A 235,417-nucleotide genomic window follows, 5' to 3' on the forward strand; every position below is an offset into this window, starting at 1 on the left:
AATTTGAGTCTTCCCACACTGGCATGCTTCTCTACAAGATGTGTGCACCCCTAAGGGTCACTCCAACAGCAAGAGGAAATAGCGTGAAACCCAGAACGAGCTTCAGCACCTCCATTCATCCATATCTTGTCACCGGAAGTCCCCACAGCATACATTTTAATCAGAGACAAATTAAGGAAAATATTTGGCAAATTGCTTGAAATCTGGTTCTCCTCCCATTAAGTATTGCTTGCCAATCGTTATCTCTAAAATAAGATCATATAGAGCTAAAAGTGTAGACAAGTGCTTTGCACATTTGCCACTAGTCAAAGTAGTCAGACGTTAACAAGTTAGGGACATGGAAGTTGTCCTTCATCTATGATCTGGCATTTGGGTTATTTTTCAAAAAAAGTTTAGCACTATTCTGAAAAGACAATGTATCCACATTCAAAATTAAACTAGCTAATAGGTCATAGGCATGAAGGATGCTTCTGCATGTAAATGATAAAGAGAAAGACAAATCCTCAGAATTGATCCCAGGGAAGAAAGTATTCCTCTTGTATGGTTTTTATTTGTATTTCAATATACAAGCCAATGTCTATCACAGCTTATTATGAAGCATCAGATACCCAGAAGTCCATCTGGCCCTCAAACCACACACAAAGTCCCTATTTTCTTCTGTCTCACCTTTTCCCTTTCATGATCCACCATAAATCATATCTTGGTTGATGACATGATACAGACAATGCTATATCCAAATATATTGAGATTCATTTTTTTCATAAGAGTAAGGAAGACAGCCTTGGCAGAGATATACAGGAAACATTGCCTATGCAAAAGAGGTTAGAAGGTTAAGATAACACTTGGAAGTGGCTCAGGCAGATACTTCCCTAATTACTTGAAATTTAAGGAGGAGAAATGCAGTCAGATTCTCACGATTCTGTAATTGTATAGCCAATCTAAGTAAAAGTTGTTTCATTCTTCCTGCAATGTTCATTTTTTGTTTTTGTCCTTCTAGTGAGGCTGACAGATTTTTTTAAAAAAAGACATTATTATTAGTAAATATAATAAAATTAATAAATTTAATAAACATGCATGGGATTGCATAGGGCATTGGTGAAAATATTAGCTTATTTATCTATTTAGCCTTAATATATCCTTCCAGAATTTTCATCGTACTTTAGCAATTTAAAAAAGGAGTTAGGCTGTCATTAGAAATATTTCTGGGCACTAATTTTCCATAGGAAGTCTGTGATTCACTAAACCATATTATGTTCCTGACATTTCCCTTGCTAACCTAACAGCCTATTCTTATCTATGGGATCATAATATATGGGAATTAGTACAAGGAACAACAATTTTAGAGAGAAAGTTTGGTTAGTGGTTAAGGTATTAGGTTAGACTCCAGGAGATTGAATTCTAGTCCTGCTTTAGACACGAAGCCAGCCAGGTGACTTTGGGCCAGTCACTCTCTTTCATCCCTAGGAAGGAGGCAATGACAAATCACTTCTGAAATCTTGCCAAGAAAACTGCAGGGATTAGTCCAGGCAATCCCCAGGAGCCAGCTCTGGTTTGAAGGCAAACACACACAATAACCTCTGTAGAAACCAGACAGATGAACTCAGCATAATAGAGTAAGCCATATGACAATTTTAACTGAGTGGGGGGGCATCAAGATCCAAAAACAGCCTTATATTAAACTCCCATGAAGAAAAACTACTTGATATGATTCAAATGCAAGATATTCTGACAAATATTCATAAACAATGTTTGCCTACATCTACACTTATCTTGCTTTAAAATATAAGCCTGGTGACAACCAATCATTTTAACAGTCCAATGTTCAGAAGTTTTGTTCTTATAAATATTGTGCTGTTCCTTGATTAGTCAGAACAATATGTGCAGTAAAGAGACTTGGGAGGGATATATTGATTCTAGCTTAAAATGTAACTTTGAACATTTTGGAATAATTATTTCTTAGTAGGTAGTATTCCAGCTCATACCAATGTATGGGATGTATTACTGTCATTTGTTTTAATTTAGAAAGAATATTCACTTTGACGGATCAATCAAAAACTTTGAAAATTCTGAAAAATAACAGTTCTAACTGATCTAACTTGGAAAACTCAAAGCAATTTTAAAAGTTTCCCAAGTCATAAACAATCTTGCTAACCATTACCCATTTCAAAACTCAGAAAAACCATCCCCATTATTACACCCAATCATTCCATTAAATTAAACCTACATGACCATAAGATTAAATAAAAGTTGAGGTAAATTTGAAAGTCTTAATCTGGAGGTTCAAATTCTGCCAGCCCATCACTGAAAACATTATCTCCTGTTCCCTTTTGGTTCCTTCAAAAAAAACATATGGGGTAGTTTAAAATTTCTGTAGATAGAAAATGAGTAACAGTAAAAATTTAAAATTGGATCACATTCATCCCTCTTTAGGGAATTGCAGAATTCCTAGTATAGAGTGGCTTGTACACTTTTCAGTTTACCATGACTTACTCTATATCATTTCTGCAGATCTATAACATTTATATCTATTTAAACAACATACATACTGCTTTCCATATCAAGAATATTTAAAAACAAACATGCTATACGCTATGGCTATATATTATATACTACATATTCTCTTTTGTATTATGCAGGGTATTTTTTTCCACAGAAACATCGAGAATAAAAGAGAGCAAATGTTTCTATGATTCTGTAAAAAATGTAGGGGAAGGATTGTTCTACAAAGTATGGCTCAGTTGAGTCTAGACTAGGACCCATGCTGATTTTGCATTGAATCATTTCATATGAGAATTGGAAATAAATCACTAAACTGGGAACTACCTACCGTAACATTTTGATGGTATAGTTGCCTGTTACACACAAAAAAGGAGGAGATAGTATGGGTGTTTAAAATAATGTATGAGGGCAGCATTTAAGAATGAATAGAAAATACTTAAAAAGTAAATCACTCTAATATATTGTTTGAAGTGCGAGGAGTAATGTCTTTCCTACCATTCTTTCCCAAATGTATTTTGATTTTTCTTTAAATGGTGGCTCCAAGAAGTAGCACTTGTCTGATTCTCATCCCTTTAGCAAACAACTTTCAAAGGGAATTATGTGTTGATTTGGAAGGCTGTGATACTGCAAGAGATTTTGCAACTCCACAATCAGTCAAGTCAGAGAACCTTAGAATATCAATATAATCCTGTTATGCAGTCTGATCAGAAACAAGGACCTACCTTCAGTGATAAGGCAGCCTTCTAAAGGGTGAGGATTTATAATTTTAAAAGAGTGACTCTGAACTCTGGTAGAGTAGTCGGATAAAAGTGTAGGATGGAAGGCAGAGTCTTTAATCAAATAAATATTGGCTGTTGTCAGGTTGTCTATTTCTGTGATGTTTTTTTAAAATGTTGATTACCACCAACTAAAAGTACAAAGAATTAAGATGAAATGCTCCCACGAAGAGGTTCATGGATGTTAGGGCGCTGTCAGTAATTAACCTACTTGTCATTTAAGCAGCATTTCCATTAGGTTTTTTACTCTTACACATTTAGCATCATTGGATTTTAATTGATAGGTTATATTTGGTTTACTAGAATTTAATCTCAAATAAATCTGATTCTTGGCCTTGATTATGTTTAAAATCAGATGATGATGATGATAATGATGATGATGATTATTATTCCTATAATGAAATACTTTTCTCCTACACTATCTAGTATCTCAGCACCTGTATTATCTATTTTAATAATTTTGATTCTGATTTGTTTCTGATTTTACACACAAGAATAGAATCATACAATTATAAGGGTCTGTAATAGACCATTCGGTGCAAGCTCTTGTTAAATGAGGTAATCCAAACTCAGGACCAAGGACTGCCTAGCCTCCACTTGAACATGTAAAGAAATGAGGAAATATCATCTCTTGGCTAAGCAGTTCCACAAACCAAATGCTGTTACTATTTGAAAATCTTTTTCTAATATTCATTTGTCGTCTCCCTTCCTATAGTGAATTACAGGAAGACAGATCCATTATTATGTTTCTTGTACTCTGGATTATACAGAACTGGTCTTCAGCTTCTGTGTAATATATTCCTATGTACTTTCAAGGTTCTATTAAACAGTGTTGAATATTCCCACTTCATTCAATCTCAGTTGATCCAATATACAGTGCCTGGTGATCCTCATTCACCTTTTCTGGGTTTTTTTAGATAGCTACTGGTATATGTATTTTAGCTCTTTTATCTTAGAGCTGTTGCCAAGCTAACTATTTTTTAAAAGATATATAAGCTAAATTTCCTTTCCTTTCCTTTCCCCTTCCTTCTTTCCTTCCTTCCTTCCTCCCTCCCTCTCTTCCTCCCCCCCTTTCTTCTTTCCTCCAGGAAGTAAAAAAATAAAATCCTGAAAAATAGGCAATCTGGCAATCATTTCTGTCTTTGCCAAGAAAAGGAGCTGAGCTCATTGAGGTTTTCTTTACTTTTCTTTCTTTAAGTAACATTGCTTTATAAAAATAGTACATTTGAAAATACCAAAAAGCAATCAAAGGCACTTTGCACACACATTTTGGCATGGGTTTGAAAGGATGGGGAAATAACATTCTTCAAAAACAATCCATCAAACAAACAAAATGGGACAAAAACTGAAAAGATAGAAATTCATCAAAAATATTTTCCTCCTCAGACAAACAATTTATCTGAGAACAAAGCACAAGCCATTTATTTGAAATGTAAGTAGCTAATTAGACAAGTAATTTAGCTTATACAATCTGTGTAGAGAAGCAAAAAGAGCTCTTGACAAGATCAGAAGAAGGCATTAGACTGGCACTATTCCACTTGGTGGGGGTTTTCAAAGGATCTTTTCCCTGCATTATAATTTTAAGTATAATGCTGTCCATCTAAGTTTGAGCTTGATTAACCCAATAGCACAGCATTTTCCAGTTGTTATCCTATGTGTATTGCATTCCTTCGGACTCATGAACAATTAGTGTTGCCTTGATTTGTTAGTGTGCCAGTCATGATAGGCAAAGTGACTGTTTTCCTTCTCCGGGTTTGGTGCTCTCTTCTTTAGGCACATCTCTAGTGGTTGCTTAAGGAAGACATCCAGCAGCAGCTCGTTGCAGCAGGAATGGGACAAGTCTAAGCTCAGGACTTTGTCTCGTTTTAGGACGCTTTGCCTGCCCCTTTTCCTTAAGTCCATTTGGGCACCCCCTATGTTAAAGTAATACAAAGAAATAAACATTTGGGAAGATAGCAGGGCAAGAGAACTCCAGAGAAAAGAGAAACAAACCCTGTCACAATTGTGTAACAAGGTCGAACATGAAACTGCTGTGCAGTTTAGGATGTTACTTCAAGGCAAGAAAGTGGATGGACTGAGAAGCAAACTGGCAAGTTAGCAAAAAGAATAAAAATAAATAAATATCTCAGGTCAGCCTCTCTCACTATTTTCTGGATTTTGTAGGAAGACAATGCAGGGCTGTTGTATCTAAAAGTAAAACAACCAGACTAAAAACCCCATTTCATAATAAATTTACAGCAAAAATGGCTGTAATATGTTCCTCTTCTTCCCAAAAGAAATGAAACCACATGCCCCTTCTTCTTCCCCTTATACTATGATAGAAGTCTTCTCTCATTTCTGCCTGGTCTTGTTGGAAGGAAGCTTGGACAAAAGTTGATCTCTAAAGATGGAGGGGAGATGGGCGAAGACAATGTAGGAAACAAAAAGATAAAGGAGAGAACAAGTGCAGAAAGATATTTAGCTTGATTGAAAGCTAAATATTTTGACTTATTTCTGTGTGAACAAACTGCACAACTCTCTCTTTCCAAGGAAATCAAGGGAAATGGGCCACAAAGTACTATGGTTGGGTTGAACTAGATCCAATATGTTATCAGTAAAGGAAGGAAAGGGAATAAATGGATTAGCAATTGGTCCTAAACCCATTTGATTTGCAAATCTCCACTGATGATATTTAAATAAAGCTTCAAAGGAGGGCTTGCAAAGAGCCACAGGCCCAAATGACCTGAAATCCTCTTTTTCAAGTGTAGATGTTTGAGAAAGGCACTCTGGAAACCTAAGCAAAGCCATGTAATAAGGAAAGAACAAAACTGGAAGAAACAACGTTGAAAACCTCAGGTAGCCTAGAACAACTCTTTTAAGAAGCGCGAAGCTCTTGCAATCACAACTGAAATATCAACATCAACAATAGAGGTGAAGCTGCAGTTGTAAAACAGTCTTCGGCTTAGTGGAAGAGAAAGGCTCTTTTTACTTTTATATTTAAAAAACACAGAGTGGATCACTCTGACTGAATAGAGTTCAAGAGATTCTGAGAATGTTCGAGTCTGAAAATAAAGGAGAAATGTTTAGGGAAGGCGAGATTCGCAATACCCTTTCGCTGCTTCAGGTTACTAGATCCCTAGGGTCCATTCACGCTTCTGAAAGCACCTTTCATAGGGTTGTTTTGCAAAGGAATGACAACACCCACTCTCCCCCACCCCAAATCCTCTGATCAAGGCACAGTTGTTGTCTCTGCTGTTTCCGCTTTCCAGGTGGGTGTCAAAGAAACGATCGAAGGACAGGTGCGGGATTGGCAAGCCTTGCCTGTCAGTGGAAGGGCGCTTTGACGGAAAATATAATAAAATTAATAAATATAATAAAATTAAATAATAAATATAAATTAGGGACCCTCCTCAGATCTCCCGAGATCTGTTGCATCTAATAGGATATTTTTGGAACAAGTTGCAGGCAAATCATTGTTGCTCAGCAGCCTGCGCACAAAGCCAGTTCTATAGGGCAGCGCCCAGTAGGGTGATTAGTCGACGGCATTTTCCAATAGGAAACTTTCAGACCATTCCATTCCTTCTCCCCTCCAGTTCTCAGTTTGCCTTAAGGTTCGCCCTTCTTATCGGGCGTGCGTACGTGTGCGGGGTGGTGGTGCAGATGTAAAACGCTGGCGTAAGGTGTGCGTGTGTAATTTTAACTCTCCCACTTAAAATCCCGGGGGGGAGGGGAAGCGGGGGCGAAGCTAAGTCTCTGCAAAGGCGCCCACGAACAATAGGAGCGTGTCTGCATCTCTACGCCCTGCGCCGCTGAATTTGGCCTCCTTGTGTGTGTGCGCGTCGATCTCCTGAGAACTGGGCGCCTCCACCCACTTGCCCCCCTCGAGCCCTCCCCTCTTTTCTCTCTCGCTTGTCTTGAGAACTAGCGGCGGCTCTCAGGAAGCGCGCCGGATGTTTGCTGCGTTTCATGTGGCATTTGTGGTCGCCTCTGATAACGCTGCCGAGAGAACCGCATCCCCCCCGCCTTCCCCCCAAACCCACGCCAGGCTTGGAAAAGCGGTTGGGAAAGAAAAAAAAAAAAAACCGCACAAACAAACAGAAGACTCAGAAAGGCATCGCCTGCTGGGGGGTCTCTCGCCTCTCCCCAGTTGCAACCCTTCCACTTGAGAAGCGGGACTTCGGTGTGAAAAGGCCAAGGCCAGCGGCCACTTCGAACGGGAGGCTCTCGGAGGGGGCGGCGGAGGGGATCCTGCTAACACTACCTTGATGCTCCAACCGATAACTTTCGAGGGATTGGGGTGGGGGTTTGATGCACGAACTGAACACGATGTGGGCACGATTCCGACTCGAGGTTATTCCAATCCCGCCGATCTCAATTAAACACCCCAGTCTGGCAGAGGAATTCTTTCTTACAGGCAAGGCGCCCGGCCAGGAGGCTTTCGGGGAGAGGAAAGAAGGAGGGCGGGAGGGGGGGGGTTACACTTCTTTACTTAGAATAGACCAAGTAGAGTAAAAAATACATGAAAGAACATATGAAGAACGGTTGCAGGAATTGGGCATGGCTAGTCTAGAGAAAAAGAAGGACTAGCGATGACATGAGAGAGAGTATTTGAAGGGCTGCCACAAAGAAGAGGGGGGTCCATTTATTTTCCAAAGCATCAGAAAACAAGACAAGAAACAATGGATGGAAACCGATCAAGGAGAGAAGCAACCTGGAATCAAGAAGAAACTTCCTAAGAGTGAAGGCAATTAACCAATACAACAACTGGCCTTCAGAAGTTGTAGGGGCTTCATCACTGCGGGGTGGGATGGGGGAATGACTGGAGATTGGACAGCCTCCTGTCTGAAAGGGCAGTCTCCTGCTTGAGCAGCGAGTTGGACGCGGTTCCTTCTAGGTCTATTCTGATTGATTGATTGACTGACTGAAGTATCTTCTCGCAAAATTTCGTTAGGGAGTTCTTTACAGACGGGGTCCGGGATGCAATGGACTTAATCTGTGAGCGGAGGAAAAGCAAGGCAGGGCAAGGCAGAGCGAAAGTGGTGTGGACATTAATGCCCACATCATTATCTATTTCAATTGATTATCATTGCTTACGTGTTTAATAAAAATAAACCCGGGGTTAATGGCTTCGATGCTTCTGACTTCAAATTTACACGAGAGAAACAGCCTACGGCCAATGGGTTCATCCCTGGAGCCAGGAGGGCAAAGCGGGGTTCTTAAAAATGCCAAAATGGTGGTAACCGGCGCACAACCGAAACCCCAAGGTTTTTTTTTTCCCTTTTACTTGTATCCCAAGCTTTATTCAGGTAAAAGAAAATAATGGGTTTCTATTGTACTGTTCCCATGCCATCTCGACTCCTTTTTTAAAAAAAAACTCTTGCTTCCTGCTTCCCATGGAAGTTATTGAGGTTCTCTCCCATGCTAATTGTCTATGACCTGAAAAAGCTTCTTGAATGAGAAGCGAAACGTTTTCAAAGAAAAACCCAAGCAAGTCCGGTTCCCTTTTGGAAAAAGCACCTTTGCGACGCTCTCATGCTAGTTTATTCGAGATTCAGAGTACTGAAACGTTAGAAGCAAACGGCCTCCGTGACTTTATAGGGCCGAGTTGACTGAGGGTCCTGCCAAAGACCCCAATTCTTTGCCGGTTTAGAGTTCCTGCCCGAATTCCAAAGCCCAACCTTTTTCTCTCTAGGAGCAACGAAATGCAAACGCCGCGTTTACCGGATGTCCTATGCTGTTCCTTAGAATAAAATACAGGTGCAAAGCTGCACAGAGGGGGTGGCTTGGCCGGCGAAAGGCACCGGTTTCGCCGTCAGGGCTTGAAAGGGAGGGTCAGAAGATCCTCTCTGAAGCCAGACCTGCCCGGAATAAAGTCCCTTTCCAGAGATCGCTGCAAACCGGCAAATACAAAAATCTCGACTTTCGGATCTTGGCCGAGGACCCACTATTGGGATTCCCAGGCGCGAGGCTCACCTGCCGTCTTCCGTCCGTGCGGTAGAAGGGGAAGGGGGGCAAATAGATCAGCTTTCCACTTTTTGATGTAACTTTGGGGAGGGGTGTCACCCCATAATCTAACGAGAAGCAGGTTTCGCTTGGCTTTGTGAAGCCTCTAACAACCCTGAAGTTAAACTTAGCGCGCTGTGGGAAAGTGGCCTTTATCAGAAACAAGAAGGGAGCGTGAGAACGCAGCCCTTGGCGGAACCCGGATACAGGCTAGTCTGAATCGGCTTTCTGGCTTTTCTGTGGAAAGTTGTGGTTTGGGGCTGATCTTTACCAATTGGGGCGCAATCGCTTAAGTCAGATTGGCGCGGCCAGGCCATTTCCTCCGTAGCTGCCGCGGGAGTCGCAGCTACTTTCAAACGGCTCCGCTCTTCTTCCCTGAGGACGCCGCAGTAGGCTTTCTCGTGATCGGAGGGGTTGTAAGTGTTTCGACGACGGAAGGCTCCAAGGACGCTTCGCACTATTGAAGAGGCAGCCAAGGAAGGGAGACGTTGGGAGGGAGGGGGGGAAGGGGTAAGTCTTAGTTTTAAAACCGTCATTTCACTTTTATGGCTTGAGGGGAAACTTGAAGCCAAGGGAGGGGGAAATCCACCGTTCAGAAAAGGAAGATCTCAACGTCAATTTATTTTGCACAGAAGTTAAGTTCGAACAGCACACACATTACATTAATGTTTTTGCAAAATTAAAAAAAATGTACAGTGTAAGGAATTTTCAGATACAGGGTTTTAGTTCATTTAGTTTATCCATAGGTTTAGAGTCATTTGAGGATTATAACCGATGTTCCAACTAAGCTAATCCACTTTCCCACAATAGCAAACATGAATTTGGAGTTAAGATTAGGATTACAATTTCCTGTGGGCCACAAGGATTAATACTATTCTATATAGGAACCCAGTTTACTTCAAGGAAACAATCAAACGCCAGCAATAGATAAATAAAAATAAAATAAAACTTCTGAACCTACCTGGAAAGCTACCTGTTCCTATGATAAAGTTTCAACCTCAAGTACCAGAGTGCATTCTGATGTGTCTTTATCTGTGAATAAATCGCACTGGGGCTGCCCTATTAAATATATTTAGAATGGCAACCTTCAGTTGCTAGCTAAAATAAGGAGTAGACTAATATACTTACCTGTAAATGTTATGATGTAAATCAAAGTGAATTGTTTAGTAATATCACAACACAATTCAAACATTGTGTGCAGGTAAGTAATACATGAGGTTCACAGTATAGCTATTTTAACAGAACTTTCTACCACTGTATAAGGCACAGCCAAAGCTGAAATCGCTTGGAAGAACATAAAATCTGTATCAGCTACTTCCAGATTATTTAAAGTATTTTCACTTTTTTAGACATCAGATTTACTATATCCGGACAAGGTTAAGTCAATTCCAACAGCTTGTTCAGGTCATGTTAAAGGTATATACATGTCCTAAAACCCTTTTCATTTCATGTGTTAATTATGACAACGCACTGCGCCATCTTAGCTTGTTTAGACTTGCTTCAACCTAGAACGAATTGCTGTGCTGTAATAATCAGAATTAACAACAATTAAAGGAGCAAACAGGTTAAATCGAGACATTTACAAATGGAATAATTACCAAGACAAATTAGTTTACAGTAATTGCCATATTTATGTATGAGAATATTCCAAAATGTGAATATGCATACTAACAATATACACATTATTATTAAACACGACCGCAGTATTTGTAAAGAAAGCAATATTTAAAAAGTAATTAGTCCACTCCATAAGCCCGTTCTTAAAATAGTATTGCTTATATGGTATTTGTTAGAACATATCCTGTCTGGGAAACGTGGTCCAACAGACAGGAAACGGTCGAAAGAGGTCGCAAGTGCTTAATCTTCCCTCCGTGCACGTAGAAGCAAACTATCTAACACAAACAAACAAACATATTTTCACGGATAAACCTTTCATTTTCCCCTTTCTTTTGACAGCTCTAACAAGTCATTTTTCGAGTCTCTTACTTACTTGAAAGTAGATCCCATTGATCTCAATGGAATTTACTTCCACGTAGACTCAGGTCATGGAAAAATCCACTCCTCGCTGAAAAAGGTTATTTCTGGCTCAATCCCATACAGGTGAATTGCAGATAAAACTGGTCCTCTCCTCACCCGCTCAGGCTCTCTGGCCACACCCACGCCGCCCGATTGGCTATTGCTCAGTTTAAACAGAGCAGCGCGGTGACAGCCGCCAGCTACTCAAGGACTGTCGGAGCTCTGAGCTCGCATCAGAGGCGCTTCCAAGCTTCATTTGCAGCGAACGGCGAGGCGCAAGAACTGCTTAACTCGCTCGGCTGCTCGCCTTTTGGAGGCACCCGGAGGGGCCCGACACTGACCGGGCCGGTGGAGCTCTGTGGAAATGAGCAGCCCCGATGCTGGATACGCCAGTAGCGACGACCAGGCGCAAGGACGGTCCTCCCTCCCTCCCCTCATGATGCAGTGTCAGTGGGCAGAATCGCTGAGCCCCTTAACCGACGGCAAAGGCAAAGGCGAAGCGGCGGCCGATCAAGTACATCAGGGAGCCTCGGGCCGGGCCAAAGGGGAGACCCGCATTCGCCGCCCCATGAACGCTTTCATGGTCTGGGCTAAGGACGAACGCAAGCGGCTAGCGCAGCAGAACCCGGATCTGCACAACGCGGAGCTTAGCAAGATGCTGGGTAAGTCCAATGGGCGTCGGTGGAGCGGGAAATCGCTGCGAAAGGAAGCTGAGAAATACTGCGCGGTATTACTTTTCTGTGTGCCACCCAAATATTGCGCACTATTATTTTTCTATGTACCGGCCCGTCGCGGAATAACCCCTGTTGTCTTCGGAAGTGAGACTGCGGGAACTTTTGTACAGGAACTAAAGCAGCAGCCTCGTGACCCAGTAGACTGGCTTGTGAGTTTTACAGAGCGTTGCGCAACCCGACGCTAATCCAGGGGTCCTGAATCCCCTGAATCGACGATGACTTTCTCCGGCAAGCTTTTAGGGAAGCTCTTAAAAGTCTGCCGGGAATAGTCTCTCTCCCCCCCAACAGGCGGTTAAAATCCTTGCCAGCCTTCTCATGCTCCGCTAAAGATTGTTCGCGGCAGCTCCTTAATAGATAGGCCATTCGAAGAACCAGAACGTGGCGAATGAAATAATCTAGCTTGCAGCCGGCCATTACTCGTCGTTGCTTTCCTAGTGGTGATGCCGAAAAACGGCTTAGTTACTGCCACGAACTGAAATGTACTTCAGGAAAGTTTCTAGAAAGAAAAACGCCTTGTGGTGATTGGCTTTTCTTTGGTAGCCCACTTCCTTGGGTTTTCGCATCCTTTTTTTTTTTTTCGCATACTACGGCCTCAGCTGGGCGGGATCGAGAGGGGACCTAATTGTAGCCGAAAACACGAGCCGCGGTCACTTCCTCGGTTACAGGAAGAGGCCATAAGTTTTAACCACTAGTTATCAAGTCGTGCCACAATAAACCACCTACTCCCCTGAAGGCAGGCGGGTCTGAGGGGAAAAGCGACTCCCCGCCAAAACCAGTGAACTGGATTATTTCCTCCCACCACCCACGAGCCCAGCCACAGCTTGGCCCTCGGTTTCCGCTCGCTCGGCTAAAACTCCGATTTCTCCTTTGCCTTGACAGGACAGTCGTGGCGGGCGCTGACCCAGGAGGAGAAGCGCCCCTTCGTAGAGGAGGCGGAGCGGTTGCGGCTGCAGCACATGCGGGACCACCCCCACTACAAGTATCGGCCGCGGCGCAGGAAGCAAGTCAAGCGCCTTAAACGCAACGACGGCGCCGCGGACGGTGGGAGCGGCTTCCTCCCAGTTCAGCATCACCAGATGGGCCTGCCCGGAGAAGTGGGAAATGCAGGCAGCTGCGAGGGGCTCGGCCTTTCGTACGCAGAGCAGCCGAATTACGCCGGCGGGAGCTTTCATTACCGGGACTGCGCGCCGCTCCCGCTGTCGGCTTTGAGCACCCATTTCGGGAACTACAGCCTGCCTACGCCGGAGCCCGAATCCCAGGGCGGCGCCTGCGCAGAACCTGTCTTTTTCCCGCCTCCCCACCCGGAGGAAGGTGGCTGCCTGCTGGGCCCCTACGGCTACCCGACGCCGCCCGGGTCCGAGTATCCGTGCAACGGCGTTCCTGCCGGCGGCCATGGCAACAACGGTGGTAGTCCCAATGTCGGCGTCAGCCTTTTCCGTAGTCGCTTCCAGGTGCCCTTGGCCTCCTACCCTTCCTCGCCCGCCCCGGACCACGCGCAGCAGCAGCAGCAGCAGCAACCCCGTCGCCGAGCGGAAGCCCCCGCGGGGCTCGAGCAGCTGCCCCCGCACGACGTGGACTTGCTGGCAGATGTGGACCGCGCCGAATTTGAGCAATATCTGCCCTTCGCCTGCCGCCCGGGCGACCTGGGGCTCCCTTACGCCAGCCACGAAGGCCCGGAGGCTAACGCCGCTGCCTATTATTGCGCGGGTGGGGCCGGAACGTATCCCGAGTTGTGAGTCCAGCGTCTCCAGGCGAGTGAGGGCGGGGCAGGTGTACCCTGCTAATCCTATTTATTGTAATTTATTGACGGCGCTTTTCTAATAGCCATTTATAGAACCTGAAACGAGGGAAGGATCTCCCGAGTTTCTGAAAAAGGCCGCGAGGCTTTTTCTTGCAAGAGGCTCCCTTCGTGGGAATACAGGCATATCTTGCCTTGTTCAGGTTTTGTACAGAATGGGTTGGGCTCGGATTAAAGCGCCAGGATTAAAGTTTGACTTGGAACAGCTTGGCAATAAAAACCCAAAAGAAAAAAAAATCCTTCAGGTGGTTTTTACACCAGGGTGTTGTGGAGTTGTGTCATTCTTCAGAGACTTTGTTACCTCAGAAAATAACATGCCATGAATGGTTGAATATCCCCGCTAACTTTGCACACACAACTTTACAATCTCACTTTGCACATTACAGTACAATATTCTCATAAACTCCAAATCAATCACAGTGTGTCTTAATGTGGCTGGGTAATCTTGAAACTAGAGGTCCCAGCTAAGCTCCTGGAATGGCTTTCCCATAAAGGAGACCCCACTACATCTGTCCTAGTTTCCCTGGACCAGTGTGCTTATGAGAGGCCGATTACCTGGGTGGGGCCAGGAAGTAGATTCTATAATGTGTGAAATGAGACCTGACAACTCCGTAGCAAATCTCCATAGTTTTCAACCCTTTGGCCTCATTCTTTTACCTGGAAAGTATTCCAAGCAGTAAATATTGAAAAAGATCCCAAAGATAATCAGATGAGAAAACATGAATGCTTTTGCCTGGCTTAGATCTAGTGTTTGAACATGCTTTATTCCAGTAAGTGTCACCTACTGATAAGTAAGTATTGGGAAAGTTAGTTTAAATAGTCAGCTTCTCTCACAATCTGATCCCTAGGACATTCTCTGAAGGCTCATAGCCTGCCAAAGTATTCTTAGCATTAGAAGGTGTGTTTTAAATCTGATGTGCATTTAATGCCTATTATTAGTATTAATTTGAGCAAATTAAATGAGTGTAATTAAATGTGCTGTTTCTCGGTTCTATTCCAAGAAACAGAATTTTGTATACCTTGCTTCCTTCAAGAATGTCTTTAACTTCAGTATTTTAGGAGATTACAATCCTTAGTTATTTAGGATTGTAGTACATGGGTGCAAGCTGGACTGTACCACTGCTTGGCTCTCTCACCTTAATAAGCTGAACTGTTCACACTTAATATCATCAATTTAGGACTACCAGATCCAAGGACTAGCAAAAATTGGGATAGCAACAAAGAGAACCTGGTGTCTGATATTTTACAGCCCTAATCAGGTAATGAATGGATGCAAAAAAAATACGTGCCAAAAATTAACTAAAATTATCACACAAAAAAATCGGAGGAGCTAAGATGTAGAAAATCTTGTTGCCCTCTTTGGTAGTGCATTACCCAGGCTATGGTCAACTGAACCACAGATGAAATTGCTGTTGAGACTTTGCTAAGGCAGGATCCTTCAGAAGAAACCAAAAGCAAATGAGCCATCCTGAATTGATAGCAGGCAAAAACCTGGATCATGTGTCAGGAAGGGATGGGCAGGAGCCTTTTACATTGACATCCACTTATTTTATACCTGTTGGGAGCAGCACGACAGTACAGTCTTGCTATTAAAAGTATATAGAATTATTTTTTTTTTCAGATTTTGGCCCATATCTGTATCCTTTTGTAAAGAATACGAACATGATGCATTTTCCTTTTTCCCCCTCCTTTCAATGTAGAAAGCAAAAGCAGATAGCATGTATTCTGACGGATATGGGTTGGAGTCTATCTTGCAGCAAACAAATAAATCCTGGAAACAATCCCTCAAAAGAGCAAGACTGAGATTATACAATATTTGTGTATTAAACTTGTGGATATGCAGATAAGTGATTTCCCATCTTGTTGCCTGTAACCTGGGTTTGAAGACTTGCTCAGAAGTATGTTCCATTGATCAGGATTTAAATTTTGTAATAAACATGATTAACTTTTTCAATTCCAAGTGTCTTGTTTTTTATTTTAGTATTGGAAAAAGCTCTAGTCAAACTGTAATCAATCCCATTTTATGTATATTTCCCCCAAGGAGATCTGGAGGATTTGATATTCCATCTCAAATCCCCCTCCTCTCCCTCTCCCCCTCCCTCTCCCCCTCACTCCCTCTCTGAATTTGAATCCTGATCTTATGGATCTAAACTGAGGAATCACTCCCTAAAATACGAATAGCCATTTCTCTGAAAGTCTTCCTTTGTAGCTTTTATGATACTTGATTTCAAGACTGTAGTACTACAGCATGAAAAGTCATGTTGCAATTAGTTGGGTTCAAATATTACATGCAGCAAAAATTAAAATATCCCCAAATCACTCTAGGGCTTAATATCCCAGAAAATACTGTTTCATTAGGCTGTACTGTATATAGCAAGGTCAGTCTTATAAAGAAAACATAGCTTATTCAAACCTTTTTGGTAATCACATCTTCAGCAGAGTTCAGACATGCTTCCAATTAAGGGAAAGTACCTTTATTAACTAGACATTTTTTAAAAGATTTCCTCTGCTATATCAACAACTTGGTATGCCACTGACACAATGACAATAAAATAAAGTATTTTTCACACTGGACTGTAAGTGGGCAGCAGGAGAACGTTTTGAGAACATGCATTAGCTGTCCAATATACAATACTCTCTCCTGAAATACACATATGTTCCCAAGGAATCTGTCAATAGTTAATCTAAATTGAGTTGGTCACTTTCACACAAATTTCTGGAAAAGGTGAAAGTGCCATAAATTTTACACACCATGGCTTGTGTTGGATTAAGCAGGAAAAGCCAGTTATTTTCCAGAACAAGCAAAATCATAAGTCTGCTTTACACATGGAACAAAGCAAATGCCAGTCAAGGGAATAAATGGGGATGATGTAAACTATAAATGTAGACATTTGAATGGAATCATACTAGCTGTGTTTTATCTGTCACCCAGTTCTGTGTTCGTTTGATGGGAAGAAAATTCCTGTTAATGTCAGTAGGCTGGGTAGGCCTGTTGTGTAATGGTGTTGGGGTGCATGCTTCCCCAGCAGTAGGTCCACTGTATCTGAGGCCTGTCTGAGAGAAGGCTGGATAAGATGCAGCCATATTATCTCATCCTGTTACCTTCTATTACAGCAGTGGGTTTTGTTTTGTTTTTTTCAAAGAAAGGGAGGAATCCACAGTATGAATTTCAAGGCATGAATTCTCCATATCTCAATCCCTAATTCAAATCATTTAAAATTCCAATTTTCTTAAACATCCATGGGCCTTCTCTAGATTTGGACTCCAAAATCCAGGTGCCCACTAGAGAGTTGGAAAGTAGTACGAAAATTCTGGTCTCACTATGTCACAGGTATCTGTTTCCGTTTCTGTGAATGTATATGGTCTCAGAGAACAGCATAAACATGTTTATTGATAATCTTAGCTGGTTGGTAGATCTATCACTTGGATATCTTAACTATGGTACCATACATGTTGAAATAATTCTGACCACTAGAATTAACATTCAGCTATCTTCTGGCTTTTGCTTCTTGAACAGATTAAAGCAGAAACAGGCAACTTACACATTTCAAATATTTCAGACTACATCTCCTAACTATTAGACAAGCTCTTGAGCTTTATGGAAGTTGTAGTCTAAACCAGAGGTTGCCAACCGGTGGGCCATGAGAAAATTTTGGTGGTCCGCAGAGAAAAGGCACCCCCCCCCCAGAGCACCCCCCCAAAGCAATTAATCCAGGCTGTGCCACCCACATGGCCTGCAGGAACCCTCCCCGCCCACTCACTCCTCATCTGGCAAACTTTCCTGCCAGTCACATGACTACCAAGCCACACCCACAAATTAGACCATGGCCACAAACAGGTTGTTAAGAAATTTGAATCCCATCCCTGCCTCTGTGTGTTTGGGGGGGCGGAAAGGAGAGGGAGAGAGAGAGGTTACTCACCAACGTCAGCAAGCCACTGTCAGTCAAAATTCATATTAGTGGTCCCCGGGATTTAAAATTATGAGTTTGGTGGTCTCTGAGGTCCAAAAGGTTGGCGACCCCTGGTTGAAACCATCTAAAGCAGGGGTCTCCAACCTTGGCAATTTTAAGACTTGCAGACTTCAACTCCCAGAATTCCTCAGCCTGCAAAGCTGGGAGTTGAAGTCCACAAATCTTAAAGTTGCCAAGGTTGGAGATCCCTGATCTACAGGATATCCAGTTGCCTGCCATTCTTCAAGGTAGGGACATAAAAATTGAAATGCAAGAGCCAAAATACTCTGAAATTGTCACAAAACATTGCAGGGTAATGGAGTTCTTATTATTCTAGCTGGCCTGTTGCCAAGCTGGTGCCACTGAGTATGCTTAATTCTTATTCATGTCTTACATAAGTACCAAACTCTTATGTGAGTTTGCTATATAAACAAATGATTTTAAGGAATTAAGATGGAGACTCTACTAGAGAGTGATGTATTCCTGACCTTAAGTGGTCAAAACTCTCCCTTCTCAAAATGAAGACTGCCCCAAATAAGTAAACAGGAAGATACTAGCTTTCAAAGTCTTTTCTCCCTTCTTCTGTACCTTCATTTCCATTTCATTGAATAGAAAGAATTAGGGAGAAGCCGTTCCACAAATAACTTGGCTCCATGCTACAGGTGAGAAGGAATACTTTGAATTTCACATGGAAATACCAGTCAGTTTGAGTATACCAAGGTGATGTTCATGTCCACCTGGATGCTGCATTATGAACCCAGTTGCAGCTTCCAGATATTGAGGGCAGTCTCATGTGGCATGTCATACAGTAATCCTTTCAGGAGATGACAAAGGTGTCAGTGACATGAGTAGTGCCTCATGGTCCAGAAAAGGATGAGGGAAATGAAGGAAAGTAAACCCAAAGTTGCTTTTTTAAGAGGCAACTGGACTTTCTGGTTTTTCTTTTGCTTCTTTGAAGAAGCTTCTTGGATGAGAAGTGAAATGTCTTCAAAGGAAAACCAGAAAGTCTAGTTGCCTCTTGAAAAAGCAACTTTGGGACAACCATGACCTGGATGACTAATCTCCATAGAAGAAAAGTAAAGTTGTACAAAACCCACTCAGCCACTGTTCCTTCTCTTCAAATAGGAACAATGGGTCCAGAAAGACCACCAGATTATGTATAAATTCTGTTTGGAGTAGCTCAACACCATCCAAAACCAAAGATTGAAAATATTAACAGTTCCACAAATTCCTAAACCCAGAGCCATTCAGTCTTGGTAGAGTAGAGCTGAAGCCTGTTCTGCCCCAGCACTTGCTAAGAAGCAAAGTGGATATCTTAAGATTTATATAAACAAAAGGTAACTAAATGTACCACTTAAAAATCCCTCTTAAATTCAGTCTAAAAAACAAACCTGTTGTTAAAAGGCAGCCATTATCATTAATGTTACATACAATAAATACACACTGATAAGATGAAAAAAGTATATACATATGAAGCATATTTCTAAAATATAATTTTGACTCCACAATATCTTCTACATCACTACTCATATATAAAAACAATGTAAATAATTTCCATTGCTCAATCATTTGGAGAATTGCCTGTGTTTTGTTTATTTACTTTAGATATAAGACACATAATAGTTGGCCCTTTTAATTTCCTGCCCATCAAGCAAGATAAAACACTACAAAATGAAGATAATCCTCTGGATACACACTTATACTTTTTTGTTCTTTAGGGCAAGTAAGTGGATCTTACCTAAATGGTGAGAAAGTAGATAAAAACACTTTAAGTCTTTCTCAATAATTATGTCCTGTGTTTTTATAACACAGAGCTCTATAATTAATGACTTAACTTTCCAGTTAGTTAGCTTAGCATGTTATGTTTTTACTACTAATTGCCTTGTAAATTTTTTCCTTGCGATAGTAACGTTGAACAATTTGCTTAGAATCAATCAGACATTTTGGTGATATTTTTAGCATTTGCAAGGAGGAGGAAGAGAAGGAGGAGGAGGTGGAGGAAAAGTGGTGGTTGATACTTCTTGTGGAGAAATAGAATGGAGTTTGTACCTTTGAACAGAGAAATGAATGGTCAGAAACTCAACAAAAAGACTCACCCAAGCAAAATAAAATCAGATTTTTTTTGATTCTATGAATACTCGTGTATTCTTTACCATAATGACAGGACCTTTGTAAGACTGTAGTCAGAAAAGAAAGTTATGGCAACTAAATTAACTATGTAGCTCATGAGTAATCAAGGATTTGCTACTGTTGACTATGTAATCTTGTAATCTAAGGTTGATATTGTTGGAAAAAAACAGTAACTGTTCTTCTTTTCTCACAGATAATAGGATATTATTAAATGCAGGAATGTTTGCATCTGTGGCATATACATTCTAGTATCTTCTCCTAAAAAAGGATAATATACTTAACCAGGCCATATAAACAAAAATAATCATTTCCTATGAGAAACCTACAGGTATTGAAAATCCTGAATACAGAGTGATTTTATTTTCTTCCTTGAAGTTATTCTCTAAATATTGGATGTGCTTAATGGGATTTCTATCAGCCCGTTTTGGATCTGAAAGCTACTTGGTAAATGGAGAAGTTAAGTTCAAATAACTGTTTGAAAGAATGAGTGAAAATAATAAGGGAGTTCCTTCTAAAATGGAATAGTGCAATAGGTCATTATTGTCATATCTGAAAGTTGTTCACAGAAGAATCAAACAGGAAAGGATTTCTCTATTTATTTATTTTTTGGCTGTGGTTTTCCACTAGCATCTGTAGTAGTGGTGGGATTCAATTTTTTTTACTACCGGTTCTGTGGGCGTGGCTTGGTGGCGTGGCAGGGGAAGGATACTGTAAAATCTCCAGTCAGAGGTGGTGTTTGCTGGTTCTCTGACCTTTTCTGTAGAACCCTCTGGTGTTGAATGAAATGAATCTTTGGTGAGGCCAATGTTGTTCTTCCTATATATTTTTAAAATTCAGTAATGTTCTTATGAACATCCCTTTTTATCAGATGTTTTGGCTCCTGAATGGAATTTAATCCTTTATCTTTTGTGATTTCTTACTTTTATTTATTATTTTGTATAGTCTCATAGGACACTCATGTTTGTCTCATATTTTGTTCTCCCTATTTCATCCCCTATTCCTCCTCTTAATACGATGAGCAATATAGCACTATTTATGTAATGACACTTAATATACTTCAATAGAATTACTACTTTTTAAAGCCTTGGATACAGGTGAAACATTGTAGGATTGCAGGTGCCTTTATTATAGGTAGGCAACTCTTCAGATAATCAGTCTGGTGTAATGGTTAAGGTCTCAGGCTAGAAACTGGGAGACTGTGATTCCTAATGCTGTCTTAGGCCAGCTGGGTGACCATGGGCCAGGCATCCTCACTCAGCCTTAAGGAGCAGGCATTTTCAAACTCTTGCCAAGAAAAAATTCAGGAACTACAGGTAGTTGCCAGGAGTAAAAAAAAAAAACTGATAACAAGGCATAAAACAAAAAAAAAGAAAAGAAACTTCCTTCCCTCAAGAAATTTTAAAAAAAACTCAGAGAAACAAACCTCAATTAAATCACTGTATCCAGTAATTTGTGTCACTGTCTTTTAAATTATCCTAAAGTTACTGCTTGTTACATCATTAGATTTGCAATGTAAGAGCCTAACATTTTGCAAGAAAATAATGTGTCTTTAAACATATATTATTAAACAAATTGTAAAATAGTGCTATTCATTAACACTCCCAATCCATTACAGAACTTTGGACTGTTTCAGTATTTCATTTCTTTAATCCAATATTGGCTAATCTTGACTTAACAGGTGTAAATTGAAGATCCAGAGAAGTTGTTGATAGTTCAGAGCTTGACTGGCTCAGGGGCTAAAGCACTTAAGGAAGCTTATGAGGATCGTGGAGTTATTTTTTGGAGGTGGGGGAATAGCATACTTATTAGCAGAGGTCAAGCTAATCCAACCACAGGTTATAATTATTGACCATTAAAGTTTTAAAATATAAAGCAGGATGAGCCATGGGGCAAATACCATATGCAATACAACACAACACAACACACACACACACACAGATTAATTAAAATTCAGCAAATCATGGTTACATGATAACATAAATAATTGGTCCTGCTGATATTTTGGGTTTTCCAGAAATTAAAAATAAGATTAATTTTAATTCCAAATGAATATCCTGTTTGATTATACAAATGAAAGAAGTGCTGTTAATTCCACAAGAGCTGTAATTTTGTCTTGGCTTCTGCAAATCTTTATTATAGTCCAACCTATCGAATTCCTTATTAGTGACCAGTTCACTAATAAGAAATATTCCTATATCTAGGAATAAGAAATAAATGTGGGCTTTTAGCTCACATTTTAAAAATTAGACAGGGCAGAGATAATGAAATAGATAGACTTGAGACAAAACTTAATTTGATTCACCATTAATTCAGATGAAATAGCTTACAATACTATGATTTCTTCCTCAACGGATGATAGTCCCTGGTTGATCTTGTCAGGGTTCAGAAGATAAGCAAAGGCCAACTCAACTAAACGTTATGATTCTGCTAGATAAACATAAGGATGTAGTCTAGATTAAGGAGTCAAAAGAACACCCTGAAAGAAGTCAATGGCGAACCAACTTGATAGAAAAGCTTAAAAAAGTGTGAGAAGTGTACTTTCAGGTTATATTGTAAATATTCAAATATATCTTTAGTGCTATTAGAATTGACCACAGCTGGAAGAATGATAATTGGATCCCCGAAACAGGTGTAAACCCTAGAAGCATTGGAAGAGAAAGACAAATGTATATATACAGTAAATATGACAGCCAGTTTGGTCTGGTGGTTAAGGAACCAGACTGAAAACCCGGAGACTGTGAGTTCTAATTCTGCCTTAGGAATGAAAATTGGCTAGGTTTTTGTGGCCAGTCGTTCTCTCGTGCAGCTCAGTTCTGATTATGGAGAAAATAGGAAGAGGAAGAAGTATATTAGATATGTTCTCTACCTTGAGTTATTTATAAAAATAATAAAGGCAGGAAAAAATTGCTATGAATTGGACTGTAGTATTTTATTGGAAATATGTCTTTCTTTGTTATTAAAGGATGTATATCAGTGATGATAGGAACACATATGCTGTTTTCATTTACATGCAATTTTTTAAAGGAAAGGAATTTAGTGCAATTTACCTTCAAACTTTTATCTGTCCTTCTACTTTCAGAGATGTCCATAGGATGCAGTCAGAAAAGTCAATATGGTGGCTATAGTGGTATAATCAAAGCTCAGCTTTAGGTTTTTTGTTTGTTTGTTTGTAAGTTGCATAAAAGTGATAGAACTTTGATTGCCACCATCTTTCTTTTTTTAAAGTTTATTCCATCTTTATTACTTTATAATTAAGTTGAGCGAGCAAACCTATGTAGTATTTCTTCATTCTCTTATTTTCCCCACAATCCTGTGAGGTGGCTTGGGTTGAGAAAGAGAGTGGTTTGAAATCACTCAGCTGACTTTTGTGCTTAAGGTGGGACTAGAACTCACAGTCTCTTGATTTCTAGGCCAGCAACACATCCTTGCTAGCTCTATGGATTGTTTTTGTCTGTTAAATAAAGCAAAATGGGAGAGTTATATTTAATTATTTCAATTAGGTTTTTTTATAGGAAAAAGGAAAAGAATTCTAATTTAGCAACATCAGAACTAGGCAAAATTAAGTTTCATGTTTTGGTTTAGCCCACCTGTCTTTGTTTCCTACTTTACTGACCTCTGTCTGCCCTTTAAATGATAGATTAGCTGTGAACATCCTTTAAAAAAGGAAATAGTGTTCTGTAAAATTCACACCATCATTTCAAATTTAGCATCAGAATCAGGACATCCTAAAATAAAATCTGTGTCAAAAATAGATTTGTGCATGTGTGTTGGGAAAACTGTCAGGTTGAAAGCAAACAATCTACTTAAAGTTAATCTCTGAGAAAACATGTATACAAGGAATTATAGTATCTTCTTTAGTTGCTTGGTATTGTGCTGATAAGAAGGGAAGCAAAACAATAGCAATAACTTTGATAAAGCAAACTAATAAGAGCCAAACAAAATAAAAATTGGAAGCTCTATAAGTCAGAGCCTATAAATATACTACAAATAACAAATTATAGAAGTTCTATAATTCAGAGCCTATAAATATACCATAAATAACACATATTTGATTCTTTTAAATCAAATAATGATTTAAATAATATATTTAAATATATATATGATTGAATGGTTAATGTTTACAATACTATGCCAATCCACAATTATTTGTGACATGTAAAGCAAAATATAACTCTTTTGCACACTTCAATTAGAGTTTACAATGCATTCTTTTTTTAGAAATATTTATTTAGCACTGTCAAATTTTAGTAGTTTTTATTATTTATGATTGTGATGCATCATTCAAAATGACAGAACATCTAACTGCGAAGAAACATAATGATTGTGATTATTAAATACAATAATGCATTGTCTTCAAAATTCATGCTTGCATGACAGGGTAAGCTGAATCATTCATATTTATAAATTGAATAGTTAATTCTATTAGGGAGAAAATCCCCATGTCCTATAATATGGACTATATATGAAATGAACTCAGAACAAGCATTCTGACATAGAGGTCAATACTGAAATGCAATAACAGCAACATCAATAATGCATCTGCAGTGAAAATGTCAATGATGCTATCCAGAAGAATACTGATGGAATGTAATGAGCAAATCTGGACATGGTTCCACTCAAATGTACATTGTGGCAATGAGCAGTGAATTATCTGTAATCCTCTCCTATTGCATCTGCTGTTGATGGGAGTCTTCAGGGTCGATATAATGGGGTTAAGATTTGTAAGGGATATGGGTTTGGACATAGTTTTATTTACTCAGTAACTATATGCATACAGTATAAATACCAGTTTTAAATAAATACCACTTTCATATTCTGAAAAGCACAATCAAATCAGACATCTGAATGTTTAGTCACATGAAGCATGCTATTACCTAGATGAAAAGATCAACCAACAACATAGGTAAAACCCAGTAGAATTTCCTGAACCACTTTCTCCAGTGTGTTGCAACTCAGAACCTTTCAGTTTGTAGTTGAGTTTGGTAAAAATCTGGATAAGCACTAGATGGCAGAGTGCAGCTGTGGAAACAGTAAAGTTTTGTTGCTACCTGTGGTTGCTTGCAATTTTGCACCTGATAGATCTGTGTATAACCCTAGATTTCTGTTAGTTATAACAGTTTGCACTAAAGATTTGACTGACAATCCTTGCTCGTTGGCATATCTGTTGCATTTCTTAATAGTGCACAGAAAGTGCCAGTGCTAAAAACCTAGAACTAGATTTGTTTATATTTATAATTGTTTGGCAGTTTTACTCAATTTATACACACATACATATCTTATTTCTAACCTATTCTAATTTCTAAGATCTTAAGTACAGTTGTGAAAAAAATAAGACCTTGTGAACTCTGTTTAATCAGATGATTAACTATCCTACTTTATTTATTTACATAGTATATCCAGACAGGAAATCTCCCCCCTCCCACTGCTGCCTTGTTTTTGTGATTGTGTAGATCATAGATATTAGCTACATCTGTTTCCTGTGGAGTAAGCTCATGTTACTTTTGCCCAGCAGGGAGCAGACTTGCTGCAGTTTTGGTTAATCCTGCAATAATAACAGAAAATGCCAAATATTTAATTTAATTATTTAGAATTAAACGTATATATATATGCAGATATATATCAAGATTTGTAGTTACATATTTAACTGAGCCTATGATTGAATCTAGAAAATAATTAAACATGGAAGACATTTATTAAAGTGGTAAATTTGGGGAAAAAATGTAGAAAACCTGTAGTTTTCATATAAATAGTTCAGATAATCTCATGATATATTTTCCCTCTTACTTTTATTTTCACAAGGGAGAAATTAATCTGAACTGAACTAGCAGCCATTTCTGAAATGTTACATTTTCAGGCCAAATGCTCAGCTCTACCTGACAGTCACCTGAACTTAATGGCTCAACATCTAGGTATGGTAGTGAAAATGAAAATTGGTTAACGGAGTCCCTATTTGTTACTTCTGTGACAGGATACTTCCTAGTTCCTTTCCTGTTCCCTTTTTCAGAATTAGAAATATACTAGATAACCTGTGCCCTGTTGGGTCATTGTTTCAGAGTAGCAGGGTGAGCACTGGTGGGCAAAAGCCAGTGAGAACGGGAGCAACTTCTAACTTCTTGTTGATTTCACCATTGAATTTCCTAGTGGAAAGCTGGCAGGGAAACCTTCCTTCCACCTTCTTTCTTTTCTCCCTTCCTGTTTCCCTCCCTCCCCCACCTCCCTTCCTTTCTTCCTGCCTGCCTGCCTGCCTGCTACCTACCCTGCCCTATCCTTGCCAAGTAGGCAGGCAAGTGGCTGCTGCTGGGTGGGGAAGGAAGAGAGGTATTATTAGACTGGCTGGGAAATGGTCACGGAACATTGAAAATGAAGACCATGTGACCCCGGGAGCAGCCCAGCACAACAGCAAAAGGCGGTAACACTGACCTACCCATAACTTCCCCAAATTTCATTCCCTTCAGTTAGGAGTCCTGGATTTTGGACACATCCTATACACTATCCCTGTAGTGTTTTGTGTGATCTTACCTGTCAGCTCTTCAAGCTAGACTGGACTAGGAAATCAAAGTAATGAATCTTATGTCATTGTTATTATAAGGTTGTAGTAACAGAAACTTGCAATTATGAATGTGCTTCCCTCCCTTCATGCCTTTATTCTGTTAAGAATAAAGAATCAGGGAATCAGAGAGTCATGTATGAGGTGCTTTCTCAAATTATATTATGTCCCAAACTCATATTTTGTTTGTCTGATTGTTGCCTCAGATGTGTTTTTTCTGTCTGTTTTTCAGGGTTACTCCTCCTTCTCATTTCATTATCTGAACTATTTCATGATTATAACTGCAGATGTCATGGCATAAGAAGAGACATTAATAAAAAATATAATGTATACATTGTTTTCCTGTGTACTTTCATTGGACCTGAAGCATACCAACATCAACCTTGACGTAAGTACAGATCCAAACTATTAAAGCATGAGACTACCATCAATAGAGTATGATGGTGAGAAAGCAATAACATTAATGGTTAGTACTGTACTCTTTAAGCACAGTGATCCCTATTTCTGTTGTGTCTTTTATTAATGTAGCCTCCGGAAAGCATGATGCTCAAATTAGAAATGTTTATTATGCATCATCTCCAAGCGCAGGTGGAATTATAAAAGGATAAAACAGATGTCTGCTGCTAAATGAAAATTTTGGCAATTATTTCTGTCTTAAAATTGGTCTTAATTGGATGCATCCTTCAGAAGTCATTGAACATTCCTTATGAGCAGCATTTCAGATATACTGTTTAAATAATGAATTATTTGCGAATACCATATATTTTATAGTTATATGATAAGTGTGAAAAGTTTAGAATGGAATACTTATAATTTAAGATATGAAAAGGGCTTCATATTGTGGATTTTATTATTTCTTAGTAAATCTGGTTTATGAAACACACATAAATGAGTGTGGGTTTTTGCAGAAGATCCTATGACTTGAATTCCTTTCTTTTTCACTGCTAATATAAATTGCACAGTGCTTTTAGCTTCTCAGGTCACCCTTCAACATACAAGTAATCTGGTTAAGAAATTCATGCTGCGTCTGTGGGGATGGTAAGAGATAGAGAACAAGTTGAGCTATGAATGCTGGGCACTTTGCTCTGTGCCCACAGTTAGCTGCCTATCCTCAGATACCCTAAAAGAGAATCTTCTTTTAGAAGGAATAAAATACTTTTAATTTGAAGACTGAGCAATATTTGTAGATGTGAGTAACCCAGACAAAGTACTGTATGTATTTACTTAAACATGTTATTTCAACCACTATTTCATCAACTGTATCAAGGTAATAACTCATTGGGGAATTATTATTTTCATCCTAGAATTAAACCAGTCTTCTGAGCCCATTTTGTGTTCAGGATTAAAAATGGTTTTCTGCTGAAAATGCCTCATCATAGCAACAAGGTGTTTTTCTAGGCCGCACTGCAGCCTTTGTTTAGTGCATGTAGGTTAGGTGACTTGTTTTCGGATAATTCCATAGGCATGGATTTATGCTTTACAATTTCTTTTCTTTTCTTAGTTAGAGTGTCCTGCTCTTCCTCTTTTTAAAAATCATAGTTTTAGAATATTTAGCTGTATCTAAGCCCTGCCATGTCTCTCAATGCTATTTTCTTTTGATTGCCTCTCCTCTCTCGCTACATGCAACCAGTGGTGGGATTCAAATAATTTAACAACCGGTTCTCTGCCCTAATGATTCCTTCCAACAACCAGTTCGCCAAACTGCTCAGAAACTTAACAATTGGTTCTCCCGAAGTGGTGCGAACTTGCTGAATCCCACCACCGCATGCAACCGTAGTATGGCTATGACAACATAGTGCAGAAAAGAGGTACATTTATAAAGCAATGGAGGGAAGTGAGGAACCTAGGGACAGAGCAAAATCCCCAAAGTTCTCAAGCTCTTTGTCAGTTTAAGTATTCCATTAAAAACTTGTTCAGTAATCAGATTTTTTTCGGCCCCACATAAAGTGACAGAAAGCTCTAAAAACAAAGGAAAGAATAGAATAGAAGACAGAAAATAGAAAGATTTGCACCATAATTCATGCATTCTTTCTCCTAGTTGAGCAGACAAGAGGAGATTGTATTGAGATATCCATCAATTTAGCACCCTATTGCTACAGAGCCAGAATAAGGATGATAATTTAGACTATCAATTTTGGGGAGTCACACACATATGTGAGGTGTAAATATATAAATAAATCACAGCATCGTGGTGGTGGTGGGACTCTTTCTTGTAGTTCCAAGCACACTTGCTTGAAGTTATTTTACTACAGTCAGTAACCTTTACTAAATACCAGCTATTTGATTAGGCCAGATCACAACACAGATTCTGCAAAGAGTCCTGGGATGCTCCATAATTATGATAGGGTATAATAAGAGAATCTCAAAAGCCTATCAGAATTTTATTCTTCCCCATCATACACCAAACAAAATAAAATTGGGATTGCTTTGAATTTCTCATGCTTTCCACTTTCTCAGGAATACATTTCCATTCATTATCATCGCTTTAGCTATCGTCTATCCACTGAGGATGACAGGCCTCTTTCCAACCAATATGGTCCAGAGCTTTCTTTTGCCAATTGGTCCTACAATACTTGCTGATCTAATCAATCCATCTTGTTTTAAGTCTCTTTCATGGACACTTTTATCAAGTGGGCTCAATTCTATGACTGCCTTGGCTCATTTGCCATCAGTTGTTCTTGCTATGTGACCAACCAATTTCCAGTTTTTATATCTGGAGAAGAACTAAATGTAGTAGACCACTATACTTTGGCCAATGGATCTCAATGGAAAGATGCAATAAAGGAAATTGAACAGCGTGTTAAATATGGTTGGCAGGCATTCACCAAACTAAGCATAATTTTCAAGAACAACCTCCACTATGCATTTCCAATATATCTCCTATAATAGCACCTCCCTTCCAAGGTCATCACTATATCTTTTTAGAGAGTCTAAGAGGATATTAGGGGTCAGTATTCAGACAGTATCAACCTTCTCATATTTAATTCATGTACCACATGAATGTCAAGACTGCACAATCATCAGAAAACAATGCATAGCTCTTCTGTTGTCAAACGTTTGTTTGTTGTTGCTATAGCACCCATACAATAGGTAGTGCTGTGATTGGTACTAAATCAATAGCTAGACTCCTTTTCAGGAGAAGAGTGTTTATATATAACAGCAGTCTAATTATGTTGAGAGCAGCAGACCAGATCTTCGAACTTGGATTTTAGAGAAAGAGTCCTACTACTCATTCTTTTCACCATCTGAAAGAACTCTAGGAACGTGGTCCATCCTTCCAGCCCATCCAGGAGATGTCAGGTACAATATTGTTTATTTAACTCAGTAGGTTTTTTTCCCAACTTATGAGAAGTAGATTATTCCATAGTTAATGATAAATAGTATAGTAGCAGAAGTTTCAGGGATTTTTCTCTTTGCACAGGATCAGATTAACACAGTTCTTCAGTCTTTAAAAATCTTGAAATTATTGAAAATCTGAAAGATTAAAATATAGCAAACAAGCTTTCCATGATCTTAAACACCATAATTCTGATTTAACAGGAAGAACAATTTTGTTGCATGATAGAGACTATGTAAAGCAAGAGTTTACAAATTTACCAAGGCATTATATAGGAAGGTCCTATACTGAATGTATTTGAAATATGTAGTCTTTGATTCAGAATTACTAAAGGACACTTTGATGGTATTGATGGTATTTAGCTTCAAGTCATATGCAAAACTGAGGACCATACAATCTTAACTGCTAATTAGCCATTTGGTATAACTTTTCTTATTTTTATCCATATGGTCAGATTTCTAGAGGTATGGAGCTTGGTTGGACTATGGACAATGAACTACCCTCAACATATGAGCAACTTGTTTTGGAAAGAGATAGAGATAATAAATTCCCTGATACATGTTTAAAGTTTATTAACTTGGATAGTTAGATTTGAAAATGAAAAACACCAAGGTAATGTATTAGAGAAAGAATAATATGACATTCATAGTCTGATTCCCTTTTTAGAATTCTTTTTTAACAACTAATAAATATATTTCTTTTTTAATGCACCAGATTCTTCATTAACATAAGCATAATTAAACAGTGAGACCTGCAATTAATCCATGTTCACTTTTTTAGGAATAAATACTAGTGGCACAGGATTTGGCAGTTATCATGTAAATTTTTTAAGGGCAAAGGAAGACATCTGTCTTAAAATTATATATTTAAAATGTTTTAGTTAGCTTAAGTTTTCTCATAAAGAAAATTCTTCATGGATTGGGTAATCATTAGATGAATTTGTTCAAACTAATCACACTATCAGGTTTTTTTTTGTTGCTCAAAATCAAAAGTATATCATCTTCCATAGCATTGGCATTGATGAGGGATGAAGAGATATATCTGGAAGGCCACATATTTCCACTCATGTCTCATGAAAGAGTTTAAACTTCAAAATCTTCCTGGTTAGCTCCTTACATCTCCATTCTAATATCCTGGCTTGACCTATACTTTTTGCTTCTGTTATATCACAGCTCAGTTTCCTGCCAGACAATTATACCTTTTCTGCCTTTCTAATCTATATCCATTAAACTGTTTTTTAAGACTTTTTTTAAATTGAAGACTGTGGAATTTTAAAAAAAATTATACTTATTTATGAAAAACATCTGTTTGATTATCTTTAAAAGAAAAAAACAAATATTGAAACAAAATATAGTTTTGTAATATTATGCATTTTTTCATTTATCTAGTCCACTCATTTTAAATCTTAAGAGGATGATGTATATAGTAACATATTCTATCTATATTTTACTGGTTTAAGAAAACTTGAGACAGCATAACATTTAGACTATTTCAGTATTTGATCTTGGCTGAAGTGAATGTTGAACATTTATATAAAAGATAAGACTTTTTCTGTCTTTTCATTGAAAAGCTCATATTCTCTGTTAATAATAAGCTACTTTTTTCCTCCAAATTGCTTTCATAGGATGTCTGATAAGAGATTTCCCAATATATAATTTTAACAACTTTCAGTCATTCATATATTGTATAAAGATGCACAATCATCCAATATAAAGAGTGGGTACAGAAATAGGCAAAAGAGGCAGTGGTAAACTTGGAGAGATTTATTGCTGGTGGACAAGAAATGGGAAAAGTAGATGATCACACCTCATTCACTGGTGTGATATCTTCAGAACCACAAACTATACTGTAAAGAAAAAAAATTTTCCTACTAGAAAGTTGCTTTCCTCTTGGAGGCTATTAGTGGGATGAAAAAATTAAGGAGTAGTTGGAGCCAGGCTCAAACAACAATGGAGACACTTTCTTTTTTTTCTTATTCTCTCTCTCTCCCTGTCCCCCCTCCCTCCCTCCCCTCCCTGTCTTCCTCCTTCCTTTCCCCATTCTTTCTCTCTCTCTTATAATAAACTAGGAGCAGGGGTGGGATTCAAATTTTTTAACAACTGGTTCTGTGGGCGTAGCTTAGTTGGTGGGCATGGCCAACTCCATATCACTCACATTGAGGCACGCATCTCCTTGCCTGGCCTCTCATGACTGTGGGAATGCTGCAACAGTCATACGTGTGAAAAATTGTCATCAGTCACTTTTTTCAGTGCCATTGTAACTTTGAATGGTCACTCCACACAAGCAAAGTACCAGCAAAGGAGGGAAAAATAACTCCAGAGAAGTTCCTAAGACGGGAAGTCTAGTCCTGCCAAGAATGTAATAAGAGTTAACAGAGAAGCAGTTTCTGTAAGCAACACCAGAATGTTTCCTGCCTTCCTTACAGGATTAGACCAGTAATTTCTTCTAACAACTGGTTCTCCGAACTGCTTAGAGTATTAACAACCAGTTTTAGCGAATTGGTGTGAACTGGTAGAATTCCACCCCTGACTTTGAGAAAGATAGCCTTTATTTTAGGGCTGGCTCTAGGCTAAGGCCAAGTAGACACTAGCTTAGGGTTGTCAGATCTTAAGGACTGCCAAAATTGAAAAGACTTCTTTCTGAAAAACATAATAAAAAAGTGAAAAGCAGTAGGACATCCTGCATCCATTTGAGGGTTAAACAAATTTTCCCCAGAATAAATAGGGTGAAAATGTAAGTTCAAACACTGGAAGAAATAAAGAAGAAACAAGTGGGTGTTTTTTTTGAAATTCCTAATAAAATCAGAAGATGAGCCAAACCACGAGGCGTGCCAGAATATAACTTTGCCTAGGGTGCTGACATGCCTAAAGCCAGCCCTGCCTTTACTAGAATTCTGAGCTGATCTGTTGCTGGGAATTTTTGAAAATTATGCTGAGGCTACATGGAAGTAGACTAAGGGCCACAATCTGCTAATTCCAGAAAAAGACATTAAAGCAGCCAACATATTTTAGATTTGATGCTAATATAATGACAATAGTGAAGCATTGCCTCACCATGATGGAGTTCATTGATTCAACTATTAATAGCAACTATTTTGCTTAGTTCAATTCATAGATGGACTTTGCAATAGCATACAGTGAAACAATTTATTTTCAAAGAGTATCCCTTATTTACTTATCCAATGGAACATTTATGGGCTTTTTTTTGTTTTCTTTGCACACGTGTCTAGGAGAGATTTCTGTTGACTTTGTGTATCATTTACACCATGGCAATACTCTCGGGTTTTGTTGATATGAATCATACTGCCTTGGTATCATACTGAGTAAATTAATAACACAGAAAAATAAACAGTGTCCTTAGAAACTGTAAACTGATCGTGAAATTGTTCAGGGTTCCTGGATTTTTTTAAAAATTGACTTTAGTATCCTGATACATGAGAAAAGTCTCTTGAGCATGATTGGGTTGATAACAGTTACATGAAAATTATTGTGCTCAGATTAAATATTATACATGCCCAGGGAAGGAATTAATTTTTTCTGTACTGAGGCATACCAAATTCACATTGATGCTTAAAGCTTTGCATTTACAAAGTCATTGTAATCCTTTATAATGAGATTTTGGTCTTAGGGCAAGGCAGGAAAGTTCAAAGCATATTGGTATTCCTACATGGGCCTTATCAAAATCCTGTTTTTGAGCATTGGCATCTACAGATTCTAGCTGCTCTCAATCCTCTGTTATACTCATAACTTCTGGCCAGCATAGCATAATCTATTAAAGCAGAAAAGTAATTCTGAAACATTATTCCATGATAACTTTAGCTTTAGTCTTATTTAGTAAATTTTAAACAGGTTTTGTGATTCAAGGCTTTTTAAAAAAGAATAAATCAGCCAAACCTAGGATGGATACTTTACAAAGAAAAGGATCAGGAGCAGTTTTCTTCAAATGGTTTATAAGTTAGTAAATATGTATTCTTTTGATAACAATATTGCAAAGTGGAGGCAGCTTCCTTTAAAAAAGAAAAGCAGGGAAAAGTGTACAGAAAAATGAACACTACTATTCTGTATTGAGCAGTGGTAGGATTGAAATTTTTTTACTACCGGTTCTGTGGGCATGGCTTGGTGGGTGTAGCAGGGGAAAGTTACCGTAAAATTTCCATTCCCTCCCCACTCCTGGGGAAAGGATATTGCAAAATCCCCATTCCCCCCAGACCCCACTAACCTGCTTTCCAGCTCTGTTCTCCTGTGCAGGGCAACCAAAGAAGACCCAGCCGATCAGCTGGGACTCAGGAGGCAGAGAATAGATGGGGGTGGGGGCAGTCAGAGGTAGTATTTGCCGGTTCTCTGAACTACTCAAAATTTCTGCTACCGGTTCTCCAAACCGGTCAGAACCTGCTGAATACCACCTCTGGTATTGAGGCAATATAGTATTTTGAGAGTTGCTCCTCCTTTAAAATAAAAGCAGTAATGCTGAGAGGCAAGTTAGCTTGCTTTTTCTCAAGCATACACAGAAGTCACAACTGGATATTTCAGTGTTCTGGATATTTCGGAGGGACTAGGTGCTGTCTGGAGAAAACACTGAAAGATTGCAATATTCTGTAATACAACATTGATCTGATGCATGGTTTATAGCTCCAAATGTCTAGAAATGGTACATGGTACCACACGGTATCCATTTTTCACATATAAGGAATTGCTTTGTAGCTGGACACATGGCAGAGGCATAGAAAGTTGAAAAGAGTCTCAGGAATACATTTTGCCCTGCTATAGCCAGAGGTGTTATTAGATAACAATTAATTCCCATAATAGTTGGATTTGGTGGGTATGGATTGCTCATGAAGAAATAAGTCTCTCCTTTTGAAGAGGAAATTAACCTAGGGGTGAAAGGGTGATGTTCATGGAGGGCAGTGTGCTGTGCGAACCCAACCAATTTTGCACTAACTTCCTTCTTTATCCCCATTCAAAGAGTCATATAATCTAACCAGTAATCAAGTCCAAATTGGATTCTCTTTTTTTCTTAATGTTTAAATGTTTCTTTTCTCTTGACTTTGTCTAGGGAACTGGCTGAAAATAGGGCTGCTGTGATGATTTGTCCTTCTTCTTTTGAGGGAAGTGGACCTGGAACACATGGCCTCAACAACTTAATATTGACTCATACAGCGTTGGTATGGCTGTTGAGTATCTGTTGGCCTTAATCCAGCATCAAATTGTGTAGAAAAATATACAATAGGTTTCCATTTTAAAAAGTAACAACCAGAGCAAACTGGCAAGACAATACCTGTCAGAAAAACTCACTCAACACTGTTCAGCCTCACTTAATACTTTTAACAGGAAGTGCTTCATAAATCATATATTTAAGTTTAGTTTTAATACATTTAAATGACACAGACCAACTGTTAATACCTCTAATGGTATAAATCAAGAAAAGTTACATATTATCTTTATGCATTTAATTTTTTTTGTTCTTTTAATTATGTCCATCAAGTCACTCCTGACTCTTAGCAACCATATGGACTTTCTCCAAAATGATCTCACCAAATCTAGCTTTTGAAGTCTCTCACTGGTGTACTCATCATCTCTGCAAGGGATTCCGTCAACCTTGCTGCTAGTTGTCCTTTCTTTCCTTCCACTTTTCCAGCATTGGAGGAATAGCCTCCTAATCAAGGTTTCCTGGAAGGCTAGCGGCTTAGGGGTACTGAAGACATTAATATATTTCATATTTAGAAATAAAAAGGCTGAACCAAAGTGGATGCATATTTTAAATATTCCAGTAATTATAATCAGCCATCAGGACATTAACTCCACAGGGACACATAAACAATTTAAAATATTGACAGTTGCAATTTAAATCCTGGTGTCTTTCTCTATTGTTATTTGTATCTGGACATCTAGATAGCTTCATCTTTAATTAAAAGGAAAAGAGTCTGCTCTTTCAGATTTAGCAGCATACCCCCAATTATCTAGTACAACAAGCAATTAATATACTATTTAGTTCCCATGGAAACTAAATTGCTGTTTAATTCAGACTCTTTATTTTAACAGATTGTCTGGGCTGCCTTTGTCCAACACTCTTCTTTTCCAGACTCTCATTAGAATTTGATTTACTTTATTTTTACAATGCTTCTCCTGTGCATAATTTAGAGTAACATGGTTATTTTCCATTTTAACCTCACAACAACTCTGTGGGAGTAGATTGAGAATTTATAACTGAAAGACCATAAAGCAAAACAAGAGTTTGCTTTCTCCTATGCACATTCATTGTTGTAGGTCTTATATAAGCCTTGAAATAGAATAGAATAGATTCATTTAATCTTATATTTATAAATGGACAGGTACTATATCTCATTAGTAAAACATTAGTCACAGATTAGACTTAAGGGACTACTGTTACAATTAAATTAATGGTAAGTACAAGAGTATGTGTTGTATTAGTCCACAATTTATCAGAATAGAGGCTTTCAGTATTATCAAATTGCAATAAAAGCCTAATCAATAGGGATTAGTCTTGATGCATCATGTCACAGATAGAAACAGCCTCAGTAAGAATCATTTCTTGAAAGAACAAATCAATTCAGGAAAACAATTCCATAACACTATTCATGATCTATTCCCTGCCATGGAATATATGACACAATTACTGGCTGCTTTACTGATTTATTTTTCTAAAGCTGCTAAAATATTGAATGGTATAATTTACACTGTAAATTGTTCTACTTTGAATTGTATTTTGTATTTTTTAAGAATCAAATTCTTTTGGCATGTGTATTTAAAGACCCCCGTTTATGTATAAGCAATCTCAACATAATGGGATATCATATTATTGAGTGCCCTAGCCTATGTCAGCCGATTGTTCCTTGGTGATTACTACTAGTGTTTGACAATCATTTTTGCACTTGGTTCATAAAACACAATTTAATGAAGTTCATGGAAAGTACTCCGGCATGGAAAAACTAATTTGAGGGCAAATCCATTTCAAATCTCGGCAGTTTTCAGAACACACCGAACTTATTTTTAGCCTATTTAATTTATAACTTTATAACATATTTCTAAGGCTGCCTGGCTCCAAAGTAGCTTACAAATTAAAGAAATATGACAGCTGCCCAGAGGAAACAATTAAAACTGTCTTCTCTACACAACACCCAACTTAATGGAATCCGTCAACCAACCTAGCTCAATGCCTAGAAGGAGAGAGCCATATTTAAAGGCTCATTTAAAGAGAAGCAGAGTAGAGGCAATTAGAAGCCCTTGAAGGAGAAGAAGGTGCTGCAACAGAGAAGACCTCACTTCACTAGATGACACTAGTTCCATTAGATCAATGGTTTCCAACCAGTGGGCTGGGGATCACTGGTGGTCCGCAAGAAAATTTTGGTGGTCTGCAGAGAAATGTCATCCCCAAAGCACTCCCCAAAGCAATTAATCCAGGTTGCGCAGGAACACAAGGCTGTGCCACCTACATGGTCCGCGGAAACCAAAGATAAACCAAAAGTACATATATAGACTGGATGAAACCAGGCTCAATAGGAGTAACTGTGAGAGGGATCTTGGAGTCCTAGTGGACAACCAGCTAAATATGAACCAGCAGTGTAGAACAGCAGCCAAAAAAGCTAATGCAATCCTAAGTTGCATTAACCGAGGGATACAAGCGAGATAAAGTGAGGTACTAATACCACACTATAAAGCCTTAGTAAGATCACAACTAGACTACTGCATCCAGTTTTGGTCACCACATTATAAAAAAAGATGTTGAGACTCTAGAGAAAGTACAGAGAAGAGCAACCAGGATGATTAGGGGACTGGAGACCAAAACATATGAAGAACGATTACAGGAACTGGGCATGGCTAGTCTAGTGAAGAGAAGGACCGGGAAGACATGATAGCAGTCTTCCAATATTTGAGGAGTTGCCACAGAGAGGAGGACAATCAACCAATGGAACAGCTTTCCCTCAGAAATTGTGGGAGCATCATCACTTGAGACTTTCAAAAAGAGATTGGACTCCCATTTGTCAGAAATGGTGTAGGGTCTCTCACTTGGGTGGGGGATTGGACTAGATGATCTACAAGGTCACTTCCAACTCTGATTATCTGTAATCTGAAACACAAGGCTTGCATCACTTGCATTGCAAACAACATGAGGTAGTGAGGGGAGGGGAGAAAGGGAGGAGGGGGAAATTTGCCTCACTCATCCCACATGCCTCACCTGGCTACCAAGCTGCTTCTTTCTGTTTCTTTCTTCTTCTGCTTCTGGCTGCACACAAGAAAAGCAGCAAAAGTCTTTCTTTCTCTCCCCCAAACTCCATCAGAAATGAGTCTTTGGGACCCTTCAAGGCATCCTGCTCCAAGAGGCTGCGGCGGCATACAAGTCTCAAAAAGACTAATTTCTGGTGGAGTTTGCGGGAGAGAAAGAAAGACTTCTGCTGCTTTCCTTGCATGAAGCCAAAAGTCTCTCTCTCTCTCTCTCTCTCTCTCTCTCTCTCTCTCTCTCTCTCTCTCTCTCTCTCTCTCTCTCTCTTTCTCCCCCTGAGAACGGAGCTGGAGATGGTATCTTGCAATCCCAAATAAAAAATGATCGATCAGTAGAAAAACGGGGTGGGGAATTTTCCTGCATACTTTTGGGGGGACTTTCCCAGGGTCCGTGGGATTTAAAATTAGGAGTTTGGTGGTCCCTAAGGTCCAAAAGGTCGGCAACCCTTGCATTAGATGACACTGTTTAATCAACTGAATTTAGAGCATGCTGACTCTGTCTGATAGCATACAATAGGAAGAACTTGGGGCTGTTTATCTTTCAAAGATTACACTTTAATAATTTAAAGGCATCTCTTTTTCTTTAAAGCTGCTTTTACCTTGCTGAAAGGACATATTCCATAGGAAGTTAATATTTTTTTCTCATAGGAGCTAGGAGCCATGGGAAAAGAAGTTCTATTCTGTTTAACTCAGTGCAATTATTTTAAAAGAATAAATATTATCACTTGTTTAAAATGTGTTAGTGGTAGGGAATGCTCATTTGCACAACAGATTTTCAGATAAAAATAATTTTATGTGCATGTAATCCTTACAAATGTTAGCAATAATTAACTTATAATCAAATCAAACAAAGACAGAGGGACAGAAAAAGGGACAGAGGGACAAATGATAATTCTATATGGTTGAGCAAAGCAGTACTTAAAAAAATGCTTCTGCCAACATTACTTTCCTTGCCATTTTGATTCCAATTGACTGGTTTTTGGGTAGAGAACCTATGTCTTCATCCCATTCAGAAAAACCTGTTCCTACAATCCTTGGTATTTTTAGGACTTGGAGACCATCAATTGGCCAAAGAAATTTCCAGATGTTTCCTATAGGATCCTTTTGCTTCAAACAAAAGCTACATGGTTCACTTTTACTCTTTCCTTATGCTTAATTTAATCTAGGTTGCATTTTTGTTAATCTTGCTAAATCTTGCAAGGACCACTAAGAGCATAAAGCTATGAACAATGGTTAAAATTGGAGATATCTCTAAAAATTAAGCATGCTTGAGAAATACATTTCTAATTTATTTTCTGAGGGGTAATGTTGAAGCAAAGCTGATAGATTATACAAGTTAGGGCCAGCAACCCGATTTTAATGTACTGTCATTTTTAATGTGCAATATTATGTTATTTGAGCATAAAACATTCTTCACCAGCTGATAATGTATATCTTCTTTTTATGTCTCACAGATGCAATCCTATTTCTAACTCTTAGGAGACAATTATTGTAAATTTAGAACTGTTTTAATCGGAAAAAACAATTAAAAGAATATATTTCCATTGTGCTGTACTTTTTGATGAAGATAAAAATCTCTTTTCGTTGGTTTCTCTATACCAGCTACCAATGATAAGAAAATAAGAGAATAAGCATTCCCCCCAAAAAAAGCTTGATAATTTCATCAAATTGAGATAATCCACTCACCACCTTCCTTTTCCAAGCAGTGAAAATATGATGTCATTTGCATATTTCATAAAGATCCTTTTTGGTCAGTTTTTCCTACAATGACAAATTTTCAAATATTCTAGACGTGCTGATCTTTCTAATAAAAATAGCTTTCAAATCAGAATATAATCTGTATTTCTGTTTTTTTAAAAAACTTCTTGTATTGCAGAAAAGAAGCATCAAGATAGGGTAGAAGCCTAGAGATAGAGAAAGAGCTACAGGGAGTCCTCAGCATGACCATAATTGAGCCAGAAATTTCTCTCGCTAAATGAAATATTTGTTAAGTTTTATCCTATTTTATGACCTTTCCTGCCACAGTTGTTAATGAATCACTGCAGTTGTTAAGTTAGTAACATGGTTGTTAAGTGACTCTGGCTTCCCCATTGACTTTGCTTGCCAGAAGGTCTCAAAAGCTTATCATATGACCCTGGGACATCGCAACTGTCATAAATATGAGTCAGTTCCCAAGCATCTGAATTTTGATCATGTGACTATGGGGATACTGTAATGGTTATAAGTGTGAAAACAGTCATAAGTCATATTTTTTTTACTGCTGTTATAACTTTGAAAGGTCACTAAATGAACTTTTGTAAGTCGAGGCCTACCTGTAATTGGATCGATATAATTGTATAATTATATATCCTCATCTAATTGTTACAGTTACAAAGAGTAAACTACACTTAAAAAATAAAAATGTAGTAAAAACAATACACAGAAGGGTATGAATGCCAAATTTGAAGTTTTTAATATGGTTCTAAAATCAGAACTCCCAAACATTTTGGGACTGAAGGAATTTAGATAAAATAGTCTGTAATCTTCCATTTGGAAGCTTGACATTGACAGTGTGGTTGTCTGAGGAGACATATATCACTTACTAATTTTGATGTACTGAAATATTAGTTCCCAACCCTCAGTCATCTCCCACAGGATAGCAATAGCACTTAGACTTATATACTGCTTTACAGTGCTTTATAACCCTCTCTAAGCAGTTTACAGAGTTAGCATATTGCCTCCAACAATCTGGATCCTCATTTTACCCACCTAAGAAGAATGGAAGGCTGAGCCAACCTTGAGCCTGCTGAGATTCGAACTGCCAAATTGCAGTCAGCCAGCAGTCAGCAGAAGTAGCCTGCAGTACTGCACTCTTAACACTGCACCACTGTGGCTCATTCCCTTCCACTTTTTCTTTCTCTGGGCACATAGGCATATTGCCAAATGAAATGGCAGGTTGCAACCACTTACAACTTTTATTTTCTGAAAAAGCTTTGAAACCTTAGATCAGCGGTCTTCAAATTTGACAGCTTTAAAACTTGTGGACTTCAACTCCCAGAATTCGTCCTCCAGTCATGTTAGCTGCAGATTTGTTTTTCCATCTTGTATGATTTTTGCTTTTGTTAGTCTCCTTCATTCTGCTTTTGTAAAACAGCTATTTCTCCCATACTTCCCCAGATAGTGAGATCTAGATGAAAAGAGCATATAATTCAAGGGATTGGGTGGAATAATGTTACCCTCTTTCAGAGTAGTCAGGGATAGATACTGTGCTAGTAAAAACAAAAATTATTATCTACATACTACATACAAAGAAACAATAGCATCAAAGATTAATACACCAACATAAGGATGGTTAAATACAAACAATACTTTAAAAAATGAAACAATATTACAACAAAAATTACACAAAATTTAAAAACATAAAAGTACATTTAATATGCATTATTATAGGTCATCATTGGACAGTTTTTAACCAGTCCTGCACAGAACAGGGCAACAAATGTGGTCTTGATGTTGCATTAATAGTTTTTCATAATTGAATTATATTTTTTATTCTTGTTCAATACCCTCGCATATATAAGCAACCACATACATTTGTTTTATTTCATTTATTCATTCAAAAATATTCATACCTGAAAGTTCAGAATATAATACAATATATAATGCACTCTTTTATATGTCTGCTTTAATAAAGTAAAATGGGAAAAAAAATGAAGTCTACAAAGGAAGTCTACAAAATGAAAAATGATGACCTCTGTGTGAAAATAATTAATTCCTTCCCACCATTGTTCATCTGATTTAATTTTATAGATAAAAGAATAGAAGCTTTAATACAAAAGAACAAAAGCCTTCTGAAGGATAGTTTTAGTCAGCCATTTTAGAACAAAAAATTGGAACATTATGTTTGTCCTCCTCAGTTTAAATGATAATATTAATCTTACTGCAGAAAAATAAATGTTTCAAAATCATGGGGACCAGCTATTCAAATTATAGAATTAAGTTTGTTTCTTTTAAATAAATTATTCTGGTCAAATACAAACGAATCTTAATACATAATTTTACAGATAATCCTACAGAAAGATCTGAGATCTTTGGTAATTAATTAAATTATATCATTGTTTTAATGGTTACAGTATCAAAAAAGAATTTCTGAAACTACCTGACTATGTTCTATGGATTACAATATATTCAAATATTGCAATAAGATTTTTTGGGAAGTGATTTTGCCCTTACTTAAGATCTGCAAGTCTGGTTTGTTATAGGATTTCTTTCTTTTTCTTTTACTGTGCTTTAATATATATATATTTAAAAGCCATAGGAACAAAAAGACAACAAGAAGAACAAACCCTAAAACGGAACAGTAACCTGAAAGGAAAATGAGAAAAATATTGTAAATGAGTTAAATAATAAAATAACTCAAATTTTAAATTAAATCTTGACCACATGGATCTTAACAATACATTGTTAATAAGCCAATTTATAGATGTGGGGGTGGGGTGAGCACATACTTGGCATAGTGGGTTATTTATATAGAATATTTTTAAAAACAAACAAACAAACAAACATTGATTTGTTTGGAAACTTCAAACTTTTTGTTCTGTATTTCTTGCATTAGTAATATCTATTTCAATGAGTAACTTGAGTTGCCTCTAAAAATGAACTGTAAATTTGGAGCCATCCAAAACTCTATATCATCATCATCATCATCATACAAGAATTTCTGTTGTTACTGAATGGCAATATAATTAATTTAAATTCCTGTGACTTTACAATTGCTATATAAAACATTAGCTGTATGATGGGATTATCTCAAGCAAATATTGTGCAAAGCTCTATACTAGACATCTATTGTATACATTGTTGCAAAAGTACAGAATAATAGAGAATTATATTCTGATTGAAAACAAGCTTTAGTTTAAGAGGTGATTTTTCAGTATTAGAACAATGTGTTTTATCCACTGGATCATTTCATTGTCCATTACGTGATACAATGAAGATCAAAACCATATTTGGTACATGCTGATTTTATTACAGTTTTGATTCAATTGACAGGAGTAAACTATGGACAAAATTAGCAGTTAATCATACAAACTGTGAACTTTCTTTTCGTAGTATCCCTAAAAGAGTTAAAACTGATTTTTTTTCTATAAATGACTTATCTAATTTTTTTCAGTGTTAAACAAGGCTATTTCCAGACTCCACTTATTTTTAATTTCTTTGACAGTGTAACTGAACCATGATGATTTTTTTCAAGCAAAATTATGTAAGAGATATATATCATTTCTTATTTATGTTAATTATTTGATTATTTTTTCTTGCTCTCAGATTGGCCTTCATAAACAACTCTTAGCCTCATCTATAAAGGGAAGGTTAGAAATTGAACAAAAAAAGATCTTTTTGATCGAGTGATAGTCTCTTAATGTCTGTCTGACTTGATATACCTTTGACTTCAACTTACTATCCAAGATCTCATGAAGTTCAGCTTGAGGACTAATGTCTAGTAGCTTGTAACTCCAGGAACACACAAGCATTATTTTGTTATGACTTCAAAAGTTAACATTTAAGCAAGTCTATTTTATTTATTTATATCCTACTTTTATTATTTTTACAAATAACTCAAGGGAGCAAACATGTGATGACCCGGAGTGTAACACAAATATAACAAAATCCAAAATGTAAATAAATATCCTTTAATGCCTCCAACTTGGCCCCACTGTTCAATAATACTCAGTTGGAGATACAATGTACTCAAAAATAGTCTTCAAAAGAAAGCAATACAGTCCAAACTTAATAAGCAGATAGAGGTGAAATAAAAAACCAAACAAACTACAATGATGAAATTTCCACAATGGACCAGGATAAGTAATCACCAAATTCAAGGAGATAACAAGGCACAGTCTGTTGGAAGGATGCCAACCAAGATAATTTCAGTCCAAAATAAACACGCTTTGCTTCTGGCAATGCTGTGTTGTAATTGTCTCTCTTACATACTAGTCTCCCTAGCTGCAACCAATGAGGAGGATCATTGCCACTTCCTCTCTTGTATGCCAAGTTGTTGCCTTCTCCGTTCCTCCCTGCATGTCCTAGGATGAAGAGGGGGTGGGCCTGGTTCTTCCTCTGACTGCCCAGCCAGACTTTGCCCTTCCCCAGCCTCCTCCACAACCTCCAGACTCACACCTCCACTCCCTGTTGGCTGTTCCTCCTCTCCCTCAGAGTCTGACTCTAACAAGGGCATGACAAAACATATCCAATTTACCTTCCTCCTGTTTATTCCACAACAACTCTGGGAGGTGATTTTGGCTGCAAGAGAGTGGCTGGCCCAAGGTGGCTTTCATGGCCAAGGAAGAACTTGAACACATGGGCTGTTGCTTTCCAGTCCAATGCTTTAACCAGTAGACCAAACTCTATTTAAAAAATTATTTCAGTCAAATACTGTATGCATAATCCTTTTACAGCTTATAAAACTTTATTTTTTTAATATTTATTTGATTTGTCAATCGTTTACAAGATACAGGTATAAGAATAAATATAGGTTTGAATACATGAGATAGATACTTATAAGAAAAATAAAAAACAATAGGACAGGGACGGTAGGCACGATTGGTGCACTTATGCATGCCCCCTACAGGCCTTTTAGGAAGGGGATGAGGTCAATAGTAGACAGTCTAAGGTTAAAGTTTTTGGGGTTTGGGGAAGAAACCACAGAGTCAGGTAGAATATTCTAAACATTGACCACTCTGTTGCTGAAGTCGTATTTTCTGCAATCAAGTTTAGTGTGATCAACCTTGAGTTTGTATCTATTGTGTGCTCTTGTATTGTTATAAATGAAGTATTCATTTGCAGGTAGGACATTGCAATGTATGATTTTATATACTATATTTAGATCAGACCAGAGGCGGCATAGTTCTAAGTTTTCTAGATCTAGAGTTTCAAGTCTGGTGGCATAAGATATTCTGCAATGAGTAGAGGAGTAGAGAACTCTTCTTGTGAAATATTTCTGAACTTTTTCAATTGTGTTAATATCAGATACATGATATGGGTTCCAGACTGATGAGCTGTATTCAAGTATAGGTCTAGCAAATATTTTGTATGCTCTAGTTAGTAGTGTGATATTACCAGAGAAGAAGCTATGTAGGATTAGGTTAACAACTTTTAATGCCTTTTTGGCTATGTAGTTACAGTGGGCTCTAGCACTTAGATCATTTGAGATGAGCACTCCAAGGTCTTTGACAAAGTTTGGATCTTCAACAAGGTCTTGACTATTTAGCTTGTATTTTATTTTCTGATTTTTTCTGCCAATATGTAAGACATTGCATTTATTTGTTGAGATTTGAAGTTGCCATTTGATTGACCATTCTGATGCATAGTCAAAGTCTTTTTGGAGGGTAATAGTAGTGTCTGTGGTGTTGAATAGCTTTACATCATCAGCGAAGAGAACACAGTTGCTCTTAATATGATCACAGAGGTCATTTATGTAGAGTATGAAGAGAGTTGGTCCTAGAACACTGCCTTGTGGGACACCACTGTTGACAGGTACAGAATTTGATAGGATGCTCCCAATTTTGACCATTTGTTGTCTGTTTGACTGGAATGCTTCTATCCAGTTATGTAGGTGTCCAGAGATACCATCAGATTTTAGTTTTAGTAGTAGTTTGTCGTGTACCACTGAATCAAAGGCTTTACAGAAGTCTATGTAGATTGCGTCTATTGCTTTGCCCTGATTGAGTTGTGTAGTCCATATGTTTTTGCAGTGTAAGAGTTGCAGATTACAGGATAGTTTTTTTCTGAAACCAAATTGTTTATTAGAGAGTAGGTTGTTTGTCTCTAAGTGGAGGATAATGGATTGGTTAATAATTGATTCCATGACTTTAAAGGTGATGCAGCATAAGGAGATTGGTCTATAATTTTCAACTACGTTGGGCTCTCCCTTTTTGAAGATGGGGATGACCGTAGCTTGTGACCATAGTTTTGGCAAAGAGCTGGTCCTGAAAGATTTTTCAAATATTATGCTTAGAGGTTCGGCTATGGCAGTGAATAGCTTTTTTAAAAAAGTAGGCACATATTCCATCCGGTCCAATAGATAGGGATGGTTTTAGATTGTGCAATGCTTTTTCAACAATGTCTTCTGTAAATTGGAATGTATTAGATCATTGTAGTTGTCTATGGTTCAACTAGGAAGTGCTGGGCTTGATCCATTGCTGTTTACAAATACTGAGCCAAAGAATGTGTTAAAGAGGTTTGCTTTGATGGTGTCATCGTTGCAGTCTTTGCCATTAGGTCCTTTCAGGGGTGGGATGGATCTTGAGTCTTTTAGTTTATTGTTTACAAAATTGTAGAAAGCACGGGTGGAATTTGTGCGTAGAAGGTTTTCCTCTTGTTTATCTGGTGGCATAGATTTTTGTATCGGCTGTTGAAGTTGGCAACGTGTGCCTGTTCTTTATATATCTTGCTATTTTTGTATTTCATAAACATTGAGGGAATATTGTGATGATTAAGTATCATATGACTGAAATACAATGTGCTAACTAAAATCTTAACTGGAAGGATGGTTAAAAATAACACATTTTCAGAAACCTCTGTGGAAGGACTTAAGTAGGCTTGGTATATTTAGAGAAACCTAGCCTAGATTTTCTATATTATGATACTTTCCTTTCCAACTGAATCAGTTTTTCTAGGGCCATAATTTACTGAATGATCCAATTTAAAAAACCTCAATGGGTTAAAGGTTGTCAGAATTCTGTGATATGAAGCAAAGATATTTCTTGTGTCCCAAAAGCAACCGTGTTAACAGCTGTTTTTTCAGCTTAGTATTTTAATTGAGTAACTCACATTAACGAAAAGCCTTACTAATTATTGTCCCCTTGGACAATCTTGAACAGGAGGTGTAAATTGGAGGACTGATAGGAAATATTTGAAAGCATGTTATTCTATGCTCTTCAGTTTTCCTGAGTAATAGAATGATTCATTCAAAATGAAAATTTAGGAAATCACTGTCAGTAACTTTAATTTGATGGAAACTGAGACATAACATAGGATAACAATAAAAATCCCACTGAACGCAGAAATTGAGGTCTTAACCCACATTTATTTAAACAAGATCAAAGGGTTAATTACCACACCAGAAATGGACATTGTACAGTAGACACTTCTCATAATGCCTGCCAGACTATTTTTTAAAAACTCAGGAAACTCAATTTCAAGTTGGAATGGGACATTTAGGCACCAACCCTTGGTCACACCCACTTTGCTTACAATTGGTGTTGGGCAGGGTGATTGTGGGGGCTTTGGGGGGCAGTGTACAATGGATAGTGGGTGGGGCGATCACAGGGGCTAACTCTTTGGGCATTGCCACCCCACAGCCTCCACAATCATCCCACCTACCACCAATTGTGCACTGCCCCCCCCACAGCCCTTGTGATCAGCCTGTCCTCTGCCAATTGTACATTGAACCCCCAGTGTCATCCCTGTTATCCAAAGCCAGATTGGCTGGCATCTACTTGTCCGGTGCAGCGAAATGCCTGGGCAAAACCATGCGCCAGGAAATGGGCTTTGACACATGACTGGGGGTGGAGGGCCAAGATGCCATTGGTGGTGAACAATCACTGGCAGAGGAAGAGGAAAGCCCACTGTGATTTTGGCAGCAAAGGTTGGCTGGGAAAGAAGTGAGCATCACCAAGAGTAGATGTCTGTACATTAACATTGTGGTATCTACTATCTGGTGACATCACTTCCATGTATAAAATGACCAGTTCAGTAGCCCATGGATGTTTTCAGATAACACATCAGACTCAGCATGCTACTTCCCTGAGATAAGAAAACAAAATATGAAACTGCTCTTCAGATGATACACTTGCTGGGCAAGCTAACTAGCCTGACTCCTCACCCTGGGCTTTGGATTTTACCCTCCAATTTCAGTGCTGACTGATTACAATGCTCACATGATATGCTAATCCCAATTTAACCCAATTAAGCGTGTTGCACGAGCACAACAAATGTTTGTAAGGTCACTCTGGAGATTTGTGGAACTTCATGTTCTGCAAAGGAATTACAAATGAAGGATACAGACTCCAATATTTATCAGAACATTCATTGCAAGAAACACTGGGTCATCTTATTGAAAAGGAAACTATTAAAATTTGTAATCATGCAAAGGTAGCATATCTGACTCATATTTAAAAATAATTTCCAGGGGCTAATACATGCTTTGAACATACAGAGCACAACACAAATCTATGTTGCATAGCAATGCCTGGGCTATTTTAGATACAAAATTATTGTTTTACATGGAGTATTTTAATGAAGTTGTTATGAATTTGTAATGAAATTCATATATAATTGCTATCATTATGGCTTGTTGCACAGTCAATCAGATGTTTACACAGAATGTGGCTTTTTATCTACCTATCAAGTCCTTCCCAAAAAACCAGAATAGGCAGATGATGTTGTTTGCTGGTGTTAAAGATACCATTGCACGATGTAAGCTGTTCCAAGTAAAGGTTCTTTTGCAGTTAATTGATGATTCTTCTCTTCTCTTCTCTTCTCTTCCTCTGCTCTTCTCTGCTCTGCTCTTTTCTGCTCTGCTCTGTTCTTCTGCAGCCGCCAATTTCAGCAAGTAACTCTGTTATTACTATCAATATTTTATCAATGCATCAGTCCTAAACTTTTATTTCATTGGAAAAATGTAACCCAAAAACAAAAAAAAAATCACATCTTGAAGCAAAGCAAGTGCTAAAGTCAGCTTAAAAATGCGTAAAAATATATCCTAACAAAATGGGGGCAACCAGTTAAGAACCGTGATGCATATCTGCTGTGCTTTTATTATGCCACCAGTTAGCATGGCAGGCTTGTTGTAATCCTATCTAAGAGGAGCAGCTTCAGATCTGATTATAAATTTTGTAGTAATTAGATGGAACAGTTGCCATCTGGAGACCAGCATCTTACATATATGAAGCACCATAATCCCCTGAGAAGCAATTGCTCAATCCTTCTTGATGCAGCCTTTTCATTGACTGGAAGGAATCTATGGCAAGCTGCGTAGGGCCACAAAGAAAGAAACCCATAGAATTGGATGATCTAGACTCATTGGCTCTACTAAAAGTAAGGACACCAGGAATTATTGCTCTTGGAATAATCTCTCATTATTTGGCTAGCTGAATATCATTATCAAAAGAATTTATTAGGGGGATGAAAACAGCCCTGAATTTATGATCTGAAAGCTGGGATAATGATATTAAAAACCAAGATATTGAATCTCAGTTTCAAAAGTTGATTCACACTAGAGGAAAGTGTGAATACTAATGGGAAAAATGTATAGGAAAGGATTTTTTCTTTCAGTGCTTCAGTAATTCAGGATTTTTCCCCACACAGACAAAAAAGAAAATTTAAAGAAGAAATATGCTAGAGTTAAACTAACTTGACATGGAATGTTTTAATTTAATTTATAGAGTACTACTTGTTTTCTGTGTAAGAAAGCCTAATCTGAGAATTAGTAGGGAGCTTTCAATTATTTTCTAGCTGTTCTTCAGAAAAAGAAGACCAAGGTTTTATTAGGTATAACCCTGAGCAAGTATTACGAAACCACTAGTCTAGTTATTGTATGTTAAGAATTTTTTTCCTATGTTAAAGTGTTCAGCATATTATTCAGTATTTTTATGGTACATTTTTAAATTTGAAAGGTTATTTCAAAGAGGAGCTATTTTTTAATATTTAGAAATGATAATTGTAGATCAAATAGTAGCATGTAGTGCATATGTAAATGTAGTGCAGTACATCATCATAGTACTTCTATGACCTGCAATTATATACTTGATATACAAGAATCAAAATGAAATTCTAAAACCATCTCCAAATATGTGTGCATAGGATTGCTCAATTGACTATGAAGCAAACATAATGCATCTACATTTAGAACATCTGCTGCTAAGGCTAGAAGCAAGACAAAAATATATATCTTCTTTTACTCTTTGATAAGATACTTAACTTCAGTTCGTATTGAGGTTTGAATCATGCTGTTGCTTCTTACTACCATAATACAAAGTATGTATGCCTTTTTCTCATAATATTAGAACTTTGGGCTGTCTAGTGAATCTAAAAGGTGGAAGATTCAGGAAAAATGTGAGGAAATATATATAGTACAGCTTCAGTTCTATCAACTGTATTAGATGAATTTATTTATTTAGCATATGGTGAAAGTGTATCATACATGGATTTGCAATATTTATTTACATTTCATCTAGATAAAAAACACAGTAAAATATGAATGTTAAAAAGATCTGTATTTAGACAGCAATGTCTAGGCAATCATTGAAGTGCAGCATCATTTATGTGAGAAAAAAAATCAGATACTGGACTGGTATATGCCCTCAGCTTACAGTCAGTTGTGATCTGATCTACCATTTGATGTGGGAGCCTGCAGTTACACTGAGGGAAGGATGTGCTTATGAAGTGCGAATCTGATTCAAGGTTGTTCATTGCTAGTGTGGTAGTTCAAAACCTGGCATCTTTGGTGCAGGGTCATTTATACATGCTGGACTTTCTACCTATGCTGGACTTTCAACAACCATTTGGCTTTCCATTGAGAATCAAAGTTCATGTTGTTAAGCAGCTTAACCCGTGAGGACTTCCTGGATTTGAACCTTTCAATGGATAAATGATGAAGGTTGGTGTGCACTGATAGGTGTGAGTTGTTCATAATTGTTCATATTTTGTCCGAATCCTCTCACTAATGCATCTTGCTTTTGTAAAGCTGGCAGTGCTATATAGCTCAGAATAGAAAGCCAGCAATTTTGGATAACTTTAATGCATCTGTTATAACCCTCATGATGTCATTGAGTCTGGTGTCTAGCTTACTAGTATGGCAACTGTTGAGCCATATTGTAGCACGGCATTCTGCTGTGGAGTAGTGGCCCTAGTGCTTATATTCTGCTGCTCATTTAGTTCTGCTTAGTTTCTGGACTATGTTTTGAGTTTTCTGCATTCTGTAGATGCGTCTTATAGGATAGAACCCAACACAGTGAAGTGGAAGCATGAAGCTACCATTTTGTTGGTGCTAGGAGTAAGCCTCCAGTTAGTCAGTGAAGAATTTTGCCTAGATTTTTGGATATCTATCTATCTATCTATCTATCTATCTATCTATCTATCTATCTATCTATCTATCTTCATAAGTACATTTTAAAACCCAATTATCTGGAACAATAGTATGCAAAAAGGATTGCCCACTTAGCTCACAGGTGGGCTTTCCAGAAATATTTTGTTAACTTCTAAGATAAATAGATTCCTGCAGTGAACATAACTTTTTCTATCCAGTAAATCTGGATTCTTATATATGTAGAATATACCTGTTAGTTCACTGCACACAACTATTGATCTAGAACCAATATTATTTAATTGTAAGCCTTTGGCTCTTTTATTTAATATTGGGTTTGATTATGTCAAAGCATCTTGTAAGAGCTCAAAAAAAATCTTTTTCCCCATTTTGAATACAGGGAGAATCTTGGCATTGAAAATACACTCCTAATATGCTCTACTCAAGATTAATAATTTAATAAACAGAGGGGTTGGGAGGCAGAAGGAGAAAATTTAAGAAGAGATTAAAGGTTAGATTGGTAAAGTTAAAGTAGATAGCAGCAGCTGAGTTTTGGGGATATACAATTATATTTGAAGAACAGAATCTTCTAAATTTGTCAATGGAGCCAGAGTTTTTGCCTCCTTCATTGTATTTCAAAAAGTGGTTTGGGAGCATAGGTCATTTCTCATGGACAAGATAGAATTTTCCTCTTGCAGGATACTGTTCAATGATGAATCCATCTGAATTCTGTGAAGAACTGAACAGCATATTAAGGAAGCCCAAAAGAAATTAAATGGACTATGAAATATTTAATCATATGAATAAAAAAACCAGTATTTGTACAAAGTTAACTTGGGTTTTGAGCTGGACACACCACACATGATTTTTAATAAGCATAATAATAAAAGCTTGAAAATACTTGGTTATAAATTAATTTATACAAGCACCATTCCTGAAGGAAGTTGATTCTTCCATTTTTCCGTGTTTTTCTCATCAAACAATATCCAAATTGTAATTAACAGCTGAGAGTTAAACTCTGAGTGTCCATGGGTCTATTGGATAAGACATATGTATAAGTACTCTGTCTCTGTCTCTGTCTCTGTCTCTGTCTCTGTCTCTCTCTCTCTCTCTCTCTCTCTCTCTCTGTGTGTGTGTGTGTGAGAGAGAGAGAGAGAGAGAGAGAGAGATCAGTACAAGGCTATAGTGATTTTTTTTTGCTGGTTTGTGCTCCATATTTCTTTGCAAAGCTTTGATTTGCTGGATTCATCAACCTTGAACAATATAAAATATATCCTTCTAATAAAAATGTTTGCAATGTAAAAATAGGAAATGTTGCAGTTATGTTTGCTGTTGAAACAAAATCCCTCTAATTGTTATTCTGGTGTGACTAAGTACCTATTGCTAAGTAAAAATATCCATTGTACCAAAATAAGATCTGTGAAAATATGTTGGAGAATTCTGCTTAAACCTGCAAGTAAAGATATCAGCTAGATCCTACCAGTCTTTGTGAAATTTGGAGATAACAGCATGGACCTATTTAAATCATTGATCTTGGCAAGCATTACTGCTGTTGCTTTTGTTAAAATCTCCTTTGTTGGCTGTACATACATTAGGAAAATGTTCTTCTTGGGATTGTGAGGAAAAACATTGACTTCTTCCCTCTTCATTTACAGATTGCTTTTAGAATGAGTAAAACATCTTCAACCAACAACTCAGTGATCCAACCTCGCAGTTCAAAGAGTGAACAGTCTTTATCTGTGCACCCATCCAATGTCATTGAACCTAGTATGGCCAAACGGATCTGCTTTTATAAGAGTGGAGATCCTCAGTTTAATGGAATTAAAATGGTTGTCAATAGCCGTTCTTTCAGATCATTTGATGCTCTGCTTGACAACTTGTCAAAAAAAGTTCCACTGCCTTTTGGAGTAAGGAACATTACTACACCCAGGGGGGTGCACAATATCAATAATCTGGAAGACCTTGAAGATGGAAAGTCATACATTTGCTCCCAACAAAAAAAAATCAAACCCATAAATTTGGAGGTGGCCAGAAGAAAGCCATTGCCATGGCAGATTAGTAGGCCCATCAGTGCTCGTCGTAAGGCTGTACAGTTAACCAGAGAAAGCAAAGGGAGTATGTTCCAACAGGGTAGCACAATACGACTGAGCACCCCTAAGAAGTTGCTGGTTTTCAAAAATGGCAATGCAAAAATCCGGTGTACAGTTGTCTTGGGTAAGAAGAACACACAAAGTTTTGAGGCCTTTCTGGACCACATCAGTGAATTAATGCAGTATTCAGTGTTGAAATTATATACTACTGATGGGAGAAAGGTAAGATAACTATAAGATAATAATCAAATGTGTTTCTTTTTGTGGAATTGGGAGAGGGACTTCTTGTGAATCACACAATATCTCTGATGAAATGTTCTTCAGTAGAGGTACTTTTACTGTCAAAGTAGACCTTCAAAAGAGAAACACTTTCACTAAACTTTTATAGCAAATATTGAAATTGAAGCACATGGAGAGAGCGATCATTTTTTCTAATTTTACTAAAAGCATATTTAGTAGGGTAGTGATCTGGGTGGCAAACAAATAAAATGAATAAAATAAATTTTACTCAGCTGTTGGTACTAGTTGGTCAATTTCTCACATTTCAGCATCCATATAATATTTATTTATAGCCCATTTTACAAACCAAGTGACTCTACGACAAATTTATTGTTAAATTTTTTTACCACAGAAATCAAGAAAAGTCTGCCGCCTTTCCAAATCTTTTACATTTAAAAAGCTGAGTTACATTGTCCCAAATTCCCTAGTTATTACTAGATGCTTCAGTATTAAGAACATGATGCAAGTCTTGGAAGCGTAAAGTAAGGAGATCTTGGTATATGCAAAGAACTAGCCTTGTTTTAATCTGCACCTTCCTGTTCTACTTCATCTGTGTACTCTTGTTAAGGAGCTTTTCCAGGGCATCTCTAGGAGCGTCCTCAATCTTACTACTAGCAATTAGGCACATCAAAATCTCTTAAAGGCTATATTATGCTTAGACTTCTCATGAGGCAATTATGAGGCATAATTGTTGTTCCCCCCACTCTCCATTTCCCTATTCACATCTTTATTTTGCCCCAGAAAGAAAGTACAAAAATGAAATCCCTTTATTGATTAGCATCATTTGGACTCATCTTGTAACATAAAAAAAAAAACCAATGATTTTTCAGGGCAAATTATTGTTATATGTGTTTCTGTGCATTAAAATTGCATATAATTCTGTGTATTACAGACTTCTGTGCAGTGTTTTTTTAAGACAGCACTAAGTTGTTCTTAAAATTAATTTGTAGGAGAAAAGTGAAGCTATCATGCCTTCTTCCATCACTATTGCATAGAAATAACAGCTTGCCAAAGCTCATTTTAAAATTAAAACAATTTGAGGATTTGTTTATCTCTAATATTTATTTAGGTTCACATTGCTAAACATTACATTTTATTTAAATTTTGAAAAATTACATTGATTGTAACACTAAACCCTCGTGAGAGTTCCAAAGCTGTAACCTTGAGTTCCAATTGCAAACAATTCTTGGAAATACACACACACACACACACACACAAAAGCACACAAACTGTAAACACATACATTCCTTATGATTTCATAGGAGTGAACATATGCAGGCAGAAGAGCTAGCCTTCTCTAAATGTTTCCCTGCCTGCTGTCTTCCAGCAGATTTTTGTTTTTCAAAAAACACAATTGAAATATTTTAAGTTTTCTTTTCCCAATGTGTCTGTAGTAAAGCTTTGATGAATATTTAATATTAATATTTCTTTATCATACAAGAAAAATGCGAGTACTATGATGATAGAAGAGATGGGTTTTAATTATAATTTATGGCTTTAACATCTCTTTTAAATGTTAATTATGTTAAGGCTGCAACATTTTATTTAAAAACTTTCATTGTTAACATGAACTTTTCTTTTACATTAGGAACAGATAACATGATAACTACCAGCATTGCTGCATTTATAGATAACTACTTGCTAGACCAATATTTGCTGAAATCTGGCACAGGTTTATAAAACTTTTTAAAGTTTTCAAATGAGAATATTTCAGTTACTCAACCTAGTTTTCTGTAGAATTTTTCTGGTTCCCAGGGAGATTTGAAGGAAGTAGAGATGGGTAGCAGGTAGAAAACATGATAGATCAGCCTGAGAAAGGGAAAATCTTGAAGTAAAGATTGTGATGTCTTGAAGACACCTCTCAAAAGTTGATGGAATTCTGAAATTTTAAGAGTTGGCTGAGAGCAGTATCCACTTGCTGTGCCAGTCAGCTGTTCTGTATTTATTGATGGTGTAATAGCAATGGAACCACAGTGTTCCAGTTTTTAAACATTTACCAGCACACCACTGAGTAGAGGTGATCAGGAAATGATCAGAAGGATATAATATAAAAATAAGTGTCCGACCAAATAAAGCGAAAAGACCAGGGTTGTGATAAGGCAATCTTAAAATGTCCAAAAATCCAAGAGAAGGAAGCATTCAGATTGTGGCTAACATTGGAAAGGATTTTCTTTCCCTTTATGTGTGTCTGTGCAATACAAGCTAAATGTGGCATACATCCAAAGTTTTTAAGCTAGGTTAGTATTTATATTATTTCCTCCATCACTACCAATACCACCATCACTAACCAATTGCTAGTTTCTTGCCAGCCCAAAGTAATTAATTTGGTAACTGAGTTAAATATGCTTTGTTTATTTGTTTATTTAATATGCCATTCATCACACTCTACAAAGTGACTATATAAATGAAACCAATTTGGAGGATGTTTTCTAATAGTTATATATATGAGAAAAAAAGGTTGGGGAAGTGATCTAAAAAAAGGGTTAGTTTATGAGTTGCTTTTTTTTTTAGGTCTCCAGCCTCCAGGGTCTGATATTGTGTTCTGGAGCTGTTGTGGCTGCAGGGAGAGAACCCTTTAAGGCAGGGAATTATGATCCTCGTAGGTATTCATTGCCTGCAAGACTTCCGGGGGTCTCCAGTCGTGTCCACCCCCAAGCAAACCTCAAGTCAGAGAGCAGAAAAAGTAAGTTCCTTAAATTATCCCCACTTTTCCTCATTCTTTTAAATGATTGATAAGGTCAGCCTTAGCATCAGGTAAAACAAGTTGGCCAGCTTGGGAAACTGATTTCGGGTATCACGAAAAAGATAACAAATGGTTAGTTAGTTAATATGCTGCTGATGATGATGATTTAGCCTTGGCATTGGGGAGACAGAGAGGGGCAGGCAACAGTGTTATTTTCTGCTTTAGGTGCCAAAATAATTTAACTTGCTTTCACTCTCCACTTTGAAATTGAAAAAATGTGAAATGTCTTTTGTTCTCTTCAGAAAACAGGATATCTTTGACCTGCCTTTATATTTAGAAGAAAAAAAAACCCACAGGCAAATCTCAAAGACCAGACTGAACATTACCAGTAGTCATGGATCAATCACTTTGTTTCATCGCAATCTACTTTGCTGGATTGCTATAAAGGGCAGCTATGAATACTACTTTAAGATACTTGAACATGGAGTAGGTGGAAAAAATAATAGTTAAACAAACAAACAAATTAATAAACATGAGAAATAAAATACATTTACTGGTACATTCAGTAGCTGAGCAATCTAACTATAACTTAAGTGAATTTAAGAATTCAAAGTGAAAATCCCAGAAGAACATGAAGTCTTGTCTTAACACTTGGAGATTTTACTTGGTGTCCAGAAGCTTTCATATTTACAAAATGTGACTCTGGGCTGTTAAATGTCACATTAAACCAACATTAAATGGACAACAATAGCATATTTAGGGGCACTCTAACTTGTTTTCTGTAGTCCCTCCCATAGCATCAGGCAGAATTGTCACCTTTATCTTTCAGTCACCTTCTGTCCTTAAAAACAGAATTATGATGATTATGAAAGCAAGGATAATGGGGTAACTGTACCTGGTAAATTGATTTTTATAAAATTTGTAACAAATTTTTACATTTTTAAAAATTTCTTCAAGGAATATTTTTATTCATGGAAACGGCATAGATAAGTCCCTGTAGGTTTCTTTGGTAGGTTTTTTTTTTTTCAAAAGGGCTTTGTCCTTGCCTGCTTTTAGGGCTGAGAAAGAGTGACTGGTTCAAGATCATCCAGTTGGGTGTGGGTCGAAGGCAGGACTAGAATTCATAGTTTCCTGATTTCTAGCTTGGTGCTTTAAGCACTGCACCAAATTGTTTGATTGTTTGATTATAGCTATACTTTAATATGCTTGATTGTAGCTATACTTTAATTGTTAATTGTTGCATACTACTGGCATTAAGTAATAAGACTGTGGGGTACTTTAGATTCCAAAGAGGTGCTTTGGGACACTTGGGGATTCAGACAAAGCATTTGCCAGCTCTTTAAAGCAACTAAGTGATCTGGAGAAGTGGTGCAGCTGTTTTAGAGACCAGTAGGCAAGTACCATGCCTATGTTCCCACTCATTCCGAATTAGATTTTTTTGGAATTGAATTTGAAAAATGCACAGCTGTATGAATTAGACCTTTAAATAAACATGTGCAGCTCAGGATAGATGTTAGAAAATCAAGGGAATCACTTTCTCTGATTCTTCTAGGAAAAAAAAGAATGAAAAGATTAAAAGAAAAAAGAAATATAGTATGTTCATGTGTTGGCAACTTCTTTCTCCACAGTTGCCTGCAATCCTAGGAAGAGTTTGCTTTAAAACTTGACAATAGATGCTGAGTGAATATTCCCATGCGCCTATAAGCACTTTTATCTGAAACACTGTGCAACCATACACATGTGTATGTAACCACATAGTTTAAACAACCCAGCTTTTGATGAATGTTATATAATTATTTATTTTATTATATCAATTTATGTAGCAGTCTCACAATTGCTAAATTAATAAAAAGAAATTTCAGTGTATATGTAGCTCCTTTATTAGGGATGCTTTTTTTGTTTGTTTTTGTCTAATTTAATGTTATCTGCATGTTTTGTACTAACAATGATTTTTTTTGTATGTTTTCTTTTGCCTCTTTGCTGCCTGTCTGCTGCTATTTTTATGGATGATTATGCTGGATGACTATCTTCCACACTTTAATCTAACCTTGTCATGTTGGGTGCTTTCAATAAATTGCTTGAAAGTGAGCGGGATTCAGATAGATTCAAGATCCAGAACTCAGATGTTCTCTGCTTCTTCTTATAAGGAATACAGCAATGATAACAACTCAGATTCCTCTTTTATACCTGACAATGAAATGGGTACACTAAACAATTGCTTGCATGCTGATGAAAATTACCCTGAAGAGCATTTCACTGATGACATTGAAAAGTCTGTTCATCTTAATCAAGATGGCAGTATGACAGTTGAGATGCGAGTTCGATTCAAGATTAAAAAAAAGGAAACTATAAAATGGACCACTACTGTTACACATGCTGGCACTTCAGCAGTCATTCCAGAAGATGAAGCATCTGATTTAAATATTTTGACATATAAAAATCCCACAGAGGAGTTCAGCATTCCTGAAAATAATGTCCCAATGCAGCAAATCTGTACAAAAATGATCAATCAAAATTCTGCAAATCAATTGAAAACTAGCACTGATGACATCTGGCAAGATCCACTGATGAACACAGAGTTGAGGCAGGAAAGAAATAATGATCTTAAACTTAATTTCTGTAGACCTCCTACTCCTGGACCTAGAAAAGTCAGACAAAAGAAAGCATTAGTTGAAAGTGTTACAGTGGTATCAGATACAACTGTCCAAAAAAAGATGATAGGTCAATTTTCTGTCAGTGAAGAAATGGACAATGGCAAAACCAAATCGAATCACTGTGTGATTACTCATGCTAGCAGCCAAATAATGAATGTTACTAATCCCCAAATTAGTGGCATATGCAATAATCATACATTGAATCAAACTCAGACTGACCAAGAGGAGAAACAAATGTTGAGCAAAGGCACAATTAAAAAGTCCTCTGATCTGCCTGAAGAGGATAGATTATTACATAATGATTTGGAGAAATCAGTTGTAGAGAAAGGGTTACCTAACAGTTTAGCACCTGAAGGTTATTCTAGTATTGGACAAGAACAATCTTTAGTAAAGAGGAATAATACATCTATACTGTGTTTATCTAATAAATGTGATGATGTAGAACAAGAACTAAATTCCTTCAACAACCATTCAGAATGGTCTCAGTTAAAAACTGAAGAAATTATATATGACCAATGTCAAATACACAATTGTTCCTCATCATTGCCTCCTAAAAGCAATAATACAATTTGTAAATATGCTCCAATGACTGCTACATTAACAGGATCTGATTGTATTACTGCTACCGTCCTCTCTGATGAAAGCCAAGCTATATCATCTAGTGACAAAAAGAAAAAGAAGAAAAAGAATAAATTAGATATTGTGAAACAAAATGTAAGTTCCCCAAATAATTCATATGACATTTCCACTGAAGGTACTATAAAGGAAAATATAAACACCTGCACAATTCACAACACAAGAGAGACGATGAATCATTCTCCTACCCAGTTAGTGGTTCATAAAAGAGAGCTTGCGTTTCCTATTGGAAACTCTGACGGTGCTATTAAAACTGTGAACACCAGAGGTGATTTATATAGCCAAGTTTCAATCACATCCCAGCAGAATGACTTAGAAGATAACATAAAGAAAAATCTAAATAGTCAGTTGTCCCACCAAAATAGCAAATCTATGAAAGCTGAAGATCTACTATTAATAAAGGATAACACAAAACATGAATTTGATCAGATTAAAGATGGGACAGGTAAAGCTCTTAATAAACTAGAACAACCTGCTTCCTTAAAGCCTTTAACTGATTTAGTGAATGGTCAGAAGACAGAAGATAAAAAGGGAAAGATTATTTCAAATAAGTTGATAAAATCATCATCAAAACACAAAGAACTGAAAAAGAAGAAAAAATCTGAAAGTGCTATCAGTAGTATAGACAAGGTAATGGATGAAACGAAAGTTTTGGATACTTTGGGGCATTCAGACTTTACAAATGAGATTATAAAACAGTCTCTTGAAAACTATATTCAAACCTGGTTGCAAAATGTATATCCAAAGGCTGCGAGGCCTCCCAAACACTGTGCTCCTATAAACTCGATTAACAAAAAATCACATCACCCAACAGTAAAGTCATTCTTAGATAAAGGAAGTAAAGAAACTGGGAGGGATAATATTCCTGAAGATCAACTGAAGACTACGTTAAATAATCTCAGTGAAGTGCAAGCTTTGGAAGAATCATTTAAAGAATTGTATGAAACACACACAGATTGTTTAAGAAATGTTGATGGGATCTTGAAAGATGAAGACAAATATTTAATGCCATCAGATACCCAGGAAAAAGCAAAACTTTCCATGTGTGATATACATAAATATAAAAAAAAGCTTCAGGAAGAAACTGATCATGCAAGATGTAATTCTGAAATAAATGCTCAAGATAATCCTAAATCTGTCCCAGGTACTGAGAAATATTGCAAAAATAGTCTTTTGCTACATAAGTTAAAATCAGCAATTTCCCATCTCGAAAGAAATGAAACTGGATGCCTCCAAAACTTAAATTGTCTTTCAGATGTTTTTTCTTCTTCTCTCCTTGGATCTCCTTCCAATCTCCTGCTAGTTTGGCTTCTACTAAACCTGAAAGAAAGTTTGCCCTTTATAAATAAAGATGAAATGGTGGGAACTAGTTGCAGTTGTTCAGAAATCTTTATACTATCACAATATTTGAAACAGGTTGCGGCTAAAGAAGATGATAAAAACTTAATGACAGCTGCTTCTGATGTGGAGAATTGCACAGCAAACTGCTTAATATCTCCTGGGGTGCAAATAGAAAAACAGGAATTAACATATTGCCAAGAAAATATTGTTCTGATTGAAACTGAAAATATGCCCAGCACTGAAGAACAAGAAAAACCAAACAAGAATTTAATCCTGAATGACAGTTTAAATTCTGAAGAAGTTTTAGAAGTGAAAGAGGTAGCAGAAGAGTTACAGAGCAACTGTGAAGAACAGCAACCATGCAGCAGGCCAGCAGAAAATGCAGATATGTCTGAAATGGTTGTGATGCAAAATCTGAACTACACCAAAGCACAGTCAGAAAATGTGGTTTCGAATGAAAACTTTATTGAAGAAAATAAAGCTATTCCATTGCAAGAATTGGAGGAAAATGTCCCAGATCCATCATTAAATAATGAAAAACCTGAGCTATTAGAAGAATCTGACATCACTATGTTCAACACTAGTGACCATACTACTGGGCAGATTTTTGATCTAGAATCATCACATTTAAATGATGAAGAATTAAATAGCTTAGAAGAGCAAAAATATATAACATCAATATGTGAAAGAGAACATTCGGATGAGAACCTTATTTTGGATATTAAAAATACTAGAAATGAGAACCATGTAGAAAATTCTACAACTGATAATCTAGAGGAAAATGATTCTTCAGTGGAAACCTCAGATAAATTATCAATAACTTCACCACAACCTTTCATTTATGAATCTAATCAAATTCCAATCAATACTGAGGATAAGAAATCCAGAGTGAAATTAATAATAAATCAACTTGAGTGTGGATCTCATTCAAATGCTTCTTTGGAGTTGAAAAAAACCATTAGAAGTCCTGGCACATCTGATTTGTCTGATTATCGACCAGAAACTGATGAAAGTGACAGCAGGTCTAGGCCTTCTAGTGACTTGTCTGATGGAAGTACAGATGAAGCAATATATGAAAACAGCTACAACACAGGCTATGTAAAAAGAACTATTGAACGACTTTATGGTAAAGCAGAAACTGCATTTAAACCCATTTCCAAGCCTGGTTCTCCATATTTGGGTCAGAAGCTATCCAAAGATATAGAATATAATTCTGTACATGTAATCAGTGATAAAATCACTTTGCTTTGTCAAGGTCATAATGGATGGCCTGAGGATAAAGTAGCTTCTTCATTAATATCATACAATAACTATGATTTAAATAAAACCAGCAATGAATATGCTATTTTGCCAACCCTTAATGGGGAAGAAACATATAATGCTGATCGTTCACTCCAAAATGCTAACCAGCACAATGAGTTTAAGGTCCAGATTGCTGAAGATGAAGGGATACTGATCAATAAAGGAAAATGGCTTCTTAAAGAAAACCATTTAATAAGAAAATCACCTCCTGACAACAGTGGAATGTATGGCAATATGGATACAGCATCAACTGATACTTTTTTTGACAATCATAGTAGTGATGCTCCGTATTCTCATTTGCAGAATATGGTGCTAAGGTCAGCATTGAAAGAAATATCATCTTCTGATTTGGAAGATATGGCTAAACCTTGTGGCAATGAAGGCAATTACTTCAACATGCCTCATAATAGTGACTCAGAGCCTTTTCCTGATGGTCCAGGTATAAAATGCAATAACAGCCCAAATAAGAAGAAGGAATGCAACACTTCTTCAGAATATTGCACAGAGCTGAACAGCTATTCCCCAGCATTCTCAATGGTCGATTTGAAATTACCTAACAATCGAATACACCCTCTAGATCAGATTACAGATGACACTCTAGTTCAGACCCAGCCGACTAGGAACACTACTACAAACAGGAATAGGCCTGAGACTCAAGATTCTTTAGATAAACTCCATGCTATTTGTGGACAACATTGTCCCATACTGACAGCTCTCATAAAACCAGTGAATGAGCAGATCAGAGGATGTGCTTATCAAAAAGCATCTGATATTGAAAATCTAATCTGGCTACCATACTTGATAAATGAATCCATAGGAAAAGATAAGTGTATAATTAAACTCAGCAAACCCAATGATCAGCTGAAGATCAGCTGCATGAATAAGATTTCAATTAACATTTTTGGAAGACATTACACGGAGAACATCTTAGATATTACAAATTGTAATAATTTTAAGTTACCTTTATCTCTACATTCTCTCTATAGTATCACAAAGATTACTAAAGGAATGCTATTAAAGCCAGAGGTATACAAGGATCATGAAAGTAGTACAAGAAAAGATGATGCTCTTGGTGGGATAACTGTAGAACACAGTAATAATTTATCTAGCTATCAAAGCACAAGAAATAATACCGATCAATTTGTTGGGAGAAAAAGGACTCCTTTATTAGAACATTTTATAGCAAGTAGTCAAAATGAAGCTTATTACTATCAAAGGAATTTCATAAAAATGAATTACTGGAAAATAACTCTGTATCTGAAAGATAGAAGTGTTCAAACTTTGCAACTTTTATTAATATTTAAACAAAAACCACCATTCAACAAAAAATATTTTTGGTTGCTTGTTTTTCTCTGCATTCTTACCTTTTCTGTAGAAAATGCAGACTTTTCATCCAAAAAGTTCAGGTAATATTAGAATAAAGATATGTTGTTTGTGTCTATCACAAGATTAAATGGCAAAACACCATAATTTTATGAGCATTAAAGAAAAAGAACTGTAGAGATAGATAGATAGATAGATAGATAGATAGATAGATAGATAGATAGATAGATAGATAGATATCCTAATGGTAATTGATAAAGAGTGAGTAGCAGTTGACTGACTGATGGATTCACTCAAACAGAAGACAAACATTCATCTTATCAACTTAACACTGCCATTTCCAGCTTAAAATAAGCTTGTTCTGTCATCCAGTAATATTTAATATCATACACAAGTATATATTGGTGCACATATATTTATAATATATTTATATTATAAATGTATATATAATATATTTAAGAACTGGGTTTTTATCAAACTGTTGACTAAAATTAACGTTCTATGAAATAAAATGAATTAATCCTCCCTCTGCTGATACCAACCATTCTTTTTTTACACACAGAAATAAACTCAAAACACACTGCTTTTTTTCCCTTCTGTGAGGGAGAAGGAGACAGAGAAAGAGAAAGAAAAAGAAGAAATGAATAGAGATAGATTGAAGGGAACGTGTACCAGCTGCCTTTAGAAAGCAAGAAAAAACTAGATAGAGAAGCACAACTAGGTAGTAGGCAAGAGGTAATTGAAGAGGGGAAGAAAGGCAAGAGAAAGAAACCCTGTTTAGCTTCCTGAACTGAAATTAATTTTTCTTCAAGCACAAATTATCTGTAGCAGATTAATTCAGATGAAAAAGCAGTGGTACAAGTATTCCAGCAAGTGAAATAATTTTCAAATTAGAACCATTATATATCAGTGATCATCAGGGAAAAGAATTTCTGCATCTTTTACTCAGAGGGAATGCACCAGAGGGAAAGTGGTTTATTTCCCTTATAACTGGGTGTCTGCAGTTGGTTCTTTACATAACTGATTGAATCTTAGTAGTAAAGAGTCAACTCTTACAGGCTGAAAAAATAGAAAATCACAGTTAAACAGCCCTCATGAGGCAGATCTTTAAAAGCAGCCATGCTAATAATTTGAAATTCTTCCTCATTTCAAAACTATTTTTAACAACAATTTTTAGAACCTCAATTCACAGGTAATTGTGGCAAAATATACCTGTATTTGTTGTTAGTAAGTATAGTAATTTTTTTAATGAAACACTACACATTTATTTTATGGACGTTCAAACTAAAGGGGGGGTACTTATTCAGTTCTCTCTCTCTCTCTTTACCCATGCAACTTTGTAACAAAAAAAGTGATTGTAGTTACTATAGCATAACTAGTGCAATCTAGGTAAAGGACAATGTTCCCATATATCAAAAATTTCAGAAACAACCAGCAGGCTAATACACAGTAGAACCTCAGGTGATGACTGTAATCTGTTCCAAGAATTCAGTTACCTGACTTGGTTGTCAATGGAAGCACATAAGCATAAAAAAAATGGTACGGCCTGGGAAATTGGTACGGATGCAGTTGCCACCTGAGCACCTGTTTGCGACCAGAAGTAAAAAAAAATGGTTGTCACCTGATTTGGACATGAACGGAAGCAATCGTGACCAGAGGTTCCAACTGTAACCACTTGGCATCGTTGTAGCACACAAACTAAGCAAAACCTTCCAAAACATCTTAAATAAACCAAAAGACCCAGAACCAACATAAGAAGAAAAATCAGGCATCATCTACAATATCCAATGCAAGACTGCCACAGCCACTGTAAAGGCATGTGGCAGAAGACTAGCAAGGGCATCCATAAATATCAATTAGCAGCCAGAAAACATGATGAAAATTCTTTAATCTTACAACACATGGATACATTCAACAACAGACAGACAGAAAGACAGACAGAGAGACAGACCGACAGAAATAGGCAGCAACCCCACATGATCTTACTTAGGTAATGAAATGTCTGCAACCAGAGTACCAAGAACTCCACAGCTCATTCCTGAGTGACATCTATTGTCATGTATTAAGCTTTTTATGTTATGATATTTAAGATCAGAAACACGTGAAATACTTTGATATTTTGATGTTTATGGAAGTAGCCATTTTTGTTCTTCAGACATTAACTACCTATCTTCTTTGGCATCTTCCTAAATTGAATGAGATGCAAATTCTTAAGCCTTTGTTCACATGAATCTTAAGAATAGCCCATCCCCAATATTATGTATTCTTCAATGTTTCCTTTTAAGCATTGAAGAAATATGGAAGGGGAATGGGATAGGGTCAATTAACATTTGTCAGAACAAATAATAATCTTTAAATGATCAGGAGAATTAGCAAAGCAGAATTTTTTGAATTTCTATCAAAGCTCAGGCAAATGAAGGAGACGTCCATTCATGACTCTCCTTCACCATGGGAAGATCTGACAAATAGAAGGACCATGGAGCTAATCTATATTTACCAACCATCCCCAGCTTCATAAGCAACCAAAAAATATGCACGTATAGTGTTTTTGTTATACCAGGAAAAATGCGATTCTTACTGATTTTTAAAAGTTAAATATATAATTCTTACTAATATTCTTAAATAAATAAATTTCTAAAGTTGAACAATTACCTGCCTGCACAGAACTAACATAAGCTGCAAATGGGTATTTATTTTACTTGCAACTTCCGAAAATGTAGAAATATTTTGAACATCTGTGTATGGAACATTATATTTCTACTCAATAAATTGTATATGATCTTGAAATACAGTTCTGGAAAAACAATAGACCTGTTGAAACTTTCTCAAAATAGCTCAACTTCTGGTCATCTCCAAGATCTGCTCCAAAAGTTTCTCAGTTGTCTGGGACAGATTTGAAGATGAGAAGAAGCTGGATCAAAAAGAAAAAACTGTTCCTAGTGACTGAAGCTACTTCACCAGGAGAATTGCATCATGTTAAATGCATCAGATAAAATGTATGCATGCACATAATAGATGACTGAATCATGTAACTGAAACTATTTATATGCATTTAACCAAGGCTACTCAGATAGGCTATTTGAGGGACCACCCCAGCTCCAATTGCTTCTGTCTGTCCAGCACAATTGAACAGAGTGCATTTGCTAGGGATTCCATCCATTTAACAGAGTCATCTTGTGGGATTTAGAAAGTGTGCAGCACCTGCCCTCTTGAATGAATCAGAAATTTGCACAGCTTCCAGCTCCATGATAGGTAGATAATTGTTGTAAACCTGATTGTTCTCCAAGATTTGGGTTGGGGGAGGCGAAGCATTGTTATATTTGTTTGCTGACTTCGTATATTGTTGTTACTTGTTTCTCCATATGTTGGTTTTTATTTTTAAACTGCCCAGAGTCCTTAAGAATTTGGCTACTGTCTAACTTTGTATGGAAGTATGTATAGATAAATACAGAGAGATAGCCAGATAATAGTTTTCATATCCCTCTGCCTTATTAATCCAACCTAAAGTCTAAGTTGAATAGCAATTATATCTGGTTCATATTTCCTGACAAGCCAATGGTAGCTATGTTTTTGTGTAAATAAAAATGTACATTCTGTTAAAACAATGTTTATTATTAAGCTTGCCATCTTGGACAGCAAATATAAAGGAATACCATTGATTGAAAGACTCTGCCTCTGTGATTCTGGAGACATGGAATCCTTTGGACACGTCCTTCCTTCTGTTCTTTTTATAGAAACATTTGAGCAAGATTTATTTTCCTATTAATTAATAGGCATACCGGCTGTTGCAGTACTGTTTATCTTCAGTGGTTGCTTAAAGATTTAACTTTGTAGTCCCAGCACAAATAGCTAGATTCTGCACAGCAGCACTAAAGATTCACTGGAACTTGTTGAATAATCCATTATAACCATTTTAAACAATTAATGCACCAGATCTTTTGATATCATCACCCTGTTGTATTTTAGTACCTAATAACGATAGGTTTTCACAATTTAAGGATTAATGTCACATTATAGCTTAGGCCATGCTCTTGTTTACATGCAACTGATAGATAGGCTGCCAAATTATGATTTTAATATAGATTTTATTTGTTATTTGTTATTATTTTATTCTAAACTTTCAATTATATGTTCTTTGAGTATTTTTAATTGTACTGGTCTTTGATTGTAATAAATATTTTGAATTTGAATTTAAATATCATTAAGCTTACTGCACAATAAAATTATTGTCCTGCACAATAAAACTATGAACAATAAACTGAATTACTATTATGAAGTTGTGATATTACTGAATGAAGAAAAATAAATAATTTCCGATTAATTTGACTCCTAATTTGCTTGTGAGGTGAACAATCTAAATTGAAGGCCAATGCCAGGCTTGGTGACATTCCCGGTAACTGATTTTAGAAATGATTTTTGTAAATCAAAATTGTCTTGATTTATTTTTTCAGCACCTGCTTTTGCAAGATGTAAATCATTACTATTCTCAGTAATGGAATAGTTTATGGAACAGAGATAATAAAATATATCCTTAGAGGCTACCCATGTGATTGACTTTATATGTGCAAATCTATATTTACTAGACCAAACTAGGATCCAGTTGAGATTATTAGGGTACCATAGTAAACATGAATGAGATATCTGATCTTGTCAGCATGGATTTGGTTTAATCATATGAAAATTGTAAATGACTTGAGGTCATTGTTGTGTACCATTGTTGTGTACCATTGTTGTGTACCATGTTGTGTACCATGACAGATGTCCCCATAGCAATTACTCCTGCAATATGCAGAACAATCTGACCACTCACATTCTTCTTGGGGTCATTAATAGAAATTTCTTTTCACCATTTTTACTCTATAATATTTAGATACATTAGTAAACTAGATACAGTATTACTTCACTTATACGTATAGTAAGAGGTTTACCTGTAACACTGTACAGGTACAAATAAAACTTACTTAGCAAGGCATTGAGTACACTTTTAATACGTATGGATTATGATGTCACTTTTCTTCCAGGAATTCAAGGCAATACTCATAGAATCCACTCCCCCACTGTTTATCATTACAGTATCAAACTGGTGTATGTTTGTGGGGATACATTTGACTGACCTAGTGCTGTTTCAAAGTTACTTGATGAACTTTATGGAATGAATTTGAATTTGGGTCACTATGGTCAGAACACAGAACCTTAACAACTATATCACTTGCTGACTATAATAACTGAATATGCAGAGGGATGTTTTATTTATTTATTTTATTTATTAATTTTAGTCAATTGCTTACAATATAATAGGTATAAGTAAAAACATAGTTATGAATACATGAATACATATAAGAAAAATAAAAAATAAAAGAAACAATAGGACTGGCAGTAGGCACGTTGGTGCGCTTATGCACACCCCCTACAGACCTCTTAGGAAAGGGGTGACGTCAATAGTAGACAGTCTACGGTTAAAGTTTTTGGGGTTTGGGGAAGAAACCACAGAGTCAGGTAGAGTATTCCAGACATTGACCACTCTGTTGCTGAAGTCATATTTCCTGCAATCAAGTTTTGGGTGATTAACCATGAGTTTGTATCTATTGTTTGCTCTTGTGTTGTTATGGTTGAAGCTGAACATTGACAGGTAGGACATTGTAATGTATGATTTTATATACTATACTTAGATCGGACTGAAGGCAGCATAGTTCTAGGTTTTCTAGGTCTACGCTGCCTTTGGTCCGATCTAAGTATAGTATAAAAAATCATACATTGCAATGTCAGAATGGGAATTATTGACTAAAAAAGAGAAAGAGAAATAACAAGACAATCCAAAATCTAGAACGTGAGAAATTTGGATGCGGTTTAACTTATTTTTTTCTGAATCTTATAGAGACAATTCTTATATTACAGAGAAACACTAGTGAGGGAGGATTAATGTATGGTAAGGGTTACAAAATCTGGGTTGCAATCATCAAGATGTTCTCTGGATATTTACCTTTCTGCATCCTTTTGCTATCAATTGGATGTCCATTTTTTGTGGCATTTCCCCTTTTTTTCAGCCCAGATGTGGAAGGCCATTTTCTGTATCATATTGAAAAGTACAGTTATGAGAACAAATAGGGAAAGCTACATATTCTGAGTGGTGTTTCTGAAAAAAAAAGTAGAAGCAAATTATTAGGATAGCAACTTTTTAGAACTGCTTAATAAAACCTGTATGTCAGCTGTACATTGTATTTATATTTTTCAGGATTATTTGTATTAAGGCAAGGAAATAACTGGTGCCAGTTAAATCTCCCAAGGATACAATTATTTTCAGAGAACCCAAAGAACAAACTACTTGGAAGGAACAAAATATTCCTTTATCTTTGATATCTAGATTGAAGTTTTGAAACAAGTTTTTTTTTCTTTTTCTTTCTTTAATACTGCTCTGTTGGATTAACAAATGAGCATAACACTGCATTTTAACAGTGAAAAAAAGTCTTTATAAAAAAAAATAATTCTATGAGGATTTGTTGCTACTATCAATAGTAATGCAAGTCATTATTGAGGCACAAGTATTGGGACAAAATGAACCAATATAAATGACAGAGTTCCTTCCTGAATAACTAAGAGAGAAGATAAGAAGATGAGCCACCAACAAATATGATTGTTGTAAATTCCAGTCAGGTTTATGGAAAAAGATATTTGTGTAAGGAAAACTGGTTTAATTTAACTTGTTTCAGATTCCTTCTCCAAAGGAGTAAAATGAGGAGAATAAAGAAAAGATCTTGCAAATTTTGTTTACTTTTAAACATATATTTAAATGAATACATGATTGATACTCTAGTCTCCGCAATACCTGAACGCTGAGTAAGAAGACAGTGTTCTTCGACTCCATCCTATTCTCCACCCTATTATATCTTGAACTGAAAATTACTTTCACTGTATCAACTTCTACGGATTATTTGGTGTTCATTTTCAGAAGTATTGATAAGTATTTGGGATTGTCTTTTTATATATGCTTTAGAGACACACTTAACATTATTTGATCTTATTTCCTAGTTATTGAAGGAAATGTTGAATTATTATATTTTTAAATGACACTGCCCTTAATTTTATTATTAAGTGCTGCCATTTTAAATTAATTTATGCACTGTGTTAAGGGGTTAATATATTATCATTCTTGTTGTTGTAAATATAATTTAGATATGGAATCCACAAACTCCAGGAAGTAAAACTTTTATGTACACTATTTTTACAAACTGTATATTAATTTCACTTTTGTTAAATATTGTTATAATTGTGTGTTTTAAACAGTTTTTATCTCCTAAAAGCAGTATACCAAATAAAATAAAAGCAATCTTCAATACACACCTTTGAATAAAACAGCCAATAATAAACCAGCTGCTATAAACCAAGATGTGCCTAGATGTGTAATAAAACCTTAAAGAAAAATAAGTAATTTGACATTCAGGTCTCTTAGACCTGACTTAGGGAAGAGCTGATCTCATAGGGATGGAAATATTCCCAATGGCAGCATAGTTTTAAACAACTTCTTTATGTTTCTGTAGCTATGAAATGGAAGGTAGTAATTTTTACCAGTGATCAGCCATCTTCAGGGACCAGCTCGCAAGTTTATATCACTTTATATGGGGTGCAAGGCAATTCAGGAGCTGTCTTTCTATATGGGGAAGAGAAAAAAGTGTTTGAAAGAGGAAGCACAGATACATTTATGGTAAGGTATTTATTATAACAAGAATTTGGAATAATGCCATTTAATTAAAAAATCTTATTTGTTTAATATTAGTAATATGTGATTATGTGTGGGAAACAGTATCATTTCATATCATTGTGCCATTTTCCCTTTTCAATTGCCACAAGACTTGAGCCAAGTAATTTTATTTAAATTATATTAGCTGCAAAAACAGCAATAGCACTTAGACTTACATACCACTTTATAGTGCTTTACAGCCCTAAGTAGTTTACAGCATATTTCCCCCAACAAACTGTGACCTCATTTTAATGAACTTGGAAGGATAAAAGACTGAGTCAACCTTGAGTTGGTCAGGATCAAACTCCTGGTAGTGGGCAAAGTCAGTCTGCAACACTTCATTCTAAACACTGCACCACCACAGTTCATAATGATGTACCTGCTTCAGTTTGTGATGCAACTCACTCAACAACAGCTAAAATGAATACAGTTTCTGTTACTGTTTTTCCACTTTGATCCTTAGCTTGAGATTTACTTCAGAAGAATGTATAAACAAATTGGTGGGAATTGTTTAAATGACTGATTTTTCTTGCTTTTGTGAGAGCTAATTCTCACATGGTAAAAAATACAGCTTGATATCAGTCTGTCTGTTACCAAAAGAAGAAAGAGCAGAAGAATGGGACATCTAGGCCATTACACAGGTTGGGTTGCCTAAAGAGCAGAAACCATTTCAAACCTTTATTTTACTGTAAAATAGTGATTACATTTCATACACAACAGTAATTGAAAATATGTCATAATGCCTAATAGTTTTTTTTTTCAAAAAAAATAAGACTACCCTATCTGAACTTAAGTCTGCTTGAACATCTATTTTAGATGTTTTTCTCTTTTTTTAAGCTAAAGGAAATTTTCACAACCAACACACTAGCACACAGTTCTGAATCTGCCATTGCCACTTCATTAATATAAATCTAGTGAAGATAGCAGTACACTATAGCCTATTTATTAGTAGATATTGCAGTTTGTTGTTAGGGACAAGTTGATCAAATGGGGAGGTTTTCAGAGCTTTTAGAAGAATCAGAAATGGAATATTGCTTGGTCAGATGGTTGCCGGCCTTTTGTCTATTCAAATGTATGGGACAAAAAAGATTCAAATTGAAATACAGCTGCTGGCAGCTCATAATGTTATGAGTTTATTTCATGCTTTGTGAAAACAGTGTCATTTATGACTACACAAATGTAATTGTGTAATTTTTAGTTTATTGAACTTTAGTTCCTGAAAAATGTACATTAAACTGAACAATAATTGCTATAATAAAATAAATTAATCAGTAATCTTCCTATGTTGAAATAATTCTGGCCTCTAAAACGATCATTTTAAGTCTTTGAATAACTGTCAAGTGTTATTCTAGTGAATACTCTGTTATTCACAATTAAGGTCTTAGAGTTTCTGTTTGATTCCATTATATTCTTCACAATGTCTGAAGTTTATCATCATTAAGAGCCAAATCATTTTGAGGGCAATATGTTGGGAAGAGATACATAATTATCTAGGTATACTTTAGTATGAAGTAAAATTCAAAGTAACTAGTTTCATTTGAAAATGTAGAAGCTATTTCTCTGGAATTTCCCTAAAAGTGTTTTGATTGGAAAAGTATTACAAACCGTATATAGTGAAAGAAGTTATGTTATGACATATTTGTTTTCAAAAAGATATATGATCTACTATCTGGTTTGCTATATTATACGAACAGATTCACACGGAAGATTTGGGAGATCTATACAAAATACGGATAGGCCATAATAATTCTGGAGAAACCCCTGCCTGGCACTGCAAAGAGGTGACATAAATTGATGCTATTTATTTATTTAGATCTATATGCTACTCTAATGATAAATGAACTGCATGTACCATAAACCCTTGTTACAGTTGAAAAGCTTAGAAAAATGAAAATATCACCCGAAATATCAGTCATGAACATATTATGTGCTATATGACCAGAATGCTAGGATATAGTATAATATATCCTATATAATATAATATAGTATAATACACAAATAATTTGTACATCATCCTAAACATGCTTTAAGTGTAAAATTAATATAGTCTCTTAGGGAAAAGTTTTCACTGTTATAGAATGTAATTAATAGACTTGAAATTTCTTTAGGGTCTCTTGAATATTTCAGGGCATGGAGTAAAATCATTTTGTTCACTTTGGATATGCAAAATCCTGTTCTTAGAATTTGAAGAAGCACAGTTACAGGAAAGCATATATGCAAAAACACATGTAAACATGCTCATATACTACGAAAACTGCATATGAAACCTTTGCATTACATTGCACATGGAAAAGTCATACACCATGCCTGTAAAATGAGTGTGAGAAATGAGTCTTTTTTAAAAGACTCGGTCCTATTACAATGGAATGTGATAGCAAAAAAACCCCTATTCCATTTCTGCAAAGATCTTAGAATAATCTAGATTCAATTGTCTGTCTTTCAGTTGCAATTGCAGAATCTTGTTACAGGGGAAAAATATGATTTCTCTGTTGAAAAGTGGCTAATGCAAGCTCAAAATGAAGGTGAAATCAGTCAGGAACTTCCTGTTTTGCATCAGGGACACCCCATTCTTCCAGGTAAGCTTCCAGATAAGACTCTCAATTCTGCTCATTGTAATTTCAAGATATTTATGTGTAAGAATTTATGTTAAATATAAATTATATATATATATATATATAACAAAATTTATATATATATTGCATGTATTTGATATAATATAATAAATTTTGCAGTTATTAAAGCTTCTGAATTAATTTTCAAAGGCAATACTGCAATGTGCCACAATTAATATACTGCTAAACATTGAAATTCCATGGTGATGCCAGGCATATCAACCAATGTCTAGACAATGAGACCTCTATATGCATAGACTATCTACAAGTTTTCAAGCAGCATGCAACACCATCTAGAACAGACTAGAATAGACTAGATTCCTACAACTAGGTTCCTACAGATAAAAATATTTGTTCCAGGTTTAGGAGTGCTAGGAAAGGAATAACAAATAAAATGGATACGTCACATTTGGCATTCTGTACATTTCATAATCAGTGCACCTTTTATAAGTCTTTGAAGACCTGGTTCTTTGAAGACCCTTTGAAGATCCTTTGAAAGTCTAGGGCTCCAGGTGTGGAATGGAACTGATCTCTTTGGTATGTTGAGGAATTGTTATGGTTCTCTAACCACTACATATTTTATTTTAATTTATGTATGTTTTAATTTTTTTTAATTGTGAGCAACCCAGAATCATGTACTTTACAGAATCATGTACTGTACAGAATCATGTACTTTAAATAGTCAGCTAGATATAGTGAATAAATAAGATATTGATACATGTTGAGACAGCAGTATAAAATAATTATACACAGAGCATAATGTTAGTAAATTGCTGTACTTTTTTATTTTCAGTGGCAATGTACAAGGTGCATGTAATAACTGGTGATCTCTGGAATGCTGGGACAGAAGCTGATGTTTACATAACAATCAATGGAGAAAAAGGTGACACCGGATGCCGACAGCTGCATAGATCAATGAAGTCTCAAAAACACATGAAAGGACAAGTGAGTGAATTATTCCTCTTCCCATAGAACAAACTGCCAAATAGGTATACTATATAGGAAAGTCCTTTTTTTTAAACCTGAAATGTAGGTAAAATGGTAAAGGTTTTCCTGTCAGTCACATCCAACTCTAGGGCACAGTGCTCATTTCTGTTTCTTGGCCAAGGGAACCAGTATTGTCCTAAGACATTTCCATGCTCATGTGGCCAGCATGGCTCTACATTGAGTCTCATGGAACGCTATTACCTTCCCAATGAAATGGTACCTATTTATCTACATGCATTTGCATGCTTTCGAACTGCTAGGTGGACAGGAGCTGGGCAATACTGGGAGCTCATCCCATTGCATGGAGCCCAGGTCTTCAATCTGGGTTGTCAGTTCTCTAACTGACAAGCTTAGCATCTTTTAACTGCTCAGCCACTGGTGGGATTCGATTTTTTTTTTACTACTGGTTCTGTGGGCATGGCTTGGTGGACATGGCAGGGGAAGGATACTGTAAAATCTTCAGTCAGAGGTAGTATTTGCTGGTTCTCTGAACTTCTCAAATTTTAACCGCTATCGGTTCTACAGAACTGGCAGAACCTGCTGAATACCACCTCTGGGTTCAGCCATTTTGCCCAAAAGGTATTTTTTGTCTTTTTTCTCTAGACACTTAGATCCAATTGAATTGAATCCTATTTTGCTTTCTAATTTTTCCATTTGGCTCCCCATTTTATATATTGGGTAATCTGAATAATATAGGTTACCTTTTTGTCAGTGTTCTCTTATACACTGCCCAAAGTCTCATGGTTTGAGTTGAGCACCATTATAAATGTGCAAAATAAATAAAATGAGTTTATGTAAATATAGCACTTTTCACAATTCAGCAACGGCTATTAATTTGTATAGATCTTTATCACAAACAAAATTTATAAAAAATAACTTCATAGAATTATAGAATTATACATGACCATACTCCTATATATTTTAGGAAGAAAGGTGGATTAAATATGGTTATGTCCTCTTCCTCGTCTTTTAGTCGAAGACATATGACTCCCTTTGGTATTTTCCAACATAAAAGTGCTAAACATCTATTTACTTATACAACTTAACAGCAAATGTACAGAACAGTTATTTGCGGGGGGAAAGAGGAAATTGCACCTTAAATTTTTAGCATGAAAAATAAGTACTTCCAGCACTGCTAAGTCAATTATGCTTTAATGTAGCAATTTTGTGACCATGCTATCTTCATTCCTTTAGTTAGCCTGAGGCAATATAACCTTGTAGAAACTAAATTTAAAGAAAATTAAATGTTTGTGGCTTTAAAAATGATTTACCATAGTTTAATTCAATTAATCGGAGTAACACGTGTTATTGATTGTGCATTTAACAGTAATTGGTTAAAAGTATTTTCCCCATTGCTCTTTTAATATAGTACTTGTTTAGGGTTTATGTTTCAATTTACATATGTGGGTTACTTGAAAGAAAATGACAGAAGACAAAATACAAATTCTTAAAATTAAATGTGTGTTACTTGCTTGATTGCAGACTGATACATTCTCGCTTGAAGCTGTGCACCTTGGACATTTATATAAAATTGTTATAGGACACAATGGACTTGGCTCAGGTCAGAAATTTTAAAATATTTATATACTTCAATGACATAGATTAGAATATGAAATGGTTTTTTCATAGACCTATTGGGTGTTTAGGAATAAAGATTTTTGAAGAAAAAGCAGCATCCATTTATGGGAAGCAAATTATTATGGGAGATCTGGGCATCCTTCCCCAGCACTGCTTCTGATACCTGTGAAAAATAAACATAGTTTAACTTTTACATATTATGTGCACATTTTGCACATTGTAGACTTCATATAGGAAGTCTTTTCAATAATTGTATTGTTATTTTATTGGTAAATAAATAAATACCAATAAATATTTTATTGGTAAATAAATTTTTGATTAAAGTTTGTTCAAACTATTCCATTCCTAAATTTCATTCTTAAGTAATTAAGTAATTAGAAATTATTTGTTTATTATTTATTTTATTTTACACATTATACTTGTATAAGAATAATAAACTGCTTTTCAAAAGTAAAATGTAGGTATTCAATTGTAGTCAGCAGAATACTGTGCATTCAATACTATAAGCATGAAGCAAAGGAAGGGTAAAATTGCATCGTAGATAATTAACATAACTACAGTATTTAGAAAGCTGTATGTTCCTTCAGAAAAATGGATGGTAAGAGGAACAGATAGTGGGACAGATAGTGTGGTTCACATAGCCAAATGCCTGAGCATGCTTTTCAATGCTTCACGAGATGTTAAAATGTGGGCTGATCCATTTCTGGAGATAATTAGAGATAGTATTAGGTCTCAGGCATTCTAGGATCATGTAAGTTAATATTTACAATTTTGCAGCAAAACCTATTTGTTTCTGACCCTCCTTCAAGAAAAATGGGCATGAAATTGCTCTGATCTTTTATAACGAGAAAATGACCTTTAATATTCTACACTTTTTTGAGCATCTGGACTATCTTCAAGGACAGGCTTTAGCGGGGGATATTACATAACCTGTGATTCTAAGGCCCAGATTTCTACTTGTCAGGCTATCTTGATTTTGCTAATAAACCAATCACAACTATAAGCTACAGTATATATCCTTGATATACAAGAGTTTAGAACTTTCCTTTAAAAAAATATACATTTGTACGGCTCAATTTCCATTTATCATACTAAACAGGTATGTGCTTTATATTTCAAATTGTTTTGGTGGCACCGGTGTCTTGAATTAGAGATAAAAATTACAATAAGCAAATAAACAAGCAGATATTGTACACTGTATGTATTAGAGGTGGTATTCAGCAGGTTCTGACCGGTTACGGAGAACTGGTAGCAGAAATTTTGAGTAGTTCGGAGAACCAGCAAATACCACCTCTGAATGGCCCTGCTCCCATCTATTCTCTGACTCCTGAGTCCCAACTGATTGGCCGGATCTTCTTTTGTTGCCCTCCACAGGAGAACAGGGCTGGAAAGCAGGTTAATGGGGTAGGGAAGGAATGGGATTTTGCAATAACGTTGCCCCAGGAGTGGAAAGAGAATGGGTATTTTGCAGTAACCTGGAGTGGGGTAGGAATGAAGATTTTGCAGTATTCTAACCTGCCATGCCAAGCCACACCCACAGAACCAGTAGTAAAAGATTTTGATTCCCACCACTGGTATTAATTATTTAAATGTAATACGAAAAGGACTGATGTTTGTGTGCTGCTCTTAACACATACTTGTCTTGATTTCACTATTAAGATTGGAATGTTTATATTCCCACCTAGGAAATGGTTGGTTTTTGGAGAAAATTGTCGTCCAGGATCCTATCACAAATTCAGATTATATCTTCCTATGTTACAGGTTTGTTCAGTTTATTATTTTTAAAAATTATCCATTTCATAATGTTGACATTATATCTGATTGGGACAACTAAGATAAAAGCAAAGCACTAAGGATCTGACAATTAAAAGTCCTCCTGGCTGAGGAAGCTTTTCAGGACTAGCTGCTCAGGAGCTGACTTTTCCAATTCTTTGATGTTTGGGAAAGATGAGGAGCAGACAAACCCAAAGAAACAAAGTTCCTTCAGCCTCAGATTCGTTAAAAACTATTTTTACCAGTCTATCAACCCTGCAGTAATTGTCAAATTGAACTTTCAAACAGCTCATTGATAATTTGGGGGTTGGGGGGGAATCTTCAGCTCAAATTAAATTCCATGTGGCATTCTCAATTTCAATTCTTCCTTAAAACACTGTTGAATGAACTTCAGATATTTTTCATGTTTACAATGTGTCCTAAGCTTCAGGCACAATAGAATATCTCTTACTTAGTTTCATGCATTCCAGGGTTTGAATACAAAATTGTAAATATATATCAATATGCATCTAAAATACAAGTGTGCATTCACAGAGATATGCAAACCAGTACTGCATTGCAGAATGGTAAAACTCTACATGATACACATATTACATAAATACTCAATTGTGGCAGCAGGTTTCTAAAATAAGACTTGAGACCTGATGTACCGCATTGCCCTCTCTTGGTGGGCCAATAATATTCCTTGTTATCATACAGTCTCTGAAAACAAAGCTTGGCTGGTTGATTGTCCTTTGCTAGAAAGATAATTCTATTAAATGAAATTTGACTTCATTGAGAGCTGAACATATGAGCACTTCTGTGTCAAGCCCTAAATGCTCTGCTTTAGCAGTTATATGTAAGACAACAGCTAGACTATAAACATCCTGATGATCATTAGATGACAGCCATACTTAGATTTTCTCTTTGCTGCATTCAATGGTCATGTGGAATTTTACAGCCCAGATACATCAGCCCTAAGGGAAGACCACAAACTGAAAACATGAATTCATGTTTTCAACAACTGGTATAGAAATGTAAACTGCCTCGGATACCTGAGATAAACATATACCTAGTCCTAGTGATATACTGTACAGTTTCAAGCTTTATATTATGTCTGAAATAGAAATGACTCCTGATTTGTTTTCAAGTAGCAAAATCAGGGGCAGTTTACTTCTAATTATTTTCATGTACACACACACACAAAATCTGTTGTGTATTGGAAATTCTATATTTTAATTATACTTGGCCTTAATTATACTTCATGTTTCATGTGTCTGTGGTTGCAAAACCTTGCTGTTGTCCTATTAAAACAATCTTTGTTACTTTTGGCTTTAAATGAATTATATGGTGGCTATTCAAAGAAGAATGTTTCCAAATTATATCACATTTAATGTACTTTGTCTAATCTTAGATCATGCAGCTCAGCCACATCAATTTGTGACTGTTTTATTTTTATGTATGCATACATTATATATGTATATATGATTTAAAGTGTATATAATCATAATAAGTATGGGGGGGGGAGAGGGGAGGAGCTGGCGCCGTGACGGTATGGCTTGCAATCGAGCTCTAAGATTGCAGCCGATATCTTCGCCCCTGGCCGGTCCAAACGGACCTAAACCGTCCCGTAGGGATGGTTATCGTGAGGGGTATACCCTGTGGATCCCAGGGACATCGCGAAGTCCCTGGATGACCCAGGAGAAGTCCCTTTTGCCGGCGGCGGAGAGGCAGCCCCCAAGCTGCTGAAGTCGGGGCAGCTCCGGAAAGGAAGAGGCTGAAAGAGAAAGTGTGTCGGCTGGGTGAGAAACTTTTTTTTTTTTTCAATACTTTGAGGCTTGAAAGGACACTTTGATTACAAGAAGAAATCTGTGTGATTTTTGACAAAACTGAATAAGCGGCGTTTTTTAAGGGAGACGTCAAAGCGAGGTTTTATTTTTATTTTTATTTTTTTTGCTACCGGACTTCATTGTTACTTAGTAGATAACTGGACTGATTTCTTATATATATATATTTTTTTTATTCTCCCTTTGGATTTTTTAATTTTTTCTCTAGGCTAGAGGCTCCCTTTGGTTATTTTTCTTTTTGTATATATAAGTATATATCTCCCGTTCTTTTTTTTACTTCAATTACGCTTTTCTGGGAGGAGGGGGGAAAGTGAGAATTAAGAAACTTTGTAACACTGCCAGAGGCTTGAAAATATTTCACTTGAAGTGGAGAGAACCGTGAAAGACTCCTTCTCAAGGACATTTTAATTTGATAAGATAGAGGGAAGAGCGCAGCAGAATATTATTACAGGTGCTCTTCTGGATTTCTATCAACAATTAAATATCTATGGTTTGGCTTTGAAGCTTGCGGGAAAGGGAAGAGAGTCATAACAAGAGCCTTGGATAACTAAACAGAGTGCAGTGTGTTGTTTCTTTCTTTTTAATCTTTTTTTAGTTCTGCTACCCCTCCTTACCAGTATTACTGTAAATTTTTATTTTAGCAATGTCTTTATTTTTATTTTTTATTTTAAAGGGGAAGCCTTAGAATTTCTCATTTTTATTTTTATTTTTATTTTTCCTTTTTCATTGGGATTCTTGCTTTTTCTATCTATGCTCTTGGATTATTTTGGTTCCCCCTTTTTTTTAATTGAGATTTTCTAGCCAGATTAAGGTGTGAAGAACCTGAAGAAATCTTTCTTTTGCTCTGTCCTTTTTTATTACTATTATTATTGGGTCTTCCTCTTCTTTTTCTTTTTATTTTTTATTGTGGTCTATTTCATAACTGGATTAGGGTCTGGAAGAACCTGAAGAATCTTTTCTTTTTTCTTTTTTCTCCTTTACTATTGGGCTTTTTACTATTGGACTTTACCATTCTGGATTATAATTGGCTACTTTTCTAATTGGATTAAAATTTGAAAGAACTTGAAGATTTTGAATCATTTAAAATGAGCAGGAAACTCATACCTCCGGGTGCTTCTATATCTACTTCTGCCTCCCCACCATCTGGAGGACAACGTTCAATTCAGGTAATGTTAAAGCAAGACAAAGAACAAGAAAAAGTAACCTTACAGATGATTATGCAAGGAATCCAAGATCTTAAGATAAAAACAGACACCATTGAACAAAGAACAGGGAAGACTGATGAAAAAGTGGAAAATATCCAACAGATGATGGTGAAGTACGATGAGAGACTCCAAAAAGTCAAAGAAGAGGGTAAACGAAGAGAGGAGAAGATCGGAAATATTGATAGCAGACTAACAGTGGTTGAACAAGATAAAAGTGGGATGTTGAAGTGGGAGATGGAGAGGTCAGAATTCTATCTCAGATTTCAAAATACAGAGGAAGAAAAAGGGCAAGATTTGGCTGCGATAATTATAGAAATCCTGGCTGACGCTTTGGAAATAACAGAGGAAAAGATGATGGATGGAGTAGATGAGATATACCGAGTTTTTACAAGATATGCGATGAGAAATAATTTACCCACAGAAGTTCACATCAGATTTACTAAAAAATCTATCATAATAAGTATGAAAAAAGTAAATATTTATTTATTCTTGCTAAGACTTATGTGCACTTTAATGGCATAAAATTGAGCAGTGTCATATTCAGTAACAAATGTTACAGGAATAAATTCTTGAAATGCAATGTAATTGTAAGAATATTTTTTCCATATCAATTATATATTTACTTTGTTTAACTCAAATATCTTTATTTTCTTTCTCAATCCATTCATGCTGGTGTTTTTCTAAAATAGACTCTCCTCCCCCTTTCCCACACTAAAAAACATCAATGACTGCAAGAAAGTTTCTATACAGTCTTAAATATATCTTTTTTTCGTATAGAAAATGATTTGTTTGTGCCTCTGTATGCATACTTGTATATCTTCAGTTCTTCATTCTGAGATATGCATCAGTTTAATGGATTTTCCGCTCAAAATTTTCAGCATCTCTGAACTGATCTTTACCCAATCAGGTAGCCATGTTTTTTTCTGTATAATCCAGAAGTGACCCTAAGTGCAACCCTGATTTCATACATCTAACGTTTTTAATTAATGCAATATTAATATTTTTGGTTTAAATAGTAGCATGCCAAGATATATTCTTATTATATAATATATTTCTCCCCAAAAGATGGCTAGATCAAGGAGAAGATGATGGCAAAATTGTCAGAGAACTTAATGTCATTGATAATTACACCATTGCAAGGAGTAAGTATAAGCCAAAGTCCTTGGGGAAGGATATTCCTGAAAAAGTTTATTAGATTAGATTAGATTATTACATTATATTAGATTAGATTATTACATTAGATTAGATTTCTCATAGCATCTAGATAACATACTCTGGGTTTCCTAAAATCTAGTATATTGTATGATAAGGATTATATTACTGGATATTCCTTTGAGACACAAGGATTAGCAAAGAGCTCAGAAGCTGAATAATTCTAAATTTAAATCTAATTCCATGTTTAAATAAGTCTCCCTAGGCTTGCAATCCTAGACTAAGTAAAGGCAGAACTCAAGTAGCAAACAACTAAGTTCACAAAGAGACAAGAAAGGGAGAATTGTAACAAGCAGCAACTTAGCCTTATTTTGTTGTTTTGAAACCTCCCTTAAGTTTCAATGAGAGAAAGGTAAGTTAAGAGCCCAGGATTTAAGTCTTTGGGGGAAATGAGACCTTTTAATATAGCAATGTTATGGCTGTTCTCTGTTGCAGAGTCTTGTATTGCTGGAAACCATTCAAAACATTTTCATAAATGATGAGAGCTCCTATGGTCATCATGCCCACCAGTTAATGGAGTTAGTGTCTCTTCATGGAAGACAACTTTTATATTATATGATTTATGAATTTCATTAGAATTTTATTGAACCTTAATGTATTGGCAGGCAATTTTGATTCTAATGGAGTGATTTACCTTTTCTTATATTTTACTTGTATCAATATTTGCTTTTCCACAGAACAAGAACTAGAAATCAGGAGAAAGGACATGGTAAAATTATTTTTTAAAAAAGTTGAAAGTAAATAAATTCATTTCAAATCTACAGTAATCTCTCTTCTTTCCTCTCTTCCACGCTTTATATGTTCATTTTAAACTGAATGGCTATCTCCTTCTTGAGAAGATAAGAACATCATGCCACTCAGTGGCCATTTCTCTGTGCTTTTGATCATTAAATTGCTTTGATAAAAATAATTGCAGTGAGGTCAAGAATGGGATGGAAGGTGAGTCATTGTCTGGAAAATACTCTTTAGACTCCTCTCTGAGCCACAGTGGCACAGTGGTTAGAACGCATTACTGCAGGCTACTTCTGCTGACTGCCAGCTTCCTGCAATTTGGCAGTTCAAAACATACCAGGCTCAAGGTTGACTCAGCCTTCCATTTTTCCAAGGTGGGTAAAATGAGGACCTAGATTGTTGGGGCAATAGGCTGACTCTGTAAAACAATTAAAGAGGCCTGTAAAAGCACCGGGAAGTGGTATATGAGTCTAAGTGCTATTGCTATTGCTGTGAAGTACTTATGAAGAATATGAATATTGTGAGGGTAGAAATAGTGAGAAATTTTCAGGCTATTATGAAAAGTCTTATTAGAATTTGGGTAATGAAGCCATTGGCATCTGGAAGTGCACAAACCTAACATAAGAGAAAGAGAGCCAGTTTGGTGTAGTGGTTAAGACATCACTCTGTAAAACAGAAAACTGAAAGTTCTCGTTCTGTCTTGGACACAAAGTCATTTGAGTGACCATGAGCTAGCGACTTTCTCTCAGCCCTAGGAAAGAGGCAAGGCAAGCTATTCTGAAAAATTGCAGGAAATTGTCCAGGCAACTCACAGATTCCGGTGAGCACGGTGGCCTAGACATGGAGCTCTCACCTCACAATCAGAAGACTGCGAGTTCGATCCCAGGTAGTGATAGATGTTTGCTTTCTGAGTGCAATGAGTCTTCTTTGAACTCTGTGTAGGTGTCAAGCAGGGTATCTGGCCAATAAATGCTCAACTCCCTTCAGTTGCCCTGACTCCACCCCAGTAATGCAAGGGATTACTCATAGATTCAGACATGATTGAAAAGAAGAAGAAAAAAGTCAGGAAGATTTATATAATGTCTTTTATGGGATGACAAGTTATTTTACTTTGTTTTACAATACCTCTAGTGGGCAGCTGAGAAATGGAAATTTCAGAAAGGCAATATACTTCAGTTTTACAACAAGATGACCCATGGTTTTATACGTCTTAGACAAGATGGAGTGGTGGATGCCGTTGGTGACAAAAAAGACAAAAATGGTAAATATTATCTATTTAGTGATAGAATGAGAATTCTTTAAGGATGCACAGGATGGAAATAATCTTAAGGCAGAATTATTATTATCATGCCCTACAGAGTAGCAAAGCAAAGAATCTTGATGCTTGTTTCTAGTAAATGGACATTTATTGGATTTGAATGAACAGCTCCATATCATTACTTTCATCTACTGTGTATCTGAAGTGAGACTTCCATGCTCCATAAACTGCTCCTAGCTTTTATGAAGCATTTTGCAAGCTCCAGTATACCCCAAGATTGCATCACTACAAATTAGTTATAAACATTGCAAGATGACACATTTTACAATATTTTTCTCTTAAGTGAAGGCTGCATTGATCCTCTGTGATGTGAACAGGGTAATTAAATTCACAATGACTTTTCTATTAAGCTCAAATCATCCCATCTGCCAATCCATGGCTACTGTGAATGTATGAAAATTAGACATTTTCTTATAGAGTTGAGGTTCAAGTTGATATCTCCATAAATGTCACCATGCTATGGAAAGGGAAGTTAATGTTCTTTCCATATATCATTCCATGGATAATTCCCCATAACTGCTGCAAGATCAAAATGAAAAAAACAATGGTTATTTCAGGACAACTTTAAAATAAACTCAAATTCACAGACTTATTGGCCTTATATTTTATACCTGATTTATTTATAAATACTAATACAGGTAACCCTCAACTTACGACCACAACTGAGCCCCAAATTTCTGTGGTTAAATGAAACATTTGTTAAGTGAGCTTTGCTGAATTTTATGACTTTTCTTGCCACAGTTGTTAAGTGAATCACTGTAGTTGTTAAGTTAGTAATCTGTTTGCTAAGTGAATCTGACTTCTGCATTGATTTTGCTTGTCAGAAGCTCACAAAAGGTGATCCCATGACCTTGGGGCATAACAACAGTCATAAAAATGAATCAGTTGCCAGTATCTGAATTTTGATCACAGGATCTTGGGGCTGTTGCAAAGGTTACAACTATGGAAAATGGTCCTAAGTCACATTTTTTGGTGCTGTTGTAACTTTGAAGGATCACTAAACCAACTGTTGAAAGTTGAGGACTACCTGTAAATAAATAAATATTAGTTGGTAAATCACCTTGGTTGCTGTATAGTTTTGTTTTGATGTTTTGATGTTTTAACTGTTTAAATTGTTTTGAATTGTCTTAGCTGTTTTTTAGTTTTAGATCTGTAATCTGCCCATGGTCAGTTGGCTGAGATGGACAAATACAGAAAACTGAATTAAATAAATAAATATCAACAGGAAGGAAAAAGAAATGTTTTCACAGAGGGAAATTTCATGCAATTTGGGGGGATTCAAGCAATATAACATTATTAGGAACATCTAATTAGGTTCTGTTTTGTTGTTGTCCTGAATAAATTAGGTCTTTTCGAAGTGACAGCAAAGAAAGGAAGACTCTGTGTTCTTAGAAGTCATCCAAACCCACAGCTGGCGCTCACGCTTGCTCATGGTTCAGTCACGGGGATGGTAAGCTTTTCAACATGACTCCTATCTTTTTTCCCCATTGGGTTTGTGCTTAAGAAAGTGGATAAGAACTGTGAAAGAAGTCATACCAAATATTGATAAAAAGTATGCAGTTAGCTCCATCAAGACTTTTCTTTCTATATTTACATGACATTCTTTGGTTTTGCTATCACACCATTTACTGATCAACTCTCTCTTGTGGGGGGTGGGTGGGTGGGTAGGGGAGGTGGAAAATCACCATCAAAACTTCCATTGTAGCTGTGCATTAATGCTTTCAGAGACTTGCCATAATTTTATGACACATTTGTTTGATACAGTAAAAATTCCCACAATCAGGAACTGATCAATACATGATGATGATAATGAAAGGGAAAAGCCATGTGCCATTGTTGAAGAAAAGTCTGGGAGGTTTTACTAGCAGCCCAGACCGATGCACTTTATGCTGAATTATTGTAATATTGATGCTAGTAGCTGAAGTTATAATTTAGTTAATGATATCCTTTTTATTCAGAAGCATCACCCATAGAATTGCAATAATGCCAGTAAATGCTGAAGAACTAATCCACTAATCCTATTTCCTGGTTTAGATCTTATAATATGTTTCATCTTCTTAAACACAACAGAAAGAAATCTATACCGTTACAGGAGAGGAGAGTTTTGTGCTGTACGGTTATGCAAAACTGTAATGCCATGATCTATCCCTTTTCAAAATGTCTATGAGTGTGGACTAATCCCATTTTGCTCTTTATTAGAACTATGCGGATAACCACTGTGAACTGCAAGTTCATGTTCAGCCCAATCATTGCGCTATTCTGGAATCGTCCCAGAATCCAGGCCAAGTGATTTCTTTCAATTTCCAAGGCATGGTAGCTGATGATAACACAGGCTATGCAGGGCTCACCAAGGAGTTTGTGGTCCATGTAAAGGTAAGCAAAAAGGGGAAAAATTTGAATGTGATACATAGGCCAATGCAGAAAGTGAATGAACAGCTTTCAAAAGACAAGCAATTTCTACCCACTAGATGGAGCCAAAGACTGCAATAACTTTGCAAAATCACTATTGCTAACAGTTTCTTTAGTTTGTTGTATTCTTGTATCAAATGAGATTAAATTATTGCACCTAAAGTTGACCAGACTTGATGTAATAGATTGCTTAGCCATAGTTGGTTTAAATCATGGCTTACTGAACAAATCACAAGCTAAAAACAAAATATGCTATCCATTCCTTAGAACCATACTAGTTGGGAAATGCCAGCTGGGGGAAAGGGGATTAGATTAGAGGTAAAAAGATGAAGAATGGGAAATCTGAAACCTGATATTATTTGCAAATAGTTCTGCTTGCTGATTTCTAGGGTATATTCCACAACAGTGCCATAATTTTGCTCGCTACAAGCTACTGCCAGTTTCTCTGCCTGAGATCTGATGGGAGTTGCAGCGGAGCTGGAAATCAGGCTGATGACTCTTACTGGAAAGTTCATAAAATCAGCTCTGGGATTTGTATGTTTGAAAATGCAAAGCACCCAAGAATGTATCTGAGGATCAAGGATGGTCAGTGTAATGGAACGGTAAGAAGTTTGCATTTTCTCAGCAAGTGCATAGATGGATTTATTGAATAAAGAGGTACATTTTAAATCTGGTTCTTATCAAATAGATCAAAGCAGGATGCAACTGATCTAGGTTCAGAAACTAAAAGAGTACCTGGATAGGAGATAATCAAAACTGAAGACTAAACTATGAAACTAGAAAAATAAAGCTCCATAGATGTTTCTATGAAATAATCAGGAATTACGCTTGACTTAAAGGAGACTTTATAAGAATAATATAAATCAGATACAGAGACTATAACCAATAAATCATTTTATAAGGTTTACTGTGTGGGAGTTTCTCCCAGAAAAAAAAAATAACACTGGGTTTCTGTATAAAAATTTCAAATCTGGTCTTAGGTTCACTAAAATTATCTTTTTAATTAGAAGACAGCCAAAACATTGTCACTAATAGGTGTGAGAAATTTTGTAGTAATGATGGTATCACTAGATTATAATGTTCAGGTATGTTATTAATAAAATGGCAGCGCTTTAGTCATCTAATAAAAGTTGTTTTAAGAACAAAAGTAGAATAATAGCTGCAAGTCATCTAATTATTTAATGAATTTTTATGGAAAGTAAATTTGAAACTTCCTACATTAAAAGTAGTATCAATGTATAGGAACTGTATCTAAAGACCATTCTGGTGTTTAAACATATTAAATTTGAGGAAACATCATTTAGATTTTACAATGTAATGTCTCTTCCTCAGTTAAAATTGATCAGTCATCCATGATAGAATCTGGTGAGATTAATTTTAAACCAGTCTTGTGTTCTCAGTTACACAGGGATTTACAAAAGCTATAGACCAGTGTTGGCAAACTTTTTAGCACTGAGTGCCAAAATGGGAGCACACATGCATGGGGGAGTACTGGAAACTGGAAGAGCCCGGAAGCTGAGCTTCTGGTTTCCGGTGTGTGCATGCGTGACACCATCTTTTTTTCCGATTTCTGGTGCACATGTGTGAGCGAGCTGTTCTTCCAGTTTCCAGTGCTCTTGCACGCGCGAAGAACCCAGAAGAGAAATAGATGGCTGGTGTGCCCGGAGAGGTGGGTCTGCATGCCACTTCTGGCACGCGTGCCATAGGTTTGCCCTCCCAGCTATAGACAGATATATTTGAAAAGTATTTGCTCTTTGATTCTTTTAATATTCAATTGTTGAAAAATCAGATATTATTAATATTGAATAGGTTTTTTGCATTTTTATACAATATATATATGAAAAATCTTGCCACCAATACGTACAATATCTTTTTGAATAAAGGCTTTAACACATTTATAAAACACAAACATTGGAAGAACATATAGTTGATGATTTAAAGGTCATATACTTCTTATTGTTCTAACAAATGGTTGTTAGATTAGGAAACTCAGTATTATCACAGTTCCTGGGAAGTAATGGAGGGAGGGAGGGAGGCAGAAAGGAAGGAAGGAAGGAAGGAAGGAAGGAAGGAAGGAAGGAAGGAAGGAAGGAAGGAAGGAAGGAAGGCAGGCTTTCTAAACTGCAATAAGTATCAGAATTCTTTTACTTTATGCAATATGATTTATACTTTGAGAAAATCTGATATATAAGTAAATGGCTTCCATCATCACAGTGAAAAACGCACTGAGAGCAGAATCCACAGTAAGCTATTATTCCTAGCATATCATTATCCCTATTGAAAGTAAAAGAAATGTGACAGTGGTTACGTGATCACAGTAGAAACCACATTACTTTGGTCTATGTGTTCTGACTCAAGCCTTGTTCAAATTAAATAGAAACAAATTGTGTATAAAAGCAAACCTTTTTTAATGCAGCGCTGGGAATTCAGTGCATTCCCAGCCAAGAGACATGTAAACCTAATTGTCCAATATCAAAAGCAAGACCTTTCAAGGTTGCAGCACTGGGAATTCAGTGCATTCCCAGCCAAGTGTCATGTAAACCTAATTGTCCAATATCAAAAGCAAGACCTGTCAAGATTGCAAAAGGCTGCCAAGAACAGAAGACTAATTACTGATTAAATATCCACCAACAGAAGTTTCAAAAACAAACTGGAGTAAGCAGGGCTTCAACAAAGACTATGAGTCTAAAGAACTTCTTTGCTTCCTGCAAAGAACACATCCCCGAGGGCTAGTTTTTATCTCTTATGGGAGGGGCCATCACCTTCCGGCCTTACTCCCAAGTCACCCTTGCTGCTTCAGCTGCTCTTTCCTTTGAGCATCCCTGCACACATGCTCACTGGGCATAGGCTCTCCAAGTTCCTCTGCATCAATGCTGCCAGACTCCACAAGCTCTGAAGGCAGCACCCCACTCTTGGATAATCCTGGCCCCATCCCTGCATCACAGGCAGGCCCCTTGTCCGAGTCCTCACTATCAAAGACCTCTGCTGTCCCCACTTGCTGCTGACAAACCACAACACCATGTTAATGCATGTATAAAAGGGCGGAGCTTCAGTATTTTTATATTCTTTTGACCTTTCTGCCCAACAAGATCCTGCCAATCCTCACTTAGGTTTTCCTGAATGTTCTTATAGCAAGTTTATTGTCTGCTTTATTTATTTTCTCTTATGTGGCCTTCTTCCTCGGAGACTTCACCAGTTGGGTTGCAGTTACCCAGGATATCTTTTCCATCAATTCACCAACTGTATGCTTGGAGAACCAGTCATTCTTGTAGTTGCTTTTTCCTAAGGCTGCTAGGCACACTTCTTGCCCCACCCTTTTCCATTAAAGAGATCATGTATATAATTCTTAAAAAAGAAAAAATAAGATACCTGGATAGTATGTTCATATGCAATAGTAATTTATGCCTGGATGTTTAGAAATATGCCCTGCTGTCATAAGTACATGTGATAAATACTATGAAAGCCAATTTGATAGTGGTTCAAGGCCTAGAAACAGGAAGCAATGAGTTCTAATTCCATCTTGAACACAAAGCCAGTTGGGTGACTTTGGGCCAGTCACTCTCGCAGCCCTGGGGAAAAGACACTGATGAACTGCTTTTGAAGATGTCAGAGAAATTTCAGGGATTTGTTCAGAATGTCACCAGGAGTCAAGACCAACTCAAAAGGACAAAAAACTAGGGGTAAATAAGAATGAAACCAGTTACCAGCACTGAATGTATTCAGGTAGCCCATAGTCAGACATACTTTAATTTGGATTACTGCACTGAACAAGGGATGGATTACCTAAATCAGGGGTCTCCAACCTTAGCAACTTTAAGACTTGTGGACTTCAACTCCCAGAATTCCTCAGCCAGCAAAGCTGGCCGAGGAATTCTGGGAGTTGAAGTCCACAAGTCTTAAAATTGCCAAGGTTGGAGACCCCTGATCTAAATGGTCTTTTCCAATTCTGTGCTTCCATAAATTAAACAGAAATATAATACATCCCAATAGTGAAGAAGATTTCAGTCTGCTTCTGTAATATATTGATGAATAACTTGGAATTCCATCATAACAATTCTTGAAATGCATTTATTGTAAGCTTTACTTTGACCGGATAACATTTCAGAAGGTATACAAAGAAAAAATTCTGCTCTGGTAGCCTTGCAAATAGAATAGAATCTGACCATTTGCCACTTAGATACCCAACTGAAAATGTGGTTGAAAGAAAGAGAGCATTTGAACAGTTTAGTTAAATAAACCCAAACACAAACAAATAAATTTAAATGATCTCATATCACAGAAAAATTGCTACATGATATATTATGTCAGGAAATACACTGAACTGGCAGGACAAACCCAGATTTAACAAAATCTGGCTTTGTCCAGTTTGTTTAGGCAACTGCGAGGGATCAGTAGCATGATGGAAGAGACGCTACATTCTGTGTCCTGTGAATCACACGTGACTCCTAAAACATTGTGATCATGTCCATGTAGGGTTTTTTTTGGAAAGAAAAGTTGATTACCAATGTCTTTATCAAGATTTTTTAGAAAATCCAATATTTAGAAATGTCCCATCCACATCCTAACTAGGTCCAACTATGTTAAGTTTCTGAGACAAAAAAAGGCCAATAGTTGAGATGGTGAGGCATAAAATTATACCTAAGAATAATTATTCTAGTTCTATTTATGTTGATTTACTACATTTTTTTTAGGGCATAGGAGATGTGGACTGTCATTTTAAAGTGCAAAAAAATTTAGAAACTGGGTCTGTAAGTCTTGAATCGTTACGGAACAGAGGAATATATGTTGGCCTTCTGCCTAATGGTCAGACCAAGCCATTTGTTGATACTGGAGAAAGCAACGTTTTGTTTTACCCACAAGTTGTCAAATGTATGTATATGTTAAAATAATTATTTGCTTTAAAAATACATAGCTTGCAATTGCTTTTTTAAAATACAACAACTACTGGTAAATGTATGTTTAAGATAATGACATAAATGAAAATCCCAATTATTAACAATGATATGATACACATTGATTATCTCTACTACATGACTTATGAATCTGCTGCTACATTTTAACATATATACAAATTGTATAGCCCTTTAAACCTAATAAATATTTATTTCTACCAGATTGATAAAATTTGTTCACTATGTTGTGATTACAAAATTACGGGACTGGAATTTTTTAGATCAAATTTCCAGCAAAATGTCTTGTTAAATCCTACGTCTTCCCCAGAAGATTCTGGCAGAAATGCATAGAAGCTATTAAGTATGATTGTAATCTTATTATAATCAGTTCTTTGTAGTCTATGGTATATAGCAAAGATGATGTAGAACAAATTTATTTGAAACCCCACAAATTGAGCTCATGTTTTCTCCTTGGTTTTCATAATATTTTAGGCAACACATGTATCTGTGTTTTGTTGACAAGCAAAGTCAGGTGCAAAATTGATGGGGTAAATTATTTCAAAGCTGTTTTGCTTTGTATAGCTGTATCAGTGTGAAAATAGTGTTTTCCCTTTCTTATCCAACACAGTTATGGCTATGGATATAGTTTAGCATATAACAATAAATTAAATTTATATGCCACCTGATTTCCAGTAACTCTGATGATATAATTGCTGAAGTGGTCAGAGGTTGAGATCTGTCCAATTCTACAGGCCTCTTTAAGTTCTTGTGGACATGTCATCTTCTTTCCAGTCACTAGGGAAATTTCTCTTCATGACCATTTTGACTCAGACCTCAGGAGACTGGCCCAAGTAATGCATGGTCTGCCCTTTCCAGAATGGTTGACTGATATCATGCAAGGTCCTTATAAACATCATTCTCAGTTTTTTTGAAAAACCACTATGCTTGTGTATAAAAAGAACATGACTACTATCTTCTTCCTCTGCTGCACAGAAGCTTCATTTTAATTGGGAAAGACAACCAGGTTCTATCAGCATTTGGTCGATAACTCTGTCACCACTGTGTGCACAGAGGGATTTTCTCTAATTCTTCCAACGAAGGGCTTTACACGACCAAACTTCTCAACGCATGCTATGGCATGCCATGGCTATTTCTCAAAACTAGCAGCAAACTACTCTAATACAAGAATATTAAACTCTTGCATGCAATTCATAAGAAAAGAAATGTACATAATCTGTTATATGCTAAAAAACTGTAGAGCTTTTGATCTATGGAAAAATTGTATAGAAATAAGAACTGTTTCTAATTGCCTTTGGAAAGGTTTCTAATCCTCCCCCCCTTTTAAATGGTTTCCATTAAATTTTAGTTGGCAGAAAAAAGCCAATGGGAACATCTGCAAACCTTGCCCAGCAGGAAGATGTTTTCAGAGAATCTAAGCAACAGTTTGCAGGAACCCAGAATCTAGTTTCTGGAAGAAGACCAAATCCTCCTCCTCCTTCAGGTAAAATCCATTCAATTCAATTCAATTCAACTTCATTCATTCATTCATTTATATCAATCACATATTGAAATGGGTTTGTTTCATTTTCAAAGCATTAATATGATCTGCTGTTAATGATAGCTAATTAGGTTTTCCACTGTTTAACATAAATATGAAATATTATACTCTCACAAAATGTATTTCATTTGAACTGTTCTGTGTTCAGAAGATTACCTGTCAATTCACATAATGCTAGAGGAAATAATAATGATGTCTCTAAAATTGACAGACCCCTGACAGTCTTCATGGATAAAATACCAAAAGTTCATCAAATATTGCAGAACTTAGCTCCTAGAACAAATCCTTGAACATCAAGCAAGTTGATTGGGAATGCTGACAGGCAGGATCCCCAAAATATTTAGATCTGCCATACTTGGTTTCTTTTTAAATGGATTTATCTGTTTTTATGAGATTTATCTTACTGCATTAAACCAGCTGCAGTCTATGACCAGACAGGATTTTCATAAGAGTATAAATCATAAAAATTGGGGGAAAAAAGACTAAAATACAAAGCTAAAAATTAAAACATAAAAGTAGTATCATCAAGAGTTCTTGGAAAACTCCTGTTTTCATTAGCTTCTGGAAAGCCATAAGTGTAAGACCCTAGGCATTTCAAGAGGCAAGCTATCCAGAGGAAGCAAGCTGCTACTGAAAATGCCCCAGTTTTCTATAATTTCTAATATAGAGGCATCTTCAGCAGATGGCCCTTATTTGTAACAATAAAACAGGCAGAAAGCATTTGTGAGAGGTATTCCTTCAGATACAAGTCATGTATGGCTATATCATAATCAGGACCTCCTGTTGCACTTACTAATGCAGCAAAGTTATAATTGGACATGGCCAATCACTAAACACCCATATAGCTGCATACTGAAATAGTTAAATGTTCCAGGTGGTCTTCAAGAATAACCCATACTGAATAATTTACAGTAATTTAATCAAGGGATACTGAGCAAATAAGGGACTATCCTCAGTGCACCCTGTTCTAAGTAAAGCAAGACTACAGCTGGTGAAACAGCAAAGCTATCCAAAAACTCTCCTGTTTTTCATAATTCTAACAGGATCCCCAGACAGAAAGCCTGTTCTGTTTGGAGAAGCAAAAGCCCATCAAGAGCCAGAGAACATGTCATCACCTGGAATCAGTTTTCCTTAGAATCAATAGCTGTTCTGTCTTGTTTTGGTTGAATTGGGCACAATAGAGGAAAGGACTGAACCCTGAAGCACAAGTTAGAAAGCTATAAGACCATGTACAAATTATGGTAAAGATTTCTTTCTCAATAATGTGTAGGGTGCAAATTTATAGTACTGGCTTATGAAGAACTGGAAATGGTCAGTTCTAACAATCATTAGGCCAGGACTGTTGAGTATTTGCTTTTCATTCCAAAATACTTTTTCTTTACATATAAATGATGCTAGGAAAAAGATATTTGGAACTTTGGAATGCCACCATTCATAAACATATTACTAATAGTTGAGTAATTTTAGATTTTTTTCAGACAATTAAAATGCATGGATTTTTTTTATTTCAGATTGAATTGCTTAATTAATAAATATATGCTTTGCCCTTTACCTTAAGTTCAGCTTAAATGTAGATTACAGGCACATCTGTTCCAGGCATCAGAGAAAATAAAATAAATGAGCAGCAAAAGAATATTTGTGTATGAGATAGGAGGGTAGGATACCTATTATTTAGAATGCTTAAAGGTATGTTTGGAATTACTTATATAAAGATTATGCATATTTAGGCCAATGATAGGAAACAAACATAGCTAAATATTCCTACACACAAAGAACTAGTCATAATAATCTTCTTAATAGCTATGAATATGCATTGACAATCGTTTTCAAGGAATACTGTTTATCTTCATGGCTTACTTCCCAGGAGCTGAGAAGACTTCAGTAAAATCCAGTCCTCCTAAAAATTAAATGTTCAGTAACAGAGTTAGAAAATTTGCTCTTGTCACATAATATAACATATAAGACCTGCACACTTCTAAATAATGTATTGCTCTTGGGAAGTATAATTATATTTTTTATTTGGGGGGGGAGGTTAGGGTGGGATTGAAACACAAGAAAGCAAACAATTTAACTAACCATCCCAGAAAAGAGTTAGGATTAGGCATTAGGTGTTGAGTGGAGCAGGAAGAAAATAAGATATTCCTCTAATTATTGCTCTGAAATTGTCCCACTTTGTATTTGTAAGTCAGCAGTGTTGCCAAACTTACCACAACGAAATGCCCAAAGGAACCCAAATCTTTCAAATGTTGTAAATTGATAATGGCCGAAGCATTTCCTCCCATCCCCCCAAAATAATTAGTTAAAATGTTCACATAATTTTAGCCAATTGATATAAAACTACTAGTCTGAAAAGCTTTTATTGGAATTAGTTTTCACATACTCATTTTTATGTTATAACCAGTCTAGTCCCCCCCACCCCCAATCTACTAAGCATTTGTGTATAAAGATTCATGGGTTTTTGTTTGTAGTTGTCATGGTTGATTTGCAGTTTGATTCCCTGAAGAATGATTAATCTTAGGGTGACAATCATTCAATTTTCAGAAAATAGCAAATTCCATTGGTTTTTATACCTATAATTAGTTTTAATGGTGAATTTTTAGAATTGTATCTATTTACTGCAAAAGTACTACCGGCATGAAAAATGTGGCAACGTTACCTTTTGCCTTCAAATGCAGAATATATATTGATTTTTCCTTGGCCTCTGTAGGCCTGCAGTTTAAATGCAGTAGCATTTTCCAACCTGTTTCTCCAGTTCCACAAATCCCATATTTCTCAGGCAGAACAGTCAAAGCCTTTATTGGCTGGGAATTAGAGGACCCATAATCCAACATATTGGAAGGCCACCAATTTTAAAGATTTTTACCATTTGTGTGGTATGGCCTACATCTAATTTTTCTCTCAAAGTGCTGGACAATATTGATGTAAATAATTCATTTCATTCAGTTGACAAAAACATGAAGAATCAGTTTTAGTTTAAATGTGGTCTTTTTTAAAATGCCAGTCAGTCAAATACTGATAATTACAACTTTACAAAATATATAGGAAATATTTTCAATCATAATTTTCTCTATTAGAAAAAAAATTGATTATAGAGCATGTACAAAATTTCTTTGACATGTTTCCTGTGTTGATTGCAGAAAGCTTTCTTTATTCGAATCACTGGACTTTTCCCATTAAAATGTATTAAAAATGCCTAGATTGGGGACAATTAACCATCCTTAATATATTAAAGAAAAAGAAACTCAGGAGACAGATTATATTAGAGAAAGTCTCTGTCAAAAATTGTGTTAGAGAAATACATACAAAATCAGATATAGTTAGAAAAATGCCTGCAAGCATGCACGTGCGCACACACACACACACACATACCACATTTTGATGCAGGAAATTTTTTTTAACAAAATTTCCCCCCAAAATGAAATGAGTTAAATGAGTTAAAGAAACTAAGGACCAAAACTTGACAGATTTGTCAACACAGAATTAAGGAATGCTTGGAAAAGACTGCAGTCAATTTCTCTCAAGCTGAGAAATCTTTCTTTTGCATCTGTCTCATATTTCCTCTAGTTGGAGATATGCCCCAAGAAGGCAGCAAAGTGTGGCTGATTTGCATTTCTTTCTAGATGGCAAGGTAGACCAAAACTATTACTGAAAAATCTGAAGGAAAATCTTCCATTTGCTGATAGAAGCAACTTTAAAAAAAAATGCTGAGGTCACAATTGAGAAATAAAGACCACAGGACATCAACAGACCTTATCATATTGATTCCACCCCAAATTTCAATTAAGCCCTTTCAATTTCATTCATTAATCCACTAATCTCACAACCCTATTTTAATATTTCTCAGTTCTCAGCTTTATTTCAGGAAAAACTAAAAGCACAAGACCTAGCACAAGAACCATGCTAAGGTAGCAGAAGAGCTGTTGAAAGCTAGCAAATGGATAGAGTTCAGTCCGATATGCCTATGGTTTAGAAAGGCTGCTAACATGGTGAACTTCACTTTTTAAAATAATTCCTAGTTAGATTGTTGCCTTATCTCTATCTACTTCTTTTTTCTTTCTTTTCCTTATCAGAGAAGTAATGTTTTCTAACTAATCAATTTCTATTTGTTTTCTTTTTTGCTGTTCCTATTGTAAGAAGGATATGCACTGTCTTTCTTTTTACAAAGTATGCATGTGGAGCAGGGGTTGGATTCTACAGGTTCACATCTATTCGCTAGAACCAGTTGTTAACATTCTAAGCAGTTCGGAGAACCAGTTGTTAGAAGAAATTATTGGCCTAATCCTGTAAGGAAAGCAGGAAGGAAACATTCTGGTGTTGCTTACAGAAACTGCCTCTCTGTTAAACCCTTATTACATTCTTGGCAGGACTAGACTTCCTGTCTCTGGAACTTCTCTGGAGTATTTTTTCCTCCTTTGCTGGTACTTTGCTTGTGTGGAGTGACCATTCAAAATTACAATGGCACTGAAAAAAGTGACCTATGACCATTTTTCACACTTACGACTGTTGCAGCATCCCCACAGTCATGAGAGGCCAGGCAAGGAGATGCGTGCCTCAATGTGAGTGATGTTGAATTGGCCACGCCCAGCCAGTCACATGACCACCAAGCCACACCCACCAATTAAGCCATGCCCACAGAACTGGTTGTTAAAAAATTTGAATCCCACCCCTGATGTGAAGAAAGAATATTCGATATAACTTATTTGTTTTATTTTACTTATTTATTAAATTTATTCACTGCCATCTCTATCTGAAGTGACTCTGGGCAGTTTACAGCATAAACATTATATTAATGTCTTAAAAATTAAGTGAACCTGGAAAAGGAGCACTTTTGGAGCAGTGGGTTTTTTATTTTATTTTTATTTTACTAATGGTGAAAACAAACAACCAGTGGAACGGCTTGCTTTCAGAAGTTGTGGGTACCCCATCACAGGAGATTTTCAAGAAGAGATTGGTCAGCCATTTTGTCTGAAATGGTACAGACTCTCCTGCTTGAGCAGGGGTTTGGACTACATCAGTGGTCGCCAACCGGGGGGCCGCAAAAATTTTTTGATGGACCACAGAGAACTTTCACCCCAGAGCAGCCTCACAAAGCAATTAATCCAGGCTGCTCAGAAACACAAGACTGTGCCTCCCACATGGCTTGTGAAACCCTCCCCGCCTACTCACTCCTTACTGGGCAAACTTACCTGCAATTTAGCAATTTTTCCAACCATCAGCTGTTCTGCTGTGCCAGGAGATTTAGATTAGCCAGGAAGCAGGAAATGGTTGGATTTCTTGCTTTCTAGCTAGTCTTTAGATCTTCGGCTCTCCTTTTAAGCACAGCTGAACCTCCCTTAGGACTGAAGGTTCATTCAGTGCAGACTCACGGCAAGCAAATTTTATGTGACAGACTCAGGTAGCCAATGGCAGATAGATAGCTATCTGAATGAATCTGTGATTCTGTGAGCAACTCAATCTGCCTGCCTGCTTTGCATGATTTTGGGTAAAAGTTGCTCTTTTTTTAATAAAAAAATCAATATTTATATAAATATTTATAATATTTGCAAACAAGCCATGCCCAGCCAGTCACATGACCACCAAGCCATAAATTAGGCCACACCCACAGAACCAGTTAGTGGTCCCTGGGATTTAAAATTATGAGTTTGGTGGTCCCTGAGGTCCAAAAGGTTGGCGACCCCTTGACTAGATGACATCCAAGATCCCTTGCAACTTTGCTATTCTGTTGCTAGAGAGGTTTCTAATGACCTTTGGAAAGTTTTGCTCTGTCACATTCCTGGCCAGAGAATCTGGATGGTTGATTTTTTTCACCTTTCTGAAGTTAAAATTACCTAATTCTCAAAGTCAGAACTCCTTAGTCATGACATTAGTCATGGCAGTGCTCTGTAAAAAGTCCCAAGCAAGGAATTTTCTCATTATGGTTTTCCTTTGGGTTTAATTTAAGCTGTGGAGATTGTGGCACTTTGGAGAGGATAGTCCTGCTGTAACTAATTACAGATGATTGTGCGGAGAAAAGTAGGAAATCCATGCACACAGTTTTGGCCATTTTATAACCAAGTGCAAGAAAGTGACATTTCATCAAAACTTCTTTCCAAATCTTTTAATTCTGGGAAAGAACACCAAAGAGAAATTCTCTATATTATTCAACTGAATAGGGAATGAATGCAGGATAATTTATCTTGTTGCTATCTATAAAAGTAGGACTTCTTAAGTGTCTGTCACACTTTCTCACCTTCGTTTGCAGAAGTAAAGAATGTGAGTCTTTTAAAAGTGGAAGTGCTATCTCACAAGAGGTGGAATAATGCCAGGAGAATTTTTACTTTCCTTCGTTTCTCTCAGTTTCATTTGCTGTTGCAAACACCAACAGATTCTGAATCAGAAATTCACACATACCCTCATTTTTGATAAGTGAATGATTCAAGTAATCCATAATTAGCCTGCACAGTATTTCAGACAAAAAAAAATCATTAATTCAGTGTTACCTGTTTTTCCTCTGTCCTTTCTTTAACATTTAGTTTTTGAAATGTCAAGTCTCAGATTTCAGATACATACCTATCAAATGATTGCATGCTTGGCTGGCAACCAACTGTTTATTGCTTCCTTGGGGGAGGGGGGTACTTTCAGGTATCCAGTTGCAATGTTTACAATGGTTTTCTCAGTAAGTGGCAATTATATCAAGCCATATAATTTATAGCACATGTGGTCAAGCAAAACAACCTTTCTATATCCAGTCACCTTCCAGGTCTGTTGAGATTGCAACATATGCCAGATAAGATTTATTCTGAATACATCAGAGAAGGGTATCAGGTTAAGAAAGAGTAACCTATGGAAAAATACATTTTTTTAAAGCTATTTTTCACTGACATCTTAGCATCTTTGATTTTTTGTGCAAAAGCAAAAAGTGCAAAGTACAAGATGAAACATTTCTCAAAATGCTTAAATCAATCCTTCCTTCCTATGCTGCTTTTGAAAATGGGAATTTTCTAGGCAGTGCACAACTATCTTTTATAAAAGTTATCCATAAATACTTAACTAAAATGTCTACAAAGGATCAAACCAGCTGTGAACAATAATTTTTCAGAATAATTGCCAAATAGCAGGAACTAAAATGTTGACAGATAATTGGTATCTGAAATGAGATGGTTCCACATTAGAAGTTCTAATGACTCTTTTAGTCATGTTGGACGATTATGGACAGTGCCCTTTTTCAACGATATGGAATTGATTGTTAATAGCTTAATTTAGTTATTTATTAAATTGGTTTGCTGCCCATCTTGCTGCAAGGTGAATTGATGGTGCTGCACCAAGAAACTTCATTACATATGACAGTTGCCACATGGAAGAATTTAGAACCAGTGCTACATTTGGTAGCCTTGATGTTGAAAGTGTTCTTCACACTTGTGGCTTACATTTTGTTTTTTAGTTATGCCAGTTAATCAGAGTACCGTGACCCTATCTTTTTAAAAAATTCCTTCCATTTTTTATTTTGTTTTTGAAAGAGATTTCTAAATGCATATCCATCTTCATCTATTGACATTTTATACTTTTCAGAGGAAATGATGACTATTCAAAATGAAGAGTCCCCTTTTCCTTCAGAGGATAAATGGAAAGTATTCATACTGACAGGAAATTCAGGAACTAAAGCAAATGTCACTCTCTGGATATATGGAGACAAAGGTTCTGTTGGACCTATTATTCTTGGCAAGGACAACAGAGAACAACTGTTTTTACCAAGAACTGAAGATGCATTTCAGGTAACTAATGAAAGCTTGGATTTTTTCCCCTACAAATTCATCTTCCTTTTTTTAAATTAAAGTTTTATTTGGGTTTTCACACACACAAATACAAGTAAAACATCTTTTTTGAAAATAGCTTGGTCCCGGGTTGCACTTCTTTATACAGACACAAACTCAATTTCATGCTCATTTTTGTGTTCTATTCCATATTTTATTACTATTCTGCATTTTCTATATAGTTTTTCTCCTCTTTTAATTTTCTCAATTTTATTTTGATTATCTCATCTCAGTTCAAATCATTATATTTATACTTTTGTCTGTTCTGTTTCAATTTCATATTATCTTTTCTCATTAAACAAATTTTCTCCTGTAGTTACTAATTGGAGTATGACACCTTTATATCTTTTAATTTTAGCCATTCAACTCTTATTTAAACTTTTATATATCCCTTAAGGTTATGACATTCAATATAATACATAATACATAATTTCCAATCGAATTCTGCTTGGTACATTCTTATAATACACACTATATTCTTTAAAAAAAGGATTGTAAATATATGTAATTAAAACCCTCATTCCATTCCAATTCAGTTCTATCAGTAATATTCATTAAAGTGTTAACATCTTTAACATTTCTTTTTAACTAAATATCTTACTTCCTTAAAAACACGTATGATCTCCATACTTAATTTTTCCCTTATTTCTCTTCACATATGTTTTATAAATCATTAAATATTCATTTTGTTACATTTATTTATTGACAAGCATTCCACTAAGTTACAATAACTATTTTATCAAACATTTTAATCATACATTGTTTCATATTTTCTGAAATTATTTCTATTTCTAATATAACAATACTATCTTATGTACCTTTGCAGAATCCCTTTTTCAATTAGATTTTCACCCATTATCTCTAAATAGGTCCTGTTTCTCTGTATTTTGTTTCTGTCCTTTATAACTTCTTTTCCTTTCTTTCTTCCTTCTCTTCTTCTCCCTCCCCTTTTTACCCCCTTGACTCTCTACTTATAATTCTCTCTTCTGCATTTCCCTCTTCTGTTGCTTTCTGATTTTATACTTATTTTTCACTCTATTCTTTTTTTGGGGTTGTTTTTCCCAGTCTTAAACTTTCCATTCTCTTTCCCCCCTTTCCTTTTTCTTTCCACTTAAGATTACTTGTTCATTAAAGATGGCTTCTCCGTTGTCCCAATCTTCTTGTTCTGCAGGCATTTCTTGTTGTTTCTCATAGTTCCAAATCTCCGTTTCCAAGAACTGAAATACAAAGCCAAAAGAACCTCTCCCTTCTTGTGTATCTTCTTTGTACTTTTTAAGTTCCATTTTCAGTTCTAAAAGTGGAGCCATTTTAAACACTTTTAAACAACCACCCGATTGATTTTAGTCATTCAAATGCAGTAACCAAGAATTCAGAGATCACCAAATAATCCAAATAGTCCCAAGCTGTTTCTTCTTATTTCTTTTTTCACTTTCTCTTCCTGGGGTTTTACTATTTTGTTGCGATGTTTCAGTTAAGATGTATCTTTTGGAAGTCTTGTTGAGATTTTACTATAAGTTCCTCTTAATTCCAGGCAGTCTCCTCCCTTCCAGATCCTTCCCTTTTATTCTTTTTCTCTCCTTTCCTGTTTTCAAAAGCTTTTAATTATCCAGAAATCTTTATTATCCCTTTGACTTTTTATTTTCAGCATTAAATGCCTATTAATGTCAAAGTGGATTTTTTTTTCCCAATTCCTTGCTTAGGTCTCTTAGCTGTCAGTATAGGAAAAGGAGAAAAGAAAAAACACAAATCTTTTCCCTTTTCTCTCTCCTTCGCTGCTTAGAAATCTTCTTTGGGTACCGTGTTATTATTATTTTTTAATAGTTTAAATTCCAGGGTACCTTATTTGTTGCTTTTGCTGTTTGACCTGGTCAACCAAAACTTTCTCTTTTTATCTTCCTCCTGCACATTCTTTTCTGGTCGAGTTCTTCTTTGTGGTGGCCATTTCTGACCACCGCTGCAACCGCCTTTGGGAAAGGGATTAATGGCCAGCTGGGGAGAAGAGATGCAGCTCTCCTCAACCCTGCAGGCAGTCTCCCCCTTCTTCACCACCTCTACGGGGTGGCTTAGCCCTGAAACCAGCTGGCTCGGGGCGCTCCAAGGCGAGCACAGATCGAAACCACACAGAGTCCCCTCAAACCGGAAGTCTCAAATTCATCTTCCTTTTGATGTGGAAAATACATTCTCCAAACTTGCTGCCTGAAATAAATCTATCTAATGTATTTGTGTTCAGTATTAACTGATTTAATACTCAATGTAGCAAATAGCAACATTATCCTTTCCTTTCCCATCCCATCTCATTCCATTCTTTCCATGTTTACAAGAGCAGGGACACTCTAGAAACCAATTTTCTTCTATTCAAGATGATTCTTGGTGACTTCATTACATTATTTACTATAGAAATAATTGGTCACTGCTTTTCTCTTGGATGATTTCCCCTCCATCCTAGCCTACACAATTAACTGAGGTTTTTCTTTCAAACTCAGAAATACAGATGGTAATGGAAAGATTACTTTTGAAAATAAGTTTATAGAATGGAAAGGAACTTAAAAGTCTTTGGGATAAAATTCCCGTCCAAGGTGGCAATCTGCCTACTGTCTTAGTCAAAAGGCTGTCCACCCTTTTCTTGAAAACCTCCAGTAAAAGAATGTCCACAGTTTCATAAGGCAGACTGTTTCACTGCTTAATAATCAGAAAATCCTCTTTTTTGAACATCTCCTATTCATTTGAGTGAAAGCTTACACTTGTTTCTTAACCTGTATTTGGATGCTAAGATAAATAAACCCACACTCTCTTCCTTGAAGCGGTTATTGGAACGTTATAGTATAACAGCTATTTCTTAGCTGGGTCTGGCTGTTTTCCAAAATACAAGGTAAGAGGCTTCATTTTATGAAATGTATACTTTATTCTATGTTTTACTAATAGATTGCTATATCTTGCATATTACAATTTATAGATGCACTTTATTTTAAGTCATGCACTGAGATCAATGGATTTTTTCCCCCCAGTGGTCTAGAGTTTGAATAGATTCTTTGTTGCTGGCCAATTATTAGCATGATTTTTCAAATTATGTTATTTTAAGCCTGCTATCTTCCACATCTGCTGACCATGTAGGTCGACAAATTCTGAGAGTTGCAGTCCTTCCTCTCCCTAAGTTGTAATCATTAAGTTATGAAAACTGTCTAATATTTGTTATAAACATCATATGCTGATGCTGGTATACAATTTAGAACAAGAAATTTTGAAATGTAAACCACAATAGTCCAGTAAGTGGACATACAGATCTTATACTGCGTAGGAAACATCTGAGCTGAAGTTACATTTCCTTGAAAGGATGAGGTAAGCCAAAGCATTTAGGGAAGAAAATCCTTGCCAGCATATCTTATTATACAATGATGAATAATTGTATTGATGGAGAAAAAGATAAGAAATTTATCAAGAAAAGCTGATCTAGCAATCTCTAGAGAACAGTCATGCAGCATTTGGGTCATATTATTCAATAAGCATTATGAAGGAATGTAAGTACAGAGAATTCCTGTACAGAATGTACTCTTTCTCTTCTTCAACATTTCAGGTCATTGATCTGCCACCTCCAAATTGTGAATTGTTATTAAAGACAGACAAACCATCCTGTGGTTTTCTATATCACAGTCATTATTTGTTTAAACATAGTTCACTGAATATGCTATATTAAAACACAACATCTCATGGACAATGATTTACCAGTTACAATGTCTTGGCTAATAGAAAGCACAGAGTTATGACACCCAACCTTTCTCTGTTGGTGGGAGCGTTTTGAGAACGTGCTATGAACACTTCACAAAATGACTGCCTTGGTGAAAATGACCTAGCTTGACACTTGTACTTTGCAGCACTTTCTAATGGAGATAATTTGAATAGAGCTTTTTCCTAAAAATGAGTAAATTCTTATCAAAAAGGATTGATGTAATAGATTAAGCATAAATCCCTCTCTAGTTGACGAGAAACTTCATGGATCTTTAAGCTTTCCAAAAAGAGAAAAACCCCTCCAACTTTTCTTGTGGCTTATTCAGTAAACTATATTTAAACAAACCAAACTTGTAGTTTGAAAAACATTAACTAGTTTATTTAAAACAGTTGATTTTATATGCAAGGAGGAACTGATCCTGTTCTAGGTGAAGATTGGGGATAAGAACATAGAATAGCTAGAAATGTCTTTGGAGAGAAAACGCAAACAGGAAAGTTGGTTAAATGAGGATGTAGAGATTAGTGAATGGTTCGCAATAAGACATTGTGTAACAGAGCTAGCCACCATGTTTTTATTTGGAAAAGCCATAATTTAAAAATCATTCCACAGAAGATATGCTTTTTGAGAATCTCTAATAGTGCATGTGATACACAAAGCATGAAATGATTTATTTTTCAGGTTAAATAATGTAGTTATTTAATTTAAGAATAGCTAAGATACATGGACTATAGAAATAGTAAAACTACTTTCTGAAATATGTGAATGACCCAGAATGCTCTCCTTTTTTTTCCTGAAAACTTGCACATTTATCTTAAACCTACATTTCAGTTATAGATCCTTTTCATCAAATGTGTGAACAGCTTACCTATTCTGTTTGTCCTAATATTTATCAATTGAATGCAGGTTTCTGAGGTTATGCTCAACTTGAGATTTGTGTTTGGTTCCTAATCTTACTTTTTTCACACACCAAATAGGACAATCAGCTACCCTACCCTCTAGGAATCCCTTTCCCAGGTGTTCTACAATCACTGTACAAATCTTCTTTCTAACACTTTACTTCCCAAATTGATCTATTTTAATCTCTCAGAAGGTTATATTATCTCTTTGTCTACCCATTTGACCACTGATTTCCATTAGGACCTTACTCTGAGATCCATCCTTCAGACTATTAACTTTTAGCATCTGGTCTCAGTCAGTTCTCAACTTCAGGAATACTTCCTCCAAAGATCATTTAGATGATCTTTGTCTCCTCAATAATCTATCAAAGATATGATCATATCTCAAATATGTAAAATACATTCTTTCCTTTTAATTTTTCACTAAACAAGGTGTGTAAAGTTTAAGAAACAGATCAAAATCTTAAAGTTCTTTACTTAATGGAATGTGAGATGACAATTAATTACCTGAAGGTAAAAAAACAGATGGGAGTGGGGAAGAAAAATAGGTAAGAATCTTGCCACAGGCCCTCTCACCATGAGACAATTAGCCATGGCCAACTCATCATGGGACAACTTACCATGGGATAGGATTTACATTAATATCAAAGAAATAGTGGAATAGAAGCATCAAAGAAAGGATTCCAAAGGGGAACAAAATGAAATGTGAATGACAAAAAGTTAGTTCCTGTGTGGTTAGATAACATCTTTCTTATCACAGCATCTTTTGTTTTAAAACACAATATTTATTATAGTGCAATATCATGTCCATTTGATATATTTTCCCTTTAATAATTAGTCCTTCACTCTAATTCTCTGTATCTGGTGAAGAATACTTGATGTTCTATTTTCCTGATTTTCATTTGTCTCACCTTATGAGAATTTAAGGTTTCCACAGCCTTTAACAGATTACACATCATTGTTCCTTCAAAGTCTTGCTGCTTCATTCTCTTTGGTTATTAGGAATCTTGAGTTCAGGCTGCATTAGTATCTTGCAAGATCTGATAAGGGATCAAAAAAGGGGGAAAAGGAGGAAGGGGGAGGGTTGAATTATCTAGGTCAAGATGGGAGATGAACTTTTTAAAAAAATATTTTTAATTTTAATTATGAGAATACAACACAATACACCCAACATCTCCTTGTTATACATATATACATTTTACTTCATCATTTATAATCTTATTTAATATATTAATTATTAATTAATCTAATCATAACTACTAATATTTTGACCTTGTCTTCTACTATATAACCATTGATAAAATTTATTCTCAGTAACTGTGAGAGGGATCTCGGAGTCTAAGTGGACAACTGGCGAAATATGAGCCAGCAGTGTGCAGCAGCAGCCAAAAAAGCTAGTGCAATCCTAAATTGTATTAACAGAGGGATATAATCAAGATCAAGGGAATACTAATACCACTCTATAAAGCCTTAGTAAGATCACACCTAGAGTACTGCATCCAGTTTTGTTCGCCACATTATAAAAAAGATGTTGAATCTCTAGAAAAAGTACAGAGAAGAGCAACCAGGTTGATTAAGGGACTGGAGGCTGTGGGAACTGGGCTTGGCTAATCTAGTAAAGAGAAGGACCAGGGGAGACATGATAGCAGTCTTCCAATATTTGAGGGCCTGCCACAGAGAGGAAGGGGTCAAGCTAGTTTCTAAAACACCCGTAGGCCAGACAAGGAATAATGGATGGAAACTGAACAAGGAGAGATTTAACCTGGAAATAAGGAGAAACTTTCTGACAGTGAGAACAATCAACCAATGGAACAGCTTGCCCTTGGAGGTTGTGGGAGCATCATCACTTGAGACTTTCAAGAAGAGATTGGACTGCCATTTGTCAGAAATGGTGTAGGGTCTCCCGCTTGGGCTGGGGGTTGGACTAGATGACCTACAAGGTCCCTTCCAACTCTGATTATCTGTTAAATTCCATGTTTTATAATATTTAGACTCTCCTTTGTCCTTTATTTCTAAAGTAAACCTATCTGATTCTGCACATGCCATAATTTTTCTTATTATTTCTGTTTCTGGAGGTATGATTTCATTTTCCCAATATTGTGCATATAATACTCTAGCCGCCATCAATACATGTACTATTAGATACATTATTTCATTCTTAAATTTTTCTGATATTATTCCAAGAAGAAAAAATTCCAGTTTAAATGGAATATACTCTCCTACCATTTGTTCTATCCATGTGTGAATCAGTCTCCAACTTTTGAACATGAATTGAATCAAGAAAGAAAGCTTTAAGAATGGCTTCAATGCTTTCTGATCATATCATTGTCTATCCAAATAGGTGTCTTGGCATGTTCTTTGGAAGTATAAACCAAAGAGGATTATCTTTACTATCTGGCTAGTTCCTATAAAAGATAACACGTTGAATTAGATGGATTTCTAATTTGATTAAAAACAAATCAGGTTAATGGGTTAGTGTTATGTATTAACTGAATCATTTTGTTTATATTACAGATCCTAGTTAGCACCAAGTCATAACATGGTATGATATCTGAATCTAGTCTCTGTATTAATAATCAATTATCTTAGCTCAATTAGTCAGCAATATTTTATTACATCTTCTCAATTACATCGGTTCTTTAATCTCTGAACATTCAGTCTTCCTTTTGAACTCTCTGATTCGTAGGGTTTGAATATCAAGAGTTCATCAGAATGATAAACAACAAATCCTCCCTGATTCTTTCAAATTGTATCTTCAGAAGTGTAGCATCCAAAGTGCATTTTGTGGCACCACACTTTGATATTCTCAAAGCAGCAATATATGTCAAATGTTATGCCACCCTGCAGGCTGTCATATCCACATAGGAACGAAACTGAACATAGTGACAAAGGATTATTCTTATTCAAAATATTAGAATGGTTTTTCTTGAATAAATAAATATAGAAAATCATCTCAAATAGGGATAGAAAGAGAGGAAGAAAAATATTTATTATACATCATGTGATTTGATATTTAATTTGCATTCATGTGATATGTCCAGCATCTACTAAGCCATTTTGTCCATCATTGTCATATTGTTGGGGGGGGGGGGAATCCCTAGTGAGACATCAACTATTAAAATAACTTGATTTACATTAAGATTGATAATAGTATAGGCTCTTACATAGATCCTTTTGTACTGAAGGAAACACTGCTTCCCATTTGTAAATCAAGGAAATATCTTCAAAAATTCAACTCTTTATTTAAGGCCATTTCAATAGAAAATGTCTATGGAGGTTCTCAGTCATCCAAATCATGGTTTTTCCAAAGCTGTTGTTCAATAGGCAATTAGGCTTTCTTGTTTTTTTCATTGAAAACATTTTGTTTTTTGATAAGTGAAATGTTTTCAGTGAATAAAACAAGAATGTCCAGTTGCCTTTGGGATTCCAAGAGAAAACATCTAATTCCTTTGCTCTATCTCAATATTTTTTAAAAAATATATTTTTCAAAATAAATGCATAAATAATAATAAATGTGAAGCATAGTGAAGCATTATCTCTAGTATGTTCTTGAACCCTACATGGGAGCTGCAGAATTTTTAAGGAAGAGCTGGGTGTCTATATTTGACCACTATGCTTGGAAGTGTGTTCAGTTTCCGAGGAAAATATAAGACTAAAAGTGGGGGAGAGGGGTGGGGTAGGTTGAGACAATAGACAACAACTGCACTGATAAGTATTCTCGGCATGTTTCTTCTAGGAAAGGTATGTTTTGTTACCATTTGTGTTCATCATGACATTTTGGGGTGGAAAGATAAACTTTCCCCTATGACCACAACATGTTCTTAGAATTCCTAATGTGCTCATTGCTTGCTGTGTACTAATTTCACTGCTACAACTATCAGTGTAGTTCACAAGAATATTGTCATTGCCCTGGATTACAGAGTAGTGATATGGAAGAATTGAAATGTTTTTAGACCTAGCTGTATATACAATATACAAGCCAAATAGCTCTGGTTGGTTATGTAATCTTTCCTATAAATTGATATCAAAAAAATGTTAAAGTGGAAAAGTCTGAAAGAGAACAAATTTCTGATCATGTCAGAGCAGTTGGTATAAAACCAATAAGATTTCATTGGTTTCCAAGTGATTAAAATGAGATTATTTTCATGAGATCCTTCAGTTTATTTGGTATGAAACTGTCCTGTAAAGGTTTACTGAATTTATATTGTTATATAAAATGCACTGAATAGGGAACCCAGTAGAACAACAGAAATGGAACACAATGTTTCCTGGGTATTTTAGAAACAGAAGTTTAGATAGAGAGAGTGCTTTAAAATCAAAAGCAAGTATTGAAGATTTAATTCTAATAAAAATCAGTACGTAAAAGGTACTGACAAAAAGTCAAGAGGCATTGTGGAGGAGGGTCAAGTAAGTCAAGAAATGTTGTATTGCAAACTCATTCTGCCACCTTGTCTTTATAAATTTTATAAACTTATCCCGATTCCCCCCCCTCCCCTAAGGTAGATTAGATAACAGTACAAATAAAATCTAAAGATTACAAATATACACTTCTCAAAAAAATAAAGGGAACACTTAAACAACACAAAGTAACTCCAAGTCAATCACACTTCTGTGAAATCAAACTGTCCACTTAAGTAGCAACACTGATTGACAGTCAATTTCACATGCTGTTGTGCAAATGGAATAGACAACAGGTGGAAAGCAGAGGCAATTAGCAAGACATCCCCAATAAAGGAGTGGTTTTGCAGGTGGTGACTACAGACCACTTCTCAGTTCCTATACTTTCTGGCTGATGGTTTGGTCACTTTTGAATGCTGGGGGTACTTTTACTCTTGTGGTAGCATGAGACGGAGTCTACAACCCACACAAGTGGCTCGAGTAGTACAGCTCATCCAGGATGGCACATCAATGCGAACTGTGGCAAGAAGGTTTGCTGTTTCTGTCAGCATAGTGACCAGAGCATAGAGGCACTACCAGGAGACAGGCCAGTACATCAGGAGACAGGGAGAAGGCTGTAGGAGGGCAACAACCCAGCATCAGGACCGCTACCTCTGCCTTTGTGCAAGGAGGGACAGGAGGAGCACTGCCAGAGCCCTGCAAAATGACCTCTAGCATGTGGCTGCTTAAACGGACAGAAACAGACTCCATGAAGGTGGTATGAGGGCCTGACATCCACAGGTGGGGGTTGTGCTTACAGCCCAACACCGTACAGGATGTTTGGCATTTGCCAGACACCAAGATTGGCAAGTTTGCCACTGGTGCCCTGTGCTCTTCACAGATGAAAGCAGCTTCACACTGAGCACATGTGACAGATGTGACAGGGTCTGGAGATGCCGTGGAGAACATTCTGCTGCCTGCAACATCCTCCAGTGTGACTGGTTTGGCAGTGGGTCAGTAATGGTGTGGGGTCGCATTTCTTTAGGGGGCCGCACAGCCCTCCATGTGCTCGCCAGAGGTAGCCTGACTGCCACTAGGTACCAAGATGAGATCCTCAGACCCCTTGTGAGACCATATGCTGGTGTGGTTGGCCCTGGGTTCCTCCTAATGCAAGACAGTGCTAGACCTCATGTGGCTGGAGTGTGTCAGCAGTTCCTGCAAGACGAAGGCATTGATGCTATGGACTGGCCTGCCCGTTCCCCAGACCTGAATCCAATTGAGCACATCTGAGACATCATGTCTCTCTCCATCCACCAATGCCACGTTGCACCACAGACTGTCCAGGAGTTGGGGGATGCTTTAGTCCCGGTGTGGGAGGAGATCCCTCAGGAGAGCATCTGCCACCTCATCAGGAGCATGCCCAGGTGTTGTAGGGAGGTCATACAGGCACGTGGAGGCCACACACATTACTGAGCCTCATTTTGACTTGTTTTAAGGACATTATATCAAAGTTGGATCAGCCTGTAGTGTTTTTTTCCACTTTAATTTTTGAGTGTAACTCCAGATCCAGACCTCCATGGGTTGCTAAATTTGATTTCCATTGATAATTTTTGTGTGATTTTGTTGTCAGCATATTCAACTATGTAATGAACAAAGTATTTAATGAGAATATTTCATTCATTCAGATCTAGGATGTCTTATTTTTGTGTTCCCTTTATTTTTTTGAGCAGTGTATTAATACAGGATGTATCTCAAATTAAATTTCATAATTTGCCTAGATAATATATGTCGATATATTTCTTCTTAATTAGTTAATATCTAATCAAACAATTTCTTAATTTACTCCACAGCTTTGTCTTCATAATGTTAAATTGACTGATTCATGCCCATTTTATATGAGATTGTTACATACGTAGTTGAACATCTGTTCCCTGAATCTCAAATGGTACAGAAAGCAATGACTGTACTAAATATACATACTTCACTTTATGCCTGATTTAATGCATTAATATATAAAGTAATCACTTATACATGGTGAAGAAAATGTGTGCTTATCAATGTATATATGACTTCATGAAAAAACAATAGTAATGATGACGTTACTGATCATAGAAATAAATATTGGTGTGTGTGTGTGTATGTGTACGTGTGTTTTATATATATGTATGTGTGTGTGAGTATGCATATATGTGTATATATGTATGAATATACATGCATGTCTACATTCATATTAAATAGTACTTTATACAGTTGCATGGGTTGTTGGTCTTGAGAAGGTGCTTTGCTTCGTAGAGAAAAGACCATTTGCTTTGATGTTAGTAGAGGCACAAATTGCTGTGTTCACTGTTGTGACTAGCAAATCATAGGGGTGTTTTGCTTTTCCCTCCAGAAAGCAAAGCATCTCTTCAAAGGTCAATCCAGCCCTAATGCTCCATATATATTGCAGGATCTGCATGTGGCAATGATTATGCCATGCTATGTTCATATCTCTTTAGCTTTTTATATGACATAATTATTTCTTTTTGATATGTTGTATCTGTTTTTATTTCTGACTATTCAGGTTGAAATGAAAGATATTGGTAATGTTTACAAAATCAGAATAGGCCACGATGGATCAAGTCAATATGCAGACTGGATGTTGGAAAAGGTCAGGGTCTTGGTAAACTTTGCAATGTTTCTTAATATTATACGTCACTGAATATTTATATACTAGACCAGTTTCTCCATCTCATGGCCTCCTAATATGTTGGGAGTATTGGAATTCAGGAAGTTGATGTAGTACAGCTAGAAAACAATACGTTAGCTATTTAAACAGATAAATAGATGCTGTTGTTTTTTTTTTAAACAAATGAGATTTGTTTAAACACGAGATTTAAAAAAATAGCTCAAGAATTATCTTGATGCAATACGAAATATCATTCATCAATTATATTATCATATAGATGCAAGCCATTTGCTGAAGACCTGGCTCTGCCAGCTGGCTTGGAGACACAATGAGGCAATATCACACTGGAGGTGGTTAATGGATCAGAAACATTTCACCTTCCTACTTGTGCATCCTGCTCCCTGACTCCCCATCTTTTAACTGCAATTTTATTTTTGATTAACCTGCTCAGAGTTGCTTTGAGGTGAAATAAATGGCAAATAAATCTAATAAAGAGCGAAATAATAAACAAGTAAATATCCACACAGGTGTGGACTTTCTAAAACAAGTTCATGATTGAAATCTCATTTTAATAATACACTCATATAGATTCTACCTCTTAACCTGGAAAAATAATTACAAGAAATAATTATTTTCTTGTAAATATATAATAGGTTGACAAAAAGGGGTGCATTAAAATAATGACTAGCTTTTGGTCTTCTCTAAAAGTTAGGGCAGGTCGCAGAAACTTTCAGTACTAGCCATGCCAGCTGGAATTCCCAGATACTGTAGTACAGTATGTAGAGGCCCATAAGTTTCCCACTTTAGTTCTAAAGAGCATTTACCCCAGTGCAACCATGATTCCATTTTATTGTCTTTTGCTTGTAAGACCAAGTAAATTTATTATTTCATTACACTACCTGTATTTGCTCTGCAGTACAGCTATTGGAGAAGTAGAAGTAGAATGGTGTCTTGCTTAGTATCCTGTGAAGAGTTGTGTTTTATTCTGAAAGCTTAATTTACAAAGAAAAACTTTTAATGTACTCTAATAGCAATAGTTGCTACTCAAGGACTTGTACTGTTAGAAAAAGAACACTCAAAATGGAAGTGAAAATATTTTCAGTCCAACTCTCATTATTTCAGAAATTCTGTTATTTTTCTATTTTGTTGATTCATTTTTCATTAGTATCTGAGTCCAAGGTTCATAAGTATGGTTTCTGGATTTGAAAAGATGACCTTCATTCAAAGAAACAAGTAACTTACTGGAACATGTTTTTTTTCCTGGCATTATAGCTATTTTGTGTATATGAGCAAATGGAGCTGGGCCAATAAGGACAAAGCATTAGAACATAAAATGATCTGGTTTATTTCTGCAAAACTCTTTTTATAACAAATTGAAAATGTTCAGTTTTAAAATTAAGTTTAAAGAAGTTAAATCAGGGACTGCTTCCTGAAGCTAGCTATAAGAAAGAGATATGAATAAGTTATTGGTTATGCTAAGTTTTAATTTTACTTTCTTTTACTAATTGTGCTGCAATTGTGGCAAGACTCGGAAGTAAAAATCAACCCCACAGATTTAAGCAAATGTTTCCTGTTATTTCTTTGATAGGTAACATTACAACATCTGAAGACTGGTAGATTTTTGAAGTTTCCCACAAACAAATGGGTATCCTGGAATGAAGGGAATGGAAATAGTGTCTGTGAACTTTCTGTTGCAGAAAATGGAAGAAGCCTTTATCCAAGTAATCAATCTATTTTCTTTCCAGGAAGTGCAACCAAGATAGCTGCATAATTTAAGTCCTACTCCTTTTATATATTAATCACATATACAACACACTTTAAAAAGATGCAAGTCATCAGTAATGAGACCATGGCTGCTCTCTTTATTTTTTTATAAATACTTTTCTCCTCCAATCTTCAGTAATGAGATCATGGCTGCTCTCTTTATTTTTTTATAAATACTTTTCTCCTCCCATGGTCAACCCTGCTTTTGACAAAGAAATATAAATATGTGAAAACAAGCAGTGTATTGTCCTATACCAAGTTAGCTTTTTAAAAAAAGTTCTAAAAATCATTTGAGACCACTGTTTCTGGCCAAAGCTTACTAAAATTCCAACTGGGGTTCTCAAGCATATACCTACAGATTAGGCATTGAACCTGAACCTCCTTTTGCCAATCCATATTCTCTACAACCACTGCAAGATTATAATGCATGCAAGAATCTTGCTTTTATTGGAAGAGATTAGGTTGTCCTTTATCCACTTACCCGGAATAAGGCCCATTTATTTGGAGATGTTTAGTATTGAATAGAGAGTATAGTATTAGATGGAGTGAAATAATTTGGATCCTGTTCTCTGTACTCTGTGGAAATGGATGGGAAAGGAGTGGTAGTTCCCATATGGGACCCCCTTTACTCTATGACCCCAAAATGTTGTGTTTTAGGCACCATTTAAGAATTTTCTTTTTATGTTGACTTTGCCTAGCTTTTAAAATCTGTTCTTCTCCTATGATTTGTTCCTTGCTTTTAATGGATTTTTTACATTCTGCTTTCAGTTCCATTTTTTTCTTTTGTTTTATACTATATTTGATTACATTGTAAGCCACTTTTGTATTTTTTAAAATAAAAAGAACTAGGGGAATGAGCTTTGTTTGAAAGAAAAAAAAACATTTTTTTCTCTTTAGAACTAACATGCTTCACTTCTCCAATGCTTTTTCTACAAGCAGTGTATCCCTTTCCTAATGCAAAGTCATTTTGATGTTTTCCTTTTGATACCTCTTCTGGTAGTTCAATAGTTTTAAAAGTCTTTTTCACATTTATGACTTTTTCAGTCAGATATATATACATATATAGCACAGGCTGCAGGGTCTCTTCTGGCTAATGCAACTACCCAGGAAGGAAAGTTGTACCCCCTCCATTCCACAGTGAATCAAATGTGTATGAAGTGAATTGCCTTAACAAAGTCACTTATAACTACTTTAACACAAGGATTTGACATAAGCCATGGCAATGTCCTAAGTTCCCAATATGGTGAAAATGCCAATATTTGGTGTATAAAAATGGTGTCATTTGTATGATGAAACCATGACACATATGATATCATTCTCCTCCTTTGACTCCATGCAGTTCGTATATCTCTAATTTCAAATAACAGTTATGAGACTTTATCTTAAACAAATGCTGTATTTGACAGAAATCTCAATAGTTAAATCTAACGCAAAAACTTGTTCATATTAAGTCATTGATGTATTTTGAGCTATGATTCTTTTTCCCTAGTTGTGAATTATCAGGTTTATGTATCTACTGGTCATCTGGAACATGCTGAAACCACTTCTTCCATTTATCTGTGCATATATGGAGAAAGAGGAGATTGTGGTTTGAGACTTCTTGCTAAATCAGACCAACCTATAAAATTTCAGAGAGGAATTGTAAGTATGCTTAAATAATACAGTCATAATACACTATTTATACATTTACATACATTTATTTACAGTCATAATAAACTATTTATCTATAAGTTAATTATAGAGAAACTAAATGTGAGTTTAATGCAGAACATTACATCAATTTTGAAGGAAATGGAATCAAACTTCAGACTTTTCATAATGAAAAATTATGACTCCCTTCCAACTACCATAATGAATAATAAAAAACAGGATTCTAAAAATATATTAAAAAAATATACAGCAATAAAAAAGGAAGAAAACATGCAAAAATCTTTGGGCAAAGCTTTCAATTTTAGATGCTTAAATGCAGGCATCTGGATTATAGAAAGGTTGAATATGAGATACCCATACTTTTGACATTAGAATAAATTGTGTTGATTACTTGGTTATTGACTACATTGTTCTTGTGGTGTTAATGTCTATTGGAAAATATTATGTACAGAGACTTATCCAAATGTGGCATAGTTGGCACCAGAATTACTAAAGTACTTCTAGGATATTATCCATAGTTCAAAAGGTTTGCAGAATAATGCTACTAAGTGACAATTTAGCATTTTGACTGCACTATTTGATGCTCTTTCTAATGCCCTTGGTCCTTCTTTTTCAGTCATTCCTAATACTTATAGTAAAATATTACATTCTTATCAGAGTATGATTTTGGTTCTAGCAAGGGTTCTAAATAGCTACTTGACAGTAAGTACAATGTTTTGTCCCACTTGCAATAACTATTGTATTGCTCATTATTGATCATCATTACTGTTCTACCTTATGTGTATCACATTATATACATTGCAACTTTTCAAGAAGCCAGATGTGAAAGGGTATTGCCCATACTAACTAGAAGCTAGAGTGCTTGAACTTCCATTATTTTAATACAGTTATCTTGAACTTCCTTGACTAGAGATTTTGGTGGTTTGATTATGATTGGGGAACAACAAATAGTTGAGGATAAGTCAACTAATTGAGGAACGATCTATAAATATAAAGAGGTAGATAAATACTATTTCAGCACTGAGTCTATGATAATCATTGTTTATTATTGTCTGAATTAATGTATCTTCTAGACTGACATGTTTGAAATACAAGCTGTGTCACTTGGAAATCTACAGAAAGTGCTGCTATGTTGCAAGAGTGATAACCAGTTGCAGGACTGGTACTGTGAGAAAATAATCATCAGAGAATCTGAGAAAAACTCAGAAAATATTTTCATCTGTGAAAGGTTGTATTTGATTTTAAAAGAAACTTGCCAAACAATTTCTTGATTCTTAAATTGGCAATATCATGTCTTTATGTTGCCAATTATACAATTTCCTTGATTTTTACCTCAATTTCTTGCAATGACACAAGAAATAGCATTGGCTAAACAAACAAACAAAAATGTATCCAAACTTGATTCATTAGAATGACAAAATCACTGAAAATGAGAAACATTTTGCTTACCTGTTACAGATACTGTGCTTGGGCTCAACTCATACAAATAGCAAACCATTTTTACAGAGAGAATACCCAAGTTGTACTTTCAAAACTCAAAGGAAGCCCATTCTGTTTATTTTCTCTCTCCCTTAAGTCTGCCTCCTGCTATAATTTTCTTGTTTTTTATTTTCCTCTTTTGTGTGTGTGCTTTTTAAAATAATAATAACTACAAGTATTCCACTTAAAGTCCATGGATGAATAAACCTAAAGGTGCTTAATGGTCCATCAAGATTTCATCAAACTTAGAAAGGAGCCCCCTTTTTTTGGTAGAAGGCAATCCAATGTCTTTCATATGATAGCAATGACTAAGCAAGGCAGATATAATTTTAGATGCAGCCAGTCAACGTGAGGTTATGATCCCCTAGTAAATGAGTACCCATTTTTAATTTTCATCTCCCAAACCTTAGTCTTGTTTTCCACTTCCCAATCTATAGATGGGCATTTATTTTCTCACTTTGAAAAAGCCTGACTTAAAAATAACTGCTTCATATTTTGAACATCTATTTCATGTACTTTATTTTTAGATTCATGAGGTATGTTTGTTTTAGTTCTGTCGTGAAAAGAAGTACAATATTTAGTATCTAAATAATTATGCTAGTAGAGTGATACCTTTATTAAGATCAATCATATTAACACGTGTTGACAAACTCATTGTGTTGAGTTTTCATTTCTCCAGAATTATTTATCAGGAAGATTAGTACAAAAACAAACCTTGCTAATTTAATTTCTCCTAATAAAATTTTTTAATAACACCTTTGCTGTCTTCCATCTCTACTCTACCTTGTCTAATGTTGTTTGAACTGGTCACTTCACCTGCTACATAGTATGTCTATATCTCTAAAGCAGACATAATTCTTTGCACTTCCTGCTTTCTTTTTGCAATGGGTCTTGACTGGTGCTGTTTCCTTTCCCATATACTGTTCTTCCCTTTGTAAAGATGGTGCCTACATGTTTTACATTAAGAAAGCACACACAAAATATCACTGCATAGGAATCTGTATTAATCCCTGGTGTATGTATTATAAACCAGACTTTAGCAATGGTGAAGAAACCCCCCTTAAACCTCACATTTTCATGATCTTCTGGAAAAAAAATCAAATTTCTATTTGCCAACTCTTGTGATTAAAATATATAATTTTCCCCTTTTGGAAAATTTCCCCTTTGCAAAATTTATTATAATTTTTCTTACCTTTCTTTCTTGAAATTAATATCTTACCTTTGTACAATTGAATGATTACAACATGATACTGTCAAATATTTTGTGTAGATTTTTTATTATTTGTTAAAAGCTTTGCACAAAATGAAAGAATTATCATCTTGTAAGTATTCTTATTGAAAAAGTCATCTCAATTAGATTGTTAGACATGGAAAGACAAAATAAATAATTTATATTTTCTTATCCCTTTTTTCCATTCATTCTTTCTTCTCTTTTTCAGATGGCTGCCATATATGTCTCAAGGAATAATCCATTCAGAAATAGAACTTTTTGTCCATGGTAAATTATATAAACTGAATTTGGAGGAAGATTGAATTTCTAAATACAATCTTATTATGAGCCTAGCACTATTTAATTACTATTGAACAAACATATTGGACTGTTCTATAAACCAGTTGCATATAAATTGGTCAATCATGAAAACTAAATACAGACATAATGATCAGGATTTGCTGAATCTGTAACTGCCTACTCTCCATACTACCATAAAGCTTCCAAATATGGAATTACAGGGAGTTAAAAGGAATTTATTTTCTGTATAATATTTGGATATTTGCAGCTCTGATTAGGTACAATAGACCCATCTTGCAGTGAGTTTGGGGAAGAATACAGTGATTATTGGCTCATCCTTCTGCCATACTGCCAGTTACATATGAAGATGCTTCATTATTTTTGTCGTCATAATGTTTCCTTCAACTTGTCACCAGTTTACCTCAGATTTAGTCTCAAATTAAGCTTTTCACATTTATAGAAATATTTCTCCTCTTCTTACAAAGCTATGCAATACCAGTGATCTACAGTACATTTGTAGCAATTGTGGTGATGCCACAGTCAGGGACTGGGTTCTGCCCAGATCCTATTGATATCATAAGGCTGCTGTGAACAACCCAACACTCTGGCTCCTGATTTCATGATCATTTCTGCTTTTGGAAGTAGGAGAGTTCAATTCTTTCCAGCTTCTCCTGAACCAAATAACCATTTCTCCTCACTCTTTATCACACTGTTGATAAACTTAACAGTTGGTAGCTAAGGCTCAGAGGGGAAGAGAGACGGAAGAGCTGGGGCAGTGAGCCACCAGTCGAGCCACCAGTTCTACAATCTCGTGGAGCTGATTCCCTTGTTTCTCTTACCAGACGGATCTATGAAATTTGAGGCTTGCAGCTATGTAACCAAATACACACACACACACACACACACACACACACACACCCCTTATCTTGCTTCTCTTGCCAATCTGCCAAGCCCCAGGCTGCCCTGTGCTTGATCCACAGCAGATGTTGCTGCCTTGTAAAGCAGAATAGCACTTCATGCTTTAGCAAGCAAAATCATCCCTATCCCCACATGGATATCAATGGGGAGTGGCATCTGTCTGATACAGCAGCAGCTGCATGGAATAGTATGAGATTTCTACTCAATGAAACAGTTGAGCACATCCTTCTTCTCCCATGCATCATTTGGCTCAGGACCAGGTTCTGACAGGTAGTCTACTCATCTGTCAAAACCAGCTTCTTCTTTTGAGAGAGCAATTGGTGTTTGTTTTTCTAACCAACAGGTGATACCAGGGAAGCCCACTAATTCCTTAAGCTGTCCTATTCCATGAATAAAATATTTATTTTCTTTGTTTGTCTCGGATGCAAATAAAATTAGTATTATTGTGTTGTCTAACTGTGTGAAAATGGCAGTGGGGCTCCACATACTATATGTTGGTATTCCTTTCATCCATTTCATGGATTGAAGGAAAGGACATTAATATATACATGAAGACCAATCCTGCAAATTATTCAAAGAACAATAGAAAGATGGCTGCTTTTAGATTTTTCAAGTGTAGCAAGCTGGTTTGTGAAAGATATTTTTTCTTCTGCAGAAGCAGAAGAGTTAATATCAACTTAGCACCTCTTCTCTCCTTCCACATTTTATTGTAACCTGACAACTCTATTATTAACTGTACTGCTGTTTTATTTTTGGCAGAAATGCAAATAAATCATCAGTTGAAAATGCAAGAGGAAGAAAATGGTAAACTGTTCTGTTGCTTTTTCTTTTAATCAAGTTTAGAGCTAAACTGAAATGTGTGGGAGTATAGGTTCTGTGAACATCTTTGCCTCCTTTTAACAGACACATTTTCTGGAGGGAGGAACATTATGGAGAGCAATAAAGGCACTCATATTATAGTATCTCTTTCTCTACAATCCTTGTTAAGAAAGAAACTCCTGACTTTATTTTGAATTAGTTCTCTTTCATTATCATATACCCAAACCTGTTAACTATTCACAAAGGCAGTCTATATTGAAGACACTTTTTCTTTATTCTGTCAATGTGACTTTGATCTCTCTTCCTGATGCGATTTCTCTTTGTTTGGCATTTTATCATTAGCTAAATATAAAGAGGAAAACTAGTTTTATAGCAATTTAGGCACCCATCCACAAATGGTGAACAAAGTAAATTAACCATAGTTAAAAGAATCAGATGGTATAAAGATTTTGCATACAAGAGGGAGGAAAATTTATGATCCGGTTAATTTAGATCCTTTAACTATGACCAATAAAATATTAGTCTTGGTTCCTAAACAGAATAATACTTATTGTTTAACTATCAAAAGAATATTTTGAAAATGTGTATTCCAGTCAAGTATCTGATGCAAGTAGATTCTGGCTAATACATTGCTAAACATTACACTTGATGATTAGCATTTTCTAAATGTATAGAAACATTTAGATCTTTTTTTTGAAATGTATAGAAAAATATATTCATGATGGCATTCAGACTATAAACACTGACACACATTTGAAAATAGTTTTAATCATGGTTCTTATTTTTGGAGCGCAAATTGTAAATGAAAGAACATATGTGAGAACACGGAGGGTTACTTAGAAATTTGGTCTCAGTCAATTCTCGCTAAAGTCAACTACTTCTCTAGCACACAGTGGTGGGATTCTGCTGAGGATGTTCCTTGTGCTATAAAAGGAAATACACTTCTAATTTCTAGGATTAGTTTGCTACGTGGCGCAGTGATTAGAGTGCAGGCTACTTCTCCTGCTGGCTGCCTGCAATTTGGCAGTTAAAATCTCACCAGCTGAAGGTTGACACAGCCTTCCATCCTTCTGAAGCGGGTAAAATGAGGACCCAAATTGTTGAGGGCAATATGCTGACTCTGTAAATCTAAGTGCTATTGCTGTTATTATAGTAGTAGGTTTCATAAATGATAGAGGGAATTACCTCTCCTACCCCCTATTAAAGCTATCAATAGAAGAAAATGATTAGGATATTATACTATCAACCCTAGCATATGTATATTTATTAGTAAGTCATGTTCTGTCCCATAATAGGCTTCAAAGTGGCTTACAGTTTAAACCATTAAGTAATATACTTTTATCCATATATTGAAAATACAAAAGAATGTGAGATAAGCTATTAAAATTTTTAATTACATGACACTTTAAAATGGATACCCCCCCCCATATGTCCTGGATTTGATCACACCATTCTGTGCACGTTCTTCAAAAATAAAATCTCTTTCTACTATGTGGTATAAATTACTTCCAGGTAAATCTACACTAGAAAGCATTCTGATATTGCATTGAAGACCTTTCTATTTGCTCTTAAAACATTATTGAAGCATAACCTTAGTTCACAATATTTTACCATCCAGCCACCCCATCCCTGAGCACCTGCTTTTCCTTTTAAGCATTCGATTGTTTCCATTTCCTAGGCTTAGTGATGCATTGTTTGCAATAAAGCTCTCCAGGCACCGGGTAGTTACTGAGATAAAACTGCTCTGTCAGTGGAACTCATTTTAATTTTGTTTACCTGCAGGAGAAGATTGGAAAATCACTATAGTCACTGGAGGTTTTGAAACAGCTGGCACAACAGCAACTGTGTCCCTTTATGTTTACGGAGATAACAAGGCTTCAGGTCCTCTTATACTGGGATCTGGAAAACACCAGCTGTTTAATCCCAACAGTACAGATACATTCCAGGTACAATATGACTTCATATAAACAATGAAGAGTAGCTGAGTTATTTAAAACAGGTTTATTCTAAGGTGAATAAGTGACAGACATTTATAATGCTTCTATTGTAATGATTTCAATTCATATTTCATTGTCTCAGTGGTTCATTGAAATAACATGTAACATTCCTGGAAGAACTGAGTGATTGCATATTTATGGCACCAATCATACTAAAATTAGTCACTAAGAAGATGGTTGGAGTCTGGGAAGACACCAAGCTACTATTATATATCAATATTTCTTTTCCTTTCTGATGCATATACTGCTGTTTATTTACATGCTATAAAACAGAGATTGAGTTGCACACAACGTAACCTGCTTCAAACCATTGATTTCAGGGTTTAACAGTTCAGCCTGCCAGGTAATTCTTAGGACTCTTTATTATGACCACATTAAACTCCTTCAGTTGACAGTAAAATATGCTAATATAAATTGCACTACTCCAATAAATTTTATTCTGCCTCAATGCTGAGATCATTGCAAGACTATTCAAAGGCAATGGTTGGGAGAAATCCAGATTGTTACCCCTCCTATCCACAGTCACTTACTGTTGCAGAAAGGATTATAATGTGTGTGGTAGGGATATATGATGGGGAAGGCTTGTGCATGATGGTACTTTTTCATGCTAGAGGCCTGTTACTTGGGCTTTTTCTGAATAAGGGCTTTGACAGCATCTGAAACACCACTAAACCTCATTGGAAAAAGTTGTTCAGATGACAAGTAATATCCATGGTGGGGCTTTATCATGTTAATAAATAAATAAAAATTGATCCTGCTTCTCCTCCCAAAGTAATGAAACCAGTGAGAAAGTATAGTTCTGTAAATCTCTTTCTTAGCAGCAACTTCAAAAAAAATTAGAACACACTGATTTGGGACAGGTTGAAATAAAAAAGAGCTAGTAGAAGTTGGCAATCCTCCCTGATTTCAATCAGCAAGGGCACCAGTCTCCTTTTCTGACCTGTCTAGCATTATTTGAACTGTTTGTTAAATATATATTTAAAAACAAGTTTAATGTTCTTCTAAAACAGCTACCATCCATCCATTATCCAAGTAATGTTTTCATGACAATGTTGTTTTCCAAATGTCTAGATAGTGTTAGCAAATATCTTTGAAGAAGCCGGGTATCCAGACTCTCCTGCAATCCAAGCCAAAAGCACCATAAACCACCACTAAGGTAGTACTTAGCCACCCAAAAGCAGCAGCTTCAGGTGACAAATAGGAGTGGGGCAGAGGTGGTATTCAGCAGGTTCTGACCAGTTCTGGAGAACCACTAGCGGAAATTTTGAGTAGTTCGGAGAACCGGCAAATACCACCTCTGACTGGAGATTATATAGTATCCTACCCCTGCCACGCCTACCTAGCCACACCCACAGAACCAGTAGTAAAATTTTTTGAATCCCACCACTGGAGGGGGGAAAATCCAGTCTCTGACCATATCATCAGAGAGGCTCATAGATCAATAAGGCTGGTATTATGTGAAGGGAGAAAGTTATTTTTAAACAGCTAAGGCTCGTTTAGACTGCCACCTTGTTACTTAGAAAAAGACCTCACTAATATGTTCTTTAAAAATAGTTAGAAGGACAGGAGCACACAAACACAGGTAGTATTCATTTAATGGCTAGAAGTGGGACTGATAACTCTGCACTAAGCAACATGGTCATTCAGTGAAATGACATGTGAACACACACTTGCAGGCTCACTTCCACTGTGGCCATTAAGCAAATCACCTGCAGTTGTTTAAATACAAATCATGTGGCTATGATTTACAATTATGCTGCAGCCTTGTCCATTGACTACTTATTGGAGGCTGGCAGTAAAGCATGAAAATCACATCAGAGAGGAGATGCTGAAACAGTCAGAAGTCAGAAGTTGTAAAGTTACTTTTTCAGCAGCATTATAATTTTGAAAGACAGCTAGACAGGTCACTTGTTAAGTGGGGATTGTCTGGATTAACAAGCTGAGGGCTGGTGTTGTTAGTTGTTAGTCTTTAAAGCCAAAGAAAGCACAATAACTTTTTTTCCACTCATAGCTTGGACCATAATAACTGATAATTAACCCCTAATTTTGGGACAACACTTTTATTGCTTATTCTAGAAAATGTCCAGCCAGAAAATCACAGCCAAGATTCCATGTGAGATGTAGACGATGTATGTTTCTTTAAAAACCATTCAATATTTCAATGTTTGAAGTTCATATTCAGCAGTGGGATCCTACGTGTTCCACTACTGGTTTCGATGATCGCACGTGCAGCTTTCCTCACAGCAGCTGAGGCTTGCAGCTCCAATCAACTGAGAGGATTAAAGAAGAGAAAAGCGCAGGGGTGGCTGGGACAGCCGATCCTATGCTTTTCTCTTCTTGATCCTCTCAGCTGATTGTCGAGGCATTTTTTCCTCTTCTCAGATGATCGTGGGAGGCTTTTTAAACGTCTTCAGCTGAACCGGACCAAACTGGAAGCATACTACCACTGCTCATATTCAGAAGAAAACTTTATATGAAGGTCTCTGTATCTTGAACAAACTTAGATCTCCTTTAAAGTATTAATCTGCTCAGAAACTTACAAATTCAGTGAGTGTTTTAGCCTGGAATTGCTAATGCTACTAAGCCATATCTCCCAGACCACTTCTTGAACTTTTAGCAAGCTTCTGGGTCACAATTTTTAGATTCACTAGTAGCTGTCCAAAATATAACCCATTTCCATTACCAGCCCAGCACAGACATTTCCAAGTATATCAATATGTTTCATTTTGCAACTGACTATTCATTTTCTTGGCATTTTCTTTGGAATACTTACTCAACTTTCCATTTAGAATAAAACCCTATGATTTCCTAGTGGTCCACCATCCAAGCTCATTAATAGTTTTTCAACCAAGATTGGCTAGGTAACCAGGAAGTTATCAGATATTCAACTCAACTTGAAGAAAACGTTGATCTTATTTTATTATGAAATGCACGAGTTTTCATTTTATCAAAAAATAAACCAAAAACACTTTTGCTTCCTATTAACATTCAAGACATTTGAAGCAGTGGTGGGTTTCTACCGGTTTCCCTACCGGTTCAGTAATCACACACTTTGTGCATGCACAGCTTTCAACACCAGCTGAAGTTCTGCTGTGCCAATCATCTGAGAGGATAAAGAACAGAAAAGTGCAGGATGGGTGGGAGGGCCGATCATGTGCTTTTCTCTTCTTTCTCTTCTCAGCTGATTGTCAGAGCTTTTTTTTCCTATCGGGAAAACTTTTGCTACCGGTTGGGCTGAACCGGGCTGAACTGTTAGCAGTGGAAGATTACATCAGATCATATCCACAGGGAAATCCACTAAAAACGAATAAAGCACACCAGTTTCATAGATAACATAGAATAAAGTATGTAGCTGCCTTTATGCCCTTAAGATGGTGGGATGGGATAATGGGAATTGTTAACCAATAAAGCTAAAAGGCACCAATATGTGGAGCTGGTGCACATAATGTAAAATATAAGATATGTAAAATATTGACAGTTAACAAAATTAAACTAGTATGCATTGTAATAGCCATTGCAACTACCAACATTACATTTACCCCCTTTCAGTAATGATTATATTCTGTTTTTAAAAATTAAAACTGTCACCTTCCCCTAATCCAGGTGCAGATATTGATTAGAAGAAGACCTTGAATTTGAACTGTGAAATGAGTTCCATGGATATCTGAGAAATCAATGTCTCTGGGACTAAGTGACAAGCACAAAGTAATGGGATTTATTTCAAGAAGGAGACAATACCTCCCATTCTCAGTATTTGTCTGTTGTTTTGATTAATTGTATAGATTTAGTTCCTCCCAAAATAAAATATGTGACATGAAATGTACCTTCAGTATACATCCTTTTGGTATAGGAGATTCAGTTCTGTCATCTTTTCATAAATCTTTAAGCTGTCTTATACTTAGAGCATTTACATCCTGTGGTCTTACATAGCTTAGTTGTACAGCTGTACAGGGTTGTCTAATCTTGAGGGCCCGATTAGGTCTTTTTGTAAGTCACCTGATATATCTCCCATAGTTTCTAATAGCCTATCATGAGTAAACCTAATCTGTTATGTTTTTTCTTTTGAAAGAATACATGAAATTTATAAGTAAACTATCTTATTAGATTGCAGCGAAGTGCATCATATTTTGTAGAGAATGATGCAAGGATTTTCAATCTAAGCTCTTTTTTCTTTCCTTGAAAAATATATGTGATGAAATTTTCTGTAAACATTCCTTTCAGATTTCATGTATATGTTGAGATTATTTTATAGAATGGACAGGAAAGCCATAAAAATAAGAAAGTGAATGCATTTCTTGGAACACATCACAAACTGACTGAAAAATATGCTAGATTAATTTACTAGTATATGGATTTTTTGGGGAGCACTTTGCCATGAACTAAGTTGGTAATACAAAATACAAATTTATATTAATTTATAAAATACTCAGTAATCCATACTAGCAAATGAATTCTACACCAAAACCTATTACCAGGATGACAAACTGTGATCAAGGTGAAACTAATGGTAAAAAAAATGTAATACCAAGATGTCAGTATCCTCCAGCATCAGTGATTAGAGCAGTGATCACAAGGCTCACTTTGATTTGAGGGAAGACCTATCAGTTACTGGTTTCCCCCTTCCTCCTACTGTCCATATTACGGTATGATCCTTTGCCTAGATAACTTTTTTTTTTAATCGCTGCTGTGGTTCCACCCTTCAAAATTTTGAAGTTTGGAAAATTTGATTGGGAACAGAGACTTGTGGAGGTCCAGAATTTGAACAGTTGTAGTATGTCTGCCTAGCTCCAAATAAGTAATAATATTCCCAGTTGTCTGTTTCCATTTAAAAGCTCAACTTCAGCAGAATCTAGAGGATGCTTAATTGTCTGAAGCTGTCCAGAAGTTCTTTCAAGTGATATTTTTGGATGCTGAATATTGAACTTGAGACCATTTGCATGCAAAAAGCTATAAGTTTTCACTGTGATAACAAACCTTAGCCCCTAAGTAGTCAATGGAAGTAAACATATTACCAAAAGGAATTACCCAAATCAATTTCAAATTTCAAAACTAAAAACTTTGGATTTGTATTAGTTATTATAAAAAACTGTAAGAATTCGTTGTTAAATAATACAGGCCATAAATGAGCCATTGCCTTGGTTCTCTGGATCTATACAAAGATCTCCCTATACGTTGCTTCTATTTTCAACATAAATGCACAAAATATATTAATAGCTTTTAGGTGCTATTGTTTTGCTAACATATTCTGGATGTTCTTGATAAAAATGCAAAGTGGCTATGAATGAAAAATAATTCTACGCCCTACTTTCCCCATGTTGCAGACCTGTTAGAAATATATTTATATAAGGTACAAATATAAGAAATGTTGACAGTGATGGATGTGTAAACATCTTTATTCCTTGCAATAGTGAAATAAAATAAAAGGCAGAAAGAAAATTTCTTATTGCATTGTACTGGCAGTAATATTCTTAAGGTTAGTAAGGACTGGCAGAATGTCTTGAATAAGCAGTCATTCTATAGATTTCAGCTGTCCGCCCCTTCAAAACACATCACATAAGTTGGCACATCTCAGCACAATTGGCAATCTGTGCTTAAAGGTAGTTTGATAACTGGAACACTAGGTGAATTGAAGATAAAGCTTTGTCAATCGGCACAAAAATGATACCTGCCATATCCTTTGGTTGTTTTCCAATAATTTGGAAAATTGAACAAGCTAAAGATTCAGAACAGACTGTTCAGTACAGATAGATGCTTATGTACATACAGATGAATTTGTGAGTTTCATGCATTTTTTTAAAAATATGGGCAGATAGTCTGTACTAGTGGATGAAAATGTAATACAAACACTCCTACGTACTCTCAAGGAGCAGAGTGAACAGCCTTGGTGTAAAGAACAGTGCTTCTTTATACACAAATCCTTAAATGTGAAATTGCTGCTGAAGGATGCCTGGTTTTTTTTATGATGCAAGACCAGGAATTCTCAAAGATGATATGAAATATGGGTACAGTAACAAGGAAAATTTGCAGTGTGTCACTCAAGTGGTAATTTTCAATCTTTTCAAGGAAGGAAAGAGATTATGAGATGGATAGTTGGGAGTTGGCAGGATTCTGGGAGTGGAGAATGTTGCTAACTGTGGAAATTGGGCTGGTAGGAATTATTGAAGGGAAAAAGAGATCAGGTTCAGTTCCAGGAGGGAAAAACAAAGCTATCAAAGGTGAGCTATCAGCTGTGTGTTATCAGGTAGTCACATTAAGATTGTTCTTGCAGCAGATATTGTTTGAGCCTATTTTCTTGGTTTCAGGGTTGTGGTCTATTAAAATGTTATCCTGCAAAAGCTTCTCATTGAGACTTTACCTTCAGTAAGGCCCATTTCTCAACTCAATCAACAGAATTCAGTGCTAACTGTAAATTTAAAGTTTTCCTGCAAAAACCCAATCAATCAGAATAGAACTGGAAGGGACTTTGGAAGTCTTCTAGTCGAACCCCCCTGCTCAGGTAGGAGACCCTATATCATTTCAGACAGGTGGCTGTCAGTCTTTTCTTAAGCATCTTCGGTGATGAAGCACCCACAACCTCTGAAGGCAAGCTGTTCCACTGGTTAATTGTCCTCACTGTTAGGAAGCTTCTCCTTAATTCCATATTTCCATTCATTGTTTCTTGTCCTGCCCTCTAATGCTTTGGAAGATAAGTTGCCCCCCTTCTCTTTGTGGCAACCTCTCAAACACTGGAGTACTGGTATCATGTCCCACCCAGTCCTTCTCTTCTCTAGCCTAGCCAAACCCAAATCCTGCAATCCTCTTTTTGATAGGTTCCTGCTTCATACTGGGAAGAATGGATTGCCTCTCAGCTCCCAAAGATAGTAGCCCCTCTTTGAAGCGAAAGGCCAAAGACAAATGATTTTGGGTGATCTTAGTTGCGATTTGGCCAGGGAACCAGAAGGAAGGCTATGGGGAAATGATGCTGCATCTATATGGTTCTACACTCACTTTGGTCACCTTTGCAGGCCCTGGATGTTCTTGGTATGTGGAGGGGTCAATCAGTGAACTGTCATTCCTCAAATGCTGGGGAGCAATAACAGAAATAAAAGAGACTAGTATGATACATTACACTGATGTGGCAGTTTTCCAAAAAGAAGGTGGGAAATGCCAATTGCGGGGGGGGGGCAGATAAGAAGCAACATAGTCCAAAGCTGAATGGGAGAAGAGGAAGAGAATTAGGATGGCCACTGACTAGAATATCCCATTAGGGTGTGAGCAGTGGTGGGATTCAAATAATTGAACAACCGGTTCTCTGCCCTAATGATTTCTTCCAACAACCAGTTCACCAAACTGCCCAGAAAGTTAACAACCGGTTCTCCCGAAGTGATGCGAACTGGCTGAATCCCACCACTGGATATGAATAGTAAGGGTTTAGTTTGGCAAGACTCTGTCTATTGGATGTAAGCAAGTAAAGAACTGAATGTTGGCTGGCTTGATTTATGTCATTCTTCAGTTGGATGTGACAAATATTCAAAATACAATATGACTAACAGAGGCATCCAAGTATATGTAATATGATGATTATATTCACCTGTGTTTAATTATTTTAACATTAGTGTGTTGTTGAAACTAAAGTTAGCATTTTCAACAAGCAAAATAATCATAGTTTGTCTAATTAATTCTAGGCCTCTCTTCTTTTTATAAGCAAGCATTTTTAGTTCCTGTGAGCTTGGGAGGAATACAACAACCAGACTAGGTGTAAGGTAGGAAACTACAAGGAGGCTGTGCATTCATTTGCACATCATGCACAGCTGCAGTTAGTAAGTTAGCAAAACTGTCAAGTACCAGGAGAATCAGGAGATCTGGGCAGTTCAAATGGGTATAAAGATTCATTGCAAGTTTAATATCTCTACAAGAATCTGAACTACAAATGGTCCAAGCAGATTGTTGGTAGATAAGAGTCACAGGAATTCAAGGTGGACTAGAGTTAGATCTCTTGTGGGCACAAAGGGACTCATAACTGATGATCCCTCCCCTGAGCTCTGCCTGGTCACTGCCTGGAAACTAATGAAGCTAGGACTTAATCAAGGAAACAAAATCAAATAATATTTTGCATTGCATCTTTAATTAGTTCAGCAGAAGGAAGTAAAGAAGTGTATAATGCTCTTCAGCTTCAGTGCACGTTTACAAGAATTGTTTTGCGTGGTTACTTATCTGATATCCTGTCTTTGGCATAATGTATTGTAATTGAATTCAACATTAACCTTCCACTTTTATAGGTTCCCCACTCCAATGTTTTCTATGTCATTTTTTTTTTGTCCATTCCATTGTATCTGATTCTTGTACCTTGCTAGACAAGTCCCTGCAGTTTCTTGGCAAAGTGTTCAACAGTGTTTTGCTATTGCCTGCTTCCTAGAGCTGAGAGAAAGTGACTGACCCAAGGTCACCCAGCTGGTTATGGGACCACAACTCATGGTCCTCCAGTTTCTAGCTTGATGTTTTAACCACTATACTATACTGGCTCTTCATTTCATTTAACTGTGTCAAATGTTACTTTGACCTTCCATAATAATATATTTGTTAAATGTATTGTTTTAGGATTAATGCAGTAAAGACAAGAAGCCTTTGATAATCTGTCACTAAATCTCATGTTAGTACTCTGAATAAATCTATTACATTTATACTTAAGCAAAATAATCCCTAAACAGGATAGCAATGGTACTTAGGATAAAAGTATAACTAAGGCCATTTGAACTGTACTCAGTTGGCTCAGTTTTGAATGTAAAATCTTAGTAGAATTAGATGGAATCTTCTAATCATGTGGGTTGAGTCTGTAATATTTAAAATAAATGCATAGAGGTGGTAGTAGACTTTAGGAGAAACCCTCCATACTGCCACCTCTTACAATACTAGACAACACAGTATCAACAGTAGAGACCTTCAAATTTCTAGGTTCTACTATATCACATGACCTAAAATGGACACCTAACATCAAATACATCATCAAAAAAGCACAACAAAGAATGTTTTTTCTGCACCAACTCAGAAAGCTCAAACTGCCCAAGGAGCTGCTGATACAGTTCTACAGAGGAATTATTGAGTCTATCATCTGCACCTCTATAACTGTCTGGTTTGGTTCTGCAACCCAACAGGAAAGACACAGGCTTCAGAAGATAATTAGTACTGCATAAAAAACAATTACTACCCACCTGACTTCAATTGAGGACCTGTATACTGCATGAGTCAAAAAGAGGGCTGTGAAAATATTTACAGACCCATCACATTCCAGACATAAACTGTTTCAACTCCTTCTCTCAAAAAGACACTATAGAGCACTGGACACCAGAACAACTAGACACAAGAACAGTTTTTTCCCGAAAGCCATCACTCTGCTAAACAAATAATTCCCTCAACACTGTTCAACTATTTACAAAGTGTACACTACTATTGCTGTTAATCTTCTCACCACTCCTTATCAACCATCCCCTCCCACTTGACTGTTTCTTAGTATGATTTGATTGTTGATTGTACTCTATGACTATCATTAAGTGTTGTATGTTATAATTCTTGATTCTTAATGAATGTATCTTTTCTTTATGTATACTGAGAATATTACACCAAGACAAATTCCTTGTGTGTCCAATCACACTTGGCCAATAAAGTATTCTATTCTATTCTATTCTATTCTATTCTATTCTATTCTATTCTATTCTATTCTATTCTATTCTATTCTATATGGTTATAACATACAATATGTATCCTACAAAGGTTCCAAAATCAGCAATAGAGCTTTTCACCAAATCTCTTTTCAGTTTCAATTCTTGCAAGTATCTCCAAGGATGAGGGAACTTTTGGTAATTGTCCTTCTCATCTCCTAGAAAAAATGTCCTAAGAAAAGTTAAGCTACCCACTTTAGTGCATTTTTCATCATTGGGCTATGACCTTCTTATTCTCCCCCAGGCCTTCTAAACAGCATGCTATCTTTATTTTATGTTAATGATAGTTATTGGAGGATTTGTTTATTAACATTTCAGTTTCATTTCATTTAATTATTTAGATTTATCTGTATGGGCAACTGAAATAAAATGAAAACTTTTCTTATCTATTTATATTTTCCAGATTAACCTAAAAAATATTGGAGAACCATATAAAATCCGAATTGGCCATGACAACAGTGGAACAAATCCCAGTTGGTACCTGAATGAAATTAGATTTCAAAAGATGAATTTTCCATCTGAGCAAGAAATGTGCTTTCCTGTCAACTGCTGGTTATCTGAAGATCAAGGAGATGGAGACACATGGAGAGAAATACCAATTAGGAGACCTAAAAAAAACCTTCTACCATGTATGTCTATAATATATAATTATTTTTAATTCAGCTATATGTTATCACAACTAATATTATGTATTAATATTAATTAGTTTCAATTACATATTTTTATTATTCATCACAGTATTATGAAAGTAAGGAGATGAGTGGGAAAACTTTAGATGTTGGGGAATTATACTTAGCTAGTATTTTTCAAAATACTAACTAGCTCAAGTACTTATTCTCCAGAAATATATTTAAAATGTGCCAAGATCAGTGGATTGTTTTAGCAACTTCCACATCCTCACTTAAGCATTTCATGAAAAATATAAATTAATACATTCCCTTGTGTAGTACAGAGGAAATCTAGACTGTTACATTTTCAGAACTGTTTTAATAAAGTTTATTTGACAAGACTGTGAACTTTGGCAAGTTACAATTATCTAAATATTATGTGTTAGGGAAGAATTATTTGCACAGTCTTGCACAGTGAATGAAATAAGAATGTAAATGACTTTAGCAGATGAATTAGCAAGTAATAATGGTGGAAATTAGGAGGAATTGTGCAATCAGCCAGGCCACTGTTATTTAATTTTACTTATTATATCTAAAAGTATTCACAGTCATGAAAACTAGGTTGGTTTTCTGATGTACTGAACCATTGATAGAATCCAAAAACATAGTCTAAAAAGGGAAATGAAGGTACTAAAGGCTAGCAACTGCATTCCCAATTTAGCACAGTAAACCTTGATATTTATCAATATAGTATACTTTTGGTAAAAGAGAACTTGAAGTACCAGAAATAATTACAGAGTTAAATGCATAATCTGAATAATATAGTCTAACAGGACAGAATAATGGAACTACGGAAATATATACTTTGCAAAATATTTGGGTGATGTTCTTTGGAATGTCCTTCCCAGACCAAGCATGCACAAATACACAAAGTTTTACTAATCAGGCTTGGAAATACACACACACACACACACACACACACACACACACACACACACACACAATGTAGAGACACATTTACCCCCAAAGTGCAGTGTCTTATCAGTGTTCAAAATCTAAGTGGCACACCAGAAAGTAATCAGACGGAACCTGGGGGTCAGAGTTTATGGCAGATTCATCAGCTGGTCCAGGTTCAAAATCAGGGTTGCAAGGTTCATAATTCAAGGCACACAAAATAGAAGCTAATAGTGACTATCATCAAAGGAGAGCCTATGCTTGCTGCCCATTTAAGAAGCAAACCTGGTGATGGTTTGGATAGTAATTCTGTGCCCTCAAGACCAATGGCAGTTATGGCTACTGTTGCTGTTTGCCCTGTGTCCTTTGCCTGTTTGGATGACAGTCGGTCTGGCAGCAGTGGAGCTTCCGGTTCATTGTCCATCAGAATTTCTAAAGCTGCTCTGGCCCTGGCTGCTTATCAGTGGTCCTTCTCTCTGATTCCAAATCTGAGCCCAAGAATGCATTCTGGAACATGCTGAGTCCTGATAAAGACACAGTTGTTTTAAGTTGCTGAGTTTGACCTCTCACATTTTCCAGAGTATCTCCTACAAATAATTTTCAGAGCATGCACAGCCCTAGGTTCCAGGATCATCTACTGTAAGAGATGGTAATCTGTGCCTTGCATCCAGAACAGGATGTACCAGTGGTGGGATTCAAAAATTTTTACTACCAGGACGTGGCTTAGTGGGCGTGGCAGGGGAAGGATACTGTAAAATCTCCCATCAGAAGTGGTATTTGCTGATTCTCCAAACTACTCAAAATTTCCCCGACCGGTTTTCCAGAACTGGTCAGAACCTGCTGAATACCCCTTCTGAGATGTACCCATTGAAGCCTTTTAAAGCTGCAGAGTGACATCATTCAGAAATTTAGGCTACAATTATTGACAGTCAGGCTGAGTTTTGTAGTGTTTCTTTTTGCACTATGCTATACAGGGGTGGGATCCAACAGAGTTAACTACCAGTTCAGTGATTTACGAGGTTCGATGATTTACGATGTGCTTCCTTGTACTCTGTGCGCGCACCTATAAATCAGCAGCAGCCTGGTGCCTGGACAGCTGAGCAGCGCTGCATGCCGAGAAGCAGCCTTTGAAAAAGTACTTTTTTCCTACTTTTTAAACTGCAGCTGTGCCTCGCATGGCAGCTGAAGTTGAAAAAGCAGGAAATAAAGGTCAGGTAAGAGCCCGGGTGAGCGGGTGGGCAAAAACATCAGCAGACATAGAACTGGTTCTATGTCTGCCGCTCTTCAGAGCTACCGGTTCTACAGAGATGGACAGAACTGGAAGAAACCCATCCCTGATGCTATACTTTATTGTCTTTTCTTTTTTGATTACTTGACTTGTGTTCCATTTCCTTTTTTAATGGTTTACAGTTTGGACATTTATTACTTAAATTTAATTCCATTTTATTCGTAAATTATATTATGATCCAAAAGGAATAAAAATGGAGGTAGGATTCTGACCGGAGTTTATGGGAGCTATTGCCCACATAGTTGGAAGGCATTCAATCAAATGTCATTTTGTTTTTCTTGAGTAATGCTTGGACATGAAAAGACAATCTGAATGGAAACAAAATTTCTTGCATGTCAACAGGTGCCTTTTGGATGTAGTCAAGTAAAAGTTGGGGTTTTTTACAGTTTTTGTTTGAACTACTCTTCTTGTTGGATATAATATTTTCCAAGTAGAATATTTGTTCAATTTTATTAATATTGGCACTCTAATGCCATATTTATCTTTGCCATTCCTAGTACATTATCATTATTAAAATGTATTTGACAAATAAAAGTAAATGGAAACATTTCATAGCTATTAGATACATCCCAAATTTGTACATTTATGACTTCAAATTACATACTGATTTTAGCTCATATAAGTTGACTATCAATAGACACTCAACCCAACTACGGATGTTTTGCTACTATTTTTTACTATCTCAGAGAGTACAGTTTTGGGCTGTCTGTATTTCTAGTTGTAAAAGGGTAATTGTATAAAAGCTTGGAAACAGCCATTGTGTGTGTGTGTGTGTGTGTGTGTATGATGCATCAAAGGAGACAAATGATACAAGATATCTCATTACAATAGAAAGTAATATATATGTAGCTTGGGGTTGAATTGTGGATCCCTGGTGTTCTCTGAGCTTGGTTGTTTGCTTGCAGATCATCAGTGAAATGAGTGTGGAATGTGTTCCCTGTTTATGTACAGTAGCTTGCCCTGCCATTGTTGGTAGGGGTATAGTTTTGTCTTTAATAGTTCCTTAATAGTTCTTGGAGGGTATGGTTTTCTGCTTGATTTTGTCTGCTTATCTGGGGTAAGCTGCCAAAGAGGTATAGTCTCTCCCCCCCTCCCTTCTTAGCTTTTTATTGTCTCTTTTTAATGCTATGTAAAAGTAGTTTATCTCTGTTTATTGGTGGCCAATTTGTCTGAATGTTGAGTTTCCAGGAATTCTCTAGCATTTTTGGATTTAGCTTGGTTGAGGTTTCCCACTTAAAACTATGGTTGAATCTGTCCATGTGTTGTGTTGTGTTGTGTTGTGTTGTGTAATTTTCTTCATGTTTTGGTGTTTTGTGGATATTTTCTGCTAATTTTCTCCCCATCTGTTTACATAGTGTCTATTACAGTTCTTACACTACATATTGTAGATAAGTCCTATTTTTCTTCCTGGCTACAGGATCTTTTGATTTACTTAAGATGTGGAGGGCTTTAATTGGTTTCCATGCAACAATGAGTCCATGTGATTGTCTATTGGTTATTTCTGAGATGCTTTTGATGTATTAGTGTTATCTGTTTCATAGCATGGTTGTGTTGTAGTGAGTTGAGTGGCACTTTTTGATAAAACTGTGTGGGCATCCCATTTTGTTGGAAGTGATTGTATAGGTAGTTGTTTTCTTTCTTTAGTGTTCTAGGTTGCTTATAGAGCAAGCTCAAACAGCACCAAGCACTCCATACCCTATTATGAGTAAACATAACTCTTTTGCCACCAATTTATTCACTAAATTTAAAAATGTTTTTTTTTTGTTAGAAATATGGACAGGAAGAAGAAAGTATGTGTTATGTTTACCTTTATGTTTACCTATCTTAATTGATAATTTAATTAAGGCTTTATTTTGCACTTCATTACCTCACTTTGTTAGAGAGTGTTACCTTATATCCCCTCAGAATAGAACCATAAGACCACATTTTATTTTTCTCCATTTGCTGTATGAAACATCCAACCCGTCTCCATATGATAAACACTTCCTTTTAAACTAATATTTAAGTTCTTTCATTCTTCTCTATATCTTACTCTTTCTTTGTTTTTATAATATTAGTAGTTTATGCAAATACCACTGAACTATATTTTGTCCAAATTCCTTGCCGTTTCTCCAATTTCCCTTTTCCCAGATCTCTATAATCAATGCTGTCTGTGACTATATAAAATTGGTTTATTGACTGATTGTCCAATTAATGTTGTTTATAATTCCACATATACTATGGGATTTTCACTCTTTTGGTAAACCTTCATTTATACACTTATTTATACAGAATTTCTATTCCACCATACTTCAAAGACTCTAGATCAGGGGTGTCAAACTCACGCCATCACAGTGGCATCACGTGACTTATCAGAACTTTTTCCCCCTTTGCTAAACCGGGCATGGCATGGCCAGTGTTTGACGCATCTGGCCTGTGGGCTGGGAGTTTGACAGCCCTGCTCTAGATGGTTCACAATAACAATAAAACTAGGTCATAAAACTCCACCCCAATAAAAATAATCCTTCCAATACAGATTGATCAAGCTTGTGTTCACTGTATATTTTTCATCATCTATGACTATTATTAAGTGTTGTATGTTATGATTCTTGATTCTTAACAAATGTATCTTTTCTTTTATGTATACTGACAGCATTTACACCAAGACAAATTCCTTGTGTGTCCAATAACACTTGGCCAATAATAACCCTAACTCTAACCCTAACTCTATTCTATTCTTGACCATCTAGTAATTTTATCACACATACTAATAAGTAACCTATTCCCATTGCATTCAATTTGTATGGTTTTTTTTAATATTCTCAGATCTGATTTTCATATAAGAAAGTAAGTAGAAGTGTATTTGTATGCACAGTTTTTGCTCTTTTTTGACATTCATTCCTCATAATAGAGCACATGCTAATTTACCTTTCTTCAAACATCCTTATGTCTAAAAATATGCTCATCATTAATAAAGCTTCTAAAAAGACATCTATTTGGTCTGTCAATCTTTCATTTGTGTATAACTTGCAATTATTTAATATTATTTTCCCTGTCAAATACATTAATTTTGTTTTTGATGTTGCAGTTTTCAATTCTATAATCCTTGTTACATAACACAATCTATGTAACCTTCACTGCAAATCACTTGGATTATCATTCAATAATATCTGCCTACAAAATACATAAGCATCCTAAACAAACCTCTCTAACTTCAGAAGCATTCTTTATACATTTATTTATAAATTAATTTTCTTTCTCAGTGCTGAATCATTCGGTGAAGATTGCATTGATTCTTTCTCACACATGGTTTACTTCCACTTTGTACCACTCTGGCAGCATTCAACAATCAACCTTCACCTTGATACCAAGGCAAAACATTTTATAATTCATACTTATTCATTTTATCATATGTGTTCTCTAAATCAACAAATGTTCAGAAAACTTTCAATCTCTGATTCATATTCTTCTCAATATATGTTTTAAGTATAAATATTTAGTTTGCATACCCTGTTCAGCATCAAGCCATATTGGACTTTTAAAATTCTGCTCAGCATCCCTTCTCATGCCTTTTTAGTCAGGATTCTGCCAAACATGAACTTAGACACCATTAAATAACAAAACCTGCATCTTTTCCCATTTCTCCAGCTATACTATTTCATACGATTTACTGTATGTCTTTCTTTATGTTGTTTTTCTTGGACACTAGCTCCTCTCTTTCTCCTTCCCAGGCAGTGAACAAATGAACGAAGATACAATGACACAGTAATACAATAAACAATAATAATATTATAATACAATAGTATAAAATAGAATATACTGTTACTCTACTCCCCAATATCTTCAGGAATAATCAGGTATTATTAATCTTTTGGGAAATGGTGAAAGACAAGGGTCATTGTCATTTTTGAGCAAAAGCCAAAAGAGAGCAAGGATGTCCTTAGGACAAGTATAAGGTCAACATAGATGTTGTAAACACATAATGAAACCCTACCTTCCTTTTAACTTTATCTTTAAATTTATGTTTTAAAAAAGAGTTGTGGCTTTGATCATGCTGTCATAAGTAACATGCTGTTACTTTCTTCTTGTGACATCTCTGCAAGAACCCGAATTTGTATTGGAAATGCCTATTTCTGAATTAATCAAGGATTTAACAAATATACTGTGTTTGACTCACTGTAGTTGCTTCAATTATACTCTTCAGATGTTAGCACCTTTCTTATGTCATTTTCAAAAACCTCCTGCATTTCTTTATTTTAGTTTCATCCCAAATAAATAGATCACTTTAATATTTAATTCAATTCATTTGATTAAAAGCTCCTGATTGGGTAAGACTGATTTACCCAATTTTAAAACATTTTTTTCCTATCAGCATTCATGACAATTTCTCTTCATTCATCTAATCCTTTTGGATATATTGTTTACTTTATCTTTTCTTCTCATTCTACGTGCTTTTTGCTTTTTATCATTTTGATATCAGGTATTTTTTCTGTTGTTTTCATCTTTCACTTTATTGTAACAGCATGCATCCATTTTGATATTTTCCATTAGGGTAATTCCACACACTTCTGTGGCATTCTGTTTCAAGCAGCTCCTATATCCACTTTCCTTACACCTATTTTCCATTTATTTTATTAGAATATTTAATACTTTAATAGTTTCTAATACCTTTTCATATTATTTCTTCTAGTGGTCATACTACTTTCACTTCTATTTCTTTCATTTTTTTCCTCCCCCCTCCCCTCAAATCCAGTATTATTGTTTCTGTGGACAATCATCTTTGGAATGTCAAAATGCAACCACTGTAGTGAAAAAAAAACCCTGTATAGAAGTATTTCCAGACTGAGTAAAATTGAACAGAAAAGTTAGTATTGCAGGCAGACTATTTCTCACCTTTCAGAATGGGAGGCAAGTTTAGCAAGATACAAGTTGTAAAAGGTCTAAAAAAAAATTACCATGTAGGAACACAGGCAATGCAAAAGGAATTAGACACATGAACTTTTGTGAAAGTTCTTCTCAACTCTGAAACTAATGAGCAGAGCCTGAGAACAAATTCTTTACCTTCACCAGCACTTCTTTCATGCTTTCAATTTGCCTTTCTCCAGCTATAAATACTATATGTTCTTCATTGACTGTTTGACTCAGGAATACAGCAGTACTGTGCCTGTGTGACATAACAGCTTAATTAAAACCCATCTCTTAGCATCGCAAATATTCAAATTTCATGTATTTTTTTAAAAAGCATTTCCCTTCTCCTCAGGAAGTACAATCTTGATTGCATTAATTAAACTTGTTTAATTTTTGCTCTCTTTTAAAAATCCCATTACATCAGCTTGATCCTGGCTATTTCCAAAGGGTGAATGAATGTAGCTGTTCGACCCAATTTCTACATGGTAAAAGAAATATCTTTAGACTTTTGTTTGAGTTAGTAAATTGTATTTTCCTATAGTGTTTCTCATTTGATGGAAGCTATGACAATTCCCTGTACGCTGCAGTTTGATGCTAATGTAATGCCACCAAATTCAAGGTTCAATGGCTTCAAACTGCTGCAGAAAAGCAGAAAATCTGGCCCTGAAGGATGGTTGTAATACCTTACATATCACCATACTTTATTGCTATACAAACGATAGTACTTTGTTTTCCTTTGCTGGTACATAAAAGTTTGGAAATGATCTTGAATTTTATGACTAGCACATTGAAAGCCATGGGAAAGATAGCTGAGACCCAGAGATCTGTGGCTAATTCTATAATCAGCTAGTTTGGAGGACATTCTGACATAATAAAGTTGTTCCCATCAGCAAAACAAAGTCTTCCATTTGATCACTCATGCCCTGTTCATCTCCTGATTGGACTATTGTAATGTGCTTTATATGGGGCTATCTTTAAAAGTATCTGGAAGCTTCATCTGGGCAGAATGTGTTCATGTGTACCTATAGAAGGGCACATATTTAATTTTTAATTTATTTAATTTTTTAAATTTATTTGATTTGTCAATTGCTTACAAGATAATAGGTATAAGAATAAACATAGTTATGAATACATGAAATGGGTACATATAAGAAAAATAAAATAAACAATAGGACAGGGACGGTAGGTATGTTGGTGCGCTTATGCACGCCCCTTACAGACCTCTTAGGAAAGGGATGAGGTCAATAGTAGACAGTCTAAGGTTAAAGATTTTGGGGTTTGGGAAAGAAACCACAGAGTCAGGTAGAGTATTCCAGACATTGACCACTCTGTTGCTGAAGTTGTATTTCCTGCAATCAAGTTTGGTGCGGTTAACCCTGAGTTTGTATCTATTGTGTACTCTTGTATTGTATGGCTGAAGCTGAAGTATTCATTGACAGGTAGGACATTGCAATGTATGATTTTATATACTATACTTAGATCGGACTGAAGGTGGTGTAATTGTATTCTAGGTCTAGAATTTCGAATCTGGTGGTATAAAGTATTCTGCAACAAGTATAACACCTTTGCTCAGTGAACTACATTGGATGCCAATTTGCTTCCTGGTCCAATTCAAGGTGTTCGTTATCACCTATAAAGCCTTTCATGGTATAAGGCCACCTAAGGAATAGGCTTCATCCCATTACATCAGCTTGTTTCACTTATTCAGGCAGGAAAGGTTTTATACAGACTCTGTCAATCAAAGAAATTTAACTGGTGCAGTCAAGAAAGGGAATCTTCTCTGTCATTGCCCCTGCATTATGAAACATCTTGCTTCCATGCTTCTGGATTTCCTCAAGAGAATAAAAACCTGGCTGTGCAGCCTTGCATGAGGAGCACATAGATGCACACCATGCAACTGTGGGATTGGCTGACACTATAAGAATCCCGCCCTCCCCCCCCCCCCATGTCTGTATTAACTATTGCTAAATGCCCATCTTAGATTTTTTTTTACCTTCTTGAAATTTTATAATGTTATATTTATTTTTTTTAATTTTTTTGTCTTAAATTACTTTTAATATTTTATATTTTTAATGTATTTTTAATATATTATTTATTTATTTTTAATATTAATTTTATATATTGTTATATTAATTAGATTGTACAGTACTCAGAGCTCTTCTCTGAGGAAGGTGGGCAGTTAAGAAATAGGAAATATAACTAACTGAATAAATAATAAATAAATAACATTTTCTTAGAATCTTTATGATTTAGTTAAACCCTTAGAATTTGTGTCCTGGCCTTTGACCTCTACATGTCGAACATCAAATATAAACTGCATTCCATGCATGTATAATGAAAATTAATCTGTTACTTTTAATCCAATATGAAAATCTCATTTTTATAAGCGGTATTAATGTTTATTTATCAATCAAATTTATAAGTAAAGACATCAAAAATCATACAAACACACAAGTACACACTCACACACATGCACACAAACAAACAAGGTTTGATAGGCAATAGAATCACTTCAAGTTTGCAGTGTGATACAGCTGCAATAGACGAAGCCACATTTTATGCAGTTTCCCAATTTTCATGGTATGCAAAACATACTGAATTGTTAAACAACCACCACAGAGTTTCATATACTAGGCTGAAAAGTAGTCATCTGGTTTGAGTCATGCAAGCACAGCCTTTATTTTTAAAATTCTGTGTGGCCTTAATTGGAGATAAATCTTTCCAATAAAGGAGAATATTTGTAGCTCAGGATTGAAGTGAGGGTCCTTGGTGCTTTCTGAGCTTGCTTGTTTTCTTGCAGACATTTCATTACCCAAACTAAAAGCTAGTAAAAAGTGTGGTTTGCTATCAGTTTATATTCTGTTGGCTTGCCCTGTTGGTGTTGGTGTGGGTGGACTTAAAGATTCTTTGGTTGGGCTGTTCATTGTTGGCTCTTTGGCAGTTTCTTGATTAGGGTATTGATTGATTGTTGGTCTGATGTTAACCTTGGAGTCAATCTATGCAAATCTGGGTGCTGATTACTGGTGGAGAAGTGCTTGGGTATTTTTGTTCCCTTTTGGGCTGATTGAATATCTCTTTTGCATAGTCTATAGATGTTGTTAATGTCTATGTGTCTATTGATGGCTAATTTGTCAGAGTGCCAGGCTTCTAGAAATTCCCTAGCATTTTTGGACTTGGTCTGGTCTAGGATTCTTACGTTTTCTCAATTGAAACTATGACTAAATCTATCTATTTGTTGTCAAATTTAAAGAATGTTTACTGACTGCTAGCTACTGCCTAAACCTAAAATATTATTTATGGATCTAACATTAAATTATCCCTGAGCACAACACAAAGCATATTTTACAGAAAAAAACAACAACAAAGCATAATTTTTCAAACTATGATAAAATATATGCAGAGTGAAGAAATTACAGTTTTTACAGATAGAAACAGGCCTATATGTACGTGAGAGATTGTTTATTTTTCTTTATCCTTTAAATACCCAAGAAGATAATTTTTATCTTGGCCTGAAATTCTGACTTTTGATGATTTGACTGATATTTTGTGAAGTGGGCTACTACTTCCCTGTTGTCTGCTTCCCTGGTGAGAATCATATTTTTTGTTATTTCTGCTGCTGCAGTTTAGCAATTTCACAGGTTTGAAGTAACAGAACAAACCATTATTTCACTTGTTTTAAAATGTGTTATGCAATAAAAGTGTGATATGCTTAAGAATGGCCATGTTAAAACTTAGCTATTCCATTATTGAAGTTTTCAGAAATGGAGAAAGTTAAGATCTATGTATCAGATCAGGCTATAGATTATATCAATTTGTTGATATGTTGCCAATATGTGCTTAGGTTGAAAGGACTTACATGGTCATATATTTCCAGTGATATGGGCTCATGCATGAATAATCTTAATAAATTTATCATATTTTATGCTGTTTCCTATGCTCAGAAGATTTCACAATGGGCCTGCAGTAATATGTTGGGACAACTCTTTCCTAGGACTTGCATCTAATTTTTTCTTATTCAGGAGGGAAATGGAGAATGCATCAAAAAGAATGATCAAGCACAGAATCTCCATTATAGAAATCTCAGCTCCAGATACCTAGTCTTTGTGTTAAGAATTCATTTCCTATATTCACAATATAATCAGACATCGTTTAGTCTTAATATTGAATGGATACTCAATGTAATATAATCAGAAGCTGACCTCAGGATAAACCTGTCACCACACTCAAACTATACTTATTTTCAGATAAATAAACCCAGTGATCAAAATTTTCTCACAATCATTTCCAAATGTATATACTCATCAACCTGGGAGAGAGAGAGAGAGAGAGAGAGTGCTTTCATTCTTCTCATTTTTGCCTAACCTTTCAAAGGCAATGTCTATTACCCAGTATTTGTTTGTTAATAAATCATGTATTTTATTATCAACTTCACTTGACAGCTGTTGTTTACTGAATCCTGTCAGCACATACAGAACAGACAGTAAAAGATTTAAAATTTTGCATGTTTCCAAAAATTAGCTTATAAATGATTGTCTGCATCCTAGGGCTGGGCCTCAGTGAAATAAACTTTACTGGTTAATAGCTGACTGTTTTCAGAATTACTTCCTTCTAAAATTATACATTGTTTAGGATGTTGTAGTATTTGGGAACTTTAACAAATATATTTTGATGTTTTAAAAGAGTTACAATTATATATCTAGCTCTCTGAATTATGACTCCTTTACAGCAACAGAATATATTTGTTAAAGTTGCCAAATGCAACCAGCATCCTACTCAATGTGTGATTTTAAGCTTCCATTCACACTCATACATACACATATATTTCTGAACTAACTCTGAATCATCATAAGCAGCAGCAGCATTTGTGAAATGCTGGGTCCCCAACATGAAACCCAGGGACACTAATGTGATTGCAGTTCCAGCCGATTTATTACTGCTTGTCTTTCTCTCTGCCTCACTGGACTTTTTTGTTTTGTGATTAGTAGGTTTCAGTTTAGTCTGTTGATTTTCCCTCTTTTCCCCTCAAGAGATACAAATACATGTTTTTGCCTGCTCAAATCACTTGATCACCTGATGCTTTTTATTGTGAAGTTAGCATTGTAAGCTACCAATTAATTGGCAATTTTTAGAACTAGGCAGGATTCTTTTAAAAACAATTATATATTCAATATTGAGTAAGTTTCTCTAGTCATAATATTCAAGTTAGTATGAATACTACTGAGCAATGAACAACATAAAAATGCACATAGACAATACATTTTGTCTTCATTTTAGTGGTAGTCTACGAGATCAACGTATATACCGGGACACAGTCAGGTGCTGAAACTAATTCGAATGTGTACATCAATATCTTTGGAAATCAAGGAGATTCTGGAAAACGGAAACTTCAAAAATCAAGCACTAATAAAATCACATTTCAACGTGCTCAGGTAAAGAAAAATATACAAAATTAAGATTCAGGTAATTATAGAGTTATAAAGCTTTAAAAGCATATGTTGGGTAAAACCAAACACAACACTCAAGACAGATTTTCTAAATTGTGCAGGAGCATGTATGTACATATATAGACTCCATCCTTTTAATCTGTGCATAAGGATAAGTAGATTCATAGATATTAAAAAAAACCAAGGAGAATTTGTGATTTTGTTACATAGAGAAGTTGCTTGATTGTTCTTCCCAGAACAGTTTGCATTTTGCCCTCATTTTTCCCTGCTTATGGAAACAGACACAATGATGTAAGAATGAGGGCAGAGGGCAAACACTGGCTAGCTAGAGGAAATGCTGTCAGCAAACTAAGAACTCTATGCATGGAAAGAATGCCAATGATGAAAATTGAAGCAAGGCTTTTTCATAAAATTTTGAGATGGGGGTGGTGTCTGTCAATTTGTGTCTTGAATTCAAGTGGGGCAGGAAGGTCAGAAATGAAGGGACAAAATGTGCTTTCTGTTTCTTCTTCCAGCGATGTCTGATGTCAATGTCAGATTTCAGAAAAGAAACAGGTCCCAATTTTCTATTTATCAGAAACTTTAGAAAGAGGCTTCTTTGGATACCCAGGTTTGGGAGCTCCCAGTTGAAGGAGGCTCATCTTTTATTTGAGCAGTGTTTGGCCTGACAAATAACTTATGTCTTTTTTTTTTAAACAAGTTTTATTGATTTTACAAACAAACAAACAAAACAAAACATCATTAAACATTAAAAACATAAAACCTCTTTCCATTGTAGATCCTTACAAGGCAGGTAACATATTGCTTTATATCACGTACTTATAATTTATCCCATTTCCATATAAACACGTAAATTCCCTTTACCAAATTCCACATTGTTTCTCTTTAATCATTATTCAATCATATTTCCTTTCTGATTTATCTGCTATCCAGTCATCAACTTTATATTTTCCTCTGGCTTGTTTATAATTATTCTCATCTAGTCTTCCTCCGAGGTTTTATTATTTAATTCTTAATTAAACACACACACATAAGACATAGACATAAAAACATAAAACTTTCTTCTAGAAAGTAACTTGGCCCCAGATTACCACTTTTTGTATGGACTTCAATTGAATTCATGCTCTTCTTATATACCATTACCCATCTTATTTACCATTCTATATCTATTATATAACTCCTCTCCACTTTTGCCTCCTCTTAATTCTGTTTTATATATTTAATCTTGCTTTAAAGAAAAATATTTTTATATCTTTTGTCCATTTCTCCATTTACATCTGTCTCATTTCCAATTGAAGAAGGAATAGTTTCCCCTGGAATCACTAATCGGAGTATGATGCCTTTCTATCATTCCCCTAAGTTAAAATTTAAAATAACACCTAAATCCCAATCAGATTCTGCTTAGTACATTCTACTATTTCAGAAACCAATACTACAATAATAAATCCATAACAATCAGCACATTAATCCATTAAACTCTATATTCAAACTAATATTTTAAACATTCCCTTTAGTATTTTATTAAAACTTATTATCATTCATTATTAAACCTTTTAAAGTTATACCTTGATATTTTAGTCTTTTATTAGATTTTAAAAAGTTCTGATTATCTAGTTATAATACAAATACCACTATTACAATACTCATGTGTACTTTGCAGAATCCCCCTTTTTTTTAAAAAAAAAACCCATATATTACCCATTATCCCTAAAAAAATTTCCTTTTCTCCATCTTGTCTTATACCTTTGTAACTTTTTCCCCCTTTTCCCTTTTCTTCTTAGCCCGCCTAAACTTTTACCCCTCCTCTCCAAACCTCTGCCTTCTTGATTTCCCCTTTCTGTTGCATTCCTCTTTCCTTTTGCTTTCTAGCATTCTGTTGTTTTTGCATCTTCTTTTTCTCTTTCATAAACATTTTTTATTTCTTAAGTCCTTCCTTTTCGCTCCTCTCTTTCTCCTTTCTTTCTTAGTCACACCATTTAGTTCATTAAAAATGGCTTCTTCTTCCTCGGCTTCTTCCAGCTGTTGTTTAATTTGCTGACACATGACAAGCGCCATATCTAGAAAACAAAGGGCTTCTCCCATAACATCTTTGCCTTCTTTCTTTATTTTTAAATATTGTTTTTTTAATTCATCAAGAGATAGAGCCATTTTGAACTGTTTCTTCTTCTCTTTCTGTATCCTCTTCTTATTATTAAGCCAATCAATTATTTCCAAACTTAAAACAGTTCCCAAAAGTCCCAAAATCCCACAGTCATCAAACAGTCCAGGCAGAGTACAAGCTTCTTCTTTTTACAGTTTCTCTTCTAGGAGTGTAGTCAAATTAGGGAAAGCAGAAACGTCCAATCTGTGCTTTAAATCTTTCTTAGAATTAATTTCTATTCTCTTTATCTTCAAGGCATCTCCTCCAGCAAAATCTTAGAGCAAAGATTTGTTTTTCCCAAGCCTCTCCTTCCCACTTATAACAAAGGAGTTTAGGTTTTACCTTCTATCAAAAGGCTGGTTTCCCTTGTCCATTTGTTAATTCCATAAGGAGGGAGAGTAACTTCCCCTTTCGTCACTTTTCTTCGCAGCTGAAAACATCAATCGGGAACATTATAGCTTCCAAGTCATTACTTTCCCAGGTGTTAAATATGTCCTTAAGGTCCCAGTTTGACCAAGAAAACACTTTCTTTAAAAAAAAAACTCCTTCTCCCTCCTGCGCATTCTTTATCCAATTGCCGGCTTCTTTATGGTGGCCATAAAAGACCACCGCTGCACCGTCTTGAGAGAAGGGGTTATTGCCGGCTGGGGGTTGCAACGCCCTCACCCCCGTCCGGATCCCCTTTCTTCAGCTGCCCCAACAGGGCAGCCTTAGCCTCCAAATCCGTCAGGATCGGAGGGACCAAGGCGGCTAGCACAGCAGGGATCGCAGAGAAGGCGAATCCCTGCTGTCACCGAAGCCGACAAACCGGAAGTCCAACTTATGTCTTTCTGTTGTGCTGTGTTCTAAATTTAATTATGTTTTTCTTGTCTGCCATTTGTTAAAAAATAAATCTGTTCTTATTTTATTTCATGTTTTTTAATTATGTGATATGGTTTGGTTATTTCATATTGTAGGCAGGGGTGGGATGCTACCGGTTCTGCCCAGTTCTATAAAACTGGTAGCTCTGAAGAGCAGCAGACACCGAACCATTCTGTGTTTGCTGCTGTTTGGCCCACCCACCTGCCAAGGCTCTTACCTGTCATTTATTTCCTGCTTTCTCAACCTCCGCTGCTTTGCACGGCACAACTGAGGTTGAAAAAGCAGGAAAAAAGAGGCTTTCCAAATGCTGCACACCTGCGCACAGCACTTTTCAGCTGTCTGGGTGGCACAACTAAAGGGTTTTTTACGTGCGCACAGAGCGCGCATCTGGAGCATGTGCACACTTTGCATGTAAGTGCGCGCAAAACTTAGTGACCTAACTGGTAGTAACACTGGTTGAATCCCACCACCGATTGTAGGTATTCTTACTGTCAACTGCCTTGAGCAATTGTTGTTGTTGTTTTTGCTATTATTGAAAGAAGAGCATATGTATGTGACTAAATAAAAAAGGGCCTATGATTGAGGTGTGTTGGAATTTTTGTCTCCAGTTACTATGGCAAACAGGTTGCGTAGCCTTCAGACTGAGAAGCTTTTTGTGAAACTGCCAAAGTACCTTATGACAAGGATCATCACAAAGTATTGCCATGTCTTCATTTTTAATCTGAGTTCTTAGATAGGCTTAATATTTCACTTTTTAAAAAAGTTTCCAAAACTTATTCCTTAAGTCCAGCCACTGAAAGATTTAAATATTTGAGTAGAAGAGGCTGTAAGTTCCTCTAGGTTCTTGGTTTAATCTTTGTTGCTCATAGCAATACCATAATATAACAGATAACAGATAATCAGAGTTGGAAGGAACCTTATAGGTCATCTAGTACAACCCTCCGCCCAAGCGGGAGACCCATTTCTGATAAATGGCAGTCCAATCTCTTCTTGAAAGTCTCAAGTGATGGTGCTCCCACAACTTCCGAGGGCAAGCTGTTCCATTGGTTGATTGTTCTCTGTCAGAAAGTTTCTCCTTATTTTCAGATTAAATCTCTCCTTGTTCGGTTTCCATCCATTATTCCTTGTCTGGCCTACAGGCGCTTTAGAAAATAGCTTCACCCCTTCCTCTCTGTGGCAGCCCCTCAAATACTGCTGCTATCATGTTTCCCCTGATCGTTCTCTTCACTAGACTAGCCAAGCCCAGTTCATGTAACCATTCTTCATATGTTTTAGTCTCCAGTCCCCTAATCATCCTGGCTGCTCTTCTCTGTACTTTTTCGAGAGTCTCAACATCTTTTTATAATGTGGTAAATATTATGTTTTTTCCTTTGTTCAAAGGCAAATACTTAGCATTTAACATCTAGTTTGATATGAAGCAGGTAGCAAGGAAGAAGCAATAGGAAAAGTGCTTGTTCCTTTGTAATAAACAGAGGGAAAAAATACCTGCCTGGAAAGAACAAAATGGCATGGTATACTAAAAAATTAAAACTACCGGTAGCAAAAAGCTATTGTGAAAAATCCTGTTTAAAAATCCTTGAGATGGTAGTTTCTTAACTAATTTATACATATTTTACATTGCAGCCATTTCTAACAATACATTTACACAATGATTATGCATTATACAACAAATAATAATGTGTGCTTTACATCCAATCAATCATCCCAAGGACTGCTGTTCTCTATTTGGATTGTACTGGTTTTCCCCACTTTCTTTTTGTTGTTTACAGATTGATGTCTTCTCTGTGACGGCTGTATCACTTGGAGTTCTGCATAAAATTGTCATTGGCCATGATGGAATTGGTCCAGGTAGAGCTTTTTCCCCATTGAGGGTTTATATATATATATATATATATTCTTGCAAGAACATAGAGCTAATATGTTCTGCCTAATAACATATTTTATAAAGATACTATATTTATGGGAGAATATTAGCAGTGGAAAGCCTGTCCTCACCTTTCATTTTATCTAATGTTATATCCTTATTGAATTTTTCCTAATTTTCGGTTCATATAATATGTGGAACCAAATATGCTGCTTCTCTTTCATATGTCACGTTAAGCACTGTGATGACTTTATTTCTGCTTTCCCTCTCCCTTGATTAGTAATGAACTTGTGAAATCCTCTAATTTGTAATTGCTACTTGCTCCTAGCATATACAAACAACATCAGTCTTACTAAACCTGGTACTTTCCAGATGTTCTGGGATTTATAATTTCAGAACATCTGGACAGCTTGAAATTGGAGAAGCTGCATTAGTCCGCCTCTTGAAATATTGCAAGAGCCTTCCCCAGATACCAAAATATAAATACCACTGCTCATAACAGCCTTGTTTTTTAAATCTAACAGGAGATGTAATTTAACACATCTGTAAAATATCAAAATTATAGAAGGCTGAATTGCAGGTATATTTATAGGGGACAAGAGGCAAACATATTTGTCCCATAAAATGTGTTTTGCTTTTTATACTTCAAGAATTATATGGAATATGTATGTTGTCACTGATAAATTAAATGACACACAGTCAAGACCAAAGTGGCTCCTCTAGCCAACCTACTGTACACTTGTTATCATTGAATCTCAGGTAGTGGATGGTTCCTCCAAAAGATTGTTATCAGATTTCAGGAGGAAGCAGAAAGTAAAGAAGAAGTAATTGAATTTCTTTGTAACAGGTAGGTAACTGGTGAATGCCAATATTTCAAATTGTGTCTTTAAAAGTCCTGGAGTTTTGGGGGAGGTTGGTTAGGTGTTCTTCAATGCACATTTAGTACTGACACACAAAGTCCCCTTACCAATAGCATTTCTGTTATCTGACATTGTCCTTTCCTGCAACGTGCTGCTATAACATGTTGTATTTATTTATTAGATGTATATTCCATCTTTCATTACTAGACTCAGGTTAGCATATATAACTTTCCGTCCTCCTACTTTTTTCTGCAGCAACTTTTAGCAAGTTTCCAAGGCTGAAGATAGACTTTTTTCCTGTGTTATCCAGTCCAATATTTTAACCAACATACTGCATTAGATATATTCATTTTGATCATGTTTTATGTTCATGTGATGGGACCAATCAATATAACCAATCTGATATATGCCTATTCAAACTGTCTTCATATCATAGTGTCAGAGAAAGAGCTTATAAAGATCACCAAGTGCAAACTCCAGGTCAATACAGGTATCCTTCACTACAGAATCCCCAACAGATGATCAGTCAGCATTGGTTGAAACACTTTCAGTATAAGAGAGTCCACCAATCCCAAAGGAGCATCCTTGTCATTGACAAAACTGTGTCCTCTCCGCGGATGATGTAAAACTATTCAACACCACCAACAATGCTACTGCTCTTCAAAGTGACCTTGATTATGTGTCTGAATGGTCAAACAATTGGCAACTCCAAATCTCAATCAACAAATGCTCTGCCCTACACATTGGAAAAAAAATCAGAACACTAAATACAAACTAGGCAGTTATGACCTCATTGATGACCTTCACTCTGTCAAGGACCTAGGAGTACTTATATCAAATGACCTAAGCACCAGAGCTCACTGTAACAGCATTGCCAAAAAGGCATTAAGAGTTGTAAATCTAATCTTACGAAGCTTCTCCTCTGGTAATATTGAATTGATGACTAGGTCATACAAAACCTTTGCTAGACCAATACTCGAATACAGCTCATCTGTCTGGAATCTGTACTGTATATCAGACATTAATACAGAAGTACAGAAGTATTTCATGAAAAGAGTACTACATTCCTCTGCTCACAACAGAATGCCCTATATCATCAGACTTGAAATTTTGGGCTTAGACGATCTTGAACTACGCCGCCTACGGTTGGACTTAAGTGTAGTACACAAAATTATCTGCTACAATGTCCTACCAGTCAATGACTACTTCAGCTTCAACCGCAACAGTACAAGAGCACACAATAGATACAAACTCAATGTTAACCGCTTCAAACTTGATTGCAGAAAGTATGACTTCAACAACAGAGTGGTCAATGCCTGAAATGCACTACCTGACATCCTCAAACCCCCACTCCTTTAACCTCAAACTAACCTCTATTGACCTCACCCCATTCCTAAGAGGCCTGTAAGGGGCATGCATAAGTGCACCATCATGCCTTCCATCCCTGCCCTATTGTCCCCATTTCATCGTACTTATTTTCTGTATTCTTACTCATGTTTATACTTATACCTATTATTTTGTAAGCAATTGACAAATGAAATAAATAAATAAATAAAATAAAATAAATAAGTACAAACACATATTTCTTCTCACTGAGTTTTTAAATTTTAATTTAGATAACTACTAATTTTAATTGGATTATTATAAAACTTGTTAGCTATCTTTAGTAGCCTTTTGAATAGAAAGGTAGGATATGAATAAAATGAATACAAAAATAAAGCTTTTCATAAGTCATACAATTCCTCCATATTAAATAGAGCAGGAAAGAAAAACTTGCCTCACAACCTCACCACATATAGATGAACTATAATTCCTAGAAGCACTGGTCTACATGGCAAATGATGGGGAAATAATGAGAGTTTTAAATAATTAAATGTTTGGAGGGCCACAAATTCTTCACCCCTGAAATAAAACAACCTTTTCTGTGTCTATGAAATAAGATTTAACAATTAATAATTTGAAAATTTGTTAAAAGGGATAAAATGTAGTGTTTATATAGCACATTTACTTTACTATAATTGCTCTCTTTCCCCCCGCATCGAAGATGGTTAGATGAATACCAAGATGATGGGAAGACTGAAAGAGAGCTAATTGCCAGAAGTAAGTACTGAACATAAAAATAACTTTTACAGTAAATATATCCAAAGTACCAAATTACTAATTAAATATAAAGATATAGCAACTTCTGGTAAATGATAGTGCTGTGTTTTTTTGTTTAATTTCAGAAAATAACAATACATCAATAGCATATCCTAGAGGTAAGTTGTACAATATGTTCTCTTCTGCTGCTGCTCAAATCAAATCAAATCAAATCAAACCAGATATCTGTATTACCGTCTTTGACCAGCCTTTACAATAAAAAAGAGAAATAGTTTGACACATCAATTCATTTTTGGGAAAGGGAAAAGCAATAGGAGCATAAAATGAAATATCTAACTAAAAGTTTTGTGCTGTTCTATAACTTGATGAATATATTTGGCCATCTTATAGGTGAACTTGGGGTTAGGGTAACATTAAATATATTAATATGGTCCTCATAGTTGGAAATGATTGGGGAGATCAGAACAGATATCATAAAAAGGACACCATATGAGGGCATGAGCAAATGTTTCTACCTTTCTGGTTCCACAAAGAGAACCAGTAGAACTGATAGGAGAGTCTCAAGGCCTCAAAGGCATCATCTATATTCATTTAAGTTTAGATTATATACAGTAGCTACCCCTCAGTAGAGAGCTTTGGGCTATCTATCTGACAATAGCATTCAGGGGCAGTGGCAATATCATTTTGATGATCAATGTCCCTAATTCTCTCTTTTAATATTGATTTGACCTTCTCTAGAATTAATTGGCCTAAATATTTATGATAGAAGCCAAAACAGCAAAGTTCTATACAGATACAGTGCTGGTCAAATTGGTAGCTCTCTTCTTGTGCTGGATGAATTAAAATATCATTACCATGTTAAATAGACCTATAAAAAAGCAAATTATATTTTCATGAAAAATTATCTGAATACTGGAGATGCAGACACATAGGTTATGATTCATGGGAGGGCATGTTAAGTGATTGCACTTTAAGTGTTTCACTAAGTTTTCTCCCTTTCTGATCTTTACTATTCTATTCTAAAATGAGTCCTTTGAGGCTAGATGCAAGACTTGTTTTGTTTATGCCGGCATCACCATCCTTCATTAATGGGGACAGCTCACCCGCAAGCAAATGGGAACAGATTGTGAAATGACAGCAGAAGTAGTTTCAGACTAAAGATGAACAGGATTTTCTCAGAATATTCAGAAATGTGAAGACTATATATTGCACAGAAAGATCTCTGCAATGGGAATCTATGGTTAAAAAGGCTTTTTAAATCTGTTCCCCTGCTGCTATTGCTCAAATGACATTCTCTTCTTCTTAGATTAAATTTCTCCTTGTTTCATCAGACTATGCTATAACATGTGCAATATTGCTATTGCACTATTTTTGTCATTTTGAAAGTATTGAGCTGCTTGCCCTAAGGATTTGTCACACCCTTCAAGTTTGAGGACCACTGTATAGTGCCAGAATTGCTAGACAGCGGGCTTATTGAAAATACAGAAAGTTCCTCCACATTAGTGATTGAACTAGTCCTTGTTGGCTTTATATCCACACAATCATACTCTGTCATTGGTATTGAGTAGCGGAGCTGGTCAACATACTGTACTTCACAGCAGTAGGTGCAAAAGAAATCACCGCATGGGCAGTTCTGTGCTTGCAAAAACTGAGTGAATTACTCATGCCATGCTGGGAATTATTATTCCACAGTCTGAATCCTTGCTTTTCTCTCTTCCTGCTGGATCCAGATGCCAGCAGGATGTAATTTCTGTTTTTCTTCTCAAAAGAGGATCAGCTTTCAGGATACGCCTCCATTTGTGGCCAGATGAATGTGTTGACAACTGAAGATAAGTTGTAGCTGTGAAGATGCTGATTTCTTTACTCTTCCATTAGTTAGCTGGAGAGGGTACCTTTTGCCTGAACTATAGATAGCTGCGTAGAAATAGCCTGGATGTTGTAGAAACTATTGGACAAAAGAAAGGCATCATTTCTTTGGAACAAATACTATTTTCTAAGTGACTCTGCTAGTGTTCTGAGCAGGAAGCCTTTCTTTATGTTCATGTGATCACAGATATTAGAGCATTCATTCATTCATTCATTTTCTGTAGCCATCAATCTCAGTCAATGATTCTGGGTAGCTTAAATTCAAACAGCTGTTACATTTTGGGCTTTCTCTAGATTAGTGGTCATCTAAATAAAAAAAAATAAAAAAAATAAAATGGTCAGGGGATGAATATGTATGCCAGTCCAGCTTCTGTTTTCTCAGGGCTGTCAAACTTGCAGCCTGTGGCCTGGATGTGTCAGGTGCTGGCCACACCCACACCTGGTTTAGTGAAGGGAAAAAAGTTATGATACATCATTGACAATGCTGTGATGATATGAGTTTGACACCCCTGTTGTATTCATTCTGCATGATTGCTTAATTCCACTGATTTATAAAGGTATCTCTGTATTCACACAAACATGAAGTCAACTTGACTGATTGTTCACATACAGAAGGGATTAGACAGTAGAGTTTCATAGGCAATCCATTCCCAACTTTAAAGTCTTTATGTGCTCAAGTAAATGCCTAAAAATAGTTTTCTTGTACCCTTGGCATTATAACAAAGCTCTGGTGTGTAATTCAGATATCTGAAATAAAGTCATTTTTAGCCTATGTACTTTGCTCAACATAAAGCTGATGTTAGGCTTTGAATCAACACTATATTATATTAAATATAAATCCTTACATTAAATACTACAGTTATGATGTTATAGTCCAACAATTTGAAGCTCTATGCTGGAACAAAAAAGGTACAAGTTTCCTTGTCCAGTTGTGTCCAAACTAGAGCATGCTGCTTATCTCTACTTATTTTTGTCCAAGAAACCGGCCTGTCCAAAGACATTTTCTGTGGTCATGTCGCTAGCCTAGATATATGCCAAAGATGCATGGAACATCGTTATCTTCCCACAGAAGTGGTACCTATTAATCTGCTTACAAGTTCATCCTTTCGAACTGCTAGGTGCACAAGTAGTTGCTGTAGGAAAGGCAGATCACCAGGGCTGGGATTCTACAGGTTCACACCTATTCACTAGAACCGGTTGTTAACATTCTAAGCAGTTCAGAGAACCGGTTGTTAGAAGAAATTACTGGCCTAAATCTGTAAGGAAGGCAGGAAGGAAACATGCTGGTGTTGCTTACAGAAGCTGCCTCTCTGTTAACCCTTATTACATTCTTGGCAGGAGTAGACTTCCTTTCTCAGGAATGTCTCTGAAGTTTTTTTTCCCCTCCTTTGCTGGTACTTTGCTTGTGTAGAGTGACCATTCAAAGTTACAATGGTATTGAAAAAAGTGACTTATGACAATTTTTCACACTTACAACTGTTGCAACATCCCCACAGTCATGAAAGGGCAGGAGAGGAGATGCGTGCCTCGATGTGAGTGATGTTGAGTTGGCCACGCCCAGCCAGTAACATGACCACCATGCCACGCCCACCAACTAAGCCATGCCCACAGAACTGGTTGTTAAAAAATTTGAATCCCACCCCTGCAGATCAGCCTATTGCACAGCACTCAGGTCTCAAACCAAGGCTATCAGCTTTCCAGCTGACAAGCTCAGCATCTGAATCATTGTGCCCACTGGAACAACAACAAAAAAAATCTCCTTCAATTTCAGCTCAATTATGATGCCCTTATTTTAGGTTCATATAGTCTTCTTGGCATAACATAAACATATTCAGGGTGTCTTTTTAATTTCCCAGTATATCCCATTATTCACTGGAGGTCTCCTGTGCCGGAACTATTCCAGCCTGATTCTAATTCATTTCAAGAAAGTTTAGTTGCCATCTGTTGAGTTTATCAACAAGTGGTGCATGACAGTGACATATTTAGTGGGTATCATGGAATGATCTGAGCATCGAAGTCTACTGTTTTTCCTTGATACAAAAAAACGTGATATTTCCAGTCTATAGCTTTATTTAAATAAGTAAATTCTGGTTGGCTCTCTAAGCAAAGTATATTCCTGTTACTTTTCAAAACTTGTTCATACAATGATTCTGCTTTGAAGCTTTTATCAAGGTTATTCTTGGGCTATCATCTTAGCCACAGGGATAGGTATTTAAGTTGCTATGGGATGTGAGGATAATGACTGGGTCATGAAGTGACAAAAAAGAAAAAAAATGCAACAGTAGTCATTAGTGAATTGCTTCTAGAGAACAGATTCCTTGGTTGATGGAAAAATCCATAGGAATCGGATATATATTTTGCATCAAAGGATCCAAATTCAGTCTCTAGCATCTCTAATTAAAAGAACAATGTTTTAAAAAGCTAGGAAAAACCTTTATTCACTTCATGGAAATAATAATGGAGTTTTCCTGCCCTTCAGTTATTTCCCTCCCCCCCAAACACTTTTAGCACAGGTGCAGCAAATCTTTTTGTGATGATTGCCTCTTAGCTCATTCTTCTGAAATATGCTTTGGGATGGGCTCTGGCTCTAAACCAGGTCAGTTAAGACCTAATAGCTGAACTGATACAGCCTGATAGTGAGATCCTTTGCTTATTTAATTTTGCGATGTAGCATGTTAGTCAAAATCACCTCATTTGCTTATTGTATGACATAATGGATTATGTGAACCAAGACAAAAAAAATGAATGAAATTCAATAACCAGTTTAATCATGTTATATGAACACAGCCACCCTGTCTCATGAAAAACATCTGCACCAGGTTCAGCATTGATTAAACACTTCATAATGAACTACATGTTTCATATCTGATTTACAGTAACAAGTCCTAATTTCTTGGGGTATATCCAACTAGTGATTTGTTTTTCTACCAGCTTTATACTTATTAAGTCCAGTGATCCACCTGAGGAAAAGACATTGGTTTCAGAGGGAAGGAAGGGGGATGAAAAAGCTTTACTGTATGTAGAAAATACAAAAATAAGTGATAGAAGTGAAGAAAGGAGAGATTGTAGGTAGTGTATAAATAGAATCACATGTAAATATCACAAGGACACATATTATGCAGTCATCACCATGGTTCTCTTTATAGTTTAGTAATCAAATCTCCTATTGACATATAACTGTATAGAAATATATGGATTGTTCCTTCTCATCCTCTCATAGCATTATGTCATGTAAGCTATAGGTGATATGAACCCTGTGTGTGTTGCACTGATGAAATGTCTAGTAATCATAGAAATATGGACAATTGTACATGTTCCTCCTCAGTGTGAGAGTTACATTGCAGTCATGGCTGTTTGCTTCCTTTCCTTCACAGGGCAGTGGAGAGTGCTGGTGAAAACAGGTCATGATTCTCCAGAGCCACAGACATTTAAAAGAACCCTTGTAATTTATGGCTCAAAAGGCAAAAGTGATGATCTTCTCCTGTCTTCACAAAGTTTGGGATATGTGTGTTTCCAACCTGGAGCCACTGATGAATTCATTGTAAGTTATTGTTATACAGAGACTGAAGTGACAGCTTGCTTTAGGCCAAGGCCAGAAATCCTGCTACAGGGGGCCAAAAATCATCCCTTATTTACTAAGAAGAACTGAACTATTATTTATGTTTCTCTGCATGTTGCCGTTGTTCTTTTTTCAAAGTAGAAATAGTTTTGAGGATACTGAGGGTATGGAAAGGAGTACATGCCTAAAGTCATAAGTAATGAGGTCTGTGGTGATACTTGTTGCAAGTTTATACAATTATCATATAGCCTATAATAACCCAGTGATAATGTTTTGGGAAGAAATAAAGAAACCCTTGCATAGTTTGCAAGTTTTAAGTATTATTAAGTGGCATGGCTTAGTTCATTGCAGATGTTCTCCCAATCTTTCTTTATTTTGTAATGTTTCAGTCCCTATAGGGGTATGATGAGAGCTGAGACTGGGTCTCACAACTTAATCTCTGACAATACTCTGAGTAATATTACACCAAAAGTACTGAAGAAAACTGAATTGATTGGTCCTAGCCATCTAGTGTTGACTGAAGCTTTACTGCCAGTAGTCAGGACTCTCCCAAGATACCAGTAAATCTGTTGTTTTGTTGTTGCTTAATTGCTCATTTTTTATTTTTCTGTATGTCTTCATCAGCTTGTTAGTCAGATTATTTTTATGTAGTTTGTATTCATAGGCAAACCTTTTGTAAATTCTTTTAAAAAAAATAGTCATAACTTTGTATGTACACTGGGCTCTTTTTGTTAACCATCTCTAATGCAATCCATCTTCTATATACATTTCTGTAAATGTATATAAAAGAAATATTTCATAAGAGTATTGCATGAGTTCTGAACATAGTTCCATTATTCTTCTTGTTGCTTGGATAGGTCTGATTATGAGAGTTAAATCCTTTTATTTATGAGCAGAAAGAGGCAAAAGACCCCAGTGCAGGTCCAAGGGGATGCATTTTATAGGATGGAAATGACATGGGAGAAAAACTTCCCCTCATGCCTGAAAAACAGCCTTTTGGAAGTAGTTATGAAGCCTCTCTTGCATATCTGAATTTTTGAACAAGTTAATAATAAAAAAAACCAATTCCTAACACAGTGTTAAACAGAGGAAACTATGTTTAAAATGTCTTGAGCATGGGCATAAGCAAAAGATAATGGTGGTTAACTTTCATCTATTTGTATATAATACAGCTGAATTCTTTTTGTTTTAATCAAGCCTACTACTGATTTTAATGTTACACTCCCATGTAATAAGTATTGGTGGCATATTTCACAACTGTTTCATAGGAAACTTGTGTTCATTTAGCAATCATTGGGTTGTTCCCTTCATGTTTAGGTTTGTTATTCAAATTATTTTGCCATAACCATTTATTGTGATTGAGTTACTAAATGCTGATACATCTCCATTCTACAACAGGTTGACACCTTTTTCTTCTTGTTATTTTTGATTGACTGTTTTACCTATACAGTATTATAAATGCCTCTTCTTGGAAATCATCATATTTAGGGCACTGAAGCAGAAAATTTATCTTGGCTTATTACCTTTGCTGGAAGATTTTCAAACAGTGAAGCAATTTAATTCAGTCCCACCTGACCTTTATGACATATGAAAGTGGAATCTATTACAGCGAAGTCTGAGGGGAGAAGGCCTCATTTCAATAGAGTAATAGGCTGTTAGAAAAGCTAATTTTTCATTAACTGGAGTTGTTTTCTTCCTTAGTTATAACTGAGCATATATGTGGAACAGCATCACATCTTTCCACAGTTGATTGTCCAAATGATAATGTATATCTTTTCCCAGAATAAGAGAAAAGGTAGTGGAGAACCTTAATCAGTTGGTATTGTTATGTCTAATTTTCTCAACCTGCATTTATTGACTCTCTATAACCCTACATGATAAAACCTGGACTTTTCATCATTTTGTAGTACAATTCACTGTTGCAAGAATCTACACAAAAATGGATAAATTATCTGAAACAAAAAAACAAATTAAGTAAAGCGTGTTCTATCAGAGAAAACGTTTGCAAAAATCAGTATAATAGGAAAGTTGCATAAATATAAAGAAGTGCACATGACAACGTGAATGGATTTTCATATAGTTTTTTCAAAACTTTTGTAAAAAGAACAATCTGAGCAATACTGAAATTGACAGATTCACCTGTGATTAAGTAATTTTAGAAAACGCACAGAACCCATGAGGAACAATTGATGCTACTAGTATTAGTAATAGGTTATCAGTAAATATTTAGATGATAATTTTGTAATACCTCTTTTTATTTGTTCTGGATCAATTCCATCTACCTCTAGTTGGATTCAGCCACTATCTTAGTGTTAATTTCAATGTCTCTGACTTACTATGGCGCATTGTAGGAAATTAGTAAAAGGAAGGCAGAAAAATGTTAGTTGCTTAGTATAAGCAGCCAGTTAGGCCAGTCCCCCAGCTCATCTTGGTTAATAATTCAACAGAGTAAGTTATGCCTTATTTTATACATATTAAAACTCAAGATGAGACAACTGAAATTTTATAGTCAACTTTGGTGCTACCCTGATCTATAGTTGTGTTTATGATTGATATAAGAGATTAGCCAGTAAGTTTTCTGATTCTCTGTTCTTTAATAATCCACAAGGTTATGAGCAAAAAAGTCAAGATTGTTGAAATGATGGCACAAGGCAAGGCTCTATTTGGCTTTTATGTACAGCATGTATAAATATCAGCTGGAGCTTCAATTACATCATGATGGTGGCCTGCTTGACATTTTTGAACCTTCCCTGGAGAAACTCCTGGACAATGTATTGCATGTCTTCTACTTTTTTGTAATTCTTCCCCTAACAATTTAGTTCCTGTTGTACCAAAACTCAGGAATAGTTGATGGGCTGCTCTTTGTGCAAGAAGTTTTATTTTTTAGAGAAACAGAGTTGAAGGGGGATTGGTTGGAAGAATAACCTTTCTCCAAAGTGGCTTGCCCCTGTCTGTAATGCTGCTGACAAAGCACTGAGATAACAGTTATACTGCTGAATAAGCAAGCAAGTTTTCTATACATCAAGGCTTGCACATGCAAAATAGAGATTTCTTCCCTTAAGAGCCCATTTTGTGTTTTCCTTGTCACTCTTTCTTTTCCAATGTATATTTTTCCTAAACACATTACTGATTACATTTGCAAAAGATGATCTGTACTTTTTAGGAAGGACCAGTATAATATAAACATCTTTCAGAAACATTTTGCTCACTCCAAAACTATTTAAGCTACGTTTAACTCTTTGTTATCCTCTATAAACAGTACTTTATTGCTGAGGCTATTTAAATGAACAGAGGTTTTTTTGTATTTCATGAATTCACATATGGCAACACACAACTGGTTCCCATAGGAATAGCTGTGTAACATTAGAATTAACAGAAGATTGCAAATTCAGCAAAACAATAAAATGGAGGAGAGGAGCAGCAAAAATCTTGATTCAATCAACAATACTTAATAAGGAGCAAGCTGCAAATAATTGAGCGCCTTATGTATAGATTTTTTTTCAAAACAAAGTAAACATTTTAAATCATAATTTTGGTAATAAAAGCTAATAAGAGCTCCTTTGAATTGAGCTCAGCTTCTTCTTTTTCACATAAAACAAAATTGTTTGTTGTCTTATAATCTTGGTATTTTCTGGCAGTGACTTATCTAAATTTTAATCAGATCCAAACTTGTTTAGCTTTTGGAGATCAAGCAGGATAATCTCAGGCATGTTTGGACATTAGTGAATTGGATATTTGCTTTAATCCAGTGCTTTCAAGAAAAACCAAGTGCATGTTTAAAATCTCTGCAAGAGCTTTGTCACTCTTTTCTGAGTTTTTGGGGTACTTTATATATTTGTCAGCTCTACTAGACCAAACAAAAAAATCAACTCACAGGAATCAACTTACCAAGTTTAGTGACCATTCAAAGTTACAATGGCAATGAAAAAAAACACGATTTGTGAAAATTTTCCACCCTTTGATCATTGCAGCATGGTTACATATTCAAAATTTGGACGCTTGACAACTGACGTGTATTTATGACTGTTGCAGTGTCCCAGGGATGTGTGATCACTTTTGGCCACCTTCAAGCAAAGTCAGTGGGGAATGCAAATTTATTTAATAACTGTGTTACTAACTTAACAACTTCAGTGACTACTTAACATTGGTGGCAATAAAGATTGTAAAATGGGGAAAAACAACTGTCTTACTTACCAACAGAAATTTTGGGCTCAGTTGTGACTGTAAGTTGAGGGCTACTTGTATGCTGTACCCCTTTCTCCTGGTGGGTCAATGTTTGAGTCATTTCTATATGTTATCTCACTCTTCTGGGGTTAAAAAATGTTTCAGTCCCTTTTTGCAATTTTTTTTATTTGCAACCCTGCGACATCCACTGATATCACTAAGTATGTTTTAAAGCTGTCTACATTGCTAGACATCCTTGTGTAACTCCCATACAGGCTGTCCCTTTCCCAATTTACTTTTGACATCTTAAAGGGAAATTCCAAAGGAACCTGCCACATTGCAAAGACAAACATCAATTTCCACAAATATCATTATTTTTAAGAAAGCTTGAGATTTCAAACAGGTCTTGTGAATCATTTGTGCAAAAAAAGAAGAGGAAGAGGAAGAGGAAGAGGAAGAGGAAGAGGAAGAAGAAGAAGAAGAAGAAGAAGAAGAAGAAGAAGAAGAAGAAGAAGAAGAAGAAGAAGAAGAAGAAGAAGAAGAAGAAGAAGAAGAAGCCCAGTACATTATTCTAAATAAACTAATCTGATCAAAAAATAAAAACACAAACTTACCCAGGAGTTGAGACTGAATATCCTAGAAAAGAATTGATGCAGAGAGTATAAATCATTTTATCTCGATAAAAAGAAATGTTGTGTCAAGCTATGACATTTTATAGATGAAATAGGTCCCCATAGCAGCCAGTTTCCTACGAGCAACATTATTGTGCTCCTAAAAATATACTGATTAGCTGAAAAGCAGGCATTAGTAACATCTTTAAGAAATAGAAAGTGAAAGGGTTTAACTTTTGTTGTCTAAGACCCTCTGTGCAGGAATTTAAACCAAGCTATCCTGACAGGTGCCTATCCAGCCTCTGCCTAATCACATCCAATGAATGGGAGGTCATAATCCCTTTAGATGATTAGTCTGCCAGACTCCTCTTTCTCATAATAGGTACATGCAAAATAATAAAAAAGTGGGATACAAACAGATGAAATAAAACCAGGAAGAAGACAGAATGGTTTGTTTGTTCTGTGTAAAATATGAAATGAACTATGTCTGGAATACTGCAAAATAGTTTCTGAAAATGCATAAATCATCCATAGAATATGTGGATTTGCTTATTCTAATGGAGAAACAAAATTTCTGAAATGAGAGTTTGTTCTCACAGTTGGTCAAGCAGGAAGTATGAATCACATCTATGTGACTATACATTAGATCAGAAGTGAAAAAAATAATTGGAGTATTTGATAATTTCAGTTTATAACATAATAAAAACAGAAAAAGATACCATCTTCTAGATCCCATTTACATCTAGTCTATTAAGTCTGAACAGATTTCAATTGAGACTGCATATTTACAAAAGACCTTTCTCTAAGCAGCTCCTCATCAATCACTATTCTCACTTTTCCTTGAATGTCCAAAGGGCCCAAGAAAAGTAATTAATATAAATCTAAAAGCATGACTGATGTGATAGTTTATGATTAAAGACTGTGAGAATCAGTGAAGAACACAAGGATATGGGAGATGTTGAACATGTGATATGTTGTGATAGTATAAAGATTAGCTTTTAAAAAAATAGATATGGAAGTAGAGGAAGAAGGTAAAAAAATTAAAGTAAAAATAGGAATGCTATAGAAAAAGGAAATATCTGTCTATCTGTCTGTCCACCTATCTACTTACCTACTTACCTATCATCTATCTATCTATCTATCTATCTATCTATCTATCTATCTATCTATCTATCTATCATCTATCTAAAATCTATCTATCTATCTATCATCTATCTAATTTATTTATTTCATATTTCTAAACTGCCAATCTCTCTCAAAGAGGTATTCTGGGTGGTAAACAATATAATATACTTATTCGTAATCAATAAATTAAGCAGTGTATAAAAATGAACATTAAAATTAAATTAGAATTTAAAACATTAAATTATAGAATAATAACAAGCATCAAAATGTGAAAAAGAAAAAAATATATATCTTAAGATGGCCATTTAATGATTGGAGTGTGTTCACATGGGACTAGCCAGCCTCATAGTTGTATGGTCTTCTGTGCCACTCATTCAAAGCTACAGGGTCAAATTTTAATTCCTTTAAAAAGTATTAGAAAATAAAAGCAGTCTACCAATGGAATGAATGGAAAATGGTTGTAAGTTAAGAGGATGTAGAAGGTCCTTGTGACAAGGGTAAAGATTTGTTACAAAGTACTACAGAAATGTCTGCCGTCATGCTAATAGTTGATGGAGGAAAGGGATACTTATTGGAATGATGAAGTAAAAGAGACCAGATGAGAAAGAAAAGAAGTCATAGAAGTCATCATGCCTCGTGTCAAAATAAGATCAGGCAAAAGATACTGAATAATGTATATATAGAGAGAAAAAGATATGTTTCAAAAAAGACAATCAAAGAAAAGAAGGAACTGCTAAAATTAAGAGAAATATAGAAAACGCAAACTGGTATTAATGGAAATAAAAAGTTGTTTTGAAGTGAATGAAGAAATCTAAATGAGGACATTCAGGCAACTTTTAAAAAACAAATAAAACACCTGGGATGAAATTGAAGTGAGAGATTGCTAGAAGGGTGACTTCGTATGGAAATGATAGTAATATATGATATATCAAAGAACAGAACTTAAACAAATACTGTAATATTAGTGTCCAATAAAACAATGGAAAGATGTTTCAAATCCTATAAAATGTTGAATTATTCTAATGCTGCATGTTTAAAATAGTTAAGACTGAACAACTGAAGAATAATTAAAATGTACGTAGATGCAATTTGCTTAAATAATAACTATAACTATGTGAATTGTTTGAAGTCCACATCTGCGCCTGATAACTAAATGCGAAAGGTAAAAAAATGAATGTGAAAACTGCAGGGATTTGTTTAATAATTATGTCTTGGAAAATGCTTTATTGAATTTTGAATGGGAAAGTACAAAAAAAAAAAAAACCCTAGTGCAGTGGAACTTTATCTCAAGCAAGGGATTTTCAGGACATACTCTATTTTTGCTCTTTAGATGTCTTTGAAAAGTGTATGAATGTAAGAAAGAAAATTGATGTACATTAGTTGATTTAGACAAAGTGCATAAGTGACTAGACCTGATTTAGGTAATGTTTTGTGTAAATATGCAAGAATCTAAGTCACGTTCCTGAAAAGTTGAGGTGATATCAAGATTGTTACCCATGAATTGAAACATGTAAAAAAGATTTTTATGCCATATAGGAACCAGGTTTTCAACTAATAGTTGGATCAACATTGTGGATCAGTGATGACCTAGCAATAAGGTGTGAGCAATATTGTGTGGTCTCTAGTATAAAAAATAACAAATAACATCAGATCATTGTTACTGAATGCATTTCAGTTTTGTCTGTCATTGAGATAATTTTTCTTTCTTGGCTTCCACCAAATTTCAACCATGGTAAGGGATTTCCTATTTATCTGAATAAATTTCAGTTCACACAGTCAGATGAATGATATCCTATTATGCTGAAGAGATTTTCTGATGGTTTGGCTGCAAGTTTGGTGGATGACTTTGGATGATTTTCTCTTTTAGCCCAACTATCTGACAGGGCTGTTGTGGGGAAAATAGGAGGAGGAAGGTGTGTTGGATATATTTGCCACTTTGAGATGTTTGTAAAAATAATAAAGATGGGGATAGATAGATAAATAAATAAATAAATAAATTTCTTTTGGAAAAAATTGGAGAACAATTTAGTGCTGGACAACAATAAGAGAACCTATCTTCATAAAATGAAAAAAGACGATCCCAAGAAATAAAGATTGGTCCATCCTACATCAACATATAATGTTTCTAGAGCAGGCCATAAAAAGATAAACCTGTGAGCAACTTGAAAACTATAATTACCAAAATTCAGTATGTTTTTGTCAACAACAAATCTTGTCTGGCTAAACATATTCATGTTTTTGATTACCGATAGGTAATTTTTTTTTGAAGACTGTGGGAGTAACTATAGACATATGCAGTATTGGTTTCGACAAAGTATTTGAAAAAGTAAAAATGTCAGAGGTACTTTTAACAAGCTATTTAAGGTGTAGCATTAAAGAAAGACAACTGATAATATGTTAACACTTTTAAATACCTGAAAGAATATAAAATGGAAGGTCAACTTCTTAATCTGGAATATACAGTGGTTATATTAATTTTATATATTTTTAAAAATTGAACAAAATGATGGATTCTTAGAAAAAAAAATCCATAACCTGTAAGCGAAGCTTGACAGTTGAACCAATTCTCAAGACAAATGGTGGGTTTTCTATTGCTGGATGTGTTTAAGGGGAAGCTACCCAGTGTAGACTGTTAGTGTTGGATTATTGCACTAACTAGGTAGTTTGATTCAATGTTCCCAATGACATCTGCAATCTGATTTCATATTAATCTTGCATGGATTTTTTAAAGGAGGTTCTTATATTTAGTTGTGAACTTGTGGATCTTCCTCCTGGAAGATTTTTTTTCTCAATCATTTTAAGTGAACAGTTGAAAACTTTAAGCATCCAGATCATAAGCTATTTTAGGAGATAGTTTCCACCAGTTCTTTTTGTAATCAGGGCACCTACAGAAAATCAAAGACACGTTGTATTATTCCATTACATAGGTTTTAAAAAAAATAGGAAAGAGTGGTCTCTTTTCTGATGATATAGCAGCAAGGAAATTGGATTTTTTTCCCTGTGTAGTCCATGCTATTGACAAGGATAGGAAAGTAATTAGGAAGTGTATTTTTCCTATTTCTGTCCACATCTAATTTCTGCATTATTCTCTATCAGTTGTCTGTCTGCCTATGTAAATTGAAAAATCCAGGAAGAAAATGAAGAGTAAAAGGCATTGCATTGATTTTCTTGACCTTTTAACCATTCGAGGCAGCAGCAACAACAAAGTGACATTCATGATGGAAGTAAGAAGGTCACAACAGGTCACAACAGAGCCTTTTGACCTAGCATCTAAACACTAATAACACAGAAGGACCTATATCTGTTAAAATAAAAAGGAAATATAATTTTAAAGATATAAACTTGGTTAAATTGAACATTTTTTTAAAAAAAAGCATAACTGCTTTGAGTGACCTAAACCGTGTTTCACTGAATATGGTTATTCCTATTCATGCAATATGTAGGGACAGATAAGCAATTAATTTGACTGACATTTTAGTGCAAACTAAGTTTAATGATCTACTTTTATATTTTAAGCCCATATACAAATTGAATCTCTCATATCTTCAAAATAAATAACCTTCCAACTTTTGCAATACAATTTATACTCACATATACACACACAAAAATGAATTAGAAAAAAAACCAGTATAAAATACTTAGAGAAAATTGCTTGTAAAAATGTGGGGAAATGTAGTAAAAAAAAAGACAGATATTTTAGCACAGACATTTAAAAACAACTTCTAAAGGCATTAAAGAAATGGGATAAATCAATATAAATATATCTGCAGAAAAATGAGAGAAAATATGTCTTTTGTCTGTGGTCTGTCAGGCCAAATACCCCTTCCTTATTTTGAAAACTTTTGGGAGAGAGTATTATATATGTCATCTTGAGTTCCTGGAAAAAATGCAGGATATAAATGCAATAAATAATTGTATTTGTAGCTAGAAAGTCTTCACTATTTCTAGTCAATGATAAATTTAATTTAGTGAGGATGCTAGGTATCCAAAGTGATGGGAGATGGATTGTCTGCAATATACTCTATTATACCTTTTCTGCTTCTTGGACAAAAAAAAGTCCTGAATTTAATCATGTTTTTCCCCCTGTTGATACCTTGTTCTTCCATTTCCCTTAATTTCAGATTGAATCGAGAGATGTTGGAGATGTATACAAGGTTCGGATCAGCTGTGATGATTTGGTAGACTTTGAGGGCTGGCATTTGAAGTCTTTGCAAATGGAAGAGCTACATGCTAGTCAAGAGGTGAACTTTGAGTGCAACTGCTGGTTCTCCCTTAGCCATAAATGCAAAGATATGGTGAAGGAATTTCCTGTAGTGAATGAAAACCAGAAAACTTTATCAGGTAAAAAAGGGGGAAGAAGTAGAATTAGATTTAGCCTCTAGTTTACTTTCTGATTACTTTTGAATTCTTTTGATATTGATATTTCAATTGTTGGTATAATTGCTTGGGTTGATTTCCAGAGTTTAAAATACTGATTTATTTTTCAGCATGCTTCATAAATGATTTATTAGTTCACTAAATACATTGACTTATTTCTTTTTTTTTTTACAAACACATGTGTATGTCTATACATGTCTTTGTGTGGAAAGGAAAATAAGTCAATGCATTTAATGAAATGAATGAATAAAATGAAATCATAATATACATTGTATCAGCTATCCTAATCTATGAACATTATTGTTAGTTTTCAACAAGGACCAACAGCAGCAAAAAAGAACAGAGGTATCTCATATTTGTTTTTAACTTCCAATCACTAAAGTCCTTCCTTGTTACTCCATTTGTTACTCTGGGTGGCATACAACAGAGCTAAAAATAATACCTGGCAAATAATAGCTACCATATCTATTTATGATGATGTCATATACAAACTCTAGTGCAGAGGCAATATATGATCAATGTCTGTGTTCAGATTAATGGAACCACAGTGGAACCTAACATTTTTTTTCACTTTTCTTGAACTTCCCATAAAAGTTAAAATAAAGTAGACTAGGTGACATTACAAGTTTGTTGCACAAAAGCTTTAAATAAATATGTGTGAACATGCGCATGGTAGGTTTTCTCATGGTCATTCCAATCTTTTCTTTTCACTTCCAGGGATTATATTTGTTGAGTATTTTGCTAGTAGGACAGCAAATGATTATAGCAATGATATTCCATTATAATATTGGCACCACTGTGCTGTTGTGAAACCATTGGATTGGTTCTGGACTATGAATAGCTTTTTTTTATAGTGTTTCCATGTCCTCAATAGTGAGAACTACAGAGAAACATGGGCAGCAGGTGGCAGTTGCTAATTATGTTGAATTTATTGCCAGGCTTTGAGGCTGAACATTTTGTGAAGTATTTGAGTATTTTTTTAAGACACACATGCCTTTTCTTCATTGCAGATGCCATATGAAGGTATTTATGAGCTTCAAAATACAATTCTCAAATTTAGAAGGAGCTCACATCTTCTGATAAACAATATTATAGCATGATTTTCATTAGCAAAAAAAGTTTTGCTAAGATAATACAAAGCTTTGGTTCTCTTATTCTCCCCACAAATCTGCTCCAGGGTTTTTTTCTAACTCATCATGATCAGGAGAAGAATAAATAAGATTTGCATGAGCTGTTTTCTTCTCACATTTCACCAGATACTATGGACAAGAGAATCAACCTGCATTTTTGAAGTTATGTTTATTTCCCTGATAGCCACTGCAAATAGTGGACTTAAAATGGAAAATGATAAAAAAAAAATCTGAGATGGATGTCTATGGAGATTCTCAATCATCCAGGTCATGGTTGTCCCAAAGATGCTTTTCAAAGACAACTGGACTTTCTTGGGGTTTTTTCCTTTAAAAACATTTTGCTTTTCATTCATGAAGCTTCTTCAGTCCTGACTGAATGGTGGGAAATGGAATATTATTTACAATCATCTGGTCTGTTAGCTCTCTGAGAGTTGTTGAGGCCACTTGAGGGTTTATCTGTACCCTTAAATCAGAGTGTGTGGAACCTTCTTGGTACTGCTGAAAGGACTGTGTTATAAACAAGAAACAGTTGATATCATATTCTTCCCCTTCTGTTGACAGAAGCTGTTCAGTTTTAATATAGATGACCTCTTTGACCACTCTTTCACACCAAATGGTCCTCTCTGTCCAAAATATGGCTATCCTGAATCTATGGCCATTCTGGACAGAAAAGGTCATTAGAACAATTAATCAGTGGACTGACTTGCCTCCAGAAGTTGTGGTTGTTCCAACATTGGAGGTTTTAAAGAAGAAATTGGATAATCATTTGTCTGAAATGGCATAGGGTTCTTGCTTGAGCAGAGAGTTGGACTAGAAGCCTCCCAAGGTTCAGTTCTGTTATTCTGTTATTCCAAACATCCCACTCTGAACAGAAGGGGAGAGATACAACACCACCTATTTCCTATCTACAATACAATACCACCTATCTCTTGTTCTGTCAGTAGTCTCTAGAAAGTTCCACAATCATTTGCACTCTGATTCAGGTGACCATGGGGGTACAAATAAACCTCCAAGAGCTTCAATGATTTTCAGAGATCTTTTCATGGCCCCATTGGAATCTGAATCTGTGGGGGAAGATGAGCTGGAACAAGAAAAGCCAGACATGGAGAGGGTGGCTCCACTGGCCTTGGAGGAAACTGGGGAAGGGTAGAGTCAATCCAGGCAAGGTTTTTCTGAAGTAGTAAGGCATTCAGGGACAGAGGAACAGAGGCAGGAGGAACATGAGGGACAGAGTTCAGGTGAGGAGCTAGGACCACTCTCCTCCAAGAGCTTGGTGAGTGAAGAGGAGGCATGATTAGCACAGATGGAGCAGTCTACATGTGAGGAGAGTGCCCCACCCATCTTCACAAGGCACACTGGGGGAATGAGACGCTGTGGAGAGGGGCATTTGTTGGAATAAATGCTGAGTTTCTGAAGTGTGCATGCCAACTCTTGAATTGGCCAAGAGTCCTTGCATTCCTATGAGCATTCTGGACTGATTACCTGGCTCTTTTGTTACTCGAACTTCTCGATTTGTCCTTGATTTGCCAAAAAGCTTTGGATTTATTGCTGAGTAGCCTTGGTGCAGACAGTGCTGCCAGAAGCTTCCTGAGGTTTGTGTGGGGTTTTGTTATCATTCTGCTCAAGATTTGCTAGAAATGTGGGAGCATTTGGGGAACTTTGAACCAATAAAGGGGTGGTTTGAACTGCCAGCTGTTTGTGTGATTCTTTGTACCATTCCCTGGGTCATCACAGAGTAACAATTGGTGTTCAGAGTACTAATGTCTAGATGACTGAAAATAATATAAATACTACCATTATCCATCATTTGGTCAGAACTGAAGAAGCTTCTTGATAAGAAGCAAAACATTTTCAAGGAAAAAAACCAAAGTCCAGTTGCCTTTTGAAAGTCCAGATGTTAAGACATCTGAAATAGATCAACAATGGGGAAAGCTCAGTAATATATCCAGGGACAGGGTAACAATACCTAAGTCATATAGTGTGGGTTAGAGAAGAAAACAAAACTCCTTTTGTTCAATGTAGGATATTTCACAGAGAAACTATAATCAGGGTTTCATCAATCACTCAGTCCAAGATACCAACAGCTAAGAAACTTCAAGCCTCAAAAAAGACAGAACCGCTAATATTTTGGATGGAGGAAAATATGATTGTAGGATTATTTGCTTAACTTCAGATCTCCTAATCCATTTGTTGGAGAGTAACAATTTTATAATACAGTACTACAATAATTTTCTAATCATGAATTCTTCATTTCAAAATGTTTGATGGCAATATTTGGCTACCATTCCAATCGGTGACACTCACAATTTTATTTGAATTATGTACTATATTTGAATGAAAGATCCCTGTTTTCTTTTGAGTATTTTTTTTTTGGTTGAACAAAGCATATTTTGTTAGCACATTGAAATAGGTACGTTTTTATGTATATATGTATATATGTGTGTGTATATATATATATATATATATATATATATATATATATATATGTGTATGTGTGTGTGTGTGTGTGTGTGTATATATGGATCTTTGGTTGTTCGGGTTTTCTCCCGCGTAAGATTCAAGTATCTAGGCAACGTTTCGATGAAGTCTCATTCATCATCTTCAGGCTTCTGTCTCCGGCTCTGTGCTTCTCAGAACTTCCCTTCCTAGATGTCTTGGTATACAAAAGATCCAATGGCTCCCTAGGACACACCATCTACCAGAAGAAAACACATACTAACCGCTATCTACATGCACTCTCACACCACCACCCAGCACAGATCAATTCCGTAGCCAAGACACTCATCTCCAGAACAAAATGCTTAGCCGATGAACAACACCAAAAAACCGAACTACACACTCTCACCAACGTACTTACAGCCAATGGATTCCAAAGAAAGAAGATTACCCACCTAATCCAAAAAGAAAGCCCAACCAAAATCCAAGACAGAGAACAAGAAAACGGCAAAGCCCTCCTCCCATATATAAAAGGCACTACAGACAAAATTAGCAAGATCCTCCAAAAACACAACATCAAAACAGCATTCTGCACAAACAGAAAAATATCCACCATCCTAAGAAACCCCAAAGACAAAATCGAATTAGAAAACCAAGGAGTATACGAAATCCCCTGCACTGCCTGCCCTACCACATACATTGGACAAACTAACAGAAGAATAAGTGCACTCATTGAAGAACATAAGAACTCAATCAAAAAAGAAGAAACGACCTCCTCCCTGGTCCAACACCTCAAAGCCACAGGACATGAAATTGATTTTAAAAATACCAGAATTATCGCCAAAACCGAACACTTCAACAGCAGAATAATCAGAGAAGCCATAGAGATAGAAAAACGCCCACACAGCATGAACAAACGAGATGACACCTCCCGCCTTCCAGCCATTTGGAAACCTGCCCTCATGAACAGATGAATACCTAACATGAAGAAGGACACCGGACCCACACCCATAAGAGCCACACAAGATGCCACCACCACACTTCCATGTAGAAAACAGACTCCCACCCATTCAGAAAATGAGAAACGACCATGGACCAGAAGCTGCACTGCAGCTGCATCACTACCCACTTCAAACCCTCTGAGCCATACATGAAGCAAACCGACACCCACTATGAAGATGCAGCAGGACCACGAACTTGAAGCCAAACAGCCAGATCACAACTCTCCAGCTCAAATCCCCAGCAACTAAGACTAACCTGAGCACAACCAAGCCCCCACCTGAACAGAACAGGCCTCCAACCAATCAGAACACGGCTAACCCCCAACCAATCAGAACACAGCCAAACCCCTACCAATCAAGTCCCACCCCCACTGGCAGTTAAAAGGATGAAGCAGTTGCAATCTCCATTACTCTGAGAAGCACAGAGCCGGAGACAGAAGCCTGAAGATGATGAATGAGACTTCATCGAAACGTTGCCTAGATACTTGAATCTTACGCGGGAAAACCCGAACAACCAAAGATCCACATATAAACCGAGAACCTCAGAAAATATATATATATATATATATATATATATGTATATGTATATGTATATGTATATGTATATGTATATGTATATGTATATGTATATGTATATGTATATATATATGTATATATGTGTGTGTATATATATATATATATATATATATATATATATATATATATATATATATATATATATATAAAGCAATGCAGTGCAATGAGCACTGTTCATCTAATATTGCTTCTTTTTTCAGTACACAAATATGTAGTCTCTATACACACTGGAGATCTCTGGGGATCAGAAACATTTGCAAATATTTATATAACAGTTTATGGTGCACAAGGAGATACAGGTGTACGGAAGCTTCAAGATTCCTTTATTGAAGGAGAAAAATTTCAAAGGAACAAGGTAAAGAAGAAAATACCTACCTTATTTAAGAGACAATAATAATAAAAACACAATAACAAATATTTGAATAAAAATAAGTATTAGTCTCTTATATTCATGTAGTTACTTGAAGTTTGTTACATGGGGCAGAGCAAATACTTCTTTCTTCCTGTTATATTGTAGGCTGGGCGCAGCAGGAGTATCAAGCATCATTTTCAAAGGGGAAAATATCATGAAATGACAGGGCAAAGGAAAGGAAAGCAATCAGTTTTGTGCTAGCCATATTGAATTGAGCACCAAGCAATCAAAGCTAATAATAATTGGGGAGTTTGTCACAGACTTTGATGAGTTTAATTAATTGAGCTAACATATAGAACTCAAAACAGCTCTTCAGATTAGTTTTTCTGTATTATTAACCCAGCAAAGCAAAATAAATCTTTTCTTTGCTTACAACTAAGTAGCCATTTTCTGTCCTCTAGTCTCTCTCTCTCTCTTCCAGCCTCCCTTCCCATGAGAGGCAGCAAGGGTAACTACAGACTTAAAATGATTCAAAAACTTGAGTTATTTTCCTATGAAAAACCATTGTAAAATAAAGCATTCTTTACTATTACTCTTTACTACATGTCAAGTTTTTGTTTTCTTTTTTGGCAGTCTTGCCTTGTTATGTGTGTAGATTAGCATGTCAACTAAATGCAAATGTTGCAACTTCAAGGCTATCCTTTTCTTTTTCTTACTTAGAGATTGGAAAGTAATAATTATGCTGACTGGCATATTTTCTCCTAAATCCTCAGTCTCTTGCTCTGGCTGGCAGATGATTTCTCACTCTCTTTTCTTTCTTGTCGGTATTAGGTAGTTTTATCTCCCAATGTTCCGCTTCTTTCTTCCTGAACATTCAAGTTCTTTCAAGTTCTCCCTTCAACTCCCTGATCAAAGTTCCTTGAGTTGCTTCAAGAGGTTTGTCTTGGGATCTCTTAGAACTAACAACAATCCTTTCATAAGATTCCCCATAACAGTTCATTGGGTTTTTTCATTTTTTAAAAATCAACATGTTACATTAACTAATATTCCATAGATACTTCTTGAGTTCTTCAGTTGTACACTGAACCCCCACATCACTGAAGTTTTTGGTATAAGTTAAATGGACTCTGGGGATGGTAGAGGACAGGAAGGCCTGGAGGAACATTGTCCATGAAATAGCAATGGGTCGGACATGACTTCATGACTAACAACAACATCAATTCCCTCACAAAGATTTTCTTGTTCAGTATCATTTTGATACTCTAGGAAAATGCTTTCCATGTGAAACTACTGTATTTTATAAGTCCTATGCTCAGTTTCTATTTGTCTGCTAATAAAAACAGACTATTTAGGTATCACCATAACAAATGGATCAAGAAACACAAACTTTTGCAGGCTATTACATGGCTATTACATCAGAAAAGGAAACTTTTAGATTTGCCTTTGATAATGTTAGACAAATCTGGCTTGGCAACCTGATGCTTCCAAATATGAGTAGACTACTATTTCTAAAATTCTTAACAGGGCACATCAGTTAATTTTCATAAAACTCATCAATCTATATAACATTGATTGTACTCCACAGTCATTTCATACACACAAACATTTTCACTTTCACATATATGCTTTACTAAATTGTTTTGTCTTTTTTACATCCATATTTTAGTTTTGGTTTTCTTTTCAATTTTGCACAGAATAACCATTCCCCAATTTCTGTCTTATTTTATACTTTCCTTTCCAATTGACATCTCCTATAGTTTTTCTTCTAGTAATGAAATAATAGGTTTGTTTTTCTGTGTATACCAGAATTATAATCTTTCAGGTTTCAGCAATTTATTTTGTTGGAATGATCTATTCAGCATAAGTAACCATTTGAGGAGTTGCACCTTACATTAACTGTTAAGATAAAATTTATGTTGAAGCTCTCTGGATTTAAACATTGAATATTATTTGATGTGATTGAAGATTCACTATCTAGAAGTATATTCATTATATTTTTATGAAGTGTACACATTTTGTATGTAACTCAAATTCATTTTTTCAGGTGGATTCCTTTTTAATAGAGGCAGTCTCCTTGAGCCATTTAAAAAAGATAGTTGTAGGACATGATGGAGAAGGCTATGGTGCTGGAATATACTTAAAAATGGTAACCATTAAAAAATCAGAAAATTCTGAAAAAGAATGGGTGTTTCCATGTTGGAACTGGCTAGATACTCATATGGGGATCTGTGACACTGTTTGTGAGATTAAAACCATAGGTAGGTCCTTTTATTAGCTAATAAAGTTTATTATAGCTTGCTTTCTGATTTGGCTAAATATGCATACAATATTGATATCTATAGTTTATCTCCAAGACTTATAAAGAACAACTGATTTTAAATTGAGAAAATTATATGATAGCAACCTTGATTGTAGATTCTGAGATATGATAGGAATATCTAAAATACTACTTTATTTTTCCATTGTGTCAAATGAGCTTTTCCTTTCAGCATTGGTAGCCATAATTTTATAAAGACTAGTATCTCATACAGCATGTTCCTATTTATGTCCTGATTTCAAGTATATTTCATTGGACCCATTTGCTAGTGCCATCTGTCATTATTATTATTATTATACCAAATACTGTTTGCAGATGATACAGTTTGATGAACATGCTTACTTGAATGAGAACAATAAATTAGGACACTAAAGAATGCTGTCCATTTCTTAATAATTATCTTTAGGAAAGAGAGTGAAACCTAACTGATATCAAGAGTTCTAAATCTGAGATTTGAGATTGATAAAATGAGAATTACATGTTAAGTCTTTAAAGGATAACTGTTTATCTATATTGATGAGGTGTTATTCATGAACTGTTGTCATGGTTATAGCAAAAAAAAACCTCATCACTGTTGTATAATTCTGGCAAAATGAAGCTTTTTGTTTAAGTCCTATTGATAACACATTAAGAACCTGAATAATTCTTTGAAATCAGTGGAATTTAATAATTAAGTAGTAATAGTTGTCATTATTATTGCTTTAATTTCTAGGTAAAAGAAGGATCTCTTCTTCAGGATATTCTCCAATTAATCAGCAGATATCAGATTTATGGATAATGGATATTACCGGATCTGAGATAAATGCTGAAACTGATCCAATGCATTTTACTTTTAACTTTTATGGAGATAAAGGTCACAAGAAGTTGGCACTGCAACTTTTAGGAAAGACAACGCAAATCAAAGTAATGTGCCTTTTATTTTAGACAGAAACAAAAAACCAGTCATGGATAAAAAAGTCATGTATTATATGTCGATATAAGTGTATTTTTTCTGCATCTGGGGCTCGATAAAGGAGAAAAATAATGGTCTAATAAACTGAAACTGCTCTATATACTAACATTAAATCCTGCAACTATTTCTTTGGAGGTAATTCCTCTGAGAAATAATATTTTTTAGGCAATGACCTCAAAATGTTGGCATGTGAAATGATGAGTTATTAAAAATAATAGTGACACAGTTTGAATGAAGTCACATTTGTTTTTCTCATCTCAGGATACAGTGGGATAAAGTCAGAGTTCTGGTCATTGCTTTATTGGATGTTTCTTCTAGTATTGAATCCATGTAAATTTTCTCCTGTTGTGGAGTTGAAAGCAGCACTCTGAACAATGTTAAATAGTTTTGTCTAGCCACTTCAGAGCAACACAATTTCAGGGACATTGTGTAAGATTAAAACAACAGTTATTTTAATTCTCTATCTTTGCTGAGTGCTAAGCTAGAAAAAAGAATGCTGTGGCAGGAAGGAGAAATGAACTCCTCATTTTTTTTTCAATTCTGACAACTATCTAAGAATGTATGATTAATGGATATTAGGTTTCATCTATTTCATTTATTTAAAAAAAACATATAGGTATAGGTACAAGGAGTATGAATAATTCCCTTGAATTCTTACTGTTGTTGCTGCATTTAGATGGCATCTCATAAAGTCAATGGTTTGCTGACATTAATGTTTGCAGGCCTATAAATGATAGATCATAAATCAATGACTCCATAGTTTTCTAATAAATTAAAACAAATTAAAATTAAGATGTACTGTAGTTTAGAATTATCTGAAATAATTGGCATTTAAACTAAAATAAGCATTACCATTGTGTAAATAAAACAGAGAGTTTCTACTGCTGGTCCTAAACCTTATTATACCTCTCAAATATGTAAAAACTTTATATTTTTAACATCACATATATGTATATCTTGCACAATTGCTTTGAAATATTCTATAGGAGAAATACTAATTTTCTAATGTTTATCAAATTAAATAATTAAAATTATATAGTTAATGTCCATAAAATAGCCATGTGAATCAATATAGAAATATTTTTTCCAGGATTTTAATATCTAATTCAAATGTCTGTAAAAGTGTCTTTTTTCCCTACATTTCTTTTTTTATGTAGTTAAGGGAAATTCTAGGCAGTATCTTGAAATTATTGGTACCTGAAATAAAACTATCAATAAATTAAAACTTTAATTTTGATTTTATTTCCCCAAATAAATAGGATGAATTGACAAATGTTGGGTCGCTTTGGAAGATTCAGATATCCAGTGACCATGCTCAACTAAAGGAGTCCTGGCATATGAACATGTTGCATATGAAGCATACAGATACCAAACAAGAGATATGGTTAAATTTTGATTATTGGTTTAATCCCAGTGAAGACACCTGTGTTGAACTGCCAACATTTTTTGCAGAGCAGGATCCTTTGCCTGGTAAGATAATTTTGTTTTTTTTAAACAGAAGCTTAAAATCTTTCATAATGATGCATCCTGACTGAATAAAGGTCCAAAGACTTATCTTGACCTGAGATTGTGAAATGATGGATGTCACAAGTCCCCGAAGTTTTCTTGGCAAGATTTTCAGAAATGGTTTGCCTTTGGCTTCTTCCTTGGTCTGAAAGAAATGGCCCAGTCACCCAGTTGGCTTCATGCCTGAGACAGGACTAAAACTCACCATTGTCTTGTTTGTATCCTGGTATTTAATCACTACACCAATCTGGTTCTCTGCATATATTATAATATTATCTTTATTCCATGAATTCAAAGATGAAGCCATTAAACAATTGTCTAGTTGCAGTGTTCAAAAAAATCAGATGCTGAAAAGAACACTTTTCAAAATAACTAACTTTTGTTTTGTGTTGCAACAACCAAAATGGTCATTCTGAGAACACGACATGCAGAGTATCCCTAGTCTAAACCACTTTAGCAGGGAAGTCATATCCTCCCAATGCTTCTATATTTCATTATACATCTATTATGTGGATAAATCGATCAAGTCTACTGATCCAAAACATTTATTTCCTGATACAAATGTTATAAAGCTGATATTGCAAATCTCAAACTTGGAAGTAATCTTGAAGACGATTTGGTCCAACCCAATGGTGGGATTTAATTTTTTAAATTAAATCCCACCACTGGGCGTGGCAGGGGAAGGATACTGTAATTAAATTCCCTTAGTGGGCGTGGCAGGGGAAGGATACTGTAAAATCTCCAGTCAGAGGTGGTGTTTGCCGGTTCTATGAACTACTCAAAATTTCTGCTACGGGTTCTTCAGAACCTGCTGAATACCACCTCTGGTCCAATCATCTGGATGCAGAAAATCCAGAATTCAAACATTTACAACAGATGACTGTCCAATTTCTGATTGAAGATCCTAACAGAAAAAGGGATCACCATTCTCCAGATGCAGATTGGAATTTTATTTTACACATCATTTGAAGCAAGCAATCTCATAAACTAAGAGAAAATAAAAAATAACTCCTGGTTCCACTTCCACAAGTCTTTTGCCCATCCATTTTGTGTTATAGTCCAGTCTGTTGCAGCTCTTAAGTCACCCCATCAGCCGTTGCCAAATATTTTATACTTATACTTGCCACCCAAATAGTCTCACTATTGTCCTGAATGCTAAACTGCTGCTGTTCATGATATTCAGTCACGATGTTTACTCCTGTAACTTGCAATAATTAAAGGTCATCCATTTTTAAAAGAATATGTTTTGTGAAGTAGCTTCTTCATGTTTCATCCATAATACTCCATTCTAAAGTAAGTATATTGAAAACAAGCTGTGATTAATAATAATATTTTTTCATAATGTACATCAGGATCAGTTGTATGTAAAAATCTAGCTCTTAATATGGGTCAGACTCCTTCATATTTTAATTTTGCAGTGTTAATGCTATATTTCTTAAGGAAAAAATAATAATTCACACCTACTAGTAAAGTGATTCACAAGATACCACAACCATTAAACTGAAGAAGAAAATCAGAAGCTTTGAAAAAAGTGGCCCAAAATATAATTATCCTAAAATAAGTTCTGTCATAGGGGAAAAGCATTTTGAAACTTCTACCCATATATTGAAAAGTCAGTACATTCAGTTTAGTTGGATATTCCGAGAAAAAGATTCTAAATTAAAATTGCCACTTCACTGGCTGCTTCGTTTTTGTTTGTTTATCTTATCTTATCTCGTTTTTGTTTGTTTATCTTATCTTATCTTATCTTATCTTATCTTATCTTATCTTATCTTATCTTATCTTATCATATATATATAATTCCAGACTTGATACATTTTGAATTGCTTTTAAAAGTTTAAATGTTGCAAATTTTAAATTCAAAATGAGAAAATATACTGTATGCTGAAGATAATCCGTAATTGGAAATAATACTGTATTTTATTTATTCAAAACTGTATTATTAAAAATCTTGCATTCTCCAGTTTCGCCCAAATGTGTACTGCATTACAAAAAAGCAGGAAAAACAAAATGTGAAAATTAATTTATTGAAACTGAACAACATCTGATGGCAGAGCTTAGATTTTTCACTAAGACATCTATTTTTCCACACATCCAATTAAAAGAAATAATCTGCTGAAGGAACACATAGAAATTTGGCAGAGGGTATGTGTAACAGCTTTTAATTTGTGCACATACTGGAGCATCTAAAATGTGTGCTGTGGCTTGCTTGCATAGCATCAGAACTACAACGTTCATATTGGCTAATCTGCCCCCCCCACCCGCCCGATAAATGGAATGGAAAACTTTCCTCTTTTCAGTCTCTGCTTTTGCAGCACAAAAATCAGATAGTTCTTGTTACCAAGGGTGCAGTTTAATGAGAATGTCTTTGTACTCAGTCCTGGATAGAGAGAACAGATATTGCACCTGCACAGTAGTGCAGTGCCCATGCACAGTATATAGAAATTCATTAATTTGACTTGAAGAGCAGTTATGCCAAAAACAGCAACAGAAACAAGAATACAACTTGTCAGATCTCTGCACAGCCCTTTAAAAAAATTGGACCAATTTTACTTTTCTTTTCTTCATACAGAAATATAAACATAAAATCCCTCTGATAATAAATTATATTTATCTTTCGTACTTTATCCATATTAATAAATAAATAGCATGTAAATAGCATGGAATGTCCATTGCCCACAGCTATGTCTGTATCTCTGTAAGACTTTTATCAAGATCTCTAATTATGTTCCTCCTTAAAAACTAATAATGTTTACTAGACCAGCTTCCCTAATATGTCCTAATGTGGTACTATTACATATCTTAGAACTCATAGTCCACATCACTATACCATGGTTTGAATGAGTCTGATCTTTGTGTGTGTGTGTGTGTGTGTGTGTGTGTGTGCGTGTGTGCGTGCGTGTGTGTATGTATATATATGTATGTGTGTATATATATATATATTAGTAATTGTTCTGTCATATTCTTGATCACTTCAGAGCCTATGGATTCAGCCAGCATATGTTTGTTTTAGTTTCTCATAGAAGTGAATTGCCAATTACAATGCCATTATTTGCTCTTTATTTTTTATTAAAAATATTCATTATACACACACACACACACACACACACACACATATATATGTTTTCTTAAGTTTTCGTGGGTACTTACATGTACGGCATTCAGCTTTGTTCGGGTATTTTTCCACGTCACTATAATGACGTGGGAAAATACCCGAATAAAGCTGAATGCCATATATATATATATTAAAAAAATAAAGAGCAAATAATGGCATTGTAATTGGCAATTCACTTCTATGAGGAACAAAAACAAACATATGCTGACTGAATCCATAGGCTCTGAAGTGATCAAGAATATGACAGAACAACTACTAAAATTATTTTAAAAATTGACAATAATCTTTTCCTGCTGAAATACATGGAAACATATAGTAGGGCAAGGACAACCAAATATCAAATTTTGGAAGTAACCTCAAGACTGAGGAATCAGGTAATATTCTTACCTATTCTATCAGTCCAGAAAATAAGAATACTACATGTCAATGGCTGGCTATCAAAATACTAAATACTGTTTCTGAAATTATAAGTTAATCTTGCTTCTAGTTGTTACTCCTATCCATTTAGTCCTCTGTTTGAACCATGGGATGCTTAAATCTGGCCTGTGGGGCTGGCCTGTGGGACCAGCCTAAAACGGGGTGCAGGAGGGCATGAATGGCCCCTATGTGACCCATTTTTGGCCTGGATGGCCTCCTGAAGCACTTTGCCAGCCAAAATGGGGCACAGGGGATCCTGCACCTTGGTTTGGCCAGCAAAGTTCTGCAGGAGCCTGTCCAGGCAAAAAATGGGCCAAGTGGTGGCCATGCATGCCCCCACATGCCTCATTTTTGTCCAGCAGGGTGCTGTAGGAAGCGTTGGTCCCATCTCCCCCCACCGCCAGCCCACGAGGAGAATGCTGATCCGTCCCTCAAAGAAATCCAGTTTGACACCCCTGATCTAGATGAAAGACTACCACCTCAAGATCAGTAGCCTTTCACACACACACACACACACAGACACACACACAGACAGACACACAATGTGTTTTGTCAAAGAATGGAAAGCTTAATTATAAGGACTTCAAATTCTGTTGGAGAAAGAAATGGACATCCTAAAGCAAGTCCCTTAGAAAAAAGGAAGTGTTTTTTACTAAATACAAAGGAGTGTTGCTGAAATAACTACTTAAACTACTCACTGAAAATTCATAGAGAATATTGGCTCATACAATTTATCACCTTCCTTGTCTATATACAATTGTTCAGAATTTGAAGATAAAATCAATGTAGATTCCAGCTCTGGTGTACAACAGTTAAACAATGGAATTTGTTCAAAAGGATCAGAAGTCTTAGAAAATTGAGAGAAATTCGATTGCATGTTAAAAATATCCATTCCTTTTCAAAAATCAAAATGAATGAATATGACAATGATGTAAAGATTTTCTGGGATTAAATAAGTTGAAGAACAAGTAAAAACAATAATGTTATCAGTATTTCTTGTGACCCTTTCTACTCAAAAGATGTGGCTAATGTTTTACAAGAGCAAATTGCATATATTTCAAAGAGGCATGCAGTTGTAATGATGGAAGATTTTAATTATCCCAACAAGTGTTTGGAGACAAACTCTGCCAAAAAAAGTCCTTCAAGAACTATCAGTTTTGTGTGTTTTATTTTTCTTCTTTTCCCTGTTATTGATATGGATTCACTGGATGGATGGAAGAATGCTAACTGGATCAGCAGTTCATACAAAGCAAGGTATAGGGAGAGTTAGCCCTTAGATAGAATACAATTACCAAGGATAGAGGGATAAGTGAAAGTGAAAGGGCTAAATAAAACAGAAGATGCAAAGGACTTAGAAAATACATTTCAAATATATAGTTAAGGAGCATATTTGGCGTAGTAATACTAAAAGAAAAGATATTGATATGTAATTGATTGAAAATTTATATGTACTAATAGTGCAATGTAGTTGCCAACTAATCTCAACAGTTCCTTTTATTATAGTGCTATATATTTCTCTTATTTACTTTCAGTTGTTGAGTATTCTATCCATGTACATACTGGAGACAGGAAGAAAGCTGATGCCAGTGGCAATGCTTATTTTTGTATTTGTGGAGATAGAGGTGACTCAGGAAAACGGTGGCTTAATAATTCTGAAACAAGACCAATCACTTTTGGTAGAGGACAGGTAATATATGTATGTATGTATATATGTATATATTACATAATAGGTATGCATGTGCTTTTAACAGACATGCTTCAAGTGTAAAGAATAATTTCCTTATTATATAATGGCATGAATGGAATCATGTTTAACCAAGTACTGATCAATTTTGCTGTATTCATTTCTTTAGTCATCTTCCCTATTATTTTAATGCTATCTGTACTTCTTGATTCAGATCTGTGTATGATCAGTATAAAGTAAACTAACAACCTGTTCTATACTCATAAAATGTGAACCTAATTTTCATAGATAGTCTGTAGATACTGCTACTTAATCAACAATTGAGAACTCTCACATGTCTTTTGTTAACAGCAAATGTATCCCATAATATCAGCTACTGTATATTCAGAAGCAGAACTGATTTATTGTAGCCTTAGCTATAGAATATTTGAAACAGCACCAGTAGTTGCTTTAAGAACTGCCTAGAGTTTAAGGGTGACCTATTCTTACATAGGTGGCAACTCTTGTCTTTCTTTCTCCTTTCCCACAAAAGTAGAGAACATAGTAATGCTCTCAGTATTTTAAGGTCAGCTGAAGTGATGACAACCATGAGCTGGCTTCAGATTACTTTTGAAGAATTGGAGAGTAGAAATAGTGATTCTGAACATATTTGTTGCATGACTGATGAATAAATTTTGGTCAACTGCCATAAATAGGTTCAACGTGAAATATCAAAACTCATAGGCAAAACTTGTTATAATATGACAAGGACATAAGATATTAATATAACATTTTACAGGAGATAGGGAAAGAAAAAGCAATGAGGCTTTAATGAGCAATACATAATGCTCTTTAAAATAAACCTTTCTCTACCAAACATTATAGACAGAATATAAATTAAATCATGAATGCCTAAAAGCTGAGAAACTTACTCTAGTCCATTACAGTTAATCTAAAATGCTTCAGAAGGAAGTAAAGTCTCTTTGTGTAAAAATCATAATTCATTGGATTTTATTTATTTGATTCTAGAAGCTCTGTTACTGGAACAGTGAAGAAATCCAGGAAATACTGAATGCTTACATAACCCTATGATCTAATATTTGCAATAAAATGAAAATACTCACTGACAAAGATGTCAGCTTTATTGCACAACCTTTTTGCTATGATCTTGCAAAAATGATTTATATATATTAAAATGTTCATCTATGCAGAGAAAAGAAATAATGTTTACTGGATTTACCCATTAATAGCTGATAAAGTTTGCTTCATACAAATTCAACTATATCAACTTTTCTCAAATTATAGGTGGATGTTTACCAAATCAAGGGAGTGTACCTTGGGAAGTTGAATCAAGTCATTGTGGGGTTCAAAGGTTTGAACAAAGGTATACTTTGAGAGAGGGGTGGGAAGGGCAGAGAGAAAGAGAATGTGGAATGAGTCCTAGAAAGACCATTGCAGTGCTTTGTATAGTAAGTAGGAAAACCAAACTAATGCAAATATTGTACAGAGGAATGGGGAAACAGCAACTCAGAATAATTAGGAAAAGGCACCAATCAATCAGAATAGAGCTTGAACTGACCTTTTAGGTCTTCTACTGCAGCCCACTGCTCAAGCAGGACGAGTGATTGTCCGGTCTCTTTAAAATATTCAGTGATGATCACAATTTCTGATGACAAGCTGTTCCAACTGGTTGATTGTTCTTACTGTTAGGAAGTTTCTCCTTAATTCCAGGTTGCTTCGCTTCTTGATTAGTTTCCATCCATTTTTTCTTGTCCTGCCTTCTTGGTTTTGGAAAATAAGTTGACCCCTCCCCCTCCTCTTTGTGGCAACCTCTCAAATACTGGAACACTGCTATCATGTCCTCCCTTGTCTTTCTTTTCTCTAGACCAGCCAACCCAAATCCTGCAACTGTTCTTCATATGTTTTTGTCTCCAGGCCTTTAATAATCTTAGTTGCTTGCACTTTTTGCATAGTCTCAACATCTTTTTTCTAATATGGGAATGGTGAAATATAATTCTGATCTTGGATCAGTATAACCTTTGAATATTTAGATTCCCAGCCATAAGTGTATAACCTCAGATGTAAGAAGTGATTCAAGAAGGATTTTCTGTATACCGCATACAAATCAACTTAGTTTCTATCATAACTGAGAAGAAAAACTAAAAAGTAGTCTCCCTTAATGTGGCACTCTCAAGATACATTTGGAGTAGTAATCCCAGAATAATAACAGGATGCAGAATTAGATTGGAATGGGGAGCAACTACAGCAAGTACACAAATGTATTCAAGAATAATGGAAATGTATACCTGCAAATAACCAGTATGTATTCATTTTTACTTGAGTATCACCAGTAACCATGTATTGATTTAACACCTAGAATAGATCATACTTATTCACTTTAAATTCATACAGGATATATATTACTAGACTATGAAGTAAATTTACAATTCAGTTTGTCATCTTGCATGTGTATAATACTATCCAAAATTACTTTGACAACTGTTATTTATTTTTAAAGGTACCATGACAGGATCATTTGCAGAGATTATGGTAACAAAGAGTCCCAAAATACATGAATACTGATTCCATCAATATTTTTACAATATTTAAAAATATAACTAGATTTTCACTGCAGAAAGCAATAGCACTTTTCAAGTATTCTTGTTGAACACTTGAAATCTTAAGAGTATAAAAGAACAAGAACACGAAGTCCTCCCATTGCAGTGTTATTTAAGCTTTCACATTGTATCATTTTTAATTAACTCATTCATACAGTGTGATCTGTATAGCTGTTATTACTTGGGTAAATCAAACAAAAATAGAAAGTTGAATGGTAACCGTTTTCTTTTTTTCTCCTAGATGATTGGTTTCTAGAGAAGATAGTAATAGAAGAAAGAAACTATCCTTTTACTACATATACTTTTGTTCATAATAACTGGTTGCATCAACAGTCAAAAAAGGATTTTACAGAAGCTTTAATCCCACTACAAGGTCACGTATCCTAATTTTCAAATTTGAGATACAAAGACAGAGATAGATGTACAGATGTAGAAATACAAAGATAGATGTATGCATGTATGTGTGCATTTGTCTCACATAAAATTATCACATGAATTGTCAAGCAACTGTTCAAAATATCATAGGAATGAGTAACATAGGTTGTCTTATACAAATAATGCTACATATATTTTATTAAATTTACCAGTCCCACAATTTCTTATAAAATACTCAAAATGCTTGAATATCTTGATTTAGCGGGCCTGTGTAAGAGTGCTTAGACTTAGACTTATGCAATTCAGCCCCAGTATTGTCAGAAATTCCAATTAAGGAAGTTGTGTTGCAAACCACTTAATTATTGAGAAGCCCAATAGAGAGGCTCTATCCATACCTAGTTGCAACTTTTGGTTTAGTTTTACAATTCAAAAGGACCTAAGTCTCAAGTTGGCTTCTTATTTCTAGGAAGTTTTGTCTTGTAACCTGAACCTCTGTGATTCTCTTTGTTCTGTGCTCGAGGCTTTGCAGAGGTCCGGGTCAGTGGAGGATGCCTTGATTTCATTTTCCTACAAACTAATTCAAAGATTCTGAAGCGTGTCCTTCATTCTTTGAATGTTGATGCCTCTCTGGATATGAACGGGCTAGGAATGTATGTAAATTACAACAGTTTAGGATTCAATCTGTTTGAAAGTCAAGTTACAAAAAGTGAGATGATACAGTAAATGGATCAAGTACAGAAATAGTAACAGAGGAAGAATGATTTGACTATCTTGCAGTTTCTAAGGAAACCTTCATATTATAGCATGCAAAATTCCATTGATTCTACAAATATTTTTAACGTTCCACTCTTGACAGAAAAATTATGGGCACCTAAAACAATTTGGCAATACATTACTCCAATGCCTAATTTACTGTTGAACAACAATACACAGAAGTACACTCTTCCTTCTTTCTTACTGAGCTTTCTGCTTGGGAGTTTTAGATTAATTCTATTTCAAAAGAAACCTGCTTTGATTCCTGAAATCACTTCAGAGTTTTGGTGAATTTAAAGTACATTTGTAATTCACACCTCAAATTATGTATGCTGTTACTCTAGAATTATTGGCAACATGACAACATAACGTATTAAATATAACAAAACAATAAATAAGTTCAGATCGACCTTTTAAATGAAACCTGAATCAGTTTGTATTTCATTCAGAAATGACAGAAAAATCTGGCCCCATGAAAGGTTTTGAAGCAAAAAGCCAAGGACAATGGAGACTGTGGCTAGACTATGTCCATGTTTCAGAAAAAATACCTGAAATAAAAATACTTGCCTATGGTACCAATGGAGTATCACTTGCACAGAGAGTTCAACATTTTAAAAACGAACCCTTTCTGGTAGGTTTCTAGTTAATAATATTGCAATTAGGATGCAGAAACTGTTTTTTCTACTTAATTTCACCACACTGTTGTCATCATCTGAAACTGAGCATAAGAATGTAAAAAACCTGAGAGTCATAATAGGAGAGGATTTGTCCTTTGTAATCTACTTCTGAAGTTCAAATGCATTGACTCATTCAATGGATAACACAGAATGCTAAATTAGATATATGTTCTTAAATTCCAAAGGGAAAAGTATAAAGATCACATACTGAAGGAATGACAAACTGTGAAAAGTGGAACTGACATCCTGAGGACCTGGACTATTTTCCATCTTTGTTGCTGATATCTTTATCTTTTAGTTTAATTGCTCTTTTAAAAGAGATTCAGATTTGAAGCCATATAAATGTAGATATTTTAATATGAAAATGCAGATATTTTAAAAGATAGACAGACCTACACACAGAGAGAATTCAAATCTATTCACCACATGAATTTATAGTTGTTGTTTTACTTTAACAGTTGAATATTGGTGATATTGGTCAAATAATAAAGCTTTCCTTTCTGTCGTCCTGCTCAAATTTGGATAAAGGGATCAAACTACATAAGGTATTGCCTCGCATTTACTCATGTTAACTTTCATACTTTAGTATAGATGGTATTGTGTGTGTTCAAAGTATAGATTTTTAATGTAATTTTTATTAAATAAATTTTAACAATATAAAAACAATCCATATATTAGAAAAGAAACAAAAGTAAAAGAGAAATGAAAAGAGAAATAGAAATAAAAAGCAAAAAGAAAGAAAGGTTATAAAGAAATAGCTTCAATTTTTTGTTTAGATATCTTTATTAGATTGTTTTAAAGTAACATGTTCATCATTTGTACTTTTTTTTTCAAGTTCTGTCTTATTTTCCAACCAAAACTCCTTTTATCTACTTCAAATCTTTTAGTAGTCCTGTAAAACCGTATTTATTCTCTCAACTAATTTCATCATGAATAACATAATCACAATTAAGTAATGGTATTGTATGATAATTTTTGGTGAAGTCAAGTCTTGACTTTTGGTAAGTGTTAATGCTGTGTCAGCCTCCATCCAACTATCTGATATATTTTTAGTCTGTAAAATAGTATTCATCAGGTTTTGCTATAATTTTGTTATAATTAATTTTCAAAAATTTTATAAAATGTTGGTAAATGATCTGGTCTGTATGTTTTTCCTGTTTACACCTTTTTAATATCTTCACAAACTTTCATTATTGTAATGAGAATATTCATTAATGGTTTCTATGTGATCTTCAGTAAATTTTGTTTCTTTAAATAAATACTCATCAATCTTTGCCAGGAAATTTCTTCTCCTTTATTGGTGAAATATTTTTCATTTTTAGATTATATGTTTTATAGTATTTCCATTTTGTAATTTTAATGTCCCTTTTTCTTTTTTACTCTCACCCTTTCCCTGGCTTATTTGCAAATTCAAAATTTGCATTTTTGCATCTCTGTGCAAAACCTTTAGTATTTTACCTTGTGTTATTTTGAAATATTTCTCAGAAGTTCTGTCCTTTTTTGGGAGAACACATTACTCCATTCTCATCTCCAATTAAATACCAATTGTTGTACAAGTCCATTAGTTGTCCATATGTGTTTTATATTGTTTTCCATTCTGGAGCATAAATTCCAACTATCAAAGTCTAGGACCCATGCAGAGAAGTGTATCTGTCATTATCATAAGTCAGTAGTAGTTCTGGTTGCAAATGAGGGTTTATATGAAAAAAAAAGTTCAATTTCTTTTTATCTCCTATTGAAATAAATTCTTACCCAAATTTATATAGATAAAATATTTATATCCCTTTTTCTAATATAGGTTTCTTGGAGACAAATTACATTTCCATTCAATTTTTAACATAATTCTTTTCCTTCCTTCCTCCTCTTTCTTTCTTTCTTTCTTTCTTTCTTTCTTTCTTTCTTTCTTTCTTTCTTTCTTTCTTTCTTTCTTTCTTTCTTTCTATATTTCACATTAGATATCTACAATTTCCACATCATTATTAATTTGATTAATCCTTTAAGATGCCCTATAGATTCTTCAATTTTTAAAACTCTACAAACCTTTCTTCCATTCCCGCTTCAGTTCATTTTTATCAGATCTGACAGATTCAGATACCTACTTTCCTATTTTTTCCAAATACCTTTTTGTAATGTTTCTAGGACAGTTCAGTTACTTTATTATTACCTTTATTGCCAGAGTACAACATGTGTATAATGAAATTGGCTGAGCCTCCCTTCGTGCACCCTTCCAACACAACTCACAGTGAGGACAGAAAACCCTAACCCAGTCCCTAACAAATGCTGTAACAAATGTTCCTTTCCCTCACCTTGTTTTGCAGCTTTTCCAATGGTCACCATTCTTTTATTAGTAAAAATAAGTGGATTACAAAGATGAAGGTAAAAAAGCAGGTTTTTCTCCACTCCCCTTTTTTTGCTTTCTGTATACCCTTAAGGATTTAGTTCAATTTGTCTTTCCCAAGTTTAGATGACACAATCCATCTCATGTTACACTTATCTCCTTATTTTATAACTTCCACCAATTATCCTTTCATTTTGTTGTCAAATAATCAACACTCCTAAGAAAATCTAATCTGTCTGAGAATACTCAATGTTTGGATCAAAGGTTCATGTGGAACTTAGAAGAAAATGTGGTCTCTAAGCAATTATGGTATCTAAACTATTCATTGTTGTTTAGGAATAAATAAGCTCTTAGACTAATCCCCAAAAGATATAAATAAAGACATTGTTTAATGAGTTTCAACATTATTGAATAGCCTTTAGTAGAATATAATAGTGGGATTTAGCTTCAACATTACAAAGACATTTTCTTTGTATTACAAAATTCGAAAGTGTTTATTTTCATGGCCTTGGTCATGATGTGCACTGAAGATGGTGTTTGATTTCATTGTACAAGGTGCAATGACAATAAAGTAAACTAAACTAAACACGAACAATATTTATGAAACACCTATTCAATTAATTCCCAAGTAATGTCAAAAGAAGAAAAATTGCATGTTTCAAGTGAAGTAAATAAACAAACAGTGATACATTAGAGCAACATGTATCATTTTCAAGAACAACTGGATAGGAAAAAAATCAGCAGTAATTATTGTCCAAATAGTAAGCAAAGAAACATTATTAAGTGATGTATTGGCCTTGATATAAAAGCTTCATCCTTCTAAGCATCTAATCTGTCAGTATCCAGCATGTACTTATGAGTTATTGGGATATAGATAAAAAGGGCAATGGCTTGTAAGGTAATTTAGACTATAGAAGCTAGTTTGCATGGAATAGCATGAGTATATTTGGAATATTTGAATCCATTTGTGGAACACTGACAAAAATTGGCTAGTAGAAGATGCTGCATGTAGCATTGGTGATCATTGCAATGGTGATGAGTTTGGAATATTGAATAAGGCAACTTCAAATACTGGAGGAGGAGTAAAAAGTAAATAAATAAATAAATAAGATTAATAAATTAAGTGAAGGAAGAAAAACCGTTATATCATGTGCTGCAAAGATGACATAAAGATGTAATACGAATGAAGGTGTTCTGATCTTATTCAGTAGAGACTATGAATATTTACAGGAAAATTAAAGTATAAGCTAATTGTGAATAAAAATGTTTAAAAGTCTGAGAGTATGAATTGAGGTTATCTATAATATTGTAAGCATTCATGAAAGTAGAAATCCTTATGTGGGTGTGTACTTATTTTGTTTTGATGATTGGTAACAATGGAAAAACCACAGAATAATCTTAGGAAAAATTGTATGAGTCAGGATAAAGAAAATATTTTAATCTGAAGGAATGAGAAAACAGTCCTCCTCCCTTCCAAATGAACTGTTTGGAGACTTAAAAATAATTAATGAAAATAGTTATTAGTATCAGCTTTTTTAAAAATTTAAGCAGGTCTATTCATTTGTACACATGGTAAAGGAATATATCTAAATCTAAATACATCGTTGATTTGATTTTTTTTATAGTGAAAGAATCAATGAATATATAAGTATGGTGAACATTTCTGAACGTGCAGTACAATTTCTTTGATTAGTTTTAGGAATGGATTTAAGGAAAAATAGACATGGGAGATACAAAATGAAATAAACATGAGTGAAATTACGACTACAGATGTTGATAGTGTCAGTGGACAAATATTAAAATATAGAATTGGTTTGCTTATAAAATACCTGTGTGGTTTATTTCATGTTTGTGAAGACTGCATCCCATAACTGGAAGAGCAACAAAATTCAGTGGGAATATGGAAAATATGGGAACTGCGTTTTGGCTTTAGGCCATACACAAATTGTGCCAATTAGAGTTTTGCTCTTCTGTCATTAAAAAAAATGCATCAATATGAGAGAGTAAATGTATTATACATTTGTTGGTTTAGTAAAAAAAAATAATTGATAAAATGAATAAATTTGAATTATGGAAATTTTGTGTAATATTCACTTGAAAGTTGCTCAGCGGCATAAATAGTATAATTGAAATAAAGGATATCTAATATTCATCACTGAGCAGAAAATAAAACAAGGATATGTTGTGTCCTCTAGTTTATAGCCTATTTATGGATAAATATGAAAGGAATCCTTTAGTAACCATAGAGATGTCTTTGTTTGGAAGATGAATATATAGAGACTATTTAAGATTTATAGATATATACTGTAGAGGCATAGTGGATGATGTTAGTATAAACTTCTCTATATCCTTTTTCTTGCCTACTTTCTTTGTTTTACTGTTTTCTGCTATATTTTACCCCAAAAAGGAACAAAGTGACAGGTATAAATGTATCATCCCATTAAGAATAATATTTTAAACACACTTTGAAAAGGAAAGAATAAGGTAGTGTAAAGCTGCCTCTTTGCTGCTAGTATGTATGCTGTATTTTTCCCTGATAGTAGCTGTATAAAAGAATCCTCTCTCCATAACTGTCAATCTAAAGCTTTATGTAAAGATCACATGTAAAATATTAAAAGAGTTGTTTCTTGCACCGAATACATGATATGCTCCATAAAACTATTATTTGTCTATCATTATGCAACATTTGAAAGAAACCAGGTATCAGAGTTGTATTAGAAAAAACTGAATAAATATGTAATACTTACAGGAACAATGCCAGCCTTCTATATCTCAAAACATAAACAAGGAATCATGTTTTTCTCATTTGGATACATGGATCAGGTTTGTTTTTCCCACCATAAGAGCTGTTCCATGATTTGAAGCAGGGTGATTTCCAGGGAGAAGAGAGAGCAAAGAAAAGTGAAGAAGTAATTATATGAGTAAATAATTATTTTCCTAAAATTGAAAATGGTCATTTCCTGTATAATGATGAATGTAAATTCCAAAATGTAAACTTTCTGAGATCCATTTTCAAGTAGCAATTGGAAAGTGGGTCTCCCCAATTTGACAACACACTGGAAGAAAACATGGTAAGAAAGTGAGACAAGCCCTAAAGCTGAACCAAATGTTTACAAGGCTTCTTTTATATTTTTTTTTCATCAGGACAAGGCTGATTTGAAGAACTTTAAACTTCATTTTTGTCAACAGCTGCCACCATCCCAGCTGCTGAATGTCTGAAGTTTTGCATAAGCACAAGACACTCAACCTGTAGTTTCAACATCCTACATCCCATGGTCACTTTATGTTCCCTTTGCAATCCCTGCAATCACTTTATAACTATGGCATTTGCTTAATGACTGCAACAAAAAATGTCATAAAATCATGTGAATGACAAACTTTATGATCGTTACAACTTATGACCATAATTGTCAGGTTCCATTAAGGTCATAAGTCAAGGATCTTACTGTATATGTCCCTACTTCCTTATACCTATGCAAGACTACTTCATTAAGACAAAAACAAAACAAAACAAAAAAACCCAAAACAAATGTGGTTGTGGTTATCCTGCAGGTGCGGATGAAAGACTTGGATACTAAAGAAGAATTAGGATTTTATCCTATAAACCGATGGCTCTTTGAAGAAGATGGGTCAGAAACTGTGACGGAATTAGCAGTAGTCAGACCAAATGAAGCTCCTCTCAAGGGTATGTTGCTAGACAACCATAGTATAGCCCTTTCTTTCAAACTTGGGAATGAGGAACCATGACATCAAGGACTACTCTTAGGTGTTGAACGCTACAGATAACTGCATTGCAGTCATCCTGATGGTTGCTGGGAGAATACTCCTCCAAACAGGCAGCTTCAATGATAAAAATCTGTATGCTATTTTAGAGAGGGATGGGAAAAAAAGTAAGTGTTGAAACTGATGAAAGATGAACATATGTGAGAAGGAATAGTAGCACAGATGAGGCCAGGAAGAAATGCAGGCATGGGAAGAAGTTTGTAGGGAGGCCAAAAATGATATATCAGATAGGGATGAAAAATAAAATAACTGGGGGAATAAATTGGTGACTAGCATGTCCTTTTCAGGATTGCACATCAAAGTATATATTTGAGAAAGTATGTCAAAAAGTATGTATTTCATACAATCTCTTTTTTGGTAATTGCTATAGATGAAGAAGATGCTTCAGTTTCTGAGAGTGTAATGTAGTAGTTAAGTTGCTAGCCTAGAAATCACCTTAGGCATAAAAGCTGGCTGGGTAACTTTGTGCCAGTCATTTTCTCTAGCCTAATCTATCTCACACACTTGTGGAAAAAAACAGGAGTAGGAAGGAGTGTTATTTATGTTTATTGCCTTCAATTACTTATCTACTAAAAAAGAAAGAAAATAGTTGGCATGATGGTTTTAAGCTGTTCTCCAGTCACATCTTACTGATCATGTGATATTCCATTTATGCATGATTTTTGGACAATTCCATTTCTACAACATATTGATTTTTTGAAAAGAAAAACCTGAAAGTTGTCTTTATGGGCAAAAATCTTTAATTTTTTATTATTTATAACCATTTAAGTTAAACAAGAGTTTAATTCCATTGATCATGTATTAGGATTTAGATGTCAATGTAATGATACTTACTTAGAAATGAGTGAATTTTTAATTGCATGTGTTGCAAGATAACTAGTCAGTTTAAATCCAGAAGATCTTATTTAACTAGATTTGAATGGGACTATACAATTTTCCCCCCAAAATGCCTAATGTAGAAATTTCATTACATTCCATGAAAGTAAAATGCAGATGTAATTAAGACCCCTTGGTTTCAGATTAAGTGTTGCTAAACTTTCTAGAATTCTTTGAAAAAGAGAGTTACATAGATGATCAAACACTAACATTTCCTTCCAAGTCTAACTGGGAGACAAATAGATTGGCAAAACTGGTTTCTTGAAGCATAACATCTATATACTGTTTGTTCAGTTATTATTATAAAAAGAGAGATAATTTTGTCCTGTTGCTTAAAGTACTTATTCATAACTATGAATCCACATTCAATCATATTTCAAAATGATTTTTCTAACATAATAACTAATATCAATGTTGATCAAAGTGAAAGATCGATCCACTTCCTTATACTAGTTTAATTGGTGGTAATGATCTTATACGTTCAGAAGGAAAGCAGATAATTTTGAACAAACTGCATCTTTTTTCATGAAAATCAGTGCAATGAGGATTCTAATTAAAAGTCATATTATTAATTCTATAAACAATGTAAAAGGAAATAAAAAATTTTTCTCAGTTTATATAAGACATAAATCATTTTGAATTATACACCTGAATCATTATAACATGATTAATGTGAAAATAAAAAAATCTGTCCCACTAAACAAGAAGCTTTGGTTTAACACTATTGATATTTCAATAATAAGGTCTCTTATACATTTGTATCGTATGTTCAAAATTAGATCTAAAATAGCTTCTACTTCTATTATAATAAATGGTAAATTGCAACATGTTTTTAAAAAGGACAGATGTCATAGCTATGTGTATATTTGTTCAAGAATCTTAGAAATATCATTAAGGCTGTAATTTTATCTAAATATACCTAGAAAGAAACGTTGAACACTTGGATTTTCTGAACAGAAATTATAGAATTGTATTATCAAGCACATTTTTCCCGCTTGAAAACAGGTGTGATATTCAAGCTGGTACTCAAACTTGTAGAGCTGAATCATGTTACAAATTAAATTTCATCTCCTAGATTTCAGCTAGGTAGCTATTTTCTTTTTGCTTAAAAATAGAATAAAAAGGTAGCTAGCTTCTAACAATTATATATCAGTTATGGCATAACAGAATCACTTAATCAGATGAAGGAAATGTACTTGCAAATTTCTTTCCGGCGCTGCTATATTTTTCTTTATTTCATGTAAGAATGAGTAGCTTTTTTTTCTTTTTTTCTTTAAACAACCTTCTTCCTAGTTAAGGGCCACAGGAAATCTGGCTGATAAAATTATAGGTAGTATTTTCAGACTTTTTGCACTTTTAGGGAGCTGAAAATTAAAAATGGTCATAGTGCTTCAACGTGCAAGCTTTTAAAGCATTCCTGCCCATTAAATCCCGTTAGAACTAGGAAAAATTAGTTTATAGACCATAGAATAATAGAAGGGACTTTGGAAATCTTCTAGTCCAACCTTCTGCTCAAGCAGAAGACCCTATACCATTTAAGACAAATCTTGAGTTTTAAAGGGGACAATACAAAGCATAAGATGTCAGTTTTGCTGCTTAAATTTTTTACCTACCTATCCATACAAAAGAAAAAAAAAAGATTAAAATTGTTCCCAGTCAGATTAGTGTTTCTTTAGCTTTCTTCCGTTCAGGATCCTTTTTTAAAAATTATGGATTATATTTATCACTACTTCTCATATTACAAATTAAAATTGTTCCATTCACTCCTGCTGCTATTGCTTCTCACTACTATTTAATGGTATTTTAATATTGTATTATTTTTCAACATTGGTTAGGAAATAATTTTCATTTCAAAGACCCCAAGGGTATCTTCGGGGACAGTGAAACAATGTCTAGAGAATTTTGAGAAGTTTCAATTGGAGCTGTAGATCACAAGTAGTCTGTGGGACCATAGATTCCCGTTAAATCCACCATTAGTTGCTAATCTTCAAAATTTCCATTTTTTTGCAGATACTTGCATAGAGGATAACATTAATTTATAACTATACCGTGACTCTTATTTTGATATCATATTTCTTTGTGCTCTCATAATATATGATGTCATCATCTAACAAATAAAACAAAAAAAAATCCTCTGATTTTTTATTCATACTGTAGCCAGGAAAGGGTCTATATTCAAAAAGAAAGTAGAAGGGGTCTCAGAGTCAGCAGAATTCTAAGAAAAAGGAGTTAATCCCAAAATGCACAGTAAGGATTCTACATGCTCAGCTATCTTAAAGTCATCTTATATGCCAGTTGTACCCATTTGTAGATTGGAAGGTTCTGCTCAAGGTAATTTATGCCCTCATCAACTTTCTGATTAGACGATTACAATGCATTCAGGAACTACAGCTGATAGGTGCATTCTGGGATGTCTTAATGCTGTGTGAGCTGGATACTGGATACCAGGTGCTGTTTGTTACTGGATCAGATTATCTATAAGACTGCTTTTTGTTTTATGCCTATGCCCCTCTTCTGGCATGGTGGGCATACTCTGGCATCCTTCTGTGAAACAATGTCTACTGATGACATCCATGAAGTATGCCTTGTCCTCTTCCCTAATATTTGGACATTCCCCTCCCCTATACACAAGCGTTCCAGAAGATCTTGAAGCCTGACTTTTTTTTTCAGGAGCCAGGAGGTTATTTTGGAGCCTATTTTTTGTGTTAGTTTTTATGCTGCAAGACAGTTTGTGAGGAGCCTTGGTCATTTTTAATTATGTCTTGCCTTATGAGGTTTACATTATGTTATTTTATGCATCCATTTTGTTTTAAACAAACACATCATCATCATTTGGTTAAGATGGGATTCCATGTTAAGTAAATAAATACAGAATAACAATGGAAAAAGAGAAGAATTTATGAATGACTGAGTCATCAACAACAAGCACACTACACTATTATCATCTGTATCAGGGTTGATTTTTAATAGCAGTTGGCTTCAGACACTATGCCCATAATGGGATGAACCTAACACAAAGTTAGTGAATTCAATAAAAATATTGAGTTTTACTCAACAAACAATTCATGGCTTAACACAATGTATGAATCAATTGTTCGTGTTAGATCTTTTTCACCAACTTGGAAATGTACGCTATGATTTATTGTATATACTGATTTGAAATATGAATATGCATAACATTTTAATTCTGATATCTTAGTCTTCAAAGCAGATAGTGCTTTATAATGTGATGTACATTTTCTCTGTTATCTTCTGTTGGAATAGAAAAGGATGACTGAGCTGTTGAAAATTCAGATTGTTGAATTGTTCTCTAAACATGCATACCAATTTTATTTCACTATACCAATGCTCAAGGGAGATACTTTGCTACAAGCAAAGGTACAGCAAAAGAAAGGTTTTGGGGGATTTTTCTTCTTTTAATTTTTAATTGTTTAAAGTTTGTCAAATATTTTAAAGTGTTACATTTGCCTGGGGTCTTTTTTAGATCTAGTAACTCAGAATTTAATATACAGTTTTAGTCTGTACATGAATGTATAGCATGCTGGCCAAAGAATTCTGGGAATTGAAGTCTATATACCTTAACGTTGCCAAGGCTGAGAACCACTGTTCAGATTTATGTCTTAGTACTAAGTACATTTAGTCTATGTAAGAATATGTGAGTGATTGTTCTATTTCTTTACATGGCTTCTTTTCATATGTTCTTTCATCTGATGTTCTATTACAGAAATTACTTACTCAATCAGTGTTTATACAGGAACATTACCTGCATCTGAAACAGATGCAAATATCTTTATTACGCTATTTGGAATGAATGGAGACTCTTACAAAAGACAACTGAAGCATTCAAAGTCATGTCCACAGTTTGAAAAGGGTCAGGTAAGTATGGAATGCATGTAATTTTGCTTCAGAAATTTTGTAGATATTTTATTGGAATGTAGAACAGCCATGTGCCAAAACAAATCAATTTAGTTACAAGAGAAAAGTATTACAGCCTCAAATCCTGTCACACGTAGCATTATGTGAAAATCTGAAAAATTCTGAAGTGAATCCTGAATGTCTGAATACTGGTCTCCACAATTATCCCTCATTGCCAAAATGAAGGAAACAAAGACCACTTCCTACCACTCACAAAACATGTGTAATGCCATATATTAATAGAAAATCAGGACAATAGAATAGAAATAGAATAGAATAGAACACTTTATTGGCCAAGTGTGATCGGACACACAAGGAATTTGTCTTGGTGTAAATACTCTCAGTATACATAAAGAAAAGATACATTTGTCAAGAATCAAGAATCATAACGTACAACACTTAATGATAGTCATAGGGTACAATCAACAATCAAATCATACTAGGAATCATTACTAGCTTAATCATTACTAAATCATTACTAGCTTAAGCTGTTGCAAGTAATTAGTTATCTCACTCAATCATCCAAGAACTAGAATCCTGGATAAAAGGGTATTTGAGAAAGTATTTAATATTACGAAAACAATCTGTTAATGTTCATGCATTCAACAACAAAAGATTTAGTAGCCATCAAACTGCAAAACTCAAGATCTTTTCCAGACAGATTTGCTTTCAATGAAAACTGATTTCTGGCTGTTTTCAATGCACACTAGTTCATTGCATTTACAAAAGCACCTGTAGTACAAATTCCTAAGTCATGAAATCTTCATTATCATTTTAAAAAGCTTAGGTTATTAAAATGCTTTATAGTAAAAAGAACTGTTAATTCTTTGAAAAAGTCCTGGTGCAAGTAACTTTTTGTAGCAATTCTAATGAAACAACTATTGTTGAGGAAAAGAGACGTACCCGTATTACACTGCTATGGCTTTTAGTTAGAATTGGTCTACCTATTAACACAGGATGCCATGATTGTTATATCAGTTTCCTAAATTATGACCAGCAAAGCCTGAATGCTAAGCAGGAGAGATTCTGAGTAACAAATATAATGAGATACCTGCGTTCAGTCTAATCTATCCCTTTTCTGGTCACACCAAATCTAATTAACACAATATCCTGCTGTTTGATTACAGGTCTCTGGTAATTAAAAATTAATGTAAAATTAGCTAAGCAATTGATTTACTTACCCAAGAGATTTCTGGAATGTCTTATAGTGAAAGATTCTAAGAGGACATTTAAACACTTTTTCAGATGCTAATTTTTATCTATCCCCTAGGATAGGGCTGTCAAACTTCTGGCCAACAGGCTGGCTGCGTCATGTGTTGGCCATACTTATGCCCCATTTAGCAAAAGGTGGGGAAAGTCCTGATACATGATGTGATACCATCGTGATGACGTGAGTTTGACACCCCTGTCCTAGGATGATGGTCGTGTTTGCAAACTATTATTGATCCAATGCCAATGTCCAAATTTCCATTCATCTTTGCAAAAATCATTTTCATTTCCTTCCCTTATTTTATAAGTGTACATAGTTCTCAATGAACAACTATTCATTAAGCAACCAAAATGGCACTGAATGAGGAGGACTTATGATGGACCTTCATAGGTGCATCTACTTCAGTCTCTCTGTGATTATATGATCACTATTCAGACACCAGTGAAAGTTATTTTATAAAAGAAAACCAGAATGTAACTATATCATAGCAAACAAATCTGGTTTCTATCATTTGAGCTATCTTTGGAGCTATCTGCTTTTTTGGTTTAATAGGTTAAACAAATAGGAAATGTTCTTTGCATCTAGTTGAAGCAAAATTTAAATCAGAAAATTTAAAGAATTGCTTTTGTCTTTCAGATGCTAGCATTTCCACAAAGGGATAAAAATGGCACAACATAAAAGTTCATTTGAGTAAATTGTGAAAACTAAAATTTCCTCCATAATGTGGAATATCAGTTGATAACAAAGTGACTCTTGGACAACTGTTTCCCAAATCTATGTTACTGTGATATAGGATATGCTTAATAAGGGATCTGAAACTGGAAAAGAATAAATAAAAGGAAGATTAATATTGGTAGAATTAATATTATGCCTGAGTGTATATACTGGCACTACAGGATTTACAATTTCCATAACAAACTCAAAAATGCTAAAATGTTCCAAGTTATTTTCAATATGTTTTTTCATGCCTGTTCCCTATTTTGGTCTTTTTCATATACTTGCTCATTAAGGATAGCATTTGCCATGGTAACTGTTTTGTATGATGATAACTAAATATATAAAGGTAAAAATATAAGTTATTCTTTTTTCCCAAGAAAAATGCAATATTTCCTGAAGAGTATTGTAATCATATTAATATTTAGATTTTAAAGGATCTATAAATCTGATTTTTAAAAAGTTAAAATATTTTCAATTTCTTTTCTTATAGTTTTATTTAATTTGTCTCAATCTACTACTAAAATTATTCATTGAAGAAAAGTCTCCTTTGAATCAAACTTAATTTGTTGTGACAACATTGATATATTCATGCTACTGGGAACAGGGAAGCATTTTACATTGCCTTTTCTTCAGTTTTTAAAAAGTCCTGGATTGTGGTGGTAATCTAGATATTAACTGGGTCTATCATTTGCTTAGCATTTTTAGACATCAGCCAGGGTTGTTTCAATGGTGCCAAGCTGCTTATTATCCATCTACTCCTTTTCTTTCTCAAATAATATGCATTCATTCTCTAACAGTTTTTCCTAATGTTCTAAATGTGTCTTTAATTTTTCGAAGAAGGCAATATATTGGGTGGTGAGGGTTTGCTCTTGATACCTGGGGCATGTTATGTTTTTCATGGATTAGCCACCCAAAATAGCAGAAAATCCAGATTCTGTTTTTCATAAAATTGTGAAATTGAGTGCATTGAAAGCATTCAAATGTTCCTTTAAAAGAGAAATACATAAAACTCTGGCATTGCTTCTGGACTTAGACTATACAGTTGGTTCAGCTACTCTTTCATCAACTGGTTCAGTTCACCATTCCCTTGTTGATGGTCTCCTAGAGGCTTGGCAATCACCCTGGAAATCATGGCAATCACCCTGGAATAGTATTTGTCCCTTTTCAAAGATCCCCACTCAAGCACCAGATGGCCAGCTGGAGCCATTGCGGCTCTGGATGGACCAGGGCCCCCTGGCTGAAGGAGATCTTGTTGGGAGCAATCCTCCAAGGTCAACCACCAACAAATTCACCAGATCCACAAACCGAGGCCATCTGGGTCAATGGGGATCCAGGAGTAAAATCTCCACCCTCTCTGCTGGCATCTTTCTGATCACAGCAGGAATGAGAGGAAGAGGCGGAGATACTTTATAGTTATGCTTATATAATAAGCTTTTGATTGAATTTATCCTTTAAAGCATCTTGTTATTTCATAAATTTAATCAGATTTATAAAAGTCATGTTTTTTAATAGATGTATTTAAGCTGGTTTGGGTGCACCAGGTTGAAGTCACATTGTCTTGTTTCATTGAGGTGATGCAACAAGATTCATCATGCTCCATCAAGGCAAGGGCTTTACTGAGACAGAGAAACTTATTTCTACAAGCAAATACAGTAACTGTCCATTAAAAAGTTCCTAGCTAATTTTTTTGTAGAAAAAGAAGTGTAATACATTTCAAACAAATCCTAATAGACTTGGGAGTTATTATACTATTCCATACCACAAAATGATTTTAAAAGAAATAGATTCTTGCTTCTTTTGTTTCTTTATAATATGGTTATTGCAAGATATGGTGTTTTTTTTTTAAAGTCAAGTTAGAAACCATAGATGGAGCTTTGATTGCATTGCTGGGGCTGCAATTTTGCCTTTTGGCCTCCCCTCTGGACACCCATTCTGTACAACCCTAAAATATATCCCCTAACATGACTGTTTTGATTTTGAAGTTAAACGTTAAACCATGTGCAAGTCTGAAGATAAATTATCTCATATTAAGGCCTTCAGCTTCTGCCACTATCAAATGATTATTATTCTACTAGCAAAAGGTTTCTCATTCATGCTTTGGTGATTTTTCTTCCCAGATGTTGACATATCTTTTATAATATGCCATATCTTATATTTGGAAGCCCCTCTGCATGGATATTCATTGGAGTCATCACATTTTTATTGTTGCTTAATTTTGATGTATTGCTATGTCATAATTTTATGGTTTCCTATGCACTCTCTTAGTGGTTTTCAAAAGAATGTCAGAAAAATGTGTATAAATAAATAAACATATTTAAATAATTGGATGTTATAATTATATTTCTATTAATATGTTTTTTTCCTAATTACCTATTAATAACTCCCTTCACTCTCATCCAAAAATAGATAAGTACCTTTGCTATCCAAGCAGTTAATCTTGGAATGTTAAGTTCAGTGTTGGTGGAACACAATAACTCTGGTTATGGAGCTGGATGGTACCTTGACCAAATCTTGATTCAAGAATTGGGGAAGAGCGATAGTCAGTATGTATTCTCATGCCAGCAATGGTTGGACAGTGGCGTTGGTGATGGAAAGATGAAACAAGAACTGCAGCTTCTTGGGAAAACCAATAAAGAAAGTCTGACAAAAGATGTTCATGGTAAGATATACAATAAAATGCTTTCAAGCTTCTATTTTGATGCATCTTTGTCTTTCCTGGTTGGATCAACTGAGAATAAAGACTGGTGTATCAGAACAATATCTTTAATTCAAACTGTATATTCTTGGCATTTTGTAAAGCTGGGTAATGCAGTTATAATATTTAAATGAAAATAGATAAGCACATGGAGAGATTAAAAAGTATAATCAATGTTTCAAATGAGCTGTGGGGATTGAATGCACCATGAAGAGAGAAAAGAAAATATAGAATTCTCCATGCGTGAGACCTAAGGCTGTTGGATTTGAGGCTATTTCCTCACCTGTTCTGGCTGAGTTTTCTTTCTTTCCCCCAGTCACATTTGGGGAATAGTGCTTTAAGTTTTGATTAATTGAAATGATTGTACTACTACTCCAAAGACAAATATTAACTCAATATTCTTATTCCTTTTTAGAAGGAATAAATTCTTTGGAACATGTACTCAAAAATACATTGTATTAAATGCTCAAAAATCATTGTATTTGTTTGTCCCAAAGGTGCTTTTTTTTCAAGAGGCAACTGGACTTTCTGCTGAAGAAGCTAGTCTTGGATGAGAAGTGAAACATCTTCAAAGAAAAACAAGAAAGTCCAGTTGTCTTTTGAAAAAAGCACCTTTGGGACAACCATGACCTGAATGACTGAGAATCTCTATAGACATTGTATTTGTTTCTTTTGCAGTGGTATACCAATGAACACTCATATTTGAAATACTGTTTTAATTGTGATTAGCTAAAACAAGAAGCGTTGCAAATAAAATGATTTAACTAGCCAGAGATACAGTGTGCTACAATGTTTTCATTGGCTATGTGCTCAGAAAAGCAGCAGCTGATTAATTTGGTTTCGTTAAATTTCTACTTGGAGAAAATCTTTAATTCAAAGTGAGGCAATTCTGAATTCAGGCAAGGTGCCATTCATAAACATAACATTGTATTTATATTCAGAGGGCACAGCGAAAAGGGTTTCCATGACAAAGTCTTCTGTTAGTAGCTAAATTCTAACTTTGAATTAAAAGTTACTATAAAATGAAAATAGTGTCTTCCTCAAAAACTTTTGTGAGGGAAAAAAAAGTCCCAGGACTACTAAATAATTTATCTATGAGTGTAATATAAATTATACTATTGTATGACTCTACAAGGCAATGTAATTAAACTCTCAATTATTCCATCTACCTTCTATGTGTGAAACTTCTAAATTATACTACAGATTTGATAAACAATTAAGCATTTTTTACATGTCAGATGTAGCATCGCAAACAAATTATTTCTTGTTGATTTCTAGGGACTTGGGATGTCACTGTTATAACTAGGGAAATGTCAGACAATTACGGCAACTCTAAATTAATTCTGACAGTATGTGATGACAAAGGTACATCAGCTGCAGTCTTCATTCCCAAAGGATCGTTTAAAAGGGCTAAAACTTACCAGACATCTTTGGAGCTAGATAAGAAATTTAATAAGATTTGCAAAATTCGCTTGGAAATAGAAGATTCAGACAGAGAAACATGGCATTGTTATGAGGTAAAATTTAATTATGCATTAATACATAATTTTACATAAATGTTCTTTAATCTTATAATTCACAAATCTATCCATAGACATACATGATGATGTAGAGTTAGCCATACATAAATGGTTTTTTAATAATTCCATGTCACAACAAATCTCATTGATTTCAGTAAAACTCTAAATATTAATTCTTGATTCAACACATTATGATATAGTTTCCATACTCTTGCAGGAAATAGAAAACAACACTGTTTGGAAGAAAACACATTTTATTTAGATCCTGCTCACTTAGCTTATTATTTTATTTTCTATAGGTGAAGCTTCAAAATAAAAAGAATAAGGAAACTTTAGAAATACCTTGTTGGAGAGATTTTCCAGATAATAAAGGATGCACAGTGGCCGAATTTCCCATTCTGATAACTGGCACCCGGTTTTTAACAGGTTTGTTACTTATGAAACAGTCAAAACAATCTCCACAAAAGCTCACAAAGGACATTTGCCTCCTTTGTGGAGTTGAAAAGTCACACAAAAAGGAAAAAAGGAATGAAAAGAATATAGTAAGCCAGCTTAGGCATCAATTCTTAAAATTACATACTAGATGTTATGGCTGATGCCAAATAACAGTTAAGAAAGAAGAGTAAATGTTATATTCTACTTTTAGTTACAGGTTCTGCTTTTAGGGGAGAAAGTGCTCCAATCATTTTTTTACTAGACTGTTTGAATCATGGTTCCTTCTTTGTGTAATGCCAACACTAAAAGTAATTGCCAGCATTCTTGCCATAGGCAAAGCTATTTTTCTCCAAGGAAAAAAAAGGATGGGAGAGCAGAAAGATTATCAGGCTGCTGTTATAACTGGACTATATTTTTTATTGTGATTTAGATTCTTTGTTGTGTTCTTTGTTGTGACTTGTTCTTATATTGTGTTGTTTAGAATGGATTTCCATTGTTGTAAGCCAATCTAAGTGCTGGATAAACAATTGACAGGGCAGGACATAATTTTCATTAAAAGTTGTCTTGTGAACAAAGGGGATATGAGTTGTTTTTTGCTTTGGAGGCCTTGTCAGCAATTCCAATTTCCTCAACGATACTTACATGTATATGTCATACCTGTGCTGAAGCTTTCCCCCCCTTAGAACAGGGGTCTCCAACCTTGGCAACTTTAAGACTGGTGGGGAACTCTGGGAGTTGAAGTCCACAAGTCTTAAAGTTGCCAAGGCTGGAAACCCCTGTTTTAGAAAATGAAAGGCAGGTTGTTTTGTCAAAAGTTGATTTGCATGAATCTTTATCAAAGCAAAGCCTAGCTTAGTATAATCCTGGCACATTTCCTGATTACTAGCAACTTAGCAATTCAGTGAAAGAAACTATAAACTATAATATAATTACTAGCATTTAATTTGATGGGGATTCCTCCAGTGACAGCCAGTAATACCTTTAATTCCGTAATTAAATTCCATAATTCCAGTTTTATGTACAAAAAATGACTAGCTGGTCTCTTCCAGTCATTTTAGCACATTGAAATCTATCCATATAGATCAACATGCTTTAAGGAACATTTGAACAATCTAGATATATACAGTCCAGAAAAGAGACAATTTAAATGATACTATTTTTTGCAGTATATAAAGGACTCTTCTTCAGACATTATTAACTGACTGGGTTTTGTTTTCTTTGTTTTTTTGGTCCTTAGTTAAACAATATATTCTATATATCTCAACGGATTCAGCCCCAAAGTCAGGTACAAACTCTGATGTGTATATCACTTTAAAAGGGACTATAGGAGACACAGGCCGGAGAAAATTATTCCGGAATGGGCAGGAATGCTTTTCTGAAGGAAAGGTAAGTTTTTCAAATAAATAACCAAAAAAGGATATGTATGTATGATTTGTCCTAATTAGAGATATATATAATAGTGCTCTTTACTAGACATCTAGGATACAATGCTAATTCAGAATATGATGGAGCATGAGGATGGAGGTGGAACAAGGGAGATGGTCTCGAGGCAAATATCAGAAGAGATTACAAAAACAAAACGTTCTTTGGATTATAATATTATAAATTATAATATAAGACAAGGTCTTTTAAGAACAGATCTATGGTTAGCATATCAATCAAAGCGAATAAAAGGTCTTCCTGCCTTTTGTCTCAGTCCATAATATTAGAAAGAATCATTTCCATATTCCTCTCCAAACTGCCTATTTATTCCTTCTGGAAGAGCATATTCCCATTTGGAGAAGGAAGACTTACTCCTCATTGCTGTCTTTTTTGTGACCAGTTCCAATTAACTATCCTTTACCTTGTCCATTACTCATTGCAAGCAGTCATTCAGAGGTGTCATACCATTTCTTGAAGATGTCCTAAAGAAATAAATCTTGGTGTCAGAAATATACCCATGTTAAGGATTGCAGCAGATACAGTAGGAACTACTTTCCAAGCTAGATATGGTGATAATGTAAACACACAGCTGCTAGGTTTCAAGGCCACCAAGCTCTGCACCAAACACTAGTTATCTTGGAAGACAGAAGAAAGAAGTTTCAACTCTTCAGAACATGTAAAATATCTTCACTAAAATATCTTTGTATTACACTGGCTGGTCATTTCTAGTGTATAACTTAATCCTTATTTATTACTGCAAGGACATGCATCCTATTTCCAAATCTTTCTGAAAATATGGGAAACTACCATAATGAAACCTTGTGGGAAGTCAAGAAGAACCAATGGAGTAACACCTCTACTGTTGCTAATGAAGCATATATGAGCCATCAGGCCAACCAAACTTTCAGAGCTCACGATGAACTCACTTGAAAATGAGTCAATATATTTTGCTTTCTCCAGGACTACTAAATTTAGGGCTATCATCATTGCTAAAATCCAAATGATCATTTGATGTCACTAAAATGGTACCGTGTTTTGAATCTCCTTCCTACCACCTAATGGTTGTTTGGAATCTTGGAGCCCCTGATATATTAAACCTAGTTAAATTTGTTGATGAGAACATTGAAATATAAAATTAATTTCATTTCATTTATTTAGCACATTCCTATGCAGCCACAATAATCTTTCCCCCTTACATAGAATAAGTAATTCATGTTACATTGCAGCAAATATCAACACAGCATATCCTAGAAATATTACACACCCAACAGAATTTTTGCAGCTCAGTAACAAGTAATCTGTTACTGAGTACCCTATTGTTCCCTATTGTAGGGTAAAATCAATACCCTATTTGTAGTTGGGGAATAATCAATGGGCATCTGCAGAACACTATCTTTCCTTTAAATGCTGTGGTCAATTTTAAACTTGAATTTAAACCTGCCAGATCTTCAAAAAATGTGGGAAAGAGATAACAAATTGATGCTAAATACATTATTTGATTTGTAAGTGTAGTCCACATTTAAATTACATTAGCAACAATTAGGTTGCTAATTATAGATTGCACAAATTGATTGTAATGATGCTGATAAAATAAAAGCTTATAAATTCTATGGAAATTGTTCATATAGCTAAATCAGTGTGTTACAGAGCTGTGCAGAGAAGAATTTTGTTACAAATGTAATCTAAAGTTGGCAGCACCCCTAGAACATCAGGAAAGGTGGCGCTGGCATGCAGATTAATGGTTGTCACATAAGAATAAAGCATTGAGCTTCACTTTCCTGTTGCTTTTATATGCTTGACAGTTTTATAGTGGCTGTATCAATCTCATTCTTCTGTTTATTAAGTCCTTGGTACGCTGACTGTGGTCTTTCTAGATGGATGTTTTTCTCATAGAAGCAGTAGATATTGGAACACTATATCAGCTTATTGTGGAAAAAGGAAAAGGCTCTGCTTGGCACCTCCAGAAGGTTATGGTGAAAGAACCACAATGTGAAGGAAAAGAGACACTCTTTATGGCACAGACTTGGCTGAAAGACACATTTGAAAAGAAAAAATATGCCTCATTAACTCTGAATGCTACAGGTCAGTGTTATCTGAGATATTTCTCATTTGAGATTCATTGTGAAGAGTCTCCTTCTTAATGGCAGAACGTGCCATTTTCCCCCTATTTATTCTAAGCCTGAATAGCAGAAAGTACACTTTGTAGCAGTACACGCTAACTTAGCAATAAGATTGTAGAGTATTAATTAAATGTTGCAACCAAGTTACAACATAAATTTGTGAAAGTGTCTGTTATCAAATATTTTTGTCTTTGTGATTTCTTTAAAAAGCATTGTGCTATAATGCTATAATATCAAGAAATAGTCTCAATTATTCTTACTGCTAAGGAGATATATTAATATGTTTGATAAACTGTTTATCAATGGGCAATTTTCTTTCTTTCTTGTTGTACCTTTTAAAACTTTCATAAGATACTGATGGAAAAACCTTTTTAAAAGATTTTTTTTAAAGTTTCTATTTGTTTTATATATTCCAAGTTAGCCATGAAATCATATTTGTTAAGCTCTGGGAATGGCCCCATCATACCCTGATTTACTAAACACACACACACACACACACATTTTCCACCCCTTCATATTTCAGGGAACCAGAGAGAGGAAAAGCTGGCATGTAATGGCAATCTTGTTGACTACATCCTTAAGCTTTATTCTATCAATAGCTCCAAGTATGAGCTTATGAAGTATTATGATTTAAAACCATCTTTTTTTGCCTTTGTCTCCTCTTATTCATCTTCTTCCCTCTCAGTTCCTCACTTTCCTGTTTCTTATGCCTAGATACTTTGAGGCATTGAAAGGTTTCATTTTAAGTTTAAAGAAAACTATATAAAAATAACTATTCCTGCTTTCCTGGTATAAGACCAAACACATGGGTTGCTGCATTCAAACAGTTCTACTTTTCAATGTATTAGCATATTTAAGCCATTAAGATCCTGTCTACACAGTACTGTAAGTCATGGCAGTGGTTTAACATTAACTGATGATGCAAATCTATATGTGTTCTGCATGGAATAAGAAACCAGAGCAGATTCCATTAATCTTCCAGGAAACTTTCTCCAATTCTCTACAGGAAATATGAATATCAAATATTTGAACATAAGTTAAAAAAAGTCTAGGTTTATCACACCTATAATCATTCCAGTATTCTTTTACAAAGAAATATTAATATCTCTCTTTTTTATCTTTTTAATTAGAAGTACTGGATAGAACTGCCTCATCGTTATCAAGCCAAAGCATGAAATCAGGTATTTATGTAACACCAATCCATGTTTAAATAAATGTTTTGTTTTAGAAATACTTTAACATTGTTGGCAATATCAATTTTTATCATTATGTTTAAATAGTGAAATATATTATCTGACATTCTAATGTAACATATTTACTGATTAATATACACTAGTTCAACCAATTTGAACATTCTTTCCATAATGCTATTTTTTTAATTTGTTTTAGAAGGTCTGTGGAAGATATCTTGCACTACATGCCGTGAAGATTCATCAAAAGCATTTGAGGAGTCTTGGGAAAACATTACTAAATTGATTTGGGTGTTCTATGGAAATAGTGGCAAATCTGAACCAATTTCCTTGATGAGCAAAACAGGAATTCAAGCTGATGACAAATTAACATTTGATGTAAAATAAATATGTATTCCATATTATCTTTCCCATGAACACGTACATTGTTTGTAGAGAGATGAAACATACAGTAGCTTTTCAATTTAATCAAGAAATCTTTCCACCTTGGTCTTACCACCAAGATAGAGTGAAGCAACTGCCTCACAAAACAGGATCTAGAGAGTTCACAACAACAGTGGCTATCTCTCACTCATTCTGTTAAAGCTCCTATCCTGTGGCTGATAAGCTATGGCATTGTCTATTTGAATCTTGCTTTATGCAAAACGAAAAAGTGAACCAGTCCTGAATTTTTTATTCTTTTTGATTTTGTTGATTATTTTATAAAATGTCACTTAACATCCCTTTCAGCATATTATAACAAACACATTTTTAAAAGACCAGGAAATACAAAATAATACTAATGTGTATTATCATATGAATATCAAATATTTGCATTAACACATCATTTTCTTTATTTATCAATCCATGCTTTTTAAAAAAGGAGATGTGGACTTAGAAAATAAGATTTTTTGAACTCTTCATTTTAGCTTGTGGGATCAGCAGGAATGGACAATGCCTAAGAAAATATCATTTCAAAATATTATTTAATGTCATGTTAATCACAATGGAAGACTACTTATTCTGCTGTTCTCTTTTAGGTATATTTCCCATCTGATCTAGGAACACTTTATAAAGTGAAGATTGGAGTTCAACACTTTGGAGAAAGAATCTGGCAATTGTTTCACCATTGCAAAATCCAGAACACTATAACCCTGGATACTTTTAGTCTCACATTAAATAAAACATTTCCTCTTCTTAATGGAGACCAGTGGCTTGAGTTCCCTATTGAATGGCCATTGAGGAAAGTTCTTTCTGGTATGTATCATTTGTCCACTATGGCATTTGTCCACAATGTACTCCAGAAATCACAACTTAAATGCTTATCAAGGAGATCTATCTTAATTTCCTTTAAGTAACTACACCATAAAATTACAAGGCCTCTACATATTGAAAACAAATTACTATTTTTAGGTAAACATTTTAAGGTTAAACCTTCCATTAGATTAGTTTGTGTGTCAGAAACTGTTTACTGACAGACACCCATACTACAGAGGAAAGAGAGATATAATTGTTTTCATTGTATTGTAGTGTAAGGGTCTAGGGCACACTGTACTGATAAAGGGATGTGGTTCAAAAGCATGTAAAAATGCAAATAGAAAAATAGGGACCACTTCCACATGACCATGGAGACATCTTTGGACAGCGCTGGCTCTTTGGCTTTGTAATAGAGATGAACACCATCCACTAGATCGTAAACGACAAGCACATATGTGCGAGGGGAATCTTTACCTTTCCTACTGATAGCGATGAGAATGTGTATTTTTGCAAGATATATTGGTTCCTGTGCATTACTTAAACAAGAATCTTGTGCCATAGCCTGTGAGAGTTGTGTTCCCTTCACTTTTGTGAAGAAAGACTTGGAACAGTCCTCAACTTCTATTATTGATACTTGCTACTATTTGTAGAGGTGCCATCGTAATATCCAGCAAATATTCAGATGGTCCAGAATGCAGTGGCCCACACAGTTTATTACAAGCCTAGAGTTGTGTATATGTCACCTCTTTTGTGGGAGGTGCCCCAGCTGCCAATCTGCTTCCAGATACAAGTCAAAGTATTGGTTATTGCTTTTAATGCCCTATATAGCTTGGGACCAGTTTATTTGGAGGATCACTTTTCAGCCCACAAGGAGAGAAAGGGAAGATATGTTGTTAGCTAATTCTGTTACGGAAGTACTTGTGGTGGGACCACAAAAGAGAGCCTTCTTGGTGGTAGTCCCTTCTCTATAGAACATCATTCCTCCAGAAGAATGATTGGCCCCTATCTTTGTTGCTTTTCCAAAATGCCCAGAAGACATGGTTGTAGGTTGTTTGTAGGCTCTCACTTCATTTAATACATAAGGACATATTCCATGATATGTCCATATTGCCACTGCAAATCAATGAAATGCTGGTAAAAAGCCAGTTATCAACTGTATATAGACTGATAATTGTAATAAAAGCAGTGTAAAGACATTCCAACTTGTAAATAGCAGATTCTTTTTTTCTTCTCCATACATTTTTGAGATTACATCTATAATGAAATACAGTGTATAGACATGTATTCAACAGTGTTACTGTATTTCATATGAAATGATACCCATGTGAAAACATATCTATCAAATAATGACAGAAATGGGTCTAAGTCACAGACTGGAAATTTGCCGCATACTAGTTATAAAATCTGTTCATGTTGCTTTTTATGGTGAATGTATATGTAATATTAAATTATCAGACTGGGAATTAGATGTAAACATTGGCGTGGTGTTTTAGAAAAAATAAGTAGTAATGTATGCATATATAAGCATTTGCTTATATTTCTGAAGAATGAAAATTATTGCCATTGAATTCAAATATTTTATTAAATTACCTTAGTCAAGTTAAATTAAATGCTACATATTTTATGTAACTGAACTGAAAATCACTCAAAATAATTTAATACATGGCTGATAAGTATCCTTTGTTTAAATACAATATATTTCTTTTTTCTAGTATTTCACCAGTAATATTAAACTGGTATAATCTGGTTTACACCTATTTAACCTATTTAATTGGTGCAACCAGTAATATGTCTTACATGTGAATATTAGTAGCCAGTTGTATAAGCTTGTTGAATTAGTGTACTTGATTCAAGCTAATTCTCTTTCATTGAATTCAGTGCGATTGGATCAGCTTGGTCTATTGGATCTGCTTGGTCTATTTATCATTGTAAGGCTTATTTCCTCAATATAGCTTTGTGTTTCTAGTTTTCCAGCCAATCAGCCATCTGCTATTTAGTTCCTACAGACAGTAAAAACATTGTCCAGATGTTGGCAAAGAGTTATTTTCTCAAGAAACCACTTAGTTTATTATTATTAATACCAGAGAGCCCATTTGGTTGAGTGGCTGCAATACTGTAGATTTATACTTATTGGTGAAGGACTGTAAGACTATAAAACAGACTGGATAGATTTATTTAACTTTAGTGGTGAAATATATACCGAGCTACCTTTTCTATCTTCCATTCAGGCTTAAAATATACAAATACAGTTGACATAAAACTAGAAAGAGTAACCAACACTAATAAAACAATCAGAATAAAGGGGTTCTGAACAGGCTAAATTGCTGCATCAGAATAAATATAATAAAATTCTGCGTGCTAATTCTAAAATTTGCTTATATAGCAAAGAAACCTAGTCATAAGTATAAAATTGAAGTAATCTATGTGGTATCCATGGTCTAAATAACTTAGATCAATCTCTTACCATGTCATCCCAGGTAACTACTGGGGTATAGAATTGCTCTGATCAATTGAAACAGCTCTGTAGGTCTGCCTTTTTCAGGTACATGTGCCTTCACAATGGCTATGAAAGTTCAGGTTACCTTCAGATTGGATTCAAACTTTATTCTATGTTGTGTCTTCAGCTATAGGCAGTCCTTGACTTAGGACAGTAATTGGGACCAGAATTTCCATTACTAAGCAAAGTAGCTGTTAAGTCAATCACATCTGATTTTATGATTCTTCTGTCATAGTAGTTAAGTAAATTGCTACCATTGTTAAGTGAATCATGCAGCCATTATTTATTTATTTATACTGCACATGTTTAGGTGCCTATTACTCTCAGATAGGGACTCTGGACGGTGTACAATAAAATATCAAAATATAACAATTTAAATGTTAAAGTTAACATTTTAAAATTTTAAAATTTATTTTTTTAAAAAAATAAAAAATTGTAAAAGAATAAAAAATTTAAAAATTATAAAAAAATTAATAAAAAGTATAACATTATAAAAATTTAAAAATTATAAAAAAATAAAAATATAAATTATAAAAAATTAAAAATATATAAATTATATAAATTATAAAAAAAGGAGGCAGGAATAATTAAATCCTGTTAAAAATTAGTTGACAAAGGCAAACAGAGGGCTCTCATGGCACCAACCAACCCCATGACTGTGTGCAGATCCATTAAGCAAATCCAACTTCCTCCATAGAAGGAAGTTCTGTTTGTCAGAAGCTGCTGGGAAGGTCACAAATGGCAGTCACACAACCCTAGGATGCTGCAAAACTGTCATATTTGAACACGTGACTGTGGCGATGCTGTGATGGTTGTATAAATGTCAGGACTGGTTGTAAGTCACTTTTTTTTCAGTAACGTTGCAACTTCAAATAAATAGTTGTAAGCCGAGGACTCCCTTTTCTGTAGGCAGTACAGAACATGATAACACAATTGGTCCAAAGGTTCCCAGTATTCTCTTCTTTCGTCCTTATGCTTCAGGAGCTTCATTAGTTGTCTGTGACCTCAAGGGTGCCTTTCATGATTTTACTAATGAAGGCCTTTATAGTTGAAGTCTGCTTACCTTACAGAACATTTCAAACCTATTTCCTTCCCCAAATAGACATAATTACAAAGGAAGAAATGCTCTGGTCATTCTATGTTCCTGGCTAGAGTATGCAGAAACAAGGGTCTTCTTGGTGGATTGTTTTAGATTACAGATGGTCCTTGATTTACAACAGTTCATTTAGTGACTTTTCAAAGGCACTGAAAAAGGTGATTTACGATGGTTTTTCACACTTACAACTGTTGAAGCAGCCCCATGGTTACATGATCAAAATTCAGATGCAAATTCATACTTATGACAGTTGCAACGTCCCGGGGCCATGGGATCATCTCTTGAGACCTTCTGACAAGCAAAGTCAATGGGGAAGCCAGATTCACTTAGCAACCATGTTACTAACTTAACAATTGCAATGATTCACTTAACAAGAGTGTCAAGAAAAGTCATAAAATGGGGCAAACTCATTTAACAAATCTTTCACTTAGCAACATAAATTTTGGGCTAAATTGTGGTGGTATTGGGCAGGAATTCTTTCCTGCTGAAAGTGGTCAACCTCTGCCAGTTAGATACAATATCCAAAATAAATATTTGAACTGATTAACAGAATAATGTGCTTGCTACAGCAAATGCACCTTCAAATTACATTATCAGAAATGTAGAAACCAGATTATGAGGAGTAATTGGTTAACTGCACAAAGCATTGAGCCCAGTTTTGATTGTCATATTTTAAGAAAAGTTTTGACAAAGATAGCTTTCCAAAGAGGAGTGACCTGGTAAGTTAGATTGCTGGGGCGGGTGCGGGGAAGTCCTATGAAGCACAGTAAAAATATCCAGTTTCACCATGGTAAAAAGGAGTGGTTCAAGGAACCTTTGAATTTCACTTCACCTTTAAAAACAGGATGTTGCAGAGAAAATAGAATGTGATTTCTCTAAGCCCTGACTATATTTGCCCCGTCAGGACTTGAATCCTGATGCCAATCTATTAAAGTATTGATTCTGTTTCTGTGTTATCTGGATCATTCATTTGACATACTACTTACTCCACAAACCTACCCTAACATTATTTTTACTCAATATTTCGATTGCTCCAAATTTTTCAATGATCATTTTGCATAATTTCAATTTTCATGTACTGAGTAAAGTGTGCTTCAGATTTGGAATACAAAATCCTTTGATGTGGGAATGGTTCAATATTTGGCTTGGTAGATGACAAAATGAGAAATCTGGATGGATTACTGGATCAAATAGACTGAAGTATCTGCTTTAACAATGCTTTCATCAGTGCTAAAAAGAGAGAAAGGAGCAAAAGCACTTCAGGAATATAAAAATATTCAGTATGTGTTTTTAGTTATATCACTTGCTTACTAATGATGAATTCATGCAGAAAAAATATTGCATCATGTAAATACTGACAGATAGCAGGAAAGGTTATTAAAGTAATGAATTGTGCAATGATGATGCCATCTGTTACATCAGATTTGACTTTTTTTTTTAATTTACAGTGATTACATATGATATAAAAATATTCTGCAGTGATACCGTAAGCAAAATAAGCATGGTGCCTATCTTTCTGTATATATATGGAACCAATGGAGATACTGAAGAACGAAGACTTTTATTGTCACCATCATCTACAATCGAGAAAGACGAAGTTGGTGAGGTAATTGACTATTACCTGAAAATACAGATTAAAATATATTTCAATTCCAAATGTGTGTATGTGCATATTTTAGATCAGATTAGATTAGACTTTAAGTCAGTGTTGACACCTGGTGACTGCAGTAATCCCTCCAGTTTTCTTGGCAAAGTTTTTCTGAAAGGGTTTACTATTGCTTGCTTTCTAAGAGTAAGAGACAGTGACTGGCCTAAGATCACCTTGTTGACTTTGAGCATAAAGCTCAAAGCAGGACAAGAATTTATGGTCCTCTGCAGAGGTGATATTCATCAGGTTCTGACCAGTTCTGAAAAACTAGTAGTGAAAATTTTGAGTAGTTTGGAGAACCGGCAAATACCACCTCTGACTAGCCTCACCCCCATCTATTCTCTGCCTCCTGAGTCCCAGATGATCAGCTGGGTCTTCTTTTGTTGCCCTGCACAGGAGAATGGAGCTGGAAAGCAGGTTAATGGAGTGGGGAGGGTATGGAGATTGTACAGTATTCTTTCCCTGCCATGCCCACCAAGCCATGCCATGCCCACTAAGCCACGCTCACAGAACCGGTAGTAAAAAAAATTTGAATCCCACCACTGGTCCTCTGATATCTAACTTGACACCTTATCCCAGTGGTGTCAAACCTGCAACAACAGATTGTCATTACGTGATGTATTGCAACTTTTTTCCTCTTCTCTAAACTGGGGTTGGGCATGGCCAGCATATGATGGACCATGAGTTTGACACCCCTGCCTTAGCCACTTCACCAAACTGGAGATGATAGATAGATAGATAGATAGATAGATAGATAGATAGATAGATAGATAGATAGATAGATAGATAGATAGATAGATAGATAGATAGATAGATGATGGATGCATAATAGACAGACAGAGACAAGCAGATTACACACATACATACATACATATATACATACACACATACATACTGCATATATCATAATTTTCTGCCTTATTGAAATATCTTCTTGTATGTTAGCTGTTTACAGGTCACATAGATGCTGTGGATTTGGGAAAATTGCACAAAATTGTCCTTCTCATTGGAAGCACATTGTGTAAGTTGTTTTCACTACAAAAAAAATGATAAGATAATCTTTCAGTTTAACATTGAAGCTATAATAATAAGTAGTATATAGTTTAAATAGTTTAAAAATAGGCAACAGCGTTATGCTGAGTAAGATCATTGTTCCATCTAGAACAATATAATTCATAGTGACAGACAGCAATTGTTAACAGTTTCAAGCAGTTCCCCCAGTTTAATTTAGAAATGCCAGGAACTGAGTCTCAAACATTCTGGAAATGTAGACTCCATGTTCTGTTTCTGAACTTAGAGGAAAAGTATTTTTTAATGACCTTTATTTGAAAATAAATCCTACAGACCTCTCCTTTTATCTGTAGTAAGTATGGCAGTTGCAGTAGATATCATAATGATAGCTGCAGACACTATGGATATATTAAATAGAAAAGCTCTTAAGTTTTGTGATTTAAGTGCAACTACTTCAGATTTAAGAAGGGATAGACTTGTAAAGTTATAATTTACAGATACTTCATACAATTTGATAGTAGTGGTGGCATGAAAAAATGTTTTAATTATCTATTGCTTCTAATGCAGCCTGCAAATTGGCAATTAAAGCCTTGCACTTAAAGGAAAATTTAAAACAAGACCCTGTGTACATATTTGAAGTGAACGAGTGAGTATGAGAAATATGAATCACCAGGGGCAAATTTGGGGTATTAAGACTTTCTGGAAAAGTTTCACCAGCATGAGTAAAACAAACTATTCTTCTTCCAATAGCTATCTTATCCCTTGTTCTACTGCCCACTGTTGGCAGTTAGAGAAATGGTTCCATCCTTAACAGCTGTTGCAATGATAGTTCTCAGACCTTGTCAAAACTCACACCTGTGAGAGTGGGAAAGTCATGAACTTCATATTACCATTCAGAAAGAACATTCAGAAACATCATATTAACATTAATTATATTCTTCTTATATTATGGGTATTTTTTAAATGTGTGGCTCCAAGTCCTGGTGATTGCCCTGCAATTTTCTTGCCAGTATTTTCACAACTTTATCCCAGAACTGAAAGAGACTAACTGGCCCACAGACATCTGCTGGCTTTGTGTCTAAATTAGTACTAGAACTCATGATCTTTGAATTTATAATCTAGTATTTCTCAACCTTAACAACCTGGATTTCATAATTTAGAACTTTCCAGTCAGTGTGTTGATTGAAGAATTCTTGGGGTTGCAGTCTGCACACCTTGAAGTTACCAGGGTTAAGAAAGGTGCATTTAGACAAAACTGGATCTCAAGAAAAGGAATATTATAAAAAAAAACATTTGTTTCTCCTTTATTAAATGTCATATCAAATTCTGTACATAGCTTGTCTTTTAAAAATTATTTCTAGAACATTCCATCTGGACATTGATAAACCTGAAATAAGGAAAGAAATCCCTCTCTCTTTGGTTACCAAGGAAGATAATGGATCAGAATATATTATTAAAGTGTATACTGGTGATAAAAGAGGGTCAGGAACTGATGCCAATGTTCATATCATTTTGTTTGGAGACATGGATACCTCTCCTTTAATTCAGCTCAAAAACTCTCTCGATCATCGAGATCCCTTTGAAAGAGGAAGGGTAAGTAACATTGCCCATGTGAACCTATCTTTTTTAAAAAATTGGTCATATCAAATATTACAAATTTTATATAATCTGGCACAACCAAATTTAGAACTATACAGATAGTGAAGGGAGAACCCTCCTTGGGATGAGGCTTGTCCAGCATATTGCCTTTAGAATTCCCATTCATTATTTGCAAACTTGATGTGAAGATTAAAACAGAGAAGTGGGAGAGAGAAAAGAACTGGAGGAGTTTCATTTTAGGGAGCAATTCATCTTCCAGTTTCTTCCAATGGACAGCAGAAGGGGAAATAACCTTTTTTGATCAGTCTTAGGTATATAAAATGCTGAATTAAGTGAACAGACTATACTAAACCATAGTTTCCCTATTGTATTTAAAGCTGTTCTCAATTTAAGTTTATCTTGGTGCTAAGCATTCTGGATTTTTGACATCAAACTGGACTTAATCACAATACAACTTGGTATATTCCGCAAATCTAGTTAACGAGGCAAATATGAATATGGCAACTTTTTCTTTGGTGGGATTAATTGCCATTGGCTGTTAAATGTATACTTATTGTAAACAGAGTGTCCTATCACATAATAGGCATGAATAACATATTCTATTCTGCTAGAGAAAAAGATTCCAGAAGCTACTTAACTTTCCTTTATCCCTCTGACCCTGAACAAATTCATTTTTGTCTTTAGAGAATTAGCTTAACATGAAAGAGCCAGTTTTGTAGAAAATGTTGTTCCCTTGGGGAAAAAATCCAGCATTGACAAAAAATAACACTGGAAATGAAAAACACTTTTTTAAACCAAATTAGTAGGCTAGTTGAAAGATTTTATCATAGTCAAATAATTTCTCTTTATGCCTTCAAAGGAAAGTTTATGTATCATTAAAAGGGTACATATAAAAATGTAAAACACAAGGTGTTTTTTCAAACTAGCTGGAAGTTCATTATTTTTAAAATTATTTTCTGACAATATTAAGAAGTACATGTCTTACAAATATGTAATAAATGAAATAAAGAAATTGGGATGTGTTTCTTTTATGTTTTAAAAATGGAAAGAATTGCAGCATAGAATTTCAACCAAGATCATTAATCAAGATATGGTATTTTTCATACCACCTACAGTATATAATCTATATCTATATCATCTACACACATACACATATTTTAAGCAAGTTCCATGGCTGATTCAAATAATGGTACCCACTCTAGAACAATTTATTAATTAAATTTGCATGCTGCCCATTTAAGGTGATACCGAGTTTGGAGGAAGAAAGTGATGTGATACCTGTGATATACCTGTGATATCTCAGGATTTTGCTACATTTTAAAATCTTTTTGGAGTGGAATAATTAAGAAAGCTGAAGAGAGATCTGAATTTGAAGGGAATAATGTGACAGGAGCTATTGAGCCCTCCTTAGTTTGCTTTAGAATCCAGGAAGTCACCTTTGATTTAAGATGTTCCCAAGAGGTGCTGTGTATTTGTGGGTGCCTCTACATACTGTGGGCATCTACACACAATGCAAATAGCATTTTCTTTTGCAAATCCAGATTGCTGCAGATCTCCTGTTGCTATTTATTCATCTGACTAATGAAGCTGAATATATCTGTTATTGTGACAAAAAGCAAATCTGTTTACAACTTTTTTTTCAATATCTATGAGAATTAAATTCTTGAACCAGCCATTTTTATGCAGTTCCTTAGGTACCAGCAAACTATTCTTATTTTTCTTTTATTTTTAAACTTGGTTTATGAAGGCAGAGTGCTAGATTATTTTTCCTGTTCAGGTTTTTAATTCAAGCCTTTTTTAGTTGTGCATAGTTATTTACTTGGAATTTTGAAATGTGTTTGAAAAAAAATATCAGAATCCTCTTATAGTATCTTTTTGGATTGGGCCAAAGCTACAGCTCCTTTTTTTGGCTGGTTTTCCTTCTTGTTCAGGACCATGTGGTAGAAAGAATTCAGAGAGAGACAAAAATTACTGATCTAGCTTCTTATCTTCAGTAATGATAAAAAAATATCCTATATCTCCTTCACCTTGGTTTAATTCAGACTAGTTCTTGATCAAGAGAGAAGCCAAGGGATTGGCAAACTTACAGATATTTGGAAAATCTCCAGATTACTTACTTACTTACTTACTTGTTTGATTTGTCAATTGCTTACAAGATAATAGGTATAAGTATAAACATGAGTAAGACTACAGGAAATAGGAACAAGTAAATGGGGACAGTAGGACAGGAACGGTAGACATGATTGTGCACTTATGCACTTACTTGGCACTTCTGGTTTCAGTTGCTTGTTCTTGGCAGAGGGACATGGAGCTTCATATGCAATGACTGTGGCATGTATTTTGCTGCAAAGGATTCAGCTGAACTATATTTAGGGAAGAATTCACACTACGTAAAGATAGCATTTTCCACAGTCTGACCTATCAAAATTGAAAAGCTAATTCTATTTTTCATTTTAAAGTCTGATACATTCAAAATTAAGACAAAGAATGTTGGAAGGCTGCAGAAGATTGAAGTCGGACATGATGGGAAAGGGTTTGGTAAGTGCATTTGGATTACTTGACCAAATTGTGTTTCATAGGTGCTAAAACATCTGTACATGTAGCCTTCACTAATAATGCTTTTTTGGGACTAGAGTCTTTGTTAAGCAACAAGGGTATAAGTAAAAAAAATATATGATGAGACACCACACTACATATATAAAATAAATCCACTTTATATTTTATCATTTATTGAATAAATCCACATTTGTTTCTGTTTAGTTTTAGAAAGCTTGATCTTTAATCCTTTCAAATAATGTCACCCAAGCTGATTTCTTATAGTTTTCTCTTTGTCTCCTCTCAGAAATTCCTTCACTATTTTAACATGTATTTTTTGAACATCCATGATAAAAAAAGCTTTCCAAGCCATACTTCTGATTGATTTATCTCCTTTAATTATTAAGTCATCATCCAGTTTTGTTTGTAATTCCATTGTGGCATCTTTTTTCATATGTCTTATAGTCTGGCATTTTTAGATCTATTTGTAGAGCACCCTTAGTCTATTTTGTCTAGTAAAATCTCTTCCTCTGTAGCCTCTGTAAAATCTGTTCTTATAGGTGCAAACAATCTTAAGACTAATTTTTGGACACATTGATCCAAAGTCACTTGACTGAGTGGTTATAAAAATTGAAGGAAGGAAGGAAGGAAGGAAGGAAGGAGGGAGGGAGGGAGGGAGGGAAGGAAGGAAGGAAGGAAGGAAGGAAGGAAGGAAGGAAGGAAGGAAGGAAGGAAGGAAGGAAGGAAGGAAGGAAGGAATATTCTTGATTTCTTCAATAGTCAATATTGCTCTGTTGTTTTAATGGGTCTCTTATCTTTTAGTTGTAATCTTTAGTTCTGACTGGTTTGCTCTAGTCTTTTCCCACTGTACTGAAACTTGCCCTTCTTTGGATGTTCTTAACATCCAAAAAAACCAGCAACAAGCAATTTCCTAAAGCGATTAAGAGAGATAATATAGGAGCACTTGTGTCCAATTGAAGGCATTGATTGTGTCTTAGCCAAGATGATTTTCCCTCTGGTTCCCACAGCAATAAAACCCACCAGAATGCTATTTAGAAGCTTCTGTATGGAGCAAACAATCCCAGGAATTGTATCCCAGCCCTCTCCTTGATCTGGAGAAGAGTTCTGAAGAGCCAATCCATTCACCAACTACTCTTTCTACTGCAGCCATCTGTAGTGGACCCATCTACAGTTTGCCATTGTTTCTGCCATAGAAGGATGAGGCTGTGTTTATAACTAAAAGATAGTATGGGAAGATATTTGTTTTATTTTTCACAAAAGATGATAGGTTGGGATGAAAAATTACAGGTAATTTATGTTATTATTTCTGATAGCTCTTAATGGACTTTTGTTGATTTGGACTGAATGATGAGATTTTGCAATTTGTTTATTGATAAGATATGAAATATAGGAAGATTTTTTATTAAAAGGCTAAAGAAAAGATTATGTTACAGAAGTTGATTATACTTGTCTGGAGGGAGGAGGAGTCATTTCTTTATATAACTTTATTTTTTCATTATTTTATTTTTCTCTGCACTTTTTATTCTTCTTCTTTACCTTTTATATTATTTATTTATTTGTAAAATGTATTAGCTTTCCATCTTACCACAAGGTAAAACTGGGTTTATACTTGGTTTGCATTATTTTATCTTTGTATTTGAAATCCTTAATAAAAAATAGTATTTAACAAAATGTGACCTTTGCATTTAGCAATGGCAGCAGTCCCAATTACTGTCATTAAGTGAGGATAGTGCAGGTTGTTAAACAAGCAACCCACACAACTGTGAATTATGTTTCCTGCTAGCTGACTTCCTGCTGCCTCTTGTCATTCAGCTGAATTTATCTCACAGGATAATTCTACATAATGATATTGTAGAGAGTCAAAAAGCTTGCCTATTTCACCTCTCATATTTTGTCATTGGGTGGGTAAAAATATTTAATCTTTTGTCACTGTTTAGTTGACTTGATTGACATTAGGAAACTGAGCCTAGACAGCCTTGTTGATAGAGTTTAGCATGTAGTAGCCACCCCTTACTCAATTAAGCCAGCTGATCCTATTTCTGAAATGATTTGCATAATTTTATGTCTTCATGAATATACCTGCAGCCTTTGAAAATGGTCTAATTTAGGCCAGTCTGATCTTTATTCTCTCTTTTCTTTTTTTACAGCAAGTGGCTGGTTTCTTGAAAAAGTAGAAATTACAGATATGTCTACAAATGAACTCTACAGTTTTAGCTGTAACAGGTATGTTTTGCTTTGTCTAAATTTTTATTGCTACAACATTCAACAAAAATGTTTAGTAATATGGCTGGTGGCACAGTGGTTAGAATGCAGTGTTGCAAGCTAACTCCACCCGCGGCCTGGAGTTTGATCCTGACCAGCTCAAGGTTGACTCAGCCTTCCATCCTTCTGAGGTCAGTAAACTGAGGACCCAGATTGTTGGGGGCAATATCCCGAGTCTGTAAACAACTCAGGGAGTGCTCTAAAAGCACTGTGGGACATTATATATGTCTAAGTACCACTGCTACTGCTAATATTATACACCGGGAAATAATTTTCCCTTTTCAAGAATAAAAATCACAGGAGAAATTGAGAATCAGTAGGTCTGAACTTCAGGTTATGAACAGAGAGATTAGTAAATGGTCAACAGCATGTTCATTCAATTCAAATGAAATCCACAAAACCCCCATGGATTTTCATGTCTATAGGAACTTCCCCAAACTGTACCTTCTAGATATGTTGGATTACAACTCCCATAGTTTCCAGTTGGCATGATCAATGGAATTAGGATGGGAAAGTCTGATCAAATGTACCTTATCTTTCAATAAAATATGTATATTTTCTTTATCAGATGGCTGGCTGCAGATGAAAATGATGGGCACACAGTAGTACAGCTTTACATATAGTTTTCTGAAACCTATTTGAATGTGATTCTCCTTCACTTCAAGCTGATTCAGTTTATTTGTATTTCCTAATTATGAAAGAACTATAATTATCATGAAGCAATATCAAAAGAATTTATCACATTGAGAATGACTCTAAGCATTCTAAACACCTTTATTCAATTATAGAATAAAAGAAATCATTGTTCTGTATGTCTTTGTATCATTGATACTTTCACAATATTTAAAATTGGCAGGTTTTTTTTTTACATAGGAAAAAGAAAAAGCAATTTATGTCAGTCATGAGTAAGCACATAATGAAATCTTTTATTAGAAGTTTATTTTTATATAAATGAAAGTAGTTTCTTGATAATATCATATACAACTAGCTTATTCTAGTAGGCAAAATGTCTTCAAAATGATAATGGAGAATTCTGTGGCAAGATATTATAGGTATTATAGATATAGGTATTATAGATATTATTGTGAAATATTTGCCTTATAAAGAATGCTTTTGAAACCAAATCCCAAGAAGACTCACTGAATTGTGTGTTCTCATCCTCTTTCCAATGGTGACAGTACTTATATTGTGTCACAGGGAAGAACGAGGGGTAAATATGTATTTCTTATGCTATAAGTAATCTTATTAATTGTGAAAATGGCATATCACTTTTTGAGGAAATGGTCAATTTATAATGATAGTTAGAAGAAATTAAGAAGCCTTTATGCAATCATTTTTCAAGATAACTATCCAAATAACCAAATAATGAGAAATCAAAGAAAAAATCATATTGTTTAAAAAGCTATAAAATACATGCCTTATTTTAATATATCTTCACTTTGAAAATTAAGAACTCTTTGTCAAAATGTTAATCAACAACATATATAGATATAAGAATAAATGGTTTATAATGGTACTATCTTTAAAAAATAACAATATAATATTTTCTGATTGAACAATGAAATGGTTTTAATTTACTAAAAAGTCCATATTTCTTCTTGCATTGCTAGGATAGATACCAAAATGAATGTAAAATGTGATCCCTAGAGTGCAGAAATGAGTTTAGTCAGTATCTATAGTCATTATGCAGAATTAGTTTACACTTTTCTTCTAGAGTGTCTTTCATTAATAGTTCGCAATATGAACTTACCCTGATGCCATTTCTAGTATATCAAGTGTAAATAATACTATCTTACTTCATTTACATCAGTAATACTGAGTAGCATCTTTCAGCAATTTATTTCATCCTTTTGTCCTATTTTGTGCTATTTAAAATGAGGCCCTAGGAATATATAACATATTGTTCAAACAGTATTTGCAAAATACTGGGGAAATTCCAACAGGAGTTCCATTCTGCTGACCTAAAGCAAAAGTTGCTAGAAATTGAGAAGCTGAGATCAGTTTCAATAGAAGACAGGTCAGTTTAGATACAAGCTTTATATTCATTATTTTCTTAATTTCCATTTCAAGCCGTAACATTTTACCATGTATTGGTAAATATATACCATATATTGAGATCTTTCTGAGGAATAGGACAGTAATTTTATCCAAGTGTTTTCTGATAATTATATCAATAAAACTACTGTGAGAGTAATTTCTCATGAAATGGCTCATGATATGAAAACTGCAATCTACCACTTAAATTGGTCTCCATAAAATGGCCATAATTGCAAACTAGAACAGCTATATAATCACACAGGTGATTTAGTTCAAAATCATTCAACATCCTTGGTTATATATTTCTGAACCATGATTCAGATTTTCCAAAATTACAGTATTCAGACTGAATTTTAGTTTATTAATTTATTAATCAAATTAATAAACTTTGGCTACAAGTACTACAGATTATGTGAGATCATTAATTTCTTTTTGTGAGTGAATTATATATTGTTGGGACAACTTTAAATGCACTAAAAATGTGCCTATTTGCTGTGGGACTCATGTAGCAAATGAAAACTCATACCTCCTAACAAAGAGTACAGATCAGTCATTCTACAACTAATAATCTATGAAAAAGTTAATCCAATATTTACTTAGCAAAGAGGACAGACTTATTGAAGTATCAATATGATCAGCAAGCAGTACATCGTTTTGGTCAGGAATGGTTTTCTCTATATCACCAGGGTACATGCTGACCAGAAGTGGTATTCAGCAGGTTCTAACCAGTTCTGACTGGAGATTTTACAGTATCACTCCCCTACCACACCCACTAAGCCATGCCCACAGAACTGATAGTAAAAAAAAAAAAATGAATCCCACCATTGATGCTGACCTGTGTGATTTTGTTATACTGCATGTAAGAAAGCAGTCTAGCTAAGGTCTACATCTAAATCATGAATACACAATATGTCTATCCAAAGTTGAATCACAACTTTCAGCATTGTAATTATGGCTTAGCTACATCTGAAACAGCACACTTTTGTTCCTATGAAACTCTGATATTGGACAATATTGAAAGACACCATGAAAAAAAAACCCACCTGAACCACAAGATGTGCAGCAAATAAGTTTGACAAACAAACAAACAAATTATATTTATTCCAATAGTTTCCATGGCGTCTTATGCAAACTTGTAAAAACAAAAGCCATTGTCTCAACTTCATTTTGGAATTTTTTTTCAAATGTTGATCACTTTCATTTGACAGATGTTTGGAATCTTTTTGATATTTTGGAGTCTTTTTTATATTAGACATTACATATATGCCTTGAATTATGAAATCCTTGTATTTATCTTCAACATTCCATTAATTTATAAAATAAAGATAACTTTCATTAAATAAAGTAGTATATGCATATTTATGTATAAATGTCTGTCAATAAGATTATTTCAACAAGATTGGAATGAATTTTTGTTTGTTATACTAATGCATAAAAATTGATACATGTTATTACATGACATTTGTGGAGGCTTCATTGTGAAAAAATTAAAGCTAAAATCTGACCTACTCTTAATTGCAAATAAATTGCTTTGATATTCTTAAAAGTTCTAAATTAATTTGTTTAAGACAGTAATTAAACATGAAAATCTTATCAGTAATCAATCATGTCAAATATATATATATTGGATATCTAAATATGTGAAAGAAGTAAATGTTATAATAGAAAAGTCTAAAATCTAGCTTTGAACCAGTTTCTATAGAGACAGATTTTTTTTTAAACTGTTTACATCTATCCATAAATAACTCAGACAATAGTGTACAAAAATGGTACTCAGCTGGGAGAAGTGTGAAAACTTCATCAATTTTCATTAATATTTTTCCTTTAAGAAACAGTTAACCTGTTCACTATGGAACAAAGGCATTTTTACTTACTCTAGTGGATCCTCATTCAGGAAGTGGTTGGACTAAATGATCTTTAATATAACTTTCAGTTCTTGATTCTGTGATCACATACAAAAACTTGGAAGGATTTATATAATTATCAATATTCTAACCTTTAGATAATAATCATAGAATAAAGACTATGGGCTCATATCTTTGGGCACATTTTGCTGCATTTTTAACTAACGATTTTGTTTTATAGAATACAACTACAATATACAAAAGTACTATTCCAGAATATTGTATTATTTAAAATTCTTCTTGTGCCAGATCCTTCCTTAAAATATTATAATATCTTCAAACATTTTCTGAAGTGCAGAATGCTTTATTTTGAAGAGACATGTGAGATTATATTATAATGTCATTGTCACATTATTTGCTTATGACACTTGTCCTTTTTCTCTTTCCTTTTCTCCATTCCTCTGTTCTCTGCTCACTGTCAAACATAGATTAAATATTTTTCTCAAAGTCTCTCATGGGCTTTGAACAGTTTCTAAGCATTCTAATTATGTTTGCATTATGGTAAATAAGAATATTTTGTACACAATTGTATCTTTTAATGAGCTTAATTGAGAAATTTAGTAGCCATACAATAAATATTTGCAATTCCTCATTTAATAAAAGGATTTTGTTTCATTCTCAGTAATCATTATGTGAAACTTTAAAACCATGGAGTCATTATTTTATGTGAATAGAAATGATTCCATGGAGACAGTAACTTTGAATATTATTGTATAATGTTTTATAATTCTAATTGCTATGTTTTTTTATTTTAAAACAAGTTTTGGTCTTTTTTCAATGTAAAGGACATAAATAGAACAAATTCAATACAAAACATGCTAATTCTTTATAAGAATCATTGACTGTAGAAATACCAGTGTTATTGAAGTGGAAAGAAAATGTATTACTGACATTTCTTTCTTTCTACATTTTTTTACTGAATTAAGGAAATTCAGTAGGTCCTCTCTTAAATTTTTTATTATTACTTTAAAAAATTAATGTTTCTATTTCTTAACTTAAAAACATGATTTATAAACTAAACAGAACAATGGCACCTATGTTATGGCTTGAGAATGAGAAACGTCTATGGAGATTCTCAGTCATCCAGGTCATGGTTATCTCAAAGGTGCTGTTTCTAGAGGCAACCGGATTTTCTGTTTGCTGTTTTTTTAAAGACATTTCACTTCTCATCCAAGAAGCTTCTTCAGCTGTCATTGGAGTAGTGCTTTTTGTAGGATGTTTTCTGGCTTCACTGTTGAGCACAGGCACAGGCTGTTGGAGATGAATCTGTGCTGTCTGTGTCTCAAACTGAAGCGCAAATGTTTCCTGTAGTCTGCAATTTTTCTGGAAATCCATTCATACTCCCGCATCATTCAAAGGGTCTTTGTTCCAAAGTGCATAGCTAAATATTTATGGAGATTCTCAGTCATCAGGTTATGGTTGCCCCTGAAGTACTTTTTCAAGAAACAACTGGACTCTCTAGTTTTTCTTTGAAGACATTTCCAGAGCTGAAGAAGCTTCTTGGATAAGAAGCAAGACGTCCTCAAAGAAAAACCAGAAAGTCCAGTTGCCTCTTGAAAAAGCACCTTTTAGAATGAGAAGTGTGATTGTAATCATTCTAATATAGTAAAACTATTCATAGTACTTTATTATTCTTTATCACTTGTGGAAGACAGTTTGTAGAAATTTGGTCAGTCATAAATTGTACTACAACATATATTTGATATTCAAAATCATTCAAGTTATTTGGTATCAGAAGTCTACCAACCCCCCCCTCCAAAAAAAATTCAATTTCCCTTACATTTAAAAGAACAAGCCATCCCACAAAATCATTAAGAAACTTTTCATATTTTTCCTTTTTGTGAGAGCTAAAATCTGATGTCTTAGACAGCATCCTCAGTGTTTAGTGTTGAGATTTACCATGTTGTGGCAAGATCAAATTATTAGATGGAAAGAACGAGTTTAAAGGAAATAAACTCCTAAATTATAGTATGTATGTTCATTATGTGTGCATACTTATACATAAACAAAAGAAGTATTGAAAGAGATAAATCGGTCAGCTAATGGTTATGCTAATATGGTTTCTTAAGTAAAATGTGCTTTAAAATGACAATCTACTTTAAAAATGTCCTTTGTAAGCATCACTAGAGATGGTGCCCACAATCCCCAAATGACAAAAGAGAGGAATTATTAGATCTTTATGAGGGTCTTTATGGCAAGAAGTTGGAGATGAAAATCATTTTTAGAATTTCTGTTTTTCCAAAGTGTCTTTCAAGAATGTCTTGTAAGATCAATTGTGAGAGTAACTTTGCATATTGGTAAGTCCAGTAGCAAATATCAAAACGTGAACAGGCAGACATCTCTACTGTCAGAAACATGACAGGCATTCAGCATCTCTTCACTGTAAAACACACACACACACACACACACACATACACACACACACACATCCATGACACAACAGTTTTGTCTCCAAAAATTGTTTATACATTACCTCATTCAATAATGATTGACTGAAATTTTTGTAATCTCCTTTCTGTGAAATATTGTTAATGGAAGCTCTAAGAAATTGTCCAAATTGCTAGGAAGAAAGCCTGGCAATTGAAGCAGAGCTTATTATCCTTTTATTACAGTCAAACATTTATTTTGACTTTTATTCTGCATTTATTATAAGTTACTCCAGGCAGTGAATATACTTCGCGCTCCTTCCTATTTTCTTACAACAACAACAACAACAACAACAACAACAACAACAACAACACTATAAAGTGATTTAGAGTGAGAGTGAGTGACTGGCCCAAAATTACCCAGCTGGCTTTTATGTTCAGGGCAGGACTAGAACTCAGTCTTCTAGTTTCTAGGTCAGCACCTTAACCTCTCCACCAAACTGGCTCTTGATTAAGTAGAAAAATTATCATTGTTTTTATTGTTGTATGAGAAAGGCAGGACCTTAGAACAAGACTGGGTCCATGGCAAAATACTGTTGGTGTAACATACCCTCCAAATTTTTGAAAAAGGCTGGAGACCCATCTTAAGCAACTTTAGGAAAGGAGATTAAACATATATTCTATTGCACAATTATCAGTCAGTTACCATAACATTCAATTAAGACCATCGTAACCTTGTGCTTAACATGTTTATTGCTTCATAAAGTTTCTGCATAGTTCTGATAAAATATTCAAGGATTAACTACCCCATTTTGAAAACTTTTGAAATGTTTTGGAAGACTAAACTTTGCATTTAAAACTTAAATATGGATTTAAAGCCATATTTCCACTAGATATGGTATTATAAGATCTTCTATACATTCTCCTAATTTTAGCATGAACATTATTTCTAACATGTTCACATGACACAGATTTTGTCTCATCCAAAGCCAAGGCCATTTTACTTTGGGGTTTTTTTCTGATCTACTATGGAGGTAATGTTTCTTATCTTCATCTGGTATATGCCTTACTATTTGTATAACACATGATGCTTCAGTAGCAGACAGAAAGTTTGATCATTGGGTGCTATATAATAAAATGAAATTCAGTGATGAAAAAAGTAAGGCTCTACATTTAGGCAAGAAAAACCAAATGCAGGGATACAGTATAGGAGTTACCTCACTCAATAGTAATAACTGTAAGAGGGATTTTGGAGTCCTAGTGTGCAATCACTTAAATATGAACCAACAGTGTGCTGCAGCTGCCAAAAAAGCCAACACAGTTCTAGGCTGCATTAACAGAGAGATAGAATCAAGACCACATGAAGGAATGATATCGCTTTATAATGCTTAGTAAGACCACTCTTCAAATATTGCATACAGCTTCGGTCGCCATGATGTAAAAAAGATGTTAAGACTCTAGAAAGAGTGCAGAGAAGAGCAACAAGGGGACTGGAGGTTAAAATGGTTATATAAAGAACAGTTGCTGGAATTGGATTTGTCTAGTTGAATGAAAAGAAGGACTAGGGGTGACATGATAGCAGTGTTCCAATATCTCAGGGGTTGCAGCAAAGAAGAGAGAGTCAAGCTATTCTCCAAAGCATCTGAGGGCAGGACAAGAAGCAATGAATATAACTAATCAAGGAAAGAAGCAACCTAGAACTAAGAAGAAATTTCCTGACAGAACAATTAATCAGTGGAACAACTTGCCTCCAGAAGTTGTGAATGCTCTAACATGGAAGTTTTTAAGAAGAGATTGGACAACCATTTGTCTAAAATGGTGTAGGGTTTCCTGCCTAAGCAAGGGGTTGGACTAGAAGACTTTCAAAGTCCCTTCCAACTCTGCTATTCTAATTATAAAAATCACATGGGTATGATGTCAGAGAAGCTGGGATTTACCAAGGGTTTGTTGTCAAATTCTTTTTACTTCTACAAGCATGCCTCCTCCTGACTCCAGTCACCTCCAACTTCCCTCCTTGGCCATTTTGTTTTATGATGCTGGATTAACAGGACCCCAGAAAAGGTGCACTACAAAACTATACAACTATACTATACAAGAAAACACCAAATATTAGGACCTTGAAGCACTTTATCTAGTGATTCTGGCAATACAACCACTACACAAGGTAGTTCTAATCTCTGTAAGTAAACAAGAAAGGTCCAGGTCTCTCCCTTCCTCTCATAATCTTGACCCTGCAATCCAGTCCACAAGAAAACGCATAAAGACTTGCCTCCTATTCAGAAAATATTATAGGGAACAATTGGCAGATTTCTCCTCATCCTCTTCTTTGTCCTCCTTCCAGGAATTGTCCCACATCAACTTGCTTTTCAATAAACTGTTAGGACAGTACCCCTGACTGGCCTTGCTACAGTTGCAGAGAATAGAGAGAGCACAAATTGTGCTGGCATGCCCTGTGCAATCTCATAGCCTGGAGCACACCATTTTAAGTCAGCTGTCATGAAATGCCCTACATGATTTTCTTAAGACTGAGCGAGATCTCCTGCTTTTCTGTGCCCCTCGAAATCACAGCACAAGTATGGGGAAAGAAACTCCTCTTTTCTTCTTCTTCATCTCTTAAGCTTTTATTTATTTATTTATTTTTGTCAATTGCTGACAAGATAATAGGTATAAGTAAAAACATAGTTATGAATACATGGATACATATAAAAAAATTAAAAATAAAAGAAACAATAGGACAGGGACGGTGGGCACGTTGGGACACTTATGCATGCCCCCTATAGACCTCTTAGGAAAGGGGTGAGGTCAACAGTAGGCAGTCTAAAGTTAAAGTTTTCGGGGTTTGGGGAAGAAACCACAGAGTCAGGTAGAGTATTCCAAACATTGACCACTCTGTTGCTGAAGTTGTATTTCCTGCAATTAAGTTTGGTGCAATTAACTTTGAGTTTTTATCTATTGTTTGTTCTTGTGTTGTTGTGGTTGAAGCTGAAGTATTCACCAACAGGTAGGACATTTCAATGTATGATTTTATATACTATACTTAGATTGGACCGAAGGCGGCGTAGTTCTAGATTTTCTAGGTCTAGAATTTTGAGTCTGGTGGCATAAGGTATTCTGCAATGAGTAGAGGAGCGAAGAACTCTTCTAGTGAAATATTTCTGGACTTTCTCAACTGTGTTAATATCAGATACATAATGAGGGTGGCCAGACTGATGAGCTGTATTCTAGTATTGGTCTAGCAAATGTTTTATATGCTCTAGTTAGGAGTGTGATATTACCAGAGAAAAAGCTACGTAGGATTAGGTTAACAATTCTTAAAGTCTTTTTGGCTATGTAGTTACAGTGGGTTCTAGCACTTAGATCATTAGAGATGAGTACTCCAAGCTTAGGCAAGTGTCCATCAAAAATAAGGTTCTAGGTCCAACTGTGCCTCACATAACTGTCAAACGCGTCTAATGAGAGGTTCATCTTCCCTGGCCTTACTGTCATAGTGAACATAGCGAACTTCATTGATACTAATGTCGCATTCCCAATCAATGGAGATTCCACACGGTTTTGTGGCAGGCAGAAAAGGCATCTGGTATGTGAAAGACACTTCCAGCTAAGCCAAAAAAAGGACCACCCGTCTCCAGCGACACTAGCCTTCTGAAAGCTCGTTAGCCGCCTTGCTTCCAGTGCCAATGCCAGCCTCTGACACTTACCAATGCAGAGAGGATGCTGAGCATAAAAAGGCTTCTCAGACACTGCCTCGTGGCACATAAACTGAAGAGGAGGTTAAGCGTTCTCTCCGAGGTGCCACCCGCCCCACGCGAAATGCCTGTCTTCCCTTACACCACCTGCTGCTAACGACTCTCCTCCCGCCTCGCCCCGCCCCGCCCCGTGCCCTGAAGTGA

At 35.4% G+C, this 235,417-nt stretch overlaps 2 protein-coding genes across 3 annotated transcripts; both read left to right on the top strand.

The window, feature by feature from the left end:
- The first annotated feature begins 11,362 nt into the window (after positions 1-11,362).
- On the top strand, positions 11,363-15,758 carry SOX17 (SRY-box transcription factor 17). Its single transcript, XM_026699190.2, has 2 exons — positions 11,363-11,935; positions 12,887-15,758. The coding sequence occupies exons 1-2, from the start codon at positions 11,638-11,640 to the stop codon at positions 13,741-13,743; spliced, it is 1,155 nt and encodes a 384-aa protein (XP_026554975.2). The 5' UTR covers positions 11,363-11,637; the 3' UTR covers positions 13,744-15,758.
- A 13,833-nt stretch (positions 15,759-29,591) lies between these two features.
- On the top strand, positions 29,592-228,389 carry RP1 (RP1 axonemal microtubule associated). 2 transcript variants are annotated; one of them, XM_087931244.1, is made up of 59 exons: positions 29,592-29,732; positions 52,725-53,381; positions 55,950-56,121; positions 70,913-71,076; positions 72,807-72,893; positions 73,556-73,688; positions 74,518-74,669; positions 76,194-76,272; positions 77,975-78,050; positions 82,159-82,235; positions 82,983-83,014; positions 84,169-84,298; positions 85,702-85,805; positions 86,555-86,728; positions 87,154-87,366; positions 91,456-91,633; positions 93,023-93,157; positions 100,763-100,965; positions 112,562-112,648; positions 114,255-114,387; positions 115,920-116,071; positions 117,154-117,308; positions 118,999-119,057; positions 120,747-120,791; positions 122,589-122,752; positions 132,902-133,127; positions 145,510-145,664; positions 150,450-150,528; positions 151,304-151,391; positions 153,449-153,504; positions 153,630-153,662; positions 158,745-158,911; positions 168,951-169,170; positions 174,550-174,704; positions 176,746-176,959; positions 177,731-177,921; positions 179,230-179,440; positions 184,541-184,695; positions 185,977-186,055; positions 187,531-187,662; positions 188,867-189,048; positions 189,553-189,639; positions 194,985-195,117; positions 199,816-199,967; positions 204,340-204,592; positions 205,907-206,145; positions 206,448-206,574; positions 207,821-207,969; positions 209,880-210,093; positions 211,259-211,306; positions 211,515-211,693; positions 212,335-212,551; positions 217,593-217,750; positions 218,738-218,813; positions 219,371-219,449; positions 220,165-220,396; positions 222,862-222,940; positions 225,106-225,181; positions 225,789-228,389. In XM_087931244.1, the coding sequence occupies exons 2-59, from the start codon at positions 52,737-52,739 to the stop codon at positions 225,841-225,843; spliced, it is 8,445 nt and encodes a 2,814-aa protein (XP_087787370.1). In that variant the 5' UTR covers positions 29,592-29,732; positions 52,725-52,736; the 3' UTR covers positions 225,844-228,389. The 2 variants fall into 2 exon arrangements, with proteins under 2 accessions (XP_087787370.1, XP_087787369.1); XM_087931243.1 differs by lacking the exon at positions 29,592-29,732 and adding an exon at positions 48,975-49,082 and having other exon boundaries at positions 209,880-210,087; positions 211,256-211,306.
- The last annotated feature ends 7,028 nt before the right edge of the window (positions 228,390-235,417 follow it).

This window comes from Pseudonaja textilis, chromosome 3 (assembly GCF_049901715.1).
Source record: "Pseudonaja textilis isolate UNSWEBS1 chromosome 3, rPseTex1.2, whole genome shotgun sequence".
In the NCBI taxonomy this organism is placed as follows: domain Eukaryota; kingdom Metazoa; phylum Chordata; class Lepidosauria; order Squamata; family Elapidae; genus Pseudonaja; species Pseudonaja textilis.

Excerpts from the sequence above, each read along its gene's own strand:
- SOX17 (XM_026699190.2), top strand. The coding sequence starts at position 11,638 with ATGAGCAGCCCCGATGCTGGATACGCCAGTAGCGACGACCAGGCGCAA. Across the intron at positions 11,936-12,886 it reads GGAGCTTAGCAAGATGCTGG|GACAGTCGTGGCGGGCGCTG; the intron begins GTAAGTCCAATG and ends TTGCCTTGACAG.
- RP1 (XM_087931243.1), top strand. The coding sequence starts at position 49,008 with ATGGCAAGCTGCGTAGGGCCACAAAGAAAGAAACCCATAGAATTGGAT. Across the intron at positions 72,894-73,555 it reads CTGCCTGGCACTGCAAAGAG|TTGCAATTGCAGAATCTTGT; the intron begins GTGACATAAATT and ends TCTGTCTTTCAG. Across the intron at positions 206,575-207,820 it reads TGGCACCCGGTTTTTAACAG|TTAAACAATATATTCTATAT; the intron begins GTTTGTTACTTA and ends TTTGGTCCTTAG.